This window comes from Rattus norvegicus, chromosome 6 (genome assembly GCF_036323735.1).
Source record: "Rattus norvegicus strain BN/NHsdMcwi chromosome 6, GRCr8, whole genome shotgun sequence".
Classification (NCBI taxonomy): Eukaryota; Metazoa; Chordata; class Mammalia; order Rodentia; family Muridae; genus Rattus; species Rattus norvegicus.
In genome coordinates, this window is record NC_086024.1 from 122,361,404 (window position 1) to 122,649,761 (window position 288,358).

General features: G+C 38.2%; 1 long non-coding RNA gene and 2 pseudogenes across 14 annotated transcripts; 1 reads left to right on the forward strand and 2 right to left on the reverse strand.

Annotated features, from left to right (window-relative positions):
* Positions 1 to 35,704: 35,704 nt before the first annotated feature.
* LOC102550062 (uncharacterized) lies at positions 35,705 to 191,706 on the reverse strand. Of its 14 annotated transcripts, none has more exons than XR_005506182.2 (15): positions 190,031 to 191,699; positions 178,834 to 178,925; positions 145,354 to 145,661; positions 143,897 to 143,933; positions 142,915 to 142,996; positions 140,843 to 140,935; positions 135,611 to 135,821; positions 131,116 to 131,356; positions 126,036 to 126,218; positions 124,344 to 124,406; positions 122,514 to 122,630; positions 101,292 to 101,426; positions 42,466 to 42,600; positions 38,246 to 38,363; positions 35,709 to 36,765 (listed from the first exon to the last, which is right to left on the reverse strand). It is a non-coding gene; the product is annotated as an uncharacterized LOC102550062 (long non-coding RNA). The 14 variants fall into 14 exon arrangements; XR_010052792.1 differs by lacking the exon at positions 140,843 to 140,935 and adding an exon at positions 125,451 to 125,533 and having other exon boundaries at positions 35,711 to 36,765; positions 142,915 to 143,036; positions 190,031 to 191,698; XR_001838532.3 differs by having other exon boundaries at positions 35,711 to 36,765; positions 142,915 to 143,036; positions 190,031 to 191,698.
* Positions 191,707 to 240,408: 48,702 nt separating this feature from the next.
* Pqbp1-ps2 (polyglutamine binding protein 1, pseudogene 2) lies at positions 240,409 to 243,978 on the forward strand (annotated as a pseudogene).
* A 16,426-nt stretch (positions 243,979 to 260,404) lies between these two features.
* On the reverse strand, positions 260,405 to 261,120 carry Cfl1-ps1 (cofilin 1, pseudogene 1; annotated as a pseudogene).
* Between the last annotated feature and the right edge of the window lie 27,238 nt (positions 261,121 to 288,358).

Sequence of the window (288,358 nt, forward strand, 5' to 3'; positions counted from 1 at the left end):
CTCTATCAGCACATAAATACCATGATGAAAGTGTAAAAAGGGATTATTTTTACAAACTATAATGTGGTAATACTGTAAGAGAATTTTCAAAAATATTTAAACTTCCAAGCTAATAGAAAAACATTAATGAAATTCATATATTCATACACTCTTAAAATTTTATATGAATGCCTAATATAGCTTTCTAGATTAAACTAATCTCTTTACTTTTCATGTTTGCTCTGCATGGTTATGTCAGTTTTAAAAAATATGGATTTGTATCAGTGGAAAGAAAGAATTCCTCCTTAGTTTGAGTCTTCAGGGAAAGAAGGAAGAAACACATACAATATTTACCCAACAACATTCCAAAACCTAGCATCTGCTTCATTACTTAGAAAATAATTATAGAGCACCTACTATACACTGGACCCTTGTGTTAAAAGTTAAAATGGAGATATGATGCCTACTATGAAAGAGACAAAATGCTAAAGGTTATAAAGACTAATAAATGTGGTTTTATATGTTTAGCTAGAGCATTACACACATATACAAATAATTAGAAAGATAGAGAATTGGGTGGTCAGATGAGTGGATTGGTATAACTGAATGGATTGAGTTATACAAAATGTATATCTGCATTAAAGCTCTAACATCTAATGTGACTGTATTGGAAATAGGAACTGCTAGGATATGATTAGTTAAGCTATGAAAACTGCATTTCTAATTCCACAACCCTGATGTTTTTGTTTCTTTCTTGTTTAGTTTTTGCAGCAGGGTTTCATTGTACAGGCCTAGTTTACCTGGAATTTTGTAGACCAGGCTGGCCTCTAACTATCAGATGTACATCAGCCTCTGGGATTAGATACAGGAGCCACAACAAACCCGACCCACCCCCAACACACAAGGAGTAGAATCATTCAAAGAATCAACAGGAGGCAGAAGAGAAAGTCATTACCTATTAACTATTAGCTACAAGCCAATATAAGAAGCCCTACCTGAAAGCAGGGCCTTTAAAATTTTTAAATTAAACCATAGGGATCTAAAAATTTTCTACTCCAGTGCTGGAAGAAAAGTTTTGATGCATAAGCCACCCAGCTTGTAGTATCTTGTCATGAAAAGCCTGAGCTGACTAATACAGATGGGTATATACCATACAGGATTCAGAGTATGACTTATTTAAATCTCTGACCAAGTTTAAAAAAGGCTTCAAAGGGACAGCAGTGATTTTATTTTCCACCTTGATTTGGGTATCTTAAATTATAAAGGTAATATATGATCATTATAACTTTATAACAATGCAGAAGGTATTCCATGTTCAAAGGCAGGAATGTGTTGGTTATGTTGTATCCAACTCTTCAAGGCAGAGGTCAGTCTTAGTAATTCCACATCATTTCAATTGAGCTGATCTGCAAGGGAAGAACTATCCCTAAGGGAGACCAATAGAATAGATAGAGAGATGGGGAGAAGTGCAAGAGTCTCTCAGCCGGGTGGGAGCATGAGGTTATAACTATGGATATCGGATTAAATGTGAAATATGTTCCAAGGCCTGAAGACAATATATGGATAACCGAGTGCGAGTCTTGTAGGACTGGTCAATAGAAAAAGAAATAAAAATTCACAAGTGCAGAAAAGTAATCTGAATTAACTAAAAAAATACAGCAATATGATATGAAACTACACTAAAATGCCATTTTTCTTAGTTCTGTTGGACAGTGGCATAAAATTTTTATAAAATGCCGTATTGATGAGGTTTTGTGACTATAGCAGATATTGATAATAGGGATGGCTCCCCACAGAAAATAATAAAAATATGAAATAAATGATGCAAGCAATTCTTTCTTATGGTTTGGACATGCGTTTTTAAGAAGACTAATGCGTTGAACTTTTAGTCCCCAGCTGGTGATATCAGTTTTTAGAGGTTCTGGGAACGTTAAGAGCTAGGGCTTAGATAGAGGAAGTATACACATGAGAGTGTCTTTAGTGATCTATTTTCTAGAGTCCAGGAAATATCATTGTGGTCTAAATCCTCTGACCTTTTGACTTTTTTCTTCCCTCCTCTCCCTCCGTCCCTTCACCTAATATATGTTTTAAGGAGAACAGCCTAGTCCTGCACACATTCCCTCTGGTCTGATGTTCTGTCTTATTGTGAGTCTGGAATCAGGAGAACCAAACTTCTGGGATGCAACTCCTGAAACAGTGAGCCAAAATAAATAACTCTTCCCTTTAAGGCATTCTGTTGGCTGTTTTGTCATGACCAGAAAGCTACTTACTCCCATTTGACCTAGTTCTTTTACTTTTTGATAAATACTGCTAAAAACCTTTGGTTAAATGCAAAGAAATCTTTATATATAGATTGTCTTAAAGCATGAACTCCTGGGTTTGAAATTGTTTTGAAAAAACACAATAGCGAAAATGTTAATGTTTTTTTTCCTTTCTCCATAAATTATCAACACTATTTGACTTGCAGCATAGATGCAAGGAATCTCAAGGTTTCCTATTCTATTTCTCTCAGATGTTTAAAGTAACAAAAGCTCAGACCAACTAGAGTGAGTTAGAATGAGTTCATGAGGAGAAGGGCACAGGGAAGAATATCGTGGTCACACTAACTTGCATATTGCTGCATCAATCTTTCTTTCACATGTAATCAATCTTCCAGGTATTAATTCTCACTGAGAAAATTTCCAAAGCAATTCTTGTTTGTTTGTTTGTTTTTCCCAAGAATTCTACTTTTTCTGACTTTCTGTCTTGATTTACAGGTGACACCACATCCATTTTACGTTCTATACAAGAAAACATTCTAAGCTGTATTTTTTTCTTTCCAAAACCTTCCAATCAGTAACTATCTTTCATGACCTGTATATTTTACCACAGCAATTTCTCAAAGACAAATTTCAACCCCATTCCTTTTCGAAGCCTCACATTTAAACCAGACAATTAGTGTTCTAGTCTTATGCTCAATATTATATAGGACTCTTCTTGGAACCTTGGGGATGTCTTTCTATGTCTATATCATCTCTCTCTAACAATCTCTATATCTATAATCTATATCTATAATTTATAATCAACAATCATCTATATCTGTATCTTTATGTATATGCTTATATATGTATATCTCTATAACTATAACTATCTCTAAATCTAATCTATATCTATATCTATCATCTCTATATTATCTATATCTATCATCTATATGTCATCTATATCTATCTATATGTGTATATCTACATCTAAATTTATATCTATATCATATATATGTATATGTAAATCATATATATTCATATATATAATTTATATGGAATATTACCGAAACATAAGGAAATTTTCCTACCTGAAGTTTCTCATTCTCTTCTTAGCAAAGGTAACAGTGTTACTGTTACTATTACATTCTTATTCTATTTCTCTCAGCTGCCTTCACAAAGGCAGAATCTGCTACTTGACTTGGCTGTTGGTAGAGGCAGTGACCACCAACCATTTTCTTCTATCTCTTGTTGCTCAAAAGGTACTAAGCATGGAATTTGAGTTAAAAGAAAATGGAAGCATATAAAAGAGAAGTCAGTTGATTGAGCATTAGTTCTCAGTCTGAAATGTTGATAATAAGCCTAACCTAACCAGTAACTAATAGCTATGTTCTGCCAAAAGGCAGCCTCAGCTTGGAGAGGGGTTCCCGAAAGAAGGAGTGTCTGAAAGCGACAAAACTAAAGACTCAAAGTCAAATTGTGGGTCCAAGAACAGTGTACATTCCGCTGGAGACAGCTTTCTAGATTGTTTTCTTTCTTTCTGTGTTCTTCAGGAGACAGCTTTCTTTTGCCATTCTAAATACTCTCTGGAAAACTCATTTTTGCTGACCAATAGCCCAGTCTTTTATTTAATATCAACTCAGTCATTACCCCAGGTTCCTTTTTGATTATCCCATGAATAAGCATCCCATGGCCCTAGCCCCTTGATTCTTACACAGACACCAAGCATGAGCACAGACAATAAGATAGCTGGGTAGGACACTGTCCTTAAATTAGTATTAACCATGCCTGTACCTTGACCTAAACTCCCTCTGTCCCAGGCCTTGAACTCAGGAACCTGCTTGCCTTTGGAAGTATAAAAAACAAAACAACAACAACAAAACTTATCTGGACAGGATCTTGCCCTGTGATCACCACTTCCTAAATCTCTTGTCTTCTTTCCTTTAAAAAAAAAAAGCTGGCTCATAGTGCAGCTTCATTTGTTCTTTTAGATTTGTGAAGCTCCTTATACAATTCATATTTCATCCTTATATTTTATATAGTTGAGAAATTATATACTTTTAAACTCATGTTTTCAGCATTCTTTCCCACAGCCTTAATGGCTGCCCTGAAGGTCACAGTGTTCTACCATTTTGCTGAGATATTAGCCACACCCTTATTTCCCTTACTAGTGCTGTCTCTAATTATCATGATGCCATTAAAGTTGGCAAAAAGAACATTCCTGGAAGGAGGAATGTGGAAATGTGTATATTATTACACAAATAAGCCTTAGCCCCGAGCAATAATCAATGCTCCTGGAGGCTAAACCTTGCTGGCTGTGTTCCAGGGGCAGGAACTATGGCCATCCCTCACATGGTCAAGGAGGACTTGACAGTTTTCATCTATGTGAACTACTACAGTACTCATCCAAGCACTAGAAAATCCATTCCACATTTCTGGAAGTCTTGATTTAAAAAAACAAGCAATAAAAGAATGACCTGAAGTCTGAAGTAGCATCTTTGAGGTTTGGTCTGGGAATATTCATGACTCGGTCGCACTTGTGATCTTTCTGCATGCTAACATGTGTAGCATAGTGCTTTCTTTTATAGCAAACTATGCATATAGTATTATTAGTAAGGCTTATATCTATTCATTCATCTGATATTCTGTGCTTCACAACTGCTTAAAATATTAAACATAGCCTCTGCATTTACTGGTGAAGAGCCATTATTATGCACACATGAGTTTCCCAGGCTAATCTCATGCCATCTTCATAATTTAGTGATGGTCAAAGCTTAGCAAACTGTGTGTGAAGTGTACCTGGCTGTTAGATTTTTCAAGTTAGATAGTTGTAGGGCTAAATTTTGCTAAAGTAGCTACAGACAATGACTGTATTTAAATAAAACAAGATTTTCCTAAAGTTAGTTTTGTGTTTTTGTTATTGTTAATTTTTTGTTCTTTTAAAACTTCTGTCCTAGGAGCTGGCGAGATAGCTCAGCAGTTAAGACCACTGACTGCTCTTCCAGAGGTCCTGAGTTCAATTCCCAGCAACCACATGGTGGCTCACAACCATCTGTATTGAGATCTGATGCCCTATTCTGGAGTGTCAGAAGACAACTACAGTGTACTTATATACATAAAATAAATAAATATTAGAAAAAAAAGCCTTCTGTCCTATTTTTTTATACAAACACCTTCCATTTCTTCATGTTCTTGCCTCTGATTCTGTATAAACTTATCCTAATTGGGATTATTTATAAAGTTAGCTTTTTTCAGTAATCTTCCCTAGGCATTCTAGTAAGGATTACTTTCAACACATGGTACCTTGCCTGATATTTCTCCCTACCTTGTACCTTAATTCTGTAAGTACTTGATCATTTCGTCATTGTAACAGCTTCAGGATATGGATGCCTCTGCTATCCTTATAGCATCTGTAGTAATTTTGGCTTGGTTTACTTGGTTTGAGACAACTTTCAACATATAGGCTAGGCTGGACTTGAATGCACTGTGAAGCTTCAGGTCCACAAGAGCTAGATTTGTTTCTACAAGCTACTATGCCTATTTACTTTGTTTATCTAAAGCTCTAAACAAGATATAGTAGATGCATATTGCATACGCATAGGCCTATTGGGGGATATTCCAATAGCTATTCCACTGAAGGACCAAATTTTCCCTCCTCAAACCCTGCTTTACACAGTATCACCCCATTGAGTAGTGTAGTCTGGGGGTCTCATATTATTTAGATAAGCAGAACAATGCTCTCTGTTCAGCTCCTCTGACTGATACAGTATATGCATATGATGATACTAGGTCTATTTATTGGCTCTGATTTCTTCATAGGGTTTCCATCTAGACTCAACTTGGGAGGATGCAGACCTAAATTTTCTAGCAACTATTCTACCATCAAAGAGTCAATGGATAATATCACCATAAATTAAAATAGACCAAATAAATTAGAGAGATAGATTACTAGATAAATAAAACATTGTTTCTAAATTGTAATCTAAATATTAAACTTCCATCCATCCCTTCTAGACATGTACCACACACCTATTTCCAGTCTTTTTGGGAAAGTTGGCAGAACATCAGAGCAATATGGCTGATTATAACCCCATATAGATATAACATTAAATGGATAACACTTGGCAAACTCTTTTTTCCCAACTTACAGAGATGATCAGAAAGAATGTATTATTTAATCTATTTCCTGAACATTCACAGGATAGATCACACCACCACAGTTAACAATCAAATCTAAAGTTTCTATGGGCCCAACCAAGCATCACCAAAGAGGAATGTAAAAATCCAATGTAATGAAAATTGCTGATTTAATTTTCTCAGTTATGCTCAGCATGATTCTTTGATCTTTATGAAGCATTAGACATTCTGGTAATGAAGCTTCTCCTTCCTTCCAGTCCGACCAGCCTGATATACAGTTCCACTGGCTCCTTAACCATTACTCTGCTTACTCAGTAGCTTAAATCCACAGTCAAAACTGTAGCATACATGAGGTCACCGGACATGCTAAGAGAATTAGCTGCAAATACAGTATTTCACCATTGAGATGATTTCTTTGGCAATCAAGATTTTAAGGACATAGAAAGAACAGGAGAACTCAATGTTCATCTCCCCTCTTTTTCTTTCTCTCATGCTCTGTGCATATATACACATGCATGTGTACATGTGTATACCTACATACAGGTACATGTGTGCACATGTATGCATGTAGAAGAATGAGGTAAATATCTGGAATATGCCTTGTTTACTCTTTGACATTTCTCATTAAGACAAGGTTTCTCAGGCAATGTCATTGCTCATTGATCAGCCTATTCTGACTAGCTGCCTTGCTCTGGGAATTCTGGTAATCATGCTTGTAGGTCTACCATATCCATCCCATATTTACTTCAGTACTGGGGATTTTGACTCTTATCTTTCTCTCTTTTCAATTTTAATCTATTTCCTGAGCATTTACAGGATTGATCACACCACCACAGCTAACACTCAAATCTAAAATTTATTATTTACATTCCGGCCATTGCCTCCCTCAGTGCTCCCTCCCACAGCTCCTCATCCCATTCCTCCTCCCCCTTTCTTCTGAAAGGGTGCTCCCCACCACAAAGTCTTCCCCTTCCCGGAGGCCTCAAGTCTCTCCAGTGCTGTCACTTGAGTTTTTTATCTTAGCCATTCTCGTGGTGTGACCTAGAATCTCAGGGTCATTTTGACTCATATTTCTGTGATGACTACATATTTTGAACACTACATTAAGTGCTTCTTAGCCACTCAAGATTCTTCTGTTGTAAATTCTTCGTTTAGCTCTGTACCCATTTTTTAAGTTGGATTATTTGGGGTTTTGGAGGATACCTTCTTGAATTCTTTATATATTTTGGATATTAGCCCTCTGTCAGATGTAGGGTTAGTAAAAATTTCTCTCCAATCTGTACTTTGCTGATTTGTCCTATTGATGGTGTCTTTGCCTTACAGAAGCTTTTATTTTTCAGGAGGTCCCATTTATTGATTGTTGCTCTTAGAGCCTGAGCCATTGGTGTTCTGTTCAAAAAATTTCCCCCTGTGCCAATGAGTTCAAGGCTCTTTCATATTTTCTCTTCTACTAGAGTCACTGTATCTGGTTTTATACTGAGGTACTTGATCCACTTGGACTTGAACTTTGTGCAGAGTGATAAATATGGATCTATTTTCATTCTCCTTCATTCATATCACCAATTAGACAAGCACCATTTAGTGAAAATGCTTTTTTTTCCCCCACTGTATGTTTTTGTCTTCTTTGTCAAAGATCAAGTGTCCATAGATGTGGGGGTTTACTTCTGGGTCTTCAGTACTAACCCATTGATTGACTTGTCTGTTTCTGTACCAATAACATGCAGTTTTAATCACTATTGCTTTGTAGCTTGAGGTCAGAGATAGTGATTCCTCTGGAAGTTCTTATATTGTTGAGAATTATTTTGGCTATTCTGAGTTTATTTGTTTTTCATAGGAGGTTGAGAATTGTTCTTGCCATGTCAGTGAATGATTGTGTTAGAATTTTGATGAGGATTGCACTGACTCTGAAGACTGCTTTTGGTAAGATGGCCATTTTTACTATGTTAATCCTACCAATCAATCCATGAACATGGGAGATCTTTCCATCTTGTAAGGTCTTCTTTGATTTCTTTTTCCAGGATTTGAAGTTTGTATCCTACAGGTCTTTCACTTGCTTGGTAAGAGTTACAGCAAGATACTTTATACAAATTGTTGCTATTGTTAAAGACCTTGTTTCTCTGATTTCTTTCTCAACCTGTTTATCATTTGTGAAAAGGAAGGCTACTGATTAGTTTGGTCTAATTTTATATTCTACCGCTATTGTGAAGTTGTTTATCAAATGTAATTTTCTGGTGGAATTTTGGGGGCTGCTTATGTATACTGCAAATAGTTACACCTTGACCTCTTCCTTTCCAACTTGTACCCAAATGATCTACTTTTGTTGTCTAATTGCTCTGGCTAGATCTTTAAGTACTAAATAGATAGGGAGAGAGTGAATGACACTGTCTTGTTGGGAATTTTAGGGGGATTGTTTCTAGTTTCTCACCATTTAATTTGATGTTGGCTGTCGGTTTGCTATATTTTGCTTTTATTATGTTAAGGTATGTGTCATGAATTCCTGATTTCTCTAAGACTTTAACATGAAGGGCTATTGTATTTTGTCAAATGCTTTGTCAGCATCCAATGAGATGATCATGTGACTTTTTTCCTTGAGCTTGTTTACATAGCATATTATGTTGATGACTTTTATATACTGAATCATCCCTGCACCGCTGGAATGAAGCTTATTTGATTGATCCTTTTGAAGTGTTCTTGGTTTCAGTTTGCAATAATTTTATTGAGTAATTTTGCGTTAATATTCATAATCAAAATTGGTCTGAAATTCTCTTTCTTTGTCAGGTCTTTATATGGTTTAGGTATCAGAGTAACTGTGGCTTCATAAAATGAATTAGGTTGTGTTCATTCTGTTTCTATTTTCTGGAATAGTTGAGGAATATTGGTATTACCTCTTCACTGAGAGTCCTGTAGAATTCTGAACTAAAACCATCTGACCATGGGTTTCATTTTGTTTAGTTCAGAAATTTTTATGACTATTTGTATTTCCTTAAAGGTTATAGGACTGTTTAGGTAGTTTACCTGATCTTGATTTAATTTTGATATATAGTGTCTGTGTAGAAAATCACACCTTTCATTTAGATTTTCCAGTTTTGTAGAGTATAGGCTTTTATAGTAAGTTCTGGTGTTTTTTTTTAATTTCCTCAGTTTCTGTTATTCTGTCTCCCTTTCCATTTTGGATTTTGTGAATTTGGATACTGACTCTGTCTGTGCCCTTTAGTTAGTTTCGCTAAAGGTTTGTCTAGCTTGTTGATTTTCTCAAAGAACAAGTTCTTGGTTTTGTTGTTTCCTTGTATCCTTTTTGTTTCTACATGGTTGAGTTCAGCTCTAAGCCAAACTATTTCCTGCCATCTACTCCTCTTGGGTGTCTTTGCTCCTTTCTGTTCTAGAGCTTTCAGGAGTGCTGTTAATTTGCTTGTATTGGATCTCTCCAGTTTCTTTATGAGTGCACATAGTGCTATGAATTTTTCTCACAACACTCTTTTCATTGTATCCCATAAGTTTGGGTAAAATGGGTGTTCATTTTTATTGAACTCTACAAGGGCTTGATTTCTTTCTTTGTTTCTTCCCTGACCAAGTTATCATTGAGCAAAGAGTTGTTTAGTTTCCATGAGTATGGGAGCTTTCTGTTGTTTTTGTTGTTATTGAAGTCTAGCCTTAGTCTGTGGTAATATGATAGAATGCTTGGTGATATATTAATCTTCTTGTATCTGTTGTCAATTTTGGAGAAAGTATCATGAGGTGCTGAGAAAAAGGTATATTCTCTTGTTTTGGGGTGAAATGTTCTACAGATATCTGTTAAATCCACTTAGTTCATAACTTCTACTAGTTTTACTGTATCTCTGTTGAGTTTCTCTTTCAATGACCTGTTCATTGGTGAAAGTGAGTTGTTGAAGTCTCCCACTATTATTGTGTGAGGTTCAATGTGTGTTTTGAGGTTCAGTAAGATTTCTTTTACAAATGTGGGTGCACTTGCATTTGAGACATAGATGTTCAGAATTGAGACTTCCTCCTGGTATATTTTCCCTTTGATGGATATGAAGTGTCCTTCCCCATCTTGTTTGAAGGTTCCTTTTTGTTGAAATCTATTTTACTGGATATTATAATGACCATTCCAGCTTGTTTCTTGGGACCCTTTACTTGGAGAATTTTTTTTTTAATCTTTTACTCTGAGGTGGTGACTGTGGTGTGTTTCTTATATGCACCAAAATGCTGGATCCTGTTTAAATATCCAGTCTGTTAGCCTGTGTCTTTTTATTGGGGAATTGTGTCCACTGATGTTGAGAAACATTAATGACAGATGATTATTAGTTTTTCCTATTTTTATTGATGGAGGTTGTATTATGATTCTCTTCTTTTGGGTTTGTTGGGAAATATTTAATTTCTTGGCTGTAGTTACTCTCCTTGTAGTAGAGATTCCATTCCAGGATCTTCTGAAGGGTCCCATGGTTGTCTCAACTGGCATGGGTATTTAGGCATTATTCTCATCTGTGTCTTTTATTACTGAGGCTATGGGTGTGGGTGGATATCTGGCTTCTGAACTCTTCTCTTATTCATGGAGAGCAACAACTTTGACTATTTTTCTGTCCCCAGGAAGGGCTGAAGGGTGTTTGTTTGTTTGTTTGTTTGTATTCCTGGGATATGGAAATGATAACCTATACCCTGGAACATAGCACGAAGAGTATAAAATATTACAATTTAAAATCCTCATCATGCCTTTACAACAGTATGTTTTGTATTGTGATAATTAGTAGATTAGAAAACAACCTTTCTGCTGGGACAGACTGCTAGCTAGTCTTCTCCCTGGAAGAGGCTACACATTCGGACATACTGGAGGATCTGCTGCACTCAGCATTTGGTAAGAACCGCCCCCCCCTCCAAGTCTGCAGCAGCTGCTAAGGGACCAATAGACTCAGGGATCCACCACCTACCCAACCCCCCACCAGCCGAATACCAATCTCCTTCTGCCTGGTCCTTTCTGCTTAGGCAGATTACTAACTAATCTTTTCCCTGGAAGAGGCTATATCCTCAGACGTACCAGAGGACCTGCTGCACTCAGAACATTTGACGTCATATCCTGAAGCATTCCAAAAGAACCACTGTACTCAAAACATTTGATACCACATCCTGACACCTCCCAGGAGATCTGCTGCAACTAGGGCATCTGACACCACAACTGGAGACATCCCAGGAGATCCAAGACACCACAGCTTGAAGGCATCCCAGAAGTTCCTCTGTACACAGGGCAACTGGGCAATTAACACCAGTCTGAAGACATGCCAGGTGCTCTGAGGCATGCAGGGCAACTGACCCAAAGACTGAAAGCTTCCCTGGAGTATGGCTGCACCCAAGGAAACAGAAACCACAGTCTATTGACCCACCCCCAAATCCTCAGAGAACAGTTTCTCACAGGACAAAAGTGTGACTGCTCCTCTGAAGATCCAAGGTCTGAAGGCCTCCCAGGAGATCAAATGCAGCCAGGGCAACAAATCAGTAGCTTTTCTGCCCCTCTGAATACCTTCCAGTTGGAAAGCCCCACAGGAGGTCTGCTACAGCCAGGACCACAGGCCTACCAGGAGACATGTTGCAACCCAGGGACAAAAGAGGCAGACACTCTAGAGTCATCCAGAACAGCAAAGACTAGGAATAACCAGATGGTGAGAGGTAAGTACAAGACAATAAGCAACAGAAGTGGATATACACAGGAATCATCAGAACCCAGTTATCCTACCACAACACACCTGAATGTCAGGAAGCTGACCTAAAATACTATCTCATGAAGATAATAGAGTCCTTTAAGTAGGATATAAATAACTTAATGAAAGAAATACAGGAAATCACAGCTAAATAGGTAGAAGCCCTTAAAGACAAAATAAATCCCTTAAAGAAACAGGAAAATATGATCAAACAGGAGAAGGAATTGCATAAAGCACTTCAAAATCTAAAGTAGAAACAATAAAGAAAACACAAATGGAGGCAAAACAGGAAATGCAAAAACCTAGGAAAGCAGTCAGGGATTACAGATGTAAGTATCACCAACAGATAGAAGAGAGAATCTCAGGTGTAGACAATATGGTAGAAGAGATTGATACAATGGTCAAAGAAAATTCAAAACATAAAAAACTCCAAACCAAAAACATCCAGGAAATTCAAGACACAATGCAAAGATCAAATCTAAGAATAATTGGTATAGAGGAGAATGAAGATTCCTACCTCAAAGACCTGAAAACATCCTCAACAAAATCATAGAAGAAAACTTCCCCAACCTAAAGAAAGAGATGGCCATAATGAAGCAAGAAGCCTACCAAACACCAAATAAATGAGATCAGAAAAGAAAATCCTCTTGTCACATAATAGTTCAAACACTAAATGTGCAGAAAAAGAAAAAATATTAAAAGCTGCAAGGGAAAAGGGCCAAGTAACATACAAAGGTAAATCTATCACAATTATACCAGACTTCTCAACAGAGACTATGAAAGCCAGAAGAGCCTGGTCAGAGGTCATGCAGACTCTAAGAGAACACAAATACCAGCCCAGCCTACTATACCTAGCAAAATTCTTAATCAACAAAGATGGAGAAACCAAAATATTGCAGGAAAAAACAAATTCAAATAGTATCTATCTATCAATCCACCCTACAGAGGATCCTAGAAGGAAAACTCCAATACAAAGAAGACACCGATATCAAAGAAATACAGGGTATAAAGCATCTTACAACAAAGCCAAAAGGAGAAAACTACAAGCACATAAAGTTACCTATAAAAGCAAATATAACAGGAACAAACAGTCATTTGTCTTTAATATCTTTCAATATTGATGAACTCAACTCACCTATAAAAAGACATAAGTTAACAGATTGGCTATGGAAACAAGATCCAACATTTCCTGCATACAAGAAACACACCTGATTAACACAGACAGACACTATCTCTGTCAGACACTATCAGAATGGAAAAAATGTCTACTAAGCAAATGGTCCCAAGAAACAAGCTGGAGTTGCCATCTTAAAATCTAATAAAATCGACTTTCAACCAAAAGTTGTCAAGCATGATGAGGAAGGACACTTCATATTCACCAATGGGAAGATCCACTGGGAGAAAGTCTCAATTCTGAACATCTATACCCCAAATGCAAGGGCACCAACATTCATGAAAGAAACTTTACTAAAGCTCAAAACACACATTGAACCCCACACAGTAATAGTGGGAGACTTCAACACCCCACTTTCACCAATGGACAGGTCATTGGAATAGAAACTAAACAGTGAAACTAATATAGGTTATGAACCAAATGGATTTAACAGATATCTACACAACATTTCACCCTAAAACAAAGAATGTACCTTCTTTTTAGCACCTCATGGTACCTTCTCCAAAATCAACCATATAATTGTTCATAAAACAACCCTCAACCAATACAAGAAGATTGAAATAATCCCATGTACCCTATCAGACTACCATAGCCTAAAGCTGGTCTTCAATAACAAGAAAAGCAATAGAAAACCCAAATACATGTGGAAACTGAACAACATTCTGATCAATGATAATTTGTTCAAGAATAAAATAAAGAAATAAAATAAAAACCTCCTGGAATTTAATGAAAATGTTGACACATCATATGGAAACCTATGGGAAATAACGAAAGTGGTGCTAAGAGGAAAATTCATCGCACTAAGTGCACTAGTAAAGAAACTGGAGAGATATTACACTAGCAACTTGACAGCACACCTGAGAGCTATAGAACAAAAGGAAGAAAAGTCACTCAAGAGTAGTAGAAGGCAGGAAATAGTCAAACTCAGGGCTGAAATCAACCAAATAGAAACTAAGAGAACAATACAAAGCATCAGCAAAACCAAAAGCTGGTTCTTTGAGATAATCAAAATGATAGATAAACCTCTAGCCAAACTAACTAAAGGGCCCAGAGGCAGTATCCAAATTAGCAAAATCAGAAATGAAAAGGGAGACATAACAACAGAAAAAGAGGAAATTCAAAAAATTATCAGATCCTACTACAAAAGCCTATATTCAACAAAACTGGAAAATCTACAAGAAATGGATGGTTTTTTTTTTTAGACAGATAACACATATCAAAGTTAACTCAAGAAGTTCACCACTACAAAAAACAAATAGCCCAACCAAAAACTGAAGTATAGAACTAGACTGAAAATTCACAATAGAGGAATCTTGAGTAGCCGAGAAGCACCTTAAGAAATGTTCAAAGTCCTTAGTGATCAGAGAAAGAAAAACGTCTCTGAGATTCCACCTTATACCAATCAGAATGGCTAAGACCAAAACCTCAGGTGACAATACATGTTGGCGAGGATGTAGAGAAAGAGGCACAGTCCTCATTGCTGGTGGGATTACAAACTGGTACAAACACTCTTTGAAACAATTTGGAGGTTCCTCAGAAAATAAGAAATAGACGTACCTAAAGATCCAGAAATACCACGCTTGGGAATATACCTCAAAGATGCACCACCATGCCACAGGGGCACATGTTCCACTATGTCCATAGCAGTCTTATTTGTGAGAGCCAAAAGATGGAAACATCCCGGATATCCCACAACAGAAGAGTGGATACAGAAAATGTGGTTCACTTAAACACTGAATACTTCTCAGCTTTTAAGAACGTGAACATCCTAAGTTTTGCAGGCAAGTGAATGGAGCTAGAAAATATCATCCTTAGTGAGGTAACTCAGACACAAAAGGACATGCATGGTATGTTCTCACTAATTAGTGGATATTAGCAAAAGAAATATAGAATACCCAAGATACAGTCTACACAACTCAAAAAGGTCAACAAGCTGAAGGGCCCAAGTGAGGATGACTCAGTTACACTTGGGAGGGAGAAGAAAACAACTACAAGTGGGTAGAGAAGGACCGAAGGGATAGGGGATGGGGGAATGGGGGGATGGTGTGATGGGGAGAGAGAGAGAGAGAGGGGGACATGATATGGTGTTCATTGGGGCAAAGGACTGAAGCCCCAAGGACCAGCAGAAAGAATGGTAACAGGCGACCTCAGGAGGAACGCGGTTGGGACCACACTGTAGAAGGTACCAGAGACCTGGGAAGTGAGAGAGGCTCAGGATTCAAATGGGGGGAGGAACCCTAGATGAAAGACCCTACAGTGAGGAGGGGGAAGTTATTGAATCCATCTCCAGCAGAAAAACAGGGCATCAAGTGAGGGATGGGGTTGCTATCCCACAGTCAAAGCTCTGACCCATAATTCTTCCTGTTTGAAAGAAATGCAGGGTTGGAAATGGAGAAGAGCCTGAGGAAAAGAAGGTCCAGGCCTAACGTGGGTTCTAGCTCAAGGGGAAGCCCTAAGACCTGACACCATTACTGAAGCTATGAGGCATTCACAATACCTACCATGACTGCTCTCCAAAAGACCCAACAAGCAGCTGAAAGAGTCAGACGCATGTATATGCATCCAATCAAGGAACAGAAGCTGCTGGTCGAATTGGGGAAAAGCTAGAGGAAGCTAAGGAGGAGGGCAACCCTGTAGGAAGACCAGCAGTCACAATTAAGCCAGAGCCCTTTCTTATACACTGGGTTACCAACCAGGCAACATGCACCAACTGATATGAGGCCTCCAACACATATAAAGCAGAAGACTCCCAGGTCTGGGTTCAGTCAGAGATGCATCTAACCCTCAAGAGACTGGAGGCCCGAGGAAGCTTAGAGGTCAGGTGAGGTGGGTGGGGCGGGCACATCCTCCTGGAGACTGAGGTGGGTGGGTGGGGTGTGTTGTGATGTGGAACCCTCCTGGGGAGGAGTGGACTGGGAGGAGAATAAAACCTGGAGAGTAAAAATAATTAAGTAAATTTAAAATAAAAAAATGAGATGGCAATTTCCAGTTTGTTTCCGAAATATTTCAATGTTATCTGAATGGGGAAAAGAATATTTTATGGGATGTAATAACAAAATGGCAGTCACTTTAAGACCTAAAATATGATTTCAGTTCTTGGCTCAAAGAGTAGCTAAATGTGCCATTTTACGCTGGCTGACACCGCTATTCAGAGTTCCAGAACAGTGCCATTCTGTCACAATTTTGGCAGATGGCTATCACCCAGAGACCTTTTATAAGACTGAAGTTGAACAGTGCAATGTGAAACCTACCACATTATTGGATCACGTAACTGTGCCCAGTGGTCTGGAGCATTACAAAGTAAAACCCACTTCCAAGTTTAAATTGCTGCCACCCTGGGGTGAATGGAAAAATACCAACTAAGTTGTTTCCAAGCTTAGAATGACCTCGCCTTCTTGCAGAAGAATCAAATGGCACATGATATATTGTTGAGATTTAAAAAACAGTGTACAAGATATGATGTCTGCATAAGCGAACCACCCTGATGTCAATACAAATTTGCATATTCATGAATGTCATCCTTCTGGAAAACCACACTGGCAGGAGTCAATGGACCAAAAGGGAATCTATCAGTAGGATATGCTACTGTATAAAAAAGAATCTTTTACTCTACAAAAAGAATTTCAGGAGCCAAGATTTCATACAAATATAGCCATTTGAGCAATATCAGAAAACATTAACATTTGAAGAGTTAAGTGTTTGCTCAGAGTAAGCATGTTACTTGAAATACTGTAGCTTCTTTTTAGAGGAATTAAATGTTTTTAATACCTTACTTGGGGCTGTTCTATGTTGGTTTTGAGTAAGAACTAGCATTTAATTATATTCTTTCCTGAGAATCATGATTCAGTCTCAATAGAAGTGCAAAAAGTGCATGTACAAAGGAAAAAAATGTTGAAATGAAGGACTGATGTAAAAAAAAAAAAAAACTGCCTCTGAGCCAACTTGTGGAGTTTCAGCCACCCAACTTCCATAAATTCAGTGTCTATCATTTAGTGACTCAAATATCACTTCATTTGGACTTGTTTTATTATTAAATATGACAGTGTTGGCTGTGCTTTATGACAACACTTTTTCAAAACATTTCTAGAGGAACGAGACTGTTTTAATTATGTTAGACAATCTGAAGATAAATGATATTTCCCTCAAATTACCTAACAGTATCTTATATCGAAGACTTGTCTGTTGTTTGTGTTTGCTTCTACAGTTTCTGAAAGGTTAAAATTTAATTATTGTCAGATCCGAAGTCCACTGACCCTATGGCTGTGCTGGTGACATTGTCCTAAACAGAAGGATTTTTGCTAGATAAACAGAAGGGATGTAATTGTGTAAACAAACCTAAAGGCATGCATCCTACCAGCAACTACCCTCATACTATCTCCGAAGGTCAACTGAGATGCTGGTGGATGGAGAGAAATGTGTACCCACAGAGAGCTTGTAATAGGCTCAGATACTCACCCTCATGACTATTACATAAAATCTGCTTGCTTTCCCGCCATTTAGTTATTCTCTCTGCCTCCCCCACTTTCCTCCACCTCCAAAATAGCCCTGGCAGATTGATCCCTAAGAAACCTTTTTTTCTACCCACACATTGGTCCGGTTCGGTAGTTTCCCTGCAACCTGGATTATAATTATCCCGTATTCCTAGGGCCTTTATTTAAGACCTGTGTTTGGTGCTTGCATCTTCAAAGTAAGATTTCTACCAGATAGAATTCACGGTCTGCCATGTCTTCTGTTTGTGTAGTTGTAGATCGAAACGACTATGAAAGAAGTAAATTCTAAACGGTGAAAAGGAGTCCGTGAGCAACCATGCTTCATTTTAGAACTATGTTCATATTGAGTGTGTAACTCTAACACGGCAGTGTGAAATCCTATATACAAATGGGAGCAAAACAAACACCTGCCTTTCTTTCTTTATTTAAAAACATTATTAGTGTTTGAAATATCAAAGCGCTGAAATTCATAGGAGGAATAATTCAAGTGGCAGTTGAATAAACTGAAATATATATGAATTATGGCCCTCGCAAACATTATGAATAGGCCATATTTCTTCAAGGAATGTGAAATATCTAAATAAAATAAAAAAATAATGGAAAAGATAGAGTAATAGAAGAAAAGGAAGACAATGCATTAAAATGCTACATATGAAATAGTAATTTGTATTTTGTTTTCAATCTGACTTATAGGGAAATTTATTATCATCGCTATTATTAATATGCTGAGAATTAGTCTCAGGGCCTCATATGCTATGCGTACATGGTAGAACTGAGCTATATGTCCAACTCTCATGAATATATTTAATTTTACTTTAAAAATAAGTAAATTATCATTACAGCACTTCTCTCCTTTTCTTTCCTTCCTCCAATCCCTCCCTTGTCGGCTCCCTCTAACTCCTGCCAAGTCTCCTCACTCTGGTTTTCCCCAATCAAATCAAAAGACTCTTTTTCATTGCTATTGTCACATAGATACAGATGCATAAATTTAAGCATATGACCAGCTGAGTCCATTTAGTGTGTATGAGTTCTATGTGCGTGATTTCAGAGTTGACTACAGGCTATCAATTAACCAACTTGGAGACTCAACCCTGAGCATGCTCTTTCTCATGCATTGCCTGTAATTCTTTTTCTAGAGGTAGGATCCTCGAGAATCCTCTTTCTGCATGATCTTGTCTATGGATAAGTTTAGTTCTTTTCTTTAGGCACCCATATTGCTGGTGTATTATAGGTAGGCATAGCTTCCCTATCATTTCTAGGAGACACAATCACACAGACAACTTCTAGTTGCTTTTCCAATCTGTCTACCCCTCTTTGTGGGACGTTTTCTAAGCCTTCGTTGCAGGACTTATGCTACAGATGCATCTGCTTTGGTTGCGCTACCCATGGTCCATTCAGCTCTGTAAAAGTACCAGTCTTCAGTTTCTAACTTCATCTTAAAAGTCATCCTTATGATCCCAGATAAATGTAGATCTCATCTTCATCAAAAACCTTCAGTTTTTAATCTTTTCTCTGTTTATTTAGCTGTAAGGTATAGTTTGCATGAGCAAACCATGGGATACATGTGGAGGTCACAGGAAAACTTAGAAGAATCTTCTCTTTCCATCTAAAATGTGAGGCCCAGGATCAAATTTAGATATTTATATTTAGTGCTAAGTACCTCTACATAACCAAATTATTTGCTGTTCTGTTGCTGTGAAGAGACACCATGACCAAGGTAACTCATAAAAGTAAGCATTTAGTGAGTGGTTTGCTTACAGTTCTGGAGGTTTAGCACTCCTATATCATCATGGGAGGGAACATGGCAGTATGCATGCAGGCACCAGTGCCTAAGAAGTAGTTGAGCCCTACATGCTGATCCAAAAAGAGTGGAGTGGAGTGTAACTGGGACTGACATGGGCTTCTAAAGCTTCAAAGCTCACCCCCCACTTTCTCTATATAGCCAAGCCTACTTCAGTAAGGTCTCATCTCTCTATCCTTTTCAAATAGTGCCATTCCATGGAGACTAAGCACACAAATATATGAGCTTAGTGGGAACCATTCTTATTCAAACCATCACACTCGCTCAGACTCCTAAACACAATCTAGATTTAAATTTTCCAGTTGTAACATTTATCAATCTGAAGACTTGGCAAGTCACAGAATTAAAAAGTTTTAGAAATAGAAAGGCTTTAACTGTGATCTCATTACAATGTCTTGAAAAAACTGAGCCTAGGATTTGGGGATGTCAGCCTCTCCAACTCATAGGACTTGAGATGATTCAGCAGAAAGCCAGAGATAACATTTTACTCCAAATGATGTCTGTATGTTAGGAAGCAGCAAAAATGATGCAAGAGAAATATGGAATTTAGAGCTGGACAGGTGATTCAGTGGTGAAGAGTGCATACTACTCTTGCGGAGGATCCCATTCAATTCCTACTATTTACATGACAAGCACCACACTCACACAAATCTACTTACACACACACACACACACACACACACACACACACACACCTCTACACTTAGCTAAGAGCTGTTGACACTGGATGGCTTCTGGAGAAAGGAGAGTCAATTTACTTTAAGGGTATTCTAATAGAAGTCAGCCTCACCCCAAAGCATTGAGGTAGCCCAAATGGTGTCCAAGTATTACTTAAAAAAAATAGGAACAACAGAGGAAATACAAATAAAGGAGGAAATGAAGTTGCCTGGGTGAAAGTAGGGAAGTATGGTGGTTCTGAGATGGGTCACATAGAGGAGTCAGGAATGAATGTCATCAAAGTGTGCTCATTCTCAAAGAACTATTAAAATGTTTTTTAAAAGAAAGAAAATATTGAATAATCTGCATGTGCTTAAGAAAAAGTTGAGACTTGATTGGGTATCTGAGAACTTTCATTTTATTTTTTGTTTTAAAATCTTCCTTTAGAATTTCATACATGTATACAAGGCAGTATGATCATATTCGCCACGTCACCCTCTTCCACTCTTCCTAGTCATCCTCAATAGCTCCCTTTAACTTCACACGCATTATATATTTATTTATTCATTACATTTTATTTTATCCCGCTGCCCTAGTATCGTCTCTACATTCATGAACATGGAGTCATCCACTACAACACGGGCAACCTACCAGAGACTACACACTCAAGGAAAATAACAATCTCTCTCTCTGCCCTAGCAACCACTGTCAATAGCTCGTCATCTAATGGACAATGATTTAAAATGGAAAGGAGTAAAGTTTGCCTCTATCAAGCACTAACAAATGTTCTAGACATTGGCGTCATAGCTGGACCGATTGTTGAATATATTTCCAGGGTCGAGAATTTGATTTGGCGGAATGGCATTCACTGAGATGCAACTGGATGGCTGTTGTCATCAAGAGATGCTTTCTTTGCCGCTATACAAATGAGACAAACAGGAGGAAATAGTTCCAGTACATCTGTTTATAATGGCATTTGGCATTTGAAACAAAATTATTCAGATCGGCTACAATAGCTTAACAATGATTCATTTCCCAACTTACTGATAATTCATGTACTTCGGTATAGAAAAAACAAACTTTGTCTTTTGTCAAGAAATAGATAAGATGCAAACTGCCATTGATTCCAGAGTGAAGACTGTGATAGTTTTACCTAAAATCCTCACACCCCCCAGTAATCTTCAGTATATCCTGGGTATGTGAAACAAAGGGACTTCATTTACTAAAATGCAAGCTGTGCCTCAAAAATCAATATCTGTTGTATAGCCATCATTGAAATGAGAAAATCAAACCTTCACTTAATCAGAAAGTGAGCACAACTCAGAATCAAAGTTTTGCCAAACTTTGAAAATGATGACAACTGGTTTGTATCAGTTCAAAATAAACCCATTTTTTTTTTAAAATCCAGTCTAGATCATTACTCTTCATTAACAACTGAATTATATTAGTGGTCCCAGCCATGGTTTTGAGAAATATGTGGGGCTTACCCAGACTCCTCGATATATCATAGGAAAGTTAACACAGGATCTGAACCTACAAGTATTTTGGTGACTCACTCTTCACTGGAACTTTTATCAACAGCACCATTTCAGATGCATAATGACTCAAAGGTATTTTTGTAATGAGAAATACACAAAATCTTTGATATGGCTGTGAACTCAGCATAGGAACAAACCACTGTGTACATTGGTAAATTATTTAATAATTTATTCTTCCTAAATTTCTTATGTACATAGAATGGGAGATTTGTTCTGGACATAGATGATTTCTTTATTTGCATTGTCTCCTAAAACCTAGTCAAGAGTCTCCCTTCTAGGTGTATAGGGCATGACGTTATTGGAAGTAAAACGGCACTTTTGTTGACTCCTCATCGTCCACAGCTGTGCCAGGTGATGTAATTTGTATTTGCCTCGGCTTCCCATGGACTCTCACCAGTTAAGACACTAAGCATTTTTTCCTCTGTTTTATGCCCGGTTTGTTTATAGCCAAGTCTTTAACAAATGAACATTTGTTCTACTTTCAAGGTGACTTTGAAAAGAATTCATTTAATAAACATGTTTTAGGAGAGCAATTTGTGCCAGAACGTGATTTGTCCAATGAATGAAAATTCTTTTATTAGTTTACCATCCATTAAAGGTATCACAAATCATTTATTGATTTTTTTATGGACATATAAGAAGTATCAGCTACCAAAAAGTATAAGAAATGGAATGATTCAATTATTAAATATGAAATAGGCATGATGTATCGCAGGCTGTTTGCTCTGTCTTTTGCTGAGTTCAAAGTCGCGTATTGCATTGCTGTTCAAGTTAAAAGTTCAAGTCCAGACCTTGTAGTATTCTGTCTGCCTAGAGTAAAATGAAAATAAAACTAAAGATCTGATATTTATTTATATATCTTTAGGACACCACATACTATCTATTGATTTATTAAAAAGAAAAATGGGAATGGAGACTTTTGGCCAGAGAAAGAGAAAGCTATTTTCCATGGGGGAAAAGTGCCATATAGAAAGCTAAATATGCCTGGTGCCGAGTAATTACGGAGAACGTTAGAATAGCATTTTATACAACGTATTTACATTCTTTTTAGAGATACCCTTGAATTTTGTCAGAACTGATGGTTACATTTAAGAACTTAGCTTGCACATTTACATATATATTGAGGTCAGAGCTCTTCGTAGGCCTCCATTCTATTGATGGAACCAGCTTTTAATAATGATTTTTGTACTACTTTGATAAGTATTTTTTTTATGATGGAGATTCAATTTGATTAAATCCATTTTAATTGTACAGCTATTGTTCCACAGCAAAGACTCAAATGTTGGTGAAGATAATTCATAACTTTTTAGCATTTTATACAGATTTAATTTTTCTAGCGCCAATGGAAGAAAAGAAGGAAAGCCATATATATATTCAAACCCTGAAGCTGTTTTCATTTATTTAAAAAAATGTTTTTCTAAGGCAGGCATGGTGATGCATATATGTAGTCTCCATACTTATAGTGAAGAGACTTGAGGATCAAGATTTCAAACCTGCGCATCTCAAAAATATTAATAATAATTTTATATCTTAAAATATATCGTTGATGCTATTGTTGATTTTTACCATAGACAAACCAAAACGACAACAGCACATTCCAGGGATCTAGAGGAATGTCTCAATGGTTAAAAGGATACACAGCTCTTGCAGAAGATGCAAATTTGGTTACCAGCATCTAGCCCCATTCTGGGACTCACATGCATCTGTAACTCCAACTTTGGACTGTCTGACAGACTCTTCTGGCTTCAATGGGTCCATCACTCATGTGCACACACATGATTAAAAGTAATCTTTAACGTCTACATTTCATATAAGAGGAAGAAAAACAGACTGTCCCTTGCCAAGTGGAAACGTCTTTATGCAAGCTTCATGCAAATGTACCAAGAGTTGTGGCACCATTGGCTTTCTAGTGCTTCAGTCTTTAAACGCACTTCCTCTAAGCTGTGCCTCATTGCTGTAGTGTTTTAGTCATTACCACGTTCATTTCAAAATCATGACAAAAATTAGATCATTGCACTTGAAAACCAAGAACAAAGCCAAGTAGAATGACTCGTAACATCTAAGAATATAGAAGATTTCTCCAGATATTTAGAGAGGAAGGAACAAAAATAGGTAATCCTTATCATGACGTCTCCCATTTCTTATGCATATTCTCTCTCCTTCTACACCCCCTGTGTAGGTAGAAGGGAGTCAGCTTCTGACTACAGTGACTGGTGGGATGACCCTACTGGATCCTGATGAAGTTGAATAGTGATACGTACAGATAGCTTAAAAAAATCGCTGCTCGACTTAAACCAGGAAATTCCAAGAAGCCATATCAATGTGAAGAAAACCAATACTGAAGAAGAGTAAAAAAACACATCCTGTGTTCTAAGCAAGAATGCTGAATGTCTGGCCTTATTAAAGCTGTTAACTTCAGTCTTCATTGTTGTCTTTTCTCCTAGAATCAGAATCTGTCCTCAAACAAAGTCTGAGAAATCCATCAACCTCCACTTCTCTGTATAGAGAATTAACAGCAAAATGGCTGGCAGCATCTGAGGCAGGGAACTTCTTTCACATTCAACTCATTCTTCCTTAATCAAGGTAACTTGAGCTAGGTGATACACTACAGTTCGCTGTTCTCTTGGTTACCATAATTAAAGCCATAACTTAATCCCAGGCCCCATTGCAATAAACATCTTTGCCTGGGTGGGAGCACAGTCATCCATCTGCAGTCTTATTTCCTCTGTCACTATATTTCGTCTTCATTTTATTTTTATTTTTGTTCCCGCTGGGTCAATATTTTTTTCACAGAAATCTACTTGAATAGAAAAAAATTTAATTGTGCAAATAAATATCGATAAATATTCAAGATTTACCTGCTGCTGATTAAGAAACCCTGCTTTGGAAGTGATATTTGCAGCAATATCAAAACTACACACTGAATAATGAGTGTCTTAAATCAGTAAAATAACACTAGCAAGGAGGCAAAGTAGGTTACTGTGATTTTTTCCAGGATATTATTTGGAATTGTTGGGAGGGGACCAACAAATGACCACGCATGAAATTAACTTATGAGTTTGAGTGAATGAATCAATTATGGAAATTAGTTTCCTAAATTAATAATTTCTATGTTGCAATAAAACAATTGATAATGTAACACACACGTACCCAGTACAGACACATGTTTACATCATTAAATGTATGTCCATGTCCAAAGAGGTAAATGATTTTTATGTTTCAAACCAGTGAAAGAATAAAAACATAAACTAGGAAATAGAAGATGCCTAAAAGTTTCTTATGCCTCCTCTGGGTGGTCTGGGCCCCAATTTGAAGAGGAATTATATCATTAAATCAACAAAAATAGTTTAAATAAACAGCACAAAGGAAAATGTACCAAAAAGATGCTCGTCGAATCATAATGCAGACATAACTTCATCAAAGCTGGGTCATGAAGAAATGAATGTGCAATGGGTTCCCTTACAAATCTGCTGAAGGAATGAATGAATGTCATTGACTTTCTCTTGTGGCTCTTGGATATGAGCTGAAAATTCTAGAGGTAATGAAAACTAAAGTTTTGTCAATACTGGGAATCAATTTAAAATAGAAAGGCAAGGTATTAAAGATCTGGTTTGAAGGAGGGAAAAGTAAGGGCAGCTCAAGTAAAATAAAAACCATCAATTCAAGTAAAACAATAAGGCTTTACATACTCTTCTCCAGAAACACACCATAAATTATAGATTATGATACCATGTGTGTAGATACCAATATCTAATAAAGAGAATCAAGACAAAGTAATTATTTACCCTGCCCAGATTTGACAGACTGAATACAAACTCTGTGTTAAAAAATAAATGAGTAAAGCTGTACCGCCTCCTCCTATCTCATTTGGCAAGCTAAGACGACTTTTTATGTTTATATGTATGTCACTTTATCCTTATTGTTTTATTTATACTTCATAAGTTATTGTAGGTTGATGTCATTATGCAGGTGAACGCAGACACAAGATAAAATGAGGTCCAAGGTCTGTCATTGGAAGAGAAGGAAGGCAGGCAGGAACGAAGCTTTAGAAGGAAAGGGAGAGGTACAAAGGAACACAGAATCAACATGGAGGCAGATGTAAACAATCCATGCATCTCTACATAGATACATGTTGTTATGAATGTTTCTTACGGGATGGATTTCTACAGGTCGATTTATCTTATCTAGGTGGGCGGTTTATACCTCTATCAATTGTGAGCTTATTGTGTGGATGTATTGTGGATTGAGAATTTAACGTATAAATCTGACTGTTGTGTTGCACTTTGTTGAGTCTTGATTTTACTGAGTAGCTGGAACCAGAGAGTTCACAGATAGTAGAGAGCCACCGGGAGAGATGCTAACCAGAGATGAATTATGGTTGGTTCCATATGGCCCTCTGGTGACAGAACTAACTCTAGGGACCAGCACGGTGCCATGCTGGAATGGCTAGCAGACTGCCTGGGTCTGAGAGTACTTGGGAGCAGCGTGGAGCCACTGAGATAAAATCACCCTGCCGTGCCATGTGGGCCTACGGTGGCAATGCTAGCACAGAATAAAAGTTTGCCCAGTTTTTTAATATTTACTACAATAAGGTATAGCTTTCTTCTATATCAAATTGTACAGACAAAGGCATATATTTGATATCCAGTTAAATCTGGATTTCTGGATTATAAAAATTACTACAAAAATTCAATATACATTAGTCAATATACACTGACTAAATAGGAACAAAAACATCAAAATGGAGGCCCGAAAAAAAAATGATTCTAGAATTCACTTGAAAAAAGTAGACGAACCATAAGTGTGCAGCCATGCCCATAAAGAAAATATTCAAGAAATATTAAAGATCCAATATGATAATTATTTGCATATCAACAAAGAGCATTATATAAATACCTAATGGCTTCTTCAGCTGACTTAGTGGTTCACATCTTTGATACCAGCCTTCATGAGTCTGAAGCCAGAGGACTGGCATGATTTCCTGGGCCACATAGTAAGCTTTATCTTGGCCATAGCTATTGAATAAGACTTTGCCTCAAGAAGTCAATTGTGTTAAGGGGATTCTAATTTTCCATTACACACATGGGGCAGAGGACTACCACAGTATCTGTTTAAAGGACTTCTTCAAAGCTGTAACAACTTTTCAAAACATTGGAAAATGACCACAGGTTTACCACAAACAAATAAGCACTTATTTAAAAAAATATTTGAATGTCAACAGAAACAGAGAACCTTGTAGTAGTCCAACCTATTTCCCATCTCTTCTTTCTGCTTCTGTGGTCTTGGTAAAGATAACATCTCAAAATCACAGAAGCCATATGAAGTGCAGCCTAGAAGTCACTAGAAGGGCAAGAACGGGTTAATGATATGCAGAAGCCCTCCCAAAGATAACAACCATTTCTACCATATTGACCTGCTTCGGGAAACTCACTAAATATGCATGCACATAAAAATTTACATCGTACATCTGAAGTAGATCATTCTTGATAAGGGAATGCAAATCCAGCTCACCAGGAAGCAACTATTGATGAAGCAAAAAGCAGATAACAGCAGGCATTACAGATGACACAGAGAACTCTAATCCCTTATGGCCCAGTGGGAGAATGTAACCCAGTACAAATGCTCTTGAATATACCAAGGCATCTGCACGCTCATCGTTTCCTCTTGTCACTAAAAGCATATGAATTTAGTGCTCACAGATTGATACTCTGACAAATAAAATCATAGTTTAGCTTTACAATTAAATATGGTTCAACCTTACTAGTGTAGACCTAGAACATAAATGAAGATTTGAAAGGTATGCCTAGCAAGAGAAACCAGTTCCAAAGTTCCCATTTTGTGTGTCTTCAATATCGTATGACATCTTTTATGATTCTGTCCAGGCTCAACAGTCCATAAAAGACAAATTAAGAGACTTAGAGAATATAATGGGCCTTGTGAGGGTTGGGCAGAGCAATGGGTACATTATGCTAGGGGATTTGTTAATATGTTCAGATATATTCTTATACTCTTAAAAGAAAGAAATGTTGAGTGTGACTTTAGGGATGAGCTCAAGTAGATATTTGACAGCTCTTTTTATTGATTTATTTAAATAACAAGTGTTTTAATTCCTGTTCAAATGTAATTATCATAAGATTAAAGAATCTCTTTAGAGCCCTAGGGGGGAAATCATGTACAATTATATAGTCAAGGACTTAAGCTTCGAATTCTAAATACAAATGGTCCATTTTATGCATAGTATCTAAATAATTAGAATTTCACTAAATAATGCAAACAGCACTTGGGCATATGTCTGATTGCTTCACATACTCATTCACCGAATTTAAATGTTAATTTCCTCAGGCTGTGCTTCTCATGGATGTACATCAAACATAATCCTCATTATTTCACCAAGTTTCAGTGAATGTTAAAAGAAGAGAAGATGAAAACGTTCCACTGATTATCTTCCTAATACAGAGTCCATAGGGCTTCTTATTTATAGTCAGAACTCTGATGCTCGTCTTATAAACATATGTCCAAAGTGAGTGGGTAGCTTTTGGGAAAAGCAGGCACATTCCTAAGGTTATAACCTATCTATCGGCATTTGTAAACTTCTCTGAGATGCCCCAGTAAGAACTATGGCAGGCGTTTTCTGCAATATTAACATCTGGAAAAAGAAAAGCTTTATTTTGAGACAGATTATCAGAGATCACAATTTTATAATTTGTTTGGATTCAAGGTCCTACAAAAAGTTTAGACTACTAAGATCCCCTCAGAACTGTCTGGGCTTTGTTTTATGCTTTGATATCTGTCAAAAGAAAGTCTATTGTACTTACTTTCCTGTCTCAGTGTAATACTTTTTCCATTGTTCATAAAAAGTATATGAAGTCTTTCAAAACAATCTAGATTAGTGGTTCCCAATCTGTGTGTTGGAATCTTTGGGGAGTCAAATGACCCTTTCATAGGGATTGCATATTACATATTAGATCTCCAACATATTTACATTACAATTCATAACAGTAGCAAAATTATAGTTAGCAGCAAAAAGTATTTTTAAATTATGATTTTTATGATTGGGAGTCAACACAATATGAGGAACTTGATGACCAGTGTCAACTTCTACTACACTGGGGGTAGTCAGGCCCATTGCACATCAAGCTGGATTGAAGGGGAGAAGTTAGCAGGTTGGGGGGTGGTTTCAGGCAGGATCTTGGTGAGTGGTGAGTGCACAAGCAAAGAAAATACATATACAGCTGCACACACACACATACACACACACATACACACACACACATGGAATACCTGCAGATAATTGGTTGAGCTGTGTGTGTGTGTGTGTGTGTGTGTGTGTGTGTGTGTGTGTGTGTGTGTGTGTGTTTGTAAGAAATGGGTATTTATGCTCTTGAGGAAATGGTCAGGATTTTGGTGGCAAAATTTGTGTAGCCTTGTACAATTGGCTAGAACAGGGTTGTTGGAAGATGCTTCAGTTGCATATTCAAGGGGTACAAGGAGTGAAGCCAGATAAATGTCAGGGTAGCAAATTTTTACTAGGGTTGACGGTGGGGCAGCAGCTTTATGGTACCAAGTTAAAATCAGGTTGTAATACCTCTCATCTGAAATACCTGGGGTTGAAGCTCTTCTAGACTCTTTTTTCATAACCCTGAGCCACTGCTGTCCCACAGGAACTGAATTAAAGAGTCATAGCATTAGCAATATTATGAACCACAGTTCTAGACCTGCTTATAAATATTTCACATAAAACCAAATGATACCTGAACTCCATTTTGTTTGTTTGTTTGGGGTCAAGGTCTCATGTAGCACAAAGTAGACTTATACTTGCTCTCTTTCTTCAGCTGACCTTGAACTCCTGGGCCTCCTGCCCCAACTCCTTAGTTTTGGGAATGTGAGTGGGTATTACCATACCCAGAATTGAATTTCTTCCATGCTATGAAAAGATGTGATTCTTAGGCTCAGAGTAATATTTGCTATGTTAATACAAATACAAATTGCTACTTCATCTCAGCAAACTGCCTAGACTAGTGGCACACTACACACCTCTGTCTTATTTAACCTTAACAAATTATTCTATTCCTTTGTGTCTAGTTTCCCAGAATGCTAAATTAAAACAGCACTAAATAGGTAAAGGGTGATGATTTAAAATAATCATAGAAGTTAAAAAGAGCAAAATTGTTTAATTTAGTGGTTGTTATCTGGATGCTCCGTCACTGACCAAGAAAGGCTAATAGGAAGTCAGAGGTTTTCTCTGGATACAATGGGGAGGGTAAGGAGAAATATCAGAAATATTTCTTGAAATAGTTCTAGAGGGAGTATTCCTCTTTAAGGTGCCATTTCAGGTGTGCTTGGTCTAATGTAGATAAGCTCATATGAGGTTTGACCCTGAAGAAAATGGCTCTAAAGTCAAGCAGTGTTTGTTGCAAGATGTAGCCTCTCATCCACAGAGAAGAGTGGTTGATAGCAGACTGTTCTACCATACCAACAACAGCCTTTAAAGCAATGGTTCTCAATATATGGGTCAAATGACCCTTTTGCAGGAATTGTCTAAGACCAACAGAAAAACAGATATTTAACAATTCCTAACATTAACACAATTGCAGTTATGAAGTAGCGATGAAAATGATTTCATGGCTAGGGGTTACCATAACAGGAAGAACTGTATTAATGTGTCATGGCATCAGGAAGGTTGAGAAACACTGCTTTAACTAGAGGTTGAAGAGGTAGTCCCATGGTTGGCAAACCCATCACACACAGACCAACAGAGACCTTGAATCTAGAAATACAATTCTGTATTGTAGGCAAGCTTTCGGGTTTGTTGTGAATTCTCCTCTCCAACTTACTAGTTATATGATTTTGGCTGGGGCTCACATTTTCTCATATACGAAATGGAATATGTGCAATCAACTCATGAAGATTATTGTGAGCTTTTACTGGTAGTATATATGGAGATTATTTATCACAGTTGCAGGCACACTATAAACACACATTGTTTATTGACATAGTAATAAACTATTACTATGAAAATTACTATGTGTACTCAGATTGTTAATAATATATCTACAGGAAATAACCTTTGAAATATACCATAAAACTTGGTAAATATTCTCATGCAGGGATTAATTAAATGTTTGTTGCATCTATAATTCTAAAATGTTTATGATTTAGACTCATGAGAATTCACATATCTTACATAAAATGTGTCAAATAGAAAGTTTCCTAAGTATTATATTCCAGATCACATATTTAAAAACAATATTTAGCAAAGGCCAGAAGCTCATATTTAAATATCCTTGAGAACAGTATGAACCCAGGGCTGGAGAAATGACTCAGAGGTTAAGAGCACTCAGAATCATGAGAACCCAAGCCAAGGTCCCTGAATTCACAGATCAAACCAGCTTCCCACAATCTCCAGTAACCACAGCTCCAAAAATCTGATGCTTCTTTCTGTTCTATGTGTACATACAAGCCTATGAATCTGCACATACCTATGCCCATTTGCTCACACATACATAAAAATAAAGCATAAATAAATATGAAACTAATCATCACTCCTCGCAAATAGAGCTTCATAGAAAACACAGCTAGATCCTACTTCACAAAAGTTGCCACAATACAAGGTAAATTAGAAAACAGTGTGGCTGAAATGCAGTTTGACACATCTGATTACGTCAGTGGGTGATAGCAAGTGACAGACCCGAAGGTGGCAGAGCTGTCGAGTCTGTTCTACATTCTGATCACAGTTGGGAAAGTGGTCTTGGGCCTTGAGATCTGGTGAAGAGGCAGTTGTTATGGTTCTAGTGTGGCCTGCAAAGGAAGCAGTGACGATTAGTAGCACGGCTCTCAGGAAACTGCTGCAGAGAGGTGAGGCATCATGATGTCTGTCTGTACTCATGAGTTCACAGTGTAAGAGATTTGGAGAGATCAAATAAGAGCTTCAACTGTCAGTCCTCACCTCACTTCCACCTTGTTTGAAGTAACGTTTCACTGCCACTGTGTCTACTGGGCTGTGAGACCAGAAACCTTATGAGAATTCTTGTTTCCACACCTCTGGTCCCCTGCATTTTGGCATATACATATACATACACATATATGTATACATATACAGGCATATACATATGTCATCAGTGTAACACAGAATGGACTACTACATTCGCAGATCTGAAATTATTCTAATTTGGGATATGCATATTTATAAATGCATTTTGAATGCACTTCAGACTTCTAACCTGTACAAGTGAGGAAAGAGCTCACTACGTACAATCAAGTATGTTTAGATAAACTTTAATTATGGGTTAATAATAATTGTTATTCATAAGCCACAATCAATATTTGCAGCATATTTATAAAAATACTTTAATACTAGTTTGAAATTTAGATTTACCTGATCATCCTTTGTTTTCAGTTTGCTTAAGCTAGCAACCCAGATATGTGGGTAATAATGACTTGTAAAAATTGCAAATTATGCCAAAATAAGGAAGAATCCCATTCACGTGAACTTTCTCTTAAAAATTATGAATGTGCTCATACTTTGAAGAAGATAAAATGCTTTATATTAAATGGGATATGGGAACATTTTCAATTTATAACGTTCACAAGTGGATGGGATAAAGATTATATAACCACAGAGGAAGTAGGAAAATAGTCGTTTCTATAAGCATGTTCCTGAAGTAAACCCATGATCGGATGCAGACCTTGGCAAAGCACCACGAGTCCCTCCTGGCCTCAGACTGGATGCCTCTCCTACAGGAAATGATGAACAGAAACTACCCATCCTGATTGGGGCATTTCTCTCCAAAAAAGAAATGAAAGAATTGCTGAGAAATCACGCACAATGAAGAGTTTAGATAGGGAAGACTATTTATTACAGATGAAACGTATTATCTTTCTTCTCCTCCTCCAGAACCCTTCAATATATACACAAGGCTTGAAAGCATACGTATGCATTTAATAATAACAAAAGTATTCTAAGTGCTGCTAATATCAAACAGGTGCTTAATAAATTTATAAAGAGGCATAAGTGGACATCTAACTGGGATAATGTGTAAGTGTTTATAGAGAATTTATCAAAAATATTGACCGACTCCCAGTATGTCACGGGCATGGGACTTGGAATTTATAAATGTATTTACTTTGCTGTTGGCCATAATCTTAAGAGATTTTTGTTCTTTAAGTGTTAAACCTGAAGCTCAAAGCTACTAAGTAATTTGAACAATAATCAGAAACTTGAAAATGTTAAGAGATGAATTAGGGCAGAGCCACTCACTTCATAGTACAAGGTCTTTGGGATATCAGAGGATAACCACTCCATGCTAAGCATCATCTGTTGTCAATCTTTATTGGACTTAATGGAAGGCAGCCCACATAGATCTTATGTGGACTTTCTACTTGCTGTCATTTATATTTTATGAATGTAAGGCTAGTACTCTCTCCTCAGAGGTGATTTCTGCCTCCTTCAAAAGCTTTGGGACAAGAATAATATTAGCATAAATAATTTCTAACTTTCCACCTGGAATTGTACATGTATAATATAGACAAATATTTTATTCATTTGTATAAAGGGAAATACCTAGTGGATTCTTAAACAGAAATCCTGGGATTAGTAAAAACGTCATAGACAAAATGTACCGGGACATGTCACTCAGTGGATTTTTCAAAATGTATATTTTTTCCCATGAAAACCAGAGATACCCAAAATGTGATTGAAATCAGTGCTAAGAGAAAGCTGTATGGTATTCTGCCCATTTCAAGTACAAGAGATCTTGTTGACGCGCAACCTTTTTATATTTGACATAGTTTTGGCTAAATGTTCTATCTTTGAGATTTATTTCAGAACGCTTATTAGTCTTGTATTTAACAATAGGCTATTGCTCCAGAATCTTGCAAAAACTACTTCCAGGGTCTACTTATTTTCACTAGTTTTAGACATGTGAAGGATATCGTGACGCTCTCCTTTAATGATTTCTTGAACATATCAATAAGAAATTTGAAGGGAACCTCTTTAGCTCGCTACATTTGTTTTCTGCAACTTTCTCAGCAATTAACTTGTACTTACTACATTGAATTCTTCATTGGGAGTGCAATTCTTAATTAGGCTATGAGAAGAGACATCAATTTTAAGAAATATAGACTGGGGAATATTATATTCGGCTCACCTAGGTAAGTACGAAGTTCCCTACAGAACTGAGAGGAAAGAATCTCTAAGATTATCATTTATAGTTAAGCATGGTTTGACAAAATGGATTAAGCTACATTGCTCACATCAAAGAAGCTCTCCCTTTGAGACTGGAGCTGAGAAATAGATCAATCTGGATGTTCTGGTATAATAGCCATAAAATGTAAATTTTATTGTGGGAGGAGCACAAAAATCTTTGTCACAAATGGGGATGAAAAAAATAAACAGGGATCTTCTGGACCATCTTTCCAAATATGTGATATATTTATTGGGAACCATGGAAGTGCTTGTAATCATCACAAACTAGGAAAGAATTTGGAGGTGAATTACTACACATTTTAGAAGTATCTTCCCTTCCCTTTTTAGAGATTCTGTAGACTTACTATTAGTCACTGTGTGAGAACCGAATGAGAGGGTAATTTGAGAGGAAGAAAGATTTATTTGATTCACAGGTTTACTTCAGAAAGTCCAAAGTTATTGAGGGGCTTTTGGGAGTCCCTCTCGGGGTTCAGTAATAAAGATGTGACATCTATAATGTTTAAGACTGTTGGCCCTTTTTGCTGGGAAAGGCTCTCAACTAGCTTCTAACTTACCCTGACTTTCCTGCCATTCCCTTCCTCCACTTGGCTCTCACTGTCCTTCCTTCCTTCCTTCCTTCCTTCCTTCCTTCCTTCCTTCCTTCCTTCCTTCCTTCCTTCCTCCATGCTTCTATTTCGTTGCCCAGTCATTCTGCTTGTCCTTTCGCCTCAGCGCCAGCCTCTAGCTCTTTATTAATCAAAAGCTGCATTTCGTTCTCATATAAAAAAAGTTATGGGCCATGTGGGAGAGATTTTGTGGCTTTCTGAGTCTGAGACAAGTAGCAGCAGGACTATGCCGAGTTCATATATTAGTGTCTTTTGGCCAGACTGAGAACAATGTAACCCTCTGTGATCTCCCCAATGGCACCTTTCTTTTTACCATGATAATCTCAGAGAATCCTAATTTGGGGCAGGTGAAGAAGTGGCAAACCTTTACATATGGAAAGAAGGTAATAGGCCACAGAAATAAAAATACCAAATATCTAGCCAGCACTTGGGACTGCTGGCACAATTATTAACAACTAAAATCATGAGGGCATACCTACATAGCCATTTGAAACAATATTTGTGGCTGTATGTCATCCCAACATAAAGTCTAGGCCAGATCAGCTAGAGACCCTGCTCTGGGCCTTGGAAAGACAGAGGACAAGAGCATGCATTTCACTGCAGCCAGGAAGCCAAGAGAGTATCAGGAAAGGCAACAGAACTATATACACTCTTTTTTTTTTTTTTTCTTTTCTTCGGAGCTGGGGACCGAACCCAGGACCTTGTGCTTGCTAGGCAAGCGCCCTACCACTGAGCTAAATCCTCAACCCTATATACACTCTTAAAAGACTTCCTGTCTTTGCTTTAGTTATCCTCACTCCCCCAGTCATGGTTCCCACAGTAACTGACCAGCTTGCTCCAGTATGTAGGATCTGAACAAACGGAGTGAGGGCTATTTCAAAAGCCGTCACCTGTATGTGGTACATGCTCTTCTAGCTAGGCTGCCTTATCTGCCTTCAGTGGGAAAGGAAGTACCTCACCCTCTAGAGAAGAGGGGTATTGACTTATCACAGTCCTAGCACTTCCCCAAAGTCAACTGAGTCCTGAATCCATGACAGAAATAAATGTGTGTGTGTGTGTGTGTGTGTGTAGATTCTTTGTATTTATTTTATTAAGTTTGTTCTTTGACAATTTCCTACATGTATGAAAAACATTATAATTAATCTGCCCTCCCACCCTCATTTAACTCCCATCCCAATGAACCCTCCTTCTCCCTGTAAGTCTCTTTTCTAGACTCATGACTTTTCAGTTTATTTTGTAAACTATGTATTTATTTGTTTGCTTGTTCGAGATTACAGTTACAATATTTCTTCCTTGCCTTTCCTCCCACCAAACACTCCCACATACCCTTCCCTCCTCCCTCTATTTTGGCTGCTATTTTCTACATATATATCGTGTTAAGTCCAGGAACGTCTGTGTGTGATATTTATTTTAGGAAAAGTAGTTAGCAGGTGTCTGATAGACAAAAGGAGTGGACTTATACATTTGAAAAGTAGTGAAAGCTATAGGTTTGCAGCTATAATATATAGATTAAACGGAGTTTTTTTTTTTAGTATGATGAGAAGCATCTTTAAGTTTATATTCAGAAGACAACCAAAGGAAATTAAAATTTTGAGCTTGTGACTGAATTGTAAACTGCCAATGTTCCGTTAGCTTATCAAAACTCCATTGATCAATGTTAAAAATCTGAACTTTAAAATAACAATAGCATGTGGGGAGAATATGAAATACTTCCTATTTTTTTAAAAAAAATCTTCCTTGCATCTCTATACCTTGCATTTATAGACCCTAAAACATCTTCTTAGACCCTCCAACATTTATAACCTGCACTTACCAACTTTCATCATCTTTATCTGAATTACCAACTTTAAACGTCTTTCATCTGAAGCATTTTTATTTCTAAATAATCATCATCTAAGTTCTTTCACATGCTCTAACCTCTCTCTTTTGCATTTGTCAATCTCAAACCTTTTCCATAAACACCTTTTTCTTAAACCCTAACTGGCTGGGTTGAATCACAAGTCATCTATGGAAAGCACAGTGATGGTGCCTCTACCACAAGCTTTCTCTTTTCTTCACCAAGGTATCCCTGGACAGAGGGGGAGGATGCTTCTCTGAAACTCATTTCAGTCTCCTAGCCCAAAGACTGAAAGCATCTACAGGAACATTACCTGGTCCATGTACATCATAATAATTTTGAAGTCTTTCTTCATCTTTATTCCAGGTTCCTATATTTATTGTCTCTTCCTCAGGAAACCAAGAACAAATAATTTCTACAAAATCGAAAAAGCTATGTCATGGTTGTTGCCCTATTTTAGAAAAGCACAATAAGCATTTGCACTAAATCATGCAGCTGTTTGCATTTCCCATTTTTTCTTTCTTCCCCACACCCACTTGAAGACAAAGCTACTCATCTGCTACATATGTGCAGGGAGGCCTCCATCTAGCCCATGTATGTTCTTTGGTTGGTGGTTCAAACCCTGAAAGTCCCAAGAGTCTAGATTAGCTGATTCTATTAGTCTTCCTATGATGTTCTTATCCCCTTTGGGGCCCTCAATCCTTCCTCCTATTCTTTCATAAGAGTCCTCAAGCTCCATCCACTGTTTAGCTGTGGGTGTTTGTATCTGTCTAAGTCAGCTGCTGGGCGGAGACTCTCAGAGGACATGTTCTTGTCTGCAGTCATAACAGAGTAGTATAGTGTCAGGGATTGGTACCTGCCCGTGAATGGGCCTCAATTTGGGCCAGTTATTGGTTGGCCATTCCCCCAGACTCTGATCCATCCCATATCCCTGCATTTGTTGGAGACTGAATAGATTTTGGGTTGAAAGTTTTGTGAATGGGTTGGTGTCTCTATGACTCTACTGGGCTTCCTGTCTGGCTAAAGGAGGTAGGCTCTTCAGGTTCCGTATCCCTAATGTTGTGAGTCACAGCTAAGGTCACCTCCAGTTATTCTTGAACATCTTCCATATCCCAGGTCTCTGTCTTGTCCTGGAGATGCCCCTCAACCTCCTCACCATGACCCATTAATTGCAGGTTTCCATTCATCTTTATGGTCATCTAGCTGTATCTCATGCCCTTCCCTATACTTGATCCTGAAACCCTCCATTCCCCACAACATCCCCTCTCCCTCCCGGTTCCCTCCCTCTACCTACCTCTTATGACTGATAGAGGATTAATATCCAAAATTTACAAAAAACTCAAGAAATTAGATACCAATATAAAGAAGGCAATTAAAAAACAGAACAGGGTACAGAACTAAACAGAGAAATCTCAACAGAGGAATCTCGAATGGCTGAGAAGCACTTAAAGAAATGTAGAGTCCTTAGTCATCAGGGAAATGCAAACTAAAACAACTCTAAGGTTCCACCTTACACAGAATGGATAAGATCAAAAATGCAAGAGATAGCACATGCTGGTGACTACGTGAAGCAAGGGGAACACTTCTTTGTTGATGGAGTGCAAACTTGTACAACCACATTGGAAATCAATTTTGTGGATTCTCAGAAAATTGTGAATAGTTCTACCAACTGTACTATAGTGGTACACAGCTATGCTACTCTTGGGCATATGCCCAAAAGATGCTCGAACATCCCACAAAGACATTGCTCCAATATGTCTATAGCAGCTTTATTTGTAAGAGCCAGAAACTGGAAACAACCTAGATGTCCCTCAACTGAAGAATGGACAAAGAAAAGGTGGTACATCCATTCAATGGAATACTGTCCAGCTATTATAAAAAAAGACATCACAAACCTTGTAGGCAAATGGATGGAGCTTGAGAATATCATCTTGAGTGAGATAACCCAGTCCTCAAATGATACGCATCATATGGATAGTGGTCATAAAATACAGGTATACAGAACCAAAGAAGCTGAACAAGAAGGAAGGCACAATCAAAGATGCTTGAATCTCAATTAGAAGAGGGAATAAGGCAGTCCTAAGAGGCATTTACATTCTTTCCATTGCCTTTTCTACAATGTTCCCTGAACCTTAGTGAGCATGGTATAAATATCTTACTTAGGACAGTGTATCAACCTATTATTGGAGCCTTGCATAGCCATGGATGTCTGATTTACTACTGTTTGCTGAAATGAGGGGCTTCTCTCATTAAGACCACGTAGGATTTGTACATGAATATAAATATAAACATTTAGAAATCATTTTATGTTTTTAGCTAAAAATAATCAATTTTAGCTGTAAAACAAGATTCACTCTACCTTTAAGACAGATATATACTCCCCAAGTTGGTTTTTGAGACGGCTTACAGTACCATTCTTGGAAGTTTTCCTTTGGAGTATTCCTCAATTTCATGGAGTGGAGGTTATCTTAAGAGTAGGAGTAGCATCATTACACAAGTGGGCGCATCATGCCTGGTAGGTTGGTCTCATGGTTAGTAGTGTTCACAGCTATGTGAGATTATTGATGCCTTTTATTGTTAACCTAATAGCAACCTGTTTGGCTTTCTCTGGGGCTATGAAAACAAGTCTTCACAGAGTAGCCTTCCTACTGTAGGATTTAAGCCAGAGGATTATCCTTAGAGTGCATCTACCAAACCCAATAAAAACAACCAGTATAACTGCTCAAGCCTGTTTCTAAAGCTGTGTTTCTGGCTGCTTCCAGAGTGTTAGTCTGACAATGAACAGTAAATGTCACATAATATACCTAAATAGGCCAAATATCTCTAAATATCTCCCATATTACTGGTGTTCAGGTAATTTTCTCCTAAAAAATGTTGTTTTTACCACTTCCCTGAGTGCACAAAGAAACACTAACCTTTCCTTTATTGTTTATCATATTTTAAGAATTCATGGGAAATTATAAAATCTTATTCAAATTAACACATGGTGCTTAAAATAATTAAAGTATTTTCTTTTTCAACAATACAACTATAATAGCAAGATAATTACTTCAGAGGTAAACATAATGTTTTATAATTTAAATAACTTAATTTCATCCTAACTGCAACCTTGATATCCTTATTCATTAAGAAAACAATGTTGTTTTTATTTCATAAAAATTATACTCTAGTTTTCAAAACTAAAACTAAAATTGTTGGTATCTATAATAAGCTATTCTAAGAAACATATTATCTTATACCCAGGATGGAAACACTAAGAGAAATTAGATTTTTCTATATGAAGTTAAAGGAGCTGACAATGGGAAACCACAAGAAAATGCAAGGAACAATTGAAGAAAAGGTTATTCTAGTCATTCTTGGTAATGCTAAAGCTATATAATTCATATTATTCAAGATTTAGCTATAATTAGTTGGGTAGGAAATATGTTCTTACTTTACTAAAACTAACGTTTCTTTCTTTATCAATTAAAAATAATTATGCCAATGATTGAAACACTTTTAAAGGAGATTTCATTTCAATATAATATTGACTAATATCTATGAAGTTTTGTAGGGAAATCATGTATTATAGGGAAATTGGATGTTTCTGGCACAGGAGGGTTTATGTTAAAAACAATGCCCCAAAGACTGTATGTTTTCAGTTGGATGCCTTCCAAATAATCAAACAATATTTAATGAATGCAGTCGGTACTTTCAACAGCAAATGCCTAGCATGTCAATCTATTATGAGTTACTAACGGATGGATAGTCTCTCTTAAAACATTACTAAACCAGTATGTGTTACTTTGTAGTAACAAGGCAGTTAGTACATTGTAACACAAGTTCAAAGGTTGAGGAGTAAACATAAGTAAATAAAGAGCCAGCATTTGCTACCTGAGATCTTGTGGTAATAAACAGATAAAACACACAACTTCACCAGGGGAAAATACCATAAAGAGAGTATTTGATGGAGTGTCTAAGAAATTAAATGCTTGGTTTGGGGACAAATGGATGTCTTTAAGACTCGTTCTCACCTTCACCTTTGACAAGCTGTTTACATCTAACAGCCATGCCAAAGTGTTTGTTGGTGTGCAAGGCAACTTGTCGAGGATTATGGTTGCTACAGGGGGCAGCAAAATCAGATGAACTGTCAAAAATAGTTTAAAGAGGCAGTGTAGACTATAAACCACTTCAGGAAGACTTAAAACTCTGTGTCCCAGCTTGAATCTCACGTGCTACGTTATCATGACCTAAACCTATGGTTAAGCAGAGACCTAATGAAAAAGATTTTGGGGGCAAAGTCCTTGTATTTTAGGGATGTCTTCTCTTACAGGCTCACAGCTTTAAGAGAAAAAACAGAACAAAACTAATTATTAGGCGAAAAGGATGAATGGTCCTCTAAACATATTATTCTGACCATTAAATATCATGTGTGTGTATGCAAACACAGGTAAATATATATATTTACATATACCCATATACTATGTTCAAATATTAGTCATTTTGTCTCCTATTTTCTACATAAAAGTATCCATTTGGACTTTGACAAGTAACAAGGGCAACATTTTATCAGACTGATATTTATCAGGTGGTAATATATCAGCATGCAATCCTGTTCCTCAAAACTAACAGAAATTTCTGTGATTGGATCATTGTGAATAAACATACCTGAGCGTATTAGACTTAGTATTATTATCCTACTGCCTTTGATAGCTTGACATTTTAAGTATACACACACTATATATATATATATATATATATATATATATATATATATATACTTAAATGTTGTCTTCCTTACCAGTTGAAGTCCAATTGGATAATTTTGTACAAAATACAAGAGAGAATGCTTCTGGAAATTACACACTGGGATCTCAACATGCTCAGTGTCTGGCAGAGTCTCCTTCCTGGTTATCAAATGGCTGCTTTAGTGATGGCACATTCCCATAGCAGAGAGAGTGGATTTTCATCTACCTCTAATGAAAATATTCACTTACCAAATCAGGACCTTATGATAACTTCATTTAACCTTAGTACTGCCATTAATGACCCATGTCTAAACAGGTCACCTTCATGTGAATGCTTAAGCATATGAATTTGTTAGAGAAAAACTCAGTTCATATTAGCTGTGATAATTTTTGTCTTTCGGTATAATGGACAAAAGTAAAATAAATTAAAAATATGATAAGATAAACGAGAGCTGGGAAGATGGTTCAGGAGCTAAAGCACTTGTTTTGCAAGTGTGAAATACCTGAGTTCAAATCCTCAGAACCCATGTAAAGTTAGGTGCAGTAGTAGGCATCTGTTATCCCAGTCTTCCTGAGACAGGAGGACATGTGGGAAAAGGAGACTCCCAGATACTTCAGGGACATCTTTGTCCATGTATCTGTGAAAAAGATGTGGTTCTCTACTGAAGGGTAACACTGAAACTCGGTTTGTCCTGTGAGGTCCACACATGATCTTTGATATGAAGTTTTCACAGACACACACACACACACACACACACACACACACACACACACACACACCCCACTGATGAGGCTACAGTGGCTATTTAAAATGAGGCATTTTCTCCAGGAAATAGTTGGTAGAGACAGTGGCATTATACATAAATGACACCAAACAACCATAGAATATATTTTCAAAACTGGGGTTATTTGAGAGTAAACAAGCATTATGAGCAGCAGAAGAATGGGCTGAGTAAACAGAGAGCCTATGCCATGTTCTTCCTGTTGTATGGAGTCACTCAAAACCTTGAAGAGCAGAGGTCTTGGGACCAAGAGAGAGAGGATTTCTTTGCATGGAAATCAAGGGGTCTGGAATCACACTGAAAATTCCTGAAAACTAAGTGAAACTTAACTTCCTTGAACAGAATGCCACATTCAAAACTGGCCTTCTGTGGGACAGATTTAAGAAGCAGGGGTAGGGAGGGACTTGTTTGCTTTAGCATAAATAGTGATAGCTAAGAGATAAGAGTTAGTAGCAAGGAGACAAGGAGAAAATTTGATGGATACAGAGTCTGATGGTGACAGAAGTAGGTAGCTTAGGCCCATGAGGTGCCCTTTGCCTAGCTCCTTAAACATTTTTTTATCCTTTACTTTTTCTTTGGACTTAGAACTAAATATTCAAAACTCACCCTTTACTGTGAAGAAGGAGGCTTTCAGCTACCCACATCAGGAATTGCTGTTGCCTGCCTGGAATTCTGTGTGTGGGAGCAGTTGGCTCAGATGTCCTCTCTGGGGTAATATTTTCTTATGCCACGACAGCATATCTAGTGTATAAAAAAGGGTACTATATTAAACACTGTTCTGCTTGAGAGGGCTTCCAAAAGTCTCCCGATATTTCCTAGCTGAGATCTCTCCATTCCTCAAAATTAAAGTAAAAAGGCAACATAGCCTGGGAATTAAAATAGTTCCAAGATTTCATATGCTGCCCTTTAAGAGGAGAGTTGGGGAAGTTTTAGATAAGAAGTGATGAAAAGAAATCTAAACTATATGATTAAAAATAGCCTTCACATTAACAGAAAGGTGATTGACTTTCTCCCCTTCATTTGCCATCCCCTCTTTTCTCCGGAAAGAAAAATTAAATGTATTAAAACTTATCCAATTACCTACAAAACATTCAGTGTTGAATTTTTAGTTAGGAAAGAAAACCACATTGTGGATAACTTTACTTCCTAATCCCAACAAGGCTTATTGTATTTTTGTTTATTTGCTTAGAGTAGCTACGGAGTATTCACTCTCAGACTTTCCTTGTTCATGGATGACAATACACTGGGTTTTATTGTTTTGCTTTGTTTTGATCTTGGCTGAATATCAAAGAGATGCTTATTGATGATTGTCTATGTGGTTAAGTTTATCCACAGATCTACATGCAAACCATCAGGAAAGAGCCCTTGCACCAATCCTTTGCAGATTTTTCATGAGTTAGAATTGCATTGTTATAATCACAACCTTCAGAGCAATGTGTGGAGTTATTACTTAATTTTAACAATTTATGACAGTCATTTGCTACTGAGCCTATTGCTGTCCCCCCATCATGCCCAGGAGTCATTAATTCTAAGTCTGTTGAAAGCTGCCTGACTTTCTGCCAGAGACAAAATAAGTGTGTCTCTTTGCTCTGGACTATGAATACAGTTTTCAGGCAATACAAGTGGGAGGCATAGGCAAGAAGGGAAAATAACACAAGTCAGAAATTACCAAGAACTGGAGAAAAACCATAATGCTTCAACATTTTCAGAACTTGCTGTGAGAGAAATGCATGTATTTAGACTACCCTAGGGACGTTTCAGCTTGAATTGCAAAGCCAGGGATCTCTTTTTAAAATGTGCCCAGACCAAACAAGATACAATAAATATCGAAAAATTATAAGGTGATATGAATAATTTTTAAAAATTAAAACTGCAATATTGATATCTTATAAATATGACTCAGAATAGTATTTCAGAGAGTTTCAGATCAATAAATTTAAAACAATTAACATTTACAAGGATGGTAATCATCTGGAATACAGGTGACATTCTGTAAGATTTAATATAATTAATTAGATGCAAGAGGCTAGAGACACAGGATGATAGGGTATAGATCCATTTTTTTTTAAATTAAGGCAAAAAGGACCAATAGAACAGAGGAACGTGGGAGGCATTTCTCTCTGAGAACAATTAACAGCTCATTTCTACTGTCAAACCCAAGGGGAGGGGGTGGGTCTTAGAAGAGAATAAGAATGGCCAACAGATGGACAAACATTTTGGGGAACAAACGAAGAGTTTTTTTTTTCATTCCTGAGACACTTTTCCATGTCCATTTTACCCTTTGGGTTCCTATAAACAAGAGAAAAAATCTGCATTCTGTTCCAACTTACAATACACAAATCACTAAAGGAGGGTGTTCAACGAGGAAAGTGGTGGATGAAGTATGGTAGGGAGTCTTTGACCAGAAACTAGTCAACCTTCCCTGAATGCCTAACAATGCAGTCCTGACTTCTGCACTTCCTACACGTCCTCATTGTCCAACGATATCAAGAAGTCGGTTTAACACAGTCTCTACCTTCAAATTTTCATCACATTTAGTTCTCATTTCTAGTAATTTCCATTGGATCACCATGGCCTGTTTCCAGGGAGAATATTATTAGGTCTCATACACCAGAAACACCTAAAATATCTCTCTCCTTAACAGACTCCAACCATCTCACCATACAATGGATTTTCTTTTGAATAAAATATTGCTTTAGAAAACATTATTAACATAATAAACTTTTTTTTCACCTATAAAAAAATATACTACTGCATTTCCAAGCCATACCCACAAGGATTTGAAAAGCAAACGTAGAAAAGTATAGGAAGTTGAAAAGGAATATGGCATAAGACCAAGTCAACCCTTTGCAAACATATGATCCACTTGTAGTATTTGCCAATACGCAAATTTCCAGGTTCCAGCTGAGAGATTTAAATTCAAGTGAATGGATGAGATTAATTTGAATCTATAGATCATTTTTTGTTTAAATTTTAACAATTCCACCATTTTATATTAATACAACAATTTCCCCAAACAAATTATTAAAAAATCTTTAAAAATGACTGGTGAAATGGTACATATACAAGTTTTGGGGGAAATTCAGAAACCGTTCAATCAATTCCTAATGTCTTATGATATATTATAATGATATACTATAATATATTACAAAATGTTAAAGGAGTTGGACACATTGCCACCACCCCCACTGCAGTGAAGGAGCAGTGATTCATTACAAGACAGAAGATACTAAGATTTGAATTGAAAATAAAAGCAAAAAAAATCTATGGGATTAAAGTCTGTGTGCAGAAGCCATTTGCAGCATTAAGATGGCCAGTAGCCATTTTGTACTATACGGAGAGAGTACCACTTCTTTGGAATGTTGAAAGCCAGGTAAAGAGCAAAAAATTGAAAGAACTAGTTAGTTATCTTACATATAGTGAAAATTCTATTCTAATTCTATATGATTGATGGTCAAGTGGAATGAAGAAAGCTGAAGGAAATTATATCTCTCCAATTTATGTCCATTATTTCACAGCTGTTGAACACTAAACTTAATTAACTGAAGTCAGGGGGCCTAACTATAGCAAAGCTATCCCAAAAGAAGAGCCCTTAGGACTCCTGGGTAGTCTGGTATGAACATTACATTTCTTACAATTCTCAGGGAGGATGGCATAGGAAAACACACATGTAAGGCTGTAAATCTAGTACATAGGTATGTGAAGATGGCAAGTTCTAGAATACTTGGCTGTATAGGTATCAAGTTTCAGGAAAGTTTGGAAAGTAGAGAGTGATGCTGTCTCCACAAAGCAAAATCAAAACTGATTATCTAAGGAATTTGTTTAAAGTATGGGTGCCTTGGCCTTGACCATAGCAACTGATCAAGGATTTCATTGGCTAAGATCATAAATATCTTCTAAACAAGTTATTCAGGATTCTTTTCCATCAAGCCACATGCTGAGTCTTTAGCTCAATCCTTGCTTCTTGTTTTTCTTTTCCAATTAAATCCTCAATGTAGACATGACTGAGTTTCACACATTTGTGCAAGATAGGAGTTCAGCCCTGTTCAAATGTCTTTAACCTGGGCATCTTTATGAAGTACAGGCACTCATTCTGCTTCCCTGGACTGGAATCTTATAGCCTTGATCTACATAGGGCTATAAACTTATACTTTGCTTATTTTTGAAGTGTTTCAACACTATAAACTTACAATTCTTCAGAGAGCAAAATCATGTTTAACCAGTAAATACAATAGAGAAATATATCAATAATATTTGGTAAATAACAGATTCTATGTCCCCCCTCGACCCCATTTTGAGTACAGATATCATTATTCAAGTATCTACCCTGGTTTACCCAAACATATCTATTTCCAGCAACTAAAACACAAGACCCCTACAGAACTCCAAATAGATTGGACCAGAAAAGAAACACCTCCCGTCACATAATTGTCAAAACACCAAACGCACAAAATAAAGAAAGAATATTAAAAGCAGTAAGGGAAAAAGGTCAAGTAACATATAAAGGGAGACCTATCAGAATCACACCAGACTTCTCGCCAGAAACTATGAAGGCCAGAAGATCCTGGACTGATGTCATACAGACCCTAAGAGAACACAAATGCCAGCCCAGGTTACTGTATCCAGCAAAACTCTCAAATAACATTGATGGAGAAACCAAGATATTCCATGACAAAACCAAATTTACAGAATATCTTTCTACAAATCCAGCACTACAAAGGATAATAAATGGTAAAGCCCAACATAAGGAGGCAAGCTATACCCTAGAAGAAGCAAGAAACTAATCATCTTGGCAACAAAACAAAGAGAATGAAAGCACACAAACATAACCTTACATCCAAATATGAATATAAAGGGAAACAATAATCACTATTCCTTAATATCTCTCAATATCAATGGCCTCAACTCCCCAATAAAAAGACATAGATTAACAAACTGGATACACAACGAGGACGCTGCATTCTGCTGCCTACAGGAAACACACCTCAGAGACAAAGACAGACACTACCTCAGAGTGAAAGGCTGGAAAACAACTTTCCAAGCAAATGGTCAGAAGAAGCAAGCTGGAGTAGCCATTCTAATATCAAATAAAATCAATTTCCAACTAAAAGTCATCAAAAAAGATAAGGAAGGACACTTCATATTCATCAAAGGAAAAAAACACCAAGATGAACTCTCAATCCTAAATATCTATGCCCCAAATACAAGGGCACCTACATACGTAAAAGAAACCTTACTAAAGCTCAAAACACACATTGCACCTCACACAATAATAGTGGGAGATTTCAACACCCCACTCTCATCAATGGACAGATCATGGAAACAGAAATTAAACAGTGATGTCGACAGACTAAGAGAAGTCATGAGCCAAATGGACTTAACGGATATTTATAGAACATTCTATCCTAAAGCAAAAGGATATACCTTCTTCTCAGCTCCTCATGGTACTTTCTCCAAAATTGACCATATAATTGGTCAAAAAACGGGCCTCAACAGGTACAGAAAGATAGAAATAATCCCATGCGTGCTATCGGACCACCACAGCCTAAAACTGGTCTTCAATAACAATAAGGGAAGAATGCCCACATATACGTGGAAATTGAACAATGCTCTACTGGATGATAACCTGGTCAAGGAAGAAATAAAGAAAGAAATTAAAAACTTTTTAGAATTTAATGAAAATGAAGATACAACATACTCAAACTTATGGGACACAATGAAAGCTGTGCTAAGAGGAAAACTCATAGCGCTGAGTGCCTGCAGAAAGACACAGGAAAGAGCATATGTCAGCAGCTTGACAGCACACCTAAAAGCTCTAGAACAAAAAGAAGCAAATACAGCCAGGAGGAGTAGAAGGCAGGAAATAATCAAACTCAGAGCTGAAATCAACCAAGTAGAAACAAAAAGGACCACAGAAAGAATCAACAGAACCAAAAGTTGGTTCTTTGAGAAAATCAACAAGATAGATAAACCCTTAGCCGGACTAACGAGAGGACACAGAGAGTGCGTCCAAAGTAACAAAATCAGAAATGAAAAGGGAGACATAACTACAGATTCAGAGGAAATTCAAAAAATCATCAGATCTTACTATAAAAACCTATATTCAACAAAATTTGAAAATCTTCAGGAAATGGATAATTTCCTAGACAGATACCAGGTATCGAAGTTTAATCAGGAACAGATAAACCAGTTAAACAACCCCATAACTCCTAAGGAAATAGAAGCAGTCATTAAAGGTCTCCCAACCAAAAAGAGCCCAGGTCCAGACGGGTTTAGTGCAGAATTCTATCAAACCTTCATAGAAGACCTCATACCAATATTATCCAAACTATTCCACAAAATTGAAACAGATGGAGCCCTACCGAATTCCTTCTACGAAGCCACAATTACTCTTATACCTAAACCACACAAAGACACAACAAAGAAAGAGAACTTCAGACCAATTTCCCTTATGAATATCGACGCAAAAATACTCAATAAAATTCTGGCAAACCGAATTCAAGAGCACATCAAAACAATCATCCACCATGATCAAGTAGACTTCATCCCAGGCATGCAGGGATGGTTTAATATATGGAAAACCATCAACGTGATCCATTATATAAACGAACTGAAAGAACAGAACCACATGATCATTTCATTAGATGCTGAGAAAGCATTTGACAAAATTCAACACCCCTTCATGATAAAAGTCCTGGAAAGAATAGGAATTCAAGGCCCATACCTAAACACAGTAAAAGCCATATACAGCAAACCAGTAGCTAACATTAAACTAAATGGAGAGAAACTTGAAGCAATCCCACTAAAATCAGGGACTAGACAAGGCTGCCCACTCTCTCCCTACTTATTCAATATAGTTCTTGAAGTTCTAGCCAGAGCAATCAGACAACAAAAGGAGATCAAGGGGATACAGATCGGAAAAGAAGAGGTCAAAATATCACTATTTGCAGATGACATGATAGTATATTTAAGTGATCCCAAAAGTTCCACCAGAGAACTACTAAAGCTGATAAACAACTTCAGCAAAGTGGCTGGGTATAAAATTAACTCAAATAAATCAGTTGCCTTCCTCTATACAAAAGAGAAACAAGCCGAGAAAGAAATTAGGGAAACGACACCCTTCATAATAGACCCAAATAATATAAAGTACCTCGGTGTGACTTTAACCAAACAAGTAAAAGATCTGTACAATAAGAACTTCAAGACACTGAGGAAAGAAATTGAAGAAGACCTCAGAAGATGGAAAGATCTCCCATGCTCATGGATTGGCAGGATTAATATAGTAAAAATGCCATTTTACCAAAAGCAATCTACAGATTCAATGCAATCCCCATCAAAATACCAATCCAATTCTTCAAAGAGTTAGACAGAACAATTTGCAAATTCATCTGGAATAACAAAAAACCCAGGATAGCTAAAGCTATCCTCAACAATAAAAGGACTTCAGGGGGAATCACTATCCCTGAACTCAAGCAGTATTACAGAGCAATAGTGATAAAAACTGCATGGTATTGGTACAGAGACAGACAGATAGACCAATGGAATAGAATTGAAGACCCAGAAATGAACCCACACACCTATGGTCACTTGATTTTTGACAAAGGAGCCAAAACCATCCAATGGAAAAAAGATAGCATTTTCAGCAAATGGTGCTGGTTCAACTGGAGGGCAACATGTAGAAGAATGCAGATCGATCCATGCTTATCACCCTGTACAAAGCTTAAGTCCAAGTGGATCAAGGACCTCCACATCAAACCAGACACACTCAAACTAATAGAAGAAAAACTAGGGAAGCATCTGGAACACATGGGCACTGGAAAAAATTTCCTGAACAAAACACCAATGGCTTATGCTCTAAGATCAAGAATCGACAAATGGGATCTCATAAAACTGCAAAGCTTCTGTAAGGCAAAGGACACTGTGGTTAGGACAAAATGGCAACCAACAGATTGGGAAAAGATCTTTACCAATCCTACAACAGATAGAGGCCTTATATCCAAAATATACAAAGAACTCAAGAAGTTAGACCGCAGGGAAACAAATAACCCTATTAAAAAATGGGGTTCAGAGCTAAACAAAGAATTCACAGCTGAGGAATGCCGAATGGCTGAGAAACACCTAAAGAAATGTTCAACATCTTTAGTCATAAGGGAAATGCAAATCAAAACAACCCTGAGATTTCACCTCACACCAGTGAGAATGGCTAAGATCAAAAACTCAGGTGACAGCAGATGCTGGCGAGGATGTGGAGAAAGAGGAACACTCCTCCATTGTTGGTGGGATTGCAGACTGGTAAAACCATTCTGGAAATCAGTCTGGAGGTTCCTCAGAAAATTGGACATTGAACTGCCTGAGGATCCAGCTATACCTCTCTTTGGCATATACCCAAAAGATGCCTCAACATATAAAAGAGACACGTGCTCCACTATGTTCATCGCAGCCTTATTTATAATAGCCAGAAAATGGAAAGAACCCAGATGCCTTTCAACAGAGGAATGGATACAGAAAATATGGTACATCTACACAATGGAATATTACTCAGCTATCAAAAACAACGAGTTTATGAAATTTGTAGGCAAATGGTTGGAACTGGAAAATATCATCCTGAGTGAGCTAACCCAATCACAGAAAGACATACATGGTATACACTCATTGATAAGTGGCTATTAGCCCAAATGCTTGAATTACCCTAGATCCCTAGAACAAACGAAACTCAAGACGGATGATCAAAATGTGAATGCTTCACTCCTTCTTTAAATGAGGAAAAAGAATACCCTTGGCAGGGAAGGGAGAGGCAAAGATTAAAACAGAGACTGAAGGAACACCCATTCAGAGCCTGCCCCACATGTGGCCCATACATATACAGCCACCCAATTAGACAAGATGGATGAAGCAAAGAAGTGCAGACCGACAGGAGCCGGATGTAGATCGCTCCTGAGAGACACAGCCAGAATATAGCAAATACAGAGGCGAATGCCAGCAGCAAACCACTGAACTGAGAATAGGTCCCCTATTGAAGGAATCAGAGAAAGAACTGGAAGAGCTTGAAGGGGCTCGAGACCCCAAAAGTACAACAATGCCAAGCAACCAGAGCTTCCAGGGACTAAGCCACTACCTAAAGACTATACATGGACTGACCCTGGACTCTGACCCCATAGGTAGCAATGAATATCCTAGTAAGAGCACCAGTGGAAGGGGAAGCCCTGGGTCCTGCTAAGACTGAACCCCCAGTGAACTGGTCTATGGGGGGAGGGCGGCAATGGGGGAGGCTTGGGAGGGGAACACCCATAAGGAATGGGAGGGGGGAGGGGGATGTTTGCCCGGAAACCGGGAAAGGGAATAACACTCGAAATGTATATAAGAAATACTCAAGTTAATAAAAAAAAAAAAAAAAAAAAAAAAAAAAAAAAACACAAGACCTAGGACTCCCTAGGGTTAAGATCACATCCAGAGTTGACTTGCTTTTCTTCCTCATTGAACAGTGAACATGTCCTAGGACTTGCTATTCTTTCACAGACTCTTGGATGCCACTGGGTTTCCCATGAAAACATTTTCAAATGTAAAATAATTGCTGGACTCTTCTCCTGTGGAGGATCTGATTTAGCATGTCTGGCACATCACCACAGATTTTATACATTCCTTTAATTTCTCAAGTGGCTTTTTGTAGATGCCCTTGGTAGAAATCCACCAAAACCTTTCTCCTTAAAGTTCGTTCTTTGACTAACACAACAGAAGCTGAGGACTGCCAAGGCTATAAGATTCCAGTCCAGGGAAGCAGAAATAGTGCCTGTACTTCATAAAGATGCCCAGGTTACTGACATTTGAACAGGGCCTAACTCCTATCTTGCACAAATGTGTGAAACTCAGTTAGTCATGTCTACATGAGGATTTAATTGGAAAAGAAAAACAAGAAGCAAGGATTGAGCTAAAGACTCAGCATGTGGCTTGATGGAAAAGAAAAGAAACAAAGCCCAAAATGGCCTGCAGGGAACAATGTATTTTAGATATAATCATTTTCTTTCAAATAGACTCTGGCCTCTGACAGCCCCAGGTTTATTTTGATTTTACTGGGGTTGAGTTCCCCCACATCAAGCTCTCCACCTCCAGTGAGTCATGAGTGCATGATGCCAAGCAGTTATGAAGGGCCACTGTTGTTTGATAGTTCTGTTGCAGCATTCCTTCTCTTTCTCTCATGTTGTCTATTCCTGGTTTGCAGTACGCAGCCAGAAGCCATCGAATTAAATTATGTGCATTCTCTATTTCTCCGTTTAGACATAATCAGCTATGAAGATAGACTTCTGAGATATAAAGCAAAAGAGAGAAAACACAAACGAACTTCTCAACATTTTCTTCACATTCACAATATGTTAAGCTCCCAATTTATACTTCAAATCAGTCTAAAAAGAGAACTATTACTGCATCTGAAAGTAGACGGGTCAATGTAATATAGGCATGAGAAAGTGAGGATTGCTGGAGTGTGTTAGCAGACTCATGCTTTAAACGGTCATTAAGATATTTCAAATGTAGACTTAAACCATGTGTATTTTGTTTTATGTCCACTCTTGGGGCATGCGTACTGAAATTAGGATTTGAGTACAATGCAATATCATTAGAATTATATCTCATTAATTCTATTTTGTAAAAATAAGTGAAGAATTCAATTCCTTTGTCTATTTCTTAAACATTTAATAAGATTCATCACTTACTATTTCTTATAAGTTATTTTGTATGGAAGTAAATCGGTCGGTTTAATAGGTTACTAAATGTCATACATATGTACATATATACTAGTTTATTTATGCATCAATTATGGTATTGAATTCTTCTGGCTGCAAATATAAACCAAGAACACAAGCTGAGACGAAATTAGCTACACAAAGGTGGGGTGAAAGAGAATTCAACAATTTAAGCAAATTCAGAAATATATTTTAATTGGCATATAAAAACCAAGAAAAATCAGGTAGTATTTCTATCTTGTGCAGATCACTCAGCGGTACATACTTAGGAATACATGTCTTTAATAGAGACCACATAAATTATATTTTTATAATTTGAATTTATTTTCTAATTAAAACCCATCAAAAATTAATATTCACTAACCAAAAGCACTATAGCTAATTGTGAAATTAGATGGCATTGTTTCTAATAAATGTAAAAAGGATTAAACAAGTTTAATTTCAAGTGATTATAAGTGATGGCTGAAAAAGCTGGCTAATTCTAATGTTATAGAACATCCTGAATAATTTAATAACTTTATACCATCTTAGTTCAATTTTCTGCCGTATTTCACAAATATCCCTGGCTGAAAGTACAAGCTTGTGGTATACAAATAGTCTTCAATAGAAATCTGCCGCTCCAATCTGTGCTTAAATATGGCCTAGGGTTACCACTTACCCAGCTTTCTCATCTTCTCAGGCCTGCCAATGAAACAAAAGCATATATGCTAGCTTAAAGTTGTAGGCATTGCGTATTCATACACTTGTTTCTTAAGGTCATTGGGAAATAAAAAGAAATATAAGCAAGACGGGCATGGTAGCAGATGACAGAAGGCACTTCAGCGGTAAATTCAGACAGATTAGGAGTTCAAAACCATCCTTGGCTACATAACAAGGTCAGGGTTGCCCTTGGGCTAATTAAGACTTAATATTAAAAAACATGAAAAGAAAAAAAGAAAAAGGAAAAAAGTCAACTAAAAATCAGTAGTGACCCATGTGAGAAGTGGCAGAAGGACGGAGAACTGCAGGGAGTTGCAGCTTCGTGTCAAGTTCAAGGCCTACCTGGCCCACCAGTCCTTGTCTCAAACCCTCACATATGTGAGAACAAAAATTAAGTCCATATGATATTTTAATTTTATTTTATCAAGGAAAAATATATATAGTGATGTGTGTTCAAGTAAAACTACTTCTATAGAATAGTGAACAACTTGCTTACTTCATACTTAATAACTGAATCAATCTACTAAATCATTAGCAAAACTGTAGGAAGTTTGAATGTTAATGATGTGTAATCACCTTAGTTTACAATGCTGATAATGACTGTTTGAAGAAAATACTAGAGTGCATAATTTTTTTTCACTCAGATCAATGTTTGTAGCTTTATTTAGAAGATGAATAATTGAGTTTTCAATAAAGAAAATATTTTCTTCTGATCAAACAACAAATTGAAAGGAAAAAAAAAACAAAACAACCAAACAAAAACCCCTGAAGATCTCAAACTTTTTGCTACATGTTGAACTACTCAGGCTTCCTCTTTATCTAAGTTCAACTTATTCTTACATTGCTGACACTCTTACGTAGAACCTTTTCAATTTCAGGTTGGAATCTAAGAAACATTTTTGCATCCGTTTTGGTCGTTTCTCTGGCTTGTTCTTGGGCCATGCAAAAGATTAGTTAGCTCCACTTACAAAAGACTAGAAGCAGATAGGTATGTTTGGTATTTTCCAGCTTTATAATTTACATAACAAGGTCAGAACTTCCCTGTTCATCAAACTAGAAATTCAGGAAGAACAACAAAAATCAAGGAAAAATCAAACCTTTCCAGGTTAATTACATGTACCCAAAATAATGAGATAGGAATCTCTTTACTCGAGTGTGGTTTTCATACTACATGAAAGCAATGGCATATTCATATACAAATACTGGTAAAGTAACTCAACATCTTGAGCGTTAAGAGATTTTATATCTATTAAATAGACATTAAGGTGTTTAAATGCACTTTTTAATTTTTAGTTTTTAAATGCACTTCAGACATAGTTTTCCTACCGAGAGCCAGACGATAGGAAAGAAAAGTATGGAGTACATACCTAGCATTAGATCAGTACCAAGAGCCTGTGGCCACACATGTCGTATGCCCTCAATGAGAACCTATGATCATTATTCCATTGGATGGCCATCATGGTAAATCAACTCCTAATGACACTGCTTTACCCATAGATTAAGGTATCACTCAACACTAATTAAAGAAGCAGATGGTAATTAACAAAAAGCACCCACAATTGCTCAAGGTGGAGAGAATGAGAGATTGTGGGATGCTCAGTCCAAATAGAACATCTGTAAAGCATCCCTTCCTCCCAAGGCTCAGGAATATTTGTGACAGGGTAGACGCAATGGTTGTGAGAGCCAAAGACAGTGGATGACAATGAGGAAACCGTTGTTTGGTGGACACAGGAGGGTAAGTTGCACATAAGGATGAATTCACAGCACTTAAGGCAGAATGCACAAAACTAGAAAAATGGCAAAAAAAAAACCACCCCAAAACCAAACAAACAAAAAACAAAAACAAATCCCAACATAGAGAAGGGAGGGAGGCATGAAGTCTCATGCCATGCTAAGCAGTTATTGGTAATAGATAGCTGCTGGGAGAAGGAAAGTCCATTTTAAGCACGCATCCCTTGTTGGGTTGACCATGCTCCAACAGAAGGCTGGGATATGCATCCAACAGTATATGGGCAGGACCAACTATACCCGATGGGTCATTGCAAACAGAGGACACAGAATTGGGTGGATATGAGGGAGGGTGGTGGTGAATATACTCAAAACAAATTTATAAAAATCTCAAAAAAACCTAATAAAAATTGGAAAAAAAATAACAAGAACTGCACCAACTAATTTTATTAACTTCACGAGTTTCTAACTCAAACATATGTTAGAAGTGATTTTTAAAAATCATACAATCCATATAATCATTAGTTTAAACACTAAGCAAATATTTGGCACTAAAGAAGCTTGTCAGAAGAATACACTCTTGCTCATATCTCGACAATCAGGTTTCTTTTAGGACACACAAAAGTAATTAGACATGAAATTACGTATTATGTGGAATTTACATATAAATCATATCTGAGAGGTAGAGCATAGATGTTTATAGAAATGTTGCAAGAATGGTCATAGATGCATACATGGAGTAATGGATACAAATGGGATTGGTATGTTGTTTGTTTTTGTATATGCTTGAAGGTCTGTGTACTATATCTAAACTGTTGCACATATTTAAGTTGCAAGTTAATGCACAGTTTGGTAAAAAGGCTGGTTAATCTTCAAGATACACTGGTACATAATCTATTGAAGAACAAAACTTATGAGTCTAACTCATCAATAAATATTGCACTAAAATAGAGATAGACATATGTCAAAGAATAGTTCCAAATTCGAACAATGGTTTAGTAGTTAAGAGCACCAGCTACTCTTGTTGAGGACTCAGGTTCCGTTCCTGTTACCTGCAAGGGTGGATCACAACCCTCTGTAACTATAGTTCCGTGGCACCGTCTTCTGGTATCCTCTGGCACTCGGGCACCTACATAGTGCACAAGTACATATGTAGGCAAAATACCTATACACATAAAATAGTTTTAAAAAGAATGGCCCCATCACATACAGGCAATTAACACATGTCAAAAAGAATATCACTGTACAGATGTGAGGTAGTGCACTGTTTTCTATCTTCACATAAAAATTTACATTTTACACCTCCTTTCCAGCAGACAGCAAAAAACAATTATAGAGAAATGGATAGAAATGGGGAAAGTAAAATTAAGGACTGCAGAATTGAATATTAGAGGGCAACATTTCTAGAGGTGGGAAATGATTTTTAGTGGGTCACAAAATAGTAGCGGAAATGAAAAAAGCAATAAATTGGATTATTCAGGACATATGCACATCAAAATGTACCATTAATGAACTGCATAATCATATCATTGAGCAGTCAAATGTATACAACATGTGAATCACAACAGAGCCTGCGGCTAGAGCATATAATAATTCTACATAATACTTCCATAAAATAATTAGAAAATGGCTAATGCATGAAATGAGCAAGACATTTAAATAGTTCAAAAAGAAGATACTCTAATAGGGAATGTATTCAAAGTTTGACATACATTAATACCATCAATTCGATGATAAAGAGTTTACTGAGTGGTTAGGAGCAATTGCTGCCATTGCAGAGGACCAGAGTTTGGTTCCCAGCACCTGTATTGAGTGGCACACGATGACAATCTGTAACTCCAGGTGAAGGGGATCTGATCCCCTTTTCTGGCCTCTACAGGCACTGCATGCATGTTGTTCGTATGTGCACAGCCAGACAGACATATAATAAAAAATTCTAAAGCAATCAATAAAAACACCTTGACGTATCTACTGTAGTGATTGAAAAAAAAACCTATGCAATATGTATAAAGCAAAGGGAATTTCATTATATTGTTATATTGTTAATGGAACAGCTAATTTTTGTTACAGCTTCCTAAAAGTTTGTAAGAATCTACTGTGAGTGAATATACATCTATTTTTATTCCTCGCCATACACCAAAATGAAATGTGAGCATGTTCTTATAAAGGCAAATGTATGGATGTTCGTACACTTTGGAAAAAACACTAAAATTGAATAGGAATTTGAATACCGGTAAGGATCAGCACAAGTATGACACAAAGAAATAGTATTTCGAATAACGACCTATTGCTCAAGGAACAGTGGTATAGATAGAGGCAGAAACAGTAAAGTGTCTTCTGTGAAGGACTCCAGTCAGAGTACTGTTAAAATCCAGCAAGTCAAATGCAGAGATCTAGAAATGAGAAGTTACAGCCAGTAGAAAAGCTAGAGGTATGAGTGCCTCCGAAGACCCGGACTTCCTGTGTGCCAATTGCTTCCTAGTCCATGACGTGAGGGGCAGTTATATGTAAAATGGTGATGTGCTTACTTTATGAAATTTTCCTGCATTTGCAGTTTGATGAGCTACTTAATGTATTTTGTATTTAAATGAAAATTTAAATATATGCTGCATAGTACACACGTGCACATTCAGCTAGAATTCCAAACTTTTTTTCTTTCAATTTCAGGAAGTTAATACTCAGCTGAGGATAAGACAAAGATGGCTACTCTTCCGAATATCAGAATCCCAAAAAGAGAGCCAGTAGTTCGGGGAAGGTGATTATTGCTAGATAGTTATTATGTAATAAACTATGACAATTCGTATGTAGACCGGCTATCCTAAATGCATGTCCAATGATTTTCCTCATTTTAAAGTAGATATACTGAGCGCTAAGTCAAACAAACCCATAAGGTCATGATCATAAATCCAACACCCGATCAAGCAACAGTTGAAATGCAAATTGTATTTCTCTGTCCCCTTAAGCTCTTCACTGATGTACTGCCTACCCGGAGAACCTTTCAGATGACCTAAGAGGGAGAAGTTTGAGAGGGAAATGTATAGAATTAGCCATACATCAGCTGAGTCCATACAAGCAGTTTCTAAGTGTGAAGCTGTTCCAACATTTTCCTTTCTGCAGGAGGAGGAGCCCACATCTCACATCCGGTTGGGGTAAGCAGGTTATTAAGCCCAAGTGAAACAGGCACTGAAGCCGAGGTGCCTGTTGTTTATCTCACAAAACAACTGGAGGGCTTTTCAAAAGGAGTGGAGCAAAGGGTACATTACCTAGTGGAAATGTCAGCAGGACAGGGCTGCTCCCCAGGGTCCTTTTCATGTACAATTCTCAACAGCTAAAAATAAATTGAACCTAGCAATGACTCTCCCCCACCCCCGTTCCTGCAGTTCCAGTGTGCTAGTTTCATTTTAATAAATGATTGAACAAAGTGTTTAACTTCTTTTGGTTTTCAGTCTGATATATTCAGAGGCATAAGAAATGCATTATTGAATATTTCCCTAGCTCTGTGTTGGCTTCAGGTAAAAGGCCCCTCTTCATAGCTAGAACTTAAGGCTTGGTCAGCTCACCACTAAGAGCTCAGGAAATTTGCCATATGTTACCATTGGAAATAAAGGCTTGTCTTGTGTCATCTAGGGGCTGAAGTGAGGATAAATCTTCTGGCCTCGGGAAGGTTATATAGATTGCAATAATAAAATGAAATTAAAACAAACAACACCTCTGAGAAGTGCTTTTGTGATGGTGCCAAACAGACATGAACTGGAAAGGAAACGGGAAGGATCAAAAAATGAACTAATTTTGAAAGGTATTTTCCTAATGAGAAGCAAAAATCAAAATAATAATCACCGAATGTTTCTGGGGTCTATTAAAATACAGAAAAGCATCAGGACGATCAAAGTGAGCTTTTGATTTATGTTCCTTAAAGATAACATCCACTTTATTTGTATTTTCTTGCTATGGTGCTTTGAACATTCATATTCGTGATATTGGATAGAAATAGTGCTTCAGTATTTGATAGGCATTTTTGGTTATATTTTACTTAACTGGAATACTCAAGCATATAAAAATGGGCATTTCTTATCCCACTAATTAAGACTATAGGCAGAACATTATTCCAGAACTTCAATTCCTACAGTCAATAAAATAGTAAGTATTATTCTTTAAAATATTTTATAAGTAAGAACAGAAAGTCAGAAACAAAAAACAATGACATTTTGGTCATTGGCAAACTTGGCACCTAGACCAGAACTCTTCAAAGAGTCATCAAACACATACTCTTGTTACAACTAGGACAATACATAGTAGCAATTTAACTGGATATGTCTGTTGATTTCTTTTAAGTACAACTTTTAAGCAACTTTCATCATCATAGTAATTGACCTGAGACCACTAGAATACTGAGTTGAATACTCCGAGGAACCTGGCCAATCTTCCTATTTTGTGGATACAACAATTCACAAAAAAAAAAAAAAAAAAAAAAAACCCAAAAACCCTAAATTGTCAAAATAGGAACTAGTTCTAAATACTAGAATTGCAGCTATGTAATTTGCGTAACTAATTAGCATGGCTAACAGGTTTTCTGCTCTGCCTTCCTACAAAACTACTTCTGCTACTCAGAAAGAAGTTCAGATGAAAAGTTCTCTTATTTTTACTATAAAGAGGATTTAGACTCGGGAAACCAAGAAAACTAAGAAATCCTGCTAGTGGTGAAGTAGAGGTTCTCCTATAAATAATTATGTTTGATTTAGAAGGACATTTGAGTGAAGAAATATGAAAGATTTATCCGGGGTAGAAAAACAAGTGCACAAATGTAGAAAATCAAACAAGGGAGTTATTTTTACCTACAAAAGCACCGCACAGTAGACACCCAATTTGTGGGTGATTTTCAGAGTTGGGATTATACAGTTTCTATCTGATTATAATAGGTTGCAATTCTGTATTTTGATCTAGGAAGAATCTATGAATAAGAATGTTGAGGAGCCACAAAACAGTAAAGAAGTTAAGTTAGAAAATAGAAAATGAGAGAGAGAGACAGACAGACAGACAGAAAGAGAGAGAGACAGAGAGAGAGAGACAGAGAGAGACACAGAGAGAGACACAGAGAAAGACACACACACACACAGAGGGAGAGAGAAAGAGAGAGAGAGGGAGAGAAAAGAGAGAGAGAGAGAGAGGGGGAGAGAGAGAGAGAGAGAGAGAGAGAGAGAGAGAGAGAGAGAGAGAGGCTCTTTGTGTGGGTTGGCTGGCTCAGTCAGCAAAGTTTCTGCCACACAAGATTGATCTCCAGTATTCATGTAACCCCCCCCCCGAGGTGGTAACATGTTCCTGTAATCCAAGCATTTGGAGGCGTGTGTGAATAGAAACACAAGAAGTCCAGGGTCTTACTGTCTGGCTGACCTAGACTAACGAGCAATCTTCGGATCTAGTTAGAGATGCCATCTCAAAGGAAAAGATGGACTGTGCGATGAATATTTGAGGCTAACTTATGGCCTATGCATGAACACGCATGCACACACACACACACACACACACACACACACACACACACACACACACACGCACACGGGGCTGACTTGTAACTACAAACAAGAAATCAAAGAGAAACCTTTGCTTTAATTAAGAAGCATGAGTTTTAGTCTGACGTTAGTTGTATCTTTTGACCAATTTGTTTGGCTTCTCTGAGCTTATTTTTTCATAAATCCAGTGGAAATAGTTCATTAAATAGGGTACATAACCCTTTTTACCTCATCCACACAGCATATTCTACAGTTTTAAGAACAGGAGTGGTCAACAAAATTAAATGGTCTAAAGGAAAGGAATAATTGAGTTTGGAAGGAAAGTCTTATCATTTTAAATACTTTTATCAGATTATAAGCATCTGGGATTATGTCTGAAATATAATACAGTCCAAATCCTTCAAGAAGTCAAGGTGAAGTAGCAATTTAAGTCAACAAGGTCATTCAGGATGCTGAGGATAACTAAGGTCATAGTCTAAAAAAGGAAGTTGTGTATAGGGAAGGCCAAGGAAGCAAGGATCTAGATGGGAAGGAATCAAGCAGAAGAATAAGGAAGAAGTAACAAGGTATACAATTATGAGAGAGAACACAGCATAAGTAGGACCACATGCTTGGACTTGTGACTTCATGAGAAGAACAGCCTCTTTCCAACATAGGCTTTTGGCTTAGCTATCAGGTCTCTAAGGCATACGTTCTCTGGCCTTTCACACGGCTTTTTGCACAATCTAAAATATAAGTAAGCCTTCACTAATATTTATGAGATAAACAGTTGCTTACCAACTAAGAAATGCCCAAGTGAGGGGAGGATACATTCTCAACAGTGTCTTTATTAGTGCGTGAGGAATGTCAGTGATGTCAATACATTGCATTTGATACCTTGTGAAATTCAACGTCATTAGGCATGGGAGACATTATTTCTGTATAGGACTTTTTTTGTCCATCATGACATGGTCCATAGAACCCAAGAACATTGACGAAGCAAGAGATGGCGAACCATTGTATCTCACTATAAGTATTGACATCATCTCCTGTAAAATATACTAGAAAATGAGTCTTCCAACGATAGAAAACAAATGAGTAAATGAAGAACAGGGATACTAAACGATGTTCCCCAATTCCTCAAGATAAAATGAAAGAACAAATCTACTCTGGGAACAACCTATGTTAAGGTCATGTGTTGGATATTTTCATATTATATATTACATTCATTTATCTCCTGTAAATTATATTGAAGAAAGCAAACTTAATTGAGAAACTCTTTCATTATTTACAAATCCACAAGGGAGTGACGTTCAAATCTCTGAAAATCAAATTACATGCAACGTATTATGACGGGCAGATAAGATCTTGTCGTCGAGACACACCTTTCATGCAATCCAATGTGATTTCTACAAATAACACAAACAAACTCACCTGGACTTCTTCACCCATAGCTACGCATATTGTTGAAAGCTAACCTGGGGCCTTCTTGGGTGTTTTCTAATTATTATGCAGCCTTTTCTCTCCTTTCTGTGATAGTAATTCACAGACTATTGCATACCGATTTTCATATGCATTTTTCCAGCTTTAGACCAATGAAGCAATAAATAAGGGGGGAAAAGGTAAGTCTCTCTAAACTGCATCTGGGCAGTGGTGCAGGAAATAGAAAACACTCCTGCTATGCAGGAGTAAATGCATGCATAGCAAATTCCACCAGCAACTGCCGTGGTATCATCCAGCTAATTATATGTAATTGTCCCCTATATTGAAACAATAAATAAAGTGAAAGGCTAGTGCTGTTTGTTGGAGATTATAATTCCATATAAGGGGAAGAAAAACAAATGAAGAAAATCTGAAAATAGGTAGCAAGTGCAAAGATTGTTGCCAGGACATTTTATAGTGTTATATTCCAGCAGTAAATTGTCTATATTACAATAAAAGGATAGTTAGACATGCCCAAAGTCAGAGTTGGGGACTGTGGGTTTCTCCGTAGCCTAGACTTATGCTAAGCATGCCACCTAGTTTGTAGAAAGAGCCCACACCAGTTAATACTGGGGGTTATTAACTTGACAAATTAATCAAAAGCAGCAAGATACGAAAATTTCTTAACAATGCGTACATTGTCTTAAAACTTGTTAAAATTAACATTGACTACTGTTGCTCCATGGTTCTCACCAGGACATTCATTTCTAGCTGGTGGCAGCTCGCTGATATATGCTAACAAAAAAAAAATCACTGTGATTTAGAGAGAGAGAAAAAAAAAAAGAAACAAACTTCCACACGATTACAGCAAAGCCACTAGTCCAATGTCATTGCAGTCAGTGTTGATTATAAACCACCAACTCTTCCCCTATAATTCACCGTATACTGCCCAAGTCGATATCTTTATGCACAGAGGAGGAGTTCTCCCTTGTCCTACATTTTCAATTTATGCATAGACATGCCTTTGCCTATTCATCTTATATCCACTTTTTAGAACGTCGCTTGAGGCAAAAATCCAAGTCCTTTCTACCTGCTGAAAATCCACCAGAGTAAGGCTGAGATTATAACCTCACAGTCATAGACAATTGTCCCCTCTCATAGCAGATAAAAGTACAAAGGCAAAACCCTGCAAGGTTTTAGCCGCTTAGGCTTGCTAAAATTATCATGTGCTTACTGATTGGCTTTTATAACTATTCTAATGTGGTCAGTAGCACTAAGTTATACATAATTATTCATAGGGACAAGCTTCTATTCACTCCCTCAGTTATTTTCATTTTTAGCTGTAGATGGTTCATTAAGCATCTCTTAGGTACCAGGTCGATGACAGGCTCTGGAGACAGAAAAGAGTCAAACAAGACACTTCTCCAGATGCAGCCTTAGAAGAGTGAAAATGAAAAATGAATATTTTTTGCCTCTCAGTAAAACTCCCTGTGGGCTTATGATAACTAAGAATTTAGAGGTAAGTAGAGGGTAGTAGACAGAATACAGAGAAGCCAAAGTTCTGTGTATTCATTGGCTGGCAGTTGTATTAATAAAAGAAAATGGGGAAAAATATGGCAGTGTACAATAAGATATTTGTTAAGTAAAATGAGCAGAATACTATTTTTGATATCATTGGAGAACCTTTCAATTTGAGATGTCATCTAAAATAACCACAGGCACCAAGAGGGAGTTCCATTGCAAGAAATGGTACAGTGGACGAAGCCATATTGTCAGTGGGAAAGAAACTCATAGTATTTGGTTTTCTAAGCCTAATTTTGACATTTTGCAAACACAGCTTCGCTAGATATTTCTCTTCTTACAGCTTGCCCAGTAGTTGTTGCCCTTTATAAATCAACATGGTATCACCCATTGCTATAAAAATGTTCGTTTAACCTAGTACAGTGGAAACTCCCAGGAATTTACAAGGGTGACCCTAGCTAAGACACCCAGCAATGGGTGACACAGTGCTTGAACTATCCATCTCCTATAACAAGGCAAGACATCCAGGGGAGGGATTGGAATACCAACCAGCCATGAAATTTTGACCTACAGTTTGTCCTGCCTATAAGATGTGCTGGGGTATTGGTGGCACAGAAATTATGGGAGGGGCCACCCGATGACTGGTCCAGCTGCTTGAGACCCATGTCCCAAGAGGTAGTCCACCATTGACACAGTCTGGACAGCTAGAACTCAGAGGCTGGCTGGCCCAGAGACACAGGATAGAACCAAACTGGCAATGAAGAAGAAGGAGGAGGAGGAGGAGGAGGAGGAGGAGGAGGAGGAGGAGGAGGAGGAGGAGGAGGAGGAGGAAGAGAAGAAGAAGAAGAAGAAGAAGAAGAAGAAGAAGAAGAAGAAGAAGAAGAAGAAGAAGAAGAAGAAGAAGAAGAAGAAGAAGAAGAAGAGATATGAAGGAAGGAAGAAAGAACTAAAACAAGAAAAGAAAAAATTCTTGAACTGATTCCTAATGATATTCTGTTGTACTCATAGAGCCCAGGGAATCCTGCAGAAGAGGGAGAAGAGGGGAAAGAAAGATCGTAGGAGCCCGACAGGTCAAGGACATTACAAGAAAACCCAGAGAATCAACTATCTTGGGTCCACAGGAGCTTACAGACTGAACCAGGGAGCCTATGTGGGACTGACCTCGGTCCTCTGCATCATATGTTATAGTTGTGTAGCTTGGTCTGCTTGTGAAATTCCCAACAGTGGGAACATAGGCTGTTTCTGATGCTTTTACCTGCTTCGGGGACTGTTTATCTTATATATTGTCTCATACAGTCTTAATACAACGGGAGGTACCTAGTTTTAACTGAAACTTGATATAGCATGTTTAGTTGATATCCATGCGAGGCCTGTCCTTTTCTCAAAAGAAACAGAGGAGAAGTGGATTGGAAGGCAGTGGGGAGGTGGCAGCAGGACTGGGAGGAGAGGACAGAGGAGAAACTATGGTTGGGTTTATTATTATTATTATTATTATTATTATTATTATTATTATTATTTTAAAAACTAAAAAAATAATTGATGTTAGTTCAAAGTATGGGCATCCTTCCCTAGAGTTTTCTTCTTCATTGATTGCATAACTAGCACCCTTCGTTTCTAGAAACGTTTTCTCAATATTGCTACGATAAGATAAGATCTTATCCCTTTCCCACAATTCTTCCTTAGTTAAGCAATGAATTCAGAAGATGCATTCAAGAGAATGTTTGTGTTCTTCTTTGCTTCGGGGCACTAGGGCATTGTCTGAGAAAGATGTGAGGTCTGTTATTGTAATTATGTAGTTTTCTTTTTAATTCAAAAGAAAATTTAGAAAGCTGTATTCTATATTTGATGCTGAAAAGGTTTGTACCAGTTATGGGGGGAAGGGGAGGAAGAGGAAGAAAGAAAGCATGAATTTATAAATGTCAGATTTGAATGACAACCTAAAGCCTTTAATTCTATTATTAGTTTCATATATAAATATGCTGGAATAAATTTCTGAAGGGTTCATCTCCAAAACCTATACCCTCCCATATATACAATGCATATCTGTCCAATATTTAAGGTTTGTTTGTTTCCAAGAATACTTAGTTATGTAATATAATAAAAATGAAGATGCATCTTTTACATGTAACTGTTTTGAAGCCAATGACCCTGTTCCAGTATCAGTTTTATTTAGCCAAAACCCTCCACATGATAGCCAGCAATAGAGTCAGAAATAAAGCAGCCAGCATAAGGACAGGCTGTGAGTAGTATAAAATAAAAACAACAATAGCAATAAACAAGAGAAAAGAAAGCACGCCCAATAGACACACAGGAGATCCTAGGTTAGTTATATGTAAGGTACACAAAATACCACAGGTACCAGCGCTCGCCTTAGGAAATATTCTTCTAGAAGATAGATTTGGAGTGTATTTTTGAAAGCCTAGAGAAACACAGAATGGTAGAAAGCCATGCCTGGGCTCTGCCCCCATGGTGATTTCTTTTGACACATGAGTACCTTTAAAAATAGCCTGATGACCCCAATCCCCAGGAACTAGCTGTTCATGGCTAATTATCCAAAGACTTGAAGAAGCCAAGCTGTGCAAAATCAATTCAACTTTGCCTAGTGCTGCCGGAAGCTATTTTAGTTAAACCTTAGGCATGGTGTCTCTAATGATAGGGGCAAAACACAATAAAAATGGCTAGGCCAGTTCAGCATAAGTATATAAAAGCATGACAGAGAAAAGGCAAATAACAGCCAATTACTAGACCTCCAATGCCATTCTTTCTCTTGAGGCCCAGACTACAAAAGGGACAGATTCTTCATATTTTCCAAACATAAAGCTTGTTTAATTACTATTCAAGTTTATGATTTACTCAAACTGATGTGATCCTTTCTTTGTAGTAAGAATATCTTATTTTAGGTAAGGGAGAACTAAATGAGAACCTAAATGTCCACTGATAGTAATGTGGGTAGTGGTTTTACTTATTGTGATCTGGAAAAAAAAATGCTTGCAACAGATTACTAAGTGAAAATATTTATATTTTAAAAAGTAAGAAGAAAAAATTCTACATATTTGGCTCTTTTTTGTTTAAGGTCCATTCTTCTGGTAGTGACATCATCTTCCATGAAGAGCCATGAGTCGCCAATTGCTATGCTGATAACTATAGCCTTCCCTAATTAAGGAGGTAGAGGTTTCTCTAGTTGTTTTGTTTACCTATTTACCCAGAGTCTCTATGTAGCTTAGACGTCATTCTCATCATGATACCATCTACAACATTCCTTCCCAACCATAAAATTCACAATCAACAAAGAAGCATGTTTGACAGATACTGTCACAGATATCATCACCTTAGAAGCAGATGACCAGAAACAGAAGATGGCTTCTAGAAGACTAGAGTGACAATCGTAGAGGCAAAAAAAGAAATGACTAATTGTGTGGAAATGGAGCCAGGGGCATGGATATGGGCTCTATTAAAGACATTCAGGATTTAGCAAAGTCTATTAAGAGTCTTGTATGGATCTATGCATCTTCAAATAGAAGATTGTTCTTGTCCTCTGTCGATACAGCAGATATTTCTCATGTGAGACTCTTTCACTACCTCCATCTCTCCTCTCCACATCTCCATGTACCCACCTATCCCCGATGTAACCTCTGCCTCCTACATCCCTCATTGATACCCTCTCTACCCTTCTCCCTGAACAACTCTTTTGTTTTCCTATTTTATGGGTTTCTTTCTAGTTTCTAGGCTTCTACCCACACTTATTCCTACCTAGATGCTCATATTTAAAACTCAGAATCTATGGCCTGCATATTGGAGGTAATGTGTCTTTATGGACCTGGGTTACATCACCTAATGTTGTTCTAGTTCTATGTATTTTTCTGTACATTTTATAATTTTATCTGCTTTACTGCTAATGAAGATCTCATTTCCTGTATTAGAATGTAAAGATCTTAAGGCCAGTTTAAGGAGAGAAGGAAAAATAGATAGTAAGAGCAATCCCTTCATGTTTCTACTATTCACCTGAGTAGCAGCGTTTTACATTTTGGCCAGTGTATCCGGATTGATGTAGTCAGCATTTACTCCTCCAGTTAGCTTGAACATGATGGGTCAAAGTGAAAATAAAATAACGAAATAAAATAAAATAAACTTGGTTTGTATTACAACACCCCTGTACACTGTGAATAGATTATGGTAGATGGTCAGATTTTCGTTGTAACCTAATACCTGAGAAAATCGAGCATAAGCAGAGGAAGGAGTTATTTTAGCCCATTGAACAAGAAGTTTAGTCTATGGCTGCTTGGCTCTGTAAGGAACCAGGGTCTGATGTCCTCTGTGAGAGCACACAGCTTCCATTAAGTAGACTAATGGGGACCATGAGCACTGGGGGCTACTTAAGATGGGAATGAGAATAGCAGTATAGCATCTTGTTGCATATCGGGTACCTCCTGCACCAACTGGGTTCAGCTATTGGAGTCTTTGATAAAGCACAAATATAAAGAATGTGTCATCTTTGAGAGAGGGGCAGTAACGTGTGTTAAGCAGTTAGATTTGAGTTCCAGCATGATGAACTTTTTATTTTGAAAATGAATATGCCTCTGACTTCTACATGTTGATTCTCCTAATAACTGTCAGTGTTTAAACAGATGCCAGAAGTCCCTTTATTTCAATGTGGGTGGTGGCCACAATTAGATAGTTGGCTCAACTGAATTCCCATTCCTGTATCTTCTTATTACTTGGGCTCAGTTCTGTAATAGCTTGCATTTTTAAATACCTCTCAAGGACCTATGTGTTTCGGGGTCGGTCCACATCTTACAGCACCATTAGTGTGGGTTGAAAACTTGAGGTGGTGAGGCTCACTTAAAGGGAGCTGGGTTATGGCAGTGTGCTGTCAAAGACATTGCTGAACATTTAGCTTGACTTCTGTGTACCAACTGCTACTAATATTGTTCGTGATTATTATTATGTATGTATCTTGTGTGTATGTGTGTGTATGTGTGTGTGTGTGTGTGTGTGTGTGTGTGTGTGTGTGTGTGTGTGTGTAGGCATTCACATCGATACACATGTGTGGAAGTCAGAGGACAATTTTATGGTGTCCATTCTCTTGTTCCTCATTTGTCTGGATTTCAGGGGCTGAGCTCAAGTTTTTGGACTTTAGATGAGCAATTTTAGACACCAAGTCAACTCAAGGACCCTCTTCTTTTGTCTCTTTATTTCTCAGTTGCTAGGAGACACACACAATCCTCTGCCATATGCTCACTGCTATGTTCTCAGGCCAAAAAGCGATGAAGCCACTCAACTATGGGCTGAGACCTCCACAAGGATGAGGCAAAATTTTATAATCTGATCATTATCAATGTTTCCTTACAACGCGGAAGACGGATTAGCACATACATTGCACATTTGGGGAGGTAGCCTCAAATGCTGCCTTTTATTTTAGGTTTACAGATTAGCAAGCAAAACACTTGTGAAATAAGATACCTGTTAGAATAAATTATCCACTCAGTCACTTGTCCAAACTCAAATTTGACAACCCAATGTGTGCTAGGTACCATTTCAAGTATAGAAGTAATGGTAGCCAGAAGAACATTGCTTCTGTATTAGGAGTACTCATAGTAACAGGATAAAAATAACCCCCAAATTACATTTTAGCATGGTATGGTTTGCTTAAATTTCCTCATTTGAAATGGATCATAAAGCAAAATAATATCCCATAGATGATTTAAAACAGATCTCTGGCAATCGTATGTAAATTAAGCCAGTATGAGTAATGAATTCACACATGTCACCTTTCATATGCTAGAATATAGTTCACTCATCTCATGTTACCAATTTCAATGAACTGTCTAGGTCTACACAACTGGTTTCCTCTGAGCTACATCCTACCTTCATGGAAGCATTTCTTTTTTCCAATCCTGGAGAAAACAGAAGACAGGGAATAAATAAATGTAGACAGGGCTGGCTCAGAACACAGCATGCCTAAGTCCTATGTACTTTCTATTTGCAAAGTATTCAGATGGCTTTACAGGAAAGGCAGTGAGGCAGCAAGGACTGACTGCCAACAGAATTAAGAGCACGAGTGTCACCCTGTGCTTCCCTTTCAGCTGGTTAACTGAAAATCAATTTCTTATTTTAAAAGCAGACCCATCAAAGGCAACTGTCCAATTTTAAGCTACAGTCTACAATGCTCTTTTCGATAAAATGTCTTTCTGCCTTTTTCCTTTTGCTCATTTCAATGTCCTGTTACATATTTCTAGAAGCTTTGCTTTCAAACTTGCTGTATGCTACGATTGTATGGAATGAAAAGCCGTGAAAGGGCACAAAGAAAAGTGTCACTTGCCTCAATCTCTTGAGGAGAGGCCCCTTTGAATTGCGGATTCCACCTGCGAAGCTTGATTGAGCCTGAATTGATCATGACTTCGTGTTGTGGGTTTGCTCGTTCTATTTCCCTTGCACTCCTTTACATTTCTGGATACATCGTGGTCCATTATCTGATTTTCATAGCAGCATGAATGATTACCAAAATGCAGCAAGAAAGAAACTAAATCCTTAAAAAGACACATTCGTCCACGGCTCTGGGGAATTACACACCAATATTCTTTGCCGATTGTTAGGATTCAAAGCCAAACATTGGAACGATCCAAAGAATTTAACTTTATTTCACACCGTTTTATTTTTCTCTTCTTAACTACTTAACACTTTTGAGACTGAGGCTTTTCATTCCTTTTGCATCTTCGCCATTAGCATTCTCCAGTTATATCTGCAACGTGTTCTTGCAAATAGGCCAGAAAAGGCATTGTGTTTTATATAAACAACTTCACTTAACTTTGTAAATCACATTGCCCTTCACCTTGAGTATGTAAAAATACCAAGGAAGCTGTGAGGAGATCTGACAATAGGAAGATCAGTTGAAAATAAGAAGGGAAGGGGTTGGAGATTTAGCTCAGCAGTAGAGCGCTTGCCTAGCAAGCTCAAGGCCCTGGGTTCGGTCCCCAGCTCTGAAAAAAAAAAGAGAGAGAAAATAAGAAGGGAAGAGAGTAGAAAGTGGTTGAAGAAAGGCAACAGTGATGTCTGGGTAGAGGTCATTTGGACCAGAATCACCTCACTTCTGGCAGCATCTGCTGCCTAGGTCCAGAAAACAGGACACTGTGAGGCCTATGATATACCTATGGTTTCCACAAAATGGATAAGTGTAGACACATGAGTAAGATATGCTTCCTTCTCTCTTAACAAGTACTAGGTAATTATATAAACTGAACATATGTAATAATAGAAAAGAATAATTTTATGAATGGTGCAGTAAAATAGAAGAGCCTTAAGAATATGGTCAGGAAAGAAACAACACATGAAATGCCAACTATTGTATGACTGTGTTTATGTGCTATAACCAGAAAAGGTAGCTACACTGATAGAAGGGAGATCCATGGTTATCGGGTATTGGGCTGGGACGTAGATTAACTCTGAGCACTGAGCAGTGGTGAGAGAGATCTAAATGTGATTTACAGCAGTGGCTTATGTTCTCTAGTAAACTTACTAAAGCCCACTGAATTGGAGACTTAATAAGGTCAATTTTATGGTGTATAAAATCTACCTCAGTGAGGTTGCTCAAAACAAATACCACGAGATGAGCTGAAGAGGCTAGGGGAAGGGAAGTTGTCTGAGAAGAGCCCTTCATTGCTTTCCCGTGGTAGCTGAGAGGAATTGTCACAAACTCCGAAGCTTGAAAAGACAAAATTTTGTAATTCCTGTAATTATGGAAAGCCACTATATGATTCAACCAGTTCACCACTATTGTCGTGGTTTTCAGCAAAAACATGCTAATTTTTAAAATTAAATAACATGCATATATATGTGCATGTATATATACAAATATAAATATATACACATATACACATATACTCATATATTTGTGTCATGTATATAAAATGCAAATGTGTGTGTGTGTGTGTGTGTGTGTGTGTGTGTGCATGTGTAGTCCATAAGTAAAGATGAAAATAAATTGAACCTGTGAGATGGTTCAGGGGGAAAAGGCATTTACTGACAAACCCAATGATCTTAGATTGATTCCTAGTACCCACATGGCAAAAGAGAAAGGACTCTGAACATTCCTCAATGACTTCCACATGTATACTGTGAGAAACATTTACTTACACGCAACACACAATACATACACATACAAATACAATAAACAAATGTAAAGAAAGGGGGTAGAACAATCTATTGGAATGGAATGTTACCTCACATGTGTGACTCCAGTCTAGCCTAGCTATGACCAACATGCAAGTATTGTCATTCAAGATATTTAATATTGATCGGGCTTTGTGTTTGCTTCTGTAAAGACTCCTTTTTATTAATCGGATTTCTTCAAACCTATTGCTGGTCTCCAAAAATGCACGTGAGGTTCATGGTATCTGAGGATGTCACCCAATGATTGGCTTCTGGCCTACACATACATATGTGTGCAAATAATGTGCATTTCACATGTGCACACACCCATATGCAAATATATACACAAATGAAATACAATGCATGTGATTTTTCCATCTCAGCAAATGTTCACCGAGCATTATAAGATAAACATTCAATTTTATGGCAAATGCCTCCATGCCAAAATGGAACCATAAATAGCTGAAGACTGCGAGATTCATAAAGAAAACTTACAGTCACGGTGGGGTTTCATAGAAATAACTTTTACTGTACTATTTTAACAAGTTAAATAACTGGGCATTGTGATTCTATTTGACTCAAATTATAGATCGGATATTTTCTCAGAATTTTATGATTTCATTTAAATTTGCTAATTTACTGGCTCATATATAGATTTTTAGATAGTAGTAGTAAGTTAAGGAGAAATGGTTAAAAACGTGCCACACATTCCCACTGTACCTCAGCATGCAAACTTCCCTGTCATTTCCCATTATTGTAATTTTAAATTATCATTAACATGCACATTCGCTAAACAAATAAAACGCGGTGTGTTGTAACATGATATAATTACAACCCCTTTTTGTTCAATTAAAATAAAAGGTACTTCAGATTGCTGCATTTAAAAGTAGATGGTTTCCTATGACCACTGAATGGCTGAGAGAAAATATGGTCAGAGGAGAGATGGTCAGCAGATGAGGGAGTCTGGAAATGCCAGGTTTCTTTCTTGCTATAGCAGGGCCAGGCTTCACAGATATGTCAGCACCATGTCAGGAAAGACGAGCTCCTTGAATTCTCTGTGCTGGGGAGGGATGTTAAGAAAGCTGGGGGCAAAGGCAGCATAGCATCTTCCCCAGGAAGAGCTGGCTCAAACCAAATGTGGCCACTGGCTACAACTGCTAAAATTACACGACAAGATATATAACTTATCCTAGACTACCCAAATTTTATCCTGATGCTCAGAGATTAGCAACAAGAGATTAAAATTTAGTAATTTTGAATGAGAGAACAGTAATAAAATAACCAAAGATAAAGATCTATCTATTGATGTGCTTCTATGCTGTATTTTAGGTTTTGTAGAAAGGTATAAATAATACTCTATTCATTTTTCTGAACATACGTATCAGTTCTTGTTGACTGCTGACCTAGAAGATAACTGTGGCTTCCTTACATTCAAAAAGGAACTGTTAGATGCTGGAAAAGTTATCCTAGAAAATATGTACAAAGGGAGGCACAACAGCAAAGACAGTCACCAAAAAGTAAGTAGGCTATTTGTCTCTATCCAAAACTTAGGCTTCTTGAGATGTGAACAATACCCTGCTTTCTACCGGACATAACAGAAGAGTCAGCTCGGTAATGATGGACCTTCATCATGGTGGAACTTTATGGAATTTGCAAATCTTAGATGGGAGCACCAGATCACCAACACTTGGTGTGTAAAAGGAAAATTATTTCTCTCCAAATTTTTGGACATTCAATGAGACCTTATTCCTGGGGTAACTGAACTAATGAGTAGAATGATATTTAGCAAGCTCAGGTATCACTGAATTGAAGCCTCCATGATCCTTGCTCCACATTAGGTGCTTATAAATTCTACATAAAATTCTAATAAGATAAAATGCCTACTTTTACACAAATTGAGTAGAAGGAGATATATCACTGAGCATGTATGTTATACAAGGCAAATGTGAGCTAGACAAACCCGGGCATATATCCAAATATTCTTAGATTTTACACTCTATGGACTAACGTAAAAAGAAAAACTTACTGATTTTCTTAGTTAGTGTTTAATTGCTGTGAAGAGACATGACTATGGCAACTCTCATAAACCATAATATTTTATTTTGTCGAGGCTTCTAGTTTTAGAGCTTTAATCCATTATCATCATGGCAGGAAGCATGGTATCAAGTAGACAGACACAGTGCTAGAGAAGGGACTGAGAGTTCATCATCTTGATCCTCAGGCAGCAGAAGGGTAACTGTGTATCATAATGGGCATAGCTTGAGCACAGGAGACCTCAAAACCTGCCAGCACAGTGACACACTTCCTCCAACAAGGCCATGCTTCCTAATAGTGTCATTCCCTCCATGCCAAGCATTAAAACATATTTGTCTATGGAGAACATACCTATTCAAACCACAACACTGATACATAGTGTTAACACAAACAAGAAAAGTTCAGAATATGAGCATTACACCTATTAAGATACCCCTGGCAGCTAAAAATTTCTGAAAACCTTCCTAAGAAAGGGACATTGGATTAGATATAAAGGGAATGCTCATTCAAGGAAGGAATAATTTGTTTATGCAGAAAAGAACACATAAATCTATTACTTCTATCTATCGGCAATGAGGATCTGGAAAAAACGAGTAACATCCTGAAGAGAACAGTCATTTTCAGACAATGGGTTATGACTATAAATCAAAATCCTGCTATTACACTATTGGGAAAGATTACAGGGAATCCTGATATTACTGATCAGGAAATAAGCATGAAGCGATTGGAATGAGAGAGTGGTACCTCCAGCTCAAATGTGCTCTTAAAGAGAGGAGGATGCTGGCTGCTAATAAGGAGGATGGGGGTCTTTCAACGAGGGACAGGAATGAGTGATCTAAAACCATAAACAGGCTCAGTCTGGAGTTTGTTGTTTCAGGAGGGAGTTCCACTAACCGGCTTTGACCTCATGAGGACATTGTAAGAGACCTCGGAGTAAAAGGAGCAATGCTCCCTCCTGATAAAAAGCCAGGAATCATGCTTCCGTGGGGGATTACAAAGCAAATGTCTGCCAAGGCTGCATCTCAGAGAAATGGTATTTGAGCCCCATTAGCCTCCGGGAAATATCTCTACCCGGACAACAAGATACTGAGCACCAAGTTCCAGTATCATCAGGTAAGAAGACCTCATTCCTTTTAAATCGTCCTATTTAGCAAAACTATCACTGCTTGCAAACCCTGTTATTGGGAACCAAGAAAGCACAAGCAAATATGATGAAAATATCAAAAGGAACAAATTCAAATAAGGCCTAGAGATTAGTAATTTTTCTTTTAGCTTCAAATATACACCTATCTCGTTACTCCTGCATGTCCCTCCTTTGTGTATATACACAGATATGTTCATGAACACACAAGCACACCGTCATATACACTCACAAACATACACACATCTACCCTTCTCCTATGACTATTAGAACCGCTTTTGTTTCTGAAGCCTTTATAACTGACGTATGTTAGGTCTACCCAAGGATCTTCTTTATTTTATTTAAAATGTTTACTAAATACATACTTTTGTTATATGCTGTCTAACAACCGAAACACAGCCTGAGACATGCATCGTTAAGCAATTTCATTGTTCTGAGATTACCACAAGTTCAAAGTTTCGGTAGAGTGGCACACCCCTAACTTATGAGCAGAACAGCAACCATTATAGATTGTCTCCCCTTGGTATCATTGATCATTTCTTATGTGATACCCAGATCAATCACATGGTGTTGTCTCCTATTGAAACATGAGTAGGGGATTTTTGGACACTTAGCAGCCATTCTGAGCAACAAGCCCAAGATTAAATAAAGCACAGGAGAAAACAGTATGGCCACGAAGCAGATGAACATGAGACAAATGAGGTCACCGAGGACACACCGTGTCACTGTAGTCAGTAATGCTTTCTGTAGGACCTGGAGTCCATTCCAAAATAACAACAAAAATATATGTCAAATCTACAAGGCAGCAGCATGATGAGTTATTAGTATTAAGAATTATGCACTAAACATAATTATATGTGTCATATTTTGTGTGGCTGGCAGCACAGTAGGTTGGTTCACATCAGTGCCACAACAAACACATGATAATATGTTTCTTTACAAAATGGCAGTATGGCTAAGATGTCAACAGGCCACCGATATACCTATGTGTTCTTATCTTAGTTTAATTTCTGCCTTGCATAGGATTTCAGATCAGGAAAGATGAATTCATATCTCTTTTATATACTGTGGCATGTCAACTGCCTTGCAATGTGAGAACCCACAAAACCACTTAATAGCTATTTGTTGAGTGATCAAATAAACGAGGAGTTAAATATTTCTTGCAGTTGTCTTATGAGTCTCACTCCCTGGATATTAAACAGACGTTAGTACTTCTCCTGAACTGAAGGCAAAATAGGCTTAGAGAGACTTTAGAGATCTGATTTTGTCTCAGCTGCTTAATCAGGTTTGCTTCTCCTCTTGGGAAAAGAACCCAGAATCTAATTATACATGGAAATGTGTATCCAAAGTTCTTCTGCTCATTTTATAACATTGTGAACATTGCTACCTAAGGAAGGGCTGTACAGTTCAAAATAACACACACACACACACACACACACACACACAAATAGATTTGGATATATATATATATGATAGCTAGATTTTATATATATACATATATATGACTAGCATTATTGATTACATACTTATTTGAATGAATAGATGCTTGTAAGACTGGAGTTATGAATGACAGAACAATGCACTGAATCAGGGGCCCTTTCACTGGATGATGAATCAAATAACCAAAATGCAAATACATAGATGATTTTTGCTTTGAATCTGGCCAGCTCTGATTAATATTTATTAGGTAGAGAGTGCAGCCTCTGGGTGGAAATTTAAATTAACAAGCAGATGCGTTGTCTAATGCTAAGAGTATAGGTAGCAATTGCTTAGCCAGCTAATATCAGCCAGTCCCACAGCTCCAAACTCTACTCAGTCTGCATACATACGACTACCATATGTTGACAACAAGTTCTACCTGCAGAGGTAGGATTAGAGAAAAGTTAGCCTGTTTCTGGAAAAAATACTTTGCAGTGTCTCATCACAGAATGGAGAATTTTGAATGCTAGTTGTTATGTTGGAATACAGGAAAATCTCTGTTGTAGAGATTCGTTGGTATACATGAGCATTTTATTCTTTATTTGAAAGTAATTGTGGTAGATGAGTGAGCCTCCAATACACCTCAGTTTGTTCATTAATATGTCTCAGGAAATCAAATGCACCATGTTCGCTCTTCTCTTTCTTTTTGCATTTTTTCTTTCCTTTTCTTTCTTTCTTTCTTTTTTCTTTCTTTCTCTCTTTCTTTCATTCTTTCTTTCTTTTTGATGTTATTTTGAGAAGAAGTCTATGTAGTCTTGGCTCTTCTGAAATTCATTTTGTAGACCTGGACTGGCCTTGAACTCACAAAGGTTCATGTGCCTCTGCTTCCTGCAGGCTTGGATGAAAGGAATGGGCTACCACACCTAAAATCATACATAATTTTCAATTTAGAGGGAAAAAATTATGATGTCTTTGATCCTTTAGAGAGCAGTATAAATTATACCTCTATTTTGATTGAATTACATACACAAAATTCTTTTCATATACTGCACGAAATAAAGTAAGCATTTTATAAATGTGCATTTCTATTTATAGATCTCAAAAAATATAATTCACTCAAACTGATAATCATGTATGAAGCACTCACTCTATTTGGGGCGCTTGCTCTCTGGGTATTACCAGGCATTCTTTTGATTAACTCTACTCCTCAACTCATGAGGTGTAAATAACAATTATATCCATCCTCAAGTTTCAGAAGACATCCCTCCAAGGTTACCAGTAGTCATTTAATTCAATCTTATTTCAAATTCCATAGTATCTTTTACTTTAATGCTTAATAAATTCAATGCTTAAAAAGAATCCATAAATTTAAAGCATTACTTAGTAGCACTCTGTTGTAACAAACATATTTGAGCAAATGTCTTCTTTCTTTTTTTAAGATAGTGGCCAGCTCTGTATAAATAGCTGTTTTGTTCCTATATTTCTTTTTATATCCTGATTCTTCATGGTCTTGATAAATGTGTGGGGAGTTAGTGAGTGAATGGTACCGAAGGACCTGAGAAGCATAAGATGAATCACAGCAGTGTTCCAACAGACGTAGGATGGCCATCTTTCATTATATTTGGAAATAAGTATAAAATCACAGGAGCAACGGTGGAATAGGATGCCAATGATTCATACAAACTCAGTGGGTTTTAACTTGTTCCAACCATGTCAGAGTTCAAAAGGAGAGAAAAGTTCTTAGTTTTTTCATCCAGAAGTTACTTTCAGAGTCAGATAAAAAAAAATACTTGATTCATACCAACACCACAGCTCTAAAACTTGGAATTCTTAATCTTTCTGATTGCCTTATTCTGATAATGTATACCTCCTCTGTGCTCTTGGGATGTGTCCATCTATAGCCATTTTTGTAAGTGGACTGTGAGTGAGAGGGCCAGGATAATCTCAGGTTACCTGTTAGAAAGGTACGCATAACCTAGGAAGGAATTCAAAATCCACTCCACATTATCATCCCATTGCCATGTTGCCCTAAGGGTCAATATACTCAGAAATTTGCTGTGCCCTAATAATCTGAAATGAGGGTAAAAAATGAGGCTATAAACACAATGCCAAGCAACCAGAGCTTCCAGGGACTAAGCCACTACCTAAAGACTATACATGGACTGACCCTGGACTCTGACCCCATAGGTAGCAATGAATATCCTAGTAAGAGCACCAGTGGAAGGGGAAGCCCTGGGTCCTGCTAAGACTGAACCCCCAGTGAACTAGTCTATGGGGGGAGGGCGGCAATGGGGGGAGGGTTGGGAGGGGAACACCCATAAGGAAGGGGAGGGGGGAGGGGGATGTTTGCCCGGAAACCGGGAAAGGGAATAACACTCGAAATGTATATAAGAAATACTCAAGTTAATAAAAAAAAAATGATAAAAAAAAAAAAACCCGACAAAGAAGACCTCCTACAATAGCATTTTTTCTGGTCACGTTTCTCCAGTGAACAGTACCAACAGGGAATAAAAAGAGAAATACAAAGGGGAAATGGAAGAAGGGGAAAGAGAGGAGCTAAAGGGTGAACTAGGACAAGAAGGAGTGAATGAGAGACAAAGGAGACAGAGGAGAAGGGAAAAAGAAAATTGTTTGTCATGATTATATTATTAAAGAACTTTAATCTTTTGTTTCTAGCATCTCTTTTCAACAACAACAACAACAAAAGTTGAGAGGGCAGAAATATTGGCAGTGCCAAATGGAAAGTGTAAAATATTTACCAGTTAATTTCAAACTCAGGAGGATCTGAACTTGTTCCTCCACTCACTCAAACACAGTGAGGTTTTACTTTTTTTTTCCTGAGCGATCACTACTCCTGGCAAACTGGAACTATATAATGAAGAGAATTGTGCTAAGCAAATGGCAGTCCTCTCATGTCTATAGCACAGATCTAGACTTTTCAATCTACTGAAAAAAAATGACTTATTCACGACTCATATGGCCCACCAAAACTTTGGAAATGACATAAGCCAGAAAGTTTTATTCCATGCTCAACCTCGTTGCCATGGCAACTCCACAGTAAGGCAAGTTCATTACTACAAAAGCCTCGTTCCACATTCAACCTCACTGTTAGGACATCTCGACTCTATACTCAGCCTCTATGCATGCCATACCAAACTCAGTCCAGCCTCCTTCCCATGATTTTGCTGTTGTTGTCGTTTAGTAGGTCCATGTTGTACTGAAACATTTATCCTGCCATTTACTCGGTAGAAAAAAATTAAGTAGCGTTAAAATTCTGTTTCTTCTTTAAAAATTGGATATTTTATTACTTATATTTCAAATATTGTCATCTTTCCTGGTTTCCGCTCCTGAAAACCCCTATAACCTCTCCCCTCCCCCTGCTTCTATAAGGATGCTCCCCCACCCATGTACCCACTCACTTCTGCCTCCCCACCCTGGCATTCCCCTACACTGGGGCATCGAGCCTTCATAGGACCAAGGGTCTCTCCTCCCAGGGATGCCGGATAAAGGCCATCTTCTGGCACATATGCAGCTGGAGTCGTGGGTCCCTCCATGTGTGCTCTTTTGTTGGTGGTTTAGTCCATGGGAGCGCTAAGGAGTCTGTTTGGTTGATAATGTTGTCCTTCCTATGGGGTTGCAAACCCCTTCAGCTCCTTCAGTCCTTTCTCTAACTCCTCCATTTGGGGTTCCTATGCTCAGTCGAATGGTTCGCTGTGAGCATCTGCATCCGTATTTGTCAAGCTCTGAAAGATGCTCTCAGGAGACTGCTATATCAGGCTCCTGCCAACAAGCACTTCCTGGCATCCTCAATAGTGACTGGATTTGGTGTCTGTATATGGGATGGATCCCCAGGTGGGGCAGTTTCTGGGTTGCCTTTCCTTCAGTCTCTGCTCCATTCTATCTCTTTATTTCCTTTAGACAGGATTTTAGGTTAAGAATTTGGACATAAGTGGATGGACCCATTCCCCAAAGGGGGGCCTTGCCTAACCTCTGGATATGGTCTCTACAGGTTCTCCGTCCCCTTTTGTTGGGCATTTCAGCTAATCATTTGGGTCCTGGGAGCCTCTTGCTTTCCTGGCATCTTGGACTTGTTGGAAAATTCTCTTTAATTGTCTTTTAGTGGAAAGCTATCCAATTCCCTTAGCATATTAATGTTAAAGCAGAAAACATTTAAAACATACATAAAATTCTTCATTAATATTTTACATTCATTTGTCAGCTATCACAATTTTATCTGTTGCAATATTTTTTTCAAAATTAACCCAAAGGAGTTTTCATTTATGACAATTGTCACATGAGGCAGTATTTGATGCCTCATGTACCGAAGGAATTCTCTTCAGCCTTGAGCCTTGTTATGGATATGGAAAACAATGTGTAGTATTAGATTATAGTTTTCCTGCCTGAATGGATCAGTGGCTAATAGTTATTTCCACTCAAGCACGTTCTTCAGATACACAGCACATTTGCAAGAGCTAAGCATAATCATGTGCCCCTATAAACATTCTCGATATAAGTGGATGGACTTCCTAACCATGGACTTACTAGCCAGTCAGCCTAGTGAAATGGTGAGCTGCAGTTTCAGCAATAAACCCCATCTGAAAGGAATGAGATAATGAATAACAGAGGAAGAAGGACACCAAACGTCCTCCTCAACAAGCATGTTGTCAGGGCATGCAGCACTCCCAAACATGTATGCAACACGTAAATGCACACATGCATGTATACATACAGACAGACATCTTTCTACTGCTTTTACCAATGATATCAAACTTACTCTTATAGTTCTTGGGTGTTCAAATTATTTGCAGATTCAAACATAATCTAAACTTTAAAATGATTTATGTTACGTCTGCATGCTCGCAAGGAGAAATGGAGCCTCAACATGTCAAGGATGGGAAGTTATTTTCTATCTTGAAAAGTTATAAATGTTAAAAATCACTAAATAAGATAGACAGATGACATACTTAGTAATCATTTTCCAATCAAGGTTACCTATTAATACAAGTCCTATTCTGTCTTCATGACAGTTCAACTAAATGTTCTAAGTTAATCTGGTGATTTTTGTATTATTGATAACATAAGTGGCACATTTCTATCCTTCTCACTGTTAGAATGTCAGCAGGAACTTGGCATATATCTTCATGATCTTTCTTTACTAAGTTTAACATATAAATTTAGTTTAGAAATAAGATCAATGAATAAAGGCATAATTGTTGTTGGTGGTAAATACATTAACGTTTAAAATGTTTTGTAACTATGTTTATTCATGAAGCACATTGAAGTCATTGAAAATTTAGAAACATTGCAAACTGTTGTGATCGTGTCATTTGCTCTATTTAGAAAAGAAGTACAAATAGGAAAAGTGGAACTTTCTTGGTATCAACATCTCTGGACCCAGCGTCCAGACCCTTACTTTTAAGTAAGTAGCTGTGTCCTTTAAGAAAGGGCTCATGTACTTGACAGCTAATGCTATAACTCTGAGCTTAGAATCTCAAGGTCCTCTACTGTTAATGCTGAAGCACCTCCACAGTCAATACTTGTACTTCCCAGGGGCTTTCGGTGACTGGATCCTGCACATTTCCTGCAGTCCCTGTTCTTCACAGCCCTTCACTCTCACAGCCTTAGATCTCTTCAGTAGTCTCTGCTCCTGACTGCTTTCTGGAACTCTTCAGACACTTTCTAGCTGTTGATAGATAGGCTCATGGCTGGTAGATTTTTCTGGCTGCACGACATTTAAGAGCAGTTACAAGATATTCATTACCCACATCAAACCCTGGAACCATAGAGACACGTGGAGTGATTCCAATCTGATCTCTTTCCCCTTTAAGCCTGGCTCGTTCACACAGTTACCTTAGAAACAGTAGGTACAGTAGGAGTAAAGAATCTAACATCTGTCAACACACAACAAAGTTGATTGTAGTTTAGAAGGAAAGGTGCAAACTGTGGTTACTATGGTCACATATAATGAAATCAACATTCTTTTGGGGGCACATTTATTATACTGCTTAACACCTGTACAACAGTCCTGAGAATATTAGAGTCCCTAAACTCCTCAAGCTCTGAGAATTTTAATTGTTATTTTATCTCCCTATGAGAAAACTGTTGAGGCAGTGGTTTGTAGATTTGTAAATATAGCAAATCCATCATCACCATCACCATCATCACCACCACCACCACCACCACCACCACCACCACCATCATCATCATCATCATCATCATCATCATCTGTGTGTTTATTTGCTAGTATGGAGTTGTGAGAATCTAGAAATTCATTCTTGATAAGCCATCTATTTCTACCTAAGCTAATATATGGGAGAGATATTTCCATCAGAAGTAGAGAAGCCTAGCCAGTGGCTGCTATTATAGAAGCATTATTCCAAAGCAAAGGAAAAGCTTATTCCCCTCACATGCCCATTTGGCCAGATACACTGCATCAAGTTTACATTTCACTTCAAATACCATTAATGTAGACTTGAGATTTCTCCCATAGAAAATATGTTTTTTTCATAATATATTCTGACTGTGGTTTCCTCTACCACAGCTTCTCACAGATCCTCTCTCCCTACCCACCCACCCAAATTCACACCCTTTGTGTTTTCTCTATCTCTTATTAGAAAACAGTTGTTATTATTAATGATGACTAATAATAATGTTAATAGGAAATAAAAGCAAACAATTCTGAACAAGAGAAAACAAAAGAACAAGAAAATAACAAAGAAAAGAAATACATACAGACACAGAGACATGAATTTTCATACACAGAAAGCCCATGAAAACACAGAATCACAAATGATAAGCAAAGGACCTGTAGGGTTTTTTTCAAGCTCAGACAAAGCATTATGAGCATTATGAGATTCCCTCCCCCCATAAAAGGCCTCCAAGAATACCACTGAGTTTGTTTTCTGTTGGCCATCTTCTGTTGGGCATGGGTTCTGCCCTTAAGTGTGGTTTCCATACCCAGTGAGACTCCATTAAGGGAGGATATTCTTTTCCTTTACAAGTAGTTATCAAATGGAGATAGCTTCTGGGTTAGGGATGAAAGCTCGTGTCCACTTCTCTCTGCGCTGGAACCCCTACTGGCTCAGACCTGTATAGATGTGTGTGCACTGCCACAGTCTCTATGGGTTTGTATGGGCATTAGTCCTCTTTGTCTAGAAGACCCTGTTTCCTTGGTGTCTTCTATCTATATTGGCTCTTATCATCTTTTTCCCTCCTTTTCTGCATGGTTCCATGATCCTTTAGAGGAGAGATTCTATGAGGACATCCCATTTACAACTGAGTGTTCCAAGGCTTCTCATTCTCTGCAGTTTGTCCAGGATGTTACCTATTAAGTCTAATAAAAAACTACAATCCATACAACCAAAAATATTAGGTATAGAATGAAAGAGTAAAGAGGAATACAGTGCCCTAGGAAAAGGAAAGAGAATAGCTATGAATAATGGGGGTGGGGAGAGTGAAGATTAGAACTAGAGGATCACAAAGGGAAAGGGAGGGAAGAAGAAGGGAAAAGATTGTATATATAGAAAGACTAAAACTAAAAGCCATTGGGGGTGTCATAAAAGCTTACTACAGTAGAAGCTTCATAAAATATATACATATATAGAAGAAATATAAATGGAATAATAAAATAGGAGTGGAAACAAAGCCCCAGTTAGAATAGTTTCTTTCACTTTTTATATTGGTTTCTATTTTCCACTCCATGATAAAAACCATATAACATATTTCGGGGGCTGCGTAGTTCCTGTAATGAATAACATAACAATTATTGCATCTTAAAAACAAGGTTGGCTGTTACAAGAGAGTTAAAAATGAACTAACTTTTAAACAACAGTTGTAGATTTTTTTCTATGCAAATGACTCTCCCTGGGAAAATCTTTATTAAAATCTCTCCAGTTATTCGGATCATTGAGAAAAGCTACAGAGGATGTCAACAAGTAAATATATATCTGTCTGACAAACTAATCATGCTATTAGGTAAGTTACTAAAAGTAATTCAATAAACTCTTTTCAGAGAACATTTTTCCTTGTTTAATATAAATTACAGGCAACCTTCTAAGGAAGGACAATGATAGGTGATTTTTTTTTCTTAAGAAGTCATGTTGATGACAAAGCCTTCAACTGTGATAGCAAGGCTCTATACTACTGCACAGTTCTCAGTCAGGCAGGAACATACTCTGAGTTAAGCCCACATGATCCCCAGATGCTGAGGTCATAAACTATAGAGAATGACAAGGGACTGCTCACACAACATGCCATTTCTGAAAAATTGTGTCCAATTGAGAAAGAGGACGTAAATACAGAAATCATAACTCTAAGCATAATTCTGAAATTGATGCCTTCCTTTCCTCTGTAACTATTTCTAAATGTCAGAATTCCAGCAAACAAAACTCAATTTAAATCTTTAAAAATTTCTAGTTTCCTGATTTATAAATTATTACTCGTGTCTGCACTTTTAGTTGCTCCTTGACACTTGGATAAAGCAATGTGAACAGGTGTCATGCAGAAAAGAAAAATGAAGAAACACATGGGCTCTTTGAATTCATCCATTGCTCTGACTTTCAAAACAAGGTTTTTGTTTTTGTTCGTTTTTAAATGTATCACTTTACATCCTGATAATGATGCCCTGTCCCTCCTCTCATCCCAGTATCACTCCAGACATCCCTTCATAGTTGGCTTAAGAGTATTCTCTCCCGCTGAGGTCCATCCAGTCAGTTCAGGGGAAGGAGATCCAGTGGCAGGCAACAGAGTCAAAGATCTTCCTTCTCCAATTTTTAGGGAACCCAAATGAAGACCAAGTTCCGTATCTGCTATGAATGGTTAGGGGGGCTAGGTACATCCCTGGCACGCTCTTTGGTTGATGGTTCGGTAACTCATGGGCTCACGTTAGTTAACTCTGTAGGACTTCTTGTGGTATCCTTGACCCCTCCAGCTATCTCAATTCCTTTGCTGACTTCCATAAGACTCCCAAACCTCTGCCTGATGCTTGACTGTGAGCCTCTGCATCTGTTTCTATTCACTGCTGTATGAAGCCTCTCAGGAGACAGTTGTGCTTGGTTCCTATCTGCAAGCATAGCAGATAACATTTATAGTGTCAGGGACTTGCTCTCTTACATGGGCTGTGTCTAAACCTGGGTCAGTCATTTTTTGGCCATTTTCTTCAATCTCTCTCCAAAAAGGGCTGTTGTTGTTGTTGTTGTTGTTGTTGTTGTTGTTTTATTAAAATATCCACATTCTATTTTCTTCCATTCTAACAATTTTCATATTATGAAATTATTTCTGGAAGATATCAACTGTGCCAATATATTACTAATGTCCACAAAAAATTGCTGTTTTTCTTTCTAACATTACTACAGGTACTCAAGAGTAATTTTTCTGATTTACAGAGTATTCATGATGAGCCAACATACAGTAGGTGCTGTGTGTTTGCTGTGTTTCAGATGCTACTCTGTGTGTTTGCATAGGTCTACTTGTCTTTTGCATGTGAGTAAACATAGGGAGAGAGGTGTCTGTGCAAATCATCCGGGTCTCATGGCAGACAAGCTATTTGCTCTCTCGTTTTGATTATAAACATTCATGCATATTTAAGTTCTTTTCAGTTTTTTGGAACAGGATCTCACTATGTATCCTGGATTGGGAAGTGTCCATGGACTGGGGCACTTCAAGATCCTTTGAAAGCAGTTTTCTTAGCACAAATGATATAGGTAGAAAGAACTGTACCCAGGCGCAGAACTAGAAGATTTAAGGAAAAGATGCTAACTTGGTTCCTCTAAATTCTCCTAATTCTTCCAGAATATCACAAGGCAGCATTGCTAGAACAGTCCCGAACAGTGAGATTTTCTTAAGCAAAGGACTGGTTTAACATAACTGTTAAATTTTGCTGTGTTCAAGTTTCTCATATATAGTTCACATTTTATTCTTTAATTCTTCCCCTCTTTATTACTACTGTCAACAAAATTTGGTGAAAGGTAAATATTCTAAACAGCTCCTTGTATATGGCTCAGGTACAAGACTACACTCTCTGCATCAAAACATGCTGCATTTACATTTCCTATGCTATTATTGCTTTGAAAAGGCCCCTTTCCTCAAATTAGACTTCTTTCCTTGTCTGTCCTTCTTTTTAGATGACAAATTATTTGGAAGCTGAGACATGCCAACTCATACCTGGTACCTCATAGGCATTTTTGTTAAATTCCAAGATAATTAATCCCACCATGTATTGTTACTCATTGTTTTCTGAGATGATGACATATTTCACCTGAAGGCGTGACTGTAAGACACAGATAGGAGCGGCTTTAAATATGCAATTCTCTAGAAATACTCCTTTGGTAGGAAGGCTCAAAACATTTTGATCATTTTGGTGGCTCTTGATATTAATGTTCATAATATCAACATTATACGTGAAAAGCATGACTTGTGTTTCTAAGATAGTTTAGCTTCCAATGGTTTCCTTTTTATTTACAAGAACTAAGGTATTAAAGAGTTTGCTTCATTCTTACTAACATGTAGCAAGAAGAATGGATTTTAAAAAGACATGCTAAAAAGTATAAAAGAAAATTATTTTAAGGAACCTCTGAAATATTTAGTCTACATCTAAAGTGCTCATTTCCAGCTTGGGGGAAATTCAAACTGTAGCAATGTTTCAGTTCAGAAACATGATCAGTGACAAAAGCTACTCTAAAACACCTTTGTTTTTATTTCTATCTGCTTTGCACTATTCCAAATATGGCCCATCACATATAAATTCATTGTGCTAGTTCATGCTAAGAATTCACATTTTTATCTGCAATAGAGCCTTGAAAGCCTTATGTCATCTCCCAAAAGAACCCAATTTCACTCTTCAGGCATGCCAATCTTTCTTAGGAGCTGAAGACCTCAGTGATAGATTTGAAAACAGAATGAGTTTTGCTTTTTGGCACTGGGAGAAAATGGTTTTACTTATGAATATTTCAGCTACCCCAAGAAAAGACACTGGGATCAAAACACACATTGAGATCCTTTAGCAAAAAGCAAATTGCTTGGTATGCAAATACCAACACTTCTCAGATCCAGAAGTGGGAAGTGATGTTGCCTGCCTTGAAGTCATTCTTAGGGAGGAAAACAGTTGGAAGAAAAGAGGAGCCAACATATGGCAGGTGTGACCAGCAGAGAAGTGAGTGTTGCCAACTCAACCATCCAAAATAGACTGCCCTTGCCTCTTGTCATCTCCTAGAATAATCTTACACGTAAATCACCCACAACTATGTCAGATCGCAAGACAGTTGAAGCTCTATTTAATTATATTTAGGGATAATCACAGCAAGCAGTACTTGGAATTATATGTCAGCGTGATATACATTTTATTCTCAACCAAATGTTTTGTCAAACAAAAAAGCAATCAATCTATAAAAAGGCAAAGAAGTTACTAACTATGAAACAAGGCACTTTTTTTCTTAAAAGTAAAATATAATGTTTTAAGTATATAATTGAGAATAAAATGTAAAAGATTTATAGTCAAGTAAGTTATCTTATGCATAATTCTTTAGTAATAAAAACAAAGTGAAGGGAGGATATTCCAACAATGTCTTAAATTGGCATCAAATTTTTTTATTTTACCAATTCATCCAACTATTCAAAATGAATGAACAGATAAATGAAAAGGCAGAGATATAAACAGAATATTTACAACAATTCCAGTACCACAATAGGGACAGAAAATTCAATATAAGACTATAAGAGATTTATTTGTCAATTTTAAAAAGAAGTTTATTGTTATTTATGCTTAGCAAGGCTAACATAGTCAAGAGATCATGTTATATTTACAGATTAGATATTTACATTCATATCATGGCAGACCACAGAAAGAAACAGAGAAGGCTACAGGGAATATGGAGCAGAAATGTGTGTATTATAACAAAAGTCTTCAAAGAAAGAGACTGTGAAGCACAAGCAATATTTGGATTAACTATCTTGAATAATTACAGCAGGGTCTACACATAGCTGATTGGGGTGGGGATTAGAATTGTTGATTTATAAGGTCTCACCAGCGAAACAGCTAATTATGTCAATAAATGTGAGTTGCAAATGATGCTACTCTACCTCAAAAATGGATATACTGTAGAATCCTTTTGGTATCTATGCATTTATATTTATATATCTATCTATGCCTATAGATAGGAAAAGAAAATTATGAGTAACACTCATTATGTCAACCAAGAAGCACATAGAAAACACATCCTTCTGAGTCCATGAAAAATTGGGATTGGATAACCTCTAATGGTGATTATCCCTGGAAATGACTGATTATTTCTTCCTCAGTCATCACCAATTGGTGATAACTTCTCATCTAAGGGTAGAGTCCTGTGAGCTCTTTCCAATACATGTTGGAACAACATCCCCTATTCTGTGATGTTTCATGAGTCATAGATGTAGGTTTGTATTATAAATAAAAACTGAGAGATTGGCATCATACAGAATATGTTGGAATAACTGGCATTCATTTAATCGTCTATTTGGATTTAAGGCATATTAAGTAGGAGAGAAGGCATGCTTAGTACTACAAACCTAGGCAACTTCATGTGACTAGCAAGGTTATGGAATCTAGAGGAGAACCTGCCGTGCCCAAGTTCCTAAACAATTGTTAACTCCCAATGGCATTCTAAGACCTATACCCGTAACCATAGATTGATGTAGCTCTCAGCCCACATCAAATAAGCCATATTTTTTTACAGCATAAAAAGACAATTAAACACATCCACAACTGTTCCCAATCATGGAAACTCTTACTTGGTGGAAACTTTGAGACTTCTGAAGAAGTATAAATGATTTGTTTTTAGAGTCTTGGAGGTTCTTAACTAATTGTACGATGGCAGTCTTTGAAAGAGGTATTACTGGAAAGCTGAAGTTAGGCTAAATGACCTTATCATAGCTGCTAATACTTCAGCAGAAATGTTTTACCTGGTGTCTTAGTCAGGGTTTCTATTCCTGCACGAACACCATGACCAAGAAGCAAGTTGAGGAGGAAAGGGTTTATTCAGCTTACACTCCCATGTTGCTGTTCATCACCAAAGGAAATCAGGACTGGAACTCAAGCAGGTCAGGAAGCAGGAGATGATACAGAGACCACAGAGGAATGTTATTTACTGGCTTGCTTCCCCTAACTTGCTCAGCTTGCTTTCTTATAGAACCCAGGACCACCAGCCCTGGGATGGCACCACCCTCAATGGGCTGGATCCTCCCACCTTGATCACTAATTGAGACAATATCTTACAGCTGGGTCTCATGAAGACATTTCCACACAACTGAGGCTCCTTTTTCTGTGATAACTCCAGATTGCATGAAGTTGACACAGAAAACTAGCCAGGACACCTGGTGTTTCATTATTTTAACAAAGTCCCAGTTAAAATAGGAAATGGTAAGTTAATAACACTTTCCAAGGCTATAAAATAGTCATTCTCATTACATAGTAATAGTTAGCTCTTATTTTTTTAACAAAAGGGGATTAAATTGAATAACTTAAAATTACAAATACTTAAAGTTATGAATCTCCTACTAGAATTATGTGAGTAAATTTAATTCTTACAACCATGCTAAGAAACATTGGTTTGGGAATGTAAAACAAGATGCAAAGAATTACAGACTGTAATGTGTGGTGTGTCCATCTCTAAATGTGATGGCTTTATCACATATCTTATACCTAAGTATCAGAGATCATCAAGGGGAGGGGGAGTAGAAAGATTGAAGAGACAGATGCGATGGTTGTCGACAACAAAACATTTTCCAGACCTGACAGCAACATTTCACACATGAAGTCACAATAGTTGAAAGTTCACGATCAAGATCTATATATAATCAAGTTAGCCAAAAATTCATGGATAGGTGTTGGGGGGCACGTGAAGTCTCAACCCTATATAAGGAGCTATTGTCAATGGCTTCTGAAGTGGAGAAGAGTCAGTTTTCTTCAGGGATACTTCATTTCAGGGACTATAAGTGCTGCTGTAGAGTGTTCAGTGCTTATGTAGACTGCACTAAGTGGACGCTGTGGATTTAGATAGAAAAATGAACATTAGGTTGGAAGATAAAATTAGGAGTAGGGTAGAAAAGGCACAGCAGTGAATTTGAAAATACAAGCTGGTATGAAATTCTCAAATAAAAATTTTTTAAATAAGATTTTTAGAAAAATAAAAATAGACCCATATTTGTCACCCATGCACAAAGCTCAAATCCAAGTGGATCAAGGACCTCAACATAAAAAAAGATACACTGAATCTAATAGAAGATAAAGTGGGAAAGAGGCTTTCAACTCATTGGCACAGGGAGAAATTCTTAGAATTCCAATGGCTCATGCTCTAAGATCAAGAGTTGATAAATGGGACCTCATGAAACATGAAAGCTTCTGTAAGGTAAAGGACATAATCAAAAGGACTAAACAGCATCCTACAGATTAGGAAAAAATCTTCACTAAACCCACATCCAATAGAGGACTGATGTCCAAAATATATAAAGAACTCAAGAAGCTCACCACCAAAAACCAAACAACCCAATCAATAAAAGGGGTATTGAACTAAACAGAGAATTCACAACAGAGAAATCTCAAATGGATGAGAAGCACCTAGAGAAATGTTCAAAGTCCTTACTGATCAGAGAAATATAAATAAAAACGATCATGAGATTCTACTTTACACCAGTCAGAATGGCTAAAATCAAAACCTCATGTGACAACACATGTTGATGAGGATGTGGAGAAAGAAGAACACTCCTCCATTGCTGACGGAATTGTAAACTGTTACAACCACTCTGGAAATCAATTAGGTTTCTCAGAAAATTGGAAATAGACATATGTAAAGAACCAGAAATATCACTTTTGAGAATAAACCCAAAAGATGCCCCACCATACTACAGAGACACATGTTCCACTATGTTCATAGTGGCCTTATCTGTGATAGCCAGAAGCTAGAAACAACCCACATGTCCCATAACAGAAGAATGGATACAGAAAATGTAGTACATCTACACAATGGAATACTACTCAGTTATCAAAAACAATGAATTTATGAAATTCATAGGCAAATGGATGGAACTGGAAAATATCATCCTGAGTGAGGTAACCCAATCACAGAAAGACACACATGGTATGCAGTCATTGATAAGTGGATATTAGCCCAAATGCTCGAATTACCCAAGATGCACAGAACACATGAATCTCAAGAAGGATGACGAAAATGCAGATGCTTCACTCCTTCTTTAAAATGGGAACAAGAATACCTATAGGAGGGGATAGAGAGGCAAAGTTTAGAACAGATAAAGGAATACCCATTCAGAGCCTGCCCCACATGTGGCCCATACATATACAGCCACCAAACTAGATAAGATGGATGAAGCAAAGAAGTGCAGGCTGACAGGAACAGGATGTAGATCTCTCCTGAGAGACACAGCCAGAATATGGCAAATACAGAGGCGAATGCCAGCAACAAACCACTGAACAGAGAACTGGACACCCATTGAAGGAGTCAGCGAAAGGACTGGAAGAGCTTGAAGGGGCCTGAGACCCCATATGAACAACAGTGCCAACCAACCAGAGCTTCCAGGGACTAAGCCACTACCCAAAGACTATACATGGACTGACCCTGGACTCTGACCTCATAGGTAGCAATGAATATCCTAGTAAGAGCACCAGTGGAAGGGGAAGCCCTGGGTCCTGCTAAGACTGAACCCCCAGTGAATGGGATTCTTGGGGGTAGGGCGATAATGTGGGGAGGATGGGGAGGGGAACACCGACATAGAAGGGGAGGAGAAAGCATTAGGGGTATGTTGGCCTGGAAACCGGGAAAGGGAATAACATTTGAAATGTAAATAAGAAATACCCAATTTAATAAAGATGGAGGGGAAAAAAAGGAATGAGGACATCCTGAGTTTTGCAGGCAAATGGATGGAACTAAAAAATAAACTGATTGAGGTAACTCAGACCCCAAAGGACATGCACAGTATTTACTCACTAATAAGGGGATATTAGCCAAAAATAAAAAAAATAAAAAAGAATGCACAGAATACCCAAGCTACAGTCCACAAAACTCAAAAAGGTCAACAAACTGAAGGGCCCAAGTAAAGACACCTCTGTCCCACTTGAGAGGGAGAAGAACGCAACCCGAAGAGGGGAAGGAGGGAGGGAGGGACGGGGGGGAAAGGGGATGGGGTTGGGGTTGGGGAGATGGGAACATGATCTCATATTGGGTGGGGAAAATGTTTGAAGCCCTCAGGGCCAGCAGACAGAATGGAAACAGGCGACTTTAGGAGGTAAGGGGCTGGGAGGACAGGACCCTCCAGAATGTACCAGAGACCTGGAAAGTGAGAGACTCTCAGAACTCAAAGGGGAGTTCCAGTTCAAGGGGCCGTACCCAAGGCCTGGCACCATTACTGAGACTATGGAATGATCACAAAAAGGAAGCCATCATGACTGCACTCCAAAAGATCCAACAAGCAGCTGAAAGAGTCAGAAGCAGATACGCGCACCCAACCAATGAACAGAAGCTGCTGACCCCTCTGGTTGAATTAGGGAAAAGCTGGAGGGAGCTGAGGAGGAGGCCAACCCTGTAGGAGGACCAGCAGCCTCAATTAACCTGGACTCCTGAGATCTCTCTGACACTGGACCACCAACCAGGCAGCCTACACCAGCTGAGATGAGGCCCCCAACACATATACAGCAGAGGACTCCCAGGTCTGGGTTCAGTCAGAGAAGATGCACCTAACCCCCAAGAGACTGGAGGCCCTAGTAAGTTTAGAAGTCTGGTGGGATGGGCAGGGCGGGGACTTCCTTGTGGAGACTGGGTTGGAAGATAGGGGATGTGGAACATTCCAGATGGTGGATTGGAGTGAAAAAATAAATAAATTAAAAATTTAGAAAAGACAATAAAGACTCAGAGAATTTTTTAAAAAAGAATTAAAAACATACTGCTAAATCAACTCTGCAATTCTAAACTGCATTTCAAAGAAAAGAATAAATTGAGCTAGAGTTTAAAGAAGTGAAAGATGCCTATTAAAACTAAGGAAGTACTATGCTGGAAACCCTGAGATTCAAAACCAGCTCAATCTGATGTCAAATCCATGTCAATCATGGTTCATGTCTTATCAACCAGGTTACTGATTCTACTGTAGCCCATTGCTGGATGTGTTGTTGTGTATGTGACAGTTCAGTTAAGAGAAAACAATCACGTAGATAAAGTTTTTCTAATATAATTCACAGCACACATTTCTTAGACTACAGTACAAGTCATGGCCTTATCACTCCAATGACATCAATTTTAATTGTTTCTTTTTCCAGAGGCAAGGATTTCACCTGGGCCTCTTCAAATGTAATTCAGTTGCCTATAAGAGCTCTGTTCATTTACCTCCATAAATAGTGAGTGTGTACTACAACTTCTGTGGTGAGGTGAGCAATTTAGGACTTCTAACCTGATAAACTGACAACCTTGAGCTCGTATTTCCTGATTTCTACTAAAAAAATAGTTATTTTAACAATTTGTTTTCAGGCCTTTACCTGAACCCCATCTTCAATTCCAATGCACTTGGTGGGATTGTAAATGGCCACATCATCATAAAAGAATATCAAAGCCAGGAAGAAATATATAATTCCTGACAGAAGATAACATTTGGTATGCTAAGATACTAAAGCAGAGATAATATCAGTTATTACTCATAATTTTTATTATTGTTCTTAATAAAATACATTTATCTGTTTTTTTTAACTTACAATCACTGTGTAGTGTTAAAGAAATTGATGGCGAATATTACAAAACTGCAATTAAGAGAATTAAAAACATTTAGAATGTAGTAATTGTGCTGCTCTGGCAAAGTGGCAGTAGTAAATACTTTTTTTTAATGCCTGTGGTCTAAACAGCAGAAATCTGACTATGTTTGCAGTGCCAAGCATGACTTCTCTCCTGTTGGGTTGGTGTGAACTCCATTTAGGTAGCTATTGGTTGCCACTATCAGGTGAGTGCCAACACTCATACTTTCTCACTTTTCCCAGCTCCCCTGAGCTCCCCTCTCTCCTGGATCCACTCTCCCTCCTTTTACCTTCAGAAAAGAACCAAAGAGACAACCAAACATGACACAACAAAATACATATAAAACAAGGCAAAAGCTCTCACACCAAGACTTTTCAAGGCAACTCCACCAGAGGAAAAGTATCCCAACAGGAAGCAAAGGAGTCAAAGACAAGTCATATCCCACAGTTAGGAATCTCACAAAATGACAAGCTAACAGTCTTATCATATATGCAGAGGACCTGATGCTCACCCTGGCAAGCCTTTTCAGGCTCTACAAATCTACGTGAGCCCTGCTTAGTTCATTCAATGGGCTGTGTAATCCTGGTGTCCCTCATCCCCTCTGATTCCTACAGTCTTCCTCTTCCATGGGACTCTTCAATCTTGAAAAGGAAGAACCCAATGGAGGCGTCCAATTTACATTCTCTCCTCACAATGCCTGGCTGTTGGTCTCTGCATCCACTCCCATATGTTGCCAGAGAAGGCCTCTCTGTTGATGGCTAGAAAAAGCACTGATCTATGACTTTTACAAAGCATCATCAGACTTCATTTCATTGGTGATTTTTTTAGATGGGTCACATTTGGTTCTACCCTAGGTCTCTGGGCTATCCAATCTTTAGTTCCAGGCCATCCAAGAAATGGTTGGCACAGTCATCCTCTGAGAGAGTGGGCCTGGTGTTAAATCAGACATTAGTTGGCCGTATCCACGGGTTTTGTGACACCATTGCCCCAGCACATCTTGAATGCAGAGTGGCTTGGAGGTCAAAGATTTTGTGGCTTGGATGGTGTCCAGATTTATCTTTCACGAGCCTGCTGAGTACTTTGCCGCACTAAAGAGACTATAAATGAATGGGTAAAGACTTCAAGGAGGCATCTGCTCAATCTATATTCAATGAACTCGGATGTTATCCTCAGCAATGGGTCCCTGATGCTAGTTTGTGTGGAGCAAACCTCTGTTTTTGCAGTAGCCTCCGTTGTTTAGGGATTTCCGCAGGATTTCCTGGCCAACAACTCTACATAATGCAACCCAGTCTCGCCACTGGGAGCCTTGCCTAGCTACAAGAGATGGCCATTTTAGGGTCTATATCTCCCATTATTGGAGTGCTCACTAGGATCATCCTAGTAGAGTCCAGGAAGCTTCCAGTGCTTTAGGTTTACACATTGTTCTGCCAAATGCCCCCCATTCCAGCTGTATCTGAACTCTCTCCCTTCATCCCATACTCCCCTACCTGATCCCTCCCATCCCCATCCCCACCTACCCCAAGTCCACTCCCCCCACAAAAATACTGTTTTTCCTTTCTGAGGAGATCCACATGTCTTAACTACAGCCCTTCTCTTTAGCTAAGCTCTCTGGGTCTGCAGATTGCAGCTTGGTTATCATTCATGTAACTGCTAATATCTACTTATAATTGATATAAATATATTCCATATTTTTTTCTGGGCTGTCCTATCACTCATGATTATTTTTCTAGTTCTATCCATTTGCTTGAACAGTTGAGTAATACTCCATTTTATAAATGTACCATATTTTCTTTATTCACTCATTTGAGGGACATTTAGGTTATTCTGTTTCTGCTATTATGAATAAAGTCAAAATAAACGTAGTTGAGCAAGAGTCCTTGTGGCTTATGGTAGGATGGACTGGCCTTTGGGGATATGTTAAAAAATTTATAGCTCACTCTAGATCTAGATCTTTTCCTAAGTTTCTGAGGAACCACCGTAGTGATTTCCATACCGTCTGTACAAGTTTACAGTAATGGAAAGTGGTATCCTTGCTTCATATTCGCTCCAGTGTGAAATGACACTTGTGCTATTGATCTTAGTTATTTTGACAGAAGTAAGCTGAAATCTCAAAGTAATTTTGATTGGCAGTTTTCTGATGGCTAAGAATGTTGAACATTTCTTTAAGTGTTTCTCAGCTATTTGAATTTCTTCTAATCAGAATTCTGTTTAGATCTGTATCCCATTTTAAATTGGATTATTTGGGGTATTTGATATTAGTTTTATATATTTTGGGTATTAGTCCTCCATCAGATGTGGAGATGCTAACAAACTTCTCCCATTCTATATGCCACTACTGTGTCTGATTTAATGGTGTCCTTTGTCTTTTAGGTTTTCTGTTTTGTGAGGTTGAATTTATTAATTATTGAACTTAGTCTCTTCATTTTTGGTGTTTGTTCAGAAAGTTACCTCCCATGCCAATTTGTGCAAGGCTCTTCCCTACTCTGTTTTCTATCAAGTAAATGTTCTTTTATGTTAAGGTTTTGATGGACTTGGTCATGAGTTCTGTGCAGGGTAATAAGTATGGCTCTATATGCATTCTTATACATGTGGATCTCCAGTTTGACCAGTACCATTTGTTGAAGATGTTTCCCCTCCCCCTCATGTTTAGCTTCTTGACAAAAATATCATTTGTTCATATGTGTTTGCATTTATTTCTGGGTCTTCCATTCATTCAGTTCCATTGGTCAACCAATATATGTGCCTTTATACCAATACCACGTGGCATTTATTACTCTAGCTTTGTAGAACATCTTAAAATCAGAGATGATAATAACTACAGGAGTTTTTTCATTGTTCAGGATTATTTCTATCTACCCTGGGTCTCCTGTTTTTACATATGAAGTTGAGTTCTGTCCTTTCAAGATCTGTAAAGAATTGTGTTGAAATTTTAATGAGGACTGCACTAAATCTGTAAACTGCTTTTGGTGGGATGGACATTTTTTCTTTTATTGGATATTGTACCGACTAGTTTTGTGTGTCAACTCGACACAAGCTGCAGTTATTGCAGAAAAAGGAGCCTCATGAGGAAATGCCTCCATGAGACCAAGTTATAAGGTATTTTCTCAACTAGTGATCAAGGGGGAGGACCCAGCCCATTGTGGGTGGTGCCATCCCTGGGCTGGTAGCCTTGGGTTCTATAAAAGAGCAAACTGAGCAAGCCAGGGGAAGCAAGCCAGTAAGTAACATGCCTCCATGGCCTCTGCATCAGCTCCTGCTTCCTGCCCTGCTTGAGTTCCAGTCCTGACTTCCTTTGGTGATGAGCAGCAACATGGAGGTAAGCTGAATAAACCCTTTCCTCCCCAACTTGCTTCTTGGTCATGATGTTTGCGCAGGAATAGAAACCCTGACTAAGACATATATTTTCTTTTTTTTTATTAGAAAATTTTTATTTACATTTCAAATGTCATTCCTTTTCCCGATTTCCCATCCATAATTCCTCTATCCTATCCACCCTCCCTCTTCTTCTATAAGGGTATTCCCACTCCCCAATCACTCCCCTTCCCACCTCCCCACCCTGACATTCCCCTACACTGGGAGTCCAGTCTTGGCAAGACCAAGGACTTCTCCTCCCATTGGTGCCCAGTAAGGCCATCCTCTACTACATATGCAGCTGGAGCCATGGGTCTGTCCCTGTGTACTCTTTGGGTAGTGGATTAGTCCCTGGGAGATCTGGTTGGTTGGTATTGTTGTTCTTATAGGGTGGAAAGCTTCTTCAGCTCCTTCAATCCTTTCTCTAATTCCTTCAGTGGGGACCTCATTCTCAATTCAATGGTTTGCTGTTGACATTCACCTCTGTATTTGTCACACTCTGGCTGAGCCTCTCGGAGACAGCTACATCAGGCTTCTGTCAGCATGCACTTCTTGCCATCAGCAATATTGTCTGGGTTTGGTGGCTGTATGTATGTGTATGTATATGTGTATTTTATATGTATATGTATATGTATATGATGTGTATATATATGTATATATATATATATATATATATATATGAGGGATATTGATTTTTTTCAAGTTAGTCTTGTATCCAGTCACTTTACTGAAAGTGTTCCTCAGCTATAGGAACTCATTGGTGGAAGTTTTAGGGTCAGTTGTATACACTAATATCTTCTGCAAGTAAAGATACTTTGACTTCTTTCTTTCCAATTTGGATCCTGTTGATCTCCTTTAGGTGTCTTATTGTTGTTAATAAAACTTCAAATATTATATGCAAAATATAGAAAGAGAGTGGGCAAACGTGTGCTGTTTCCGATCTTAGTGGAATTGCATTGAATTTCCCTCCAGTGTAATGTTGGCAGTAGACTTTCTGTGAACTGCCTTCATCATATTTAAGTATGTCTTACGCATTGCCGATATTTCCAGGACTTTTATTATGAAGGGCTGTTGAGTTTTGTCGAAGGACTTTACTTCATCTAATGAGATAATTCTTTCAATGAAAAACTTAAAAAGTACAAACATAAAAATAAGAAAAAATAATACAAAGCATCTAATTAAAACACAGTTCTGCAGTATTTATTTCTGTTTTATAAAATGAATTTGTATTGCTTCATCTGGTTCAGAAGCAATACAAGTTTAACCTGGAATTGTGGGAACTGGATTGGTACCCAGAGGGATAAAAGCATGACCAAGTGGAGATGGGAGTACATATTTCTTTTTTCTCAGAATGTACTTCTTGCAGGGAGGACTTGAAAGATCCTAGTGTCGGGCACAGCTTCCCTCTACTCTCTCACTTCCCGTGCTGCACTTCATTTGTTCTTTACTCTGCCAGCCTGTTCTACTCTTTGCTCGTCGAATAATAAGTTATGCACCCCTAGGATCTGTTTTCCAGAGAATCCAAACTATGAATAACTTTCCTATGAATATCTTATTTTGTTATTTAGACATAGGTGGCATGTTTACTATATGCCAAAAACTTCAGTGCATTATTTCATTGAAACTTTTAATATATGATTTGGGAATGAAAATAACTAATTCATGCCCATGATAAAGAGTAAACCAATTATGCAAAAGAGATAACTTCAAGCTTTTCAGAGTTATGTGACTATAATCCTGATAGCTTTCTCTGGGCTTTAGCCACTAAGCCTTTCTTTTTAGGGATTCTGTTGAGATCTTCCCAGCCTGGTGTTTACAATAAGAATTTATGACTATTTCTCACCTTTATTGTCTTTATATTTATTGTCCTATGTCTCATCTTCTCCATGGATATTTTTCCAAGGAGTTTTATATTAACTTGTTTTATGTACAATGTCCTAGATATATTCTTTAGAGTGCAGTATGTCGGTCACAGCTACTAGTATGACAAAAAAAAAAAAAAAGAGTTCATCTTCTATATCCCAACTCTGCCACTAGCAAACTTTGTGGCTTTGGACAGATGACTTAATATTGCTGTGTCCTGTGTGGCTTTGTCTTAGAAACCTGACTGAAGCAACAAGGGTGGGAAGAAAGGACAGACATGTGTACAGATAAGATTATCATGTGAGCTGTGCTGTTGGAGCAATGCCAACCAAGCAATAACCTGATCCTCAAGATGTTCTCTCTCTCTCTCTCTCTCTCTCTCTCTCTCTCTCTCTCTCTCTCTCTCTCTCTCTCTCTCTCTCTCTATCTCTCTCCCCAGCATTGTGAGGACAGGATAAATCTCAGTTTGCAATCATCCCAGTGAAGAAAGCTGCATTTGCTAGTTTTTGCACATAGTGTCCATGTTCACACAGAGTAGAGGAAGGATTTGTCAGTTCTGAGACTGATCTATATGGGGAAGCCTTTACTATAGCCATGCTTCTGAGTCATTTGGTTTCTTCAGCTTCCCACCTAATAACCCTGGAGGTCTTAGACCATCAGTTAAACTAATACAGAAATGACACAAACAGCATTCATACAAATGATTTAGAGACTTTCATTTAGAACAATGGCTGGAAAATAGAAAAAAACATAATGGCTAATTTGTTGACTTCTTTCATTCTATTGTCTCATAGTTGTTTGAAGAAAGGGAGACATCATTTTAAATTTTCAAGGAAATAGATCTTAAACCATCATATTACAATTGGAGATTCTTTTGACTTAATTGATTCCTTTAAATGACTCTGCAGATCTATTTAATATCAGGATACATTTGTGACCTTCCATGTATCTATAATACCCACCTGAAACTCTTGGTATTGTGGTATGTTTAGTAATACAAAACTTAACATGTTTTAGAAATATAATAAGGTACATATTTGCAGTATAATTAAGCATCATGGCCATAAATAACTAGAACAGTTCCTAAACATCAAATACATCCTTTTAATTGAAACTTTTATGGAAACACAAATGAGAGAAAAGATATCAAGAAGCCTGAAGAGGATAAATTTAAATTATATCAAATTTTAAAATCTTGTTTTCCAACTCTTTGTATCTGCAAATCAAAGAAAACAGAGGATGGAATTAAAATTGCAACAGCTACCAGGCACAAGTCCTTCAACTGTGGCTTATCGGACATTGGTGGTGGCCACTCCCCTCTCAATGTTCCTACTCATCTCATGTTTCCTATGCTGTCTATGGACAGAGGCATGAAATTGCACGTACATACTCTATTGCCCTCCTGCTTTTTGATTTCCTTTGCTTGTTTACACTGAATTTGGCCAAGTACCTAATTACATAAGGTAAAATACTGAATAAATATAGAACAAAGCACATCAAGGCACAAATTATCATTTTGGAGAGAGACATATATAAAATACACATAGGTATGCCACTATCTGTGTGTTTACATGTAATGTAGCCCATTCCTGCCTTTCTTTGAGAAGCACAGGACTAGATCATTGAGAAATAGAATGTTCATCCAAATGTCATAAATTACGGCTACATTTTAACAACTTGTTCATCAGAAATACCATAAAATTTTAAGCAAATATTTATTTTATCTCAACGTTCTCTTCTATAGCAGTGTTTTAAATCTATATTGTTCTTTGATGTTATAAAATAATTTTACTAACAAAAGAGAAGACAACTTTGGTTGAGCTCAATTATTTTCTTTCTTTTTTTCCTTTACGACTCTAAGTCTTGCTATGTAGCACAGGCTGCTTTTCAACTCATAAATCTCCTGCCTCAGCCTTGGTTGCAGGAGTTGTATCATAGATGTATCCCTTGGAATTGAACTCAATTCATTGAAATATTCTATGTATATCTAATGTTTTTTATTGCATCCACCACCAATTATTCTCTCATCCCCTTTCATTCCCTTTGAACCTCTTATTATTTCTTCAACATCACCCCTCTAATTTCATGCATTTTACAATAAAAATATCGATAGTTTAATAAAACTTACTTCTCAAATTTACATGAAGCAAATTGAGAAACTATATTTATAGTTGCTAACTATTCTTCTTGCTTGATTTTGCTGATCCTTACAGTGTTGTTTGTGGGGTGTCTGTTCTCACTATAGAAGTCATTTCTTCGATGCCTTTAATAAAACACAGAAACAGAGGCTCCAGTTAGCATAACAGGAGCGTTCAAGCCATTGCTTGACGTCTATTAGTGACAGAGCATGACCACCTGATATGGTAATAACATATAATCTTCAGCTCTCCACTTCCTATGATACAAATCTGTGCTCCTTGCATGGGATTCTATTGTATTGCCTCAATAAACATTTACCTCTGTGTGTGGTTTGCACCCTCAGAGACATCCAAATATTTGCTCTACCACTGTCAACCTAAGTTGTTATTTACTGAGCATACCACCCTGTCCCCGGCATGTCCCAGGGTGCCTACCATGCCTCACAGCTGGGCAATGTGACTCTCTTGAAGCATTTCCCTCTCACAACCTCACAGATCAAACACAATCTTTAAAATCCCAGACTGGTGCCATTAGCACATTACGAAGGATGTTCATCTTCGCAACATTTCATTTTCTCAATCCCCTCTTTCACCCAGTTCAAACCAGTTCGTCTTGGCAAGCAGACTAGAAATGAATAGACTAGTTTAAAAGAAGCAACACAACTGCATTTGCAAGTGGGGAAAAAAAAGAAAAGAAAAACCACTGCAACATCACTTTAAAGCCTTTTTCTTGGGAAACTCAATTTAAAATCTAGAGTGTACAGACATGGATTACACATTTTGCTCGCCTATACTTCCCCATCAAGGTGATGCCCGGAGCAAATATTTAGTCAGGCAAATTATAATCTTATCAAAAGAAGGATTTATAAAGAGAAACACCAGCAAAATGCTCGCAGTAATGAGAGGAATGGTTGTCTGGGTAGCGATTTCTCGTCTTTGCATTGATATTTGACAGCATCCTCCTCTGCGACAGCTGCTTTATCACTGCCTTTAATGACCATAAACCAGAAAATCTTGCATAATTCAGCGGGAATGTTCTGAAGGCCCCTCCGTCTGTCTGAAGAAGTCTGCTTGGCTGAACAGTTTTGTATCCCAGGGATTTCTCGACTAACAGGTGCTCCATTACACACACCAACAATTGGCTGAGTGAGCAGGCCCATAATTCAGTGTGTATTGCTCTATGATAACTGCCATGCAGAAATGAACTTCCTCGAGGAAGAAAAAAAATGGAGAAGCATTTAACTTGTCCAAATGCATTTAAGCTGATGCTTTAGGGAAGACAATTAGAATTCTGAGCAAGTGTTTGCAGTTCAGTCTCCGTCTTCCTCTCACAAGCCCAGGATTGTCGCTCACAGACAGAGCTACCCAGGGCAACGTTAGTTTTCCCTTTGCAGACCTGTACTACTTTTGAATTAATACATAGTGGGAATTCTATAATCACCGATTCAAGTTAGCGCTTGAGAAACTGTCCATTCAGCTAAAGGGAAAATGAAGCCAAGTTTGCACCTAGAAACCCAACACTGGTACAATATTAACAAACCTAGATTAAAAATGAAATTGGAGAGGGGAGGTGAATAATTCCTGGTCTTCTGATTGCAGCTTACATCTCGTAAGATTTTGCTATTGAAACTAGAAGCTGAGATAACAAAAGAAACATTTCAGCTTCATTCCTCTGGGAAATTTAAGGAGGGAAGGATATTGTCATAGTACCTTGGTGTGTGTGTGTGTGCGCGCGCGTGTGCATGCGTGTGTGTGTGTGTGTGTGTGTGTGTGTGCGCGCGCGCGTGTGCATGCGCGTGTGTGCGTGCGTGCGTGTGTGTGTGTGCGCGCGCGTGTGTGCATGCGTGCGTGCGTGCGTGTGTGTGTGTGTTTACACAAGCCTGTAGAAAGCAGATGGTGAAACAGAATAACCTATGATATCATACTCAGACTTTTCTTGAACCATAGACTGGTGAGCAGCAAGTCCTAGAGAGTCCTTTGTCTCCTTCCTCAACAGCACCAGGGTCACAGTCAGGCAACTATACCCAGCTTATGTGACTGAATAGAACCAAACTCAAATCCTCAGGCTTATTCATCAAGTCCTTTTAACCACTGGCCTATGTCTCCCATCCTGAGTACCGAGATGTTTAAAAGTAAACACAGAGCAGATTGAGGCACAATATATCAACTGATTATACACAAAATATAAAATCTTAGGCTATGAGATCACCTGGCCATCAAAAAGCCTTGCATCCAACAGATGAGGAGAAGCTGTAGGCTCCTCCTTGGGATTCGGTGGTGATAATAACGGTTATTCTATCTGCCTCTCATTGCAAGGACTTACAGGAAGCAAATGGAACAATATAAGATATCTTGGGAAAGGATAATGTGCTATAGAGTATCAGAATAAATTCACCATAAAGGAGGGAGATACTGATCTTTTATGAAGAAACTAGGTGTTATCGATGCAAAGTCTTTACACAGTCACTTCTATGTTAGACTGTAACAGCCCCAGCATGCCTGGTTAACCTTCCTTGATCCTCTCCTGCCTTCTAACTCTTCAATATATTCCAAGTTTCAGTCAGTGCAGTTCATGTCTCTCTCTTCCATGAAGCATTCCTGGAGAATTCCCCTAGCCAGGTCTAGCTGTTTAAAGCTATAGAGATACCAATACAAACTCTTAATCATAGTACATCCCAAACTACAGCATGGTTCCCAGCTCATTTTCATCAATGGCCCTCAAATATTTACAGATCCTGGAAAACAAAAGCTTGTTCTGTTCCTTAATCTGATAGCTCGTCCCCATTCTTTTTTTTTTTTCCGGAGCTGAGGACCGAACCAGGGCCTTGAGCTTGCTAGGCAAGCGCTCTACCACTGCGCTAAATCCCCAACCCCGCTCCTCCCCATTCTTAACCAGTGTTAGCTGTTCTCTCATTATCCATCAAAATGCTTAAGCTTTTTATTGTTGATAATTTGTTGTTATTGTTGTCATTGTGGTTTTTAATCTATTTTTTATTGTTTATTTATTTATTTTGGGCAGGGTTTCTCTGTGTAGTTTTATCTTCTGGATCTTGCTCCATGAATCAGGCTGGCTTCAAACTCACAATCTAACTGGCTCAGCCTTCCTAACGCTGGGATTAAAGACTTGTACCATTACTGCCCATCGATGCTTGAGTTTTAATTAGTCATTTCTAAGCTTTTTCTGAACATAAAGTCACAAAACTTAATAGTAATTCTTACATTTTGGACAGTATCTTTGTCTAGAAGAAGTTTACACAAGGCAAGAATAAGCAGATCTCTTAATACATTTCAGTCTACAACAGAATGTCACAAGCTCATGTATTTCAAAGTACTTGTTTGTAAAAGCAAAGGGATGAAAATTAGTTTCCATCAACTAATAAATGTGACATATACATACGGTCTTTGTAGATCTCCAAGTATTTGCCACCAAATAGCCACCTACATGAAATGAAGAGTGAATCTACATCTTTCTTAAGCAGGTATCTCTGTCCTTTGCAGAACCTTAGCAGGACACAAATTATTCCATGAAGTAACCGAGGGTAATATTCTCCAGGATCATGGAGAAAAGTTCTGCTTTACTCCACCCTGCTTACATAAAGCCATAAGCCATTTCCAAGACAGCTTGAAAATAAACAAGTATTAAATTTTAGTTATATTGCACTTCTCCAGGGATGATCCCAGGAAAAAGAATTTCAAATAGTTGCTTAAGGCTATATGTTTTCCAGTATGGACATATGGACAGGGGCTTTAATGTAGTAGGAATACCTAATAAGGACAGGTAACTGATGCACCAAGATAAAGAGTAGAGAGTAAAACCAATTCCCATAATTTTATTGTATATTCCAAACTAAAGGGTTTTTTTCAAGACAAAGATAAAATTTCTAGTAGAGCGAAGATAATATGTATCTGCATATGTTATCATATGTAGACATTTATAAATTACACATATATAATATACATAGTTGTATACCAATCTTTACAGATTATATATTACAAATATTCTTCACAAGAACACATCACATGATCATCTAATATCACATCTATCCATACACATATATGAGTACAATAATGAAAAAAGAGGGTATCATGAGATTGGAAAGGAGCATTGAATATAGGGGAATGTTTCAAGAGAAAAGGAAAGGGGATATTATATCATAATCTCATAATTATATCATAATGTCAAAAACAGAACTACAAATTACAAACATAAAATCTGCTATGGTTACAGAGTAATAAAGGAAATTACAAGAACTAGCCTTTTCTTCTAATCTTTGAGTAATTCATCCATGTATACAATGTGCTTTGATTCCATGAGTTCTGATTTCATATTTTTTGCTTTATTTTTATTAAATATTTTTATTTACATTTCAAATGTTATTCCCTTTCCTGATTTCCCATCCATGACCCCCTATCCTATCCCCCTCCCTCTACTTCTATGAGAGTATTCCCCCTCACCAACCATCCCCCCTTCTCACCTCCCTGCCCTGACATTCCCCTACACTTGAGGGTCCAGCCTTATCAAGACCAAGGACTTCTCCTCCAATTGGAGCCCAACAAGGCCATCCAATGCTACATATGTAGCTGGAACCATGGGTCTGCCCATGTTTACTCTTTGGGTAGTGTTTTAGTCCCTGGGACCTCTGTTTGGTTGTTGTTGTTGTTTTTATAGGGTGGCAAGCCTCTTCAGCTCCTTCAATCCTTGCTCTAATTCCGCCAATGGGGACCCCATTCTCAATTCAATGGTTTGCTGCTAGAATTCGCCTCTATATTTGTCACGCTCTGGCTGAGCCTCTCAAGAGATAGTTATATCATATCAGGCTACTGTCAGCATCCACTTCTTGGCTTCATCAATATTGTCCAGGTTTGGTGGCTGTTTCCCCACGTGGGGAAGGTTCTGAATGGTCATTCTTTCAGTCTCTGCTTTAAACTTTGTCTTCATATCTCCTCCTATTAATATTTTTGTTCCCCCTTTAAGAAGGACTGAAGCATTCACACTTGGTCATCCGTTTTCTTGAGCTTCATGTAGTCTGTGGATTTTATCTTGTGTAATTCGAGCTTTCAGGCTAACAATCACTTATCAGTGAGTACATACCATGTGTATTTTTTTGTGATTGGGTTACCTCACTCAGGATGATATTTTCTAGTTCAATCCATTTGCCTATGAATTTCATGAAGTCATTGTTTTTGATAGCTGAGTAATACTCCATTGTATAGATGTACCACATTTCCTGAATCCATTTTTCTGTTGAAGCATCTGGGTTCTTTTCGGCTTCTGGCTATTATAAGGCTGCTATGAACATAGTGAAGAATGAGTCCTTGTTATATGTTGGAGCATCATTTGGGTACATGCCTAGGAATGGTATCCTGGGTCCTCAGTTAATGGAATGTCCAGTTTTCTGAGGAACACCCAGACTGATTTCCAGAGTAGTTGTACCGGCTTGCAATTCCAACGCCAATGGAGGAGTGTTCCTTTTTCTCAAAATTCTTGCCAGCATCTGCTGTCACCAGAGTTTTCAATCTTAGCCATTCTGACTGGTGGGAGAATGAATCTCAGGGTTGTTTTGATTTGCATTTCCCTGATGACTAAGGATCCTAAACTTTTTTTTAGGTACTTCTCAGCTGCTCGATATTCCTCAGCAGAGAATTCTTTGTTTAGCTCTGTACTCCATTTTTAAATAAGATTATCTGTTTCTCTGGAGTCTAAATTCTTGAGTATAATCACCCTCTATCAGAGATAGGATTGGTAAAGGACTTTTGTCAATTTGTTGGTTGCTATTTTGTCCTAATGACAGTGTCCTTTGCCTTATAGAAGCTTTGCAATTTTTTTGAGGTCCCATTTGTCAATTATTGATCTTAGAGCATAAGCCATTGGTGTTCTGTTCAGGAAATATTCTCCAGTGCCCATGTGTTTGAGACTCTTCCTCACGTTTTCCTCTATTAGTTTGAATGTATCTGATTTTATGTGGAGGTCCTTGATCTGAGCTTTGTTCAAGGAGATAATAATTGATCGATTTGCGTTCTTCTACATGCTGACGTCCAATTGAACCAGCATCATTTGTTGAAAATGTTAACTTATTTCCACTAGGTGGTTTTAGCTCCTTTGTCAAAGATCAAGTGACCATAGATGTGTGGGTTCGTTTCTGGGTCTTCAATTCTGTTCCATTTACCTACCTTCCTGTCTCTGTACCAATATCATAAAGTTTTTATCACAATTGTTCTGTAATACATCTTGAGGTCAGGAATGGTGATTCCCTCAGAAGTTCTTTTATTGTTAAGGATAGTTTTTGCTATCCTGTTTTTTTTTTTTATTCCAAATGAATTTGCAAACTGCTCTTTCTAACTTGATAAAGAATTGAGTTGGAATTTTGATGGGAATTGCATTGAATCTGTAGATTGCTTTTGGCAAAATGACCATTTTTACTATATTAATCCTGCCAATCCATGAGCACGGGAGGTCTTTCAGTCTTCTCAGATCTTAAATTTCTTTCTTCAGAGACTTGAAGTTCTTGTCATACAGATCTTTCACTTGCTTGGTTAAAGTCACACTGAGGTATTTTATGTTATTTGTGACTATTGTGAAGGGAGTCATTTCCCTAATTTTTTTGTCAGCCTGTTTATCCTTTGAATGCAAAAAGGCTACTGATTTGTTTGAGCTAATTTTATACCCAGCCACTTTGCTGAAGGTGTTAGTAGTTCGCTGGTGGAACTTGTGATGTCACTTAAGTACACTATTATATCATCTGCAAATAGTGATATTTTGTCTTCTTCCTTTCCAAATTGTATCTATTTGACCTCCTATTGTTGTTGTCTGATTGCTCTGGCTAGGACTTTGAGTACTATATTGAATAAGTAGGGAGAGAGTGGGCAGCCTTGTCTAGTCCCTGATTTTAGTGGGATTGCTTCAAGATTCTCTCCATTTAGTTTGATGTTAGCTACTAGTTTGCTGTATATTGCTTTGACTATGTTTAGGTATGCGCCTTGAATTCCTGACTTTCCAAGAATTTTAACATGAAGGTGTGTTGAATTTTGTCAAATTCTTTCTCAGCATCTAATGAGATGATCATGTGGTTTTTTTTCTTTGAGTTTCTTTACATAAGTGGATTACATTGATGGATTTCTGTATATTGAACCAGCCATATTTCACTGGGATGAAGTCTCTATGATCATGATGGGTGATTGTTTTGATGTGTTCTTGGATTTGGTTTGCAAGAATTTTATTGTGTTATTTTGGTGATCATATTCGTAAGGGAAGTTCTGTTTCCTTGTTGGGTCTCTGTGTGGTTTAAGTATAAATTTAATTGTGGCTTCATAGAAGGAATTTAGTAGTGTCCCTTCTGTTTCTATTTTGTGGAAAAATTTGGAGAGTATTGGTATTAAGGCTTCTATGAAAGTCTGATAGAAATCTGCACTAAACCCATCTGGTCCTGGGTTTTTTGGTTATTTTTTTTTTGGTTCAGAGATTTTAATAACTGCTTCTTTAGTACTTATGGCACAGTTTAGATGCTTTATCTGATCTTGATTTAACTTTGGTACCTAGTATATGTCTAGAAAATTGTCCATTTCCTCCAGATTTTCCAGTTTTGTTGAATGTAGACTTTTTGTAGTACAATCTGATGATTTTTTTGAACTTCCTCAGATTCTGTTCTTATACCTCCCTTTTCATTTCTGATTTTGTTAATTTGGACACACTCTCTGTACCCTCTGGTTGGTCTGGCTAAGGGTATATCTATCCTGTTAATTTACTCAAAGAACCAGCTCCTGAATTTGTTGACTTTTTATATAGTTCTTTTGTTTCTACTTGGTTGATTTCAGGCCTGAGTTTGATTATTTCCTGCCATCTAGCCCTCTTGGGTGTATTCACCTTTTTTGTTCTAGAGCTTTTAGATGTGCTGTCAAGTTGCTAATGTATGCTCTCTCAAGTTTCTTTTTGGAGGCACTCAGAGCTATGAGTTTTCCTATTAGCACCATTTTCATTGTGTCTCATAAGTTTGGATATGTTGTGCCTTCATTTTCATTAAATTCTAAAAAAGTTTTTAATTTCTTTCTTTATTTCTTCCTTGACCAAGTTATCATTGGGTAGAGCTTTGTTCAACTTCCATGTATATGTGGGCTTTCTGTCATTTCTGTTGTTACTGAAGTCCAGCCTTAATCTGCAGTGATCTGATAAAATGCATGGGATTATTTCAATCTTTATGTATCTGTCATATTATGTGACAGAAGGAATTTCTTTTCTAGTCCAATCTATCTGTAGGCTTCTTGTAGTCTTATGGACATCTCTTTCTTTAGGTTAGGGAAGTTTTCTTCTGCAATTTTGTTGAAGGTATTTACTGGCCCTTTACGCTGGGAATCTTTGCTTTCTTCTATATCTATTATCCTTACCTTTGTTTTTTCACGTTTTCTGGGATTTCCTGGATGTTTTGGCTTAGTATATTTTTGTATTTTACATTATCTTTGACAGTTGTATCAATGTTTTCTATGGTATCTTCTGCTCCTGAGATTCTTTCTTCTGTCTCTTGTATTCTGTTGGTGATGCTTGCATCTATGACTCCTGATCTCTTTCCTAGGTTTTCTATCTCCAGGGTTGTCCCCCTTTGTGATGTATTCATTTCTTCTATTTGCACTTTTAAATCCTGGTTGGATTTGTTGAATTCCTTCACCTGTTTATTTGTGTTTTCATGCAATTCTTTAAGAGATTTTAGTGTTTCCCCTTTAAGGGCTTCTACTTGTTTACCTGTGTTGTCTTGTATTTCTTTAAGGGAGTATTTATGTCCTTCCTAAAGTCCTCTATCATCATCATGAGATGTGATTTTAAATCCAAATCTTGCTTTTTTTGTGTGTTGGGATATCCAGTATTTGCTTTGGTGGGAGAACTGGGGTCTGATAATGCCAAGTAGTCTTGGTTTCTGTTGCTTAGTTTCCTGCACTTGCCTCTCCACATCAAGTTGACTTTGGTGTTATGTGTCTTGCTGTCTCTGACAGTGGCTTAATCCTCCTGTAAGCTTTTATGCCAGCATTCCTGTAGACCTATTTTCTTTCAGCCAGTTCTGGGTACAGAGTTGTGTGACCAGTTCAGCTTTGGGTGGAGGAAGAAACTGGAAGGCTCCTGTTCCAGAGTGCTCCTGAGTTTGTGTGTCCTGAGGGCACCAGACAGATCACTCGGAGCAGAAGAGTTGGTATTACCTTTGCTCTCAAGGGCATCAGTGCTCCTGGAGACTGGCTTTGGTCCCAGGCCCCCATTTCGGTAGTGAGCCTAACCTTTAATGGCTGAGCCATCTCTCCAGTCCACCAGGCCCCATTTCATTTTCAACTCTTCCCAGACTCATCCCTACAGTGCTCTCTTTCTAAAGCCCACTAAGTGGATGACCCTACACTCATTCAACAGCATCCAAATGGCCTTCTGTTAAAGGAGCAGAAAATGTAACCACATTGAAGGAGTGATCACATAGAAGGCAATACCTTATCTATTTGAATATATGCTTAAAATATAAAATATATTTTATGAATATATCCCCAAATATGGATTATATATTTCATATATATATGCAACATGTATTCATGTGTACGTACTTTCTTTGATGAAAATAGTATCTTCTCTTGTAACAACCATCTCAGATATATTAGTCAGTAGAATTGTAGACTAAAATTTAATTCACAAAAATATAGAGATCTATATAGGAGCAATGATCACCAAGGTCTGAGAACAGTGAATATAGACTTCTAGAAATACTGTGTCCTAGATATTAGGTATTTTGGATTTGTCAAAGTACAATATTTAGATAGTCACAGAAAATTAGATATTAAACCATTTAAACAATTTTTAAAAAAAATAATTCCCTTAGCAATAAAACATCTTTAATCTCTTTTGTTATATAAGAAGCACTTCAAAGTTTCCCACTTTGTAGTAGGAGGAATGCATTATGGATATATTCTGAGAACAGAGACAGCACTATTAATACAAAGCTCAATGACACCTTGGTGAATCATTATAAAATACAACATTGTTATTATTCCCAGTAGGGGCTGGGTATAATTCGTGGTCTATCAGAATAGAGTTCCTTCAGAGGAGGTAGCATTTTGGATAGGCATCCAAATAACCAAACTGAGCCTGTGCAATATCTCCTATATGCTAAGGATTAGGTAGGAATTACAATTTCTATGGTTTGGTATTAATGGCATGAAATTCTAATATCAGGATACAAAGTTTCTGCATAAACGTAAGAAACCCAAAGGACAGAAGGAACAAGCACGGCCCCATGTGTGAGAGTTGTTCTATGTGGATGAGCGGGAACACATAGCATCATATAATGTATTATCTTTGATTTTGGTAACAATGAAGTCTTAAGAGGCCCAGAAGGCAAGACCTAACTACAAGAAATATGTGCATTCTTTCTTCTCTTATTGTCCCAGTAGTAAAGTCTCCTAGTGATGGGAGATTCCCCCAATAATTGAACACTTGAACTATTATTTTTAATGCTCTTAAAAGAGTTAATTAGGATATATATCTAAAGTAAACAGTTCAGTTAAGAACCATGATAAAGCCATAAATCAAGGCCACAAGAATGAAGAAAACTGTACAAATTCAAGAAACATGTAAAAGCTTGTCTCAGCATATGGAGACGCAGGGCCAGAGGATGTTGAGTTTGAATCACAGCATTTCAATTTGGGCAGCAAGCAAAGAGTGATACACAGAAGATTTACACAGCAAGAAAATTCACTCAGAAGAAAAGGATTAGACTGGAAGGCTGTCTGCAATCCTGTTAAGTTTACTATATGTGAAGATGGTGGATCTCAGGCCTTTCACAACTATGTCCTTTTGTCTAGTTTGTTTTTTATTTAATCTCAGAGTGACTCTTGTATTAAGATGTTAATGTACACTCTGTTAAAACAAAAACAAAAACAAAAACTTATTCATTTCACTTAACCAGACCAATATGTAATCTGGCTTCTAAAATTCCTCCATAAATCTTGACTGTAGAAAACTATCGGTTGATATGACTCCTTCTTTCTGTGTATGCATTTATAAACCTTTCAGCCAACTCATTTCCAGTCACATAGCTCACATTTTTTTATACCTCCTAGAGAAGCCTTCTTTTTTTTGCAATTTAAATGAGTTTTATTGGTCAGGAGACTTTTAATGACTTCTATTTATTTAGGGGATATGGGACTGTTTAGATGGTTTATCTGACCCTGATTTAACTATGGTAACTGGTATATGTCTAGAAAATTGTGCTTTTCCTCCAGATTGTCCAGCTTTGTTGACTATAGACTTTTTTTATATATTTATTAACTTGAGTGTTTCTTTTTTTATCTTTATTAACTTGAGTATTTCTTATTTACATTTCAATTGTTACTCCCTTTCTCGGTTTCCGAGCCAACATTCCCCTAACCCCTCCCCATTCTCTTCTATATGGGCTTCCCCTCCCCATCCTCTCCCCATAACCACCCTCCCCCCAACAACCACATTCACTGGGGATTCAGTCTTGGCAGGACCAAGGGCTTCCCCTTCTTCTTAAATGACTACAGACAGTTTCTACTCCACAGCACCTGGAGAATCAACTGTAACACATACATCTCACCCCAGAACCCCACCCAAATTTTTGGTAATTAAATGAATAAGAAATTATGTAGAAAGTGTAAAATTAGGATGGTGCATCTTTTTCTTTGGAGTTATTTAGTTAGAGAATTATATCCATACATTTAATTTTGAAAGCATCAACCCCTGATTCTTTTTCTGAACTCAAAAACCCACAAAGGGTACACTGCATTCATTACAGATGAAGGACTCTTTTTTAGGGCTATATTTAGTCACCTCATTGGAATGTCACTGCCAGAATATGATGAAGCCAGAGGTAATCTATCAAGAATTATTGAGTTAAGTGTAGAGTGCATGCTTCTAATGCCAGTAGTTGGGAAGTAAGGCAGGGGGATAATGAGTTTGAGACAAACTCAGACTAAATTAGAAATTCCAGATTGATCAAGGTGGCATAACATTACCTTATTTTACTTTGAAACACTAAGAACTATTTTTCATGTTATTTGATTTAAATAGAGAGTTGCTATAATTGTAATTTTGGTCACTCATCTTAGGAAAAGCTTATATACAGATTCTGAGTGAAAATAAATACTTCAGATGTGTAGACTAGGTCATGAGACTTTTGGAATGAGAAAGTTTTAAAAAATCATAGAAAGTGGTGAGGGAAGCTGGACTTGTACTCTGTTGAATAAGTAGGAAGAGAGTGGGCAGCCTTGTCTAGTCCCTGATTTTAGTGGGATTGCTTCAACTTTCTCTCCATTTAGTTTAATGTTAGTTACTGGTTTCCTGTATATGGCTTTTAGTATGTTTAGATATGGGCCTTGAATTCCTGACCTTTCCAGGACTTTTTTCATGAAGGGATGTTGAATTTTGTCAAATGCTTTCTCAGCATCTAATGAAATGGTCATGTGGTTCTTATCTTTGAGTTTGTTTATATAGCGGATTACATTGATGGATTTTCATATATTAAACCATCTCTGCATCCCGGGATGAAGCCTACTTGATCATGATGGATGATACTTTTGTTGTGTTCTTGGATTCGGTTTGCAAGAATTTTATTGTGTATTTTGCATGAACATTCATAAGGGAAATTGGTCTGAAGTTCTCTTTCTTTGTTGGATCTTTGTGTGGTTTCAGTATAAGAGCAATTGTGGGTTCATAGAAGGAATTTGGTAATGCTCCGTCTGTTTCTATTTTGTGGAATAGTTTGGACAGTATTGGTATGAGGTCTTCCATGAAGGTCTGATAGAATTCTGCACTGAACCCATCTGGACCTGGGCTCTTTTTGGTTGGGAGACTTTTTTTTTTTATGGCATACAGGGATATTACTCCCCCTTTTTATTTTATTTTTTATTTTTTTCCTTTAAGAACATTTATTTTATTTTTTTTATTAACTTGAGTATTTCTTATATACATTTCGAGTGTTATTCCCTTTCCCGGTTTCCGGGCAAATATCCCCCTCCCCCCTCCCCTTCCTTATGGGTGTTCCCCTCCCAACCCTCCCCCCATTGCCGCCCTCCCCCCCCAGTCTAGTTCACTGGGGGTTGGGAGACTTTTAATAACTGCTTCTATTTCTTTTGGAGTTATGGGGTTGTTTAGATGGTTTATTTGTTCCTGATTTAACTTTGGTACCTGGTATCTGTCTAGAAAATTGTCCATTTACTCCAGATTTTCCAGTTTTGTTGAATATAAGCTTTTGTAGTAGGATCTGAGGATTTTTTAAATTTCTTCAGATTCTGTTGTTATGCCTCCCTTTTCATTTTGAATTTTGTTAATTTGGACACTCTTTGTGACCTCTGGTTAGTCTGGCTAAGGGTTTATCTATCTTTTTGATTTTCTCAAAGAACCAGCTCCTGGTTTTGTTGATTCTTGTATAGTTTGACTTGTATGGTTGACTTCAGCCCTGAGTTTGATTATTTCCTGCTCTGTACTCCTCCTGGGTTTATTTATTTCTTTGTGTTCTAGAGCTTTTAGGTGTGCTGTCAAGCTGATGACATATGCTCTCTCCTGTTTCTTTTTGCAGGCTCTCAGAGCTATGAGTTTTCCTCTTAGTACTGCTTTCATTGTGTCCCATCAGTTTGGGAATGTTGTATCTTCATTTTCATTAAATTCTAAGAAGTCTTTAATTACTTTCTTTATTCCTTCCTAGTTCAAGTTGTCATTCAGTAGAGCATTGTTCAACTTCCATGTATACGTGGGTTTTCTGTCATTTTTGTTGTTATTGAAGACCAGTATTAGTGCATGGCGATCTGATAGGATGCATGCGATTATTCCTAACTTCCTGTATCTGTTGAGACCTGTTTTGTGACTGATTATATGGTCAGTTTTGGAGAAGGTTCCATTAGGTGCTGAGAAGAAAGTATATCCTTTTGATTTAGGATGGAATGTTCTATAAATATCTGTTTAATCCATTTGATTCAAAATTTCTGTTACTTTCCCTATGTCTCAGTTTAATTTCTTTTTCCATGATCTGTCCATTGATGAGAGTGGGGTTTTGAAATCTCCTCCTATTATTGTGTGAGGTGCAATGTGTGCTTAGAGCTTTAGTAAGGTTTCTTTTACGTATGTAGGTGCCCTTGTATTTGGAGCATAGATATTTAGGATTGAGAGTTCATCTTAGTGGATTTTTCCTTTGATGAATATGAAGTGTCCTTCTTTATCTTTTTTAATGACTTTTAGTTGAAAGTCAATTTTATTTGATATTACAATGGTAACTCCAGCTTGTTTCTTCAGACCATTTTCTTGGAAAGTTGTTTTCCAGCCTTTCACTCTGAGGTAGTATCTGTCGCTGTATCCCAGGTGTGTTTCATGTATGCAGCAAAATGCTGGGTCCTCTTTATGTATCCATTCTGTTAGTCTATGTCTTTTTATTGGGGAATTGAGTCCATTGATGTTGAGAGATATTACGGAATAGTTGTTGTTGCTTCCTATTATTTTCGTTGTTAGAGGTGGAATTATGTTTGTTTGTCTCTCTTTAGGTTTTATTGCAAGGAAATTATATTCTTGCTTTCTGTAGGGTGTAATTTCTCTCCTTGTCTTGGAGTTTTCCATCTATTATCCTTTGTAGGGCTGGATTTGTAGAAAAATAATGTGCAAATTTGGTTTTGTCATGGAATATATTGGTTTCTCCATCTATGTTAATTGAGTTTTGCTGGATACAGTAACTTGGGCTGGCATTTGTGTCCTCTTAGGATCTGCATGACATCTCTCCAGGATCTTCTGGCTTTCATAGTCTCTGGTGAGAAGTCTGGTGTAATTCTGAAAGGTCTGCCTTTATATGTCACTTAACCTTTTTCCCTTACTGCTTTTAATATTTTTTCTTTGTTTTGTGCATTTGATGTTCTTACTACTATGTGACGGGAGGAGTTTCTCTTCTGGTCCAATCTATTTGGAGTTCTGTAGGCTTCTTGTACGTTTATGGGCATCTCTTTCTTTAGGTTAGGGAAGTTTTCTTCTATAATTTTGTTGAAGATATTTACTGGACCTTTAAGTTGGGAGTCTTCACTTTTTTCTATACCTATTATCCTTGGGTTTGAACTTCTCATTGTGTCCTGGATTTCCTGTATGCTTTGGGCTTTTTCCATTTTCCATTATCTTTAACAGTTCTGTCGATGTTTTCTAAGTTATCTTCTGCCCCTGAGATTCTCTCTTCTATCTCTTGTATTCTGTTGGTGATGCTTGTATCTATGGCTCTTTGTCTCTTCCTTAGGTTTTCTATATCCAGGATTGTCTCCCTTTGTGCTTTCTTTATTGTTTCTATTTCCATTTTCAATTCATTCACCTGTTTGGTTGTGATTTCCTGTAATTCTTTCAGAGATTTTTTTTGTTTCCTCTCTAAGGGCTTCTATTTGTTTAATTGTGTTTTCGTTCATTTCTTTAAGCGAGTTCTTTATTTCTTTCTTAAAGTCCTCCCTCATTACCAAAAAAAATGTGATTTTAAATCCCAATCTTGCCTTTCTGGCGTGTTTGGATATCCAGTATTTTCTTTGCTGCGAGAACTGGGCTCTGATGATGCCAAGTAGTCTTGGTTTCTGTTGCTTAGGTTTCTGCGCTTGCCTCTAGCCATTGGGTTGTCTCTGGTGTTTGCTTGTCTTACTGTTTCTGGGAGTGACTTGGCCCTGCTCTAGGCCTCTGTGTCAGCATTCCTGTAGAACTGTTTTCCTGTTTTCTTTCAGCCTTTCCTGAGAACAGGTGCTCTGATTTCAGGTGTGTTGGCGCTCGTGGAGACTGTCTTCCAGTTCTAGGCACGGGTAGGAATCAAAGGGTCCTGACCCTGATTGCTCCTAGGTCCTTGCACCTAGCAGGCACAGTTAGCACTATGTGATACCTTCTTGGGTCTGTACTGTGGGCAGAGGGTAGTCTCCTCTGACTTCTCAAGAATATCCACACTTCTAAGCATCCAGTTCTCTCTCCCACGGAATTTGGGTGCAGGGAGCTGTTTGGCTGGTTCAGTTCTGTCCTGGACGCAGACAAGAACCGCAGGTACCAGTGGCTGTCTGTTCCTGTATCCCTCTGTCCAGAAGCACTGTACAATTTCCCCTTGGACCAGGGATATGGGCAGAGGTGTGCAGAGGTGGCAGTCAGTCCTGCGGTCTCAGGATGTCTGCTCTCCTCAGTGGTCAGCTCTCTTCCCCACAGGATTTGTGTGTCTTTATTTTATTTTTTAATTTAATTATTTATTTACATACCAAACACTATCCCCCCTCCCAATCCTCCCTTTGCAGAGTCTCTCCCCCATCTCCTTTTTCTCTGAAAGTGTACCCGCCCCCCACACTGGGTATCACCTTACCCTGGTGCACCAAGTCTCTGAAGGGATAAGCTAATCTTCTCCAGCAGCAGCCAGACAAGCAGTCCTATGCGCCAGAGGGATGGTGAAGGGGGCCATGGTCCAGCCTGTATTTATTCTTCGGTTCAGTCTCTGAGAGCTCCCAAGGGTCCACTTTAGTTGACTCTGTTGGTCTTCTTATACCCTTCAGAGCCTTCAGTCCTTCCCTCGACTCTTCCATAAGAGTCTGGAACCTTCATTTTTAAGCAGAAAGCAATGATAAAATCAAGTACACAGGGTGAAGAAGTTAAATCAGTGGAGAGGGAAAGGGAAAAATAAAGTGTGAGAGTATGGCAGCTGATCATGTTAGTTTGCTGTTTGCCAAAGCAAAATACCAGAGAGTAGGTAGCTTACTTACAGGCTGTCCTTTGTTTGGTCATTTGCTTGTTAGGCTTACTTTTCTTACTTTTAGTTCTGAAGAATCAAGACTTGTGAATAAGGTCTCTGCAGCACTAGTTTCTCCCAAGGTTGCTTTGCCTTGCTTTGTGATTAACTAGTCTTTATCATTTCTTTCTGTATCTTAATTTCCTCTTTTTTGAAGTAGACTAGTCAAACTGAATTAAGGTAGGACCCATCTTTCTTGTTTGAATTTAATTTTTCATCTAAACACAATCTCCAAAAATTGAAACCTTGAAGCTCTGGGTGTTAATACTTAAGTATCTTATTTGGAGTGATATAACTGAGTCTATGATCACGGTAGAAGAGAAGGTTGCACTTGTGAAGAAAGAGGTGAACATTGCAAGGATCAGTTTACTTGAAATTGACCAATAAACATTGACTATAATTATAATAGTAGAAATAACTTCTTGGACATTCATTCATTTCCAGTAGAACAGACTGATATTACACTTAAATATCTGGAGTTTATTTCCATTGGTAACACCAAAACGTTTCCATCCTTATTATCTGAATCCATAAAGGGTATTTCTTTCTTTCATTTTTTTTTACTTTATTAACTTGAGTATTTCTTATATACATTTCGACTGTTATTCCCTTTCCCGGTTTCCGGACAAACATCCCCCTAATCCCTCCCCCTCTCCTTCGTTATGGGTGTTCCCCTCCCCAACCTCCCCCCATTGCCGCCCTCCCCCCAACAATCTAGTTCACTGGGGGTTCAGTCTTAGCAGGACCCAGGGCTTCCCCTTCCACTGGTGCTCTTACTAGGATATTCATTGCTACCTATGAGGTCAGAGTCCAGGGTCAGTCCATGTATAGTCTTTAGGTAGTGGCTTAGTCCCTGGAAGCTCTGGTTGCTTGGCATTGTTGTACATATGGGGTCTCGAGCCCCTTCAAGCTCTTCCAGTTCTTTCTCTGATTCCTTCAACGGGGGTCCTATTCTCAGTTCAGTGGTTTGCTGTTGGCATTCGCCTCTGTATTTGCTGTACTCTGGCTGTGTTTCTCAGGAGCGATCTACATCCGGCTCCTGTCGGCCTGCACTTCTTTGCTTCATCCATTTTGTCTAATTGGATGGCTGTATATGCATGGACCACATGTGGGGCAGGCTCTGAATGGGTGTTCCTTCTGTCTCTGTTTTAATCTTTGCCTCTCTAGTCCCTGCCAAGGGTATTCTTGTTCCCCTTTTAAAGAAGGAGTTGAGCAATCACATTTTGATCATCCGTCTTGAGTTTCCTTTGTTCTAGGCATCAAGAGTAATTCAAGCATTTGGGCTAATAGCCACTTATCAATGAGTGCATACCATGTGTGTTTTTCTGTGATTGGGTTACCTCACTCAGGATGATATTTTCCAGTTCCAAACATTTGCCTACGAATTTCATAAAGTCATTGTTTTTGATAGATGAGTAATATTCCATTGTGTAGATGTACCACATTTTCTGTATCCTTTCCTCTGTTGAAGGGCATCTGGGTTCTTTCCAGCTTCTGGCTATTATAAATAAGGCTGCGATGAACATAGTGGAGCACGTGTCTTTTTTATATGTTGGGGCATCTTTTGGGTATATGCCCAAGAGAGGTATAGCTGGATCCTCAGGCAGTTCAATGTCCAATTTTCTGAGGAACCTCCAGACTGATTTCCAGAATGGTTGTACCAGTCTCCAATCCCACCAACAATGGAGGAGTGTTCCTCTTTCTTCGCATCCTCGCCAGCATCTGCTGTCACCTGAGTTTTTGATCTTAGCCATTCTCACTGGTGTGAGGTGAAATCTCAGGGTTGTTTTGATTTGCATTTCCCTTATGACTAAAGATGTTGAACATTTCTTTAGGTGTTTCTCAGCCATTCGGCATTCCTCAGCTGTGAATTCTTTGTTTAGCTCTGAACCCCATTTTTTAATAGGGTTATTTGTCTCCCTGCGGTCTAACTTCTTGAGTTCTTTGTATATTTTGGATATAAGGCCTCTATCTGTTGTAGGATTGGTAAAGATTTTTTCCCAATCTGTTGGTTGCCGTTTTGTTCTAACCACCGTGTCCTTTGCCTTACAGAAGCTTTGCAGTTTTATGAGATCCCATTTGTCGATTCTTGATCTTAGAGCATAAGCCATTGGTGTTTTGTTCAGGAAATTTTTTCCAGTGCCCATGTGTTCCAGATGTTTCCCTAGTTTTTCTTCTATTAGTTTGAGTGTATCTGGTTTGATGTGGAGGTTCTTGATCCACTTGGACTTAAGCTTTGTACAGGGTGATAAGCATGGATCGATCTGCATTCTTCTACATGTTGACCTCCAGTTGAACCAGCACCATTTGCTGAAAATGCTATCGTTTTTCCATTTGATGGTTTTGGCTCCATAAAGGGTATTTCTAATTTAGTCATCAGGTATGTGCCAAAAACCTATCATATGCTAGACACCAAAATATTTATGAAAACAGAATCTCAACTTATTTATAACATAAAAATATGTCATTAAGCTAAGCTCAACACTTTTAATTAATTCACCTTCTTGTGTTCTCTGTTGTTCTGTGCTAAGCATTTTAATGCTTATACGTACAGATTATGTCAAAATATTATGTCAATTAAAAGCAAAACATATGCTATGATTTCTTTTGGCAAACAGTAGACCATACTTGTTTTGATTCATGAATACTTGTTCATTGGTGGGTTCTGGCATTATTTGCATTACTTAACTAGATTAAAGCACTATCTTTAAAAAGTCTAAATATTTAATATTTTATGGCTACTCTCATGGTATTTAGGTGTAGGTTACAGAAAATATGTAATGCGAAAGAAAATGAAAATGTATGCATATATATGTGTATGTTGCAGTAACCTCTCCAACGCAAATAAGCCCGTGAGAAGAAAACACAACTCGATTAATATGAATATAAGCTCGCACCTAGATTGTGCAGATCTATGACTGCACTACTCTATTTCTGTGGCTATGAGACCCCTTATAACTTGCGGTTTCTCCAGCCCATGTGCTTCAGCTCCATCTTCCTTCTACACCTTCCTCCCTATCAATCCCCCCCTACCCAACTCTTCTACTTCACCTTCCCTTCCCCTGCCCAATCACTGACTCTCATCTTTATTTTACAAGTTAAACTGGAAGAAGATTCTGATGATGTCACCTGAGTTCTGAGTACAGGACTAGGCAGCCCTTCTTGGGGCAGCGGAATTAGCATCAAAATACAAACAATGCCAGGGCAAACCACAACATGTGTATGTATATGTGAATATATATTTCTATATCTGAGTTGTCGATGATAGAGATACTAAAAGAAATTATTAATAGGATAGGTTCGGCTTCCTAAGCAGAGCATTACTAAGATATACTTGATAAACTTATAACTTGATATATTTATAATTAACAAGGATAAAATCTGTGATCATTAGCTTTATTCTCTGTCATGAATCTTACAGACATTATGAATTTAAAAGTAAAACAAACAGAAATGGGACCTCCATAACTAAGAGCCATTAATTCTTTGTTAATGCAACACACTTTGGCTCCTTGGGCATTATTACAATGAAGAATTGTGTTTTACAAAGCGAGTCAAGAAAATACATTAAATCATGACCCCTTTACTTTGCAGGACTTGAATCTAAGTGCCCCGAAATGAACTTTTTAGTTCATTAGTATTCCTCTGTTTGTCAGTTTAAGTAATTACTCTTCTCAATTTAATTGAAGTGTTAGACGTGAGGTGCTAAGAGCCTGGAAACAGAGCCACCTGATGAATTGAGTTCAGTAGAAACAAAGCAGAAAGCCGCCATCCAGAGTCAGTGGAGCAGTCTGTTGGGAGGTGAAGAGTAGGAGCCAAGTGATGGGAAGAATTAACATCTCCTGCTCCAGTAATTGAGTTGGAAGGATGGGTTTCAAATATCCATTAATTTAAGCGGTCTTTATTCCATCATTAAGCAGACTGCGTATTTGGCACCAGCTTTTTCATACATTTAGCACAAATAGACCATGGTGTGCATACATGCCCTGGGGAGTAATTCTTACAGGAAGCAGCTATGCCCCTTGTGCCCGATGCTGATGGAACCAAGGTCGGGTGATTACTAGGCAAGATCATAAGAGCACTGCTACTTCTCTGGAGGGTCAGAAATGAAGCTTTTCACCTCTCAGAGCTGAAACCTCGAGGCCTGTTTGGTCAAGGGTAACATGTCCCTGAGAAAACGGCTTGGTACCACTTAAGCTCTTATAATCCTGAAAGTTTTAACTTAATAATTCAAAAAATAAAAACATCACACTCTCCAGATTCTAAGCACCATCATTAGCCTTCTTGAATCTTCCCCCTCCAACAATATCTTTGTTTTTCTGAAATTAACACTCTTAACACTGCCCTGCTCTAACCCCTTGCAAAGACACTAATAAAATACCAAATGTGTTGATATTTAGTAAAATCTCAGACATTAAATTTATTATGCTTCAATATTCTTTGAACGCGCATATGTGCTTTTTTTCTTACGTGTACTCTATTAGATGACAAAAGAGGTGTCAGGTGATGTGTGTCTGATCTCCTTTAGTTTCCTCCACAAGGTGATGCTAATATGCCAGTATTCTCATGTGGATGAATATCATAGTTCTGAAAAATGACAAAGACTGGATTTTACTCATTCACTGAAGTAACTAATAAATGCCCATTTTGAGTAACTGTACTAGAAATGCACACACACACACACACACACACACACACACACACACACACACACCCAAGCAAATGCGTACATGCACACACACACACACACACACACACACACACACACACACACAGATACAGGTATTGAATACTCTAATAAAAGAGAGTCCTAGGAGATAATGGCTCCGTCTTCAAACACAGATCTAAACTGACTCACAGCTCTGGCCCTGGGGTCACTGCTGCTTTGAACTGTCGAATTAAAATGAGGATATTTGACTCTACTGGCTAAGGCACACTCCCCTGGAACAATTAGCAACAGAAACTCTGCTGGTCTTTATACAAAAATCAGCCCCCCAAAAAGCATGAATAAAAATAATGGGTTACCAGACGCTAGCCTGTAGTACTTAGGAAGCAGTGGACTCCCTCGGTACCTCGTCGAGACCCTGCATCTCTAGCTAATACTTCCCATGGCAATGCATTCTGGCTCAGATGTCTCTTATTCAGAACCTGGCATAAGCCCTTTCGTTTGCGAATAAGCCATGGTGTCATAGAATGCCCATATTCCAGGATGTTGCATTGTTGATTTTGATTTCGTTAGAAAATAGAACTTAAATATTCCCAAATACTTAGGCTGTTACCCTCAAAAGTGAATTAACCAGGTCTGATATGGATATGAAGAATCTGAAATTAACAGTTTCAATCTTAAAACCATGGTAATTCAACCTCAAATAAATTAGACTTTAAAAATTACTTGAGTCAGGGCTGAAGAAATAGCTTAGACATTAGGCAGACTGACAGCTTTTCCAGAAGACCCAGGTTAAGTTCACAGCATCCACACAGTAGTTCACAACTATCTGTAACTCCAGTATGAAGTAATCCTTCTTTTAGGATCAAAAGTGTATCAAAAATATCAGGTACTCACAGGGAGCATATACATACACATCCATACACTTAAAAATATGTAGTTACATTAATAGACATAATATAACTGTCATAATAATTATAATATCATATATTACTTAGCACACATGAAAGGATTAATGTAGATAGACCAATGATAGGTAGATAGATGATTGATATATAGATAAATATAGATAGATAGATAGATAGATAGATAGATAGATAGATAGATAGATAGATGTGCAAGAAGGTCCTAGAATGTTTAATGCCACATTAATTTTTCTTAGAAGACCAAAGTAAAAGTGTTAGGCAGGATTAAGCACTAAGACAAAATGTGACCAAAATTCATGGTTGAGCACAAAACACATAAGAAACAATTGCATTTTTATCCTTTGGTTCTAAAGAAGCCCAAAGTTGGATCATGCCTTATATTTTGAGTGGCAGGGTGTACAGTATGTCCTATAAATATTTCTGTAAACTGCCTTTATTTCTGCTTCCCCACCATTGTTTTCTCATCCCACCTACTTGCCTTGCCTGTTGTCCTTTTCACATTGCATACTATTTACAGAGGGGCACTTTAGTTTATTTTAGATATTAAGGAGGATATAAAGGTGTTCATTAAAAATTAATGACTGAAACTCTGCTGAGCTGAAGAACCCTGGTAAGGTGACCTCAGCCAGATGACTGAGGCAACATCATCAATGACAAATTATATGGACACCCTATTCCCTTGGCAGAATGTGATAAAATGGTACTTACCTCCTTGGTGTTCACAAAATCCATTACCCCATTGCAATCATGAGAGAAAACATCAGACAAATTCTAAAGAAAGAAAATTCGACAAAATAACTGACCAACAAGTATTCTTAAGAACCTAAAAGCAAAGGACATGTCGTAGAATCTCTCACAGTTAAAAAGACCCTAGAAAGAATATATAACTAAAGACAAAGGAATCCAGGATGGGTATGAATGGAATAAGACCATAGACAAAATCTAGAAGAATTTGCTCAAAATATAAATTTCAATTAATGATGGTCACCGCTACTTCCTTAATTATAACAAAATGTCATTTAAGGCAATAATAATGGGGAAACTGTGGAGTGTCTAGAAAGTCTCCCTGTGTTAGTGGTTATAAACCCATTTAAGATAGAGGCATCTATAAGAATAGGCAATAGAGTCTGATACTGTAGATGCAGGATGACTGACTGACATACTGCCTGTGGTGTGATTTTGGACCAGCAAAAAAGCCTATGTTCCCTGCATCACTATGGAGCTGGTATAAGTACATATTTTCTGACAGAAAAGCATGTCATGTGACTAAGTTAGCTAATTTAGAAGAGTGTTTCGGAGACTGCAATGAATAAAAGGCAAAGGTGGTATTCAGTTCAAGTGCTCATATGTGTGAAATTTCTTCCTTTTTATTCTTTTCTCTTTTTTTATTAGATTTTTTATGTATTTACATTTCAAATGGTCGCCCCTTTCCAGGTGGATTCCCCCTCTCTCATGCCCCTTCCCCCTTCTTCAATGAGGATGCTTCCCCTCCCAACCACCCACTCCCACATCACTACCCAGGCACTTCCCTATACTGGGGAATTTAACCTTCACAGGACCAAAGGCATCTCCTCTGATTGATGTCTGACAAGGCCATCATTTACTACATATGTGGTTGTTGCCATGGGTCCCTCCATGTGTATTCTTTGGTTAGTGGTTTAGTCCCTGGCAGCTCTGGGGCATCTGGTTGGTTGATACTGTTGCTCTTCCTATGGAGTTGTAAACCCCTTCAGCTCCTTCAGTCCTTTCTCTAATTCCTCCATTCAGGTCCCTGTGCTCAGTCCAGTGGTTAGCTTTAAGTACCCTTGTCTGCACCTGTAAGGCTTTGGCAGAGCCTCTCAAGAGACATCCATATCAGACTCCTGTCAGCAAGCACTTCCTGGCATCAGCAACACTGACTGGGTTGAAGGAAAGAGGAGCCAATTAACATTGTCAGGTCCACTTCCCCTGCATCGCATTTCCTAACAAAGCAGTGTGCAAACACCTTGTGAAGAAAGGGTGCTATGGCCCAACGGGATAAACTTCAATTATATCAGTACCCCTAAGCTCACTCTACTTGTTATTCATCCATAAATCCCTCCCTCAAGTTTGACAGCTCTCAGGCACCATGACCCAGGCCATGTAATCCACATGATTTTATGAAAGGCGATAGAGTTGACCTCCTGGTTTTTACTCAGTTTGTCTAACTTCTTTGGTCTTCAGATTTCTATACCATCTATAATGTCAAAAATAAAAGTTCTAGTGGGAGTCATATTAATAGAAAACTGACATACTGGTAGCATAAACAGGAGAGTTTAAGAAAGGAGTAGGTAGGTCTGGTATATTATTCCCTTCAAGAACTTGGAACACATCTAGCTTTTCCCATGCCCTTCCCCATATGTGAACTTCAAGAGCACAGACCAGTTGGATTGTCAGTCTTCACATTCTGCTTCAGGTGGAGGAATGGATGAACAAAAGATAAGGAGGCATCAGACACATGTTTCTGCTTAATATGGAAGGTTTTGAGGAGACAGTTAACATCAGCTGAAGAAAGACTATTTCTCTTCAGGAATGCTGTACCCTTTGGCAATAGAGATCTTTTCTCTAAAAGGAATGAAGAAAATCTACATTAGGACATCTCTTGGAGTCTCTCACATAATTGTAATCTTTTCTTAACACTTAGAACGTGATTTTGAAGTATTATATAAAGGTCCTGGCAAGATTTAAGCTCTGTTCACAGCTCCACTATATAGTAATTAAATGACCTTGGTTGAAATCACATAGCCACACTGAGATAGTGCTTTTAATCAATTGCAAAATGATACTGGTAACTTATTATCTTTCATCCTTAAATAGTTAAATTGTGTAAATGTATGAGAAAAGGGCCCTAGAACTGACAGTGGCAATGATTTTACAAATACAGAATGATATTACCACAATAATCCATTTCATTCTTCTGATTTTATCTGTCTATGTCCAGAACCCACCTGCCTTCCTTAAAGAGGCACAGAATTATTTGGGAATTAAACAGTTTTATAAATGCATATTTCTTTGACTCTAAACTATCATCATATCAATAAAACCCTTAAAAGTGATTCAGAAATAAGTGAAAGTAGCATTTAATACTCATAATCTTCACTACATTTATTCTAACATCAGAAACCACAGCAGAATTAAATGAGTCAGCGTTTTAAAAGGTAAAATATTAAAGATTAAAGATAATTTTTTAAAAGCTTAAAATGAAAATATAAGTGAAAACTAGTAAAACACAATATCGACTACAAACCACCAAATCAGAGGAAATATTTAGTAGTCCCTTAAAGGTTCTAGAAACAGACAGTTGTTCAGATCTCAGATGTACGTGATGGATAATCGACCAAATGAATACTTTTGTTCATTTCTCAGATGAAATGTTCATGTGTGCATACATGTGAATGTGGGTAGGGTTTGGGGTGCTTATGTTGTGCATGTGTTTGCAGAAGCCAGAAGTCAATATTGCTTATCTTACTCTATCACTCTCTGTCTTATTTTCTGAGAAAGCCTCTTACTAAACCTGAAGTTCACTGTTTCGGCCAGTTTGGCTGGCGTGCAAGCGCCAATGGACTTCCTATCTTTCTGACTTCTCAATGCTGGTGTCACAACTGTATGTTACTGTGTATTGCTTTTTACATAAGTGCTAGGAATCTGGATCCCCTCGTTTGCCCAACAAATGCTTAATTAACCCTCTGAGTCATCTCCTCAGCAGTAATTTTTCACTGAGGAACCTTATAAAAGTAAAATTGGTGGGCGCCATATAGGAGGAGCTAGAGTGGGCAGGTAAGCTTTCCAGAGATGGCCAGCTGTTGATTACAGCTGTGATGGGTGTACCTTGGAGATGCACAGCCCCAGGAGCTTCATCTCAGGGTTGCTTCTGGCTGCTACTATGCCTTCTGATATTTGTCATTGTTATATTTTTCATATATTTGGCATGGTGTGATTGGACATGAAAGGACCCTTCCTGCCTATAACCTAGTATGATTACTTCCTAAGTGATAGCCTACTCTATTGAGCAAATTTCCTGCAGGTCAACATGAAGATGAACTTTTATGAAACAGTATTTTTTAGATGAATTAATGATTTGATTTAAATAGTTTAGGAAGTTAGAGTAATTGCTAGAAAGTTTAAGGAAATGGTTTAAGTTGTTTTGCTAGAAAAATATAATGAAGTTAGAATTAAGATCAGGATGTGTCCCCTCTGTTGTAGAATATAGTGAGGGATGTATCAGTTAGAAAAGGAGTATGGTGAGCTTTTATGCATGGCAAGCATGTAATAAATAAATAAAGAGTAAATAATTCCATTATGAGTATAAAAATAGAGAATAGATGATTAGCCAGTTTAGCTGAACAAGGATTAGAAAATAAGATATACAATAGATGATGATTTGTTTCTTGGTAAATACAGATTGTGATCAGCTAAGCATAGGAAAAGACTTGCTACTATAGGCTGGCTTGCTTAAATTTTGTTAATAAATGATAAAACATATTGTTGCTTTGGGGTTACATTGAACTTGAGGAGAGAAAGATGGGAAATGTTTAGTTAGGTATGAGTTTCAAAAGAAAAGTACATAATCAACAATCCTGTTGAAATTTCTTTTGTGTAATTTTTTTTTTGGTTTTTGAAGAAATATGTTTTAGTAGGATTTTTAGAGAACATGAAACTTATGGCTGTGAGGTAATCATTTTCCTGTATAGAGAACTTTGTCTTAGATTGTATAAAAAGGCTAGAAGAGTAGGGTCCTCAATTAGAGAAAGGATTGAAGGAGCTGAAGGGGTTTGCAACTCCATAGGAAGAACAACAATATCAACCAACTAGATCCTCCAGAGTTCCTAGGGACTAAACCACCAACCACAGAGTGCACATGGAGGGACCCATGGCTCCAGCTGCATATGTAGCAGAGGATGGCCTTGTTGGGCATCAGTGGGAGGAAAGGCCCTTAGTCCTGTGAAGCCTCAACACCCAAGTATAGGGGAGTGCCAGGGCAGGGAGGTGGGAGGGATTAGGTGGGTAGGTGGGTGAGCACCCTAATAGAAGCAGGGGGAAGGGGCATGGGATATGGGGTTTCCAGAGGACAGACAGGGAATGGGGCCAACATTTGAAATGTACATTAAAAATATCCAATAAAAGAAAAGAAAAAAAATAGTTATTGGAGTTGTGCTTCATTCATCCAATCTGTCTATCTGTCCATCTGTATGGATGTATATGATGGCGTGAAGTTGTTGGGACTTGTCTTGCTTCACATACTCTGTGTGTGTGTGTGTGTGTGTGTGTGTGTGTGTGTGTTTGTGTGTGTGTGTGTGTGTGTGTGTGTGTGTGTGATTCCCCATCCCTAGTTTCTTTAGTCATTGACTGCCACTGTTGGCAGCAGCCTGTGTCACTGCAATCAGCACCAGCCCCTGTAAGCACTAACAGTGCTGGCCCTTGGTCAGCTGCAACCAATGCCAGCTTTCAGTCACTGACTCCACACTTGGCCCTCCTCAATTTACCTTGTGGTATCAAAGGTGGCCTTGGGCCTATGAGGTAACGTGGGTGTCAAAACTGGAGGACAGATCCCAGAAGTCAATGTCAAAGAGAAACACTTGAATCTCCACCAATTTATCAAACAATAACTCACTGGCAGCAATTTTAGAGATTATTTACATATGATCAGCTTGCCAAAAATTAAAGCCATAAAGGTAAATTCCAGCCAGTGGAGACTCAAAACCCAGGAAGAGCATAAATCTGTAAGAGACACATTTACCTGATAACCCAACTATTCCCAAGTAAAATAGTGAACATTGCTAAAGCTAACAATGCTGAGTTGATTAACGTTTGAAATCATGAAGACTCTAGTAAAATTAAAATTGGAGAATACCTATAATTTGGTTAGTTGTTTACTTCTTAAATTGATTGTTTTCTGAATTAAACTTTCTTGCCAATATATTAAGTCCCAACTTCCCTACTTCCACAATATATTGCCAGATCAGTTTCTTTTTATATGGTAGATGATAGTCCTGTTTTAGACCAGTGGAAATACTTATACATATGTCAGCAGTAATGTAAGCCTGTCATTAGTCCAGAAAAGTCATCAGGGCAACTAATCCATTAGTGATTAGTTGATAGTGGTGGCCACATGATAACATGCAAAATGAACACACACACACACAGACACACACACACACACACACACACACACACACAAACACACACAAAATATTGTATTTAAAAAGCTACTATGGCAAGACCATAGAAATGTCAGGGCAAAGAGTGACAATGGAAGACAAGGAACATTGGAAAGGAGGTCTCTATGAGTCAGGCTGGATTAAGTGACCAGAAACCAGAGGGACCAAGTAAAAAGAAAGTCATTCACATTCCCTGTCCTTGTTGTATATTAGCCAGGTCTCTTTGGTCATCAAGATAATATTCCAAGGGCAATTTGGTTCCCAGGTAGGAGTGTCCAAACTTTGACACTGTAACACAACATTGGTATCGACAAGTTCAAGTAGGAAAGTTAAATCAAATCTCATATTTAGATATACTTAGGATTTATGCTGGGACACGAATAGCTGCTATCTGTGGACACACACAGAGAAAGGCTGGATATGCCTGACTAAATTACTCAGGGTTGACTTTTCTTTTCCTCCCTTTCTTTTTCTAGTCTCAACCTTACTAAATGGGCACATTCAATTTATATAAATGCACAAGTCAGCCTTGAATATAATAAGGACATTAATAATCTTGTTTACAGTTGTCTGGTGTAAGGTAGGATTCAAGCCTAATTCACCCTGATTCATAACTTATGCTTATTTCTGATAAAAGGTAAGATAAAATACATTCTGTAGATGGACAGAGTTCATTTGCTAAAGAGGCACTGGTAGTTTCTGGGGTTTGTTTGTTTGTTTTGTTTTTAATGAAAATAGTTTAAAAATTCGATACCATCATTTTTTCATCAACATAAGGACAAAGTAGTCAGATTCTTTTGATTTCTTTTATTTTTGATTTTTATTGGATATTTTATGTTTTACATTTCAATTGTTATCCCCTTTCCCGGTTCCCCCCTCTCACATACCCCCTGCCCCTGCTTCTGGGAGGATGCTCCCTTTCCTACCCACATACTCTCACTCCTGGCATTCCCCTATACTGGGAAAACAAACCTTTACAGGATTAGGGCTTCTCCTCCTATTGATGACAGACAATGCCATCCTCTGTTACATATATGGCTATGGCTCCCTCTATGGCTCCCTCCAGGTGTACTCTTTGGTTGGTAGTTTAGTCCCTGGGAGCTGGCAGGGGTGGGGGTGGGGGAGTCTGGTTGGTTACTATTGTTCTTCCTATGGAATTGTAAACCCCTTCAGCTCCTTTAGCCCTTTCTCTTACTCCTCCATTGGGTTCCCTTTGCTCAGTCTGATGGTTAGCTGCAAGCATCCTCATCTGTACTAGTAAGGCTCTGGCAGAGCCTCTCAGGACACATCCATATCAGACTTACTTGTCATCAGCAATAGTGACTGGGTTTGGTGGCTGCATATGGTATGGATCCCCAGGTGGGACAGTCTCTGGATGGCCTTTCCTTCAGTCTTTGCTCCATACGTTGTCCCTGTATTTCCTCGCATGAGTATTTTATTCCCCCTTCTAAGAAGGACTGAAGCATCCACATTTTGGTCTTCCTTCTTGTTGAGCTTCATGTGGTCTGTGAATTGTATCTTGTGCATTCTGAACCAGAATTTTTACTGGTCACAAAATAAAATAAGAGTAAAAAGTTAAATTAAATTAAAATTGCATTACCATATATTATTCATTGTGTTTTATCATGATCATAACCTTGAAAATCTTGATATGTAGGTTTGCTTTTCAAATTCTATATTCAGCTTATTTTTCAGATTGTCACCATTCCCCATCTCTTGAGCACAGAAATTGCCATTTTCTCCCTCAAAGCAGCATTCATTGTAATTCCCCCATCACTCAAAAACGCATCTTTATGAATGATCTCTTACAGAGTACACAGACATCTGTTCACAGAGTTCATGTTATTTTTCATTGATTGTTTTCTCACTTTGTTGAATTTTTTAATTCATTTATAAGTTTAAGGTCAGAGTTGAGGGTCTGAAATGTAGGGAATAATAAAAGCAAATTAAATGTGTACATATGTGTGTCTGGGGTGGGAGGATCTGGTAATTATTTTTCTCTTAATAATCACTCTGGATGTAGCCTGTTTATTAAATAAAATTTTTAATGTTAAAAATTACAACCAAAGTCTATATTATATCCCCTTCTGAGTGCAATTCAAGCATCCTCCTGTAGGCATCCCGGTTACTTAGCTTCTTTATCTCTGTGGATTGTAGCATGGTTATCCTGTAATTTATGGCTAATATTCTCTTATAAGTGAATGCATACTTAGTATGTCTTTCTGGGTCTGGGTTGAGGAGTTAATTGGGGGAAAGGTATGTGAGGATGGGAAGAAAAGAAAGGTGGGGACTGTGGTTGCTATGTAAAGTGGAAAAAAATCTTGATGAAGGAAAAAATAATCGGCAATATTCCCTCTCTTTGCCAACAATCAAGTCAAATAATATGATAGGTTTTGCAGAGAAGTATATGCCCCATTAGATCTATCTATTTTGGGTTACCAGCGTGGCATTTGCCTACCATCCCCAAATCTTCCCCATCAAGACACCCAGGGAGGAAGAGTCCTAGATTCTAGCCTGAGCTTCACAGTGTGACTTCATCAAATTAAAAAATACGACTACTGATAATAATTCTAAAATGCTGATTCTGCTCTTACATTCTTCGATCTAGCTCAACCTCAAAAGAGCAGCCCTCTTCATCAAGCCTAATGACCACATTAACAGGATCAGCCAGCTGTACTCCACAAGGTCATCACCAGCTCCAGTGGCTTCAACCAGATAAGGCTGGCATTAGAGAGTGGAATACAGATGGCTCCTCCATGGGAGTCTGTACTAGACCAGCTGCCACAGGAGGATGGTCTTTTTGCCATAGGTTGGCTGAATGCAAGTAGTTTTGTCTCTGGGCTCCCGCTTACTAACTCCTGTGAGAGGATGTTGGACAGAAGTATAGACTCTGGAGAGAACAGTGGTCTAGTACAGAACTCCTGAGCGGCATTAGGTCATTTTCTTTCCCAAGTATTTTTCAGCAAATGTTCTTAGCTTGTTTGCACTTATTAAACTTCAGTGTGAACATAAAATATAGGTCCACTCTTACCGACACCAATTTCCTCTGTGCTGAGTCCTTAACCGACCAGGTGCAAATATGTAAATATCATGCTTTGTTTTGATAATTAATTTCCTTTAGGTCAAGACTGAGAGATAAGAATGCTACCTACAAAGAACTCAAGAACTTAGACCGCAGGGAAACACATAACCCTATTAAAAAATGGGGTTCAGAGCTAAACAAAGAATTCACAGCTGAGGAATGCCAAATGGCTGAGAAACACCTAAAGAAATGTTCAACATCTTTAGTCATAAGGGAAATGCAAATCAAAACAACCCTGAGATTTCACCTCACACCAGTGAGAATGGCTATGATCAAAAACTCAGGGGACAACAGATGCTGGCGAGGATGTGGAGAAAGAGGAACACTCCTCCATTGTTGGTGGGATTGCAAACTGGTACAACCGTTCTGGAAATCAGTCTGGAGGATCCTCAGAAAATTGGACATTGAACTGCCTGAGGATCCAGCTATACCTCTCTTGGGCATATACCCAAAAGATGCCCCAACATATAAAAAAGACACGTACTCCACTATGTTCATTGCAGCCTAATTTATAATAGCCAGAAGCTGGAAAGAACCCAGATGCCCTTCATCAGAGGAATGGATACAGAAAATGTGGTACATCTACACAATGGAATATTACTCAGCTATCAAAAACAACGACTTTATGAAATTCGTAGGCAAATGGTTGGAACTGGAAAACATCATCCTGAGTGAGCTAACCCAATCACAGAAAGACATACATGGTACGCACTCATTGATAAGTGGCTATTAGCCCAAATGCTTGAATTACCTTAGATGCCTAGAACAAATGAAACTCAAGACGGATGATCAAAATGTGAATGCTTCACTCCTTCTTTAAAAGGGGAACAAGAATACCCTTGGCAGGGAAGAGAGAGGCAAAGATTAAAACAGAGACTGAAGGAACACCCATTCAGAGCCTGCCCCACATGTGGCCCATACATATACAGCCACCCAACTAGACAAGATGGATGAAGCAAAGAAGTGCAGACTGACAGGAGCCGGATGTAGATCGCTCCTGAGAGACACAGCCAGAATACAGCAAATACAGAGGCGAATGCCAGCAGCAAACCACTGAACTGAGAATAGGACCCCCGTTGAAGGAATCAGAGAAAGAACTGGAAGATCTTGAAGGGGCTCGAGACCCCATATGTACAACAATGCTAAGCAACCAGAGCTTCCAGGGACTAAGCCACTACCTAAAGACTATACATGGACTGACCCTGGACTCTGACCTCATAGGTAGCAATGAATATCCTAGTAAGAGCACCAGTGGAAGGAGAAGCCCTGGGTCCTGCTAAGACTGAACCCCCAGTGAACTAGACTGGTGGGGGGAGGGCGGCAATGGGGGGAGGGTCGGGAGGGGAACACCCATAAGGAAGGGGAGGGGGGAGGGGGATGTTTGCCCGGATACCGGGAAAGGGAATAACACTTGAAATGTATATAAGAAATACTCAAGTTAATAAAAAAAAAATTCAAAAAAAAAAGAATGCTACCTTCACTTTATGAATAATTCATCTGTGCAATTGATCCTTATTCACTCAGAACTCATAGAAAGTTATCAATTTTTAAATACACATATCTATGCCTGAATCTCAGTTTTGCGCTGTGAGCTCAGTGACTAGGCAAATTGTTTAATCTTTCAGAGACTCTCTGTCTCTAGTTAAAGATGAATTTAATAATGTTTGTCTTACATACACATAGCCAAGAGTCTAGATAAATATATATATACATATATATACATATATATATAAATCTATGAAGGCTAAATATTGGGTACATCATGGTTTACTCTTTTTTCAGACTTGAATAAAATAAAGAACTCAACTAAATCATAGTACTTTCATTTCTAGTAGTGTATTTTCCGAAAAATATGATGGCAAATACATAAATAACCCAGGAAACTAAATACATGCAAAATAAACAAGTAATAACTAACATTTTGATTTAAATACGATTATGAAGATATAAATCAACTTGGTGATTAAATAAATGAATAAAACAGACAAATAAATATGTAAATATGCAGAGAAAGATTGGAGGACCATCTAAGAGTATTCCATAAATGTAAGTAGGCAGAAATGAACAAAAAGCATAAGCACTGTCTTTTTTAAATATTTATTTATTTTATGAATACAAGTGTCTATCTGCATGTATGCCCACATGCCAGAAATTTGCTGACATCAGAGTGCCACCATGTAGTTGCTGTAAATTTAACCCAAGATCTCTGGAAGAGCAGACAGAGCTCTTAACCACTGAGCCACCTCCCCAGACTCTATATGCATATCCTAAAGATGTTAGGAGTTCAGTGCATTTTATGTGCCCAATCCACTGACAAATGTGGTGATGTACAGCCCTTCCTTTGAACTTTCTACCTTCCCTTTCCCCATGGGTATACTACGACTTCATCAACTCCATTTCAAAGATGGGAAAACTTCTTTGAGGAGTGATATTACTTAATTAGTTCCACAGGTAGTGAACTTCAGATTAAAAAGCCCAGTTACAGTGAAGTTCATGATATTGAGCATTCCTAGTCTCATAAAAATAGAAAAGATGTACACACACACACACACACACACACACACACACACACACACACACTGGTCACTATTAAATTCTTCATAAAAATACATGAATATTTTTCCTCTGTCTGTTATACCCAAGATATTCATGAAAATATGCAGGATATTATAGCAGCTCAATAAAAAATTGTGGAGTGAATGGATAAATAAACTCACCTCAGAATTACAAGTCTAGCACTAGAGTCTCTGGTCTTTAACTCAGTCAGCCTGTCTCAGGGAAATGTGCCTCCTGCCATGGTAAACACCTTCTCTTCCAGGTGTACATGAAGCAAAATCCAACTTGAAGAACTTAAAGTTGGCCTTAGATAATGGTGCACATTGGTTGCAGATCAGCAGTGTCCAAGAATTATGAGACGACCAGAGAGACCTGGCAGATACAAAGCAACAACATCCAATTCAAAGAGAAATACTGCTGAAGAAGAAGCTGACAGTGGGAGACTAAAACAGAGAAGAGTTCAGTCCCCTTGTTCGGGCATGGTTCCCAGGCCCAAGGAATCAAGAGTTTGCATGAGAGACTTGCTTAAAGACACTAACTCTGACCTATGTTTCACCTTAATTCTCCATGAGTAATGGATAATTTAATATAAAAGATTCTTCTCATTTCCTGTATGGCTTTAATTTATCAGGAACACCCATCTACCATCATCCAGGCATAAACAACCACACTGTCCAGATCAACACTTCATACTCTGACTCTCCTTCAGTGTGGACATGTTGGGAGACTCAAGTTCTCTGTTTCCATACCAAAGTTTGTGCAAGAAAGCATATGGTATCATAGGTCTCTATATTAATGGTGCGAATTAATTAACTATACTGTGAAATTCTGATGAGTTGAAAACCCCACTGAAGAATGGAACTTAACAAAAGGAACTATAAATCCACACAATTAGCAGCAATTATTCCTAATGATTTAGTGAATTTTTTGCCATACTACATACATATTCGTGATATTTTCAAGACCCATTAATAATCTGCTGTGTGGAAAAAATGTCTACTCATGCAGAAATCTGAATACAAATTGCACACAGATCCATCCTTGGGAGCTTTTCATGTTCATAATGTTTCGTCAGAAAATATTAGACCTTACAGCAGTGGATCTCAACCTGTGAGTCATGACCTCTACGGGAGCCACATATCAGATATCCTGCGTGTCAAACATTTACATTGCAATTCATGACAGTAAAACCTGCAGCTATAAAGTAGCAATGAAGCGATTTTAGGGTTCACTTTTTAACATTTCAAAATAACTCAGGCTTAGACAAGCCTTAAAGGTCCACTAGCCCAAGCTGAAAAATGATCTTTCTAAACCATTCCTACCTGCCACTGAGTGAGACTTCATAGACTTGCCCAAGGATAGCTGTTGCAATAGGAGTAGACAAAACTCATTCAATAAAAGTGAAATGTGTTGCTCAACTTATGTTACATGACTGAAGAATAGACACATTAAGATTCAACTACTCCCCATGCTACTTGGCCAGGAAAGGTAGATTGGCAGGCCTCGAATGGTATATAGATAGGGACTGTCTAAGGAGACATATACAGTATGAGACAATAATTCCAAATGGGTAAACCAATCCATGGACAACAAAGGATGAGAAAGTCCTTAACAGAAACCTTCCCTTCAGTTCTGTTTCTATTGGACTGTGTGGTTTGTATGTGTAGCCTGCCTGGAGGAGCCTGACAAGTAGATCTGCTCTCAAAGCTATTGTGTCCCCCTTTGGCTTGTCCTGACATGGTAGCACCCTGGTAACCATTAGGCATTAATTGTGTGATGGTTCATCCTGATTGTGACTTGCTGGGATTTAGAGTCACTATGGAAACAAATCTTTGGCCATGGCTGAAAGGAATGTCAGGTTCAGTAAAGTGGGAAGAACTATGGTAAATGTGAGCAGATCTATTCCATGGCCTGGGATCCACAACCAAATGAAAAGATGAGGAGATGAGCGCATGTGTTCATCAGTCTCTGCTTTCTGACTGGGGATATAGTGTGACCAGTCTACTCCTGTCTTTGCCACCAAGATGTCCCTTAAACTATAGGCCAAAGGAAACCACCTCTTCCTTAAGTTACTTCTGTGGGATGTTTTTATCACAGCAACAAGAAGAGTAACCAATACAACAATGTGCCTCCTTTTCCCATCATTGTCTCAATCCTTAAGTCCCTGGATTTCCATTTCATCACAAATCGGTTACAATAAACTTGCCCCAGGCTCTACATGTAGTGAATTTAGTCAGTTTCAAGGAATATTAAAAATTGGTTATTTGGATCTCCTGAGAAATAGACCTTAAAATCTGAACCTCTAGGGTGATAGGATTGGGGTTTGGGGCATTTTGAAGTTAATGAGGTCTTAAGGACAGATATTGCATAAGTGCTATTTTTGTATTAAAAAGAAGTCTCAGGAAACTCTTTGACATGGTCATTATGTGAATCAACATCAAGAAGGTGTTCACAGAATCAGTAGGTACCTTCATTTTAAAGTTTTTAAACTTCATAATTACAATAAATAAATGTTTTATTGATAACAGATTTGATTTATGGTATTTTATTGCAAAAAAGGCAAATGAAGGCAAGGCATGTTTTAAACTTGGAGACATTTTCCAAAGAGAAATTTCCTTAAAGCATCTCAGGAAATATGCTATTAAGCTAGTTGGATAACTTAGATTCCCTCCATCTAGACCACAAGAAAAGATCACCAATAAAGACTATATAGAAAAAATGGCTACTGAGTCAACCAAAGTATAGGAAGAAGTCTTTCCTAATTTCCCTCTCCATGTGAAAGTCAGAGATATTAAAATCCATATAAAGACAAAGTATATTGTTAATAAATTATGTCGATTTTCCAAAATATAATTTGGGAAAGATTGGTCCTAGTAACTTGCCTGTTCACTTGTTCCTTGTTCAGAAGAGCCAAAACAGGGGCTCAAGCTTACAATGTTATTGAGATCATCAGAATAAAACCTCTATGTCCTAAGAAGATAAGGCTTCTAGATCCAGTCTCTAAAGATGAACTTTCCTACATGTTAGCTTTGCCCCACAGTTACCTGGCAACAGCCAGGTATGCCTGACTCTCTATAAAATGAACTGTTTGTCCCCTCTTTATTCTCTTATCCTCCTATTCTCTTTCTCTCTGTCCCTTTTCTCCCTCTCTTCCCATCCCCTTTCCCTGTCTCTCTCCATATGTTCCTGGCTGATCTTTATCCCCCACTCTCTATCTCTGTCTCTCCCCATGTCTGCCTGTGTGTGTGTATGTTCCCTTGCCAACTATCCTTCACATGCCTTAAATAAACTCTATTCATGCTAAAAGCATCCTATGACTGGTACCTGAGGGGAAGGGATGACTCAGGATGGGCCCCCAGGGGCACTCCCTGTCACCTCACCATACTGTGCAATCATATCCAATCATATCCTGGCCTTTTTTCTTTTTCATAAAACACACCGCTAATTGACACAAATCTCAAGAAATTTCCTTAGCTACACATGGATCTGGATATCATGACTCTGTTAGTGACAAGTTATTTGAAATTAGGAAAGGCATTTAATTTCCTGGCTTCATTTATACCACAGAAAGCTGTTTTCTTCATTAGATCCCTTTGTGAATATACATTTTTAGAACTGCTAATACTTGCATAGGAATATGCATAAGAAATCTCATTCAAAATTATAACAAGCTAAAGAGAGGCTTGTTCTGGTTCCTTAGAACCCATCAATCATTGCGCACCTGAGTATTTGAGAATATTCAAATGGATAGAAAAGACCAGAAGGTTGAGGACATTACGTATCCAAAGTGATATAACATGCACCATCTTTAAACTAGCTTCAACCTCTTAGTGGGCAAGATTTTAGGGAGGAAGATGAGAGGTGTAGCACTGAATGCATACAATACAGACATTACACAAAAACATCCTTGTGGTGATGGACTTCTGGTGTCCAAGATCACATCCTCGGGGCTTTACATAGTGTTTCATTCAATTCTAACAGTTGATATTATTCTCTGTTCTCAATAGAGTCATACTTTGTTATCAAGAAAGCTACAAGTCAAATTAGATAAAGCCATGAAATAGTGCCATATGTTTAAATATCTGGTGAATATTTGTTTATTTGTTTTTATTTTTCCACCTTACGCCTATACCTATCATGATTTCTACGGTAACGAAATAAATTATTTTTTCTTCATTACACAGATGCGAGAAAGACATTTCCTAACCCAGGATGTCAGAAGTAAAGGTAGGGGATGGGAAGTTGATCAAACATAGCATCAGCAGTTTTCTGAAGTATTTGAGCCCCAACTGTCTGGTGCTAAAGTGAATGCAATGCAGGAAGACATTGGAAGCCATGTTTGAAAGAAAAGATGTGTTTTCTGACATCCATTTTCTTTCCTTTTTAGGGAAGCACTGAATGTTTTCCTTTGCTTGGTCTGATTTAACAGTTCTCTTAATTTTCAAGGGCTATCATCAAATCACCTGATCTTTGAGCTAAAGTTAAGTTATTACTTATAACCAAGAACCTAATTAAAATGTCTTTCTGGGGGTTGCACAATTAATAACCATTGCTGCTCTCATTTTGTTTCCTAGTATCTAGGGTTCAGTTCCCTGGTACTCACATTAGGCAGCTTCCAACCACTTGTAACTCCAGTACTCCAGTTCCAGGTATCTACACACACACACACACACACACACACACACACACACACACACCTCAAAAAAGCTAACATTTAAAAGTGATGCTTATTATAAAGCAAGTTAGACTAAGATTCTCAATAACACATCAATGAGCAAGCTATAGACTGCTAATTATACACACTTCATCTATGAAACAAAAATTGTTAATTTTTCTCTGTTATTGGGTAGATTGCTTCAAAAAGAGACCATAAGATTGCAGATGCATTCTTTACCATATGATCTCCTTAGAGAGCTAGGGCACAATGTGACAGCTGACTGTAGAGGAAATTTCAGAGAGTAATAGATTAGAGTTACCTTGTTTCTGATATTTCTGGATCTAGCAATTGTTCCAGCAAGAGCAGCAAATGCTGATATATATTTCAGAGTCAGCAGACAAAATATCCAATTACATTTGAATTTCAGATAAATAACCAAAATTTTACTCACAGTATGCCCCAGATTTTAGAGGGAGAACACTGATGTTAAAACATTCTTACTATTGATCTGAAATAAAATTGAAATGGGCATCCTGTACCCTTATTTTCTACATTTGCCTTTTTAATTTGAGATTATTAATTTGAGAGTTCAAAAGAACTAGAGCTAAATTAGTGAAAATTAACATGCATTATTGCTTAGGGTAGATAAAAAGACATGAAAGAATTATTATGTTTACAAGATCCCTGAGCAATCACAGAGTTCCTTCTCTGATTAAAATAGAAAAAGTTGTAGTACCATCAGCTGTGAATCTCAGTCCAGTCATTTGTGTGGATTACAGACAGACACAGGGGAGAACACCACGATCGAAGAGATAATGAAATGACATGGCTTAGAGATAAGAAACAACTGAGTCAAAAAACAAGTAAGTAAGTGAGTTTATATTCATAAATATTGTTAAAAATTGCTATTTTATGTTTATATTTCTATTTAAGAGGATAGGGCAAACTGGCCAGCGTTAAATAGCTATCAACAGGAATTGTTGGGAGTGTGCAAAACTCTATCTTAATGTCAACTGTACAGAGAACAATTAAGAAAACGTAATTATTCTTGACTTATTACCAGATTGATAAATACCAAACAAAATACTCTACTGATTGCTAGATGAATACCCAGTTTTCATTGAAAATCATTACCATAAATAAGGGGTGATGGATTTTTACCCCCAAATTTAAAAAACTAATAATTAACATCATTCCCAAAAACACGTGCATCTCTTAAGGAAGGCCTAACATTAAAATACAGGAGTGCCCACTTTATTCCTATGTCTCCCTGTACCCCACAATACAGTCCCTTAAATGCTACCAGTTTTAAGTAAAAACCCAAGCCAAAAGTCTACCCAAAAAAGCACCCTTTACATTAAGATAAAATAATAGGCTCAAACTGGTATTTTCACTCTTGATTCTAGAGAGGCAGTGCTTTGTTTTGTTTTATTATGTGGAAAGCATGTGATATTTGCAATGAAAAGTGAAAGAGAAGAGCCTTTGACCAATAAGTGAGGTTTGAGAAAGGGCCTGACATCTAAACCCAGCACTTCTGACAGTCAGGTTCAAAGGAGATTCTAACATTGGACTAAGCTCACAGGTGGGAGCAATGGCATTTGCTTGATCTGCATTGATCATTCGAGGGTTATTTTTTTTCTTCTGACTCTGATGCTTAGTGTGTGACCTCGGACTAGTCACTTAACCTGTGGGGCTATTGGTCCTTTCATCAAGTTAAAGGGAACTCCATACCTTTTCTCCTGGGCCCTTTTCCATGATGAAAAGAAATGCCTGGCTGCTGGGATTTTGGCAGAACCTAATTTGTTCCTCAGAAAAAAACTGTCTTTATTATGGAAAAATTATAAAATTCAAAGGAGAAAAGAATTTGGCTATAAGCCTACCCACATAGTAACTTTCCCAAAATGTTACTTGAAAGAGACAGCTTTCTGAGACATAAAGCAGGCAGGCACCGAAGAGCTGACCATGGGCACTGAAGCCAATACGGGAGTCCTTATCTTATCTTTAGCCCAGGCTTCTTTTAAAAGAGTGACATGCAAAGACTTATGAGTTCCATCAGGTTCCTTCCCTTCAAATGAAGAGATTATTATGGTGTCTTAAGCATCCAGGGTCTCAGCATGTGCTTTATTTGGAAAAAAACTGTCATGATAGAATGATGTGAGAGAAAATGGTGCCATTTTATGGATTCAATCTACATGCCTATTATGGTTACAAAAAGAGGGGAAATTTAAAAATTTAGATATAAGGATAGTTACACATGGGAGGCATAAAATGTAAAACACAGTGGGAGAAGGCAAACATCTTGATGGAGTGGTGAATGCACAAGCCAAGGAAAAGAAAAGAGTGCCAACAAACACCAGAAGCTGGAATCAGAGAATAGGCTTGAAAAATTGTCTGGAAAAGCATGGATCTCCTACTGCCTTGACTCCAGACTTCCAACTTTCATGAACGTCTGAAAATAAATTTCTCTCATTTTAACCCACATATTTGCTTTCCTTCGTGCTAGCAGTCCTCAGAAAAGATCACAGCAAGAGTGTCCTGGTTTTCTAAATATATCTAATCTTGCATGAACTTAAAGTGAGCCATTTCCACTGTCTATTGTTCAGTGTGGACATGCATGCATGCAAGCACATGTGCTTATTCACATACATGTGCAGTCACAATGATTCTTTATTGCCTGCTATCACACACACACACACACACACACACACACACACACACACACACACCCTCACATACACACCCTCTCATGCACATATGCTCATATACACTCAGCTCCTGATTTATTGTATTTCATGTTAAGGGACTTACTTCTTACAGGCTTTTTATATTACTTTTCTTGTTGTCGTTGTTGGTGGCGGTGCTGGTTGTGGTAGTGGTGGTGGTGGTGTTGCTACAAAATAAATGACAGCTGTAGGGTTCACTTAGGAGTCCTAGAATGGAGCCCATAAAAATTCAACTTAAGGAAATTGAACAACCACAATATATCGTACTATGAAAATGAAAAGCACACTATTGGTCACAAGGTTGTCTATTTATGCAAATTTCAATGCAGAAATATATAGGTGGTATCAAAATCAAAGGGGAACAAATGCACCCATATCTGTGTGCTTCCTAATAGATACCGCTGGACCTACATAATATAGGAACTTTTGCCTAGGGAATGGTACTGCCCACAATGTGCTAGGTATTTCTACATTGATTAATAATGATGACTATTCCCCATAAACATGCCCCCAGACCAACTAGATCTAGACAATCCTTCAACTGAGGCTCCCTTCTCATGAATCTAGTCTGTGACAAATTGACTTTAAAATGTAACTAACAATAGGTACATTATATCTTAAATAATACTTCTCTAAATTTGCCCATTCTCCTTGGAATAGGGTGAAGAAGACTGAATGCCTCAACATTCTATGGGATCTGCTTTGTATATGGTTTGTTCTTCAAGAACACCACACATATTGGAAGTTTAGTCCTCAGTATGAAACATTAAGATATGGTGAAATCTTTACAAGCTAAGGCCTAATGAAAGTAAGGTTGATCACTGGGGATTTGCCCTTGGAATGGAATGTTGATCTCCATGAATAAATTTGTTCTTGTGAGAAAAAACTACTGTTAATGAACAAGCCTGGCCCCTGAAACTCTCTAGCTTCCTGGATTATTACATAATTTCTTCTGCAGTTCCTTCTGTAATTGTGATCTTGTCTACCATAAAACATCATTAGAGATTAACAAAAAAGCTATAAACAAGGGGTTGAGGGGAGGATAGTTCAGTCAGTAAAATGCTTACCTCACAAGCAGGGGATTGTGTTCAATTTTCAGTACCTCTGTAATAAATAAATAAATAAATAAAAACCAGAACATTATTGCAATCTCATTGCTAAAGAGGCTGAGGCATAGATTGCTTGAGTTTACATTTACAAGCCATCTAGACTAGCCCAATCAGCGAAGTCTAGGCCAATATTTCTAGTTGAATGGCTCCTGAAGAATGTCATCTGGGGTTGCCTTCTGTACTTCATACATACCACACCATATACATGCACATGTATGTATAAACATATACCCACACGAATAAAAACACACACACACATCATCTTCTATAAAAGCTGTGACCGAAATAAGATCTCTATATAGTAATTATCATTGTATATTTTGTTATAGCATCAGAAAATGGACTAACTTCAGGCAAGGTCAAGTCGAATCAGAATTGTCACAGTCCTTTTAAGCAATCACCAACTCTTGGCATAGGTGTCTCATCCCCAGGAAAAGAGAAAAAAATGTTCTTTTTTTTAAAACCATGAATGGAATAGTATTGTCCCTTCCCAGGATCACGCAAAGATTCATGAAAAAGAATATTTGTTGCACAAGTATGAGAGCCCAAGTTTAATACCAAGAACTCCTGTGAAAAGTTGGGCAGGTTTGCATGAACCTGTAACAGTCAGGGATTTATGGAAAGGAGAAGATGGTGGAATCAATAGGACTAGATGGCCTTTAGTCTGACACCAGGGTCAGTAAAGGTCTCTCACTCAAAAGAATGAGGCAGACAATGATAGAAGAAATGACCACATATCTTGTCTTTCTCTGGTTTCTGCATATGAGTGTGTGCTCTCACATACATGTACATAAACACACATCTGTACCTATATATGCATATATATGCACAAAAAGTAAAAGAAACATAGAGAGAAGTAAAGAATGAAAGAAAGGGTAAAAGAAAGAAACAGAAAGGAAGGAAAAAAGGAAAGGAAACGAAAAGGAGGAAGGAACGAAGGAAAGCAAGAAAGCAAGTAGGTTAGTTCCTTTTCCTTGGGAGTTGTATCTGGCTTTCATACTGTCAATCATATCTGATGTGATTCCTACTTAAACCAAATTCTGACTAAAATACGAACAATACTAGAATTGAGGACAGGGGAGTGGCTATTGACCCTGTAATCTGTGCAGTTACACAGTCTGGCAAAGTATCTTCCTCTAAATGATGTCTTGGATGATGAACTACCCTGGTAATAACTCCCCAAAGCTTTCCCCTGTGCCAAATCTAGTACCCAAGGAGGCAATCATCTCAGCTCCCCCTCTGATAACATTTATTTTATTTCCTTTATTTGCATAGGCTTGGATTTGGCTCATTACGCACAGTCTTGGTTTGTATTTTCATTAATGTTTAAGCTCCCTCAAATCCGTTTTGGAAAGAGCTAAGAGCTGAAGCTTAAACAAACAATAGGAAATGCTCAGACTTCAAAGAAGCATTACCTTAAAGAAACTAGCTGGGTTTTGGAATGTTGAGCTTCTTTCTGCCTGGGCCTAATTAGCTTTATGATATGGCAAACCCATGAAACTCCAATGTGTTCAGGAAAGTCCTGTGGCTAGCATTTTGAAGGACTCTCATGTCAGCCTGGAACTTCATGTGCAGAGAACATTGCTTTCTCTTCCTGTTGAACTCTGCCTGAGGAATGATAGCCTTTTCCCTTTTCTTTGCCTTCCCTTGGAGTTTTGGCAAAAATCATGGGCCACGTCTTTCTCTTGCTCAACTGCAGGACTCCCAGGCTATTGACTCTAACCTGTAAATAAAGCAAAAGAAAAGCATTCAAAATATCAGAGAATGTGAGTTCTGACTGTGATTCTTTTCCCTGGGAGTTCCTCTGTAGACCCTGAACAGAAAAACACTTTCTAATTCACAAAACACGGGCAATAGGGTTCTCCATGTCCTCCCCTGGCCAGCAGTAGCCCAGCTTCACAGGAGCCTAACTTAGGATATCTGGAAGGAAATGGCTTGCAATGTAGAAAAGAGCCAGCCAGAGAAGACGGATAACTCTTCATATGCCCAATTACAACTCCATTTCCCCCACCCCTTGCTCATAGAGATTTCAAGCATTTCAAGGTTTACTGTTGTTGCTGACCCTGTGAGCCCGATAGTTCAGGTTGAACAGCAAGTTATAGCTCATGAGCCATGTCCAACTCAGCAAGTTTTGGTGATCATAGACTTGTATTTATTTGTTAAGTATTATCTATTCTGCTTTCTTATAATCCTGACAACACTGAGTAGTTGATATAGAGACTAATATACAGCAAAGACCAAGTAAAATAGGTAATAGTTGACTTGTATAAAAAGTGTCCACATGCCCTTTTTCCCAAGGCTCAGAAACATTATAAAAGAAACAACATGCAGATTATAGGAGCCAGAAGTCAAAGAGGACTTGGGCAAAACTTTTGTCTTCCGGAGATAACAGGAAGCACTGATGATCTAACAGGATCTGTGGCTGTCTGCATAAGTTCTACACAAGACCAAGCCAATCACCATTGCAGAATGGAGTGTAGAGGGACTCATTAGCCCCCACTTCAAGTGGAGAGATTGTAAGAAGTTGATGGCTGCTAAGAAAGGGGCTGTTAGATTTCTTTAAGGTATGGCTTCTAATAGAGGGAGCCACGTCCCAGTAAATGGCCCCATGTAGATGTGGGCAGCACCAACTGGACTAGGAGAGGGAGAAAAATAAAAAAGAGGACATGAAGGATGGAGAAGAGGTGAAAATTAAGGTGGAGGGAGGTAGATCTAGGAGGACTTAGAGACACAGGAAGAATGAATATGATCATGATACACCGCCAGAAGGCATGAAATTTAAAAGACAAATTTCAGTGACCATATTGAAAAGGAAATGTGAGAAAAACAACTCATAGAGGGGTGGGGCACAACAGGGGTGAGAGCAAGATAAGAAAGGGGAAATCAAGAATGATCAGGTTGCATCATGTACATGTATGTAGCTGTTAAAGAACAAATGTAATCGGCGTTTACAAACCCCCAAACAAATTAGTTTGGAGAGATGCCACAGTCATTCAAAGCACTTGATGCTCTTGAAGAGGACCTACTTTCACTTCTCATCACGCACACCAGGAGACTCGCAACCACTGACATCCTCATCTGGCCTCTGAGGGCACCAGCGCACAACATGAGTACACATACCCCTACAAATAAAATTAAAAGATTCTAAAAACATATCTTGAGAAATTGGAGTGCAAATGATCAAATAAATCTATAAAAACATCAAACCCAAAAAGAATGGCCCAAGAAGAATGGATAAATTGAAACTAAAATTTCAAACCGCCTATCATTTTAGTTCCCTTTCCTCTGGCCTGGGCTACTTTTTTTTTTCTCCATCATTTCAGACGCAGAATAAAAGTTCTCTCAAGAAATATGCTAAGAAGTTGACAGAGCAGCTATTCTCAATACGACCTGCATTTTCTAAGACGAGCTCCCCATGGAAATTACATTGCAACAAATATAAAGAGAGCTAAGAGGTAGCATAATTTTCATTATGCTAAGACCATATTCATTTTTGCTTCTCTGCAGGTTCGCAGCTGGAAATGAAGTCCTCTGTTACTTACTGCAAGGAATCCCTAAAGCATCCTTTATGAGATCACACACTATGAGGCAGGCCCCCTTCTAAACTCACACAGAGAAAACACAGCTACAAAGGGGCCACGGGAAATAGATAAGAATAAAATCAATGCAGATCTCGATGGAGGTTGTATGTTCTGCAGAGAGAATTAGAAACCTGTTGGAATACTGGTTCACGCTGCCAGCCTGTGCAGCACATTTAATTATTCATTTTATTCACCTGACTGACCACTTAAAAACCATGTAGTCAGTGCTTCGGCAATCATTTCATTTCTAAGTGTTCTGCCTGGTTATTTCTCTGTGTGTGCACCCATTAATTAATGATGACGGAGAAGTCCATAAATTTTAGTGTTCGGTCTCAATGGAGCTTGAATCCATTACTCATGAAAGCTCGCATCTACGGTCACTAAGTAGGCACAAAGAGATAAGTATTGATTTTGGTTTTGAGTTTTAATTTTTCCTTATTGAATCTCAATGAGTAGCTTGCATTTGAACAACCTTCATGATGCCATGCAGTACAGAACGGCACGCCTGCGCAGTGGGCACAGCCTACCCACACACTTAAGAGGATCTGTATGTGCCACGGGTGGAGAGTGACGAACCATGTAAGGCCTTTAAAACATGGCCAAATCTTCCCTGAGTATTAGTGTCATACTTAATTGAGACAATGGAGTCATTGTCCTCCTGCCCTCTAACCCGAAGTTCCTAATAAAATGTCTGACATGATTGCATTCAGTTGATTCAACTTTCTAGAAGATGACAGAGATAGCATTGGTTACAGTAGAAGGAAAGTAGGGAAATCAGGTGCTAGCATAGGACTGTGCTTCCCTGAAGCAAACCACGATGCTATGTAATGAAGCTACAGGAAGGGGAGTATTTGATACGTCACAGTGTCTCATTCATTTATTAGAGAGGCTGAAATGCAGACCACCTATTCTGATAGTTTAGGTTTTCAACTTGTTGGGGCCCTTGGAGATTTGTAACCTAGGAGTCAAAATCTCTGGACTTGTATGCAATGGAAAATAAAAATTAGGTTAATGGACGTGTGAAGAGCTATCATAAACGTGTGTGCCATCCTTTCTTTGGGCTGGGGTCCTAGCCTGGAAACAAGGGAGAAAGCAAGCCGCATACCAGCATTCATTTCACTGTTTGCTGACTGTGGATACAATACACAGGCTTGCTTCTCCTGCGTGCCTTCCTTGTTACAAGCTAAATATGTTTCCTCATTGTGTAAACCAGAATGAACCCTTTTTTCCTCAAATCACTTCATACCAGGTATTTTATCACAGTTACCAAGTAAAGCAGTGCATATACCGATCTGTCTGGATCAGCATTCATATAGTGGACCTGAAGAGATAGTTTGAACAGTAAAGTCTTGTCATGCAGACCTAAGAACATAAATTCAATTCCCAGAACTATGTTTTTAAAACACCCAGTCAAGATAGTGACTATACATCATCAGGAAACAGAATTGGGGAGATCCCAGGTCTCACCACTCAGACAACCTAGCCCCATTTGATGAGTCCCAGGCTAATGAGTGATACTGCTTTAACAAAACTGGTGGGGGATAGCACTCAAAGTTTCTCTCTTGTCCACATACAAGTACACATGAACTTGCATCCACATACACATATGTGAACACAGACACATAGATACAAGAATCATAGAAATAAGTTACAAGAAAAGCATCCTAAAACTTTGGAGATATGATACAGATCTTACCAACAATGAATTATGGGTATGAGAAACAAATAATTATGTTTTAAAGGGAAATGGGCTTTAGAGATGTTTCTGCAGGTAAAATGCTTTCCATACAATTGTCACAACTGATGTTCTGCCCCTAGCAGCCATAGAAAAACCAAATAGGTGTGGTGCTCTATCTGTAATTCTAGCACTCAGAAGCTAAAATGAAGATAGGCGATCAGGAATTAAGCTGGTTAGCTTGACTGTCAGTATGAGCAAGGAGACCTTATTCAATGAGTCAGGTAGAGACTTACAGGGGAAGGCACCCAAGGTCAACTGTAGGGCTTTTACATGTACACATCATACGCATATACCTGTGCCCACATAATTCACTGTGAATACACATTCATGTACATACCTTATACACATAGGTAAAATAGTTATACAAAGAGGCCAATCTTATTGTAATGATAGGAAGTCAGTAGAAAATACTAGCATATATAGCTAATGCCTTTAAATTTCATAGGAGGAAGTACATCAGATGCTATGATTACTATCCCTCAATCATAGATGAAGACATTGGCTTGGAATTCTTTTAAGCTCACAGATAAAAGTCCCACTATCTCTAATGTCCCCTACCTTGGATATGGGCACCTAACATTAATCCTGAATATCTCCTGCCATTTAGACTGCCCCTTCTTAAAAGACTCCATCGCTTTTATATTCTCTACAAAGAGAACTGTAAGGCAGGAAAATATGGAAACTGAAGGCGATTGTGAAACTAATTAGCTATGTCACCTTGAATGAGTGCTTTACCACCCAGAACAAAATTAGAATCACCTGGAGTGTTGTTTTGGCTTTGTTTGCAGGTTTGTTTAATTCCAAAACAGTTTCTAAGACTCCACTTGAGACTCCCTGATGCAATCTCTCTGGGAGTTATTCCTGAGAAATCTGCATTTTTCAAAGCTTCCCAGGAGAGTGCAACCTGGGGAGTGGCTGAGAGCCACTGAAGGTTGACTCACACAGAGAGCTGCTACAGAGCTTGTAAACTACTTTCGAATGAATGTAGCTCCACTTCTTCTTGCCTACACATATTCTTAACTCTCCATCTGTAAAATGAATGTGTTCCAGCCATATGTGACCCTAATACAATGTCTATAAACTTACGGTTATTTCTTTCTGCTTAAATAAAATTTAAGAAGCTTAGACTTGAAACTTGCATCTATATTACGACTGTAACCCACAACTCCTTCCAGGTCTCCCTCCAAAATTCATGTACTGTATTAAAATTATTATTGTTGCATGTTTTTATATATGTAATACATATATTTATTTATACAAATACACACACACACATATATATGTATATTTTTTCTAGTATATATTCTACTGAATCTATTCACTTTTGCTTGTGTGAACATGTGTCCAAGACTGAATACTTAAGACTGGACAACCTATGTAAGAGCTCATCCCTGGAAGAAAATGATTCTCCCTCTCTCAGCAGCTATGGACCAGCTATAGATCTTCATCCAGGGAGACAATCATGTGCAATTTCTCCACTTCCCTGGCAAGTCAATGGATGCTGTCATTGTGCTACCTTGTTCAGTCAACTATACTGTTGCTCCTATCATGTCCAGGAGACACTAACAACAGCCACTCTGGACCTCTGGCTCTTACAATCTTTCTGCCCCTCTTCTGTAATTTCTCCTTTGCAAGGGAGCTGTATTGTGGAGGTTCCGGCTCGATTTAGGCACCCCATAATCTGTCCACTAATAATCAGTTCTCCATTTTGAGCAGTCGTGGATCTCTTTCAGAGTCTTCATCTGTAGGAAGCAGGTGCTACTTTGATGAGAAGTGAGAGGTACACTTATCTGTGGGTTAATAATATTTAGAATACAGTTACAAATTATTTTGGCTTCAGAAAATGGCAATATTACGTCTGTGATATCTCTAGCCATGGAAAATGGACTAGGTTTACAGTTCTAGATATGAACTTCCTCCCGCTGAGTGCGCCTTAAGTCCAATTAGAGAGATGTTGGTTACCACCAAGACTTTTACCCTACCATTATACCACTGTAGATATCTTGTTTGCCATTGAGGTCCATACACTGTCCTGCTGGTTACAAATACACTTGTTCCTCTTCCTTGGCACCACTTTCCAATAATAAGAGAGCCAGTTTTCAGAGTGGACAGTTTTAGGTCAGATCTAGTTTTATTCCTTCAAATCGTATGTCCAAAGTGTATGGTGTCTTCAGCAGTAAGGAAATTACTTTAATATTCTTGGGGGCAACAAGGGAAATAGCAACAGCCTATGTTTTTGGATTCTCTTCTACTTCCCTGATCAATGATGTGAGTAGATATTTCTTCATGCTACTGCAATATCTGTTAGGCTATGGTTCTTGAGGGAGTTGATATCACTCCTAGTAGCTTACTTTGCATGCAATTTTAGGCAAACAAAATTATTCTCTATGGACTTTTCAAAGGTTCTTGGTGTTATTCATCCTTCTTTCCTACCTCCTCTTCAGTTAATGTTACCCTTTGTAGCTTCTGTGTCCTGCTAGTGCACTGCTTAGAGCTAACTCCTTCTCTTCTTACTTTCCTGATTTTTTGCAGTTACTCTAGGGCATCTACTCAAGTCTATAGATTCAGAAGTAGGAACCAGCAATAAGAAAAAAATGTAGTGTTTGTTTTATTTGATCTAAGTAACTTCACCTAGTATATTATTTTCAGTTCATATATTAATGAAAATCTCATGATTTCATTTTTCTTTACAAGTTAATATAATTCCATTGTGTATATCTATATTATCTGTTAGCAAAAGATTTCTTTTTTTGGGGGGGGGGGAGCTGAGGACCGAACCCAGGGCCTTGCACTTGCTAGGCAAGCGCTCTACCACTGAGCTAAATCCCCAACACCAGCAAAAGATTCCTTAAAAGAGCACAAAGACTAGAAATCTCCTGTCTGGGTTTTGAGGAATAAAACAGATACCATTAAAGAATAAATGCACTCCACCTAAATAGAGCTTTAAGAAAACAAAGAATGGATGTGTTTACTACTATGTTAGTTCCTTTTTAATGACTGTAACAAATATCAGTGGAAGGAATGGATAACAATAAAAAGAAAATATTGCTCACTTTGCTCACAATTTTTGAGAGTCATGGGTACCCATGACTGAAGCAGATGCAAAAGAAAAAATTCATTTGTCTGAGTGATAAGGGGTTAGACTGACTTCTGTAACAGTTTAATCTCAGAGCTAATTCAGTACCCAAAGATATTTTCCATTCTGGTTAAGTTGTACTAGAAACAAAACGTTTGTATTGTAGACCTAGTTTTTCCTCTAAAACCACTACGCTGTTTTTGATGTTTCTTATTAACTTTAATTCTTTATAGTAGACATTTTCAGTGTAAGTATAATAAGTGGCAATTGGTCACACTATTATGTATCTCTATTACAGTAAGAAGTAAATTTTAAACTTTTTTGAAAGTATCTCTGAAAATATCTTAAAATTATATTATGGGACCATAGACAATGTTTCCATTAAATTATTTCACTCCCCAATGTGGTACAAAATATGTATAGGTTTTTTTAAATCTATTATGTTAGTAAGACTTTCCTTGGTACATTGATAGCATACAGGATTCAAAACAAAAACGTAAATAGGAACAAATAAGCAGAGTGAAAAATATGATTGACAAAATCAGACACATGGCTGAGCCAAGGGCACCATTAACAAGTATCTAGGGCAATATTGTAGATGCTTCTGTGATGGAGACTGACACTCCACTGACTGTAGAATGGGGCACGTGAATCCATTGTTTCAAGAAAAGCTCAAAATGTGAAAATCACCAAGTTGGTTTCAGGAACAAATATCACAGCACCCACAAGAATATTTTAAGCCCAGAGAGATGATTTGCAGTGACAAGGGAAACAGCCCTTCACCCCCAAAGACCGGATGACAGGAGCCAACTTTAGCATCATCTGAACTGTTCTTTGTACTGATACTAACTTTACCATGACCTGAAGATACAGAGAAATGAGAGGAACGTTCTAAAATATACAAAGGTTGTTCTACCTAGGGAAAGTGAGTTTGTTTTCCATCCATCTAACACATGTTGTCTGCTAAAAGGCTGGAAAGTTGAGAGAGTTCATCATCTCTACACCCCTGAGCTGCACAGTGATGATCTTGTAAAGTGGTCTGAGAATTGCCCCATATCCCTTTTCTAAGTGTATACCTCTCATCAGATCTGCAGCAAAAGCAAGAACCAGGAGAGGTAAGTAACTGGGGCTCAGAATGGGCACATTTTCATCCTCACATTTCCCCTAGGACCTGTGAGCATGAGTGCACTTTCATTTAAAATCCAGAGGAGGTATATGATTCCAGTTCAGTCTCCCCTGCCATTCTAAATGAGAAACTGAAGCGAACGAACGCCTATGTAATTTTTACCACTCTGGAAATCATAGCTTTCGGCAGCAAAATTTTTTTTGTCATTTTCTTATTAATAACAATTTCTGAGGTAAACCATCCTATGATATTTTTAACAGGTCAATGGCCAGAGTAATAGAGAAATTTCAATATATCCATTTCATTGTGCATTTGGAGTGGAGGAGCTGAATGCCATTCTAGCAATTCTAAATTTTTTAACAGAGTCTACTGATATGCAAAGTTTTCATTTAAACGGTCTGGTTTCTCAGGCAAAAATATATTTTAATGATTTGATTCCACTTACTTGTAATTATAATTTTATGTCCTAGGGATTACGTCCAATAAGCTTTTAAACATTTTTTCTTATATCCAATATAGCAAAATTTCAGTTACAGATTACACAATATTATGAGTGCACAAATGTGCCCACTTGTAAAGTCTCACAGAATTGGAAGAGAAGACACACATGGGGGCTTCAATCTTCATATATTCTACTAAGAAAACTAGGTAAAATCTTGATGGGTGAAGTTAACTATGTCTGCTATAGACCTTTGGTTAACACAAATTAATAGTGGTCAATTAGATCTCTTTGCCTGGCGGTAAAATAAAAAAGTAATATAAAATTGGTTTCAATTGGAAATCAAATTGAAAACATCAAAGGAACTTCCTCTTACTAAAGGCAAAGTATGTTCTTGTCCAGTCTCTTCAAAGACTAATTTGGGAAGAGTGGGAAGGAACAAATATAAAGAAAAAAATTAAAGGCAGGGCAAGATAACTTGCATTGTAGAAGAAACTAAGAGAAAAAATAATTACACATACCCTAACTGAACTAGTAACAGGCTAGTAATTTTTAAGTAATTCTAATAAAGGTAGCAATATTCTCAGCCATGTGTAAAATAGTAGGCAGAAACTACCATTGCAAATCCTCACTGGGAAGCCTTTTGTTGGGTTCAGCCTCTTGCTTAAAGCAACTTATCCTGTAGATAAGCTATGAATTCACCCCCTATCTTTCAGGACTGGAAGTTTATAGTAAGTCTAGACAACCATCTTTTCTTTAGGTTCTGTTTAAACCATTGGCAAAGAGAATCTCTCTTACTAGAGTTCTGGGCACCAAAAGCTATGAAGTCTTAAGTTTCCAGAGGTTACTTGGGCAGATTATGGGGTCTTCAAATATACTTGTGTAGAACAAGGTGGGCAAAAAAAGGTTTCCAAGGATGTTGGTAAGGCAGTTTTACTGGAAACCAGCATTACTACACCTTGAACTTCTTGGGAACTCAAAACAAGGAGTTCACTATTGTTTTGTTAACTTTCATTGGGTATTTCACAGCAAAGTCTATCCTCAGTCTGAGCTGTTACCACCAGTTAATGCTTCGATCATGAGTTTCTTCGCCTTTAGAACAAGAAATAAGTTTCTGCTGTTTAGAAACTGCCCTATCATGGATTTTATAGTAACTCAAGTAGATTGAGATAGAAATTTGCAAACAGTAAGTTGAGGTGCTATCTTAATATATTTTAAGTGAGGATAAGCTTTAAAACTGGGTAATGGGGTAGAGGACAGATAGAACTGGGTAGTGGTAGGGTAATAAGAGGTGGGAAGACTTTTGGGGTTCATGCTGGGAAAAAAAACCTACCTCCTGGTAAACATGCTGTCTCTTTAAGAGAGCCTAAACAATATACAAATTCTCTCAAGCAGGATCTCAGCAATCCACCTTTCTGCTCTTTGTTTATAAGGCAGAGCTGCCAGCCTTAAACAGGAACTAACCAAGTTACTAACTGAACTGACATTAAGGAAATGTTTGAGACCTGGGCTCTCCCCTAATCTTGGTTTAAATATGGCTTGACACAAAGAATGGGCCTGTAGCTTGCAAAAGGATGAAAGATGCAATTTCTAATTAGGGGCCCTAATCTTTTCATTAACAGATAAGCTCATTTTCATCAGCGGTAACAGTGAATGAACAGGCTCTGGAGGGAAATAGAGGAGATAAAGCTGGCCATTATTACTCCTTCATGATATGATCTTGAGCAGGGGGATGGGGTGGACATAAACCAAACCAAAGTGGAAAAATAACCCACACTGTCCTTTTCAATAATTATCAAATTATCTAAATCATAAAAGGTAATTATGAAAATATTAAGTAAATAAAGAACTAATATAAAATAAAAATAAAGCAAAACAAAAAACCAAAAAAAAATACCCATAATTTACATTGCCCTTCTTTTATGATACTCCCTAAAAGTGGTCCAGTGTCACTAAAATGCTTAAAGAATTATAGATGTATGCCTTCATATCTGTTTGTTCTAGTTATATCAGCAGATGTTTAATTTCTGTCACAAATATGAAAATAAACCACCTTTCTGAACTTCTGGTTTAAAAAAAATCTACTTTTCTATTGCTTTTATTCAGTTGGGGTAAAGTGGGAGGTTCAAAACTGCCTTTCTCAGTTCAACAGTGACAAAAACAATTGCAAAATTGCCTGCACCAAAAGGCTAAGTGAAACAGTGGGCCTTAAGAGAAACGCTTCTTTAGGCTGTTATTTCGTTTCAACAGATGATGATGTAATTTTAATGGTTTTATTACTTAATTTTACTAGTTTTTAGAGATGGAGCAACTATACTTGATTTTAGGCTAAAATAAGTCATTTCTTAGAAAATTCTGTCTCCCCTTCCATTAGCGAACAGAATCAGTAGGAATGGTAGGTATTGGCTCAAGATGATACAGACAAAGTCTATCATCCACTCAGCAAATCTAGACTGGCTTTGTGAGCAAATAAATTGTGGAATAACCCTGATTAAGTAACTCCTTGAGACAGTTTAGGCTAGTGCAGAAGCAGTAGGTCAGGTATATTAAAGTCCAGCAAATACACTTAATCCTAATCTCAGCCAGTTAACCCTTGCTCTTTATCTCTCCTGTCTAACACCTGTGAGTCCGCGGTTGATGGGGACACAGTAGGCTCCACTTACACAATTATATTAAGCACAGTGCTTCCTTGCTCATCCGGGTGTCTACCCAGACTCTACCCACTGATGCTGTCTTCTAATTTTAAGCACAGAAGAAGGGCACATGAGTTTAGCTCCACATTGACTAAAAGAGCTTAGAAAACACAGCATCAATTTTGACAACAACTACATCCTAGAAAGCATCATACTTTGCTAAATAATTAGCTTTCTGCTAGTAATGATTCTTAAATGTATGAGAGAATGCAGTTGGATTAATCTTATTTACTTCCAGTATAAATTCACATCTATGTCTGTGTTCCAAGCCTTGTTTCTTTGGCCTCCTCAAGAACAATAGTTTGTCTGCTCCTTCCTCCTATCATTGGCTTTGCTGTCCCTGCCATTTAATGCTAATAAAAACTTGCTTTAAAAAAGTGTACTGGAGTCACATTGATGTCACAGCCTGTGCTGCCATCTGAGGCCATGCTGATGCCCCTCATCTGGCCAGCTGCTGGAAGCCCTGTGGCTATCTGTGGTCCAGTTAGGGGCAAGGAAGTTTCTTCTACAGACTCATAATTGAGAATGAGAGACATTAAAGGCTTCTGTGACAGCTTTTCTCCCTACTCCCAGAAAAAAAAGAAACAACTGGAAGCTATTGCAGAGAGTCCTTAACCTTGTGACAAAGATGCTGAAGTGTAGCTCATCACAGTTGATACCTTCTGGCTGCTGGGGTTGGGGAAAACTCAGTTATCATTGAAGGGGCTGGCCACAGGGAGCTTCATAATGTTCCAAATGAGTATATGGGCAACAGAAATTGGATTTGTTGGTTTGATTTGTATTTGTTTGTTTGTATTTTTATTTTGGTAGATGGTGCAAGATGGGCAGGTGAACCTGGCAGACATGGGAAGCAAGTGTGATTAAGATGCATTGTATGAAATTCCCAATTAATTAGTAGGGATGTTATGTTGGAGAATAAATAAGAAAAAATTAAAAGTTATCTGACATGGTCAGAATTTACAGGGGAAACTCAGAAAATGTGATAACCAAGATGAGTATTTCTATTTCTGTTAAATATAAATAGGGATTCTATCCTCCAGCTGAGGGTAGCAGAAAACTATATCACAGGTGGCTGCTTAGCTTCTAGGTTTATTCCAGAATACTGAGGTTTTCAGAAAATACACAATAATGACAAAGATACAAAACCAGACTAATACAAAGGGTATGAACAGAAACTCAAAGATTGCCACTGAAATTATCTCTTCTTGGATCTATAAAAGAAACTGTTGATATCTAATCATTTATAACCAACTCCCAATAGTATGAAACTGAACACAACTTTCCTTCAGTTGGTCCTTATAAAAAACACTAGAACTGATCATACAATCTCACTAAACAGTGTTCTTTACTTCCTAGAATATCTCATATCTGTTTTTTTCTTTTTCTTTTTCTTTTTTCTTTTTTTCGGAGCTGGGGACTGAACCCAGGGCCTTTCGCTTGCTAGGCAAGCGCTCTACTACTGAGTTAAATCCCCAACCCCCTCATATCTGTTTTTATATTTTAAATATTTTCTCCAATATCCCCACTGAGAACAAGCCTTAGTTCTGGGAAAAGAGTATCACGTAAGTCTATGAACTCATTCCTTCATTTATGTCACTGTGTTTATTGATCATCTATTATAGCCCTGTTAATGCATTGTTGTTAAAAAATTGAGATAATGCAGTAATAAATCAATATTAACAACATCACAGCCAATGCTTAAATGTAGCATATTTTGTGAAAGGCAGTTTGTTAAAAATATTGCATGATTAATACATTTGGTGCTTAAAATTATTACCATCCTTTTACAACACTTTTAATGAGGTAAAGGGAAAGATACAGTCAGAAAAAGATTAGAACTTCAAGTCACATTGGTTATAATCTGAATTTTGAAGGCTTTATCTAATAGTCTATCAATATCCATTAACCAGAGAAATTATTTATCCAACGTCAACTGACGGTTTACAATAAAAGAAGACAAAAAAATAATTCAAATAAACATGAAAATAATTCAAGTCTTACTTCTTCGTGTTTATTCATAAAAGGTTCCATTGCTACTCAATCCAAAGTACAGAACTAATTGATTTGTATTTTCTATGCAAGTATTTATTTCACTGAATCCATTCACATTTGCTTAACAACATGCGTACTATGTTGGGTGCAGTAGATAGTCAGGAGATGATGAATAGTTGAATGAAATGACTGTGACTGGGGAAAACAAAGGAAATTAATCAGTTCCATGTGCATGAAGAAATCTTCACAGAGGTGAGATTTTTGACATAGTGTTTATGGATGAGTAATATATGAAACAAAGTACATTAGTGTTCTTGGGAATTGAGGAATAGATATTCTATAAAGAAAGACCAATATCACACAGAAAGCATAGTACTACACAGTGTGCTAATGTGACTGAAAGTGTCCCAAAGGACTAACTTTTAACACAGAAATCAGGGCACTGAAATTTTGATTTGCATTAAATGGCAGAGGTAGAGAAACCAATAATAGGGAAAGGGTCAAGCAAGCTGTTGTTCTTGATGAAGCCAAAGAAACAAGGCTAAATGTAGACAGGACTAAAACAAAGTACATGTTTTGTTCACTCTAAGGGCAATATAAGAGGGAAAAATCACATCCACTAAATAAGGCAGATCAATGTAGTAGATATTTGTGTTCCTTGTTTTACTGTTTTTTTTTAATTTAACTTCTAGTAAAGCCAAATGAGTGATAGTGTTCACAGGAGTTCAGCCACCATGCAAATGCTGAGCACAGTAATGCATACCTCTAACTTAACACCATAAGGACAGAGAGGGAGACCCAGAATCAGTGCTGTCAGTTGGCGAACTCTGCGTTCAGTGAGATGCTCTTTATCAATAAACAAGATGGGGAGCCATAAAGGCAGACACAAGATAGCAACCACTGGTCTCCACACACAGGCACCCATGCTCACAAAAAGACAGGTATAAAATAGAGAATAGATGCCCTTCAACAGAGGAATGGATACAGAAAATGTGGTACATCTACACAATGGAATATTACTCAGCTATCAAAAACAACTTTATGAAATTCATAGACAAATGGATGGAGCTGGAAAATATCATCCTGAGTGAGGTAACCCAATCACAGAAAAACATGTATAAAACATGGTATACACCCATTGATAAGTGGATATTAGCCCAAATGCTCAAATTACCCAAGATCCACAGAACACATGAAACTCAAGAAGGATGACTAAAATGTGAATGCCTCACTCCTTCTTTAAAAGGGGAACAAGAATACCCTTGGGAGGAAATAGGGAGGCAAAGTTTAGAACAGAGGCAGAAGGAACACCCATTCAGGGCCTGCCCCACGTGTGGCCCAAACATATACAGCCACCCAATTAGATAAGATGGATAAAGCAAAGAAGTGCAGGCCGACAGGAACCGGATGTAGATCTCTCCTGGAGACACAGCAGAATACAGCAAATACAGAGGCGAATGCCAGCAGCAAACCACTGAACTGAGAATGGGACCCCCGTTGAAGGAATCAGAGAAAGGACTGGAAGAGCTCGAAGGGGCTCGAGACCCCATATGAACAACAATGCCAACCAACTAGAGCTTCCAGGGACTAAGCCACTACCTAAAGACTATACATGGAGTGACCCTGGGCTCCAACCACATAGGTAGCAATGAATAGCCTAGTAAGAGCACCAGTGGAAAGGGAAGCCCTTGGTCCTAACAAGGCTGGACCCCCAGTGAACATGATTGTTGGGGGAGGGCAGTAATGGGGAGAGGATGGGGAGGGGAACACCCATACAGAAGGGGAGTGGGAGGGGCTAGGGAGGTATTGGCCAGGAAACCGGGAAAGGGAATAACAATCGAAATGTAAATAAGAAATACTCAAGTTAATAAAGATGGGAAAAAAGAAAAGAAAAGAAGGGCCAAGAGGTATATACTTTCCCCCTACAATATGACTAGCAAGTAGTCTGTTTCAACAACAGCAATTTTCAGACAAGGTCTTCAGCATAGTAGAAAGTTCATAAACTGTCAAAGAACTTACCCCATAAACTCTGGAAATTCCTATTCTTATCCACGAAATAAAAATTTTAATCTAAAACAAACTCTATTTCACAGCCTCTACAGGTAAAGTTAGCTCTATTTGTTAGGCCAGGATAACTTGGGGGCCATGAAATCTACCAAGGAGCTTCCCTGAAGGCATTTGTCCCTAGGTCCACCTGAATATTTAACCTTCATTTTCATGTAATGATAGTAAGACATACTAACTTTCATCCTGGTCAAATGCATGTATTTCATATAACTTAGTCTTTCCAATATGAATTTCTCATAACCGACTTAGCTATAAACAGGCCACCTCCGATAAAGTTAGGATGTATCATTTATGACTATCATAAGAATAAAGAGTATTGTTAAGGCTTGTCCAGTGCTGACGGTTTGTGAGGAATACAGTTAAGCTAACAGAAATATATCCTTCTGTATTTGACAATAGTGAAGTGCAAAGTACTTTGTGGAAAATATATCGTATCACACTAAAATATTTACATCTATTTGAGATAAAGTATTTTCTTATGAGGTTAAAATAACAATCTAATAGAAATATTTATTTACTGTAGTTCAACAGTCAATCCATATCTAATTTTGTTATGTCTTTTGTCTTTATTCTAAGCGTCCAGAAATCTATGTTGTTTCTTGTATTTCTCCCAAGGCTTGACAGTCCTTTGAGTTTGATCCTTTGCTTTGATGAAGAGTGCGAGGCAATTGCTCGGTAGGTAGAGATTTCCACTTTCTACACTTTCTTGCGGAGTTGCCTGTGGTATCTCTTGGCTTCAGTTAGCTGCTGCTGTGTAACAGGTCTTTCCCAGCATGCTCCGTCTTAAAACAACATTGGTTAACGCGGATTCCCTGCAACAGGAATCTGGACAAAAGGCTAGCTAAATGATGCTCTCTTCCAAATAAGTCCCAGGAGTGTTGGCAGGAGTCGGTTCGTCATGAAGTCTTCAGGTGAGGTTCTCAGTCTGTAGTAGATATTTACAGGAAAATTTGCTCCGACTATTGCTCGGTGGGATCCTTCACAGGTCAACTCACAACAGGGCAGGTGGCTTTCATTAATGGCGTGAAGTGACAGGGCAAACAAAAGAGGGCAGGAAAGACGGGAAGTAGTTTTTGTAATCAAGTCCAAAAGTTGAAGCCCGTCACCTTTATTGAATTTTACATCTATACGTTACCTCATCTAACCTGGACACATCGGGGTGGTGTGAAATGGGAGGATGAGCATCAAAAGCTAAAAACTCTGGAGCTGTGCGCTGGCCTTGTAGCTTGCTTGTGGCATCTGAGCTCAAATACTCAGAACCCATAGGCCAGGCATGGCAACACGCATCCGTAATGGTAGTGATCTTATGGCAAAATGGTAGGATTGCTGAAAGTTCGTATTTCATCTAGCTTCCTCTACCCAGTGGAGAACAAAGAGGCCCTGGTTGTTAACAAGGAACAAACTTCCAAGCTTGTCCTCCAGCCTCCAAGTATACCCTAGTACATTTGCACCCTTACTCACTAAACCACACATACACACACATATACATGTCACACACACACACACACACACACACACACACACACACTCACAGTAAGAACATTGGGAGATTTACTTCTGTATAACTTGTTTTCCTGTATGCTATTTTTTTTGCATCTAGTACAATTCTTATAAGAAGAATTTTAAAGACAGAAATGTAGTTTACATTAGTAACTATTTTTATTGAAACACATACAAGGTGATGCTTCGTACTTTATATTGAATGCCACCATGAGTAAATATGTAGCCATCGCACTATTGAAATCTAGTACTGATTATGAAATAAGGAGCCCTCTACAGTAAAAGTGTGCTTTTCTCTTTCAGTCAGAATTGATTGTTAGGTATTAATTTAGTATTAATTTTTATTGTCTCACAGTGATTTTACCATTATATGTCACTGGCTATACAAAGATATTTGTATCTTCTAATTTTGATATTCATGCATTCTGTACCATGATTTTAGCTCCTGCAAGGTTTTCTTTTTCTTTTTCTCTTGTGACAGGATTTTATACATCACACAGTACCCACAAATAGGATATACAACTAACGATTACTTGAATTTCTGATCCTCCTTTTTCCTAAGTCCCAGGCTTATAAGCAGGCATTTTTCACACCCTGTTTCTGGTCTCAGAGAAAGCCAATTTTTCTCCCTCCACAATTCCTCAACTGAAACACATCTACGGGAAACACAGGGCACCTGTCAAATCACTGTTTAATTATTCTCAAACTCCATTTTTCAGTACTCACTTTATTAAAGTCTAGTCAAACTTTATATCTCCAATCAACACTGTCCCATTTGAAAATCTCACTGGACCAGTTTTATGATTACGATCTAGGAAAACTCAATCATGTTTATCGTATCCCTTTTTATTTTGTAAATCATATCTCTCGTAATGTCTGAATGCTACATTCACTTGCCTTAGCAAGCACATACACTTTCAATGCAAGAAGGCACTGGGCACATTTCACTTCCGCCAGTGCATTCCCAAGATTGGTTTTAAATGTTTCAATTATATTTATTAGGACTGAATTGACTCACACAGGTTTATATCACTGGAATCCCAACACACAGTTTCAAGTTTCCCTAATATCCCTGTACATCTGGACTGAGTGTATGCATATACACTCTTTCCTATAGCCGCAAAAGTAATTTAAACAACCAATACTCATTAAAATATGCAACACGGACATATAAAATATCCTGGCCAAGAAACCACCACAATAAAACTTCAGGATAACCTGTTGTTAAACTGCCCTAAAGCTGTCTCTATCTAAGTTTGTTATCAAAAATACTAATCAGTTTGATATCTGGAGGTTGCTGAATTACTTAATAGGATGTACTCTCTCTAGGTGCATGTAATAATTGAAATGCATTATGTTATGACAGGCAGGATTAGGGTATAAGATAATTACTACAGATTCTCCTCATTTCCATGACTCTTTAAAGACTGGTGCTGTGGTCATCAAGGACAGAGCCTGACAGGTGGCTGAGACTTCTAGGGAATTAGAACACCTCATGGTCTCATTCTGTTGAGCCACATGTCTTGGGTACTATTAAATGTTACCTTCAAAATAGAGGCTTGACATCTGATAAGAAGTTTAATGTTAGGAGACTAGAAGACTTGTAAGTGAAATAAAAGGGCCTGTGTTTTGTATGTGCACTAAAGTTAGAGAGCTGAGTGAATCTTAGCTGAACAAGCCCCACCCATATAGGCATTTTAATGTAAAATGTGACCTTTAAGTCCAGTCAATTCTAAAGGTCACCTCGCCCTGAAATGCTACAAATAAGTTCTGTCAGATGCATTCATGACCATATCAACAGCTTAAGACTCTCACAATGGCTTCTTATTCATGCTAAATGCCACCAGAATGGTATTTTTATATGTTAAGCCTGGCTTTTATTTTCTCATCGTGAGTGGCATTATCAAAGCAGAAAGGATTATTTACTGTCTTTCAGTTTTCCTAGTCGCTAACTGCTAATTAGCCATACCGCCATCGCAGGCATCATATTTGACTTGAAAAGAAATCTATTTTATTTCCACACGTGTGTTCATATTAAACTCCCATGATGGAGTTACTGACAGGAGGATCTAGACGAAAGAATTAGAGTTTGATTCTGATGTTTAAGACTGAAAAATCAAGTCTTTCCCTTTTCAATATCTTTGATTGTTTATTTTCAAGAAGGCACTTAAAGACCAGTATATCTCAAATTTTTATCTATCAACTAGTAATGTAGTTAACATCAGTGGGTGGGCCTCATATTTCACATAACTGTGGGTCTATTGACTGTGTATCTCTCACTTACCAGAATAGAATGCCCATTACAATGGGAGCTTTTGTTTTCTACTGCTTCCTGTCTGTCCTCTTGTCCTAAATAGTCCTCACATGCAATTGAACATGATACAGTTCACCCCCAACCCCAGAGCTGAGGAAAGAACCCAGGGCCTTGCGCTTGTTAGTCAAGTGCTCTACCACTGAGCTAATCCCCAACCCTAGATATGGTAATTATTAAGCTGAGTGTTAAATGGTAACCCCTAACAATAGATAGATAAAGTAATACTACACACACAAGATATAACATTAGACATGTAACATTATATATGTATACATGCACATATGCATGTATGCATATAGCAACAATGAAAGGAAGTCATCAATCTGAAAGAGAACAATAATGGAGATATGGGAGTGTCTGGAACAAGGAAAGGGAGTGGAGAAATGATGTAATTATAGTATTCAAAAAATATTAAAAAGCAAAACCTTTTGAAAACCAAAACTCAGCAGAGATTGAGAACAAAAATAAGCATTTAACTTTGTTTTAATCAGCGAGGTAGAATGTTAATATAGAATCCTATGAAATCCCCAACAACCAACAGGGTAGTTCGCATTTTGCATTTTACTGTTCACCTGTGAAGTAAAAGGTCCTGGAGATGGCCAAGTTAGGAAAGATGTGTTGTCTAGCCTCCTTCCAAGACTGATCAATCTCTGATCCCACATTATAGGAGAGAACAGACTCCTGCAAGTACACGTACATTCATCATTATGCAAACACAGGGAAAATTTGGGAAATGTGATTTTCCTCTATATCTATTATCACTGAAAAGAATTTTTTCTAATTAAAATAAAGTTGAATTACTCATGATAATTAAATTTCCTAGAATTAAATAAACTAAGATGAATATTGAAAATATTAGTAAAACACATCTCAAAATACTGAAAGTTTCCTAGTGGATCCCAAAGTTGTTAGTAAGTATTTGAAATACTACAGGTATTTTTTTAATCCAATCAATATTGGTTATTTTATTTATTTACATTTCATATGTTATCCCCTTCCCAGTTTTCCCTCCACAAGCTCCCTATCCCATCCTCCTCCCACACTCCCTCTACGAGGGTGCTCCCCCACCCACCTACCCACTCCTGCCTCAGTGGCCTAGCATTCCCCTATCCTGAGTGTCAAGTCTCCACAAGACCAAGAGACTCCCCTCCCAGTGATGCCAGATAAGGCAAACTTCTGCTACATATCCAGCTGGAGCTATGAGTACAACTTGTGTACTCTTTGTTTGGTGACTTACTCTCTGAGAGCTTTGGGGGTCTGGTTGTTTGATATTGTTGTTCTTCCTATGAGGTTGCAAACCCTGTCAGCTCCTACAGTCCTTGCTCGAAGTTCCTCATTGGTGTCCCTGTGCTCAGTCCAATGTTTGGCTGTGTACATCTGCATCTGTATTGTTTCAGGTCTGGCAGAGCCTTTCAAGGAACAGCTATACAGGACTCCTGGCAGTAAGCACTTCTTGGCATCATAAATAGTGTCTGGGTTTGACATTAACAGATGGGATAGTTCCCTAGGTGGGGAAGTCTCTGGATGGCCTTTTCTTCAGTTTCTGCTTCACTCTTTGTCCCTGCATTTACTTTTGACAGGAGGAATTCTGGATTAATATTTTTGAGGTGGGTGAGTGGCCCTATCCCTCAACCAAGGGTCATACCTATCCACTGGATATGGTCTCTACAGGTTCTATCTCCCCTTTATTGGGTATTTTGGTTAATCCCTCCCTGTTGGATCCTGGGAACCTGTTGGGTCCATGGCACCTGGGACTTTTTTAGTGCTGACTCCCAGATCCCCCTCCCCAACTGCTACACACCTTCTTTCAAATTCTTGACCCTCTGTACTTTTCCCCCATCTCCTCCCTCCTCTGCTTAGTTCTGAACCCCATTTTTAATACACTTATTTGTTTCTCTGGAGACTAACTTCTTGAGTTCTTTGTAGCAAAACCTATTGAACACTCATTGCTGTGGCCGCCCATCCGATTACTGTTTCATAGATTTTAGACCAAAACTTCCATTGGTAAGTCAGTCAGTTCTTCCTTTGTTTCCTTCTTGAAAACTGTTTTTCTACTGATTATAAACTATTCTAAAATACATGACCATGTGAATAATTCATTAACCATCATCTAAAGTATAGAAAATATGAATTTGGAAGATATCTCATATGTCTGTATGATATTGCCATGGAGAATGCCTGGAATTCTGGATATTGATAGCTAATCAGGCTAGCTTTGTACACTGTTGGACCCCACACTTAAGTTTATTACTATTATAAATAGAAACATGGGCATGAGGTTATAGCTTTTCTGTTCATTCAAAAGGCTCATGACCGTCACTCCTATAGAAAGGTTAACAATTTACTTGATCATGTCACGTCCCACAGGAGATTCCTGAAGAAAGCCAAAACCCAAGGCAAACTATAGATTATTAATTGTTGGTTCATAGAAGCATGGACATCTGTGTGGAATTATGATGACTTGCTCCCAAAGAGAAGTAGCTAATTTTAATTACAAACTAAGAAAAGAAATCTACTACGAAAGCTAGCATTATATTCTGAGGATGAAATACTTGAGATGACATATTGAGAGGACACATTAAGAAATATCTCATAGTTATAAAGATTTCAGTTCAATATTGGGAAAACCCATTGCTGTGGACCTTCTATTTAACTCTAGATTGAAGTGCTGATGATGGATGGAAAGTAGATAACCATACATACATTATACTTTAAAAGTAAAAGAAGTGAATAGCCAGGGTTCCATAAACCATTTCAAAGATACATCATCATTGACACAAGCACTTCTAATAGTATACCACCCTCCCGAGGTCTACAACACCTAACAAACCTTTAGAACGTGGACATTTTAGGCAATATTACTCATATTGTATGAGTCACACACACACACACACACACACACACACACACACACACACACACACGTCTATGCAAATGTCAGTCTCTTTAGGGAACAGTCTTTCTTCCAGGATATGAAATGGCGACAGGGTGGTTTCTGGAATAAAGCTTTTATGATCTATTATCAATGTATAAAGTTTCTTTATGAGCAGCTCTAAGAAGAAAAGTGGTTAGACTCTTCTTGGATTTTATTACTGAAAAGTAAAAAGAATTCTCTTACACAGATGAAACATTGGTCTCATAAGCAAGATTTTGTGTGTCCTTTCTAAATTTAAGGGAAATTTTAATTAGAAGGAATACTTAATTATTATTTCTTTACTGATGTAGAGTATATACTGTTTGTTTAAAGAGTGGCCAGTGATTTACTGGTTTACTAACAGCACACATTTTCCTCATTTGACTGCTTTCTTAAGTATAAACTGTATTTCAATAATTGAGATATATCCACTTCAGAGAGTCTAGGAAGTGAACAACTCCATTGGATATTTGAAATTCTAGTCAGTTGGACACATATGCATGTGCTAGTAGTCTGTACTTTCAGGGATCTCTCATTATTTCGGATACTGTTATCTGAGAATGGATGTTATACTGGGTATTTCACATCAACTAAAGCCATTTGAGAGGAGGGAACCACAATTAAGATAATGTCTTAATAAGATGGGGTTGTCGGCAACCTTGAATTATCTTAATTAGTGATTAATAGGGGAGGGTCAAACCCTCTGTGAGTAGTGTCACACCTGAGCTGGTTGTCATGGACCCTGTGAGAAGCTGTTTGAACAAGTCGTGATGAACAAGAGAATAAGCAGTACTCCCTTATGGCCTCCATGAAACTCCTAGTTCCAGGTTTCTGTACTGTTTGAGTTCCTGTCCTGACTTCCTTAATACTGAACAACAATATGGAAAGGTAAACAAATTAAACCATTTCCTCCCCAAGTTGTTTTGCTCATGGCGTTTCATCACAGCAACAGGAACCCTAGATAAGACAAATATCTAACTGGCTTGTCTCAATGGCATCACACACACACACACACACACACACACACACACACACACACCCCTCACTGGTGGGAATCAATTTTCTATCTGATTATGTAGTAATTACCTATGATTGCAAATGCAAAGTCCAAATGACTAGTTTTAGAATTAAAGAAATTCTGTGTCTACTGAAACTGGTACTAAAGGTATATAATATGGTTTTGCTCTTTTTATTTTTTGAATATTTTCTGGTCCCTAAATTATTTTTGTCTGTCTGTCTCTCTGTCTGTCTGTCTGTCTGTCTCTTATGAGTCTATTTGTGTCTATTTCTTCATTTGTATGTCCTCTACTAAAATTGTACGAGTCACTATTTTACTGCAACCTTGGTATTTATTTAGTTTTCATCTTTTTCTCTTTTTCCTCCTACTTCTCAGTCTAAAACTTTTTCCTAAAAGTAATAACCATTTTTTATCTCTTCACTCTTAATATATCAGAAATTCAGACATATCTCATCTGGGCAATTCTGTCTCCCTTTCTCTCATAAGATTTCAATCAAATGTTGGTTGCACCCATTTGAACATTTGGCTAGAACTGGACATTGCTCACTTATGTGGGTAAAAAAAATGATAACACCAAATTAGTTCCACTCCTTGTGAATCTCTCCCCAGTGTTCTATTAGGTGTCCTCCTAGCATGGCAGCTGGTGTTCCTCAGAGTATTACCACATAAATTTATAATCAGTTAATTTCTACTAAAAGAAAAAGTCTATTAGAATTTTAATTAACATACGGATTATGTTTTTAACAAATGACCCTTAAGTATGTTTAGTCTTCCATTACATACTCATGACATAACATCCATTTCTTCAACCTTCAGCTTCTCACAACAAACTTTTCTAGATTTTATTGTATAAGATTTTCACATATTTTGTTAATTTTACCATTATATGTTGATTTCTTTTCAATTTCTGCATTGGAGGCTATAGGCCACAAACTTGAATAAAACTAGTTTGAGAGCTATCCTTGTTATGGTTTCTATTAGTGTGATAAAATACTACAGGCAATAGCAAAGTTAGGGAGGAGGGGGTTTACTTCATTTCCACATCATGGTTGATCATCTAAGGAAGTCAGGGCAGGACATCAAGGCATGAATGTAGAGGCAAGAACTGACACAGAAACCATAATGGCAATTGTAGATTCTCCTTCAAGGTCCACAATGTTACTAGCCTTGAGTAGTTGCCTAGGCTGATGGCTCCAGTCATGATTTTCATCATGTTGAGAGGGTCTTAAGTTCAACTAGAGAGCTACTGGTTACCATGAAAGTATATGTGCCTACCGAATCCTTAGGGTTATCATGCCAGGCTGTCATTATTGTACCTTAACCCTGCACAAAGAACTATAGACAATTAAGGAACACTAAGAAAGAAATAGTCTTCCCAGGGGAAGAGCTCAGTTATTGGCTATCCAGTAACAAATGATCAACTCTGAAAATAAATATACACATGAATTACACATATCAAGTAGATTATGCATTTAGAAATTTATGTATGAACATGAAAATATTAATGATAAAAGAGGCCATGAATTTTAAAGGAAGTATGGAGGAATATATGAGAGGCTACAGAGGGAGTATAGGAACAGTGTTATAATAATATTAAAATCTCAAATAATTAGTGTTTCATAAAAGCTTTTGCATAACAAAAGTCAAGTATACAGAAAGTTTACAGGATGAAGAAATCTTTTTACCTACACTTCAAAAGAAGACTAATAGATATCTAGCATATATTTAAAAAAACTGCAAAATTAAAACCTTAATCAACAAGACTGCCAATCAGTAACTAGGCTAATGAGGTGAGCAGGCAGAGATATTTGTATATCCACATTTATTCTTGCTCTATACATGATATCAAAGAAGAAACAAGCCTAAAGGTTCTTCAACAAATTAATGAACAATGAAAATGTGCCTTATATACTTAATGTAATTTTATTTTGGCATAAAGAAAAATGAAATTACAAAACTTTTAGGAAGGTGGATGGACTTGTCAATTATTTTATTAAATGAGGAAATGCAGAAAGAGTATCAGAGGTGGAAGGGTAGAACCTGGCGATGGTCAGATAAGGGCAATCAAGTAAAGCAACATATATTTTCCAATGCTAGAATGGCTCATTCCATTCTGTCATGATTGCTTAGAGGGTCCTGAAATGAGAAATTATTTATGAGAACATTGGACTCATACCATTGGTTACACCATTGAAGAAAGTGACTCTCCCTTCCCTGCAACCCTTAATTGCCTATTGATACTCAAAGAAGTATGGGACCTATTGAATCTCTCTACTCTAGCTACCATTATCTGCTTGTAAGTCTTAGCAAGGAGTGGAGCCTCAAGAGCCTTTCCTTCCACCCTGAACAGGGTGTTGATAACCCCAAACTTGAAAAAGTCTTGTTTTGGCAAATAAAACTGTCTGGAGATTAAGAATGTTACAGTAATGTCTTGCTTTGAAGACTGAATGAATTCCACCCCACCCTATTCTTGACTCCTGACTCCAGCTCTTAAATTCTTTCTAGCTCTCTACCCCCTTGTGCCCTGATGATCAGAGTGACATAGAAGTCTCATTAATAGCTCAGTATTTGGTGTTCTTTATTTTTATCCCCAGGAACAATCAAAAATGTTGTAGCTCTGGTTGACCACTGTAAAAGAGAGCTTCTCCTCAGTAGTGCTGATCGGAAGCAGTATTGAAAACAAACAACAAAACATTAACTACAAAATGAGGACTGTCCAACACTAGAAGGGGCATCAGTGTGAGAACAAGCTAGTCTAATCCATGGTGAATAAAATAGAAACCATAATAAAATATATGTATGCATGAAAATGTTATCATGGAATTATACAAGTGAAATGGGAATAGTTACAATGAAAACTACTATTTGTATGCTAATTTTAGCCAAAAATCTGGAAGCACAGATTTTTCTTCAAAATATTCCTTCACTAAGCACTCAAGTTCGTGGCAAACAACTTTGGATTAGCTTTGGTTACTTAGGTTTTTCTAATTTTACTTTATTTTATGTGTATTGTATCATTTTATCAGTCAAAGTATCTAATTTCTATTTTGACTACCAAGTTTTGCAGCTTTGAAAGACTCTGCATTTCTCAGAAAAGCCAATGGATTTTTAAGATGTAAAGTAAGTTTTGAAAGTAGGCCATAATGAGAGCAGAGGGCTCCTATTTTCTCAATAAATCATCAGATCACAAGTAGCTAGAACTGGGACTCAGTATCTGATATACAATATTAGCTAGTTCCCATATTTGGTTAGAATGCTGAGACTTGATGAACTTATAGGACATCTAGTCTGTCTAAATATCTGGTCCCAGAATTTTCTCCCTGAACCTATAATTACCTTCAGCACTTTGTATTTTTTTTCAGGACCTGGTTTTCTACTAATGCTTTAGAATTTTTGAGCATTTGGTACATTATTCTCATTGATCATATGCCACCATACTCTCCTCATAAATTAGTTTTCTTCATTAGCTATTATTGTGATGTATACAAAATGAGACTGGCTACTTCATGTGGATATAGGACGGACAATCAGGCATCGGGAACCTATCAGGAATTGACCCCAGTAAAACTACCTAACGTTCCTTCCCTAAGCAGCTATTGCTTGTCCTGTTGCTCCTTTTCTATCGCTGGGGCCTTGTGGGTGTCCACTCATTTATAATATCATATGGGCTGGTTTGAACTTGTCCAAGCTTTCTTCAGGAAAAAGTTCACGGGTATTATGGTCCTGTCATGTCCAGAAGACACTACCTTGCAGCAATGCTCCTGGTCTTTTGGCCTTGACACTCTTCTCCACACATATTCTTGAATATTTATTGAGTTTTATATTTACAGGTGTCTTATATACCATGTGATCTTGGCTCAGTGTACTACTCCATTACTGTAATTTAATATCTGAGGCTGAACTGATCTCAATAACTAACCTCATGAGTCCTATTATGATCTGTGTTTTATCACTCTCCCAAAAGTACATGGCTATCTCTGTATGAGATGTTTCCAGATGCTGTGGGATGTCAATGCCTTCCTCTAAAAATGCTTTTCTCAGAAATTGTCCAGCCATGCAAGTTTTTTTTTTTTGTTTCTCGACATATCTCTGTGTATTTTGAGACATGACCACTTTTTGTTTCCAATCTTACTTTTTTTTTTCCTGATTGTCTAGTCTGGTTTGGAAGTAATTTTCTTCCTTACCCTGCAGTTTGCCTTCTGTGACTGATTTCTGTATTCTCTCTCCATAGGATTCTTCTGGAAGTTTGGTATTGTTGCTGTCTCTGGGCAATGGATCAGCCCTTTGAGGAAAGAAAGGATATCATCCTTCTAACTGTGTATTGCCTAGCTTTTAAAGAGTGCTACTTTCTCCTCTTCTCTTTCCCCTTTCTATATTTGAGCATTTATTACTCTTCTTTTTCTATCCTCTGTCCTTACATTTTAAACAAAGAAATACCTTCAGCTGCCAACATGATCATTATTCTCTCAACATCAAATCAGTTCACGACTTCGCATACTCCTTTAAACATGTCTACCATGAAATACAGAACTAGTTTTAAACAATACATGTTTCCCTTTAATATACACAAACTTAAACAGAGACATGGTGACAAGTCCACAGGACAGTTATCTCAAGACCCAGTTCTTTATAAAGCCTAAGGATTTAACTGGTCCAGAGAATTTTTATTATAACTTGAATCAAGAATGCTCCCTCACTGGCTTATTCTTTGACCCTTTCTTCTCAGTTTGTGGTACTATTTTGAAGGTAAGAGAACCACTATTAGGTGGAGCATGAAAGTCAATAAGTAGGTCACTACGAGAAGGTCTTTGAAGATTATACCAGTCCCTGGTTCATACTTAACTTCTTTGGCTTCCTGGTACATCTTAATCTGAATAGATTCTGACATACACTCCTATAGCCAAAAGTTTCGCTGTCCCTCCACACTATGAGGAACTGATATCCTGCTGAAACTAGAAATGAAAAGAAACCTCCTCTCCCCTAGGTTGTTTCTGCCCTGTGACTGGGTCACAGCAATTCAAAAATAAGATGATTCCTAGTCCCAAACATAATTTTAGAGTTCCACTAATTGTTCTAAAACAGAAATCTGGGTGAAGAAACAGCAACAGTTCACCCAGTAGATAACACATTCCACTACAAGTGAGGCATAGTTTTGCCATGAGCACCCCAAAGTTTTTTTTAGCTCAATACCAACACAAACGTTGCCTACTTTTAACAACTACTATACATATGAGCAAACTCTGTTGTTATATAAGAGTATTTAATGATTTTGATCAAACTCTGTATTTTGAAATACTTTTGGGATTTTCCAAATATTAACAGCCTTGAAGCATACATCAAGGTGTGAATGCATGCACATCCACCACAATTATCTATCACCAAGTAAATATTTATTTATGCATGTAACAATTAATGAAAAAAGAGGCAGTGAGCATGGAGAGATAAGTCAAGGTCTTGGAAGGGGGAAATGGAAGGAATAAATGATGTAATTATAGTCTCAAAAATAACAGAAATAATTTTAAATACAGAGAGGGAGAGAGAGAGAGAGAGAGAGAGAGAGAGAGAGAGAGAGAGAGAGAGAGAGAACAAAGTTTGATGGGTGGAAAGAAAAGGTAGGTATGAGAGGTGGGGAGATGGTGTGGAATATGAAAAATACACTGTATGAAATTCTCAAAAATGAAGCATTGTCTTTTAAAGATGTTAAGAAAGACCACCACCTCTATGGTGGAAGAAAGCAGAGGGTGAAGACACTGCTCCCGCAGTTTATTCTGCATAGGTATTAACAAGTTTTAGTTAATATCTATCGCTTCGTAGAACTTTGATAAACTATAGAAATGCCAGTCAGTTGAACATAATTTCTGTCAAAGCTGTTAATTTTTTTTCAATTTTTTAAATCTCCACTTTCAGAGTGATGCGGTGTTTTAAAACACTGGTATTAGTGTAATTCTTTAAATGTTTCTGTAACTGAACCAAATACACATCAGAGATTTATAGTTTTCAAAAGTCTTTACTGAGAGGTCATTTCAGGTGATAAAAGTTCTAAGCAAAACCACAGGTATCAGAAATGATGTGTTGCTTCATATGGAATGTCATTTAGAATAATGGCCTCTGCCCTGTGTCTAAAGCAATGCCTTTTGAAGATAAGCTTCACCTTCTAAACTAAGTTTCCAAAATAGCTAAATATTTTCGGGATCCTGATCAAGACAAGTAAGAAGAATTAAGTTATATCTAATCACAGAAAACCAAAATGATTCTTTATAATTCTTTAAAAGAATGAACTGCTGCTCTGTTTGTGATAATTACACACAAACTACAAATTATTCTTGTTCTGACAGAGCTCAATGGTCCATGAAAATTATTGCTCAAGAGTTTTCACTGCTTCCGTGTTGATTCAAGGAAATAGAAAACTGTGAGGAATTGAAAGCTTGGTATTTCATCTAGGGCAGATAAAAGTCACAATGTACCTACACTCGCCTACCAAAGACTGCTGTTGTCTTCTGTTACAGTTTCCTATTGCTGTTCTAAGTCACTATGAGGAAAAACAACTTGGGGAAGAAAAAGGATAGTTCAGCTTACAACTCTCAGGTCATATACTACATTGATCAACAACAGAAGATCCTGCCTCAAACAAAGGCCAAAGTTGAAAACTGTCACCCAAGGTGTCATTTTTGCTGTAGCGTAGGTGTCTGTGTGTATTCAGACACACACACATATGAACACACAAGATAAAAAGGATAAGTGTAAAATCTGACTCTAAACATTTTTAAAGAGTTCCACATGAACAAATAAGGAGAAACATTTGCCCATCAGAAAGAAGCACCATCGACCAGCAGGACATGAATGAAAAAGAAGGGGATTCTAAATACAAGAGGTGTGTTATCTAAAAGATTTATTGCTAGTAGGAAAAGAAGTGGAGCAGAACTAAAAGCTGTCATGGGGAAGAAACAGTGGTTAAAACCGTTAGATGGAAGGGGGAACATATGTACTCTTTTGCTTTGCATAGCATTCACATTCTTCCTTTGCTCAGACATAACTAGTAACAGGTCTGCATCTTGTTTCACTCTAACTCGATGTCCAAATGACTTTGTGTGGTTATACTTTATTAAACACTTTATATTCAACAGTAGAAAAGCCAAGCCCTTGTAGCTTGTTCCAGCTGACAGCTGACAGCTGTCAAGACTGCTTTCCTTTCTCATTACTAATTTGATGAGCGATGCCGGTATTGCAGTCAGTCTATCAACCCTCTATTGACCACCGTTCACTTCTATCATCCCTCATTAAGGTTACAAAAAAGGAAGCAAATAAATATGTAACATTCCGATTGATAAGTGTTCCAGGAAACAATAAGTAGGATTATAATGAGGTGGGGCAAGAATATATTGGGTTGATGTTCAAAATAGGACTTTGAAAGGTCTCATTCTTAAGGGTGTGTTTGAGGAGGAATATCATGTAAGTGGAAGGGAAGAAAAATATTCCAAGCAGAGAAACAGCAACAGCAAAGCTCTCTTTCACCAAGAAGGCTGCTATAGTGAGTGAAAAGTTGAGGTCCTAGATATTGGTTTCTGCAGAAAGAATTTTTAGAGGCCAGTGATAGTATGAAAAGAAGGCATTGGTGGTAAGGGTTGAATAGAAGAAACATAATTTAACTCTCTTTTGCTCTAATGATAATTTTATAGAGAGATATGGTAAAGTAGCATGTCACAAGCTATGAAGTAGTCAATTCACAATTAATTCACTATTGAAAATGGCAGTATAACTTCCTATTCAAGGTAGAGCAGACATAACTTTACAATGGTTGTTCTGAGCAATGCCCTTATAACCAAAGGATCAAAATACCCCCCCTACAATACCAGAAAGAACACTGATGGGACAATACATAATCTATATACAATAGCTTGCTAGGTGGATTGTTGTCTAAATGGTTCAAACTGAACCAAAGCAGACACTAAAAATAGTGTTCAGTACTCAGAGAAATCATGGGAAAACTTTAAGTGACACTAAAGGGTAATGGTTAGATACATCTGAAGGGCGAGACACTTTATACAACCACCACTCTAGTGGTCATTTCAATAGGTCAGTAGCATCTGTACAAACACAGGGGCAACTCTAGGCTAAAAAAAATAATAAAAACAAAAACAAAAATAAAAACATGAGACATTAATGGTGCAGAGGGTTTTAAGCATATGGTCTACAGAATTTTCATTTCAATACACATAAGAAGCTCTAAGAGGATTTATTAAGAGTATGAAACATTGTGCCCTGATTCAGTCATCATCAAGTTGACTCTGTAGAAATGTTCTCAGATTCCCTTCTACAGGGAAAAGTCTACTTGCCCTTTTCCAAGCTTTACACTGCAATAATTTCTTAAATATTAGTTAAATCTTAATCATTTTAGGTTAGACAAAATTAACTCTTAAAGAAACACATGATCTGTCAAAAACAAAAGCAAATATACTATTGCTTACAGAAAACAGATATACCTCAAGGGTAAAATATACACTAGACAATTTAGTAAATGTGGCAATGCAAGCTGGCTGAGGTGTGAGCTTTGATCTGTGTAGAGCACTTTCTGTCCTGGAGTCCTTCCTCTGAGGCCATCTCCTCCATGACCTGTACTGTTAGATATCTTCAAGGCACACTCCTCGGGAGCCAGGTCCTCTTTGAACTTCAATAAGTAGGCCTCTTGATGTATGGTGCAAAGATGACCCATATTCTATTCAATTCAATTCAATAAGAAATAATAGGGTCATGGTAAGGGGCTTTGGGTATATTTAAACAGACTGATTGATTCAAAGCCCTGCTGTAGTATAGAAAGTAAGGTTATTATGGTTGGAAAGAATACAGGTATGGAATTAGAAAGTCGAAAACCATTTGGAAATGACTAAAGCTGATTAACAATATGCCTTGTATGAGCAGTTAATTCCGTGTTATCTCTGTCTCCCCTGCCAATAGAATATGCTACAGTTTAAATCATAGAGCATTTATGGTATAATTAGTAGTTCATAGATAAGTATGGTTAATTCCCACTGCTGTACTACAGATTTTACTACTGATCAATTCTACTGTTATATATCAACTTTCTCATTGTCTTGGAACCATTTTCATACCTGTCTAGGTAATGATGAAGTCACACCAAGCCACTGTCCGAGTTTAAAGTCACATAATTATTCATTCCCTGGGGTATTTGTCTGTTGAGTTTCAATCATGCAAGAATCTCAATTGTACTTCATTTTCCCTAATTTCGTTTCCTATCTCAAAGCTTGTCATTTAACTACTGGACTACTTTTAAGTTTTTATATTTGTTAAATTTCAATGGTCTTTACCATACTTCAGAACCTCTTTTGTTATTTACTGACTGATATCTTAACTCTGAATTGAATTCCGCAGAATTTTCAAAGTATGACAATTAAGAGCATACTCATTAAATTCCTGATATAGCTCTACGCTAACACTACCCTTGGTTTGTTGAAATTACTTGAGACTTTCATAAAAACTTAGATAAGTTTCAACTACTGCCCCTGGGTCTTGATTCCTTCTTTTGAAAATGTGGTACACACACACAAAATAAAATTGTTACAAATCATTATGCTTATAAAATAATAAAATGCAAGAGAGAAGGAATTACTGGATACTAGAACATTGATCCACAAGGAATATTTTGATCAACACGATGAAAATCCTAAACAGCCATTGTAAATATTGTGGGAAGTTATTAACAGTAACTTTGACCTACTTTCCGGTCTCAAACATTACAAGTGCAGATCCAGATTGGTTATCTTTTAGGATCTCATTATACTTGTTTCATTCAAAATATCATTTAGAGGTTGGAGAGTCAGCTCAGCATTTGAGAATACTCAGTGCTTTTACGGAAGAACCCTGGTTCCATTTCTAGCACCCACACCAAGTGGATCAGTGCCAGTTCATTCCTGGAACTCTGGAACCATTTTCTAGCCTCTGTGAGCACCTACGTGCATGTGATCCATATAAACTCTCTCCTCCTTCCCCAGCATCTCCCAGGAAACCTCTTGCTCTTTTAGTCTCTTTCTCTCCCTCTCTTCCTCCCTCTCTCCCTCTCTCCCTCCCTCTCTCCCTCTCTCCCTCTTTCTCTATCTTCCTCTCCCCCTCTCCCCCTCTCCCCCTCTCCCCCTCTCCCCCTCTCCCCCTCTCCCCCTCTCCCCCTCTCCCCCTCTCCCCCTCTCCCCCTCTCCCCCTCTCCCCCTCTCCCCCTCTCCCCCTCTCCCCCTCTCCTTCTCTGACACAGAAATCTTTTTAAAATGCATTTGAAAAGGAATTCAAACAAATAAAGAAGAATGAATGACTCACAAATATCATTTATCCCAAGCATCCACCGGCTACTGTAAACTCCAATGTCTTATAAGCTACGCTCTCAAACCTCCTTTCTTTTTTCTTTTCTAAGAAGAAAGATAGTTTGACAACCTGGATAGTCCTGGATCCTTCACTTTGGCAAATTTGTGGATCTTTGGGAAATTTTCAGCAACTCGGTCTCTTCCATTTCCCTCTCCGTGGTTCTGTGGGAGATACAGTAGTGACAGAAATCACACATTTCAGAGAGTACAGTGAGCTCTGGTGCTCACCATGCTCTGAAGAGCAAACAGCCTGATAATTCTCCCACTGTGCTTTTTGTTGCTCTTTGGCCACCATCCTAATGGAGGCAGGTATCCTAAGCATCCGACCTCCACCTTACTTACCCACAGATGCCTTTGCCCTCCACTCTGCCACCCTCCTCCCTGTTTCTAGGATGTACTTGAAAGTTCGTGAGACTTTGAAGCCTCCATTTTCTCAAGTGCCTCTTCGTAAAGTTTCTCTCTATTTCTGGAATCAAAAACTTTTTAAACTCTAAGGAATCCATCATTCCTTAGACCCAACTTTTTCTGGTAAAAATCATTCTGTCTTCCTTTCAAGGTTTTTGGTTAAAGTCTGTCTTACCATCATATTATCATTTCCAAACTCTAGGACCCATTGTTCTACAATGACTATAGTTGGATACGTTTTTCAGAAATTAAAGTAGGTGAATATTGAAGATTTCCTTCATCCAGGTTTGTGACCAGTGTCTCTAAGAATGAACTTCTTAAATTATAACATTACCAAATGATGGTGACAGTGTAAGTACTAATGAAAACATGCTACAGACATTGGTGATGGTGACAGTGATCCCTAAATTTTTTTGGGTCCCACCTCTATAGTCCTACTTCAGACATATCATTTTGGTCATCCTATCAAAATTCATTCACCTTATTCCCCTAACCCCAAGATAAATTTAATAGGTTAGTGAAACAATTACATACACACTACTTACCATGACTGTTCATCTACAGACTTCCAAATTACATGCAGGCATGAATGACAATTGATTTTTCTTATACCTTCCAAAAAAAGAACAGACTATCTAATTGGTGCCATGCTATCATTTACAGGCAAGCTGTACTTAAATAGCCAAGAATCATATGCCATTTTTTTTGAAGGGGAAAGAAGAAATATTTGCTCACAAAGGAAAGTACAGCAGGAAATGAAGCAAGTAATGCTTACATGTTAATTTTTTCCCCAAGGCTGGTACTGGCAGGCATGGACTCTGCATACCTCCAAGGATATAATAAAATATATAAATGATACACCAATGTTTCTCACTGTTGAAGAGGTTGCAACCTCTGAAATTTACCAAGCGTGAATAACCAGCCATCTTCCACCAGGCTTTGGGGACAGCTTGCTTGACTGCCGCCTGCCTGTGAATGATAGCCTAGGGGGATCTAGCTTTCTGAGAAGAGCTCCTTAGTTCCCTTCTTCATTGATTTAACATGCTTATTTATTTGTCTTTATCTTGCCAATCCTATGAAGGAAGATTCCCAGGCTCCCATCTCTCAGTAACTATAAGTGGTTCTGACTGTACTTTAGCAGTGGCCAGTGCTGGTACCAATTAATTTGTTCCCTTGAAGAAATGGAAACAGGTAGTTGGAGTCATGCTTGCAGAGAGGCATGGGAGTAAGTATAACTATTCTGAGATCCTCTACGTACTGCAGTTAAAGTTTTTTCCTCTCTATGGAACAGCATGCTGTGATAATAATATTTATTTATCTATTTAATGAAATGTTGAAAGGTTTATTTAGTTGTTTGCAAAGTGAAATGAAGTCTACCATCTAGTGTTAAATATGATCATCATCCATTCTAGCAGTTTTATGTGAACACTCTGTTCTGGTTTTGTTCTCTAAGAAGTCTGTTGTAGGGCAGCTAAGCAATTTTATCCAGAGCTCTCTGAAAGGTTTCCATGCTGTGAGGATGTGGAGAAGCCAAAACGTCCCTGATCACTATAAACAGCATAGAAATTAAGTCATTGCTGTGATACACAGACAAGAAAATATTCTCCAAAAACTTCATAGTACAGAACAGGACTTTCATTAATGAGAAAAATATCAGAAGAAAATCAAAGACATAGTCAAACAGAGAAGTGACTAACATTGTGGGAGACAGGCACTTCAGGAGAGCCAGAGAATCCTGCTTTGACCGTGCCACCACGGTCTACTGTCTAGAAAAGGCCATAAAAAATTAGAGTAACTGGTGCTAGGAACTACCTACCCAGAAGACTCTAAACTTTAAGAGGTTCAGAGTGGCTCTGATTATCCTGTTTTATACTTATTATGAATTTGGGTGAGTTACAAATTCATCCCATAGGAGGGGTCACATTTTTCTCCTGAGGCAAAGAATAACAGAAATCAAAATACCCATGTTTGTAAAAAAAAAGTCCATCTTCCCGTGTCACTATAATTATGTTGAATGGAAAAATAATACAGCTTGAGCATCCTTTGTCTGAAATTATAAGGACCATAAATGTTAGGATTTCAGATTGTTCAAAATGTTAAAATATTTGCAGACATATAAGAAGGTATCCTTAGGATGAGGCATAGGTGGAAGCATTATGACGTTTATGTTTTCTATATACCTCTTACTCATAGCCTGGAGGTAATTTTATGCTATATTTTAAACCATTTTGTGAATGAAATGAATTTTCATGCTGTGGAATTTTCCATTTAAGCTATCTTGACAATTTGTAAAAAAGTATCAGATATTAAAGCATTTCACACTTTGGGTTTTTAGAATAAGGTTGCCTCTGCTCATGTTTACAAAGAGCAAAAGAACCTAGCATAACATTCAGAGTAGGAGAAATGCTTGATATCAGAAGAGATCTAAAGAGGAAAGATTGGGATAAATTTAGCAATGGAAAGGTTATGCTAATGAAAAGAGCACTCCCTACAGTTGCCTTTAAATACAAGAGAGGCTTCCACTTCAACTCCCTCTCCCCAGCCCTCCAAAGGCTGGAATTCCATCCTTTGAATACAACAACTTGTACATGCATTCAGAAACTATATGGCAAGAATGGATGTGACTCAACTGGTCTCCTTCAATTCTAATTTCTACCAGTTAGATAGTCTGAGGGAAGAGGAAAAAAAATAAAATAGCTAGCACTCCTTGTAATCAACACCAGCTGCCTGCAATCAAGCTCAGAACTTTTGCAGGTGTTTGTAGGACTTGGCTGAAGAATTTTTGACATTTCTATATAGAGGTCAAACAAAGGTCAGGAGTTGAAGGAGATAAGAATGAAACATGGCGCACGCTTTTTGCACTAGGCTGATACTGTATCCGATTAAACAAATAGCAGTTGTTCATCAGAAGCCCTAGCCTGGGGAGGGAATAACACAAGACAACACTGAAGTGAAGAAGCAGAAGTGTGTGAGATTTGGGGCTGTTTTGTCTGGGTGAATATGCTTCTGTACTGGAAGGCCTGTGACTGAGTGAGGATGGGCACTGCTCCATGTTTCTTGAGGATCTCTTGCAGTTGTCCTGAATCAAAGCCATTCCATTATGATCCATATTCAAAAGTATCTGCACTGATGGCAGTAACTTCATTTTTCCCCCTGCAACTAACTGTACTAAAAGCTGATTTATTGTACAGATTTCATAGCATTTTTAGTATGGAATTTAAGTTGGCAAAAAATTTCCAGAAGGGTTAATTCGAAACAGCTACGATGGCAAAAAGAAGATTAAAGGCAAGGCTATTTGCTCTGGATACTTTCCAGTCACTCTTGAAGATTTTTTTTTGCTGTAAAAAAGATATTTTGAAGATAAAACTATTCCCATTCCAGTGTCTTCAACCATTTTTAGTAGCATGTGCATAACTGTCTCCTCCTCAATGATACACATTGCCTAGAACTAGTAGATTGTTAAATTCTTAGTAGTTCCAAATTCATATTTTCAACAATCAACAAGCTATTTTTCTTCAGGGAATTTTGGCTCCTCCTAAATTTTCTTCTACTTGTGGCAAACATAGAAATGTGTTTGGGATGGACATTACCAGTTCTGATTTCAGTTTTGTCAATATTTCTCATATGTGCTTCCTGGTGTGTTGTCTAAGCCCTGGATTGCCCACAGGTGTAGTAATCTGCTTTCTCAGTTCACCGTTTCTGTGAGCAAAGTTAACTTGCTGTTGGGACAATGTATTTAAAACTTAAGATTTAAACGTAGAAGATTAATATTTTTAAATTACAGTGTTTGAGTTTTAAGTTCCCTTACCATTATTCAAATAGATTTAGCTCCTATGGATGGTCTGTGTCTATGTGTGATGCTGGGAGTTAATCTGAAGTGACTTCATAACTACCTATCCGTTGATTGTATTTTTGTGCCTCCTCTTTTCCTTCTTTTGATATGTGTTCTGTGGTCAGGTTTATTAATATGATTGTATCTAAGTTGAATGTATTAGTTATTCTCATTGTAAATGAATATAATTAATGGAAATTTATAAAGTATTCCACAAGCCCCTGCATAGCTGGACTTGCTTTGGAGGCCTATACCTGAACCTGGGTTGTACCTGCACAATGGTACAGGGAGCTTTATCTTCCTCTGTCTGTAATGAAGAAAACTACTGATGTCTCTTGTGAAGAAGTGAAGTATTTTCTTAATTCTGAAACAAAGGAGGCCTGTTACGATTAAGTGTCTGCATACATGTAATACTCCCAGAGTCCCAGAAAAATAAGAAAACTAAACTTAAAAAGATTTTTTTTCTAAAAATAGAAGCTCACAAATATTTTTATAAGAACTTATGTCTACATAATCAAAATGAATCTTTGGGTTAGTTTTTAATATTACTTAAAAATAGTTATAAAATGGTATATGATACAAGTATACATTGCAAGTTTTATATGTTTATAAAGCTTTAGAACACTGTAAGATAAATTTTATTTTGTTATGAAGAGATTTCTAAACATGAAAGCTTTAAATTTCTTATATTTACTCAGTGATCAAACAACTTAATGGGATCGTCAAAAACTAGATTGGCTAATGAAATAGTGAATTACATGTTTAATTAAGATATGCTGCTGATAGACATTTTAAATTCATAGCATTTTTACTAAAAGCTGTATCATCACTTTAGATCTCTGAGACTTAGAGACTAAAACAGCAGGCACAGAGCCTTCATGGGGCTGATCTGAGTTCTCCTCATAAATACTATGGCTTCCAGGTGAGCGGTTTTATGGGATTCCTGAGTGAACGAATGAGTGGATCTCTGATTCCTGTGCCTTTTCTTAGGCTCTATTCCTTCTGTCGGTTTGTCTTGTCCAACTTCTATGTGATAAATTTTATTTTGTCTTATTATATTTTATTTTGTTATATTTTATTTGTGTTTCTTAGAAGCTGGTTCTTTTCTGATGAGAGACAGAAAGGGAGTTGATCCAGAGGGGAGGAAAAGTGGGGAGGAGTAGAGGGAAGGAAAGATAATCAGTATATAATATGTGAAGAAGAAATCTAGTTTCAATGAAAGGAGGGGAAGGAAAATAACATAGCAAGCCCATGGACCAAAATGACAACAACAACAACAACAACAACAACAACACAAAACAAAAACCAAAGAGACTGGGAGTTGAAGAGATAGCTTATTTGTTAGTATGTCTCCCATCCCAACACAAAACAAAAAGGCCCATGTTCAGAGCCCCCACACCTACATATTAGCCTTTAAGTGAATGATAAGCTATAGTCCACACACACATACACACACACACACACACAGAGAGAGAGAGAGAGAGAGAGAGAGAGAGAGAGAGAGAGAGAGAGAGAGAGAGATTAGCTAAAGAGGAGGGCTGTAGGAGAAAAACATGAATCTCCCTGGGAAGAAAAATAGAATAGATTTTGTGGCGTAGCAGGGGCAGAGAGAGGATGGGAGCAGGGGGATAGTTTGGAGGTGATGGAGGGAGAGAGTATACAGAGAAACAGCTTGGTGATACACACACCTGTAGGCCCAGCTCTCAGGAACCTGAAGCAGGAAGATGACCAAGTTCAAAGATCAACCTGAGCTACAAAGAAAGTTCAAGAACTGTATCTCAAAGCAACTAACAATTGAAAAGATAATTTTGAACCAAAGTTTATTTCTAAGAAAGGGAGACCGAAAATTCGTCAAAATTCAGCCACTGAGAGTGGAAGAAGATCAAACATTTTTGTGGACAAACTCAATGTCAGAGGATCACCTTGAAGATCACCAAAAAAGTAAATAGCTGTGCATTTCATTTGTTTAGTTGACTATTTTTACAAAGTCACGGCATGGTGCGAGATAATACACAAAAGACCCACCTCCTGTTGTTAAATCAGGGCTGTACTTTGCAACTTTCTTCCAAATCTGAACCCTCTTGTAAGTTTTAGTTTTACATTGTTAAAACTTGAGGAATTAAAAAAAAAAAAAGAAAAACAAGCCACAGCCTTCAATTCATTAATTCATTAAATTGTGCATATGTTTGCTCTCTGTAAAAATGGAATGGAAAGCTAAGAATAGGACAGATGAGTCAGTTACTACTCACGTGTTTCATCAATAAAGTTTTAAGGGAGGCTGCTATATGAGAAATCTGTGAGCTTGGGAATTTCTCAATAAAGCTGCTTACTCAGCTCAAGACTCTTCCAGACATGAACTCTCAAAGTCCCGCTAGCCTTAGAACAAACAGTGATAATTTAAATGTCCCAAATCTGTTCTTTAGCTTATCTTGTCACAACATCCTTAATACGAAGGCCATTCCCCCCTCACTATAATTCTACTTTTAGCTTAGAGTCGTGTGTTGAAATGTACCAGGAGGATTTGGTAGTCGTAGGGCCATAAAATAAGCATACTTTGGTCTTCCTTCTTCTTAAGCTACATATGGTTTGTGGGTTGTATTGTGGATATTCTGTGCTTTTGAGCTAAAATCCACTTATCGGTGAGTACATATCATGTGTGCTCTTTTGTGCCTGGGTTACCTCACTCAGGATGATATTTTTCTAGTTCCATCCATTTGCCTGAAATTTTCATGAAGTCATTTTTTTAACAGCTAAGTAGTACTCCATTGTGTAAATGTACTACATTTTCTGTATCCATTGCTTCTTTGAGGGACATCCGGTTGGTTTCCAGCTTCTGGCTATTATAAATAAGGCTGGTATAAACATAGTGAGGCAGGTATCCTTGTTATGTGTTGGGGCATCTTTTGGGTATATGCCCAGTAGTGATATAGCTGGATCTTCAGGTAACACTATTGCCAATTTTCTGAGAAACAGAAGGAAAAGCCAAGAATGCCCACAATACAACTCAAACCATGTGCAGCTTAAGAAGAAGGAAGACCAAAGTGTAGATGCTTCGATCCTACAGAGAACGTGGAACAAAATAATCATAGAAACTGGAGGGAGGGAGGAACCTGGGACAGAGGGAAGAGGAGGAGGAACAAAGGGGGCAGGACCGATGTTGGAAGGGACAGAACAGAAATACAGATCAGGGAATTGAATAGAAACATGTAGCAGAGGGGGGTGGGAAACTGGGGGTAGCCACTAGAAAGTCCCAGACACCAGGGAAGTGAGAGGCTCCTAGGAGCCAATGTTGATGACTTTAGACGAAATACTCAACAAAGGGGAGATACAACTGGTAGAGACCACCTCCAGTAGATAGGCATGGCCTCCAGTAAAGGGCCACCCACACATCTCAAAAATTTTAACCCAGAAATGTTCCTGTCCAATGGAGAGACAGGGACAAAAATGGAACAGAGACTGAAGAAAAGAGCCATCCAGAGACCACCACACCTAAAGATCTACGCCATCTGCAGAAACACTATTGTTGATGCTAAGAAGCACTTGCTGACAGGAGTCTGATACGGCTGTTCCCTGAGAGGTTCTACCAGCACCTGACCAATACAGATGCAGAAACTCACAGCCAACTATTGGACTGAGACTGGGGACCCCAGGGGAAGATCTAGTGGAAGGACTGAAGAAGCTGAAGGGAATTTCGACCCCATAAGATGAACAATATCAATTAGCTGGACCACGCAGTGCTTCCAAGGACTAAACCACCAATCAAAGATTCTACATGGATGGAGCCAGGACTCCAGATGCGTATATAGCAGAAGATGGCCTTATCTGACATTAATGGGAGGGGAGGGAGGCTTGATGCCCCAGGGTAGGTAGATTTTAGAAGGGTAAGGCAGGAGTGGGTGAATGGGTGGAGGAGTACCCTCATAGAGGCAAAGAAGAGAGGGGGATAGAATAGGGGATTGGTGGAGAGTTAATTTGGAAAGGGTATATCATTTGAAATGTAAACAAATAAAATGATTTATAAAAAGTGAAAAGAAGCATAATCTCAGAACAAGCACATAAAAAAAAAAAAAAGAACCACATATTCACTCCATCCCAATACCACTCAGCAAAACTAGCAGGAGGCATCTACATGGTAAACTGGCCTGACTACAATATATTGTCTTTCTTGTATGCACATATAAATTTAATTAAAGGAAAAGTTTGATGTAGACAGGGTATTATGCTTCCTGTTGTTTCAGTGAGGAGTCAGTAATGCGTATAGATTCCTTCACCTTTCCAGCTCAATCAAATTCCCATAGGAACCCTTTAACCATACATTTGAGATGTACAAAAGCGACAGAATGTAGAGTGTTCTAGAGGAGTAGGGGTGGCCTGGTGGCAAGGAAACAACCCCTGCAGGCTAACCCCAACCTCTCCCAATTTAGCAAAGTGACCACAAGGTATCCATTATCTATCTATCTAGCTAGCTAGCTAGCTACTGTACAATCTTGAATACAGAGATGCAATCATCCACCTCCAGAAAATGACTCTTGATTTAGAGGAATATAACTCACCACAACTCATTTGTACCACTCAGATTTTCCTACCGATCGCTTCATGGACCATGTGCCATCAGTGTGTGAGGTACATTACAGGATGCAGGAGGATGGCAGGAAAAGTGCCTGCAGAGCAAGGCTGCTAGTGGCAAATTTGCGTCATGAAACAATCATTATCTCTCTGTACTTACTAAGCAGGATCAATAAGACCACTTCCTTTCAACAATCCGTGACTGAACAGTTCTTATAAGGTGAAGACTGTACCAAAAGCAGAAAATAGTTACCATTGTCTAGACATAAACATATTACAGAACACCTTCTCCGTAATCACACTTAATATATAATAGGATTATTTCTCCTGCTGTTGTGTTGCTTTATAATACATCTAATAGTAGAAGTGCTAATATTGTTACTAATCTTATTAAAATGATTATGACTATGACTGCAGAAGTGCCTCTCTTTTTATCCTGCGTTAGAGTTCTAAGAGAGGTCAGAAAAATTAAATGGCATCTGTAAGACGGAAATGAGCTTACACAGAGCACAGAAGGAGCCTGCAATCCTGATCCACACTAAATTTATAACTGTCGATGCTATTTATCTATCCTTTATACTGTTAAAAGTTGCAATTTTTCCTCAGATCATTGTCACGTCTACATACTTTAAATCAAGTAAGTATTCAATTGAGGATAAAAAAAAATTCATTTCAGCCCACTCAGTAGTTTTTCTCATTTCTTGATTGCTTTATATTTGAGAAGAGTTCTTATTCTTGTGTTGTCATGATCTTTGAAAACCCAAATATTGGTAGGTTTTTTTGTTTAGTTTTTAAAGACTGTGACATTGTTGCCTGGTTTACCTGGAACTCACTATGTAGCCTAGGATACCCTCAGAGTCATGGCAACAACCTACCATGACTGTTTTGTTTTTAAACTTTTTTTCTTTTTTTTATTAGATATTTTTTATTTACATTTCAAATATTATTTCCTTTCCCAGTTTCCTGTACAAAAACTCCCTATTTCATCTCCCCTCTCCCTTCTTCTATGAGGGTGTTCCCCAAAACAACCCACCCCTTCCCGCCTCCCAACCCAGGCATTCCCCTACAATGGGGGTGGGGCATCCAGCCTTGACAGGACCAAGGACTTCTCCTCCCATTGCTGCCCAACAAGGCCATCCTCTGCTACATATGCAGCTGGAGCCATGGGTCTGTCCATGTATAGTCTTTGCGTAGTAGTTTAGTCCCTGGGAGCTCTGGTTGGATGGTATTGTTCTTATGGGGTTGCAAACCCTTTCAGCTCCTTCAATTCTTTCTCTAACTCCTCCAATGGGGACCCCATTCTCAGTTCAATGGTTTGCTGTTAGCTTTCGCCTATGTATTTGTCATGCTCTGGCTGTATTGTGGTGTTTGTATGTGAAAGAATAAGGTGATAGTGGGGGTGGGGGACAGAAGAGTCAAAGGAAATCTTTGATTTTGTACGTTATGGGGTTTTTGGGTTTGTTCACAGTTTATTTGTTTTTTTTTTTCATATAGCACCTCAACTTATAACCCAAGCTGTCTTACAATCATTATGTAGTTGCCCTTTCACTTATGGTGATCCTCCTGCCTCTGTATCCCTAGTGCAGAAGTTACAGGCTTAAGCCACCTTCACAAGAGGCACGAATTCTATCACAAGGAATTTAAACTCATAACTATCTCCCCAAGGACTGACACCAAAGAACCATCAATTTTCTGATGGTTTCTTTTTAAAGTTTCAAAACAAAATTTGGGATTATAGGATACATTCAGTCCACAGCATTTACTAAAGATAATAGGGCAAGATGGTCCACTTACAAGCAGGTGTAGAAGACAGTTTAACTGTGGACTGACTCTGAATATTGAGCTTCCTATGAAATAAAGGGTAAGTTGAGCCTTAGTAGCTCCTGTGCATTATGTCCAAAAGTGGGAATGACTTGAATGTCAAATATATGTGCCAAAGGTGACATCATATAAAGTTGGATCTGTTCCCTAATCATTTCCAGGTTGAGATTTCTTAACACTTTTAAAAAATAATATGAGGGTCCTGACAGTTTTGCTTAGTGGTTAAAAACACTTGTTACTCTGGCAGAGGACCAGCATTCCATTCCCTGTGCCCACACAGTATCCGATAGCCACCTGAAACTCCACTTCTGACCTCATGATACAAATATGTGTGTGGATATTTAAATGTGCACATAAAATAAAATAGTTAAAAGATAATGAGAACTAATATTGGATGGCCAACTTTTTCTTTCTTTCTCCAGAAAGTGGCTCATACTATGCTTAGACTGGAATGGTCCCAGGGTGACCTTGAACACATGGTAATCATTCTGTCAGTCTCCTGAGCAATATAACTGTATGATGAAGCTCCATCCATGTCTAGATTGTCACACTTTAAGGTTACTCCAAAAGTATAATGACTTTCTGTCAGCTCTCAATCACTGGCTACTCCTTGAGTGACAGCAGAAGACTCATTTCAACTCACAGTTTTGGAGACCTTGGTCCACATTTGGCTCATCTGGTGCTTTGAGGCCTGAGTACCATGATGATTGACTGTGTGTGGTAGACCAAAGCTGTACAGTTTATGGTATCTAGGTGGCATAGATAGAATGATAGTGACTCATAATATGCCCTTATAGAACACACCTCATAGCTTCCTGCCAAAAGATTCCACACTTTGAAGATTCTGACAGTTCTCCAGAGTGATGAACTTCAGAACAATCCTTTAGCCCATGAACTTTTACAGAGGATGCCAGATCCAAACTCTGCAGATACAAATAGAGCCCGTCCATGAATGCATGCTCATACAAACACATCTAACATCATTTCACTAAAGAAGAAACACTTTTAACTGTAACTGTAAGGAATGTTAGCACTTTAGGGGAATGTAACCAAGAAAAAAGAACATTTCAACCATGAATTCAATTGAGTCTCAAGAATATATGGTAAAAACCCAATTCCCAGAAGCTCAGAATGATACCACATTCTTAAGGGTATTATTAACAACGGTCTGTATGATGGTGACTTGGAATGTGATTACACTAGATTAATATGAGCTATGAATTCTTCAGTCATGTCTTTATAAAAATACATCGTGGAAGGGAATATAAAATAGAGACAAGTCAGGGATTGGAGTGCTTTAGTCACAAGCCAAGAATGCCTTGATGTAACCACCAGGAGCAGTAAGAGGGAGAAGGGATTCTTTCCTTTAATGGGGAATAGTGGGGTACTCATAACCCCATTATTTGTGACTTTCAGAAAACTCCTCATCTATAACTGGAGGAAAGAGTGGATGATTTTTTGAAGAGATGAACTTTCAATTAATAACTTTCAGTAGTCCAAGTCCAGAGAAACTATTTTTCCCATCTGTAAAACATTCAAATTCTCTCTCTCTCTCTCTCTCTCTCTCTCTCTCTCTCTCTCTCCCCCCCCCATATACATATGTGGGTGTCTTTCTGTCCTCTTTGTCTCTTCTCTATGAATCTGTTTTTTTCTGCCTCTGTCTCTGTCTCTGTCTCTGTCTCTCTCTCTCTCTCTCTCACACACACAGACACACACACACACACACACCCACACACACACACACACACTATTGTCTTCCTTTTCCTTTGTATAACTCTACCAAATTCAACCTCAGTATCTTGTTTTGAAGGTCTGCATTCAGATTAGTTTACACTTAACTCTGTCTCACATTTCAGTTCAGAAGAAAGGGAAGAGGATCAAGTCATAAAAATGTACATACCGATGTTTAAGTTAGCTTTCTCTTTTTCTGATAGTTGAGAACGATGATGACCAAAATCAACTGGAGAAGGAAAAGGTTTATTTCTGCTTATGGTTTATAGTACATCAAAGGAAACTTAGGTAAGGAACCTGAATGCAGTAACCCAAGCATAGGCCATGGAAGACTTCTTTTTACTAGTGTGCTCACCAAAGCTTGTGCAGCTAGATCTTTTAAACATGGCAGGACCCCCTGCTCTCTCATAGCACCATAAGCAATGGTCTAGGCCTTGCCTCAAAATTGTTAATTTAAAAAAGTGCTTCTCCCACACCTGCGGATCCCGGCCCGCAGCAGCTCTCTGCTCCCAGACCCCATGGGAAAGAGACCTTACCGCCTGGTCAGGTGGGCACTCCTGAGGCTGCAGAGCGGAACAGACCACCAACACTGCTCACCCCTGCCCACATCCCTGGCCCAAGAGGAAACTGTATAAGGCCTCTGGGCTCCCGTGGGGGAGGGCCCAGGAGCGGCAGGACCCCTGCCTGAGACACACCAGAACCTGAAGGAAACAGACCGGATAAACAGTTCTCTGCACCCAAATCCCGTGGGAGGGAGAGCTAAACCTTCAGAGAGGCAGACAAGCCTGGGAAACCAGAAGAGACTGCTCTCTGTACATACATCTCGGACGCCAGAGGAAAACACCAAAGGCCATCTGGAACCCTGGTGCACTGAAGCTCCCGGAAGGGGCGGCACAGGTCTTCCTGGTTGCTGCCGCTGCAGAAAGCCCGTGGGCAGCACCCCACGAGCAAACTTGAGCCTCGGGACCACAGGTAAGACCAACTTGTCTGTTGCAAGAAGGCTGCCTGGTGAAATCGGGACACACAGAGGCAGAATTCCTCTAGGACCAGGCACGTCCTGTGTTTACCAGAAGTCCCACACTCGCGGATCCCGGCCCGCAGCAGCTCTCTGCTCCCAGACCCCGTGGGAAAGAGACCTCTCCGCCTGGTCAGGTGGGCACTCCTGAGGCTGCATAAGCTCCCGGAAGGGGCAGCACAGGTCTTCCTGGTTGCTGCCGCCGCAAAGAGCCCGTGGGCAGCACCCCGCGAGCGAACTTGAGCCTCCGGACCACAGGTAAGACCAACTTTTCTGCTGCAAGAAAGCTGCCTGGTGAACTCAAGACACAGGCCCACAGGAACAGCTGAAGACCTGTAGAGAGGAAAAACTACACGCCCGAAAGCAAAACACTCTGTCCCCATAACTGACTGAAAGAGAGGAAATCAGTTCTACAGCACTCCTGACACACAGGCTTATAGGAAAGTCTAGCCACTGTCAGAAATAGCAGAACAAAGTAACACTAGAGATAATCTGATGGTGAGAGGCAAGCGCAGGAACACAAGCAACAGAAACCAAGACTACATGGCATCATCGGACCCCAATTCTCCCACCAAAACAAACATGGAATATCCAAACACACCAGAAAAGCAAGATCTAGTTTCAAAATCATATTTGATCATGATGCTGGAGGACATCAAGAAAGATGTGAAGAACTCCCTTGGGGAAACACAGGAAAACATTAATAAACAAGTAGAAGCCTACAGAGAGGAATCGCAAAAATCCCTGAAAGAATAGCAAAAATCCCTGAAAGAATTCCAGGAAAACACAATCAAACAGTTGAAGGAATTAAAAATGGAAATAGAAGCAATCAAGAAAGAACACCTGGAAACAACCCTGGATATAGAAAACCAAAAGAAGAGACAAGGAGCTGTAGATACAAGCTTCACCAACAGAATACAAGAGATGGAAGAGAGAATCTCAGGAGCAGAAGATTCCATAGAAATCATTGACTCAACTGTCAAAGATAATGTAAAGCAGAAAAAGCTACTGGTCCAAAACATACAGGAAATCCAGGACTCAATGAGAAGATCAAACCTAAGGATAATAGGTATAGAAGAGAGTGAAGACTCCCAGCACAAAGGACCAGTAAATATCTTCAACAAAATCATAGAAGAAAACTTCCCTAACCTAAAAAAAGAGATACCCATAGGCATACAAGAGGCCTACAGAACTCCAAATAGATTGGACCAGAAAAGAAACACCTCCCGTCACATAATAGTCAAAACACCAAACGAACAAAATAAAGAAAGAATATTAAAAGCAGTAAGGGAAAAAGGTCAAGTAACATATAAAGGCAGACCTATCAGAATCACACCAAACTTTTCGCCAGAAACTATGAAGGCCAGAAGATCCTGGACTGATGTCATACAGACCCTAAGAGAACACAAATGCCAGCCCAGGTTACTGTATCCTGCAAAACTCTCAATTAACATAGATGGAGAAACCAAGATATTCCATGACAAAACCAAATTTACACAATATCTTTCTACAAATCCAGCACTACAAAGGATAATAAATGGTAAAGCCCAACATAAGGAGGCAAGCTATACCCTAGAAGAAGCAAGAAACTAATCGTCTTGGCAACAAAACAAAGAGAATGAAAGCACACAAATATAACCTCACATCCAAATATGAATATAACGGGAAGCAATAACCACTATTCCTTAATATCTCTCAATATCAATGGCCTCAACTCCCCAATAAAAAGACATAGATTAACAAACTGGATACGCAACGAGGACCCTGCATTCTGCTGCCTACAGGAAACACATCTCAGAGACAAAGACAGACACTACCTCAGATTGAAAGGCTGGAAAACAACTTTCCAAGCAAATGGTCAGAAGAAGCAAGCTGGAGTAGCCATTCTAATATCAAATAAAATCAATTTTCAACTAAAAGTCATCAAAAAAGATAAGGAAGGACACTTCATATTCATCAAAGGAAAAATCCACCAAGATGAACTCTCAATCCTAAATATCTATGCCCCAAATACAAGGGCACCTACATATGTAAAAGAAACCTTACTAAAGCTCAAAACACACATTGCACCTCACACAATAATAGTGGGAGATTTCAACACCCCACTCTCATCAATGGACTGATCATGGAAACAGAAATTAAAGAGTGATGTCGACAGACTAAGAGAAGTCATGAGCCAAATGGACTTAACGGATATTTATAGAACATTCTATCCTAAAGCAAAAGGATATACCTTCTTCTCAGCTCCTCATGGTACTTTCTCCAAAATTGACCATATAATTGGTCAAAAAACGGGCCTCAACAGGTACAGGAAGATAGAAATAATCCCATGCGTGCTATCGGACCACCACGGCCTAAAACTGGTCTTCAATAACAATAAGGGAAGAATGCCCACATATACGTGGAAATTGAACAATGCTCTACTCAATGATAACCTGGTCAAGGAAGAAATAAAGAAAGATATTAAAAACTTTTTAGAATTTAATGAAAATGAAGGTACAACATACCCAAACTTATGGGACACAATGAAAGCTGTGCTAAGAGGAAAACTCATAGCGCTGAGTGCCTGCAGAAAGAAACAGGAAAGAGCATATGTCAGCAGCTTGACAACACACCTAAAAGCTCTAGAACAAAAAGAAGCAAATACAGCCAGGAGGAATAGAAGGCAGGAAATAATCAAACTCAGGGCAGAAATCAACCAAGTAGAAACAAAAAGGACCATAGAAAGAATCAACAGAACCAAAAGTTGGTTCTTTGAGAAAATCAACAAGATAGATAAACCCTTAGCCAGACTAATGAGAGGACACAGAGAGTGCGTCCAAATTAACAAAATCAGAAATGAAAAGGGAGACATAACTACAGATTCAGAGGAAATTCAAAAAAAATCATCAGATCTTACTATAAAAACCTATATTCAACAAAACTTGAAAATCTTCAGGAAATGGACAATTTCCTAGACAGATACCAGGTATCGAAGTTAAATCAGGAACAGATAAACCAGTTAAACAACCCCATAACTCCTAAAGAAATAGAAGCAGTCATTAAAGGTCTCCCAACCAAAAAGAGCCCAGGTCCAGACGGGTTTAGTGCAGAATTCTATCAAACCTTCATAGAAGACCTCATACCAATATTATCCAAACTATTCCACAAAATTGAAACAGATGGATCACTACCGAATACCTTCTATGAAGCCACAATTACTCTTATACCTAAACCACGCAAAGACACAACAAAGAAAGAGAACTTCAGACCAATTTGCCTTATGAATATCGACCCAAAAATACTCAACAAAATTCTGGCAAACCGAATTCAAGAGCACATCAAAACAATCATCCACCATGATCAAGTAGGCTTCATCCCAGGCATGCAGGGATGGTTTAATATACGGAAAACCATCAACGTGATCCATTATATAAACAAACTGAAAGAACAGAACCACATGATCATTTCATTAGATGCTGAGAAAGCGTTTTACAAAATTCAATACCCCTTCATGATAAAATTCCTGGAAAGAATAGGAATTCAAGGCCCATAACTAAACATTGTAAAAGCCATATACACAAACCAGTTGCTAACATTAAACTAAATGGTGAGAAACTTGAAACAATCCCACTAAAATCAGGGACTAGACAGGGCTGCCCACTCTCTCCCTACTTATTCAATATAGTTCTTGAAGATCTAGCCAGAGCAATCAGACAACAAAAGGAGATCAAGGGGATACAGATCGGAAAAGAAGAGGTCAAAATATCACTATTTGCAGATGATATGATAGTATATTTAAGTGATCCCAAAAGTTCCACCAGAGAACTACTAAAGCTTATAAACAACTTCAGCAAAGTGGCTGGGTATAAAATTAACTCAAATAAATCAGTTGCCTTCCTCTATACAAAAGAGAAACAAGCCGAGAAAGAAATTAGGGAAACGGCACCCTTCATAATAGACCCAAATAATATAAAGTACCTCGGTGTGACTTTAACCAAGCAAGTAAAAGATCTGTACAATAAGAACTTCAAGACACTGAGGAAAGAAATTGAAGAAGACCTCAAAAATGGAAAGATCTCCGATGCTCATGGATTGGCAGGTTTCATATAGTAAAAATGGCCATTTTTCCAAAAGCAATCTACAGATTCAATGCAATCCCCATCAAAATACCAATCCAATTCTTCAAAGAGTTAGACAGAACAATTTGCAAATTCATCTGGAATAACAAAAAACCCAGGATAGCTAAAGCTATCCTCAACAATAAAAGGACTTCAGGGGGAATCACTATCCCTGAACTCAAGCAGTATTACAGAGCAATAGTGATAAAAACTGCATGGTATTGGTACAGAGACAGACAGATAGACCAATGGAATAGAATTGAAGACCCAGAAATGAACCCACACACCTATAGTCACTTGATTTTTGACAAAGGAGTCAAAACCATCCAATGGAAAAAAGATAGCATTTTCAGGAAATGGTGCTGGTTCAACTGGAGGTCAACATGTAGAAGAATGCAAATCGATCCATGCTTATCACCCTGTACAAAGCTTAAGTCCAAGTGGATCAAGGACCTCCACATCAAACCAGACACACTCAAACTAATAGAAGAAAAACTAGGGAAGCATCTGGAACACATGGGCACTGGAAAAAATTTCCAGAACAAAACACCAATGGCTTACGCTCTAAGATCAGGAATCGACAAATGGGATCTCATAAAACTGCAAAGCTTCTGTAAGGCAAAGGACACTGTGGTTAGGACAAAACGGCAACCAACAGATTGGGAAAAGATCTTTACCAATCCTACAACAGATAGAGGCCTTATATCCAAAATATACAAAGAACTCAAGAAGTTAGACCGCAGGGAAACAAATAACCCTATTAAAAAATGGGGTTCAGAGCTAAACAAAGAATTCACAGCTGAGGAATGCCGAATGGCTGAGAAACACCTAAAGAAATGTTCAACATCTTTAGTCATAAGGGAAATGCAAATCAAAACAACCCTGAGATTTCACCTCACACCAGTGAGAATGGCTAAGATCAAAAACTCAGGTGACAGCAGATGCTGGGGAGGATGTGGAGAAAGAGGAACACTCCTCCATTGTTGGTGGGATTGCAGACTGGTACAACCATTCTGGAAATCAGTCTGGAGGTTCCTCAGAAAATTGGACATTGAACTGCCTGAGGATCCAGCTATACCTCTCTTGGGCATATACCCAAAAGATGCCTCAACATGTAAAAGAGACATGTGCTCCACTATGTTCATCGCAGCCTTATTTATAATAGCCAGATACTGGAAAGAACCCAGATGCCCTTCAACAGAGTAATGGATACAGAAAATGTGGTACATCTACACAATGGAATATTACTCAGCTATCAAAAACAACGAGTTTATGAAATTCGTAGGCAAATGGCTGGAACTGGAAAATATCATACTGAGTGAGCTAACCCAATCACAGAAAGACATACATGGTATGCACTCATTGATAAGTGGCTATTAGCCCAAATGCTTGAATTACCCTAGATCCCTAGAACAAACGAAACTCAAGACGGATGATCAAAATGTGAATTCTTCACTCCTTCTTTAAATAAGGAAAAAGAATACCCTTGGCAGGGAAGGGAGAGGCAAAGATTAAACCAGAGACTGAAGGAACACCCATTCAGAGCCTGCCCCACATGTGGCCCATACATATACAGCCACCCAATTAGACAAGATGGATGAAGCAAAAAAGTGCAGACCGACAGGAGCTGGATGTAGATTGCTCCTGAGAGACACAGCCAGAATACAGCAAATACAGAGGCGAATGCCAGCAGCAAACCACTGAACTGAGAATAGGGCCCCCATTGAAGGAATCAGAGAAAGAACTGGAAGAGCTTGAAGGGGCTCGAGACCCCTTATGTACAACAATGTCAAGCAACCAGAATTTCCAGGGACTAAGCCACTACCTAAAGACTATACATGGACTGACCCTGGACTCTGACCTCATAGGTAGCAATGAATATCCTAGTAAGAGCACCAGTGGAAGGGGAAGCCCTGGGTCCTGCTAAGACTGAACCCCCAGTGAACTAGACTGGTGGGGGGAGGGCGGCAATGGGGGGAGGGTTGGGAGGGGAACACCCATAAGGAAGGGGAGGGGGGAGGGGGATGTTTGCCCGGATACCGGGAAAGGGAATAACACTCGAAATGTATATAAGAAATACTCAAGTTAATAAAAAAAAATAATAGAAGAAGTAGGAAAAAAAAAGAAATACTCAAGTTAATAAAAAAAAACTAAAAATAAATAAATAAATAAATTAAAGGTATTAAAAAAATAAAAAAATAAAAAAGTGCTTCTATATACTAGCCTACAGCCCAGTATGTATGCTGGAGGCATTTTCTCGGTTTGGTTCCTTTTTCCCAGATGACTCTAGCTTGTGTCCAGATGACAAAAACCTAACCAGCATAGGTCATTTGAAAGCTCCTATTTGTGGATGAAAATTCAAAGTACAAAAGCCTTATCTTGTGAAACGCTGGAGAGGACAGTGGCTGCAGCAGGCCTCAAGCAGTTTATGTGCAGGCTGTGCATAAGGTTTTCCTTTCCCCTCCAGTGATGGGCTTTCTGAGTATCTGTTTTGATTACGTACATAACTCTGCTTCCCAACCTTGTCAAGTAAAGCACATTTGAAACACACAGTGGAAGCAAGTCATGTAATCTAATTCAAGCCTTTTAAGAGGAAGCAATTGTTTTAACAAGCAACCCTGATATTGGTCCTGAACTTGATGTAGCTAAATTTCCAGGATTTCAATCTTTGCTCTTCAGTATCCAGTTCTGTGAACACTGATGTAGGAGATTACATATTATATTGTATAACTCTCCTCTTTATCTTTAAAATGGTTATGGTAAAGTAGTCATGTAGAAAGATGATACAAGCGTTAAGACAGCTACCACTGTGCAGCTGGGTAAGCTGATGTCCTCTAAAGATCTTACGGTAAAGTATGCTTCACAGAGTTCTTGGGATTTAATGGAATTTATAGGGAGGTCTTTAGGTCAGTGGAGGCATGTCCTAGGTTGCACTGTGGAACACAGCCTAGTTTTAGCCTGTCCTTTGTTCTCTGGTTGGGCAGGCAGTTTTATGATGCTCCCTGCCTTTTCACAGACCCTAAAACAAAGGATTTACAGATTGCTCTAGTCTTCTATAACTGTGATAAATTAATGACCCAATGCAACTCGAGGGAAGAAAAGATTTGTTTGATCTCTAGCTCCAGGTCCCAATCCACCATTGAGGGAATTCAGGGCAGGAACTTGAAGCAGAAATCATGGAGTAAAGGCGCTGTGTGCGGGCTTGCTCTCTCATTGCTTACTGGCTCTTGCTTAGTTAGCTTTTTTTGCTGCCCAGGACAATGTTCCCTGAGAATAGCGCTGCCCACAGTAGGCTGGGTCCTCCTACTTCAATTCCTATTCCCTACCAGTATGACAACCTGATCTAGGCAATTGCATTGAGGTTTTTCCTCCCAGAGGAAATTAGGCTGTGTCAATTAAGACTAACCAGGCCACATACCATTATGTAAAATAAACTTTTTATCTTTACATGCTGATATTCGCCAATATTTGTTAGGAATGGAAAACTGACCTACAAAACTAATAACAGACATAGAACAATTGTTCAATACAGGTTAGTAACTTGCCACATCTATATGTAGCTTCCAGATTTAATTCTACAATGATTAATATTTTGGAATTGAAGAACATAGATTCTAACTGACTAAATGGATTCAGGTTTTTAATTGAGATATTATTTTTTATTTATGAATGTTTGCTAGCATTTATGCTTATAAACCACGTGCATGGAGTACCCATAGAGGCTAGAAAAAGGGTGCCAGAGCCCCAGAAACTGGAGCTATTGACCATTGTTATCGACTGTGTGGGTGCTAAGAATTGAACCCAGGTCCTCTTGAGAATTTGCTAATGTTCTGACCACTGAGCCATCTCACAAGCCCAAGATTCAGTTTCTAAAAATCGGGCATGGGGCTAGTGAGATGGTTCTGTGGTTAAAGTGTTTTCTACTGTAAATCTGAATGATGATCAAAGTATGGATTCACAGAAACTTACATAGCTACTAGGTGGGTGTGGTAGGTTGGTCGTGGTAGTTAACTTGGAAGACAAAGATGGGATCCTCAGAGCAGGTTGCTAACTAGACAAACCACATCAGTGAGCTTTGGGTTTGCTTGAGAGACCCTGCCTCAATGAACAAGTTAGAGTCCAATAAAACAATAGAGAATGATTCTTGATATCAATCTTGGTCTCTACATGTATATGCGCCATACTCCACAAATGTATACATACACACAAGCACACATATCCACGCACATGTGAAAAATATAATAAGAAATAGAACTTTAAAAAATAAAAATAAACAACAGGTGTATTTCTAAACATTTTTTGTAAGGATAATTTATTACTACTCATTTGATTTTTATGTATGGATTATATTTTATTTTGTGAAAATATTATTCATATTGTTTCATTTTTTCTTGTTAATCTAAACAATTGTGTATCTATTTTCAGATCACAAAACCTTACCAAAATACTCATGAGGGCAAGCATCTTGGGAAATTTAAGTCATTCTTTTTAATCCCAAAAGACCTCAAAAGAGGAAAGGAAGTGTTTTAATATGTAACTATGACTTCCTGGTCCACATTTGGGGCTAAGAAGACACTAATGCTTTATTGACATCTGTCCTGTGCCAAGGACATAGAGCACCTCTGGCCACCATCTCAAGGTCGTGAGGCTGCTTGCCCCTCATTCCTTGGTTTGAAGTTGGACTAAACTCTGATTTGAATAGGCTGCCAGCTGGCTCATTGGAATACAGATGGTTTTTTCCCAAGCCCAGTCATGCTGGGACATCTGGCACAATTTCAATCAGAGTTGAAAATCCTGCTGGATTACAGTTCCTTTCATCATGGTTCTGGTTAGTTACTTCTACCAGAATCTTCCCTCTCTTCTTTCAGCTATCCCATGTCAGCTTCCAACACACAGCAGGTTTTCTGATGGACTCATTATCCTATTCTGGTCAGTGTGGTTATTTTGTTAGGATAAACATAACTCCAGTTGGTGGATAAGGAATTCTCCAAGACTTCCTCACAAATGACCTATATCTGCGACTTGATATCAAGTCTGAGTCCTGGGAGGCAGGCAATATGAATCAAGCAAGAGCTGAAGCGCATTAACCACGTCCAAACCTGATTTCAACCCAGGTGCTGACTGAATGCTACTGACTTGTGATACATTCTGTCTGACATGAAACTCTATGCCACATCTACAAGCTTCGTCTTGTTCTGTTTAAACACATTCCACTTGTTCAACCTAGATTCTGGTCCAAAGCTTTTTTTGAAAGTGACCAAAGTACACAGTGATTTCCATCTAGTATGTTCTTCGGTTACTCTCCCAGAAGAATTCCAGAATGATGGTCTGTGACACCACTTGTCATTAACCTGTTAGAAATCTAAGCTGCCATCAGTCAGCAGCTAGTGTCAGGGAGGGGTCAAATCTAACTCCCTCTTAAATAGTATTTTATGACTCATGGCCACACCTATTCTCTTATTCATGTCTGTGATTACTGTTGGGGTTTAAATTTCCAGCCACATCCAGAGAGAACACACCAAGCCAACATGGTTCTATGTGGAGAGGTTTAATGAGAGAAGAGGAGTAGAAGAAGGGAGATGTAAAGGAGGCCGGCCATGAACTTGTTGGGGGAAGAGAGGGGTGGGGAGAAAAGGGACAGGGGAAAGAGGAGGAAAGAGAAGAGAGCAAAGAGCAAGAGAGAACAAGAAAGAAAGAGGAAGGAGCAAGCAGCCCCCTTTACAGTCAGGCACAGCTAGCTGTTGCCAGGCAACTGTGGGGCAGAACAAACCTGGCTGTTGCCAGGTAGCTGCAGGAATGGAGCTTAGACAGAATACCAACATTCCGCTCATAGAATTATCTGGTTAAATAGTTGCTTTGGATAACTGCAACAAACTTGAAAATACTTACTACACAATCTGTCACATAAGCAATGTATTTTTAGGATGTCTTAGACAGGATTTCTTTATTTCTATGACTGAATAGTTCTATATATTATGCCTATAATATTTTATGGGATTTTTTGAGAATTTCTTATAAAATATTTTGTTTATATCATTTTTACTTCTTTCTCTCTAATTTGTCTAATGTTTCTCCCAACTCGTTCTCAAATTCATGACCACTTCTAGGGAGAAAAAAATTCAGAAAACTTTTTCCTAAAGAAAACTACTGCAATAGTCAATTTTTAATCTTTGTCTGTGATTCTCCTACCTCTATATATTCAAAGTTTTCTATTAGCTATCTTGAGAAGTACTTCATTAATACTGTCTCCAACAGGAAGATGAAGAGGAAAGACTGGAAGGGGGAAGTGAGCAAGGTTACAAGGTAAGTAGGCAAGGAAGCAAGGTAGGAAGGGAAGGAGAGGGAGGGAAGAAGGAGGGAGAGAGGGAGGGAGAAAAGAACATAGGGAGGAACAGAGGGAGAGAAAAGGGGGGAAGAGGGAGGGAGGGAAGGAGGGAGAGAGGAAAGGAGAGAGACTGTGAGGGAGGAAATAGAAAGGAAGGAAAGACAAAATTACCTGGCCAAATTTAGAGTAATGTTCTTCTACCTTCTTCTGGACCCATCTGCACACTTTTATGTGTGTCTGGTTTTCACTTAAAATTCAAGAATGCTGTCAGCATTTCTGGGATACCTACTCTCTCTGGGAGAGACTCGAAGGAACCCATGGCTCCAGCTGCATATGTAGCAGAGGATGACTTTATCTGACATCAATGGGAGGAGAGGACAGAGAAGGCTTAATGCCCCAGTATAGAGGAATGCTAGAATATTGAGGTGACAGTAGGTGGGTGGGAGGGATAGCAGCCTCATAGAAGCAGGAGGAGGGTCGATAGGAGAAGGCGAAATCTGGAAAGGGGATAACATTTAAAATGTAAATAAACAAAATAACCAATGAGATTTTCTTTTAAAATATCAAGAATGCTTCATTGGCATGGAATTCTCCCAAGCCATAGAAAGGATGCTAGCAACCTATTAACATAGTTGTGTGACTTTGTTGGTTATTGTTAGTTGTGGTTTACTAAGTAATCATGTACAAAGAAGAAAGAAGAAAAAGAAATTAGATACTGACAATGAATGCAAACTTGCCCCAAGGAATTTGACTTCCCTAATCAGCAAGAGGTAATTTAAGGATAATAGCACCCCTTTCCCCTTTATGCTCTTCTCTCTCTCTCTCTCTCTCTCTCTCTCTCTCTCTCTCTCTCTCTCTCTCTTATCTAATGTTGTTGGGTTGAAAGGGTAGGAAAAGTGTAGAGAAGAGTAAACAAAAAAACCACACAAAGCAGTAAAAGATGGCTAAGTGTTGTACTTCTTAATAAATTTGCTGGACACAGTCATCAATTTATTCTAGATCTCCTGGTCCCAGATATTGCTTTTGTCGTTTATTTATTATCGTCTTTACTCCTCATCTTCACTCCTTCTACTTGAGACTTCACCATTCTGGACCCTTATTCTTGTTGCTTTAGGTCACATGATCAAAAGCAACTCAGGGAAGGAAACAGTTCATTTAGCCCACATGTTACAGTCCATCATCCAAGCAGGCAAATACAGGAAAGAAATTAAAGCAGAAACCACAGAAGGGCCTGTGTATTGCCCTGTTCCCTCTGCTTGGTTCAGGCACACTTCTTTACAGTTCAATCCTACCGGTCTAGGTTTGAAAACTCCCACGGTGGGCTGGATTTTTCTCCAACAATTAGCAATTAATAAAATGCTTCACAGGCATGGCCATAGACAAGTGTGATCTGGGCAATTCTTCATCTGATGTTCCCATTTCCTAAGAGAATCTAGGTTTCTGACAAGGTAACAGTTATAGTTAATTATGACACATGTAGTATCAGAGTCGGCTTTACATGAGTCTTTGAGATCTGAAATCAGGTCCTTATACCTGCTTAGAAAACACTTTAGCCAGTGAACCATCTACCAAGACCAATTCTAGGTTTTGACAAAACTATGGAAGCGAGCTGCTTGAACACCACAATTTGTTAAAACTGCTAAGAAATGTGCTGCTTCTATATTTAAAAAAATACATTTCAACTTTTATTGTATAAAGAGGACACCTTTATAGGTATAGAGAATATAGAGGTATGGAATGCAGTCATTTAATTTAAAGGAACATCATGGCACATCACTAATTGTTTGTTTTTGGGCTTTTGTGAGCTGTTCAAAGTTTATAATTTGTTATGATTTTTTTTCTTTTTTCAAACACTCACACCCATTTTAAAAATAATTCTTATATTATTTCTCTTTGAAAAGCTAGGTGTCAAGGTTTGTAGAAACATCAGGACTCATAAAAACTACATCTATCCTAAACAAAGTGATTCTTTTCAACCCTCTAAATACTTACCTTAGGACTTGTATTAACTGAAAAGAAAAAAGTGTCTTCCAAAAGCCAGAGTAGTGGGTATTATTAAGGCTGAGTCTTTTCATTACAGCTAAGATATTTTATAAGACTGAAAAATATGTGAAAACATTCTATATCTTCTATATAGAGGTTCTAGATATATTCTATGTTGAACCAATATAGCATTACCATAATTTTAGTAATGTTTGCCACATATCACTTACATTTTAGGAAAAAAATCTATTTGATGAAAGTATATCACAACTTTTTATTCCAAATACAGTATTTTGTTTTCTCATATAAAATATTCAATATAAATATAAAATTTCAAATTAATAACAAAGAGAAAAATATATTCACTGACTTTGTAATCAAAGTTTTATTAATTGTGCTAAAATATTTTCATTTACAGTTTTATACCTCAATTATGTTTGTTCATTTCCAGAAGTCAATCTGCATCAAATAAATAAACATTCACATTACTGCAAATCACGGTGCTTTTCAAACTTGTCACTTCTAAAATAATTTTCTATCATATGTATGAAGCATTATTTAATTTTTAATAGGTAACATAGTTGGTTATCTTTTTTAATTTATAAATGCATACATTCTATTTACTTGGTATTTGTCTTAATTAAATTTAATGATCATGTTATTATATTTGTTTTAACATTAATCTTTTTCTTTTATAAAAGGACTTTAAACTATTATTTTAATTTTAATGTAAAATGGAAATGTCCTTAATTTATACAGAAACTAAATGAATTTTGAATGTTTTGTTTAATGAGTTTGGCTAAATGGTGGATAATTTCCATGAATAGAGATAGATTTGAAGCCCAAGGTTTCATATAGATGAAGTTATACTCAAAGCTGCCACAGCTTGGATCCTGAAATGTGATCTAGGTAAGGAGTTTTGGCCTCCGTGAAGGCAGGCACTGTCCAATCTGCAGCTCACCTAGACATAACAAGTGCAAAAGAAAGGCCAACTGCTCTTTTCTGAGTCAGGGACACATAGTTCCATTCCTGACCAGCGGAATTCCAGGCTGGCCTTTGCTGGCCTTTGTACTTCAGGAGTTAAACTAAGCTCTTAGATTTGGGACCTCAGGTGAAGAATTCCACAGTTGACTTCCCTACTTTTGAGAGGTTTGGAGTCAGATTTGCTACACTGGTTATATCAGCATTTCTACCGTGCAGAGAGTCTGTCATGGCATCTCTCATCTTTTATAATGAAGCAAGAAAAATGTGTTTTCATAATCTATGTATCTATAACTCTATCATTTACATCTATGTCTCGCACTCTATGAATTTAGACCCTCTAGTGCCCCAAAGAATACAATGACCCTCACCCATCTCTACAAGGGACCAGATCAACAATTAACCACTAATGATGAAAAATAAAGTTATTTTGTTTCATCATCTTAAGTTTGTTAATCAACAAGAGGTCTTTGCAGCAGCTACCCCCTCCTGTCTGCCCATTATGTCAAGTATTAGCAAGTGTACACTGTACAAACTAATTAGGGAAAATAATAGTTCTAGGAAATAACAATATTTCCTCCTGAGATTTAAAGTTCTAGGAAGCTTCTTCTGGCTAGACAATTAGAATCAGCTGTGTATTATCAGACTAATCTGCTGGAAGATATCTATCTACCAGCATGTGAACACTCATTGATATGAATAGCTACACACACACACACACACACACACACAGACAGACAGACAGACAGATAGACAGATAGATAGATATAGATATTACATAAAGTGGATTACACTATAAACACACACACACACACACACACACACACATACACACACACACAGTATATTCTATTCCTTAATCAGATTACAAAAGTGGACTTCAAACAAGAGTCTTCCAATCTCTTTTTAGATGACTTTTCAAATAAAGTCATCTTTTTATGCTTTAGCATCATACGTCTTTACTTAACTGACTTCTTCCATGAACAGCTGCTGGACTTAACTCTAGAAGTACTAACAACCCTTAGTGATCAGATGTGATGAGTGCACTAGGAAGGAGAAGTTATCAGCAAAGGCAGCTCTCTGTAGCTAAGTTATATCCCATCAAGGTTGCAGCCAGAGGTGGTATGATAATGGAATGTCCATCAGTCTCACACAACAGCACTCAATAAAAGGAGTTTATCAAAGAGGGAGTAATATGTTGGCAAAGATATTCTCAAAAATAAGTACAATAAAATCCTTTGTTTCTAATGTATAACATGCCTGCTTGGTTAAGCAAGGCCCTCTACTAAAAGATTCACAGGGTCTGTGCCTGGAGCTGACCCTGAGTCACAGCGCTCAGTGCCCAGATCCCACTGAGAAAAAGGTGGTCTCCTAGGAGTTCTGATACACCTGAGAGCATAGGTAGGACTATAACTTCTGCTCCAAGGGACCTGCCTGGAGCTCTCGAAACATAGGAGCAGTCTGGAAGTCTGGAACAGGATCCTTCCTGAATCCATCTATACCCAGAGCTGTCCCTGAGTCACAGCTCTCTTGCCCAGATCCCCCTGGGAGATAGCTGGTCTCTCAGGAGTGCTGACACAGACTTACAGGAGGGTCAAGCCACTGTCAATGATAGCAAGACCAGCTAACACTAGAGATAACCAAAGGGCAAAAGGCAAGTTCAAGAACATAAGCAACAGTAACCAAGGCAAATTCCCATCCAGAACCCAGTTCTCACACCACAGCAAGTCCAGGATACACCAACATAGCAGAAAAGCAAGAGTCTGATTTAAAATACATTTCATGATGATGTTAGATGACATTACAAAAGACATAAAAAGCTCCCTTAAAGAAATAAAGGACAACACAGGTAAACTGGTAGAAGACATTAAAGAGGAAAAACAAAATTCCAATAAAGAATTACAGGAAAACACAACAGAACAGGTAAAGAGAAAAAAAAAAGCACCCAGTATCTAAAAATGGAAATGGAAACAATAAAGAAAACACAAAGGGAGACAACACTGGAGATAGGAAACCTAGGAAAGAGATCAGGAGTCATAGATGCAAGCATCACCAACAGAATAAAAGAGATAGAAGAGAATCTCAGGGGCAGAAGATACCATAGAAAACATTGACACAACTGTCAAAGATAATGTAAAATACAAAAAGATACTAACATAAAACATCCAGCAAATCCAGGAAAACATGAAAAAACAAAGCTAATGATAATAGATATAGAAGAGTGTAAAGATTCCCAAATAAAGGAGCCAGTAAATATCTTCAACAAAATTGTAGAAGAAAGCTTCCCTAACCTAAAAAAAGAAATGTCTATAAGAATACAAGAAACCTACAGAACCCCAAATAGATTGGACTAGAAAAGAAATTCCTCCCGTGAAATAATAGTCAAAATACCAAATACACTAAGCAAAGAAAGAATATAAAAAGCAGTAAAGAGGAAAAGTCAAGTGCACAGGGACCCAGGAGAAGGAGGAGCAGGCCCTTATGGCTGCTGCACTTACGGAGAGCTGAAACCCAGCTGCAAGGAGCGACATCAGGACCTAGACAAGAGGTAAGACCAACTTTTCTGCTCCAAGTGACCTGTCTGGTGGACTCAGAACACACAAAGGCAAAATTCCTCTGGGACTGGACATTTCCGGTTTTCTAGGTGGCTCTTGAACCTCGCTGATCCCGGCCCACAGCTCCCTACTCCAAAACTCCATGGGGGAGAGAGCTGATCTCCCAGACAGGCAAACAATTCTAAGACTGCAGGGCAGGAGAGACTGCCACTTCTGCCTACCTTTGCCCACATCCCTGGCCCAAAAGGAAACTGTATAGGGTCTCTGGGCACAGGAAGAGAGGGGCAATCAAGCTTCAGGAGCCCTGCAGGTTTGAACTGACCCAGTCAAACAGCTCCCTCCACCCAAATCCCCTGGCAGGGAGGGCTAGACCGTCAGAGGAGCAGACACAGAGGAGACTACTCTCTGCTCACATTTCTGACTATAGAGGAAATTGCCTAGTGCCATCTGGGCCCCCTGTGCACAGGGACCCAGGAGAAGGAGGGGCAGGCCATTCTGGTTGCTGCCTCATGGAGAGCTAATAGCCAGTAGACAGGAATGACTACATGCCTAAAAGCAGAACACTCTGTTCCCATAACTGGCTGAAAGAAAACAGGAAAACAGGTCTAGAGCAGTCCTGACACAGAAGCCAATAGGACGGTCAAGCCACTGTCAAAAATAGCAAAACAAGGTAACATCGGAGACAACCTGATGGCTAGAGGCAAGCACAGGAACATGAGCAACAGAAACCAAGACTACATGGCAACATCAGAGCCCAATTCTCCCAACAAAGCAAATAGTGAATATCCAAACACACCAAAAAAGCAAGATCTAGATTTAAAATCACATTTGATCATGATGATGAAGGACTTTTAGAAAGACATAAAGAACTCCCTTACAGAAATGCAGGAAAACACAAGTAAACAAGTAGAAGCTATTAGAGAGGAAACACAAAAATCCCTGAAAGAATTACAGGAAAACACAATCAAACAGGTAAAGGAATTGAAAATGGAAATAGAAGTAATAAAGAAATCACAAAGGGAGACAACCCTGGATATAGAAAATCAAAGGAAGAGAAAAAGGATCATAGATACAAGCATCACTAACAAAATACAAGAGCTAGAAGAGAGAATCTCAGGAGCAGAAGAATCCAGAGAAATCATCAACACAACTATCAAAGATAATGGAAAATGGAAAAAGCTACATGCCAAAAACATACAGGAAATCCAGGACAAAATGAGATCAAACCTAAGGATAATAGGTATAGAAGAGAGTGAAGACTTCCAACTCAAAGGATCAGTAATTATCTTCAAAAATCATAGAAGAAACCTTCCCTAACCTAAAGAAAGAGATGCCCATTATCATACAAAAAACCTAAAGAACTCTAAATAGATTCGACCAGAAAAGAAACTCCTGCTGTCACATAATAGTCAAAACACCAAATGCACAAAACAAAGAAAGAATATTAAAAGCAGTAAGGGAAAAAGGTCAAGTAACATATGAAGGCAGACCTATCAGAATCACACCAGACTTCTCACCACAGACTATGAAAGCCAGAAGATCCTGGACAGTTGTCATACAGACCCAAAGAGAACACAAATGCCAGCCCAGGTTACTATATCCAACAAAACTCTCAATTAACATATGTGGAGAAACCAAGATATTCCATGACAAAACCAAATTTATACAGTATCTTTCTGGAAATCCAGCCCTACAAAGTATAATAAATGATAAAGCACAACACCAGGAGGCAAGCTACACCCTCGAAAAAAGCAAGAAACTAATCGTTTTGCAACAAAACAAAGAGAAGACAAGCACATGAACATAATCTCACCTCCAAATACAAAGGTAACAGGAAGCGACAATCACTATTCCCTAATATACCTCAATATCAATGGACTCAATTCCCCAATAAAAAGACACAGATTAACAAACTGGATATGTAATGAGGATCCAGCATTTTGCTGCCTACATGAGACACACCTCAGAGACAAAGACAGACACTACCTCAGAGTGAAAGGCTGAACTTTCCAAGTGAAAACAACTTTCCAAGAAAATGGTCTGAAGAAGCAAGCTGGAGTAGCAATTCTAATATTGAATAAAATCGATTTTCAACTAAAAGTCATCAAAAATGATAAGGAAGGACACTTCATATTCATCAAAGGAAAAATCCACCAAGATGAACTCTCAATCCTAAATATCTATGCTCCAAATACAAGGGCAACTACATACATAAAAGAAACCTTACTAAAGCTCAAAGAACCCATCGCACCTCACACAATAATAGTAGGAGATTTAAACACCCCACTCTTATCAGTGGAAAGATCATGGAAACAAAAATTAAACAAAGACATAGACAGGCTAACAGAAGTTATGAACCAAATGGACTTAACAGATATTTATAGAACATTCTATCCTAAAACAAAAGGATATACATTCTTTTCACCACCTCATGGTACTTTCTCCAAAATTGACCATATAATCGGGCAAAAAACAGGCTTCAACAGATACAGAAAGATAGAAATAATTCCATGCATCCTATCATACCACCCCGGGCTAAAGCTGGTCTTCAATAACAATAAGGGAAGAATGCCCACATATACATGGAAGTTGAACAATGCTCTACTCAATGATAACCTGGTCAAGGAAGAAATAAAGAAAGAAATTAAAGACTTCTTAGAATTTAATGAAAATGAAGGTACAACATACCCAAACTTATGGGACACAATGAAAGCTGTGCTAAGAGGAAAATACATAGCTCTGAGTGTCTGCAGAAAGAAACAGGAGAGAGCATATGTCAGCAGCTTGACAGCACACCTAAAAGCTCTAGAACAAAAAGAAGCAAATACACCCAGGAGGAGTAGAAGTCAGGAAATCAAACTCAGAGCTGAAATCAACCAAGTAGAAACAAAAAGGACTATACAAAGAATCAACAGAACCAAAAGTTGGTTCTTTGAGAAAATCAACAAGATAGATAAACCTTTAGCTAGATTAAGTGGAGGACACAGAGAGTGTGTCCAAATTAACAAAATCTGAAATGAAAGGGAGACATAACAGAATCATAGGAAATTCAAAAAATCATCAGATCCTACTACAAAAGCCTATATTCAACAAAACTTGAAAATCTGGAGGAAATAGAAAATTTCATAGTCAGATACCAGGTACCAAAGTTAAGTCAGGAACAGATAAACCATTTAAACAACCCCATAACTCCTAAAGAAATAGAAGCAGTCATTAAAAGTCCCCCAAACAAAAAGACCCCAGGTCTAGATGAGTTCAGTGCAGAATTCATAGAAAACCTCAAACCAATACTATCCAAACTTTTCCATGAAATTGAAACAGACAGAGCGTTACTGAATTCCTTCTATGAAGTCACAATTACTCTTATACCTAAACCACACAAAGACTCAACAAAGAAAGAGAACTTCAGACCAATTTCCCTTACGAATATTGATTGAAAAATACTCAATTAAATTCTTGCAAACCGAATCCAAGAACACATCAAAACAATCACCCATCATGATCAAGTAGGCTTCATCCCAGGTATGCAGGGATGGTTTAATATAAGGAAAACCATCAACGTGATCCATTATATAAACAAACTGAAAGAACAAAACCACATGATCATTTCATTAGATGCTGAGAAAGCATTTGACAAAATTCAACACCCCTTCATGATAAAAGTCCTGGAAAGAATAGGAATTCAAGGCCCATACCTAAACATAGTAAAAGCCATATACAGCAAACCATTAGCTAACATCAAAATAAATGGAGAGAAACTTGAAGAAATCCCACTAAAATCAGGGACTAGACAAGGCTGCCCACTCTCTCCCTACTTAGTCAATATAGTTCTTGAAGTCCTAGCCAGAGCAATCAGACAACAAAAGGAGATCAAAGGGATACACATTGGAAAGGAAGAAGTCAAAATATCACTATTTGCAGATGATATGATAGTTTATTTAAGTGATCCCAAAAGTTCCACCAAAGAACTACTAAACCTGATAAACACATTCAGCAAAATGACTGGGTTTAAAATTAACTCAAATAAATCAGTTGACAAGAGCCTGATATAACTGTTTCCTGAGAGGCTCTGCTAGAACCTGACAAATACAGAGGCGAATGCTTACTGCCAACCTTTGGATGAAGCACTGGCTCCCCAATGAGGAGTTAGAGAAAGGACTGAAGGAGCTGAAGGGCCTTTCAACCCATAGGAAGAACAAGAATATGCACCATCCAGACTCCCCCAGAACTCCCAGAGACTAAACTGCTAACCAAAGAGTACACTGTAAGTACCCATGCCTCCAGCTACATATGTAGCAGAGGATGGGCTTGTTGAACATCAATGGGAGAGAGTCCCTTGGTCCTGGGAAGGCTTGATGCCTCAGTGAAGGGGGATGCTATAGCTGGGAGGCTGGAATGTGTGGGTAGGTGGGACAGCACCCTAGTATAAACAGGGGTGGGATAGGTGGTTTCTACAAAGGAAAGTGGCAAAGGGGATTACATTTGAAATTTAAATAAATAAGATATTCATTAAAAAAAAGAGTTGCAATGGCACATATAAACACTCTTAGTTCATGACACTTCAGCTTTAGACAAAAACCCACTGGCAACTATATAAAGCTGAGAGAGAGGGAAATACTCTTTCCTGCTAAAATGTACATAATAGTCCTAGAAATATACATCATACAAAGCATGTGTGTGCGTGTGCGTGTGCGTGTGTGTGTGTGTGTGTGTGTGCACGCATATGTGTATATATGTATACAGCAACAGTTAAAAAGGGGTCATAAGTTTGAGAGAGAGCATAGAGGATTCATTTAATTATATGCAAAGAGGAAACTGATGAAAGAAATTATGTAATTAGACTATTATCACAAAAGCTTTAAAGTTTTAGAGCCTAATAATCACAGAATTTTCAAAGTACCTTAAATATTTTCATTTTACAAGTTTTTCAGAATAATAAAACTAATAATGAATAAAATAAGCAAAATTTTAATTTCACAAATTGGCAAAATATAAAGAAAACATGTTTTAAGAGAATTCATTTATTTGAAACAGATTATTTAAAGCACACAGTAATTTTGTTTGGTTCCATTGTACATATTTAAAGAAATAACAATTTTAATTTTAAAATGTTAGTACAAGGCTGTAGAGGTGGATCGGCCGTTCTCAGCATTATTTAATTTTTAGAGGACTTGAATCCAGTTTCCAGCAGCCATGTCAAACAGCTCACAACGTCCTATTCGTCCAGCACCAGGTTACCTAGTACCTTCTTTTGCTTCTGAAGACCCCCATGGAACACACGGAGGCACACAAAGCCAGAAAAACATCTAAAAATAACAAAACTTTACAGAAACCTAAACTCTCTTAATTTCAAACTATGTATATATTTATATATTTACAGTGCTAGGGACCCAATCTAGCAACCCACAAAGGGTAAGCAAATACACTTCTAGTGAGGCACAGTCCTGGACTTCCAGCATACAATGACAAATTGTGAAGGTCTACTTTTAAGGTATAAGAAGATGAACAAGGGGCTGGGGATTTAGCTCAGTGGTAGAGCGCTTGCCTAGGAAGCGCAAGGCCCTGGGTTCGGTCCCCAGCTCCAAAAAAAAAAAAAAAAAAGAAGATGAACAAGAATTTTTAATGTTTTAAAGAGGTATGAGAATGCCAATAAATGTTAAGTTCATTATTATTTATTGTCAAGTCTCATAGAACCTTCTTTAGACAAGAGGACTCCATGACCTCTGACCCTGCCCATCACTCCGTACTCAGAAACAGTCCTCAATAGCTTTTAAAAAAAAAATGGCATGACTAGCCAGTACCTTCTACTTCAATCTGCATTGTAGAATCATTTCTACCAGAGTTCCAGTATCATAGTTTTGAGCCTAGACAAATCATGCACCACATTAATTTAATCGACAGTAAAGGAGGAATGATCTCGTCCGTTTAGAGATGAATGAGATGGTGTCACCTCCCTTTTGAAGTGCTGATCTGTTTCACCTTGAATGAAGTTTGAGGTAAGCAAACTAATAGCTCTCCAGTGTGTCTGTAACCTAATCCGAGGGACCTGTGGTGGCATTACAAGGGATTTCACGGGTGAAATTAAAATTATAGATTTTAAAATAGAAAGATTATTCTGCATTATCTGCGTTGATCCCACCTAATCACAGGAGTCAAAAGCAGATACCTTTTCCCCATTGGAAGCAGGGAGAGGCAGGTGAAGAAATCGGAGAGATTACAAATAGTCTGACAAGGACTTGGTGAGTCATTTATGGTTCTGAGACAACATGACTAAACGCAAAGACTAGAGAGAGGCTTCTCCATACAAAGCGCGTCACCCAAGTCCTGCTCAACAGGAAACAGATAAGCTTTGCCCTACAAGTGATAGAAACAAAGTTCCACCGGCAACCTGGATGACTCTGATTTCGATCATTTTCAAGAGATTCCTCTGAAGACCAAGATGGTCAATCTTTGACTTTGGTGTTGCAAGACCGAGTGTTAAACCTGATAATCTTGAGGAGAAAGAGCAAATCAATTGATGGTTCAATCAAAGCAAGCTGTATTTTGGAGTGCATTGGAACTGTCCAGACAGCTGTCTCACCCTAAATCAGTATTTGAGAGAACAGCCCCTTCTGGCCTCCTGAAGTCCTTTTTATAGGAGAGATAAGGTGTTCACAGGGTCAAGAAAAATGGCTGTTCCACATTGATAGGAAGATACAATGAAAGGGACAAAAAGAGTTAGTATATATATATATATATCCTGAAAATGAGGTTACAAGCAGTTTACATGCACTCTAATAAATGGAAAATAATAATAATTTCAAATAAAAACCTTAACTTGCCAGAACTCAACACAGGACAAGCAGGGACTTATTTTTAACTGTCTTAATAGCAAAATAGAACCCTTAATGTGTCTATTATTTTCTCCTGTGTGTTGATCTCCCATTAACTTGCTGGGTATATTGTTCCAGTTTTGGTCCCACATCAGAACAGAGGTTCAAAGTCATCCAGAATTTGCCTGGGGACTCCACAAATGTGGCTGATGTTCACATATGAATAACAATAACAACAACAACAATAATAATAATAAAACAACAATAACAACAACAACTTTTATAGACCCTGTGTAGTGCCTACTTGAAATGGAACCCATATGATAAACCAATGACTACACTGAAGTTCAATTTGTGAAGCAATGATTTTTTTTTTTATTAACTTGAGTATTTCTTATATACATTTCGAGTGTTATTCCCTTTCCCGGTTTCCGGGCAAACATCCCCCTCCCCCCTCCCCTTCCTTATGGGTGTTCCCCTCCCAACCCTCCCCCCATTGCCGCCCTCCCCCCATAGACCAGTTCACTGGGGGTTCAGTCTTAGCAGGACCCAGGGCTTCCCCTTCCACTGGTGCTCTTACTAGGATATTCATTGCTACCTATGGGGTCAGAGTCCAGGGTCAGTCCATGTATAGTCTTTAGGTAGTGGCTTAGTCCCTGGAAGCTCTGGTTGCTTGGCATTGTTGTACTTTTGGGGTCTCGAGCCCCTTCAAGCTCTTCCAGTTCTTTCTCTGATTCCTTCAATAGGGGACCTATTCTCAGTTCAGTGGTTTGCTGCTGGCATTCACCTCTGTATTTGCTGTATTCTGGCTGTGTCTCTCAGGAGCGATCTACATCCGGCTCCTGTCGGTCTGCACTTCTTTGCTTCATCCATCTTGTCTAATAGGGTGGCTGTATATGTATGGGCCAAATGTGGGGCAGGCTCTGAATGGGTGTTCCTTCAGTCTCTGTTTTAATCTTTGCCTCTCCCTTCCCTGCCAAGGGTATTCTTTTTCCTCATTTAAAGAAGGAGTGAAGCATTCACATTTTGATCATCTGTCTTGAGTTTCGTTTGTTCTAGGGATCTAGGGTAATTCAAGCATTTGGGCTAATAGCCACTTATCAATGAGTGCATACCATGTATGTCTTTCTGTGATTGGGTTAGCTCACTCAGGATGATATTTTCCAGTTCCAACCATTTGCCTACGAATTTCATAAACTCGTTGTTTTTGATAGCTGAGTAATATTCCATTGTGTAGATGTACCACATTTTCTGTATCCATTCCTCTGTTGAAGGGCATCTGGGTTCTTTCCATTTTCTGGCTATTATATATAAGGCTGCGATGAACATAGTGGAGCACGTGTCTCTTTTATATGTTGAGGCATCTTTTGGGTATATGCCCAAGAGAGGTATAGCTGGATCCTCAGGCAGTTCAATGTCCAATTTTCTGAGGAACCTCCAAACTGATTTCCAGAATGGTTGTACCAGTCTGCAACCCCACCAACAATGGAGGAGTGTTCCTCTTTCTCCGCATCCTCGCCAGCATTTGCTGTCACCCGAGTTTTTGATCTTAGCTATTCTCACTGGCGTGAGATGAAATCTCAGGGTTGTTATGATTTGCATTTCCCTTATGACTAAAGATGTTGAACATTTCTTTAGGTGTTTCTCAGCCATTTGGCATTCCTCAGCTGTGAATTCTTTGTTTAGCTCTGAACCCCATTTTTTAATAGGGTTATTTGTTTCCCTGCGGTCTAACTTCTTGAGTTCTTTGTCTATTTTGGATATAAGGCCTCTATCTGTTGTAGGATTGGTAAAGATCTTTTCCCAATCTGTTGGTTGCCGTTTTGTCCTAACCACAGTGTCCTTTGCCTTACAGAAGCTTTGCAGTTTTATGAGATCCCATTTGTCGATTCTTGATCTTAGAGCATAAGCCATTGGTGTTTTGTTCAGGAAATTTTTTCCAGTGCCCATGTGTTCCAGATGCTTCCCTAGTTTTTCTTCTATTAGTTTGAGTGTGTCTGGTTTGATGTGGAGGTCCTTGATCCACTTGGACTTAAGCTTTGTACAGGGTGATAAGCATGGATCGATCTGCATTCTTCTACATGTTGCCCTCCAGTTGAACCAGCACCATTTGCTGAAAATGCTATCTTTTTTCCATTGGATGGTTTTGGCTCCTTTGTCAAAAATCAAGTGACCATAGGTGTGTGGGTTCATTTCTGGGTCTTCAATTCTATTCCATTGGTCTATCTGTCTGTCTCTGTACCAATACCAAAGCAATGATTTTTTTTGTTATGGTTACTAACAGAAGTATGGGTGGGAAACTACATATATGAGTGGGAAAGCCTCAAATCAAAGCTCCATCCCAACTCAGGTATGACTCATGAAAGCTGCAATACTAGAGCTCTCAGTGCAGCTTGAAGCAGCTCAATGATCCAAGAATGCAAACTTCTGCTTTCCAAGATATAAGATGTCTTGTTATGTCTCCCCACCTCTCCTAGAGTGAATATTTCCATTTGGAGTTGATTAGAACCAATAGTGACTCAGTGAAATGCTGAAACAGTGAATGGGTCTTTTGTTAACATCCTAAATTAAGGTAGCAATAGAAAACAGATTGGTAATGCACAATGTGCAGAGTTCTGCATGACTAAGCTCCCAACTACCTTTCCAACTTTATCTACTCCCACATTCCTTCATTATTCTGTAAATCTCGCCTTCATTCTAGGCATTGCATTATGCTGTTTCCTAGAATTCCCCAATCTGTTCCCCCAAGATTGTTCAAAGTTACTATTACCTCTGGCACACTGGGATATGCCACCCTTACAATTTCATATGGTTGGCACCTTCTCATATTAAACACCTCCTCACTGCTGAGAGGAACCATTTACTCTGTCTCTAAGGCATTTCTTCTCTGTTGAATTATAAACTTCACAGGTAAGTGTCAATGCCTGCTTTCTCATAAGTGATAAATGGAATGCTACTGTTATCATTTATTGTAAACATTTACTCAGCAAATTAATAACACTAAGTTACAGTTTGACCATCTTAGTCTCTGAGTAAATACACAATGGTAGGAGCTCATAAAGGAGATGGTATCATAAGAAAGATTATCTGTCTATTTGTCCATATTTTTACTTGGGAAAAAGAAAAATTAATTTTACTATAATTTCAACCCTCATACATTTTGTGCTACTATATCAGAATATTTGGGACTTGATATCATAAAAAGCATAAATTTATTGCTTGCTTTACAGAGACTAAAATAAACAAGATGGAGGGGCTGGCATAGATCTTTCTGTATCAACCTTCTTGTTTTCCTCAGATGCTAGAAGGGGATATGGGTAAGGAAGAGAAAGACACTGGAATCATAGCCTGACATTGTTATGGTTGACATTAATCCTAAGAGTGTGGAGGACTAACGACCTAAGATCTCTCACTAGGCACCATCTCTCGGCACTGTTTTATGAAGCATTAGGTGTCCATTACTGAATTTTAGAGAAAGACACCCCAACTATATCATCATTTGTATGATTTGTGGACTTATAGAGCATTACTTTGTAATAATCAATATTGGTTATCATGAATCTGAAAAATTATCTAATGAAAATAACTGTCATATTATTTTTCCCCTTTTCCCCTGTCCTTCCACCTCTCCTCTCCTACCCAGTTCCCTCCCTCTCTCTGCCCTCTGGTTTCTTCTTTTACCTTTCAATATTTGTTATATTTTGAGATTATAATATGATTAAATCATTTAACCTTTCCCCTTTCTTCCCCCAAACACTCTCATATACTCCTAATTGTTCTCTTTCACTCACGGCCTACTTTTTCATTAATTGTTGTTATGTGTATCCCAATACATCTACAAAACAATTCCTGTACCTGAGGCTCAGGGATTATAACAGAAGTAGTGGGAATATTTTAATAGCAGATGACCAGGGAGTTTGATATGAGATTAAGTTTGCCAGGAATATCAGAATCTATGCCCATAAATTCTCACCAATATAATTCCCTGAACAATAGGTAGGACAACAATAGGCCTGCTAAAGTGGATGGTGTAAGATCAGGAGATCTCAAAATAGGCAACTAAGGAATACTGAGCACAAGGAAACATAGTCCTCCCCAGGAAACAGTACATCAATTGGTTATTCAATACCGAATGGTCAGCCATGAAAATACACATATAAGGAGCATTATATAGACTGGGCAGAATATATTAATATATTTAAGAATAGAGGTGTATGGGTCCACTTTATACATGAGGACATTTGTTAAGACTGAGTGCCATGGTGAACAGGCAATGAAGATGGGGAAAAGGTCCTTTGTGTTTTTTCTCGTGAGCAGAAGAAACAGAAATAGTTCTTTAAAACTCCAGTAAATACCCTGGGTGTTAAGTGATCATAATGACATGATTTGTGTTGTTATAGACTCTGAAGCAAATTTAAGTACAGAGCTCTGCAGTTAGGCATACCTTTTTACTTCACTGCTTTTTCATGGAAATTCCCCAGTTTTCTATTCAACCTTCAATCCTACTTTACACAGAACATCTTAAATTTCTCCAGAGATTAAAATCATGAAAGTAAAACCTAAATCACAAATGGCAGGCAGATTATAAGCACATAGACTGCTAAGAGAGCTCCCTTAATGCTTTGCTTTTAATGATAGTAATCAAAGAAACGTCAAGTGATAATACAAAAGAGTATGCATAAGGGTTGTTATGGCTAGCTACACCTCACCTCTACACAAGCTAATGGATGGAAGGAATCTTAATTAAGAAAATGCTCCGATAAGATCTAGCCACCGGTCAGCAAGTCATTAGGACACTTTCTAATTAGTGATAGATGCAGGTGGGCCTGGCACACTCTAGGTGACTCCATCCCTGACCTGGTGGTCCTGGGTTCTACAAGAAAGCAGGCTGAGTAAGGCACTGAAAGCAAGACATTAAGCAGCACCCCTCCATATCCTCTGCATCAGCTCCTGCCTCCAGGTTCCTACCCTGTTTGTGTTTCTGCCCTGACTACCTTCGATGATGAACTCTGATATGGAAGTGTAAGCCAAATAAACTCCTTCCTTCCAATCTTGCTCATGGTCATGTTCTTTTATCACAGCAGTATAACCTTAGCCAAAACAAGGGTTAACCAAGGTAAGTCATATGTCTAAAAGCTATCTGGCTTATGAGAACATAGGGAAATCTAAAGTTGATAGTGCTAACAATGACCAGTAGAGAAAAATTTGAATTGTGAAAATTCCCATTCCCTCTCCCCCTTATTCTATAAGAGTATTCCTCAACCCATCCAGCCAACGCTTGCCACCTCCCTGACCTGACATTCCCCTACACTGGGGGAGGGTGTCCAGCTTTGGCAAGACCTCCCATTGTTGCCCAACAAGCCATCCTCTGCTACATATGCATCTGGAGCCATGGGTCTGTCCATTTATACTGTTTGGATGGTGGTTTAGTTCCTGGGAGATCCAGTTGGTTGGTATTATTGTTCTTTTTTTTTTTTTTTTTTTATTAACTTGAGTATTTCTTATATACATTTCGAGTGTTATTCCCTTTCCCGGTTTCCGGGCAAACATCCCCCTCCCCCCTCCCCTTCCTCATGGGTGTTCCCCTCCCAACCCTCCCCCCATTGCCGCCCTCCCCCCATAGACTAGTTCACTGGGGGTTCAGTCTTAGCAGGACCCAGGGCTTCCCCTTCCACTGGTGCTCTTACTAGGTATTATTGTTCTTATGTAGTTGCAAACCCCTCAGCTCCTTCGATCCTTTCTCTAACTCCTCCACTGGGGAACCCATTCTCAGTTCAATGGTTGGCTGCAAGCATCTGCCTCTATATTTATCATGCTCTGGCAGAGCCTCTCAGGAGACAGCTATATCAGGATCCTGTTATTATGCACTTCTTGGAATCAGCAATATTGTCTGAGTTTGGTGCCTGCATATGGGCTGGATCACCAGGTGGGGCAATCTCTGGATGACCTTTCCTTCAGTCTCTGCTCCAAACTTTGTCTCCATATTTGCTCCTGTGAATGTTTATGTTCTCCCTTCTAAGAAGGACTGCAGCATCCACACTTTGGTCATCCTTCTTCTTGAGCTTTATGTGATCTGTAGATTGTATCTTGGGTAATTCGAGCTTTTGGCTAATATCCACTTATCAGTGAGTGCATACCATGTGTGTATTTTTCTGTATGAGTTACCTGATTCAAGATAATATTTTCTAGTTCCATTCATTTGTCTATGAATTTCATGAAGTCATTGTTTTTAATAGCTGAGTAGTAATCCATTACACAAATGTAACACATTTTCAGAATCCATTCTTCTGTTGAGGGACTTCTGGTTTCTTTGCATCTTCTGGCTATTATAAATAAGGCTGCTACAAGCATAGTGGAGCACGTGTCTTTGTGATATGTTGGAGAATATGGGAGGAGAAGTGATATAACTGGGTCTTCAGGTAGTACTCTGACCAATTTTCTGAGGAATCAACGGATTGATTTCCAGAGTGGTTTTATCAGCTTGCAAGTCCACCAACAATGAGGGAGTGTTCATCTTTCTTCACATTCTGGCCAACATCTGTTGTCACCTGAGTTTTTTATCTTAGCCATTCTGACTGGTGTGAGGTGGAATCTCAAGGTTGTTTTGATTTGGATTTCCCTGATGACTAAGGATGTTGAGCATTTCTTTAGGTACTTCTCTGCCATTTGGTATTCTTCAGTTGAGAATTCTTTGTGTAGCTCTCTACCCCATTATTAATAGGGTTCTTTGATTCTCTGGAGTCTAACTTCTTGAGTTCTTTGTATATATTGGATGTTAGCCCTCTATGGGATGTAGGATTAGTAAAGATGTTTTCCCATTCTGTTGGTTGCTGTTTTGTCCTAATGACAGGGTACTTTGCCTTACAGAAGCTTTGCAATTTTATGAGGTCCCATTTTTTGATTCTTAGATCATAAGCCATTGGTGTTCTGTTCAGGAAATTTTCTCTAGTGCCATGTGTTCAAGGCTTTGCCCCACGTTTTCTTCTATTAGTTTGAGAGTATCTAATTTTATGTGGAGGTCCTTGATCCACTTCGACTTGAGCTTTGTAAAGAGCAGAAAGAATTGACTGATTTACATTCTTCTACATGGTGACCTCCAGTTGAACCAGCACCACTTGTTGAAAATGTTATCTTTTTTTCCACTGGATGGTTTTAGCTAGTTTGTCAAAGATCAAGTGACCATAAGTGTGCGGGTTCATTTCTGGACCTTCCATTCTATTCCATTGATCCACCTGCCCATCTCTGAACAAATATCATACAGTTTTTGTCACTATTGCTCTGTAATACACCTTGAGGTCAAGAATGGCTATTCCCCCAGAAGTTCTTTTATTTTTTAGGATAGTTTTTGCTTTCCTGCGTTTCTTGTTATTCCAAATGAATTTACAAATAGTTCTTTCTAACTCTATGAAGAACTGAGTTGGAATTTTAATGAGGATTGCATTGAATCTGTAGATGGCTTTTGGCAAAATGCCATTTTTTCCAATATTAATCCTCCCAATTCATGAGCATGGGAGATCTTTTCATTTTCTGAGATCTTCAATTTCTTTCTTCAGTGACTTGAAGTTTTTGTAATATAGATCTTTCACTTGATTGGTTAGAGTCACACTGAAGTATTTTATATTATTTGTGACTATTGTGAAGGGTGTCATTTCTTTCATAACTTCTCAGCCTGTTTATCCTTTGGGGAGAGGAAGGCTTTTAACTTGTTTGAGTTAATTTTATATTCAGCCACTTTGCTGAAGTTTTTTTCAGGTTTAGGAGTTCTTTGGTGGAATTTTTGGAGTCACTTAAGTATACTATCATATCATCTGCAAATAGTGATATTTTGACTTCTTCCTTTCCAATTTTTATCCCTTTGACCTCCTTTTGTTGTCTTATTGCTCTGACTAGGACTTTGAGTACTATATTGAATAGGTAGGTGAAGATAAAAAGCTTAGGTGATTGACACCTGTAGCCTAAAAGCTGGGATTAAGTAATGTGGCCTTTTTCCTATCTCAGCAGGAACTGTGCAGCTCTAACTGAGGCTTGCCAGTTGGAAGTCACAGAAAGGAAAAGGAACACTTAGAAAAGTGACTATTGAGTTTATTACTAAGTTGTAAAAAGTTTTCTGTGAAAGCTATCTGAGGGAAAAAGCAGAAAGGTCTAAGTGAGGTAAGGGAAAAGTTCTTCTTCTTGTCTCTTTGTTCTCAGTACTTATACATCTTGCAGAATACATGATCATATGTTAAAAAGTTCATCACAATTTCACACAAAAACTCAAATCATAAGTTGAAATAGAAGTTTACAACAGAGAATGTTTACATGCATATCATTAGGAGTAATTACCTGGGTAAACATCTATCACCTGTCTCAGCTCCATAGATTCATTGAAGGTTTAAAATCATAAGTTATTACTGAAATTGTGTATAGATAAATGCAGTCAATATTGGATCTTCTGTCCTACCACCTATAATAAATCATTAGTTCCCTTTTTATGACCTTCGGTTAAACTGTTTTACAAACAACCTCTTGTAATGTGCTCTGAGTAGCTGAAAGTCTGGTTACTATCTAAGAGCAATTAATTGGTGACACTTAGGGGACTGGCATAGTTCTCATTGCAGTTTTGACTGTCAGAAAAGGACTGAATAGCAGTCCCAGTATAAAAGAGTTTAATGATCAAAGATATAATTTTAGGAATTCTTACAGGATCATCATTAAAACTTAAGAAGTCATCTATTTGTCTATATAACATCACTACAAGACACTACATCTTCATAGATCTGTAGAGATCTGACCAAATATGGTGAGCTAATACCTGGTTATTGTTAGATATGTTTAATAAATAACAATAGGAAAGCATATTAATAGGAAGGATCTTTCCTAAAATGAATTCTCTTACAGCCTTGCTTAATAAGAGTGACTCTGTTGCAGATTGTATTATAATCTGAAGCAGACCATCTTAGAAAGATGATCTGCTGGTTATTAGCTTGTCCTTATGGGTCCTGACATAAAAATTTTTGTAAGCTGTTCATAACATGTTGATTATTTTCTTACTGAAAATTTTTTCTTTCTTGTGGAAAGGATTATAATACAGTTACAACTTATACCTTCCTCTTTCTCCCTCCATATCTTCCATATACTTTTCCCTTCTTTCTTTTAATTCATTGTCTCCTCATGAATTGCTAGAACATGCGTATATTTATATGTACATAATATACATTCCTAAATATATCATGTTCAGTCCATATGATGTCATGAACATATATACTTACAGGACCAATCAGATGGTACTTTGATCTGCAATCTATTAGAATAAAAATATTTTGACCTGACCTTTATCTGACAAACAAGATAGTATACAGTATTATAAGCTGAGGAGGTATCAGTGACTAAGCCTTGAAGTTGACCAGTGTTGCATTGTTTCACAAACTAATTCCATGAGAAACTCAGAAATACATCTTACTGACTCTGAATGAAAAAAATGGATTTTTAAAAATATATTTGACCACAGAAAACCTTTTTAATTATGATGCACAAATGTAGATCTGGTAGGCATGTGCTACCACAGCCCTCAAATGCCACCAAAACTACTATGGAATATGACAAAACTAAGTAAAGTCTGTATAAATTACTACAATAGCAACATCAGTGATGTCTTAGAAGGAAGGGATATATTTATTGGGCATCTAAGATAGGGATTTTGCATATTCATAGGATTGAATACATTTGCCCACCTGATGACTTGAGTTGATTACTACATAATGAAAAGGATCTCAACAGAAAATACTGATATGTGACCTACTAGTCCTGAATTCCTTCTACTATGTTGTTCAGGAATAATATCTTTTGGACAAATAACTATGATTGCAGGTATGGCAAATTTGCAGCCCACACGTTGCATGCATCCCAGCTATAAATGCTGTCCACATTTTGCATATTGGCAATATTATGCCATGATGTCAAAAGTTTGCAAACTGTTGGCTGCCCACTGCAAATCTAAAATCAAATACTTAAAACCTTTTCTTTGCTTATCTCTTCTTTAATATAAATTACCAAGTCGAGAAAAGGTGACAATTTAACTTTTGTTAATAATTTATTCCTTAAAATCTACTCAATAATAATTTTAATAGAATTAAATTATTTTGAGTTTAGTTTAGCCCTCCTACTTGGCTGTGTAATTGTGGTAAATTCCTGTTTCATACTAAAGGTCAATTTTCTCAAGGGGGAACATATGGATTATTTGATGTTACATTACATATTAGAAGCTTTACAGAAGGAACTGAAGTACTGACTCAGTGTTCAAGATCTTCCAGAGTACTAGGGTTCAGTACCTAGCACCTATATGGTTGCTTACAACCATACTCAATTGCAATTCCAGGAGATCCAATATTCTTCTGACCTCTGTTGGCACCGCACACAGGTAGTACATGAACAGACATGTATGCTATGTATATCTGTACACAGACATGTGCCTAGACAAGCACACAAACATGTATGTAAAACAAAAGAAGATCAGAACTAAAGGAGAGCACACACCACTGCCTCACTCTCACCTATTTCTCAAAGTGCCTGAGAACCAGCTCTAGAAATATATCAGATATGCAATGTCATGTGTTTACTCTGAACAGTCTCGCTGCCTGTCATTTTCTTCTCTCCTGGATTTTTTCTCATGTTGTTTATTTATTTTGACATAAGCAGAACCAATCTTGCAAGATAAATATTGTGCCATACAAACAGAAGGCTGTCAAATTTAAAGAAAAAGAAAGACAAGATAGCTCTGAGGAATCCAGAGGCCCCAAATCACAGCTTTGAGAAAGAAAGCAGCTTCTGGCACATTCCTCCAATCATTCTCTGCGTGTCCTTCCAAATTTGTCAAATTACTTGCCTCAGGGGAACTGAAAAGGCAAATCACATTCTGAATCAGGAGGAATGGTTGACATGTAGAGGCAATGCTGATAGGCATTTCTTCATTTGATGGCCACATTGCCTCCGCTGAGACATTGTTAAAACACTGGGCTAAAATATACACAGGTACAAATAATAGGACTTTTAATTTTTTGGCTTCAAAGACTAAAACGTTGGAAATCTTTCATTGAAAAAGTTGTAGGTACTTCTCATGTTAGATGAGAAACAAGAAAAAATTAGGAAGGAAAAGACTTTATGCCTAAATATGGAGCCACTGTTAAAGTGTTAAGGCTGTAAAAACACCACTGCATTGAAATGCTTGCTCAGCTCAGTGCATAGGTTATTTCTCCTCTTGTGAGGGCTACTTTTACGCATCAACTTGACTGAGCTAGAGGGTGCATGTATGTTTGGTTAAATATGATTTCTCGTTGAGACATAAGGTACAGTTTAAACTGCAGTAAAATTTCTCTCCTTCTATGACCATGGGAAAGCCAGATTTCATGGCAGGAAATACAGTGTTAGAGTAAATATAGGATAGATGTCCTATGCAACAAAGAGAGAAACAGAAAGAAGGAAGGACTGCTAGGTTCAAAGTGGGCTTACGATCTAGCAAAGAGTTCCATGAGATCTCAACTCTTATAGACTAATCCTCTTTAATTTGATGTTGTACTTTCTAAATTTACTGGATAAACAGTTGCATTCTCAGGACCCATTGAGATGGAGGTCCCACCTCATAAGCTTTTTTATGTGCGGGTTATAGCTTTAAACCTCAGCATGAGCCAAGAACATCTTCAAAATACCTTCAATATAGTTTTCTCCCATCTCAAATAATAATGAGTGTATCTTCAGAACCAATTGGCTCTACAGATCCATGACAGTCGTATAGCATCTGAAACTCCAAAAGCCTTCCTTTGATTATCCTGTTTGCTGTGACCTTCAGTTTAAATGGGAACTTCTTCTGCTGGAATGATGGATTAGAGTAAAGATTCACACCTAATCTGACTTCCCTATAAAGTGATTACTTGTAGCTTTGTATTTTTGTAATTTTGCTATGACAAGACTCTTCAAAATCTATGAAGCTCTGATTCCTTTCTTTGTAATTCTTTTGGTTGTTATTTTAAATTTAAAAAGCTTTCAAATAAATATAAACATCACACACCAAAATTAACCTTATCAAAAGTTTCTGTAACTTAATGAATTCATGTACAATTAGAACTGGCATTGCAAATGGAACATGTGAGGTTTCACATCAAATGTTACAACCTCATTCTTTTCTTCAACTCATCTTTCTCTTTTCACATTCTGTTAACTGCAGACAGGAAGCAGAAGAGTTGTTCCTGCCACAGTTCCTTTGTAAATCTATGCAGTTAAATTTTTAGTTTCATTATCTATGTTCAACTTTCTACAAGTTACTAAGATACTAGAATGACTTAACCAAGTTATTTTGACTTTATAACAAGAATCATCCTTCCTATAGTATTCAATAGCCTCTTCTTATTTCTGTATGAAGCATTATGCTAATGGTTTTTGACATTCCTACCAAAGGTTTGCTAATAATTGGCTACACATTTGCTAATTATTTGTTTCTATTTAGCCTCCTGATTTTGGTTATTGCTGTTTGTTTTTTTTTTCTGTGCTGGTAGTTCCCAGAACACCCTAACAGATTTCCAGCACAAACCTGAACTTAGGACTAAACCCTACATGTTGCCGCTTTCCAAAGCTGCATCCATATATTAGGTCTTTGTTGTATCATTATCCAATTTCTCTGTATTAAAGTAAAGCTTTGGGCCTATGAGGTGGCTCAGTACATATTGGGGGCTTACTGCCAGGTGTGAGGACCTGAGCTCAGTTTACATGGGGAGAGTAGAGAACTGATTCCAGCCAATTGTCCTTCCTTTTCTACACATTGCACGATATTCTCACAATTATAGGGAAATAAATTGTCCTTGTTAATTTACAAATGAAAATGACACAGAGTGAAGTGTAATAGAAATGGTCAGCTATTTTTCTCATATTCATGACATACCTTTGAAGATGGAAGAACCAGGAGGAGAAAGCAAGAACACCTTCCTAGTTATTTCTGACATACAACATTCAAAAGTTTACTTTCTATGTTAATATTAATTCTGCTCACTCTTCAGTGTTAGTACCCACAGGTAAAAAGATTTTTCCTAATGTGCTGGGAATGTAGTTTCAACTTAAACTGGAAGTTGCCCATCCTGCATGTCCCATGAGCTGCTAGAAAATGTTGAGTTAGAACTTCCCCACACACATTATCAAATAAACAGTAAGTTTTAAACTTTCAAGAGTATACTCAAACACCATCTGGATGAGGCAAAGTGACAGTCTATGGTAATTTAAATTATATGGAGATGTAGAAGTAAAACCTCAAGGAAAAATATGTATGTACAGTTTGATGGTTGAACTGAATATATTTTTATATTATTCTTACATTCACTTATTTATTTGTGTGTGTTTTTATATATGTATATGCAAACCTATCCATTCATGCACATGTAAATATATGCATATTTGGGTAGATGCATGTCATAATAGGTATATGTAGGCCAGAGCTGTTACTCTTTTTCTACCATATGGATCCTAAAGTTTTCAACTTGGTAGCAAGCACCTTTACCTGGAAACCCATCTTATAGGAACTGAGTTTTAGAGATTCAAAGCAAGTTCATTAATATAAACTTGGCAAAAATCATGTCCTGATAGTTTGGATTTGACAGAAACAATGAAGATTTTTGAGGCAACCTCATTCTTACCTTCATAGACTCGAGCTTCCCTAAAACTTAGGGTACTCTTGCCTAAACTTCTCAAGTGAGAAGACTCTTGAAAAGCTAACCATTGTCTAATAAAAATGGCTGTGAGATCACATGACTGAACTATTCATTTGATAACTTGATTTGCAAAACTTTCCAAAGGGAAAAATAATTAAGTAGTCCATTTCTTAGTACAATGCTTCTGTTTTATTAGAACTCCCTGTTAAACTTTACAATCACATGTATCTAAAACCATCAAAACCAAATCTAAGAAAAACTGAGTAATATGTGGTCAAGTGCACTAGTAATCTTAGCACTTGACATATTGAGACAGGAGGATAAGGAGTTCAAGACCCATCTCAGCTACATAAAAAAATGGAGGCATGCCTGAATTATATGAGGCCCTGTCTTAAAAACAAATAAGTAAGCAAATAGATATACATACATACATGCATACATATGCACATACATTAAAAAGAAAAGAAATGAAATGAAAAACTGTTGCAGCAAAATGGCTGAAGTGAGAGATCTTGGATTGTGAACTAAATTATGCATATCTCTCTCATATGTTAAAGCCTGGCCCTTCAGTGTGATATATCTTTAGGTATGAGGCATTTAGACATACAATAAAAATTACTTGAGGTTCTTAATGAAACTTTTAAAAGAAAGCAACAGAATTATATAAAAGTATCTTCCCTTCTGAAGGCATGTAGAAGAAAAGAGAAGAACATAAGAAGGGTCTCTACAAGCAAGGGAGAGAAAACTCGCCAGAAACGACACCATGAAGAAACATAGTTCCTGGACTCATAGTTTCCCAAACATAAATATCTGTTGCTTAAGCTACTCATTCTGTTACATATTTTGTCTGGCAAGCTGAGCAGATTAATGCAGATAGCATTACCACTGTGACATAAAAAGAGGCAACAGTGAAAATGGAACCCAGGGAGAACTGAGGTGTAAAGAGTACTTAAAGGGTGATGAAAAATGCTATTCATAAACACTAAAAAGGGAACCCAGAGCTTTATTACTATGACTCTCAACCAGCCCCATTGTCCATCACAAAAAAGGAAAAAAATAATAATAAATGATAAAGGACACCATAATCAGCAGCAAGAATAAGGGGCAGTGCCTGTATTCTAGTAGGAGTAGATCTAGTAAGCTTGTGTGTGTGTGTGTGTGTGTGTGTGTGTGTGTGTGTGTGTGTGTGTGTGTGTGTGTGTTTATTTTAAACTCACCATATCTCAGTGTTTCTTATTGGCTAACATTTTTAAAGTCCCAATTCGACTTCCAGTGTCTTGGGAGCCGAGACATTTGTCATAACAATTTGTGTATGGCTCAGGAGGCTTTTGATGAGTGAAAACTTTATGTATAGACATTCAAACTCTTCTGAAGAGTCCTTTGGGTATTTCTGGAATGTTGGGATGTCTTGTTTTGAAAGTGTTGTGAATTCTTGAATCCCACCTTGTAAGAATCTGCCCCAAATGACTAGAGACAACAAATGGTTTTCTCTCACTGAATTCTGACAATTTCACCCAGAATAGTCAACTCATAACCAGAGCAATAAAAGTAAATTGACTACCCCCCAGGACACGTGTCTGTAGCAGATTCCAGTAATACACTGACACGAGAATTCTTTAAACGCTGATGTCTTGCCTTTTCATGCTTTTATAGGTTCTGTTATTGATTTGTTTATATCCCATTTGCTTGTTAATGGTTTAGAAATATATTGTACAGTATCTAACTCACCATTATCTTACTTAACTCATTGCGTATTCTGCCTTTTATTTGTGGCAATATTTGGGATTGCTTATGAAGAATAAGATGAGAATACAAATAGTTTATCTTCCACAGTGATGAAGAAGGATATTTACTACAGTATATAAATGGAAAGATGGAGCAGCTTAAATGTTGAGATAAACTAGAATTTAAGCCATTGCTTTAGACAGGCTATAAAAATGTTATTAGGAAATTTGCTACAGAAACAAAAGAAAACTGCTGCTTCTTATTCTTTCTTGGCTTAATCATCCAAAAGTTTAATAGGCTGTGTGCCTAAATGGGAGACAGGATTTTACAATCTTGGAATAATGATATGTTTATATATTCCCTTTATACTTCCTTTGCAACTGAAAGTATAGACCTGTCACTTTAATTGGGATGGAGAAGGACACAAATTCTCTCTTTACAAATATTTTTTTCTCTTTCTGCTAAACCAGGTAAAAGAGTCACCCTATTTGCATGGATGCTTCTCATTTACTCTGGCATTCATAATATGACGGATCTGAAGCATCACTTATTTTTTTTATAGCCATCACTCATCTGATTATGACACCCTAACCAAAGCTTTGGATATGTAATTGAATTCTTAGAAGTGATATCTAGGCTTAGTTCAATTTTAAGAAAAATATATTCTTTTAAAGCTTTAAAAAATGAATGATTTATACTTAATTAGTATCTTTACTTCCCAGATTCATTAAGTAGTCATTAGTTTCTTTGATTGAGGGTAAGTTAAAGTTTAGAAAGCAAATAACCTGGAAGGTATACAAGGTCCTCTGGTTATCACTGTACAATCTCAAGGACAAGCTGAGACAATACTTGCATCTTTCTCTGCATTCCTGTGTAAGTAACATTTACCAAGTCCTTTTTACCTACTGGATACTGTGCCAAATTCATTCTTGAATGGGTGTCTTAACAGTTTAGTTGCCAATTGGCTGACACTGACAATGTCAGCAATCCTTAGTCTCTCAGGTAGTCTTCAATGAGGTTCTTCTTCAGGTGATGTCTTTTTGGCTGTGAAGTCCCCAGTGTTCATATAGAAGTGGCCACTGTTGTTTCTCCTACATGGCTCCATATACCAGCATATGTATGTATGCATCAATATCCACGTATTGCATATACACATTTCTCCTACAAACACATAAAACAGAAAAGTTCAAATTCAACCTTAGCTATACATCAAATTCAAGGCCATCCTTGACTACGTGAGACCATGCTATAAAAAGCAAAGCACACAAAAGTTCAATTTGTTCACTTCTGTCAGGATTTAGAAGTCAAAATGACACATTCAATACAAGTGGCAATAGACCCACTTTGTATTGTCAGACACAAGAGGTTATTGAAGAAGACTGTCGTTTGACTTGATGACAGCATATCAAAAGCAATTTTAAATCATATTAACACAACTATATCTCTTGCATGTAATTGTTTTCAGGGTTCTTGTGTATGAGCTTTATGTACATGTGAATGTTCATGAGTATGTGCAGGCACACATGGAACTCAAAAGTCAACAATGTTGTATGTCTTTCTCTCTTGCCTTCCACCTTACTTTTTGAGACAGAGTTTCTGGACTTAGAACTCTTTCTTGTAGATAGACTGACTGTCCCTGTGACCCAAAGAACTTCTTGTATATGGCCACTACCTCTAGTAGTATAGGTCTGTGCTTCTAGGTCCACCTGGGAATCTAACAAAAAGTGTTGCTTGTGTGGCAGCCACACCCAGACTGAGTTGTCTCTTAGCTTCCAATTGTTATTTAAACAAAATTTTGTATGCATCTGAGAAATAAATAGTAACCACCACGGGGAAAAAAAGGTTAGTTATAATGCTTAAGGTTCAGTTGCTATTCATTAGCTTTGGGTTTAAGTAAAATGAAAATCATTTCTTATGGGATCTTTGATTTCATTTATTTTCTCCAAAAAGAGCATTGCATAGAATTAGCAGCTACCAAACCACTCAATGCTAAGATGCTTCGAGTATTGACCTATGCTCCAATTACTCAGTTTTGAAGGATTATGAAAATTTGCATAAATACATAACAGAAAGCCTTTACTGAATCTGCAATTACCTGAGCAGGACCCAAGACAGACCACAAGGTCTTACTCTCTAAGGGCTCTTGAAAAGAATAGAGTAGCTGAAGGTGCTATAATTGGAGCTGGATCTAGGACACCAAACAAGGTCAATGCCTTCCAACATGGACAAGAGCAGGGGAAGAGCTGGACAAGAGCTGCCTTGTGGGGCATCAGGATTGTTCATTCATATGGGTACAGGCTTATGTGTTTGAGTCATAAAACAGTAAATTGATGACACTTACATTGATCCCTATGAAATACCTATGCTAGCTACATAAAGATGGGAGACCTTACCTCCATTCACTTTTAGTTGTCTATATTGTCTTTGAATTATTAAACCCGTATTCAAATGTCAGAAGGAAATGACAGCCAGATATACCCAAAAGAATTAACCTGATTGCCTACTAAATTTGTAAATCTATTAAAACATTCCTATCTCACTTGCTACTCCAGAAGTAGGATACTGTGGATGGGTTCATAGAAATACAACCTGAGAGCCATCAATCCTTTGTATCTTTGTTCTAATAGTAACGTATTACTCAATCAGACGGAATATCACATATTTCCTTTGGATGAGTATAAAGATTAAGTTGTCACACACACACACACACACACACACACACACACACACACACACACAAAATGGCTAAATAGATGGATAGGTAGAAGGAACCAAGCAAACAAACAAAACAACAATTTAAAATTTGAAGTTGTAACAATACAATTCAGCAAACTTATAATAAAGGGTTGGAAACATAACTAAGTTGATGAAGTGTTTTCAATCAAGCATTAAATCCTGAGTTCAGATATGCAGCAACTGTGTACAATGCTGGAACGTTGATATCTGTCCTTGTAATCTAAGTCTTGGGGAAACAGAGAGAAGAGGATCTCTGTGAGACAATCAGCCTATCCAAATCAGCAGCCCCCAGGTACAAGGAGAGACTCCTCAAAAACGATGGTAGAGAGTAATTGAGGAAGACACTCAGCATTGACACCTGCCCACCACATGCTCCCCAACCACACATATGCATACACACATCCACACAAATGCGTAGACACAAATATGGCACACAAACATACAAAATCACAATAAAAGTATTGGTTTATAAAGTTATTATTTAAAAATCAATACTGGATTAAAATAATGAATGGAGAGATGCAGAAGCTAGTGAATTCCAGGAAAGGGCAAAAAGTCTAAATGTTAATAACTACATAAGAGGCACACAAAAGATGCTTCTGAAGAGTTCTAGACACCAATGAACTACAATATTAGGGAGTCCCATTCAGATATAGATGGCTTCTATTTTGATTTATAATATGATTTCTGAGAGTATTACACAAACAAGTTAAAAGGTAATATATTTTAGTGCACTATTGGAGAAAATGACATAAAATACTGATTGTACTAGAATGGATTTTCTAAAGGTGATAAATTCCATCCTGTTGAATAGATTTTCTAGAACCTGGAATATTATCAGGAGTACTAAGAATGCTTACATGTTACCTAAGGTGCCTTCATAATCAACTAATTTGGTTATTCCTCACATATGTTATAGGAAGGCCACACATAAGAGCTAAATATGTTCTTAGACAGAATGTTTTGGTAGGGAGGAGAAGAAAATACCTTAGGCAGGATTCAAAGTGATTGACATTTTTTATTGTTTGAGCAGTGATGAAAGTTACAGATGTGGTAGGGGAAACTCCAGGGCGCAGTCAGAAGGTCTTCTGATGTAGAGATAGTACACTCATTCTATTGTACCTGCATAGCAGAAAGGAACCAGAAGGCAGACCCAGCTGACTAGATTGCAGAGAGCTTTGTTCAGGCATGTCTCTTCCCTGAAGCACAAGGAAGGGGTGAAATAAAAGGAGTGAAACATTTGGGTGTGAAAAGAATAGACATTTCTTTTTAAAGGAGAATTATTGTGCTTCTCTTCACATGCACTCAACAATCAGGTTCATTATTTTCTATCCGAAGAAAACGCAGGTTGATTTGTCTTGTACCCTATCATCACCTTTTCCAGTAAATCTGGGCATTCATTCATTTTGTAACACTCATTGATCCTAAACAATGTGCCAACCACATTTCTAGATTCCAGGGATAAAAAGTGAATTAGATATGATCTCTGATTCCTGGAACCAACCTCTCAGATTTGTAAAAGAATCGTGTAGAAAGCCAAAGTCGAATAGCAATACAGAATGGTAAGTGTGTGGGTGAATGAACTATACCAAAAAAATAAAAATGGAATGCATAATGAATCAATCCTCCAACGAGCTACTTCCCAGTGAAAAATGTTACTCTACACAGATACTTAATTCCCTGACTTGGCAAGGAAGCACTAGGGTCAGAAAATACAAATTATCCTACCTTAACTGATGTAAGAAACACAGTCTGTTTACCGTGAAGACAGATATATAGTTATATACTATTATTAGGCTAATTACTTTATTAAAATAAAATGCATATTTACTTAATTGAGGTTAAATCGAGGTTATTTTCTGTCTTAATTCATAATTACTTATTATTTTTCTAGCTCTAATAAATGAAAGAATCTTTCAGTTTACCTGGATCCAATCGCCAGTCTCCTCTCCAGCTCTGAAGCAGAGCACCATTGGAAGCCATTCCCCGCCCCTTGATTTCTTGCCCTGTGGTTTCCACAGATCGTCCCCTTCTAACTTCCCTCCCTGGTATGTTACTTTTCCTGCTGACTCCAATTGCAGCACACACCCCTGATCACCCATGCCAAAAAATTCAAGCAGGCTGTCTGCAGTCCTTCTCTCTTTGTTCCCTAGATCCAATCCCATAATCATCACATCCCCAGGTCTGTAGCGGTCCCCGGATAGGCTGTGGCCCCGGGCGGTATTGCCCATCTTCATGGTTCCAGCAGCTAGTCAGCTGCCAGGCTGACCCCATGTTCCCAGGCCAACTGCCCCCTGTGGCTAGATGTCACAAATCCCCATAACTCAGTAAATGAAAACTCTAGAGGCTTGTAATTTATCAGCCAGATTTATAGTAGTAAATCTTCAACCCAAAATACCCACACAAAAAATTCAAAGCTCAGTTGATAATTAATACAAGCTGCATATTTAGGTTGGACAGATGTGCCCCATATGATTTGTCTACCTAAAGAAATTTCCAATTACTCAAGGTCCTAGGACCACGTGATTCTGGCTCATCATCCTCTCCTATGAGTTTCATCTTGTCTCCCTGTCTTCGTCTCTGTCTCTCTCTGTCCCCTCTCTCAAACTCTGCCTTCCCTTCCACTACTCAATCACAGGCTCTAGCCTTGTCTGACTAACTAAGGTTTCACCTGACTGCACCTGCATACAGAGGCGCTCTTGAGGGAGCAGAACATAGAAACATCAATCTACAACACCTGTGTATCATGCAGACTTTTCCTTTCTAACCTAATTCCTCCTCCTACTTGTTGCTTAGTCCCAGACCTCAAGCCCAGCAGGCACCCCTGTTAACCTCTATACGCTGGCCCCCACCACAAGGCAACAAGTAGAATAAAGGCATACCCACATCCCTCCTACTGCTCCTGAAAGCCCTTCTTGGGTATATACCAAACAAAAAGACATCCCCGCATACTACAAGCACACTTAGTCAATCGTGGTCATTATTGCTATATTCATAATAGTCAGAAACTACAAACAACCTACATGGTTCTTAACAGAAGAACGATGAAAGAAATTTGGTACATTTACACAATGGAGTGTTAGTGAACTCTTTAAAAATGGCATCATGAAACTTTCAGGAAAATGGATGGAAATAGGTAAAAAAAAATCATCCTGAGTGAGGTAACCCAAACTCAGAAACATAAACATAACATATATTCAGTTATAAGTGGATATTCGTCAGGAAGTAATAATAAACAAACTACAATCCTTATATCCAGAAAGGTTAGAAAAAGAGCAGGGCTCTAAAGGGGGTTGTATGGATTCCCCTTGGAGAAGGAAGTAGAGTAAATATAATGAGGAGACTGGAGGTGCTTGGTAATGGGATTGGGGGACCCGGTAAGGGGAGATGGGATAGAGGGAGAAAGTATAGGGAGAGATGCCTAGGATTGGGGGAGGTGCAGTGGAAACCTCCTGAGATGTATGATGGCGACCCTACTGGGAATCCCTATAATGGGGGCTGTGAGGCCATCTCTTGTCTCTAGGATGAGGCATCCAGTAGCAGGATTGGGTTACATTCAATTGAGTTCTTGTCCAAGTGAGTCCCGTGGAAATCTCTAAACAACCCAGTCTTTTATGAAGGCAAAAGCTTGATCTCCATAAACTGACAGCTGGGTCCTATTGCTAAGGACAACATCCACGCCATTTATTGAAAGTGGAACTGTCGAGCTGGGGCTTATGTAGTGCCTTCAGCCTTGCCTTCCAATCTGTTTGGTGAGGAAAGGTACTCTGCAGGTTAACAAAAGGGAAATGTGGAAACCAACAGAGCCATAAAACCTTTGGCCTATAATCTGTTCTGCTTGAAAATTATGCAGGACAATGCTGGCACAGAAAGTGACCTAATAATGTCTCCTTTGACTTAGGGCCCATGAATGAATTCATACCCAATAAACAGTATCAGTAAAATGGCTCCTAGTAATAGTCTGCTATACTCACAGATGTGCCTTATCCAGTCATTATCAGAAAGAAAGGCTTCCTCCAGCAACAGATGGCAACAGGTGCAGAGACCCACAGGCAGATGTTACACAAAAGGAGGTCTCCATCAAATCCCTCTCCTCAGATATCAAAGAATCCCAAGGAAGAGGAGTTAGAAAGACTTTAAGAGCCATAGGAGATGGAGGTAACTAGGATAACGCAGCCTCTGCATCAACTAGCAAGGAGCGTAAGAGCTCACAGAATCTGAGTGCCTCCATGGTTCTACACCAGGTCCCCAGCATGTACATTATAGCTACCAGCTTAGTGTTTTTTATGGAACTCTTAAAACTTTTGTGAGAACAAGTGGGTCTCTGATTCGTGTGCTTGCTCTTTTTCCTCCTGTTGAATTGTCAGGTTGAACATTAGTTTGCTTCATCTTGTATTTCATTTGGTCACTTTGGTTATTATCTCTTAGAAACCTTTTCTTTTCCAATGAGAAACAGAAAGGGACAGGATCCAGAGAGCAGAGGAGGTGGGGAGGAACTGGGAGGAGTGAAGGGAGGGGAAACTATAATCAGGATATATTGTATGAGAAAAGGACTTATTTAAATAAAAGGAGAAATATTTTTAAAAGATAAAAGAAACAAAAAAGAGAGAAAATGAAAGTAACCCTCCTGCAATTAATAGCCAGAGTATCTTAAATATATTTCTTCCAATGACTTGATGAAAATACTGTAAAACCAATTTCAACTGGAAATTACAACCTCTATAATTTTTAAACTTCTCTAGACAATTATAAGAGGAAACCAGAGAAAAGGTTACTGAATTGTATTATCAATCAATACCAGAAAAAAATGTAATGTCAAAAATTAGTTGCAGATATTTTTGAAAGGCACAGATTAAATAATATTAAAGAGGAAATTTAATATTTATTAATATTAACAAGGAAAATTTTATATTTCATGTTTCACAATCCTGGACATATAATCTTAGGCATATCTACAGAATTGTTATTATTATTATTATTATTATTAATTATTATTTCAAATAAAGCATAGAAAGGTCTGTAGTGACTGCACATCTGTTGAGAAAATGTGTTGCTCTTTTACAAGAGCAGTTTGGTTCCTAGTGTCCCTGTCAGGTGGCTTGTAACCTCCTGTAAAGCCAACTCCTAGGGATCTGACTTCCTGTTCTGGCCTGTGTAAGCATCTTCATACACATGATATCCACAGAGACATATATAAAACAAAATGAAATATTCATGCACACACAGGGATACAAACATGTACACACACACACACACAGAGAGAGAATATAAACTTTATTATGCTCATGTGACACATCAACTTAAAAACCTTTCAGATAGTCCATGTCACTTGTCCCTGGATTAGAGTTCTGACATTAACTGTGGGAGAACCTGTTTACTATGTGGTTACAGAAGGAAACTTCATGGCTGGAATGGATGCTTCTGCAACTATTTAAGTACTCACAACTCAAGGAAAGCATCAGGCTGCATTAAGCAAATGAAAACAAAGGAAAATAACTTTATAATGACACCCAAAAACTTTAGCGGGTTGAAGTTTTGATTAAGATTAAATAATGGGCGCTGTATTTAGATTAATTAGGAAGAAGATCACAGTAGGCAATAGGTAACTGCAGGAAGCCATCTGTTCCCTTTTGCAGTCGTATCTAAGAGCTAGGCACTAGCATATCAGGGAACATGGAGAATTAATTAGGCAGCAAATGAAATCTCCTCCCAGATGGCACCCATTTCCTTCTTGCAGAGGCAAACCAGCACATCCGTGTGACTTTGGATTCATTCCGTCTGCCCCCTTGAAGTTTTGAAGGACCATTTTAGTCTGACCATTTTAGCTGCCTATTTTTAAAAGCACAGAGGACGTGGAGAGATGGTTTAGCATCTGTAATTTCAGATCCAGAGGATCCAACACCATCTTCTGCCTCCAATGTGTACCTACACATGTGATATACACTCACAGGCACATATACACAGAAACATATATATATATATATATATATATATATATATATACATATGGATAAAATAAGTAAATCATTTCGAGGTATAGAAACAGGAAAATTATGTGAAGCTGAGCTTCAAAAGAAAATTTTTGCTTTCAAATAACACTATGAGAGTTAAAGATCAACTCACTCTTCCACATTCTTGGGCATTTTTTTTGTTTATTGGGGTTTTGTTTGTTTGTTTGTTTGTTTGTTTGTTTCTTGGACGTCTTTATGTCCGGGCTGTTACTGGATCATACTGGTCACTCTGAAAAATGGACTTATTTCCTTTAGCTAATTCTTCACAGAAATACCCTTCAAGACCCACCTAGAAATTTGTCTGTTAGTTGATTCCAGTACTGTTAAAATTAACAATAGTTTTAACCATCACAGCAAATACACTTTGATATACCCAGGCAAGGTCTCCCATGTCTGGACGAGGTGACGAGCCATTTGAGATGTGACCATACTTCATACTGCAGAGGAAATAGTGTTTCCGAAAACTAAATGATAAATTATAAATAATTTAGCCTAAACCAAATACTGTAAAGAAACATGACACTATTAGGAGCAAGGTATAGACACGGGAGGAACAGCTGTCCTTCTAATAGGTAAGGACCAGTGTACCTCAATAACTCCCCAACTCAGCATCTGTAGATGCTATCTACTAAGCTTTCCAGATCTGACTCCTAATCAGAAACTGTACCTTTCCACTCATCCCTTTTCATCTCCTGCCTGGCTACTACTGAGGTTGCAGGCATGCTTACCTTGTTCCCTCTGACTCCAATATACTGTTCTGGAGTTGAATCCCCTTCTGTGTGCAGGTCCAAATGCCATTAGTATGAATGCAGGAATCTGGAGTGAGGACTCTGCCCTAGAAATAAATTGTAAATATTTTTGTTCTTTTTATGAACAAAACTGGATTTATAATTTCTCTAAGTTATGGGCACCACAGTCTTCTAGTGTTCTTCTTAACAACTCAAGGGATATTCTTTATTTCTATTGATCTTGCTTTTTCAACAGTACCTTTAACACATGTATATATTAGGAGATTTATCACACTCCTAGATTTCTAAAGACAAAAATTTAAGGATGTCCCCCAAAGACTCTTATTTCCCAGTTATTCAGCCAAACATTGTTCTAAGTACTAGAGTAAAAGGACTTTGTGGATATAATGAAGGTCATTAATCACAAACTTTAAAAATAGAAAGATTGTCTTCTGTTATCTAGTGAATCTGCCATCAGAAGTGGGAGTCTTGGAAAGACTTAGTCTGTTGAGGATGGAATTCAAAAGTGGACAACAAAGAATCAGATTTATTGCAATAAGAGATAGGAAAATCACAGTCCAGAGAAGATTTATTGCAGTGACAGAAACCAAGCTTTTTCTACAAAGACACAGGATCAAGTTAAGTAGAGATGTCGGTAAGGAGTTGAAGATTCTGGGTTTGTTATTTCTGTAGTAGCTTAATGGGTATTTCTGAGTTGGGTTGTACATTTGTTGTGTTAAAGTGACTGTTTCTATCTCTCATAGCATGGTGGATCAGATCATTTGTATACAGTATTCTTTTCTGCGATTCTCTTGAAAAGTCCACAAGAAGGGTCAAAAGAGCAATGTAAATGACACTATATTGAAGTGGATATCTTCTGAGAATGCAAATGATTGATACGCATCATGGATAAGGAGATCCCCACCCAATACCCACTGTTTCATCAGGAAGAACCTATCAGAATCTTGAAAGATGTTTAACTGCAAAGGGAGCAATTATAACTGACATAAGAGTCAAATGCTGTTTCCTTGGTTATCCCACTGCTAACTCCTTGCCCAACCAACCTTGGGTTCAATATGTTCTCACCAGTTCTGAAAAGCAGAGGATAAAGTATTAATACTTGACTAGAAGAAATGGTTGAAGAGAAAGCAAGGGTCATGCCACAGCAGAAAAAACATTAGTGTGATGAGGAAGACTCAGTGTCCCATTGCTTGGCTTAGGGAGTCTATGTGCTCAGAATTCAGAGAGACCCCAAGAATTGTCCCTCCACAGACAAAGAGCAAAGAAAAGAAGACCCACATCCTATTCTCAAAGAATTATGTTCTGCTGTTAGCTTGAGTCTACTGAGTAGATTCTCCCCCCAAAATACCCTTCCTCAGTTAGAACTAGCAGCAAACAACTTGGTTTTACTCTCCTGCAACTCAGAACTAAAGGAAAGCCTCCACATCTGACACTCAGTTCTTGTTCTGAGCTACTAAATTTATGATACTATGTCATAGTGATAGGCCTTTGCCTTTGACCACAAGAATGTCATGTCCTGATAGATAATTTTCAATCTGAATCTCAGAATGAACAGGACATATAGAAGGAGAGAATACTTAACTCACAGACCCTCAATGTGCATGTAAGAATGAAATATTTATCATGGGATGATAGTAGGCATTCGACAGTGTTTATTATTATAGAAGAATCCAAGAAAGCTTCATTTTTCTGTGCCCATTGCAATTATTAACACACACACATATACATGCATTCACACTTATGCACATACACACACACACATATCGCACTAAACCAATCACTCAAAAACATGTTTAAAATGTTTTTATCAAACCTCCTCATTTCTTCATACACCAAGTATGGAAATCATCCTTTCATTTAATAAGATTCCCAACCTTTCTGTGATAGAATCTAACGATGGTTTTGTTGGTAGAAGCTCAGGCATGAAGCACTGTGTGGCTGCATGTACATGACCTGTCCATCACCCCCTGTCCCATTTGTCCTGGGTTCTCCTCAGTAGTTCACTTCAATTCTAATCAATGCTGGGTTTCTAAGGTAAAACTGTACCATGTCTCAAAACTTTGGCTTTCTTGGGTCAGGTTCTCCACTATTGCTTTCAAGAAGTATGGCTTGTCTTCCTCTAACAGAGTTGGGTAACATGGTCTTAATGTGCTGGTTTGACACATTTTGCCTAAGTTTGTAGCTAAAGACATGGATGACGGGGGCACATTAGAAGAGTTATAGCACTCATCACCCTTTTAAAATATTGTAAAAGTTTCCAGTCAGCTCATCAACACGAGTCATATATTTCCTCCTTCTCCTCCACCCCTTCCACTTCCTCTTATGAGGTTATAATTATTATGGATGGGATATAATGGTTTATAAACAATGCTCAAATTCCTTGAACCCAGAAACTAATTTTTCTAAGATAAGCATCGAAAGCAAAATGATCTTTAATGACTCCATTAAGGAAGGAAATCTATCTTTTATAATTTCTTAACACTACTTACTTCCCAACATCATTAACTCTCCCACAAATGAAACATAAACTAAATTATGTTACAAATATTATTCTGCAGTACCATTGCTAAAATGTAATACATTAGAAACAACAAAATGAAAATTCAAGGGAAATGCTTTGCAGTGTTTCAGATATTTATATGAATAATTTCATTAATGCCACCAACCAGTTGATTATCAGAGGTATACTCCTCCTTTGATTTAATAATTGCCCAGATTTTTCTGGCTTCATTTCTAACATCAATTAATCCATGTAACTTGAACAGAAAGAATAAATCTATTAATTCTAATTAATTTCTACAAATGGAAACATATGTAAATCTACTTAATTTCTGCAACAACTTCACAAAATGTTGGCACACCACCTAAGGAGTATATATGGTATAAAGAATTTTTAGTTAATTAAAATTTAATAAGATGAAAAGAAGGATTTTAGGCAATATGAAGATTTCCTCATTATTATATAATTTTTAATTGCTTTATGTAGGAGAACATCATGAAACTGATGTTTATAACATCAGAAATCAAGTAATTGAGTTCTACTAAAAGTATGGTGCTGAGAGGAACAGGGTCTTCAGTCCATCTGGTCACCAGTTCCTGGGTCTAGTCAGCAACCCGCTATTCCTTCCCTGTTGCACTGCAGACCCCGGCTAGGTATAAAGGAACATCCAAACATCTGGAGCCAGAGCCAGAGGAGGAGATTATCGCTGAAGACAACGATGATGATGCTGTTGACTATGAGACCACTCAGACAGCGGGCCTGCCACCGAGCTGTTACAAAGTGTTTGACCTTTCTTGTGGACTCCCTTGCTACCGGAATGTGGAGAAAGATCTCTTCTTGTCCTGGCTTTCTTCACATGATCATACCTTTGTTGTTACCAAATCTGCCAAGAAATTCAGGAACAATAATGCAGATGCTAAGGACAAGTTGGACCGGAATCATGAGACGCTGAACAGAAATCAAGAGAAATCAGATCTTCTGTCACGAGAAGCCAGACAGGAGCCAAGACAAGGCAGATCAAAACCAGGATAAGTTTGACCCAAAAAAGAGAGCATAACGTTGAGAAAGTGGAGAGGGAGGGAGGGACGCAAGGACAGAGGGAGGGACAGGATGGGGGTTGGAGAGAGAGAGAGAGAGAGAGAGAGAGAGAGAGAGAGAGAGAGAGAGAAGAAGGGAAGGAGGGAAGGAGGGAAGGAGGGAAGGAGGGAAGGAGGGAAGGAGGGAAGGAGGGAGGGAGGGAGGCAGACAGAGAGGAGATCGGGACCCAGTTTCAACAAGGCAGGCTGAGAAGAGGACAAAGACCAGCACTATCATTGCAGAGAGGAACTGGCGCCTTACCCCAAAAGCAAGAAAGTAGAGAGCAAGAAAGATGAAGAATTAGACCCCATGGGCCCCAGCTCATATTCAGATGTACCCCAGGGAACACAGGGTCACCAGGACTTCACAAGAGGAATTAAGCCAAGACAGGGGCTGACAAGGCAGCAGCTGGGCCCCTCTTCCAGCAACATCCATACCCTTCCCCAGGGGCTATGCTCCCAGCCAGTACAAAAGCCCCAAGAACCAAAGAACTGGACTGAACCTTTGTTCCCTGTAACTTTTGCAGTTTGTGTTTCTTTGTTTCTTCCTTGTGGCTCTGAGGATTGGACCCATGGCTTCACACACGCCAATGAACTATTCCACCAGTGAGCTATACGTTCAGCCCCTTGTTGTTCTTAAGAAAAGCCTTTGTTTTGGATTATAGGAATATATATAATGCTGGAGTTACTAGCAACTCACAGAGTCCTCTTTGTCCTGTGAGGGTGAGCATCCATATGACATGTTTACACCACAGACATCTTTAAACACGTGATAAACAACAGCAGCTACTGTTGGAAATAATTTAAACTTAGGTGGTTTTAAAGCATAATCCTTTACAATTTGTCTGAGCTGGAAACCTAACATTCCAAGATTTCCAAAACATGAACCAGTGAAATAATCCAGTTGTGCCAGTCAATCAACTGACCAAGGGACCACTGCTCAGTAAGATATCACCACTCCTAGAAAGGCATGCTCATTTTAATATACGTTAAAGAGATGTGGAATAATTACCTCTTAAATGATATAATGTTACATTCTTATGAGATCTCTCTCTCTCTCTCTCTCTCTCTCTCTCTCTCTCTCTCTCCCTCTCCCTCTCCCTCTCCCTCTCCCTCTCTCTGTCTCCCTCACTCCCTCCCACCCTCTCATCTGTCTACCTGTCTGTTTGTTTTGTAACTAGGATATGACTTTTTCCCACAATACTCATAGTGGAAACTTGGTAGCCATTGTGAGGAAATAAGGCAGCCTCCTAGAACTTAAAAGGTGTGCCTAGAAGGAGGTCATTAGGTCATTTGGAACTTGGTTTTTTAAGGGAATTGTGGCTGTTCTGGGACCCTGAGTTCTTATGGGAGTGAGCAATTATAAAAACAATCCCAAACTCTGCATTGCTTTTTGGCTTTGTGCCTTGCCCTAGGTTCTTCCTACACAGATCGCACCATGAGGCTAGTACTATGAACCCCACTGTATGTACTATGAACCCCCACTGTAGTATCAGAACCAATACAACATACAGCTGCTGCTGTGACCTTTTCAGCCTCTAACATTATGGACTGAACAAGTCTTTCCCTTAAAATGTTGCCAGGCATCCGATATTTCCAATAATGACAAGAGCCTCAAATGTGTGCAATCAAGAAATAAAATAGCTAAATTATGTCCTGCGTTTTTAAGAATACACACACAGGAGTCTGAGGAGAGGCTCAGGAATTAGAAGCCCTAAGTGTTCTTTCAGAGAACCTAGAACCCAATGGCAGCTCACAACTCTCTGTGACCCATCCCAGTTTCTGAGGCTCTAACCTCCCCTTCTGACCTGCATGGGCACTCCATGCACATGGTACACAAAAAAGTACATGCAGGAAATCATCCTTACGCCAAAAAAGCAAAAGAAAACACAGACACTACTCATGTGGTTTAAGACATTAGGTTTCCTTCACAGTGTCACACCTGAAGAAAAACCAAAAACAAACAAACAAACAAAAAGACCAAAACCTTGAAGATGTATTTTATATCACCAGACTAAGCAATGATAAAATTACTCTGCTTCTCTATTTCTGCCATTCTGCTTAAGACACTATTTACAGATCCATTTGTTAAGGGGTGTTTTTCATAATGCTATTTGAAATGGCCACTCAGCAAAGCAGACATCAAGTGTCCATATTTAGAAACAGGCACATATATTAAGACCCCCGTTGAAGGAATCAGAGAAAGAACTGGAAGAGCTTGAAGGGGCTCGAGACCCCATACGTACAACAATGCCAAGCAACCAGAGCTTCCAGGGACTAAGCCACTACCTAAAGACTATACATGGACTGACCCTGGACTCTGACCCCATAGGTAGCAATGAATATCCTAGTAAGAGCACCAGTGGAAGGGGAAGCCCTGGGTCCTGCTAAGACTGAACCTCCAGTGAATGTGATTGTTGTGGGGAGGGCGGCAATGGGTGGAGGATGGGGAGGGGAACACCCATAAAGAAGGGGAGGGGGAGGGGGATGTTTGCCCGGAGACCGGGAAAGGGAATAACACTCGAAATGTATTTAAGAAATACTCAAGCTAATAAAAAAAAAAAAAGATTTATTCTCAGAGTTTACAAGAATACTTCCAAAATGGTTTTATTAAAAATAAGTAATGAAGTTAAGTTATTACTATCTTTACTTTCTCCATGATAATAGGGCCTATGGATATTTTTTTATTCAGCATTACATTAAGCATTGATCTCAGTACCTATCAAGAACTCAATAAATATATGTTGCATGGATAATGACTAAATCAATAAAAGGTACATTAGCAGGTGTTGATTGGTTTCTATATCACAGTATTAACTATATCGAGATCATGTGAGTTTTCTCCCTTCACCTCTTTCACTGGGCCGTAAGGTGATTCTGGTGGGCCAAAACCTCATCCCATTTATCTCTGTAAACTCAATTCTTTGTCAGTGGGAACTATACAATAACTGCTTGTCAAATCCAAAATAATTTTCAAGACAGTGGCCTACAAATAATGCAAGCACGCTGAATGTGGTGGTCCATGCCTGGAACCCAGACTCCAAATACTTTTGTTGTTTGTTTTGTTTATTTTGCACCTCTTGTTAGCATAGAACGCTCCAGGTTGACTAGGTTGGCTGAACCAGAAATTTTCTTCTCTGGCCTTCTCCAGTGCTGAGATGATAAATAACTCCACCGTGCCCAGCTTTATTTATTTTTGTTCTGGTAATTAAACTCGGGTTATCATGCATGCAGGGCGAGCATTTTACCTACTGAGTCATCTTTCCAGTCTCTGTCTTATTTTTATGAGACTCACATTGCATAAGCATGTATTTTAGTGCATTACTATACTAATATTTCAATGTGTGGAATATCGGTCAATGTATCTGTTGGTATAGTCTATGGTTCTTTTGCCGAACAAGAGGTTGAGATGAAAATTTTACTTGCCATGCAGTGATCATTCAGATTCTAAAGGGATGAAAAACTTTATTATATCATGTCATTGTCATTGTAAAGCATTAAAAGGGGGTGTTTTGATTATCCACATCGACAGAAATTTATAGTCTTTTTGAGAAGAGGGGTTGCTATTGAATTCATTTGTGAAAATCCATACACCACATGTATCTTGAATACAAGAATTAATGAAATAGCTAGCATTAAATAGATGAAAAATTCTCTTGGAGGGTTGAATTGATCTCTAGTTAAGCACTGAGAAAACCCAGTGCTTCTTTTTTTTTTTTAATTACTTTTTTTTATTAACTTGAGTATTTCTTATTTACATTTCGATTGTTATTCCCTTTCCCGGTTTCTGGGCCAACAATTCCCTAACCCTCCCTCCCTCCCCTTCTTTATGGGTGTTCCCCTCCCCATCCTCCACCCATTGCCGCCCTCCCCACAACAATCGCGTTCACTGGGGGTTCAGTCTTAGCAGGACCCAGGGCTTACCCTTCCACTGGTGCTCTTACTAGGATATTCATTGCTACCTATGAGGTCAGAGTCCAGGGTCAGTCCATGTATAGTCTTTAGGGAGTGGCTTAGTCCCAGGAAGCTCTGGTTGCTTGGCATTGTTGTACATATGGGGTCTCGAGCACCTTCAAGCTCTTCCAGTTCTTTCTCTGATTCCTTCAACGGGGGTCCAGTTCTCAGTTCAGTGATTTGCTGCTGGCATTCGCCTCTGTATTTGTTGTATTCTGGCTGTGTCTCTCAGGAGAGATCTACATCTGGCTCCTGTGGGCCTGCACTTCTTTGCTTCATCGATCTTGTCTAATTGGGTGGCTCTATATGTATGGGCCACATGTGGGGCAGGCTCTGAATGGGTGTTCCTTCTATCTCTGTTTTAATCTTTGCCTCTCTATTCCCTGCCAAGGGTATTCTTGTTCCCCTTTTAGAGAAGGAGTGAAGCATTCACATTTTGATCATCCGTCTTGAGTTTCATTTGTTCTAGGCATCTAGGGTAATTCAAGCATTTGGGCTAATAGCCACTTATCAGTGAGTGCATACCATGTGTGTTTTTCTGCGATTGGGTTACCTCACTCAGGATGATATTTTCCAGTTCCAACCATTTGCCTATGAATTTCATAAAGGCATTATTTTTGATAGCTGAGTAATATTCCATTGTATACATGTAACACATTTTCTGTATCCATTCCTCTGTTGAAGGGCATCTGGGTTCTTTCCAGCTTCTGGCTATTATAAATAAGGCTGCTATGAACATAGTGAAGCACATGTCTTTTTTTATATGTTGGGGCATCTTTTGGGTATATGCCCAAGAGAGGTATAGCTGGATCCTCAGGCAGTTCAATGTCCAATTTTCTGAGGAACCTCCAGACTGATTTCCAGAATGGTTGTACCAGTCTGCAATCCCACCAACAATGGAGGAGTGTTCCTCTTTCTCCGCATCCCCGCCAGCATTTGTTGTCCCCTGAGTTTTTTTTTTTTTTTTTATTTTATTTTTTTTATTAACTTGAGTATTTCTTATATACATTTCGAGTGTTATTCCCTTTCCCAGTTTCCGGGCAAACATCCCCCTCCCCCCTCCCCTTCCTTATGGGTGTTCCCCTCCCAACCCTCCCCCCATTGCCGCCCTCCCCCCATAGACTAGTTCACTGTGGGTTCAGTCTTAGCAGGACCCAGGGCTTCCGCTTCCACTGGTGCTCTTACTAGGATATTCATTGCTACCTATGAGGTCAGAGTCCAGGGTCAGTCCATGTATAGTCTTTAGGTAGTGGCTTAGTCCCTGGAAGCTCTGGTTGCTTGGCATTGTTGTACTTTTGGGGTCTCGAGCCCCTTCAAGCTCTTCCAGTTCTTTCTCTGATTCCTTCAATAGGGGACCTATTCTCAGTTCAGTGGTTTGCTGCTGGCATTCGAACAAACGAAACTCAAGACGGATGATCAAAATGTGAATGCTTCACTCCTTCTTTAAATGAGGAAAAAGAATACCCTTGGCAGGGAAGGGAGAGGCAAAGATTAAAACAGAGACTGAAGGAACACCCATTCAGAGTCCCCTGAGTTTTTGATCTTAGCCATTCTCACTGGTGTGAGGTGAAATCTCAGGGTTGTTTTGATTTGCATTTCCCTTATGACTAAAGATGTTGAACATTTCTTTAGGTGTTTCTCAGCCATTCGGCATTCCTCAGCTGTGAATTCTTTGTTTAGTTCTGAACCCAATTTTTTAATAGGGTTATTTGTCTCCCTGCGGTCTAACTTCTTGAGTTCTTTGTATATTTTGGATATAAGGCCTCTATCTGTTGTAGGATTGGTAAAGATCTTTTCCCAATCTGTTGGTTGCCGTTTTGTCCTAACCACAGTGTCCTTTGCCTTACAGAAGCTTTGCAGTTTTATGAGATCCCATTTGTCGATCCTTGATCTTAGAGCATAAGCCATTGGTGTTTTGTTCAGGTAATTTTTTCCAGTGCCCATGTGTTGGAGATGCTGCCCTAGATTTTCTTCTATTAGTTTGAGTGTATCTGGTTTGATGTGGAGGTCCTTGATCCACTTGGCCTTAGGCTTTGTACAGGGTGATAAGCATGGATCGATCTGCATTCTTCTACATGTTGCCCTCCAGTTGAACCAGCACCATTTGCTGAAAATGCTATCTTTTTTCCATTGGATGGTTTGGCTCCTTTGTCAAAAATCAAGTGCCCATAGGTGTGTGGGTTCATTTCTGGGTCTTCAATTCTGTTCCATTGGTCTATCTGTCTGTCTCTGTACCAATACCATGCAGTTTTTATCACTACTGCTCTGTAATACTGCTTGAGTTCAGGGATAGTGATTCCCCCTGAAGTCCCTTTATTGTTGAGAATAGTTTTAGCTATCCTGGGTTTTTGTTATTCCAGATGAATTTGCAAATTGTTCTGTCTAACTCTTTGAAGAATTGGATTGGTATTTTGATGGGGATTGCATTGAATCTGTAGATCGCTTTTGGTAAAATGATCTTTCCATCTTCCGAGGTCTTCTTCAATTTCTTTCTTCAGAGTCTTGAAGTTCTTATTGTACAGATCTTTTACTTGCTTGGTTAAAGTCACACCGAGGTACGTTATATTGCTTGGGTCTATTATGAAGGGTGTCATTTCCCTAATTTCGTTCTCACCTTGTTTCCCTTTTGTGTAGAGGAAGGCTACTGATTTATTTGAGTTAATTTTATACCCAGCCAATTTGCTGAAGTTGTTTATCAGCTTTAGTAGTTCTCTGGTGGAACTTTTGGGATCACTTAAATATACTATCATATCATCTGCAAATAGTGATATTTTGACTTCTTCTTTTCTGATCTGTATCCCCTTGACCTCCTTTTGTTGTCTGATTGCTCTGGCTAGAACTTCAAGAACTATATTGAATAAGTAGGGAGAGGGTGTGCAGCCTTGTTTAGTCCCTGATTTTAGTGGGATTGCTTCAAGTTTCTCTCCATTTAGTTTAATGTTAGCAACTCGTTTGCTGTACATAGCTTTTACTATGTTTAGGTATGTGCCTTGAATTCCTATTCTTCCTAGGACTTTTATCATGAAGGGGTGTTGAATTTTGTCAAATGCTTTCTCAGCATCTAATGAAATGATCATGTGGTTTTGTTCTTTCAGTTTGTTTATATAATGGATCATGTTGATGGTATTCCATATATTAAACCATCCCTGCATGCCTGGGATGAAGCCTACTTGATCATGGTGGATGATTGTTTTGATGTGCTCTTGGATTTGGTTTGCCAGAATTTTATTGAGAATTTTTGCTTCGATATTCTTAAGGGAAATTGGTCTGAAGTTCTCTTTCTTTGTTGGGTCCTTGTGTGGTTTAGGTATAAGAGTAATTGTGGCTTCATAGAAGGAATTCGGTAGTGCTGCATCTGTTTCAATTTTGTGGAATAGTTTGGAGAGTATTGGTATGAGGTCTTCTATGAAGTTCTGATAGAATTCTGCACTAAACCCGTCTGGACCTGGGCTCTTTTTGGTTGGGAGACCTTTAATGACTGCTTCTATTTCCTTAGGAGTTATGGGGTTGTTTAACTGGTTTATCTGTTCCTGATTTAACCTCGGTACCTGGTATCTGTCTAGGAAATTGTCCATTTCCTGAAGATTTTCAAGTTTTGTTGAATATAGGCTTTTATAGTAAGATCTGATGATTTCTATCTTTCTGTACCTGTTGATGCCCGTTTTTTGACCAATTATATGGTCAATTTTGGAGAAAGTACCATGAGGAGCTGAGAAGAAGGTATATCCTTTTGCTTTAGGATAGAATGTTCTATAAATATCCGTTAAGTCCATTTGGCTCATGACTTCTCTTAGTATGTCTACATCTCTGTTTAATTTCTGTTTCCATGATCTGTCCATTGATGAGAGTGGGGTGTTGAAATCTCCCACTATTATTGTGTGAGGTGCAATGTGTGTTTTGAGCTTTAGTAAGGTTTCTTTTACAGATGTAGGTGCCCTTGTATTTGGGGCATAGATATTTAGGATTGAAAGTTCATCTTGGTGGATTTTTCCTTTGATGAATATGAAGTGTCCTTCCTTATCTTTTTTGATGACTTTTAGTTTAAAATTGATTTTATTTGATATTAGAATGGCTATTCCAGCTTGCTTCTTCTGACCATTTGCTTGGAAAATTGTTTTCCAGCCTTTCATTCTGAGGTAATGTCTGTCTTTGTCTCTGAGGTGTGTTTCCTGTAGGCAGCAGAATGCAGGGTCCTCGTTGTGTATCCAGTTTGTTAATCTATGTCTTTTTATTGGGGAGTTGAGGCCATTGATATTGAGAGATATTAAGGAATAGTGATTATTGCTTCCCGTTATATTCATATTTGGATGTGAGGTTATGTTTGTGTGCTTTCATTCTCTTTGTTTTGTTGCCAAGACGATTAGTTTCTTGCTTCTTCTACGGTATAGCTTGCCTCCTTATGTTGGGCTTTACCATTTATTATCCTTTGTAGTGCTGGATTTGTAGAAAGATATTGTGTAAATTTGTTTTAGTCATGGAATATCTTGGTTTCTCCATCAATGTTAATTGAGAGTTTTGCAGGATACAGTAACCTGGGCTGGCATTTGTGTTCTCTTAGGGTCTGTATGACATCTGTCCAGGATCTTCTGGCATTCATAGTTTCTGGCGAAAGGTCTGGTGTAATTCTGATAGGTCTGCCTCTATATGTTACTTGACCTTTTACCCTTACTGCTTTTAATATTCTTTCTTTATTTTGTGCATTTGGTGTTTTGACTATTATGTGTTGGGAGGTGTTTCTTTTCTGGTCCAATCTATTTGGAGTTCTTTAGGTTTCTTGTATGCTTATGGGTATCTCTTTTTTTAGGTTAGAGAAGTTTTCTTCTATGATTTTGTTGAAGATATTTACTGGTCCTTTGAGCTGGCAATCTTTCTCTCTTCCATACCTATTATCCTTAGTCCTGAATTTCCTGTATGTTTTGGACCAGTAGCTTTTTCTGCTTTACCTTATCTTTGACAGTTGAGTCGATGATTTTTATGGAATCTTCTGCTCCTGAGATTCTCTCTTCTATCTCTTGTATTCTGTTGGTGATGCTTGTATCTACGGCTCCTTGTCTCTTCTTTTGGTTTTCTATATCCAGGGTTGTTTCCATGTGTTCTTTCTTGATTGCTTCTATTTCCATTTTTAATTCCTTCAACTGTTTGATTGTGTTTTCCTGGAATTCTTTCAGGGATTTTTTTTTTATATAAAATAATTGTTGATCTTCACTGAGAACTTGACAAGCATTCTTTTTTTTTTTTTATTTTTTTTTATTAACTTGAGTATTTCTTATATACATTTCAAGTGTTATTCCCTTTCCCGGTTTCCGGGCAAAATCCCCCTCCCCCCTCCTCTTCCTTATGGGTGTTCCCCTCCCAACCCTCCCCCCATTGCCGCCCTCCCCCCATAGTCTAGTTCACTGGGGGTTCAGTCTTAGCAGGACCCAGGGCTTCCCCTTCCACTGGTGCTCTTACTAGGATATTCATTGCTACCTATGGGGTCAGAGTCCAGGGTCAGTCCATATATAGTCTTTAGGTAGTGGCTTAGTCCCTGGAAGCTCTGGTTGCTTGACATTGTTGTACTTTTGGGGTCTCGAGCCCCTTCAAGCTCTTCCAGTTCTTTCTCTGATTCCTTCAACGGGGGACCTATTCTCAGCTCAGTGGTTTGCTGCTGGCATTCGCCTCTGTATTTGCTGTATTCTGGCTGTGTCTCTCAGGAGTTTTTTGTGATTCCTCTCTGTAGGTTTTACTTGTCTATTTATGTTTTCCTGAATTTCTCTAAGGGAGTTCTTCATGTCTTTCTTGAAGTCCTCCAGCATCATGATCAAATATTATTTTGAAACTAGATCTTGCTTTTCTTGTGTATTTGGATATTCTGTGTTTGCTTTGGTGGGAGAATTGGGCTCCAATGATGCCATGTACTCTTTGTTTCTATTGCTTTGGTTCCTGCGCTTGCCTCTCACCATCAGATTATCTCTAGTGTTACTCTGTTCTGCTATTTCTGACAGTCACTTGACTGTCCTATAAGCCTGTGTGTCAGGAGTGCTGTAAACCTGTTTTCCTGTTTTCTTTCAGCCAGTTATGGGAACAGAGTGTTCTGCTTTCGGGCGTGTAGTTTTTCCTATCTATAGGTCTTCAGCTGTTCCGGTGGGCCTGTGCCCTGAATTCACCATGCAGGTCACTTGGAGCAGAAAAGTTGGTCTAACCTGTGGTCCCGAGGCTCAAGTTTGCTCGTGGGGTGTTGCTTATGAGCTCTCTGCGGGGGCAGCAATCAGGAGGATCGGCGCCGCCCTCTCCGGGAGCCCCCGTGCACCAGAGTCCCAGATGGCGTTTGGTGTTTTCCTCTGGAGTCAGAGATGTGTGTAGAGTGTAATCTCTTCTCTCAGTGCTTCTTTTTCTGTATTGCAAATAACATCTTGTGTAAAGACCAAAACCAATGGTGTGCATTTGTAAATTTTTATAAACTTTTAGATTCCTTATGTTAGTATCAAATAAAAGTCTTTTTCCACACATTCTTTGAAATATCAACCCTACTTAGGGAATTTTCAATTTATAATAATAAAGTTTTAGACTCAACTATAGATATTTTGGGGTAGTGACATCATAATTCTTAGTACCTAAAAGTCCCTGAATTCACTCCGATTACAACATGACTAGAGATAAGCTAAGGTGACCACATAATGTAATATAGTCTTATTGTGTATTATAAATGAAAATATTTTAGCATAATGTGTTGGGTTTTTTTGTTGTTTTTTTTTTGTTTTTTCTTTTTCTTTTTTATTAACTTGAGTATTTCTTATATACACTTCAAGTGTTATTCCCTTTCACGGTTTCCGGACAGACATCACCCTCCCCCCTCCCCTTCCTTATGGGTGTTCCCCTCCCAAACCTCCCCCCATTGCCACCCTCCCCGCATAGTCTAGTTCACTGGGGGTTCAGTCTTAGCAGGACCCAGGGCTTCCCCTTCCACTCGTGCTCTTACTAGGATATTCATTGCTACCTATGGGGACAGAGTCCAGGGTCAGTCCATGTATAGTCTTTAGGTAGTGGCTTAGTCCCTGGAAGCTCTGGTTGCTTGACATTGTTGTACTTTTGGGGTCTCGAGCACCTTCAAGCTCTTCCAGTTCTTTCTCTGATTCCTTCAACGGGGGACCTATTCTCAGTTCAGTGGTTTGCTGCTGGCATTCGCCTCTGTATTTGCTGTATTCTGGCTGTGTCTCTCAGGAGCGATCTACATCCAGCTCCTGTCGGTCTGCACTTCTTTGCTTCATCCATCTTGTCTAATTGGGTGGCTGTATATGTATGGGCCACCTGTGGGGCAGGCTCTGAATGGGTGTTCCTTCAGTCTCTGTTTTAATCTTTGCCTCTCCCTTCCCTGCCAAGGGTATTCTTTTTCCTCATTTAAAGAAGGAGTGAAGCATTCACATTTTGATCATCCGTCTTGAGTTTCCTTTGTTCTAGGGATCTAGGGTAATTCAAGCATTTGGGCTAATAGCCACTTATCAATGAGTGCAAACCATGTATGTCTTTCTGTGAGTGGGTTAGCTCACTCAGGATGATATTTTCCAGTTCCAACCATTTGCCTACGAATTTCATAAAGTCGTTGTTTTTGATAGCTGAGTAATATTCCATTGTGTAGATGTACCACATTTTCTGTATCCATTCCTCTGTTGAAGGGCATCTGGGTTCTTTCCAGTTTCTGGCTATTATAAATAAGGCTGCGATGAACATAGTGGAGCACGTGTCTCTTTTATATGTTGAGGCATCTTTTGGGTATATGCCCAAGAGAGGTATGGCTGGATCCTCAGGCAGTTCAATGTCCAATTTTCTGAGGAACCTCCAGACTGATTTCCTGAATGGTTTTACCAGTCTGCAATCCCACCAACAATGGAGGAGTGTTCCTCTTTCTCCACATCCTTGCCAGCATCTGCTGTCACCTGAGTTTTTGATCTTAGCCATTCTCACTGGTGTGAGGTGAAATCTCAGGGTTGTTTTGATTTGCATTTCCCTTATGACTAAAGATGTTGAACATTTCTTTAGGTGTTTCTCAGCCATTCGGCATTCCTCAGCTGTGAATTCTTTGTTTAGCTCTGAACCCCATTTTTTTTGGTTCTTTTTTTCAGAGCTGGGGACCGAACCCAGGGCCTTGCGCTTCCTAGGCAAGCGCACTACCACTGAGCTAAATCCCCAACCCCTTGGACCCCATTTTTTAATAGGGTTATTTGTTTCCCTGCGGTCTAACTTCTTGAGTTCTTTGTATATTATGGATATAAGGCCTCTATCTGTTATAGGATTGGTAAAGATCTTTTCCCAATCTGTTGGTTGCCGTTTTGTCCTAACCACAGTGTCCTTTGCCTTACAGAAGCTTTGCAGTTTTATGAGATCCCATTTATCGATTCTTGATCTTAGAGCATAAGCCATTGGTGTTTTGTTCAGGAAATTTTTTCCAGTGCCCATGTGTTCCAGATGCTTCCCTAGTTTTTCTTCTATTAGTTTGAGTGTGTCTGGTTTGATGTGGAGGTCCTTGATCCACTTGGACTTAAGCTTTGTACAGGGTGATAAGCATGGATAGATCTGCATTCTTCTACATGTTGCCCTCCAGTTGAACCAGCACCATTTGCTGAAAATGCTATCTTTTTCCCATTGGATGGTTTTGGCTCCTTTGTCAAAAATCAAGTGACCATAGGTGTGTGGGTTCATTTCTGGGTCTTCAATTCTGTTCCATTGGTCTATCTGTCTGTCTCTGTACCAATACCATGCAGTTTTTATCACTATTGCTCTGTAATACTGCTTGAGTTCAGGGATAGTGATTCCCCCCTGAAGTCCTCTTATTGTTGAGGATAGCTTTAGCTATCCTGGGTTTTTGTTATTCCAGATGAATTTGCAAATTGTTCTGTCTAACTCTTTGAAGAATTGGATTGGTATTTTGATGGGGATTGCATTGAATCTGTAGATTGCTTTTGGTAAAATGGCCATTTTTACTATATTAATCCTGCCAATCCATGAGCATGGGAGATCTTTCCATCTTCTGAGGTCTTCTTCAATTTCCTTCTTCAGTGTCTTGAAGTTCTTATTGTACAGATCTTTTACTTGCTTTGTTAAAGTCACACCGAGGTACTTTATATTATTTGGGTCTATTATGAAGGGTGTCGTTTCCCTAATTTCTTTCTCGGCTTGTTTCTCTTTTGTATAGAGGAAGGCAACTGATTTATTTGAGTTAATTATATACCCAGCCACTTTGCTGAAGTTGTTTATCAGCTTTTGTAGTTCTCTGGTGGAACTTTTGGGATCACTTAAATATACTATCATGTCGTCTGCAAATAGTGATATTTTGACCTCTTCTTTTCCGATCTGTATCCCCTTGATCTCCTTTTGTTGTCTGATTGCTCTGGCTAGAACTTCAAGAACTATATTGAATAAGTAGGGAGAGAGTGGGCAGCCTTGTCTAGTCCCTGATTTTAGTGGGATTGCTTCAAGTTTCTCTCCATTTAGTTTAATGTTAGCAACTGGTTTGCTGTATATGGCTTTTACTATGTTTAGGTATGGGCCTTGAATACCTATTCTTTCCAGGACTTTTATCATGAAGGGGTGTTGAATTTTGTCAAATGCTTTCTCAGCATCTAATGAAATGATCATGTGGTTCTGTTCTTTCAGTTTGTTTATATGATGGATCACGTTGATGGTTTTCCTTATATTAAACCATCCCTGCATACCTGGGATGTAGCCTACTTGATCATGGTGGATGATTGTTTTGATGTGCTCTTGAATTCGGTTTGCCAGAATTTTATTGAGTATTTTTGCGTCGATATTCATAAGGGAAATTGGTCTGAAGTTCTCTTTCTTTGTTGGGTCTTTGTGTGGTTTAGGTATAAGAGTAATTGTGGCTTCATAGAAGGAATTCGGTAGGGCTCCATCTGTTTCAATTTTGTGGAATAGTTTGGATAATATTGGTATGAGGTCTTCTATGAAGGTTTGATAGAATTCTGCACTAAACCCGTCTGGACCTGGGCTCTTTTTGGTTGGGAGACCTTTAATGACTGCTTCTATTTCCTTAGGAGTTATGGGGTTGTTTAACTGGTTTATCTGTTCCTGATTTAACTTCGATACCTGGTATCTGTCTAGGAAATTGTCCATTTCCTGAAGATTTTCAAGTTTTGTTGAATATAGGTTTTTATAGTAAGATCTGATGATTTTTTTGAATTTCCTCTGAATCTGTAGTTATGTCTCCCTTTTCATTTCTGATTTTGTTAATTTGGACACACTCTCTGTGTCCTCTCGTTAGTCTGGCTAAGGGTTTATCTATCTTGTTGATTTTCTCAAAGAACCAACTTTTGGTTCTGTTGATTCTTTCTATGGTCCTTTTTGTTTCTACTTGGTTGATTTCAGCTCTGAGTTTGATTATTTCCTGCCTTCTACTCCTCCTGGGTGTATTTGCTTCTTTTTGTTCTAGAGCTTTTAGGTGTGCTGTCAAGCTGCTGACATATGCTCTTTCCTGTTTCTTTCTGCAGGCACTCAGCGCTATGAGTTTTCCTCTTAGCACAGCTTTCATTGTGTCCCATAAGTTTGGGTATGTTGTACCTTCATTTTCATTAAATTCTAAAAAGTTTTTAATTTCTTTCTTTATTTCTTCCTTGACCAGGTTATCATTGAGTAGAGCATTGTTCAATTTCCACGTATATGTGGGCATTCTTCCCTTATTGTTATTGAAGACCAGTTTTAGGCCGTGGTGGTCCGATAGTAATGTGTTGGTTTAAATGAGAATTGCCCCTTATAGGCTTATATATTGGAATGCTTGGTTGCCAGTTAGTGGAACTGTTTGGAAAGGATTTGAAGGTGGGGTCTTGTTGAGGGATGTGCATCACTGGGGTAGACTTTGAGGTATCAAAAGTCTACCAGTGACAGCCTCTCTCTCTCTCTCTCTCTCTCTCTCTCTCTCTCTCTCTCTCTCTCTTTCTCTGCTGCTTACTGATCAGAGAGTAGGTAAAGCTCTAAGCTGTTCCAGTGACATGCCTGCCTGCTTCCTGCCATGATGACCGCAATCTAACCTTCTAAAATTATAAACAAGTCCCAATTACATTCTGTCTTTCATAGATATTCATAATAGTCGTGGTTTCTCTTCACAGAAACAGAACAGTAACTGAGATAATATGTTTCTGAAACATTGGTAAAGGCTATTTCATCAATGTATCCTTAGCAAATACATAGTAATAAAACTATAACAACATGCTAAACTATTAAATAGTAATTGTCTCTGACTGATTACTTTTATTTTCAAGTATTTTTAAATTATGTTTTGTTGTACAATGAAATATTGTTTTAGTGATAAAATGTGGCCTGTTTTAAAGATTTAATATACCTTGAAAATGCATCCAAGGTATCTGAAAAAATAATAGTTGTCCAAATAGAAACCATAACATTTCATCTTCAATCCTATATACATATTTTAAACCAGGTAGACCTTAACATAAGTAAGTCCAGATAATATTTACTTTGTGAACATCCAACTGGAACAAACTATTAAAAGTGTAATGCGTCCTAACCCAGTTGAAAATGTAAGAATTAAGTTAAAAGAATAAGTTTTTGTTAGATAGGTATTTTATAATATTTTGCTTCTGGTTTTTGTGTTTCCTTGTTTAGGAGGCAGATGATTTTCAGATACAGGTCTCATAGTAACATACACTGTCCTGGAACTCATCTCAAACCTATGGCAACTCTTCTGCCTCAACTTCCCAAGTGCTGAGTGTACAGGGATGAGCCATCACATGCAGATTTATGCTTCCTCACTGCTTGATGTAACCTTCTCGAGATATCAGAACTGAACCTTGTCTCTTTTGGAGTGTCAGGGATTACACAGGATCTTCTGCATGCTAGGCAAGCACTCTACCATGAAGCCATCTCTCCAACCTCTCTGTTACATTTTACTTTTTTTTAATTCAAGTTCTTGCTGAGTTGCTCAGACTGGCCTTGACTTATGATTGTTCTACTTTAGTATATCAAAAGCCATAACTGAGATTTTTCTTGGTAGATTTACTTTCTGATACATTGTCCTAGCAAGTATCCTGAAGAGGTTTTGTTAACTTAAAAGTCATGTCAAGGTTCTGGTATATATAATCATATCACCCAACATAGTCATTTAGTTATTTAGTCACTCAGTGATTTTCTATCTTCCTAATGCTATGACCCTTTAATACAGTCCCTCATGTTGGGGTGACCCCCAACCATGAAATAATTTTCATTGCTATTTCATAACTGTAATTTGCTACTGTTATGATTCACAATATAAATATAGGTATTTCTCATGGTCTTAGGCAACCCCTGTGAAAGAGTCATTCTACTTCCCAAAGGGGTCAGGACCCATAGGTCGAAAACCACTTACTTAGTGCATAGCAAGAGATGATGAATGACTGCTTCTGTACATTAAAGAATTTAATTTCCTTAAAACTATTTCTATATAAATAAGTACCATGTTAGCTCTATCTAATAGAAAATATGGATTGGTGAACCTCCTAGTTTTTTCATATTTGAAATGCAGTCACTAGAAAAAAAATTCATAAGGATTAATTTATTCAATAGTTTTCTATTAAAATTTATCTATATACATATGCATAAATAATGACATATATGTTGTGTGTCTATGTACTAATTATAATAAAGAATTATATTCTCATTTGATTTGTTCTCACTTAATAATGTCTTCCTTTTCCTATATCAGTAATTGATGCCTCGTCATTAAGGAATTTTTAATGATACATCTCTTTGTTGCTAATTAGCCTTTTATTTTTATTTATTTATTTTGAGTGGATGGTTCACTATTTGTTCTGTTTTCGTGAGTGGCCAAGATCAAGGGAAAGGGGAGGGCAACCAGCTGATGCAAGGAGGGTCATTTCTACATTTCATTTACACAAAGAACCAAACAGATAAGCACAGAGTCACTATTGTGGTTAGAAGCTGTCAGCATAGGATGGGGAGGGATGCAGAGTTTAGGTGTTGTTAAAAAATGCAGGTTCCCCCAAAATTGGGTGCCTGGAACAGGTCTTGTTCTTCTTCAACCCAGGACAAATCAGTAGATCAAAGGCAGTTTGAGGAAACAGAACCATCAGGAATTGAATAGAAGAGGACTATGCAGAGGGTAGGAGGGATATTTGGCAATTGAGGTGAAGGAACTGCCCTCTTCGTGATGCGATCCCTTTAGTTCTTCTGGTCTCAAAAGAAAGTTGCAGCCGGAAACACCCTAGAGCAGGTCTGGAGCTGCTAGATATTCCAGGTAGGAGGCTGGAAGCAGCTCTTTTGAGAGCACTGACCCCAAGGTTTTCTGACAGTGTGTACTGGTCCTTGATCTCCTCACAGCAGTTTGCTTGTGTTCATGCTTTATTTCTGTCATTTTCTTCCTCATGCCATCCTTAGAGGTGACATAGACCATTTTGCTCTTAAAATGTGCATTCTTAGGGGCCTGGAAGATGAAGAGCAGGTCTTCTTGTTCTTGGTCTTGTAGGTTACTTCACAGAGAGCATAATGGCAGTCGTTATCTGTCAGAATATTGACAGAAGTGGTGTAGGGCTCATCCAGTCTGTCTAATTTCCTACCAGGATTGCCTTGCCCTTCTCCAGAATGATCTTCTTATCTTCACTCAGGCAGATGGCATGACGGCACTGCCTTTGTGTTTCTTCACTTCTGGTGTTGAGGAATTGGGAACTTTCATGCCCTGGAACAACTTGATGACACCGTCACATATACCAGAGTCCTTGTTTCTAGAAGCGAAAGGGAAAAAAGGAAAGCTACAGAAGAACTGAACTATCAGCGCTGCTGCCCGAATCCAACTGAACCAATACATCATATTTGTAAACCCATACAGGAGTTTATAACATCCTGTAACTCCAGTTCCAAGGGCTCCAGTGCCCTTTCCCAGGCTCTGTAGACACCAGGTAAACACATAGTACAAGCAAGACACTCACACACATAATATATAATAAATAAATCTTTAAAAGCACTTTATAATATTCTATTTGAAAGACAATAAGTCAGTTGACAATAAACTGGGCTCATAAGTGGTAGTCACATGTCTTCTGTTGTGCAGATACTAGATCTTCATTACTGCACACATACCTACTTTTTCTAGCTATGTAGCCTAGACTGGCTTCCAACAATTGATTCTTCGAGTCTACTTTCTTAGTACAGATATAGCAAGGATGTGCCACCATTTTTAATAGTTGTTAAAATTTAGGTATTATTTTCTTAGTTATTAATTATTTTAAATAGTGTTATCTATGTTTAGAATAACTGCATTATGACTCAAATATAATTTATCATTAAGGTTTGTATCCATATTTTAATGGATTATTTGAAATGTATTTCCTCCACTCAGTATTTTACCTTTGTATTAAGCCTATAAAAATCTTCTTTATTTAAAGTTTATATAGTCATCTACAACTTGTGGAAATTCTATCAAAACAAAAAATTAATTGTTTTCATTACAAATCTCCTTTTCTGAACTTGCATGCCATTAAATAGAATTTGCTTCAAGACCCTAGAACATACCTCATTGAAATAAATGGTAAGTTTCATGCTATGAATGATGTCACAGAAAAATAAATCACTTTCTCTATTATGCATTTAGATGGGGAAGTGTATATTCATGTCCAAATGCTGGATGAAGTAATTGCATGCTACATATGGACAGTTTCCATGTGTTCTACCTGACTGTCACAAAAATGGACTGATGAGAACCTTGGCATCTGAAACCTACTCAGGTCACTGGAAGACTGAGACCTATAATTAGGAACATGCTTAGGGGTAAAGTTAATTTTAGACTATTTACCATGGCCAATTAACAACCTGTTTCTAAGTGAGACATATATGCAATAGAAGAAAACCTTGAGGAGGAGGAAGAGAAGGAGAAGGGGGAAGAGGAAGAAGACGAGAAGTGGATGATAATAAAAAAGTAAAAGTTAAACACTTACAGGTCAATACCATGCCAGACACTCTCCTGAGTGTTTTAGTCTGTACTAAGTCACAGAATGCCCGTACAGACCAATCTGATGAGTATAATTGTCATGCCTGAGACATAAATAAATGTCAGAGATGATTAGTTCATCATTCTAAACATACATCCAATCCAAGACAGAGGTGACATTTGACCCCAGGAATTCTGTCAGCATGCCTTGAACTCAGCTATCTTGTTTGTCCTGATTTCTCTGATAAAGCTTCTGGCAGAAATTTTTGGAAATTGGCTGACAATGTTCCAATCAGCTCTTTATTTCCTTACACATTCATTAAGGAGGTTATAGGGCATCTACATTTTATGAATGGGTAAGGAAGTCTTGTATATTTTGGATGCTGAATGTCTTTTGACAGTTTGTTAGTTATTAGAACTACAAAACTGAGCAAAAGAAAAAAAGCCTCCATTCCTGTAGAGTTGCAGTTGAGGGAAACAGATGCTTAAGGTAATATTTCACATGGTATTTCATAGCTCATTTGAATTAGGTCCCGTGAAGCAATGTAATATGTCTTGACACTGCCACAAGAAGACCTCACCTTCAGTGACCATAAGATCTAGGTCTCAGAACTGATCTAGAAACCAGAAAATGATAAAGAGAAAGCTGGTGTGAATCCCATCCATGAAAAAGGAAATGAGTACAAAGGTCCTGAGGCAGAGGGAGACTCACATACTGGAAAATCCTATAAAGGACCCTCAGTTGGCGCATATTAAATAAAACCTTGGTGGGAGGAATATGGGAAGAATTGCATTGGTTACTCTCTCTCTCTCTCTCTCTCTCTCACTTGTGTGTGTGTGTGTGTGTGTGTGTATGAGACAGAGAGAGAGAGAGAGAGAGAGAGAGAGAGAGAAAGAGAGAGAGAGAGAGAGAGAGAGAGAGGCGAGGGGAGAGGGGAGAGAGACCTTGAATACCTATCTCCTCACTTTCTGCAATACTTAGAGCTACGTACCACTCACACCTTGACAGTGCTCTTGCCAGTTGCCAGGTAGGACTGCTATCCACACCTGCTCTTTCCCCTACGTGTATTGATGTCCCTCCTCCAAATCTCACTTCCCCCCTTTCCTCCTTAGGTTCTACATGTTATGCCAAAAAGATTCTAGGACTCTCTCTACCCTTACTCTTCTTCCTGATAACACCCAAATCTGCAAGCCAGTTTGTGCCCTACACTGAATATAATCTCTCCAGTGAATAGAGTCATCTGATTCTCTATTTACTATCTGCACCTTAATACTTCCAAACCTGAATTCTTTTGCTCTTTCCTAGACTTTCTGTTTCAGTTTTAACTGGATGGAATCTCCAGTTTCTCAGTCAGGCATATGTATAATAAAAGAAATTCTTGAAATAGAGATGATGGGGATGTTTCTCAAGCCGGAAATCAAAAAATTACTTCACCTCCTCCTCTTTCCCATGTCTAGTCACTGAATAGGATTGCATCTGCCTTAATATTACCTCCTAAATGTCTGTACCTATGTCCATAACCCTTACTCCACATGGTCTTTAGTTTGACTCTTCCTAGTGTACTCATCAGCAGTGGATCTCATAGTCTGTCTCTCCCAACCCAGCCAAAAAGATCATTCACATCTGTGATACACCCACATTCCTCCTCTGTTTAAAATGCCACCCATGACTCCAGCTGCCTGCTACTTTATGTAAAGCACTGGTCCTTCAGATGTCAAGTTCAGCTTCAGGTTTTCCACCTACATTTCAGGTCACTTTTCTCCCCTATAGACACTTCTCAATAAGAAACAGGTGCTTTTAGAGCAACGATGAGCTTTTCATCAGGACTTTCAACGGTGTTCCCTTGTTTCTCTCAGTGGTCAATGACTGAGTCTTCTACCATTATAATGCATGCACTATGAGCCAGTACTGAAAAGACAACAACATTCTTTACTGTAGCCACACATCTGTGCCCTCACATAATGTCTTAAGATCACTTTGGGTCTCCAGCTATGGCAGTCAAGTAAAACCCATTGTGAGCTGCCTTGTAGGTCCTAAGAATCAAACCCTCATCCTCTCCTAAGAGCAACCTTATCCAAATGTTGGTATCTCAATAAAGAACAAAAAGTGTTCTGAAAATAAAACTTTTCAAAAAATAAAGTAGATATAATCCTTGTGACCTATTGCTATGCTGAGTTCTGGAATATTTTATCAAGTGTATAGCCAAGCAGTAAAACAGAAATACTTACCCAGAAAAACTTGTATAAAATTCTGTTAATAGGAAGAAAACAAACTCACCAAGTGATATTTTAAAATTGAAAATCAAGCCAGGTGTGGCACTTTCCTTTAATCCCAGAAAAATGGAAGCAGAGGCAAGTAGATTTCCATGAACTCTAAAGTTCAAATCCAACCTAGTTTATATAGTGAGTTTCAGGACAGCCAGGGCTACAAAGAAATGCTCTGCCCCCTCAAAAACAAATTAATAACAGTGAAAATAAGGCATATAACCAAGAAAAGACTTGTACCATAATATATAAAGAAGTCTTAATTTCAACATTAAGAAAATAATTGAATTAGAAATTATGTGAAACATTTAAAGAGATATTTTTCTAAGAGAATATAGAATATTAGCTGAAAATATGAAATATATATCAAACTACCAATTGGGAAATAGCATTTAAAATATATTTAAAAAAACAGTTTCAAAATGACTAGATGCTCCCTTTGCCCTTACATAATGATATTCCTAGTCACAGTTGTCCCTGATGAGAACCAGAGGAACTACCCATATGTATACATGTAGCCCTGCCATTTGTGGGAGAATTCTTTCCCATAGATCCTGGCTCCTCCTCTATGTAATGGGTTCTAATCTGAAATGTAGCCATGAAGCAAATTCTTAACTCTAGACTCCATTATACCTTGTTTCAAAAATATGTCTTCTAATATATCACTTCTAATATTTCAAAATATGTATATGGCATTAATTATACTTGCTAACAAAAAAATTAAGAATCACTAGGGCTACTAACAGGCACATGCAAGGTAATTTTTTTGGTTATTTTGGTTTTGTTGTTTTGAAACAGAATCTCACTGTGTAGCCTAGTTTATGTTAACCATAAATTGACATACAGACAACCTTGTTTCCACTTCACAAGTGATAGGATTACAAATGTGCTCCACCATGCTCAGCAATACAATATAGTCTACAGCTACAGGTACAAATAGAAAGAAAGTTAGGGCCTGACACTCCATTATCTCTAAAATTTCATTAACAAACAATTAGCCTGAAAATTTGTTCATATTCCCTAGAGATCTAGCTTGACTCTTTTTTTTCCTTGCTAAATATTTTTTATCTATTTATTTACATTTCAAATGTTCTCCGTATCCCAGTTTCCCCTCTGGAACCCCCATATCCCATTCTCCCTCCCCCTGTTTCAATGAAGGTACTTCCCCACCCAACCACCCACTCCTGCCTCCCTGCCCTGGCATTCCCCTACACTGAAGAAAGGAGCCTTCACGGGACTAAGGACTCCCACTGATGTCCAACAAGGCCATCCTCTGCTACATATATGGCTGGAGCCATGGGTCCCTCCATGTGTACTCTTGGTTAATGGTTTAGTCCCTGGGAGCTCTGCGGAGTATGTGGTGACATTGTTGTTTTTCCTATGGGGTTGCCAACGCCTTCATATCCTATAGTCCGTTCTCTGACTCCTCCAATAGAGACCCCATTCTAAGTCCAATAGTTGTCTGTGAGCATCTGACTCTGTATATGTCAGACTCTGGCAGTGCTTCTCAGGAGATAGCTATATTAGGCTCCTATCAGCATGCACTTCTTGGCATCCTCAATAGTGTCTGGGTTTAGTGTTTGTATATGGGAAGAATCCCCAGGTGGATAAGTCTCCAGATGGCCTTTCTTTCAGTCTCTGCTCCACACTTTTTCTCCATATTTCCTCCTCTGAGTATTTTCCCCCTTCTAAGAAGGACTAGAGCATCCACACTTTGGTTTTCCTTCTTCTTGAGCTTCATGTGGTCTGTAAATTGTATCTTGTATCTTGTATCTTGTATCTTGGGTATTCTCAACTGAGGAATATCTAATGGCTGAAAAACACCTAAAGTAGTGTTCAGCATCCTTAGTCATCAGGGAAATGCAAATCAAAACAACCCTGAGATTCCACCTCACACCTGTCAGAATGGCTAAGACCAAAAACTCAGGTGACAACAGATGCTGGCGAGGATGTGGAGAAAGAGGAACACTCCTCCATAGTTGGTGGGATTGCAAGCTGATACAACACCTCTGGAAATCAATCTGGAGATTCCTCAGAAAATTGGACATAGTACTACCTGAGGACCCAGCTATACCTCTCCTGGGCTTATACCCAAAAGATGATCCAACAGATAACAAGGACACATGCTCCACTATGTTCATAGCAGCCTTATTTATAACAGCCAGAAGCTGGAAACAACCCAGATGTCCTTCAACAGAGGAATGGATACAGAAAATGTGATACATTTACACAATAGAATACTACTCAGCTATTAAAAACAATGACTTCGTGAAATTCATAGGCAAATGGATGGAATTAGAAAATATCCTGAGTGATGTAACCCAGTCACAAGAGAACACACATGGTATGCACTCACTGATACGTAAATAATAGCCCCAAAACTCAGAATACCTAACCTGACCCTATTATTGGCATGCTTAGGCCACTTTGATTTAAATTCTTGTATGGATTTGTTAGCTTTATATCTCAGATAAATCATGTCTATCTAGTCTATCTTCCATTATTTATAAAATATCAGTAATAATAGAATATATGTGGTAGAATTATTGCAGGACTGAAAAAGGAACCTACGTACAGAGTTTGAGAATATTGTGTTTGCAAATGTGACCATACACTATCATTTATCATATATAGTGATACTGCTATTAGTATCAACAATAATATTGGGAATAGGGACACTGGAAGGGTAGATCAGTGGCTAAGAGTACTTGCTGTTCTTCCAGAAGACCTGGGTTTGACTCCTAGCAAGCAAATCAGATAGCTCAAAATTACCTGTAACTCAAGTCACAGTGTATCCAACACCATTTTTGAACTCCTACAGCACAAGAAACACATGCAATTCACATGCATAAATGCAGAAAAAAAGTCTCACACATTTTTTAAAACTTGAAAAAAACTGGATGATATGTAAATGTCAAATAAAATAACACCCAGCTTAAAGTTTTTTGCTATTCTTTTTATTGCTGGTATTTTATGAGTTTAATTAGCAGCTTTTCGTTGTGTATATTCTTTTAATTTTACCAATATAACAGATACGATATTGTTTAATATTTTAAAATATATAAACCAAGGAACATAAAGTAATATGTGATACTACTCTAAGGCACATGAGGATAGCCAGAAAGATGTATCAGGTGGTAGGCTTGCTTGTCAGAAGGCATAAGGAAGTGAATTTCATTTCTGGAACCTATGTATGGTTCAAGCAGATAACTACCTCCTGCACCTTGTCCTTTAATATCTACTCCTTGACCTACATACACATGCTTGCTATAGCATGTAGCATAGCACCCGCACTCATATACTAACTAACTAAATATAAAAATATATAATTGTCTTCCAAAATATATTTTAATACCTAATTTGAAAATAAGCCTAACTCGATCACTCCATTCCAGTATTTAATTGGATATATTACATCAGCCCAAGTTGTATTCAAAATATTTAAAATACCATATGTATAGTTCTTTTTCACCTAACACACTTTTTCCCTAAGCATAGACTTTAGTTTTTATTATGTAGTTTACAATGTGTCTTATATCTGGTAAATTCCTGTATTGTCCCTAGTGCCTGAAATGTGAGCTTGCTCCCTAATATACTTTTACTGTTCTAAGGCTCTGACCTGCTTCTCTGTGGTTGGTTCTGGGTCCTTCATTAAAAAAAAAACCCACTTATCTGCTTCTTCTAAATCCATTCCATTTCTTCTATGCTGTTAAGTCCCACTGATGTGTTAAGCCTATGTGGATTCCTTCCTGACACAGATCAGCCTCTATACTCAAGTTATCACATAAAATCTACATGTTTAACACAGGTCCCTTGTTTGAATTTTTACAATATATTTTGGCATGTGCTATGTTGCCAGGCACTCTGCTAAGTCCTGAAAAAAGAATGTCAGGTTGGCTCTAACTTCATGAGGTCCATTAGGAAAGGTTCAAATTAGACTGATGTACTGAGATCCGATGGTATGGAATGCGCTGAAGACTTTTGTCTGAGAGAATAGAGTCTGACTTCAAACATAGTGATAACAGAATGAAGAATATATCAGTTGAATGAACTCAGAAGTTGAATTATTTATTGGTAATATCCTTATAAGGTATGAAAAATTTATATTTGTTCTAAATAAAAGTGATTTATAGTCCTGAGCTCAGGAATAAATACAAAAGTTAATTAGATGCAACATTTTACTGTTATAGAACTGCATTGCTGAGAAATGTATTACATGCCAGGAAAAAAATTATAAGGGATGACATCCAGACTTTGGTCTAAGTGACTCACGGAGGCAGTCAATCATGAAGGGAAAAACCCCAGAAGAAAAGCATAATTACTTCGTGTTCTTGTTTCATATTTGGAGGTATGAGGAAATAGCAAGGAAGACTGAGAGACGTAGGCAACAGACAACACAAAGAGCTTAGCTATATATTTCTTATATAACTTTGTTTTGTAAGAAATGCCTTAACACTCTAGTTCGCTAAACCGGGTGTTGAAGCTCGAGAAAGCATATTACAGAACCCTTCAGCCTGAGTCCTAATGTGGAAGTGGTCCTCAGTGGGAAGGCTCCAGAACGCCTTCCTAGAGCATTTGATAATGTGTGCTAGGAAGGAACAGTGCCTAACTCAATAGTCTTAGGATCTTGCCTGACTCCCTGGACTGTAAAGGTATTAAGGCATCTAGAGGTGGTAAGATGTTCCAGAATACAACCCTGTGATGTCCAGATATTTTTAAAAACTGGATCTATCCTACCTTAATTCACACCTTCATGAAGTTCTGACAAAGGGGCAAGTGCTCTTGAAGGTCCTATAATACAAATTTTAAAAGAGAACATCCCTCGATGCATAGTTTCATGGGACACGAACATGGGTACAATTGTAAAGGTGCCTCAGCACTGTGTTAGGGGAAATTCACTTTGTCAGAAGCTTGCAAGTGTCACTTGGAGTCATGGCGAGGATGCCATAAAAAATACAGTAAGTCTATGAACAAAACCTTTGGGCATTTTGCCTTGGTGCATATTGTTGTCTCTAGTCATATTCATAAAGGACATTGTTCTTAAGAGTGAGGTCTTTGGTTTCTGAGAGCCTCCCTACAGGCTTCCCAGGAAACCCTTCTGAGAGAAGGCAGAACTGTGTGGTGTATAAATCAAAGGAGCCACAGTCATTTTATTGATGATATTTTCATAAGTATCATGAAAGCTCTTTTATTTGGATACAGAGTCATTGGCCCAAAGTGTTAACAATACTCATCATCGAGTAGATTGGTCCTTATTATTAATAAGACTTACACATCAATACTGGAGATAACAGACAAAGAGCACCTGGTTTAGATTTGCTGACCGTATATTTGATCTATGGAAATCTCCTCGCATACATTCAAAGAAATGTATGAGATTATAAAAAAAAGCCCATGGGATAACTATGACAAGAATGGTTGATATCTTATAACACTAGAAAGAGAATATTGTAAATGCAAAAGGACAAAATTCATTTCATAAGGAAGCAAAACAATTTTGAAATAGTTTTCTCCTTCCATGGCTTTTTTTAATAACAGAAGTGAGAAATAAAGCAAAATATTACAATTAAAAACGTATTTATTAGTACAGCTGAATAAGGATACTATCAGCAGGGATGGGGAGGAAAGAGGACACTAGGTTTGTGAAGTAGAATAAAGAATATATGGGTCAAACGCGTGTGCATTGTAAAAATTAATTTGAAAAGTCAAGAAAGTACTCTAAAAATAGTCACCAATAAATTAAGTCATTAAATTTAACAGTGACCCATATTACCTTGCTCCTTTTCAGAACCGACATCCGTTCTACCTCTTCAGAGCCTCTGATTAATGCAACATTTATAATACATGGGGAAAGAGCGGATGTATAGCTCGTCAGTGAGCGGAGGTACCTGAATCTTGTAAAAAGCCGAGGACCAGCAGTTGGAACTAAAATTAGGATGAATTCATTTAAGTAAAATAATGTAACTTCTCCTAACTACTGTCAAATATTTGGCTTTTAATCTTAGGACTAACTATGAGCACTGCTGCTTGAACAGACTGGACTTGGTTGGCTCAGTCATTTGCATGGTACAGTGAATTTTAGGGTGATTTTACGGTAGCATTTCATTTTGCTTTCTGATGATTGCACCATCAAGGGAAGGAGAGAAAAAAGGGTTTTGTTGTCACTTTTTATTTCGGTGTTGCTATCTATTCATTTCAATGGAGTTCTTAAAGGGACAGGTATGGATCTCAGAGCTAAGGAGATGCCTCTGTGGATAAGAGTATTTGCTCTACAGCATAATGGCATGAGTTCAAATCCTCAGCATCCATGTAAAAAGACAGGTCTAGCTGTGCATGCCTGGATCCGCAATGATAAGGGTCAGAAACAGAAAGATCCTAAGAGCTCGCTCCCTAGCAGGCATAACTAAAATGGGGGACTTCCTATTTAGCAAGAGACTTGAGAGAGTAGATGAAATATGCAGGGAACCAAGGAAGATGTTCAACATCCCTGCTCTGGGCTCTACAAGTCCAATCTCATGCATGTACCACATGTACCATGCATACACAGATGTACACCAGAGATACGCAGGAAAAAAAAAAGACACTATTTCTGACATTTGCATAAAATGTCAATAACTTTGTTCAAAATAGGTCAGTGGTATCCTTTCCAACATAATGTGCTCTCATAAGCAATCCTTACTTGAATTTACTTTTTTGTGTTGTCTTTTGGTGATCGAGCCAGCTTCTTGCCAGATAGCTACATGTCCTGTAATAGCTAGGTCTTGCTATTAGACCACAGTGTACTCAAAGGGGTGGTAACTTTCCTTTCTTTGCTTTCTTAGAGTGGTTTAACAGGCATGTGCCCCCGTGCCCATCAGACCTCAGTTCTTCAGTGGGGCCTGTCTTTCCCTTCTCTCCTTAATCTGCATCTCCTAGGCAGACTTTGGAATTGGGGTAGATAGCAAGTAGACAAAAGCATATGAAACCTGCCCTCCTAAAGGTGTAATCTTAAGTACAGGATGAACAGCAGAGTGTGCGATTTAGATAAACAAGATAACAATTTCAGTAGAAGCTTTCCTTGTGTAATATTCAAAATCACAACACTAAAAGGAGGGTCATTTTTCTGAAACGCAGCTTAGCTGAGTAATCTGTATTTTTATGTGTTAAATATTGCAACACTGTTAGCCACGTGGATAATAAAATGTGTCTGCCCAGTTGGCAACAGATAAGTCTGAGGTACGCCCACACTGTGATTGCCTCCCTGTGATAAATATATTGCTTTGTCTACAAAAACCAGAGTGAATTCAAGGTCAAATTATAAATGAGTTTTAAATTACTGTGCATTTTCATGTTATTCATATAATTTTTCCCTCTATTAATTCAGAAAATAAGCAGCTTAATCCTATCTGATTTCTTTCGTTGGCAGGTGTTGGTGTTCCTGAAAACGTAAGACATTGACAATGACTAAAAGAAATGCTAACGAGTACTGTAAATAATTTCAAAATCCATAGATGGAAAATGTCCCCAATCTCAGTATTTTTATTATAATTTCTCTGTTTCCTTACAAATGCCACCGTACCTTAGAGAGAGCTGAAGCACAGGGGTCATAAAACTTTTATTTCTCAATAGGAAATGCAACCATTAATCATTTATTAAACTTTAATAAATCTCTTTCCCATAGTACCCACTGCTCCACTGGCTAACAAAATTGCATAATCGTTAATTTGGGACGGTGAAGGTTACATGTTTTTCAGCCCAATAACTTTAAGATGCTAAACAAAAGATCAAAAGATTAGCCTTAATAAAACTCAGTAAACTGAAAAGTATAAACAACACGGGTGAAGACACCTCGAAATGTCAATGTGGTTTTTATATCAGATATTTTACTTCTCTCATAAATAAATAAGAAAAGGAATTTAAGCAAAGCCAATTTTTACTTATATGTACTGAATATTTTCCTTGGATTAAAGGGAAATATTCATGTGTTACATGTTGCTATTGCATCCCAAAATGCAATCATTTTAAATGTGGTTACACAATTTTTTAAGTTATAAAGTAACTTTTTTTTGCTTAAGAATGAAATGTGTTCAGTCATTATTTAATATACCTAGAATATCACTTTCCAATTATCAACTGATAATTTAGAAAGTTTTAAACACAAGAAGAGACAGGTAAGTTAACTTATTAAAAAATTTATTTAAAAAATTGAATTTTGTTTTCTAATTACAGAGCCAACACTTATGGAGAAAATGTTTTGAGCCAGATCTTAAATAGATGAGCCACAAATATCCAATAATTCTCTATAAATGGATGGTCATGCTGAGCACAGCTTTGTACCATGCTGGTCTTAGCTCTGTGAGGGAAGGCTAAGCTACACGTAGCCACTAGCAGGTCACACTTCAGAGCCTCCTAAATTCTTGCTGACACAGTAAATATGCCTTCTTCTGCAGCCAAAAGCAATCTGAACTGAGGCCGGACATGTGAATTACAGTGAAGAGGAACTGCCCTGCTTAGCAGAGCCAATAAGTGAGAAATAGAGAAGGAAGGAGACCCTTCTCCTTAAACAGAAATTTACTGTTCTGTTCTTTTTGTATTTTGTGGAGGAAGCCCTCCCCTCAGTGCGCTTAGCATCCTCTCACTATCTAAGCTCTAGCACCTGCCTGTGCAGAACTCCCCCCAAGCCTGCCTGGGCACACACAGTAGATACCACACGCCTATGAGTGACTGGAGATTTGGCTTCATTGAGCAAAGAACTCAGCTCCATCTATAGACCATTCTCAAGGTTTCGAACACTTTCTTCTTCCTAATTCTTCTACTAAATAAACATTCTCTGCTTTAACTAAGTCAAAAAGGGCAAATGATCTTTTAAAAAAGCATCTATTGCTAAAACTAAATTTTTTAATATTCATTTAGAAACCATCGTATACTTTAAGTAAATGTGATATTATACCATAGCAATTACATGTCTATTTTTTAATTATAAAGTGACCTATTAAAAGAATTCATCATGCTTTTCTTTTTAAAATAAAGTCCTATTGTCAAGTTTTAATTAAGGTCCATTTGCTTTTAATATCCTTGCTACTTTTGCCAAAGAGAGAGGGAGAGAGAGAGAGAGAGAGAGAATGGGAAAGACAGAGACAGAGACAGAGAAAGAGACAGAGACAGAGACACAGAGAATATTGTTTGGCTAACTGAAATGCATTTTCCTAACTGAAATGTAGGTATGTCCATATACAATTTAAGACTTTTTAAAATTTAACCTTGTTGATAAAAATGGTTAAAGTAATTCAATATACACATGTAAATGTAATGGGCCAATTGACTTTTGAATTTGTATTATTTTATCATAGATAACTAATATGGTTTCAAAATCACCAGGGTTTAAAAATAACTATAAATGCATGCAGAGACATGATTTTCTAACATATATACTATATATATATATATATATATATATATATATATATATATATATATATTACATATATATTGCCAGGTTAACTTGCCAGGTTCCAGATTAACCTTGAAGACCAATTTCTGGTCTTCGATCCCCAGTGATGAGGATTTTCAATTGGATTCATTGAAATAAGTTGACCCACTCTAAAGATGGCATCTTGATGTAGGTTGAAGTCCTGAACTGAATCAGGTAGAAAAGGCATGCTAAGTACCAACATGCTTCTGTCTGTGTGCATGTAATATGAACAGTTGCCACATCCACCTGTCCCGATCCCTTACCTGCCATAAGCAACCACAATCTTAGACTGTGGTTCACAAGCTCTTCCCTTGCTAAATTGCTTTGTTTGGGAGGTATTTTATCACAACCATAAGAAACTTTAATGATACTGGGAGTCTCAGAATAAATTGGCACTACCTCTGGGATGGGGAAGATTACTTAGTAGGTAAAAGGGCTCGCTGTAGAAACATGATGTCCTGAGCTATAACCTAGGAACAGACATAAAGCTGTACACAGAGGCACATCTATAATCCCAGCCCGTGTTCCTACAGCAAAGTGGACAAAAGAAAACCCTCAAAAGATTGTATGCCAGCTAGATTAGCATTGGCTACAGGGATGAATGATGCTGTCTCAGCCAAATGGAGCAAATACTGACTCCCAAGGTTTCCTTCTGGCCTGCTCACTTGTGATGTAGAACATGAAAAGTATCGGCTCAGGAGCTCCAAGACCAAGTTCTCAGCACACACACAAATATATTTATTTATTGTCCCCAGAGGAACAAGAGGCAAAGAGTTAAAGTTAGGAGATCAATGATAAGGGAGAAGAAGAGAGAAATAAGGAAGGGGAGACAGGGATGTTTGTCCTAGAGCAGAACAAAGGACTTCATCTGGATAGAGAGAAGACAGACATGGCCCAAAGGAAAATGGTGGCTTATAAAGGCACAAAGGGAAAGCCTACCCTGTGTTAGGATGAGGTGTTTAATTTTAATCAGGCATGTTAATTAGGGCAGCCAAAGGGAGCTTTTGATTGCTGGACTTCGTTACTTGAGCGCTGACTTTGGTAGTCAACCTCAGAAGGGAGAAGTGGTTAAATAAAGGAATAGAACTTCATGGAATTTAATCTAATGGTTTTCAGTAAGGCCATTATCTCCATGTATGAACTAGCCAGAGTCCCTTAAAAACATATCTCTCTCTCTCTCTCTCTCTCTCTCTCTCTCTCTCTCTCTCTCTGTCTCTCTCTGTCTCTCTCTCCGTCTTTCTTTCTCTCCCTCTCCCTCTCCTTCTTACTTTCTCTCTCTCCGTGTCTTTCTTTCTCTCTTCGTCTTTCTTTCTCTCCCTCTCCTTCTTAATCTCTCTGTCTCTCTCTCTCTCCGTCTTTCTTTCTCCCTCTCTTCGTCTTTCTTTCTCTCCCTCTCCCTCTCCTTCTTACTTTCTTTCTCTCTCTTTTTCTCTCTTTCTCTCTCTCTCTCTCTCTCTCTCTCTCTCTCTCACACACACACACACACACACACACACACACAATTGTAGCATATGAGAAGGTGAATCAGTGAGTAAAAGCCTCACCGTTTCAAACAGAAGGAATTAGGCTTGGATCTCCTGCATCCAAGTAAATGCCTAGTGGGTGAGGCAGCCTATCTGTCATTCCAATGCTAAGGGAACAGAAACAGGGCTTCCATGGGACAAGCTATCTATACAAAGTGAATCAGTAACATCTAGTCTCTGGCGAGCAATTCTACCTCAATAGATAAGGTAGACTACAACCAAGAAGGATCATGCCAGCACACACATGGGCACAAATGGTCATATGTGTTACCAGATGGGCATGGGACTGGTGAGCTGGAGCATATGGAAACCCGGGGAATCTCAGAGACTTGAGATGACAGGAGTAAGGCAACTCCCTGCCTGCTTCCATGCCTATTCTGGAGCATTTAACCATGACCCTCAACTAAGGTGACCATGGAGAGTCAGTCACATAGCACAACACCTAGAATGCTTCTCCAGGCTATTGAGGCACCCTTCCTGGATATTTTTATGTCATTTCCCAAAATTAAATAATCCCTGGTTCACCTAGAATAAAGCATGTGCATTCATATTTGCCACCAATAAAGAAATACAAACAAGCTAAGACCTCCTCAGAGGTCTTTATTAAAGACCTCTTTTTTAAAGATTTATTAAAGATTATCAAGGGAAAGGACACAATGAGCACAACACTAAGTCTTATGAAGAAGACTTGCACTCTTCTCCTGACCTCTGGCACTCAGCATTCACTCCCAACCTGACTGGGACCCTGCTTGTCCCAGACTGCTTTTCCCCTTCTGGCTTAGCATACTGCAAACTCCCTGTCCCAATCCCTCCAGCCCCAGGTCCCTGATGGCCTTATCTTCTCTGCTCCTGTGTACTTGGAAGCACCCAGACACCACCAGAGAAGAGACAGAACACACAGGACCTCACACATGTTTTGTTATATTAGAAGACGTGCTGTGGGGAGACACAACACACATATCTACTCACTCTATATAGAGACCAATAAATATCCAAAGTGCAGATCCCACTGAAGTCCAACTTGCTGAACTAAGAAGTTTTATTGGGATTTCTTACAGGAATATGGTTGAGGGGGTCATTTGCAGGAACAGAAAGGACTTAAAGACAGTTGCATCACAAAATTACCACAGCATGAGTGACAGCTCATAAAGCTAGGAACCCAGAGCATACTATACAGCTTCTAGGTGGCTCAATAGGTTAGAAAGTAGAGGAACAACAATATCAACCAACCAGAGCTCCCAGGGACTAAACTATCAACCGAAGACTACACATAGAGAGACCCATGGCTACAGCCACATATATAGCAGAGGATGGCATTGTCTGGCCTTAATAGGAGGAAAAGCCCTTGGTCCTGTGAAGGCTCATTTCCCCCGTGTAAGGGAATGCCAGGGTGTTGAGGTAGGAGTGAGTAGGAGGGAGGGGAGCACTCTCATAGAAGCAGAGGGAAGGACATGGGTGAGGAGGTAACCAGGAAAGGGGCTAACATTTGAAATGTAAACACATAAAATACCCAATAAAAATTTTTAAAAAGAATAGAAAAGAAAATGTCCATTCCAGGCCCTTTAATTCTCTTAATGTCTTCCAGGCAACTGGTCTGGTCTCAGACTCTTTGCAGATTGGCTTTCTCTTCTGAGAGGAATTTGTTTGCTTACATTTTTTTCAAAACTTACTTTACTAGGGGTTCTTAAATGCCACCTAACAGAGGAGGTATAAAAAAAGGGTTATTAGGATACTGGGGAAATGGATCTGTTTAGAAATAGTTCCTTAGAGCGATCCCAGTCTTCTAGTCAGGTATCAGCAGTTCAGTCTACTAGCAAAGCACCAAACGCGAACCAGCAGTGGAAGTTCAATCTAGAATAAACTGTGAGCCTCTGCCTGATCAGCCTAAGTCCATGGAAGTGGCAATATTATAAATTCTTTGGCAACTTACTCTCTACAAAGCCAAAACAAATAGAGATCAGCAATGCAGTATAAAGTCGACCATTATCAGAGTGTCCTCAGCAAAGACTAGTGAAGTGGTACAAACACCAGCCTTGTGCCACTGTCTGTAGTCATATCTATATTTTTTTCTAAATATCATGCGTCCTCTCACCTGTCTGCTTCAGCAAAACATTCATTCACCTGTCTCCCCTAGCAAAACATCATTATGAACTGAGTCTCCAAAGAAACCAGAAATTTCTACTTCAAGAATTCTTGCTTTTTAACTTTGGCAGGGAAGGATCTAGTGAATCTGGTCAGCTTCAGGAACTTCCTGAAGCTATTTTGAGCTATTTACCTTCTTGCTTAAGGAGATTTCTGCATGTTGGAATGCTTTAATCTCAGAGGAAACTGTTAGAGAACAAAGGTGCACCTCCACAAGCATGCCAACCCCCCCCCCACACACACACAAAAGCACACTGTGCGCAGTTACACACAAAACAATGAAATACTTAAAATTAAGGATGGCATGATTTCCAATGGAATTATGCATCTTGGACTTTAAGGCTTTAAATCCCCAATACCTCATAACCACAAAAAAATTGATCTATATAAGAAGTTCACAAATATTTTGAGAAGGCCTCTGGAGACGCTGTGTCTTCAGAGGAAAGATGAAGTTATTACAGCAAATGGAAGCAAATGTAACACGCAATCTCATAAAGGAATCCAAAGGGCCCACACCTGGTTTCCTTCCCTTACTTTCTATCCATTTTTTAGTCATTCCTTTTAAAAATTCTGTTCAACCTTGGTGCCCCCACTGAGCTCATTCAGTTTTATGATGCATTTCTCTATCCTGCCAGTTCAGGTCTATTTTTCTTCTTGAAAATGTTCTACTCACACAGTACTTTATGCTATTGGAATTCTGGGAAATATAGGCATTACAAATCCTCACATCTCCTACAATTCCATTTCACAGAACTTTGTGTACAGCGTGGGATAAAGATAATAAACTTTTTGGCATTCTACCATTTCAAAATCATCATTTAAGCTATCTAAAGATTATTTTTAAAACTCTAAGACCCTTAATTTGGTAAAGTGGCATTTAGATGAAGTCCAAATTCTAAGTTGAGGTGTGCATGGTTTACTTGGCCAAGGAATGACATTAGGAAACTAGACAGCAGCCAGCTTCACTGCCCTTATGTAAACCAGCTGCTGACATTCACACATTTCATTATGCAATTTACAGGAAATTATGAAATTGACAAAGTTTAAAGATTTCCCCAGAATATATTCTTTACACAAGTCCAAGCATCCACTGTTAAATGTACTGCAGCTCTACAACATGACTGTCGGTGTTACACTGGAAACCTATACTGATTCTACGTACATTTTAACAAGACTATTTGGAGATATGAGAAAATATCTATCAGCTTCCTTTTGCCATTATTTCTTCTCTGAAGGCAAAAAAGGAAATGCTCTTTGTTGAACCGAGAAACCTACCTTTGTAATATATTTTAAGTTAAGACTGTTCACATGTGGGGTTGGGGAGAAGACTGTTCACATAGTTAAGGTACTATTTTTGACCTATTGTTGAGACAGAATTCAAAACCAGTTTAAAATCTATACACACACACACACACACACACAAAAATGCTCTTTTGAACTTTTAAAACCACATCCAGAAATACTAAGATATACATTTCAATATAAATATCTAATTGTACTAGAAAATTATTAGGAATTATTGGGAATTTGTTGAATGAATCCTACCACAGTATATACTATGGCATATGAAAACAAAAGAATGATGAAGAACCTCTTCAACTATTGGTCAGAACATTCAACCTAATAAAGGAGAATAAGATAGTCATACTAAGAAATGGCTAGTATAAAAATACATAGATGGTAAACATCTATTAAAATGCCTAAATCAAAAAAAGAGATGGGTTTTGGCTTAGGAGGTAGTTCTTTGAGGAGTGCATGACATTTAACAACATGGCAACAAAAGGCCCAGTACAATCACATATTGTGAAATGGGAAGGTTTCTCCTAGTCTGTTCTGAACATTGCATAGGGATGAACATGGCCTGTGACTTTCATAACTATCTTTGCACAGTAAGATAGTACTAAGCTTTCTTCAAGGGTACCCTAAAGGATAATAACACTTTTTTTTCCCAAAGCCTCTGAGAAGCCTTTATTCAGGAGTCTCACAGGAGCTATGCATTCCTTGTCGGCATGGACATCAGTGTCCACTCCTGTCCCTCTGATAATTCCATTGTAATTCACCATCAACTATGTGATGAAAATATTAAGTCATATAATACGTGCCTTTAGCTACTATCAAGCAGATCAATCTGTAGACAGGGACTAGACAGACATTTCAGGGTTTTTTTCTGCTAAGAATACCGGACATTACAAAATTATATCTCATGGTCAATTTATGAACCAGCATAAAACATGACTTGAAATTAGAAAAATCTGAGTCCTAATACGTGACCTTGGGCAAAACTCATAATTCATAGAGCCTCAATTTTGTCATCTGTAGAAGGGAACAATAATACCTACATGATAGGCTCAGAGTGCTGAGATCTATTGACCAACTGCACTAGCTATTATGAAAGATGCATTTTAAATACCTTTATATGTAATACTAAGGAAATATTATAAAATAATTTCTTTCAAATAAAAAGGATGCAGTATTATTATTTTGTTTTGAAAAAATAAATTACACTGAGGTTTCAAGTAACAATTACAATATTTTATCACAAATATTCAAACAAATGCCTTAGACATCTTAAACTTCAGCTTGTAATCTGTCTCTAAAGGTGTTTTTCTTTATACACCACTGAAGTCAAAAGGGGAATGCAGATGAGAAAGGTTTAAGCTGGCTCAAAGAGTGGCTGGCTTGATTTTCAAACAGGAGCCCCAAATGGATTTTTCTATATACCAGCCTCTGAGAACTAGGTTTAACTGTTAAGCTGCCCAATTCAAAGATAATTAAAAGTTATCTCTTTTCTCCTGATTTTCAAATTGGAAAACTTGTGTAGCAATACTTGCTAACAGAACCCATGTCAAAGGTTTTAAAAAGTAGAATATAAAAGCCAGCTGGATTTTGTCAGTCAACATAGGGTTTCACTGTGTTAAGGTGCACAGATATTAGCCTTTGCTTCGGCAGTGTTGGAAACCTCTTGAGAAGGAGAGAACGAAACAAAAACGGGGAAAGTGGTGCAACTGAACAAAAAGTAGTATAAACTGAAAGCTAAAGCGAACTGATGCTCATCTCAAAGTCTGGGATTCATTATTCAAAGTTCAAAGCCATTGAATGTAATTGCAGGAACAGTGATGGATAATTTGTCTCGCTCATCCATCATCTCTGCTCAATCATGCTACCAACAAAGGACCAATGTTGTCATTAGTAATCGCAGTATGCAAATATCTAGAAATGTAAGATAACTAAGAATGGCTTCAGGACTAGGGAGAAGCATGGGCGGTATGTGTCCTCATGTCCCAGACTGGGATAGTGCTTCAGGCTTATGAACTCATGGTGGAAAGGCATCCACTTAGGATAGTCCGGGATGTCATGTCAGTTCCCATAAAACATCTTGATTAAAGGAAAACATGAATTCCTCTTCCACCCATAAAACTGTGTGCTTAATAGCACCATTCAATGATGATTAAAGTTCTTTTCAATGTCTTCTTCCAAAGAATGGTGGAGGAGACAAATGACTGATTATGTCATAAAGTCCACAACCACCAACCCACCCTAATTCACAAAAGATGAATCTCTAGAGTATTTTCTAATCCAGTGTTCATGGAGCCTTAATAGCTTGGAGGATGGGGTTTCTACCACTTCCCTCACATGATAAGCCCAAGAAATAATGTATTTTAAAGCCAGGAAGTAGATCCTGATATAAATCTTCATTAAGTTTACTTTGCTTTGCATGAACTCGCGAGCACATGAATAATGCATTCTTTTGTCTAGGGATACATAAGTCTCAATCTACTCCTTTCTGAATGGAACAATACTATTCTACTCTCTAATAGGTATTAGGCAGACTCCAATAGCAGGCACTACAAATACAGTTAGTCTGACCTAAAGGTGTTCTATAATTAACTCTATTTGTCCTTGTGCCAAGATGTAAAACTCCTATAATTCCATAGACGCTAACTTTGTATCTGAACCATACTTATAAACAGACATATAGAAACAGACATCATACACCTTCAGAATGAAAAAAAAAACAAAAAACAAAAAACAAAAAACAAAAAACCCACATTCCGAAGAGTAACGTCTATGCTCATTTGCCCTGATTTATTTCATTTATTGTGGGAGCTAATAAATTACTGTGCATTTGGCTCATATTTATCAGAATTAATTATTATTTGACATTATTAAATGTAAATAGCCCACAACCTCATGATCTCTGCAGTATATGAATAGAAATGTTCATATGTTTTAATCAAGATTAATATAGGGATATGTAGAGTTATAATTAGGATAAAGATTTCAAAGCTAAGAGATGACCTGGCATAATAAGGAGGAATTGGTTTGGTGTTGATCTCTAGGTGGGGCTTTCAGAGCAAGTAAGGCCAGGCGGACTCATAGGTAAAGGGAAGAGGGTAGATTGAAAGGGATGAACACTCTTATTGAAGAGATTAGCACTTACAAAGGCTCAACGAGTAGAGAACAAACAACAATGGAGCATTGAGTCGTGTGCCTGGATTGAAGAGTGTAAAGCTTGAATTATTGCTTCCAACACATCTGGAAATGTGAATTATCTATATTTGCATCTTTTTCTTTCTTCAATATATACATATATGTATGCATGCCTGTATGTATGTATGTATGTATGTATGTATGTGCTTATATATCTGGGGGTGCACATGCATGTCCAGGTATATGAATCCATGCGTGTGGTGTGTGTGTGTGTGTGTGTGTGTGTGTGTTGTGGTGTGTGTTTGTGTATCTATGTCTTTAGTGTGCTGTACACCTTTGTGCACATGGATGTCCAAAGTCGATGTCAGAAATCTTGGATCACTATCTTCTTCACTGAAGCAGAGTCTCTTAACTGAGCCTATATCATGCAGATGTGGCTAGGCCGCTTAGCCAGTTTGTTTCAGGGATCCCACTGGATACAAGTGTTGTGATTATAGGCAGGTTACTACATCTATCTGCTATAGATCTAAAGCTCTAGACTGTAGTCACAGTGTATATCTCAAGTACTTTAACCACTAAGTCACTGCCCAAGACCAATTCTTCTATACTTGCATTCTAAAGAGGTCTTTTTTTAAATCATAATGCAGAAAGCATTTGAGATCTAGAAGTTCGTTTTAACATTGAACATAATTTAGGAATTCATTGCAATAGCTCAGCCAAACCATTATGGTGGTCATGAAAAAAAAACAGAAAAATTAAGTATAGAAAACATTCACTGAAAAACTAGTTCATGTGGAAAGCAATTGGATGCTTTGAGAATTTGTCAAATGACATGACTGATGGATCATCCGATGGATTGCAAGTGGATGGCTGAGAAGTAGAACGTCTTCACACATCTGATTTACGGGTTGGTGTAAGGACTAAAGTTATCAAACTAGGATCCACCAGTGTGGTAAGCCTTCTGCTTAGCCATATGATGATAATCCTTAATGGCAAACAAAACAAGGCTATAAAACATGTCAATAAAAGGATCTGATGATTTGTCCATTCATCCACAGCAAATGCTCACTCTTGTGAAGTAAAAGGGTGAGAAATCAGGATATGATGTGGGATTTCTAGACTTTCTAAATTCTCATTAGTATCAATCATATTTTATTCCTTTTCCAATAATATTGAGTTCTATAAAATATGAATGTTTCCTTAAACTTCTTAAAATATTACCAACAAAGTAAATATTTTTGCTAAGTACTAGCTAAGTGTTTTTTTAAGGTTTCATAGGTACAAAAATTTAAACAGCTTTTGGTAAAAAAAAAGAATCTCAGCTGCTCCCAGTAGTTTTAATGTGAAGGGTCTGGGTTTGATCCACCTGCTATACTAAGTCCAGGGAAATACAGTTCTGGTAGGCAGAGTAGCATAGCTGCTTTTCCCTGCCATTGGCATGCATGTTGGTAAAAAAGCAAACCAGCAAGGGGATCAGCTAGCCCTGCTACAAGCTGGGATCTCTGTGAAGTAGCTGTCTCTCCTATGTCACAGCTTCTTCACCTGTGGAATATGAATGGTACGTTTGACAAATGGACAATAGGTTCTGGCTCTCAGGTGTGCCAAATGTCTGCAGCAATAATGAAATGTGCTCATGAATGCATGCTTGAAAGCAATGTGTACTGTCATTTTTATCATAAACATTGGCAAGCCATCAGGCATTAATAAAGAACTATGTCAAAGAGGAAAGTAAGCAAGAGCTCTGAAAATTTTGACTGAATGGAAGTAAAAGACCATCTTGTTCATAACTACAGAAAATTGAAGAGCGGGCCTTTGGAGAACAGGACTCAGCAAAATTACTAAATTAAATAATTCTAGTCATTCCTATTAAAGTCATGGAAACCATGTACTTTTTTTACACGCTGCATATTTTAAATCTCTTAAAATACCAGAGCATCATTGTTTTCTTCCTACAGATCAACAGCCTAAAATATACAATCTGTATATAGCAGGAAGAAGGAGACATCCTTGAATATGCCATGTACTTAACTGGTTAGACAGAAGCTATTGTAGTTTTATCACCATTCTGATCATTAAGGTTTCCAAAGGATCAGAAGAAATTGTGCCACAGCCATACTTATCCAGCACAAATTTGTCTGCCTATAATCAGCCTATGAGAATGAGTTGACCACTTTTGCAAGAAATGTTGTATATTTCAGCCTTTGTTCAGTTGGATTCCCCCTTGGCATTCCTCCCTTTGAGAATATGAATGCTTCATCCATGGCATTGTATCACGTATCTCATTTTCTCTTTTTGACTTTTACAGTGGTTTATCCCTGAATTTGCCTTGAGTCTCGAGCCATGTTGAAGTGCGTAAGGGTTTGGATTCTCCAAAAGATGGACTACAATATATTTCTGCATTGTAAAATGGGCATAAGTTTTGGATATGGGGTTTAAAATACCAAAGCTATGGATCAGATGAGTGTCTCCTTGAACCCATGTATTAAATGGTTGGTTCTCAGGCTGATGCTAGAGGAAGATGATGGAAACCTTTAAGCCATGAGGTCTAATGTAAAGTTTGAGGTCACTAAAAGCATGTCCCCTTAAGGCTATTATGGGAGATGAGTTGTCTCCTCTCCTCTCTCTTTTTCCTGTACATCATAAGGAGAGAAATTTGTTTGATCATGTAACTTCTACCATGATACTTGGCCTCCAGCAGCCTGTACTAGCAGAACCAATTCATCACTGACCCAAAACCTCTATGAGATGATCTAAAACACCTGTCTTGAAAGAGGGTCTCACCATACAGCCCAGACTGGTGGAACTAAAACAGCCAATCCCCATGCTTTTGCTTTCTAAATGCTAGGATCATAGGTAAGCATCACTATATCTAGAGAAATTTTCACACAGACATTACACACACAAATAAAAACACACATTGGCACACACACATACATATAAACATATACACAGGCACAGACACACACACAGACACACAGACACACACACACATTCTCACACACACAAGCGCATGCATGCACGCACCCCTCCCCCCACACACACACAATGAAGAATTTCAATCTGAAGACTGCATGATAAGTACTTGTATTTCTGTTCTATCTGGAAGATGGAGTATATTCAGGCTGGAGCTCCCAGTCTCTCTGCCCCCTTCTCTCTTACTCCTAGCTCATGAAGACTTACACTCCAGATTCCTCAGATACCACGTGGCTAGAGTGACCCATGCTCTTACCTGCATGCTGACTCTTGATGCCTGAGAATGAGACCCTGAATTCTAAGATCACTATGAAATAGGACAGTAAACTTGAGTGACAGAGACAAGAGTCGCATTTGTTTAATGGTTTTATAAAATGACTGAAATAAAGACAGTTTGAAATTCAAGGTAATAGAATACACAGTAAAATACAATGTGGACTTGATTACCTAAGGCTCCTGCTAGCTCTAAATTTCTACAATTTTATATGTGAAAAAGAAATTTAATGGGTTAGGTTTTAAAAATTATTAAAATGTGATCTTAAATACATACCATCTTTCTTTTACAACATCATAAAATATTTATATTGCCTTGCCAATATCATGAGACTAATTTATGGTTTGAAATGCAGAGAATATGCACAATATTTTTGTTCTACTTTATTTTTATGTTAAAGTGATAAATTTGACTAAACATTCATCTCTATTTTAGTTACAAATGGAAAGTTTCTCAAAACCAGTTGCTTGTATTCAGAAGAAGAGATATTGAAGAAAGAACTGGCATATGTTATTTTTAAATACTGCTGGATAGAAGAGGAGGTTGAGGTCTAATGGGGGTCTATACAACAAACAGGATGCTTCCTTTGCTGAAATGACAATGGTATAGAATCTCATCAGAGCAACAGATTTACAGTGATGCCCTTGGGTATCATCTTTTCTTGTTAAGGCATCACTCAAAAATACCATTTTGTTTATTTTTGAGACAGCTACCTAATGTAACCCAATTCAACAGCTCAAACTCAGTTGAGCTGCACCATTCTGAGTACTGGGATTACAAGTGTGTGCCACTTTGCCTTATTTGATATCTATCTTTTAAAAGAAATTTCATATTGCTGTGGTGGTCAAACAAGTTGCATTCTTACGGCCCTTAAGACACATTTCAAGCATTAACTATAGGAGTTAATTTTTAAGGAAAAACTTGAACATGAAAGACTAAATTAAGTTGGAATCATTTGAAAAAAATAGCAATAACCAATACGGAAACATTTATCTGAGAGTCTATGAGTTAAAAAACAAATTGTTTGAGGTACTATAAAAAACCTTTCAACATATATAATTATTATTTAAAAGATCAGAGGCTCACAGGCCCATAGTAGGGACAAGATCCAGTCAGAGAAAGCAAGACTAACTAACATCAGAGATAACCCGATGGTGAGAGGCAAATGCAGGAACCTAAGCAACAGAAACCAAGACTACATGGCATCATCATAACCCAGTTCTCCCACCACAGCAAATAACGGATATCCCAAAATACTGGAAAAGAAAGATTTCGATTTAAAATCACATCTCATGATGATGATGGAGGACTTTAAGAAGGACATAAATAACTCCCTTAAAGAAATACAGGACAACACAGGTAAACAAATAGAAGCCCTTAAAGAGGAAACACAAAAAATCCTTTAAAGAATTACAGGAAAACACAACCGAACAGGTGAAGGAATAGAATAAAACCATCCAGGATCTAAAAATAGAAAAATAAACAATAAAGAAATCACAAAGAGAGACAGCCCTGGAGATAGAAAACCTAGGAAAGAGATCAGGAGTCATAGATGCAAGCATCAAAAAAAAAAAAATACAAGAGATAGAAGAGAGAATCTCAGGAGCAGAAGATTCCATAGAAAACATTGACACAATAGTCAAAGAAAATGCAAAAAGCAAACAGCTCTTAACAAAAAACACCCAGGAAATCCAGGACACAATGAGAAGAACAAACCTAAGAATAATAGGAGTAGAAGAGAGCAGAGATTCCCAACTTGCAGGGCCAGAAATGAAAAGGGAGACATAACAACAGAAACTGAAGAAATTTAAAAATTTACCAGATCTTACTACAAAATGCTATACTCTACAAAACTGGTAAATCTGGAAGAAATGGACAATTTTCTAGAAAGATAGCAGGTACCAAAGCTAAATCAGCATCAGATAAACCATCTAAACTGTCCCATAGTCCCTAAGCAAATAGAAGCAGTCACTAAAATTCTCCCAACCAAAAAAAGTCCAGGACCAGAAGGGTTTAGTGCAAAATTCTATCAGACCTTCAAAGACCTAATACAAATAGTCTTCAAAGTATTCCCCAAAATAGAAACAGAAGGAACACTACTCAATTACTTCTATGAAGCCACAATTATGCTTATACCTAAACCACACAAAGACCCTGCAAAGAAAGAGGACTTCAGACCAATTTCCCTCATGAATATCAATGCAAAAATACTCAATAAAGTTCTTGAAACTAAATTCAAGAACACAACAAAATGATCATCCATCATGATCAATTAGGCTTCATCACAGGAATGCAAGGATAGTTCAATATCCAGAAATCCATCAATGAAATCCACTATATAAACAAACTCAAGAAAAAAAACATGTGATCATTTCATTAGATGCTGAAAAAGCATTTGACAAAATTCAACACCCCTTCATGATAAAAGTCTTTGAAAGATCAGGAATTCAAGGCCCATACCTAAATATAGTAAAAGTAATGTACAGCAAACCAGTAGCCAACAACAAACTAAATGGAGAGAAGCTTAATGCAATCCCACTAAAATCAGGGACTAGACAAGGTTGTCCATTCTCTCCTTACCTATTCAATTACTACTTGAAGACATAGCCAGAGCAATTGGACAGGAAAAAGAGGTCAAAGGGATACAAAGGAAATGAGGAAGTCAAAATATCACTATTTGCAGATGATATGATAGTATACTTAAGTGACCCCAAAAATTCCACCAGAGAACTCTACATCTTACAAACAACTTCAGAAAAGTGGTGGCTGGCTATAAAATTAGCTCAAACAAATGAGTAGCCTTCCTCTACTCAAAGGATAAATAGGCTGAGAAAGAAATTAGGGAAATGACACCCTTCACAATAGCCACAAATAATATAAAATATCTTGGTGTGACTCTCACCAACCAAGTAAAAGATTTGTATGACAAGAACTTCAAGTCTCTGAAGAAAGAAATCAAAGAAGATATCAGAAGATGGAAAGACCTCCCATGCTCAAGGCTTGGCAGGATTAATATATCAAAAATGGCCATCTTGCCAAAAGCAAGCTCCAGATTCATTGCAA